Here is a 288,358-nt window from a genome sequence, read left to right on the forward strand (position 1 = left end):
CGGTGGCCAAGGGGAGAGGGAAAGTCTTCATCCCTGGAGATTAACACCTCCATGATGCCATCTGGGAATGGCTCTGGGAAACCTATGCCTCTTGAACTGTGCTGAAGAGCTTGTTAGCTGGCCAAGAAGTAGTGTGTCAAGGACATTTATTAGTTTTTATTTGCAATTTATTAGAACATGTAATTATGTTCTGTGACTGGGAAATGATCTGGACTTCAGATGAGCTGACTAGCATAGGCACAGTTTATTTTCTTAGCAGAGGTGCTGCTTCCCAGGAGTTGCTAAGTAGAGAAAAGGAGGTGCTTTTGCTCATTTTTTGTACCTGCACTGAAATACAAAGTAGATCATGGATATGTTTAATTAGGCTTTTGAGAACACTGTCTTTTGTGGGAATGTTTTCTGAGAACATAATTCAATTCTGATTCAAAAGCAATGCAGACCTACTTACTGAGCCACTGGATCCAGGTTAATAAATTCTGCTTATTGGGAGTAATGTCTATAGAACATGGAGATGGTTGAGGTAAAGAGCCTTACTGAAATTGTTGGTCTGATGCTCATGGCAAAATTTTGGTCCCTCTGAAGCCATTTTAACTCCAATGGCAGTGGGGTTAATCCCTGCCTCAACTTACTATGATTAAACCTCTAATCTTCTACTGAAAGTGGTTAAAGACAAAGGCTTTTATGTAAAGTGATGGTTTTTGGTTTTTTGTTTTTTTTTTTTTTTTTTTTTTTTTTTTTCTTGTAACTGTATTTTATTTCTGTGAGGGTTCTACAATTTAATTTAAGCATGAACTACCTCAACCCTTTCTGAAATAGCAGCTTGTCTGCAGTTTAGTTCTGGAATCCCTGCAGATAAGGCTCCCATGAGAAAAGGCCTGAAATATCTTGAGGAATGATTAAAAGCTTCAGTAATGTTCTATTAAACCTTGATGCTTTTAAAATAAATGGACACTTCATTGATGTAAGACATTTTACCTGTAGACATTCATTTGGTGTCTCATGTTTTTAAATGACTTTGCCCCCATATTGCAGTCAAACCTCAAGATATTACAGGAAAGAAGGATTAAGGAGAAATACCTATAATGACTGGTAGATTAGTAATGATAAGCAGAATGACTCAAGCTCAAATTTTAATTTCATATGATGCTTGATGGGTTTCAGGATGTTATTGTTGCTGCTCGTAGTACCAATTTATTAAAATAAGTAAATGTGGCCTGGAAACTAAAAAGATCCCACCTATGTCTTTCAGAGATGGTCAGATTAAAGTATGTGGTTTTTTTAATAAGCACAAATGGATATGTGCAAAGTATTTTAATGGAAACCTGAAACCACAAACCTTTTTTCCTGTCTGTATGTTTTATAAGCAAACTAGAAGTTAGGATAGATTTAAAATTCTCAGATCTTTTGTTCTAACTGGATTGATGCTTTAAATTAATATAGGGCTTTAACCTAGGAATAAATCTGCTAGCGTAACCCACAGTTAAATCAATACTAGTGATAATTATTAGCAGTTTGTACCTGTGTAAGAAGGGATGGGAGCTCTACTCTGCAAAATGCAAAATTATGCTGATTTAGCTTTTTTAGTAATATGGAAAATAAGTAAGTTATTTCCATAAGTTATGGAAAATAAAGTCCACTTCAGCTGTTGCTCTGAAGCTTTGGACTATTGTGATCCTGAGACATAGAAACAGAGATGATTGAAATCACAACATAAATACTGCACACCCGTATTAATGACTGTGTAGGCTCTCTTACAAAGGCTCATATGTTTGAGCCACTCAAGGAATATTCAGGCATATATATAAGCAAAACATATTGCTGTTTCCACAGACATTGATCAGTTATTTTTTTAAGTTTAACATAACTGATTTTGGGAGATGTGGAAGGTATTATTATTTCTGAAAGCAGCTGAGGTTCTGTGTCTGCTTTAATTTTCTGTAGAAATTATTTCCAAAATCTCATCTAGTGTTCAAAAAAATTCTTGTCCTCATTGTGGCAATTTTGTGCCTGTCAACCACTGACTTGTGCTTCCAGTGGGAAGAAGCAGCTACAGAAATCAGGAGTCACGGACAGAGAGATGATCTTGGATTCTAAAGGTCAGTCCTGTGACAGAGTCAAATTAGTGGGATGGCACCATGCACTTGCTTATTTTTAGTGGGGAATCAATACAGAGATTGGAGCCATGCTGTGATATTCTCATGGTGTCTCAGCTGGTGGGAAGTTGCACTTGCATCAAATGGAGGTTTCTCAGGAACACAGTTTCTTTCTTTGCTTACATGTTGCAGTAATTCAGCACAAGAATCAAGTACTGGCTATTCACATCAGTCAAACTACTTCTAAAACTGACCAGCAAAGAGCTCTGCTCAGCCCACAAATGGGAAAGAGCCATGAGTTTGGATATCCAGTTAGAAATGGACTTGAAAAGCTTTTAGGAGAAGCTCTTAATAGAAAGGGGCATTGTGCAGAATGTAGTGGGAATTAGGTGTTTTCCACTTTTTTTGTTTCCTTTGCGGTTCCAGCTGCTGACCCCTGCTAGGCACTGAGCAACTTGAGAGATGGCTCTGCTTGTATGTGATAAGAAAGCTGCTGTCCACAGGTGGGTATGGACACTCAGTGATAAGAGAAAAAAGTATTTTTGCTAGTTAAGAAGAACCTGCCTCCAGATACATGGTGAAAGTTCAGAGGTGAATAACTGGTCTGATAAAATCTTGATAGGAATAACTGATGGAGTCTGTCAGGGCTCTGTGGGTAGGTGTTGTATCTAAAATTTTACCCATATCTGCACTAAGTTTTATTTTTATTTTTTAATTTTGGTTTCATCTTTATTTTTATCCTTTTATGTTTTATTTAGACTAGGGATGTAAAATGGACTCATAGAAACCTTTCCAAAGTCAGCTTTTTATTTGGCCTTTCATTTTCCTATGTTTTTCTTTTCTCCTGAAACTAAGAGAAAATGTCGGAAGTGATAATATTTATGAGAGCCATTTAGAAATAGAAAAGAATTCAGCTGAAATGAGTTGTGATTGAATACTCTTCGCAATTGTTGCAGCAGGGAAACTTAATATAGAGTTGCCATGGAGACTGGTTCATTGGCCACTGGTCTAGCACATTCAAGCCTTTTAGTTCAGCAATATGATATTTGCAGTTGATGCCATAAGTGATATTAACAAGTGGTTTGCCTCCATTAAGAGGAAAATAGCTCTAAAATTACTGTACTTCTCATTAAAACAGAAATATGCAAAACGCCTTGAAGTTATTTGAATAATCAGTGATGTGCATGATATCACTTCACACAAGCAAAACATGTTTATTGCATCAAAATTTGGGCAGACATCCTAGTCAGAGCTATTGAAATGTGAGTTTGAATGGAGGCTGTCAAGGTGAAAGAGGCAAATCAACTTCTTCCAAGTGCACACTTTGGCCAGTTTTGGGGTGAGGTTACCTTTTCTCCCATTAGCCTTTTTCAAAGTAAGTCTCTTGAGTGCAGGGGTGTTTTGGCTACCAGACTTGCACTGTACCATGAACACACCAGTTCCTTTTGCCTTGAAAGATTTATATTTATTACTGTTAAATGACATATTGTTTTTGTAAATGGCATGGTATTTTTACCATGTGGCCATCGTAAGGAGCTTTGTAGAGTACATTTAATGGAATAAATGGAAGCACACATTTAACAGACTGCAGAAACTCAAGCAAAGGTGAAGCACTTAATAGCAGTGCTTGTAATGAATTTCCTAACTGGCCCATTTCATAAACTGATAACAAAAACAGAGACTTAGTTTTAAAAGCCCTTGATCAAGCAACGGACAGAAACAAAAGGAGAGACAGAGCTGTAGCTATCAAAATCCATTCTGGTTAGGCAAGAGCCTGGGGCACTCCCTGTAATGGCCTGTTTGCTGGCTAAGTCAATATTTCATATCTGCTGTCCAGCTGGACTGGAATGCTAAAATACTGGGTTCCTCAGTCCACCACTGCTGTGTCAAACAGAGCCTGAATAACATTGGGATCCTATAATTCTAGCAGAGATTTAGCTTTCTGCAGAAGAGCTGAGGTGACCCACAGAGGCCAGAGGCTGGATCAGGACACAACGTTGTGACACTATGCCATCATCTCACTGCTATCTTGTACTGGCCATTTCTGCCAGGGTGCAACAGCATCCACACATCACATATAGTTTGTAATTTTTTTTGTGCAACATCCAACCTTGTTTGCAATGTTTTGGGAAGGATGATTTGTCCTCCTCGCAAAATTGGCTGTCTAAATGCTACTATTTTGATATTTTTAGAAATGTCCTCTGATTTCTAGAACAGATTTTGTGTTCAAGAGTTTGGGAAAGCATATCAGTATCAGTATGAAATTCATGTATATTCCAGTATCCACAGACCTTGCTACTGTTACAGGGCAAAATTCATAATGTAGTAGATGATCCAGCTATATGTCCTGGTTTGATCAGTCAGTTTATTATGATTGTGTTTGGCACAAGAATTCTGTGGAGTAAGGATGTATGGGAATGCCTTTGGAACTTCTCTTTGCAGAAGGACATCATCTTCCCTCCCTCTTTGGAAAAATGTAGATTACCTCACCCTTCTTCTCACTATGCAGAGTGTCCCATATTAGTTTCTATTATTTTGTATTTTTCTGCAGTTCTGTTAAAACTCAGCAAAATGTATAAATAAATCAGAGTGTTCATTTCAATTGGTCCTGCATTGCACTGATTAACAGAACTAGTTGATACATTTTCAGTTTGTCAGAATATGTCATTTTTCTGAAGTCAAACAAGTATGGGGGTCTGAGACTGCCCGGGCTGAGGATTAACAAATTAATAATGTGAGACACCTGTACTCAAATCTGGAGTTTAGGAGTGATGCAGAGTGTAAAATTCTGATACAAAATTAACATTGCATCTATGGTTGATTTTTAATAAATGTGAAAACCAGAATTTTTCCAGAAATCATTATTTTCTTACTGTTGTCTGTTTTTGAAGAAAATAAAAAATTTAAAACCTGGGGGAAAACCCCAGAGCTCTCACATTCTACTCCTCTCTAATAATCAGCTATGAATTGCTTTGCCATATTGATTTTTATTTTCCTGGTTGCATGAACTTTGAAATTCTCAGAAATTTTCCCTTAAATTCCATGATATAAGCATAATTTATATCTACAGGAATATATTCCCAGTAAGCAAATTATACTGCTACTCTGGGCTTTAAGTGGGGCCTCAAAATGTGGAAAGGGATAATTTTTTCAGCGACTCCTACTCCTAAAAACTTACCAGAAAAATGATCTGTTACTGGTACTTTGAGACACAAATAGCAAAAAAAAAAAGACTTTCCTGTGATACCCTGGTTCCTGTCTGAAGTCTTTGATTCTAATAAAGGTGATACACTCAGACTCAGTTAAACATTGCTGCATTAGACACAATTTCTTAAAAAGAGATCATACTTTGTATTTGTTAGCCTGTTAGGGCTGTGCCCCAAAGCTTGCTGCATCAGCAAAGATTTCAGTAATGTGAAGATAAACGAAGTTTGTGGTTGTAATTTGGCATGAAGTGAACGGAAAAAAGGCCTGGATGATGGGTGGGCAAGGGGAGAGCAAGATCAGAAGCAATGTGCTGCTGGTCCTGGAGAAGGGTGGGGAGACTCTGCCCTGGATACAGAATTGAGGCCCTGGGCCTCAGGGCAGAGAGGATTTTGTCATATTGCTGAATAATGCAGACAGCAAAGGGAACTTCTTCCTAGTGTCACCCCAAGTGACACCTGAAAAGGAGGGTGGCCTTCAAAACTGGTAATTAGCTTTGGCTGCTTCCTGTAGAGCGCTTACCGGTGCCAGGATCTGTGACAGCCAGGAGGGACATCTCTGGTATCTTAATCAAAGAGATACAACACAAACACCAACCCTCTGGATGTTTGGGCCCAATCCTGCAAATTGCCGTGCACTTCCTTGGAAGCACTCAGCTCTTCCCTGACAACTGGCATCAATGACAGTCAGAACAGGTGGACCTCAGGAACCAAAGGACTTTTGTAGCCCCAGGAGGTGCTAAGCATCTGGCTGCATGGCTGCAGGCCCAAGAGGGTACTGAACAATTCCAGCTACTGCAGAGAAGAACAAAACCTTCAGAAGAAATAGAAGAAATTATTCATCTGTGCAGGAAAAAAAGACAACCTTGAATGATTAAGAACTGTGTGAGAGATATTAATAATCACATGACTGAGCATAGTATGCAATAAAATACATAATTCATGAACTCACAGCAAAGAATGAATGATTCACATCACCTTGAAAATTAATTAAGAAAGATGTCTGGTAATGCTAAGGATTCACCAAGGGCCATAATTCTGAGAAAGAATGAAAACAGTTTGTATTGTAAATGCTTGTATTCTACTAAAGCATCACAAAATTCTGATAGGGAAGAAAGGGAATGAAGCATAATGTTTCAAATAATTATCAGACTTCTATGTAATCATCAGAAAATCAGTTTGCAAAAAATCTGAAATAAACATCAAGAGAAATAATACAGCCATAAAACAACACAGAAATCAAGCAAGAAAAATTCACCAAATTTTCATGAAATAAAACTTAGAATTTTTGTTTTTTAAAAGGAGCTTCAGAGTTTCCGTTTCCTGTCAGGAATGGTTGGCTAGTTCTCTATTCTTTGTACTGAATTGCTTTGCCTCTTCTCTGAAAGACAGGAAACTTGTTTCCTTAATAGGATATAAAACAATACTGGAAAATTTGCAATTGTAATTAGTGGTGGCTGAGGTCAGCAGTGTGAAAAGCTAAATTTGTGAGGTGTTGGAAGAATTTTGCAATTCACTTGCACCATTTTTTTTCCCTTTAACAAAATTAATCTGTGAAAAATCTCTCCAGGCGCTGAATGAAATAACTAATTTGGAAATGTAAGGGATAAACCACACCATTTTTCTTATTAGCAAAAACATTTCTTCTGTCTTGAATTTCAGTGTAAAGCACACACTATTTCAGAAAGCAAAACATACCAGTACAGTTCCACGGTGTTTGCAAGAGCCACACAAAAGAGAATTGTGCAGAGCAGTCCAAACCACCCAGTCCTGGAGAAGAGTCTTCATCTCCTTTTTTTGTAAACCATAATCACTAACAGTGGGAATTCTGTGGCATTTTGCACCTGGTCAGGATTGTGTTACTTGGAAGGCAGCGGCTGTCTGTGCACCTCAGTCAGGGCAGTCCAAGTGGGACTGGGATGGGAGTGCAGTAGTCACCATCTGCAGGACGATGTTCTGAGAGGTGCCTTTAAAGGCTTACATAAGCTGATAAAGTTACTGTGTGGGGGAAGTCCTTCCACAGCCAGTAAAATGTCTCCCTACTGCTCTGGAGGCACACTTATTAAGTGGCAAGAAAGCTTTCATGTAATTAGCTATTTTCTCACCAGTTATCATCAAAGGGGACAGGAGATTAAACGCAGTTATCTCTTCGGATAAGGGAGAGAATCACTGTACTTGCACAACATTAAAATTTCCCAGGGATTTTTTTTTTGCTAATATTTGTTGCATGTAAGATTGTTTGTATGATTTTGTGCATGTGTGTTACTATTATTTCATAATAATCATGGAGACTTGGTAATAGCACTCACCCAATTTATTTCATACAGTACCAGATTAAATAACTGATTCATTAAGAATCAACAGATGAAGATCCCCTTATCAATATCATGCAGATGAGATACTTAGGTGCATTGTGCCAGAAGGCAGGTGTTTTTTTTCAAATTTATGGTTAATGAGAAACACAAAACATAAGATATTTGCCCTGCTAAGCATTGTTTGCCAAGAAAGCAAAGGTTTCTAAGCATTCACACATACTCTAGCCTATCTGTGTGAACACATAGGAGTCAAGACTGTTGTCTTAACAAAAGAGCATATCTCTTCTGAAGAGCAAATACCAGCTCTAGCATAATTGTATTTTTTTTCTGATAATGGTAATTACGTTGCTTTGTCCACCTTGCATTGATTTTATGAATTAACTAGATAAAAGCCTCCGGCCAGTAATGATAGCAAGCTTTCCTTTGGATCTCTACCAGCAACCTATAATTAAAGTGTTTTCTTGAGAGAAGATCACTATATAGTACCTGTTGTGCATGATGTCCTTGGAAGTTGACTGCAGTAATTGAAAAAAAAATATCTCTAATTTATATCATGGCGTATTTCCATGGCACACAGAAAAGAGAGAACTGATTAGTGATGGTCAGCATGGCTTCACTGAGGACAAATTGTGCCTGACAAATTTAGTGGCCTTCTATGATGATGTTACAACATTGCTGATTGAGAGAAGAGAGACTGGTGTCATCTACTGGACTTGTGCAAAGCATTTGACACTCTTAAAGGCATCCTTCTCTCTAAACCAGAGACATGGATTTGATGGATGGACCTCTTGCTGCATAAGGAATTGGCTGTATGTTTGCACTCAAAAGAATTGTGATCAATGGCTCAATATCCACGTAGAGCCCACTGACAAGTGGAGTTCCTCTGGGTTTGGTATTTGGACTGGCACTACTTAACACCTTTTCTGGTGACACGGACGGTGGGACTGAGTGCAGTCTTAGCAAGGTCACTGATGACACTGAGCTGAGCAGTGCGGTCAAAACATTGCAGGGAAGGGATGCCAGCCAGAGGGACCTTGAGAGTTGGGCCCATGTGAACCTCATGAAATCCAAAAAGGCCAAGTGCAAGGTCCTGCACTTAGGTCACAGCAATCCCAAGCATAAATAGGCTGGGCAGAGGATGCGCTGAGAACAGCCTGGGGAAGAAGGGCTTGGGGATGTTGGTTGACAAGCTCAACATGACCTGGCAGTGTGCACTTGCAGCCCAGAAAGCCAACTAAGACCTGGGCTGCATCAAAAGCAGAGTGGCCAGCAGGTTAAGGGAGGAGATCCTGCCCCTCTACTCTGTTCTGGTGAGACCCCACCTGGAGTGCTGTGTCTGACTCTGGGACCCCAACACAAGAAAAACATGGAACTACTGGAATGAGTCCAGAGAAGGACCATGAAGATGATCAGAGGGATGGAGCACCTCTCCTGTTAAGGTGAGCAGAGAGTTGGGGCTGTTCAGACTGGGAGAAGGTTCTGGGAAGGCATTATAACAGCCTTCCAAAAGGGGAAGCCAAAAGGGGAATCCTAAAGGGGACCTCCAAAAAGGCTGGAGAAGGGCTTTTTACAAGGGCCTGTTGTGACAGGAATAGAGGTAGGGGCCTTATACAGACAGAGGATAGGTTTAGATTAGAATTTGTAAATAAATTCTTTACTGTGAGGGTGGTGAGACACTGGAAGTGGTTGATCAGAGGAGTTGTGGATTCCCCATTCCTGGAAGTGTTCAAGGCCAGGTTGGATGGGATTTTTAGCAACCTGATCTAGTGGAAGATGTCCCTGCCCCTGGCAAGTGAGCTAGAACTACAATATCCTCAATGTCCCTTCCAATCCACACCATTGTATGATCATATTGCCTCCTTCTGTAGCTAGTTACATGTGGAGACTGTTGCAAGTGAAACTATTTCATGGGAATGTAAAAACCATAGAATCACAGAGTGATATGAGCATACTAAAAGTGGATATAATAAAATATCTTACAGTGAATTAAGCTAATTAGAATGAAGGCATGGCCCCAGAAGTTTAGTGTTTGCAGACAGAAAGATCAGGAGTGCCTACTGAATTTAAGTACACACCAACACTACTCTTCTAAGTTTTCTGGCATAGAGAAAAGATCTAAACATTCAAGTCTTGTTTGCCACATAAGCTAATATTGCTAAACAAAATTATTTTATCGTGGCTTTATCCAGAGTCCTTTGAGAAGCTGCTTTATATGCTTAGAGCCGTCAGGCAGATGGAATGGGTTTCTGTTTATTGAGAGATGAACTAGAAGAAAACATTAACCAAAGCCTGAGTAATCATGGTAAAGATAGAAAGATTTCCATGGTAAAGATAGGAAGATTTCCATGGCTGATGTTGTGTGTAGGTTTTTGATGACCTCTGTCTTCTGCCTAAATGAGATAATAATTGTAAGCCAAGAACCAATTAGCAGAAATCATCTTTATTTGCCCTTAAATAGAACAAAACCAGTGCTTCTCAGGTACACTGGTTACAAAAAAAAGTGAAGACTAGAAATAAGAAAGTTGTCTTTTGCATCAGCAGTTGTACTGTTGGTATTTTAATTTTGCATATGTGAATCAACACTGTTGTGTAGTTTAAGGGTAGATGGATTGGCTTAAACTCCTTTTGCCTAAAAATGCCTGTGTTATTTATAACAACAGTCAAGTTAGGATCCCTACTTGAAAAATTTTCAGCAAGTTCTGAACATTCTCTAAATTGCTGAGGTCAAGGGCCAAAACTATCTGTAGAATATTACTTCACACTTGGTATGCCTCAGTAAAGATGCAACTATAATTAACGGATATTGAAGCAAAACTACTAAGTATTCCTGATTTTGTTCTTTTCCTAATAAAAGCTGGGAAATTTGATTATGACTTGGCTAAAAGATTTCAATTTTTGTTGTTTGTTTTTTATTTAAAGGAGAAAATTTAAACAAATCAATCAAGTTACAGGATGTTTGCTTTAGACTTAAGTTCACATTATGTCAGTCAAATATCTATGGTAAAACAGGTTAAACCCCTTGTTCCTGGTGGCTTTTCCTTCATATCAAAGGCATCTGCAGAAATATGAGGTCAGACTATTCTTTAGGAATTGCAAGGAAGCAAATTACATTTTAAATGGGCAGGAGTATTCAGAAGCTTTCTAAAGTCAGCAAGATTTTGAAAGAAACACATTTTGATAATGTTATTGGAAAAAAAAAATCTGGCTCAATTTGGATTAACAAAGTTCAGCTTTTTATATGGAATTTAAAAACTGTTCCTTGCACTGTGTCTTGTAATGTTATGACTGAAATGAACCTCAGTATACTGACCACCTACATAAAGTTTATACAATTAGTTGTTTGGGAATTTCTTAATATATATATGTAGAAACCGTGCTGTGAATATGTGCTTGTCTTAATTTGCTTTAGTTTGTTCATTGTATTGCATTAAAATTCCAAATGATGGTGACATACGAATTTTAATCTCTGTGGGCCTTTTATTCACATAGAAGCTGCTTTAAGAATTGATTATTCTCTTAAGTAAATCAGGATTTCAAGTATCATTGTGCTTGAAACATCTGTTTATATATAGGATCTGCCAACATCCCATTTCTTTCCAGCAGCAATGCCAAATAATCATAAATAATGGCAGAACTCTTCAGTCTATAAAGAAAAAATAGTATCCAGAAATTAGTTTAAGACCAATGTAATTAATATCTTCTGCATAATCCTCAGTAGGATGTTGTGCATTCCAGATTATGTGGTGATCTAAGGAATTGCTAGATCCAATAGTCTGGTTCCTTTGCCCAGAAGAAAAATGGATCCAGGAAACTAAAATCTTGGAAGGAAAGCAGGAGAAGAAAGACATTTTGGAATCCGTTTTTAAAACCTCAAACACAAAAAACTTCAGTTGTTTATACAATTCGGAGTACATTATGAACTTGTTCCTTCCATGTACCCAAACGTATGATAGATAACTTGCAGACAGCTAAAGACCTCAGATATATGAGGCCTCTAAGATAGTAAATTTAGTTTTGCAGGAGATTTCTCCTTGAGATTCTCCCCTTTGCCAATTAGAACTTCTGCAATGCCAGCCTGTTCAATACACCACAATCAGATGAGCTCACTGTCTTAACTTCCAACACCGTCCAACACACAGCAGACACTGCCAGGCGTGGGCAGGTCTAAAAGAACTTTGCTCCATAGCAGGACTGGGGCCTCCTGGGTGGTTCCTTCAAGTGCAGATATTCATCTTCTTATCAAGTGCCATCCTCTTTAGTATTACTGGCACAATGGGAGAGAAGACCAGAGATTTTCTAGCTCAGCTGTCTATGAGTTGTTTGGGTTGAAAGGATCTCTCCCAGCTTTTTGAAGATTGAAAGGTGGTGCCTTTCCCACTGGCTGAGCTAATGCAATTCGATTTTGTATTTTAACCAGCTGCTTATAGATTTCTATTGTGGCTATCAGTTTTAGACTTCTATATTATGGTAACATAGAAGCTATTTCAGATAGATTTTTAGTGCACTTTTTCTAGCTAATACCTACCTGTGTCTATTTCTTACTTACTTTTTCCCTTTGTTTGTTTTACAGTCCATTTGACTGATATTTATTTTTCTATTGTCCACAGTCAGGTGCAGTTTGGAATGCTTAAATAGGTTATACCTTCAGGAAAAAAAATCCAAACAATTTCCTGGCAATCAGACATCAATACAAAGGTTTCTTTAACGCATAGATATTAAGGATACACAAGTTAAAGTAAGCAAATTTGGAAGTCTAAGATTCCTTCTGGAGATGTCTATTTCAAAATTTTTCTAACTTCATATTATTGATCCATTGGAATTTGGAATTGAAGTTTGTAAATTCTTTATTTGTAGATTCAAATGAAAGTAATACAGGAATGAGATAACATTTGCAAAATGTAATTTTGATCCAGTTCCAAGCAGAGTATCTTGCTGTGTTACAGATGTGCCTCAATACTAATTGATTATTTCTTTAGGAGAAAAGCTATTTAGAAGTGTTTCAAGATACAAACTGACACTGCAACTGCCTGTATGGCCGCAAGTTATACTGTGTTTTCACTTGTTTCATCTTCCTAAAATTGAATATGGCCAGGAGTGATGCAGCTTCACTGAATCTTATGCTAATGCTTTCCCAGAAAATGTTTTCTTTTCTCCCTAAATTATTCATTGAGCTATTAGAGGTCTGAAATAAAACTTTAATTAGTTGTTAGAGGCTTCACAAAGTATGACCTGCTGGAACATATGAATGGAGTTGAGAGAGAGCCATCTGACTACAGGAACTGCAGCCAGCAGAACAAGACATGGGCAGAAACTTAACATCTGTTGCATTTCTAGTGTTTTGGGCAATGTGATTTTTAGCTGAAAGCTGAATGATAACTTTTAGTCGACTACATTATGGAGTACAACAAAATGTATAAAATGCTCTCTTAAATAATGTGTACTGTCATTTTCAACTGGTAATTTCACATTGGAATGTACTTGCCTGTCCACAAGCTAAAATTCGTCAGTCTGAGGGCATATATCATTTTAAACAGTGCCCAGCATTATCTGCTCCTGAGACTGTTTTTTTCAGCTGCCCTCCACTCTGTATTCTGTAACTTTTTGCTTGAGGTAGAGAGGGAAAAGTGGGCTGGAGTTTTGAAAGCTACAGGAGGAATTTATGTATCTACCTGTCACTAAAAACAACCCTGTAATATACTTGAAATAGAAAAAAAAATTCCTACCTATGTGAATTCAGATGACAGTGAGGCTCAGTAATTCAATGATCTCTCTTCTTGGATGTCTGCTTAGACAGAAACATCTCTTTTCCTTTATTCTATTTAAGTTTGTCATAGCTGCACACCATCTCAGGCTGCAGCATTGTTCTGGTGACTTCATTTCAGGACAAAATCATGGAGTTAAGTATCAGTATAAATTTTTCAGGAAAAATGACTTTCAGCAAATTGGAAAATAAGAGTATTAGCATTTATCATTATTTTACTGAAGGATTTGTAAAGTTTAAGAAGGTTTATTAGCAATGCTGAAGTCATATTTATTGTCATATCTAAAACATCCACCACATGGTAATTGTCATTGGGACTTATTATTTCCCCAGGTAGGTACAGGGAATAATAATAAAAAAAAAAAAATATATAAACCTGTGAAATGCTGAGAGCATGAAATCCTGTGTAATAGTAATGAACTTTATGACAAGTGAGTAAGAGCTTCTGTCACACATCAGTAAAAGGTGGTGTGGGCTGCTTTTCTCTACAGGGAAAGGATGACAGATGACAATAAAGCAATCCTCACTAATGATCTTGCAGTCCTCTTCTGCCCAGTGAAGTTGAGGTTAATTTACAAAATACATGACACCAACAAAGAATAAGGGCAGGAGGGAGTGGTTAAGAGACAAGATGACTGCCTAATACAAAACTTCAAGAACATTAAGAGGGGGGAAAGTCTTCTTGAATGAAACAGGAAGACTAAAGGGAAAGTATAGGGATCAGACCATGGTGTCACTAGAATGTTTGGAAAAAAGCAGTTCTCCACAGCACTAGGACTGGCTGAATAACCGGCTTCACAGTTCACAGATTTGTAGATGTTTTTCTTTTTAATTTGGCTTAGTTTCAAATTGGAACAATTCCATTTTTTTAAGAAAAATTTCTTCAGAAAAAAAATTCCAGGAAAATGTTTTGGAAACACTGACATACTGTGTTTCCAAAACCACACATTTCTCCCTGACCCTACAGCTGCCTAATGGAACTGGCATTCATAGAGCAGCTCCATGGGAAGGCGAGGTCTGGGGTTTGACTTTGGGTTTTCTTTTTTCAGGTCAGCCACCATGAGCAGGCAACAAGTAATGGGTTTAAACTGAACTATGAGATGCCTTTTTTAGACTGAACTATGAGATGGTTTTTAGAAAAAATTTTATACGTATTTCACATGTGTTTATATAGCTATTGCATATATAAAAATTTATCTATTTTTTTCCTGTAAAAGTGTCCAGAAGGAATTGTGGAACTGCTTGTAAAATGTTTGTATATGGTTTTTGAACTTTTCACATCCCTACATAGCAAATCAAAGCATAATAACAGCTGATTTTAATTTCTTCTTTTGCTTTTAACAATCCATTTTAAAAGAAATACGTTGGTGATCGAACATTTTCAATCCTAAGATTAATAGAACTGAAGTAGGTAATGAAGATCTGCAATCTCTTCCATTCATATTTATTATGATTTGAACTGCATGTGATATGCAAATGTAACCTGGAAAGATAACAGTTAATTTTCTTTGCAATATTCCCTGTATCCTATTTTTTTCCCCAGTCTTTCTATAAACACTTCCTTTTCCAAAAAGTCTGGCTTCTTCAAGCCAGTGCATTTTTATACTTTTAAGACCCAAGAATAGAAATAAAAGCCTTTTTCTTTCTTTCCTGTGGCATAGCAACACAGTTTGAATTTTGAAATGTTAAGTGTCCAATGCTCACACTTGTAGAGAAAAAAAATCCCTGAAAACCAAAAAATGCAACTTGCAAAATCATGGTTATTTTAAAATGGCAAATAAATTACAATAAGTTGGTGCATACCAGCATGCAGCAGAAGTATGAATAGCTCATGTTATTTGCAATGAATCATCCACTCAAACTAACAGTAAGGAAAGAAAAAGAGTAAAAGAATTGAGTGAGGAAACCACAGAAATTAGTGAAAATACTAAGGCCTAGATTCTTGTCTAGATATGAAATTATTTAGAGCTTATATATATAAGCATGCCTATTTTTGATCAAAAACTTTCCTGTGATTCATTATCTGAAAAACTATCTGAATGTCTTTTACTTTAGCTAGCAAAGATCTTGTTGCACACAAAATTTGTGGTTCTTAGCTGATCTTAGTGTTTCCAGAACATTTCTTAACACTTTCACATCATGTCCAGAGTATTTGTTTTGTGATCTGAACTGCTAAAAATTATTGGGAATTATAAGAAGTTAAAATTCTGATATGATGTGGTGTATTTAGGAAAACATTACTATTTTTATTTCTGTTTTCTATGATTAATAAGGCTCTTTCTGAGTATTTCACTGATCAGATAAGGTAACTGAAATAAGTTAATATCAGCTTTTCCAATGAGTTAGCTGTAACATACACTCTTATAGTGACTGAGATATGTTTCCCTTGACTGGTGATGTCTTTGCTGGCAGTGGAGACCCAAATGCAAATAAAAGGTGCTTCACAGTTCTCTCTGAAATGGGACAAAATTTTTTCTAATTAAAGAATTACCACATGAAAATGAATTCCAGGTTACTACATTTTAAAATTTGCAAAATATTTGAACACACAATTGAACCCACACTTTGGATGCTTTCATTTAGATATTTATGCTTGTCTTTATGTTTAGAAGAACTTATTTTAATAGAAATTTTCTAGATTTAAAATGTTCCTGCAGACAAATTTCTGATGTGACCGTGTATGCCATTGCACATACAATTCAATCTGCCATTTAAAAAAATGTGTGAACAGTCATTATTTGTTCTTTACATATATATTTATGTATGTATATATGTATGTATGTATGTATGTATGTATGTATATGTATTTAGTAATTGTCTCTCACAGTTTCAATAAGTTTGGCTTACTGCTTGAAATTCAAGATTTGTTTTTTCACTACAGGACTTGTCATGACAGTCACAACTTATTTCTTTAGATTTCTGGTGAGATAGATGTAAATCTTATAGCCCACTTTATGCTGAATAAGTTCATAGTAAAAGAGCGGTATATTTATTTTACACCTTTGTGAATACATGGAATGAAAATTCACTGTTCTTGAGAATTTATACTGAGAATTCATGAAAATTTTTGAAAGCAAGCCCATAAGAAATTAAAATGTATTTGAGACAAATAATCTAAGATATCAACTAAAAGATTCCTTTGTTTTAGCAGCAGGTTGGTAACATAACTGGGAGCAGAACTCTGGTGATTTATGTTTATGCCAAGTTTAAATGAAATTTAAATGAGTACTTAATGCCAACTACCAAAAATAATTGTATTAAAATAACTTAAATGAGCAGATTCAAGATTTCTTGTATTTCTGTGCATTTACAAAAATATGTAAAGATATGTAGCAAGGAACTGAATATAGATTAGTTTTCTGGGTTTGATTCTACTTTTAACTCACCTTAATATTCACTTCATAATAGATGATTCTTCTCTGTTTGGGGAACTCGCTACAGTTTCAAGGTTTACAAGCACTTAGAATCAGAGAGTCATAGAATGGTTTGGGTTGGAAGGGACCTTAAAAGTCATCTCATTCCAACCCTCCTGATATGAGCAAGGACACCTTTCACAACACCAGGTTGCTCAAGAACTACGTTCCAACTTGAACACTTCCAGGGATGGGGCTTCCACAACTTCTCTGGACAATCTGTTGCAGGGCCTAACCATCCTCCTAGTAAAGAATTTCTACCTAATATCTAATCAAAACCTACTCTCTTTCAATTTGAAGCCATTTTCCCCTTGTTGTGTCACTGGAGGCTCTTGTAAATGCTCTTCTACAGCCCACTTTGACTTGTGTTCTGAGAGACATTTTCAGCAGTTGGCCCTTTGCAGTCTTTGCTTACTGAAATATAAAACCGAACGGTTAATCTTGTATAAATATTTGTAGATAATAGAACTGGCAAATAATTTGATACTTTTCTCAATTTACATGAAAACGTTTCAACCCTTGGTTATATTAATTGTGAGTAACCTGGAAGTGTTCCCATTTTTAAGGTGTCAGTTTACAGCTGCATTGTAACCTAATCTTATCTGAACCCCGTACAATCTGTTCCAAGGCTAGGGACATTAAAAAACAGAAAAAAGAAAAGGACAAATGTGTTTTTAATCAATAGCTAATATATGTGTGCAAGAGAGATTGTTTTCATTTTAAATGTGTGTTGTTATATTTGGAAATACTTAGCTTAAAATGAAAAAGTAGAGTGTAAGAACATACAAAGGTATCTCACTATATTAAACAGAAATACTGTTCAAAGCTGTAATTTTCAGTGGTTGCCTTTTCTATATTTTCTCTTATCTTGTTTTGAAAAGTCTCCTGGTAGTACCTACTATTACCTATTGTAATAACCTGGATTTTTAAGAATGTATCCAGGAAATTCTAAATGGGTTATTTTACCCTTATAGTATTATACTACATAGTATTTTACCAAAATACTATGTAGTATAATAAACACCAATGTGATTAGGAGATGGTTGTAGAGCTTGTGCTGTAATGCAGCTCAACAGTAGCCTTACCACCCTCCCCCTCCTCAAGAGATCCATGGCCTGGGACACAGTGATTAAAACCAGAGAAGAGCCTTCAACTTCAAATGACGGTTGAAATTCTGGGATATTTCATAGAGTTAAAAAAAAAAAAATCTTAGTTCTTTAAGGTAGTTTTCTTAGTTTTAATTTTTAGGATGGCTTGTTTAGACAGTTTTCTTAGTTTTAATTTTTAGGATGTCTTGTCTCGATACCTACACATTTTCAAATATTTGATTTTCTTTTAAGTGCAGTCTTAACTCCTATTTTCCTGGTATCAGCAAACAAATGTGGGAAGCAACCTTCCATTTTATATAGATGGAGAAATCAAGTTGCATCTCAAGCTTTATACTGCTTGGATCTCAGAATAGTAATCTCTTTAAAAATCAATATTGAGTTGGTAATATTAATGAAATATAATTTTGTTAATGCTCTTTTGAATTTCTGCTTTTGTATACAGCTTTACAGTACTAGCTCTACCAAACCTATAACATATTGTATTAAAACAAATACTGAGTGCTACCCTTCCTTTCCCCCTGATATCCTCCCAAGGCTTCAGGTAGCTAGCAGCTGATAAATCTAGTTTCTAGGTTACCAGTGAACCAGATGGTAACACACAGAAAAAAAAAAAAAAAAAAGAAAACCATGTTTTTTTCTTCACTTATTTAATTATGTTTTCATATAGTTCATTAGCTAAGTTAACTTCTGCTAAAATCACATTTTGTTCCAGGAATAAGATTCTGCTTTTCAAAATGTGACTAAAATAACTAAGAATTCTGAGATGTAAGTTCCTAACTGTTAAAACATGCTGTCATGCAACATAACAACATTTAATACATGCAACCATGTAATTATGCATAATAACTAGTGATCATTGTGTACGCTGATAGGAAGGATAAGGGGGGGAGCTGGTCCTCTGCACCTGCAGAAAGCAGACAACTCTTCTCACTGTGGAGGAAACAAGATAATGACAGCATGATATTAAATGCAAACATTTATTTTTTGCAATAAAATACTAGGAAGAAGTCTATCAATTAAGGTTTGTTATTGGGAACAGCAAAATTATGTTGTTTGTCAGCTTAAAGACAAACATAAGACTTGTGGAATGAAATCCTTAATTCTGCTTACCACATAGCTGCTGAATCCATTATTACTATTTTGAAGATTTATATTGGCTATTTAAGCTTTTGTTTGGGATAAACTCTCCGTATACATATTAAAGTCTACTTCAGTCGTGAAGTAAATAATGAAATAGTCAGCCCATGTGATCTGATATTTTACTAAATGAAAAACAAGCTGCTGTGAAAACAGAATTGTACTAATACTGGGGCTCTCAGCAGGTCCTATTAGCTCAGGCAGAGTCCTGCATTAATGTAGCTAATGGCTTTTGGGCAGGCGGTGGCTCGCTTCCAGATGATTTGGAGTGCGGGTGTGGGGCCTGCCCACGGCTCTCTGCATCCAACAGCAGAAGCACACACTGAGCTGATCAGTTATTTATAAAAAGCAACTTAATGTGTTTGGGAAAGATTAAATTCTGCTGAAATATTTGTGCTAGCATAGGAACGTGGCTACCTGCCATCTGGGGCTGATGAAAGTGGGTAAAATTGCTCCTGGAGATAAAACCCAGTGCTTTCAGAGTGTGAAGCACCCCTTAATGCTGAAGCTGTCAGAAAACCAGCACGTGTTATCATGTTTTCTCCATGACTTTCTGCAGGAAAGGTCTTTGGAAGAAGAGCAGTTGGGCACTATTTTCTCTCATTAACAAGATTGACAAGATCTTTAAATTATTAAGAGTATTGTGTCACATCCTTTATGTTTTGAGCTTTGGACCAGGATCTTAACTGGAAGTGATTCAGCAGCACTGGTGGGCAGGTTCCTTGTGGCATCTCGGAGGCCACTTCTGTTGACTTCACAAGGAGAGCTGTCACATGGTGATATTAACATATAGCAAGCGCAAACATGAGATGGAGAAAGCCAGTCCTCCTAGTTATACTTCAGTCAGTCATGGTGGCTAATCTTTCCCATTAGAGGGAAACATCTACCTGGTATTTGTTAACAAATTAAGTACTCTCAGTCATTAGTTTGCATTCCTTATATAACAAAATTGTTTTTAAAGTAAAATGGAAGCTGCACTGTAGCACTGGCAATGGATAGTGCTAGAAAGTATTTGCCGTTGTTGGTATGAGCACTGCCACCCAGCAGTCACAGCAACTATCTGAGCTGTCTTTTGGCACAGTACAGATAAGGAGACAATGAACTTAAGTGCATAGGTTAAATACATGTTTTGAAAGTAAGGTCAGATGAAATTGGCTTCAGAAAAACATTGATACTATAGTGTTAGATTGGAACAGAATGTCATACTGTAGTTATTGTTTAACTTTTAGTCTGCTGAACATATATCAATAAATGCATCAATAATGTAATTTCTTGTTTGCTCTTCAATTCTTGGAACATTCTTGCAAATCCAGAATTCCCCAACTGCAGCTAGCTTTGTTACATTGGTTTTAAATCAGTAACTACGTGCAGAGCCTCACCAATGCAATCCTAACTCATCATAGTCTGGATGACAGTGACACAGTGCAGACTGTGCAGGGACACAGTACAAAGCTGCTTCTATTGAACAGCCCATCTGCTTCTAATAAAGAATATACTAACAATAATTAAATATGGTAGAATCAAGAGGGAGAACACAACTCATTCATATCCTACTAGAAGAACATTACTATATAGTTAGTGCTAATGTGCAATAATCACATTCACAAACTGACAATTCCAATCAGCACTGTAGAGCTACACAATTAAAGTAGCAGCATAATTAAGACCACAGCTTTCTGATAGCCCACATTACTAACAAATGACTATAAATTTGAATAATGTTCTCATCATGAAATTGGCCATTAATCAGATCATAATCAGTATTATTGCCAATCATAAAAGAAATGGATTATCTGGTTCAAGAATAAAAGAGTGCCCTTCAGCCAATCTACAGTTCCAGGTTACATATGTGTGTGTCACATATTTTATCTCAAAATCATTGTTTTCCGAGCTTCTGATTTCCTCTGTGTAGAATTTTGTGTGTTTTGTGTGCAGTTCAGGTAATACATGTCAGAATGGATAAATGGAAGTGAGAAACAAGTCAGCCACTCTGAATTAATCAAAATGAAGAAAATGTAAAGAAGTAAAACTGAAGGCTATTGACACTGCTTATTTCTTTCCCTTTGGGAAAGCTGTATTCAACTGTGCAGATTTGCATTAGCATAAACAGAGTTATCTGTGAGATCAATTTCAAGCTTATTGTTAACAGAGTATTTTCACAAATATCTTGAGAGACATAAGTGTTAGACATGACTTCTAAGCCTATATTACTCCTAAGATAAGTGTGGACACACTTGCCTACTTTTTCCTTGGCATTGCCTTCAGGACTTTTGTTTTTGTTTTTTGATCTGACTGGAAGCTGATCTTAACAGCAAAATGTTTCCCTTTGGACAAATCAGCTGAACTGGTTTATGCCAGAACCATCACAGCCCAAGCAGTGCACCCAGACAGGGAGACAAGGTGAGGCCAGAGGTTTAGAGCACTTTAAGCAAACCTGGAAACTTTGAAGGTAGTCATTCTGACTTGCACCAAAGCCTCAGAAAACAATGAATGGAAATAAACACAGGTAGTTTCTCTGAGAGCTATGAATGGAAATAAACACAGGTAGTTTCTCTGAGAGCTTTCAGTTATGATTATAAAAGAAGATTGTAATGCTTCCAACTCCAAATGCTATTTTCTTACAAATAAATGAAATATCACTGATGTAATAATTATGATGACAGAGTTTGACTGCCTATTTATAACTAATAAGCTAAAGACTTGTTAACAATCTGGAAACAAATTCTCTTAACTTCAAACTGTGACTTAATGCTTTTTTGTATTTATATATTAATAATATTGTTTTTATACTTGTGATAATTTAAAAAATCATTAATTTTGTAAAACAATGATATGTCTTTATTAGACCCACTTAATAGAGCTGTAAGAGACTTTATTAGTCACATAAATCTTTCTTCCAAGTCTGAATTTGAAGTAATGTAATTGCATTAAATAATTAGACCATCTGAGAGAAAAAATGATTGGATTGGTACATGTACAGCAAAGAGTTGTATTTTCAAGCAGAGAAGTGATCAGACTATTGGATGGAATAGGATAATAACCTAATTGGTCAAGGTAATTATTATGTTAGAGCAATTCTGAAGCCCTAAAAAAATCATTCTCTGGGAAAATCATGCAGTCGTTGGAATTCAGTCCCAAGCACCTAAAGGGCAAACACATAATCCAGAAACTCAACACAGATTTGCCAGGGCATATTATGCTTGACCAAGCTGATTGTCTTTTCTATTGATATGACTGGTTCTTTGCATGAGAGGTGAGTGGGGAATGTGATACAGTTTGACTTTCACGAGGTTTTGGACACCATGTCCCACAGCATTTTTCTTTGTAAGCTGAGAAGTGAGGTCTCAGTAATGGGACTGTTAGAAGAATATTAGCTGGACTAAAAAGTTTGAAGTGCAATAATCCATGGTTTGAGATCTGGTGGGTAGTCAGCAATGACTGTAATACCCTGGGCTTGATATCAGACTAATATTGTTCAGTGACCTTCAGTGATGTTATGAATGGTGGCAGAGGGTACCTTCAGCATGTCAGTAATGTGAAAGCAGCTGACTGAGGTAGCAACACCTTAGTCTAGAGACACTTGGATAAATCTGAGGATTGTGCCTGCAGAAATCCTGCAAGATTCAACATGGAAAAGTGGGAAGTTCTTTTTCCCTGTGCAGAATTACCCTGTGCAGACTGGGAAGTGAGTGACTGAGAGATCTGCAGAATAGGGCTGGGATGTTACAGGCGATGTCAGGCTGAACGAGCAAACAACATGCTGTGCAGTACACTAGGCTGAATTTTAAGCAGATGGACCCCAGTCCAAAAAAACTTGCTATCCTCTTTACTTGTCACTGGAAAGGCCACTCAGGAAAAGTTCATTCAATTTGGGGCCCTGACATTCAAAAGATACTTAAAGAAATAGGAGAGGATCCATCTGGGCTAGCAGGATGCTCTGGTGCCTGCAGAACATCTCCAAGGAGAGGCTGAAGGTCTTGGGCTTGTTACTCTGGTGGAAAGAAGAATGAGGTCCCATCTAACATCTGCTTACAACTATTTCAAAGGTAGCTGTGAAGATGATAGGGCCAGGTTCTTTTTGGTAGGACAGATTTTGTAGCAAGGGCAATGACCACATGTATCTCAGACATTATGAAGTTTACACTAGCAGGGAGATGAAGGACTGGAACATGTTTACCAGACCAGTTATGGGACCTCTGTCTCTGGATATATTTGAGGTTTGGCTACACCAAGCCTTGGCCTACCTGATGAAGTGCTGGCTGTAGTTCTGCTTGAAGCAGGATGTTGTATTAGATGATAATCAGAGCTCCTGCCCACCAAGACAGTTCTGTGTTTTTCAGCTTTGAAGGCTGGTACTTCTATTTCAGACTTAAAGAAGGAGTTCTGCGCTGTAAGACTTTGTTTCTCAACCAGTCAGGTGAGCAAATGTAAAATATCAATTCCATACTTTTTCCTTTAATGGTAAAGCTTCGCTTGTGCCTGCTATCATCAGTATCACGTAGCACATTTCCAACAGTTTTATTTTTGATTACTGTCTTCTTTTGGACCTCAAGTCAGTCAGACTGTTGTAAATGGATGTGAAACTCCAGTGGTTTCCTCTGGTGGTTTATTTAGTTGCTTCTGGTTTATACTGATGCAGATAATAACTGTAGAGATTTGCCCCATGATGATGAGAACTCAGTGGGTATAAAATCAGTACTAATGCTGCATAGTACTTCTGCAGAGATTTCATGATCATGCTTTCTATTACATTGGATTGCATGGTTATCATGAGGTCAGAATTCAAGATTTTTGCTTTTTATACTCTTGTGATAAAGACCAACTGCTATTTTAGGAATGCTGATGGAAATCGTTTCCCCATGTAAGCAATAGATGTATTTCTTCTTAAGTTTGGACAGTCAACACATATTTAGAACTCTTGTTTGAAAAAAGAAGAGGAGCTCTCACCCTGTACTCTTGTTCTACCTGCTCTAAATAATTAAATTGTTTTGTAGAGAATATATGTCATACATTTGAGACATAATGTATGTTAAGTTCAACAGGCAACCATTATAAGTGACAGAAATATACACTATTATAACACAAGGATGTATCTCATAGAAAAGCGAAAAGAGGTGAAAAGAGTATTTGAATGATCTGTTCTGTACACTTTTTTTTTTTTTTAATTAATATAATTGTGGCAAACAGCAAACTTTTTTCCTTCCTAGTTAGTTGTGTACTTTCACGGCCATAAAAAGAAGCATAATAAGAACATATGGAACATGGACTTTCAAAAAGAAACAGTTGGCAAATCTGTGCTTCAGATTGCTGTCAGAATATCAGCCTTTCGGCAAGCTTGGAGTAGAACAGATGGGAAAAGTCAAAACTGGTAATAGTTTTCCACAGTTAACACAGGAGAGCAAGTTAGCAGTCTAATTCAGCCTTGGCATAATATAATTGCCTTTTCATCTTTTATTTTAATGGTATTTATGTCTAGGGTCTTATTCTCTCCATTTCCATGCTAAGGCCAGAAAGTCACTATAGAATACACACATGCTGGGGCTGATGCACCAGATTGTGATGACTGAGGGAGGACATGAGGTTTACCTGTCACTGGAGCACTGGGCTCCATTTCATCCACACTGTCTGAAATGAGAAGCCATGTGATGTAAGGGAATGGGATGAATGGCTATGCCAGGTCCTGTTTCCACAGGGTGCCTAGCTGTGACAGGCATCATTATAGCAATTTGGATTTCAGAAGTCTTTTTTCTCAGAACTTCAATGAGACTTCCGATGGACTTAAAGACTCTGCACATGCTTCAGTTCCTCGAGGCTTGTGCGTTGCTGGAATGATGATGCATCTCTGTATTGAAGTGACTTTACGGGTTTTCAGCACTCTACAAATACAACTTGAATAGATTTAACCTTAAAAATGGTGATAATAATACAGTTTTTACTTGCTGAGATATAGTTAATATTATCCCATATGTATGTAGGACTAGGTTCTTGGTTCTTGGAGTAGGGGAAGAATCTATGCTCTTGCACACATTAAACGTTAAAACAAAGGTCCACCTTTAGAGTAATGTCAATGGAAGCTTGTGATAATAAATATTATATAAAATTAGGTGTTCTTGAATAGATGGAAGATTTCTGGAATAGAGATAGCTTTGAGGATGGGGGTATTATGATAATCAATGAGCAATCAGGGTCAGATTTTAACTTCGTGGAAGAGCTCTGAATGCTATGTAATTTTAACCATCAAAACATCTAATTTGAACTAGTAAGTAATAGGACAGTTCAATGCATAACATCTTCTGCATTGCCTCTGCTTAAGCCCTTTTCTGAAATGTTTGTGGAATCAGCAGACATGCTGTGCTTGCTACAAATATTGTGGTGCAACTTGTAAGAATAAAGAGTGTATCCTCTTCCTTCTCCACCTTTCTCTGGTGCTGTCCAGCATGGCTTTGAAAGTTTTCCTATCACAGTGATGCTATGTTGCCAATTATGAATGTACTTCCTAGGAAATAACAGTGGAGTAGGCTTTATATAGGTCTATATATTTTTCAGAGTAATTTCTGCTAAATAAGTTGAATTTCAGAAATGCCATTTAGGAGGTAAATATCAGAATATTTTATGAGCAATCTGTGGTTTTAAAAAACATGAATAATTGTAATGTCATCACAAAGAAATAAGGCCATGTAGCAATAAGTGAGTTGAAGAATGAAATTCAGAAGAAGATAGCTTTGTGAAATAGCTAAGAACATATTACAGCATTATCTTAGAGAGGGTTCACAATTTGAGCTTGACCTTGAAAAAAAGGAATTCAAATTGTTTCAACATTTCTAAAAGACATAAAAGGAAATCACAGATCAGTAAAAGCCAAAATAGGCTTCAATATCTAAGTTTCTAATGCTATATTTATTTAATATTTTACATTATGCTTGGTCCTTTTGGGAACTTACTGTTCTATTACTATGTAGACTATTTTTAAAATAATTTATTTAACTGAGAATCTCTTACAAAGTACTTGACGAATTATTTGCTAGACAGTCCCCGAAAAATAATTCTCAAAATATTTCAGTGCCCAAAGTGCTGTTGCTGAAATGCATGTAGGAACAAACATAATTCTCTGATTTTAGACATCAAAGTCAGATATGAGGTGAAAAAAAATTCTAAATACTCTGCATGACTACCTAAATTATAGGAATTGTTTTTCCTTTTGCAGTCTGAAGATAAAAATACCTTTAATTTCTACTGAAAGCAACTATAATAACAATTGTGCACATGGTCTAGTTCATACATTTATATCTTCCTATTACATTTCAATCTCTTGCATTTTAACTCAGTCTCTCGAACACATTGAAATGAACAGATCTCAAAGGAAATGAAATATGAATGGAAAAAGTAGATCCCTGCCAAATCTGGTCAAACTGCAAAATTGGCTCAAGCAATGATCTGGAATGGTCAGCTGAGTCCAGACATTGGACCTGGGAGCTTTCTATCTCTGCTGTCAAGCAGTTCAGAGTAGCTCCTTGATTTTTATTTGTTTAAGATAAAAGACCCGATGGGAAAAGGTGATGAGGGCAAAGAGCTTAATGACACTGAGAGTCTGAAATGAGAGCAAGCCTGACAATGAATTAGCTGCCTGTGTGGGGCTGGGGGCTGGAACAGTCTGGGGACAAGAGAGAGGGACATGCTTTTCTGGTCCCCTCAGCGTGGTGTGCTGAGGAAGGACTAGGGAGGAATAATATATTATCAAGTACTTAAAACTCTCTATTAATGCCTACTGAAAAGGGAGGTGAAATTATTTTCTTCAGATTAATCTAATTCCTCAATTTCTAATTGTTTGCTCAATGTCACTTTGTTTTTCTTTTAACATATTTTAGGTACATGTCTCATGTGAATTATGTTTCAATATATGGAAAGGTTATTTGAAATTGTTTTAAATTCAAATTACACCAGAGCTGGGCTGACTGTATGGTTTCAATTGAAGGGGAGTAAAAGATAGTAAACAGATCAAATTTAAATATACATTTTAGTGGAATAGCTTTCCTAGTAAGGTTTATTTCACACATTACCATTCCCCTGAACTTTTTAAAATAGCATAAACAGACAAGCCACACAGTAAGGGAATTTTGCCCTTAAAAATAAGCAAAAAGTCTTTTCTCAGCAGGCTTGCAAAAATGGTATTTAAAAACCTCACTTCTTCCCTGTTATTTTAAAGGCTAAAACACCAGGCATGGATCTGATTCTGATCATTTATGAGCTAATTACTGCACTTTGTACTGAAATAGCTCTCTGGGATTAAAATTTCTGGTTGCAGCTGTGGAAAGTGAAATTCAGAATATTAATGAAGAAAAGATTTTTGTAATATTGAGTATTTTTATTCCATTTTTTGTATTATATCCTTTTCCAGTATAAAGTGCAAGAGAAATAGAGAATGACAACAAAAATTGAGAACTTCTATTTGATTATTTTTTAAACATATTATTATTGCACATTAAATGCAACTTCACCAGTTTAATATAATTGAAATTACTGCAAGATATGAGTGGGGAACAGCAAGAAAAAAAAAAAAAACTCTGCAAAGCTGAGACCAGCTTTTCATAAGGGGTATTCTGTCCTTTTCAAGTACAATATGTAACACAAATTAAGCAAATTATTTGGAAAGATATGCAAAGAGTGTTAAATTAATTTACTTTTGTCCTGCTAAGTATTTCTTGGTCAACAGTGCTTGCCTAAAATCTCTGGGCATTCTACTTTGCATGTTTTTTTTCTGTGTGTGTGCGTATGCCTGAGCAGGGACTTCAGGCTTCCAGTGCTAGACTTCAGCCTCAGCAGCCATCCATGTGCAAACTAACCATCTGCCTTCAACTGGAAATCATGCTGCTGCTGCTGCTAAGGACAATTTGATTTAAACTCCTGGAACCTGGCTAAGCTACCTTGCAGGAAGAAGAAAATGTTTGAAATCTAGTATTTCCTCTTAACCTTATTCCTCTGACAGGGGAAATTCTTCCTCTCAGCACCATGACTTGTCCCTGAGGCATTTGATTTACAGCTGATTTATGAATCTGCAGATTATCACATGTGCAGTCTGACCAGCCACTTCTCCAAGGTGCTCTCACATCCATGCAGGAGCAGCCAGGAGCAGACTCTCCTATCACTCTAGGCCCTACCAGAGGCAAAAGATTTTTCTGGGGCCTCGTCAGATCAGGGCAGGAGCAGGCTCTGGGTGACAGACCTTGCTATGCTGCATGGTGCAGACAGGATTCTGCTTCCTAAAACATTTTTCCCTTAAAAGTGGAATGAAATCGCCACTGTGATGCTTTTTATTTCTGTCACTTGACTTAAAAGAAGGCTTTCTGAAAACATACTTTTCAAAAGATAAAAATGAAAAGGAACATTATTTCAAATTTGTGACTCAGTGTAATCAGTGTGAGACTTCGATTGCCAATAAACAGGCTGACAAAATAGTTTTGCATGTGCTGATAGTTAACAGAGCTGTAAAATATTCCATGAGTAAATAAACATACCTGAAAGGATTTTTTTTCCTCTCCTATTCTGTCTTAAAGAGAAAATGAAGAAATACCTAAGTGGCATTAACCATAACAGTTTTGCTTGGGAATCAAAGCTTTTCCTGTAGGAAGACGCTTCCATGAGGCACAGTGATTTGTCTGCTGAAGAAAATGTAATTTCTCTGGATCTCTTTGGGTGTTTAATATTGACAGAAATGAGGTTGACTGAGCCAGGGCTGTGTAATGGAATATAACAGAGTATCAGGACTAGCTCACAAAAAGTGTAGTGGGCAGCTGGGCCACATGCTTGCAGAAAGCTGCCCCATTGTGCAGGACGGAGTGCTGCACACCAAAAGTTATAAAACAGAGGCCTTGTCCGTCCACACATTTATTAGAAATATCACAGAAACAGTGTAACCACAGCACTCGGTTCATGAATTAAGCAAAATTGTTTAAATCTACTTTGGAATGCCATTTTTCTGTAGTAAAGCACTTTTTGCATGCATTTAATTTTACTATGAATACTCCCATTGATTCCAATGGGACTCTCAGATGCAAAAGCTAGCAAAATTTTGCAAGATTAGCCCTTTCCCAGTAGAATTATTATGGAATATATATTGGCTCAATAAGGATGGGAGTGGGTCTAATTTATCCAAGAAGTATTTATCAGAGAAGGTGATATATAGAACCATATTTCTAAACATACTGTTCTGAGACTCTAAACTTCAGCCTGAATTTGGAAAAAGTGCCCTCAGTGCCACACTGTACCTCAAAGACTCTGCAGGTCTGGTTGTCCAAATGTTGTAAGGATCCACACCCTAAATGATTTAAGTTGTAGTGATGTTTGCCTTGGAAACAACGCTCTTTTAGGAAAGATCTGCCTCTCTACATCACATCAGTGTGTGTGTATGCATGGGATCTCTCTGTCTCTATATAAATAGAGATTAATAGACAGATTCACGGATTAATTTTTTTTTTTTTTTTTTTTTTTTTGACTCAGTAAGCATCTCTCTCTACAAACAGCTGTACTGGCACATCATAGATGTGCTATGGTGGGAATTTCTTAAGACAAATTGCAACTATAGCTTCTCCATTACAAAAATCTCTGCTTTAGTTTCACCATGCCTATCTTTAAAGGGCCTGAGGCCAGGGGTGATACTCTGATGTTTAGTGAAGAGCCTCAAGTCTTGCAAAGGTGAAAGTGTTGGATGGTTAGGACTGTAATGTCTAACACTCACTGATGACATCAGAGCATACCAAGGTCATCCTCTGGGAAACTGAAAGCAGAAGAGTTTCTACATTTTGTTGGAGGCAAGTTTTTAATGAAACAACAGTAGCAGAACTTGCAGTGCCAAAAGAGAAAATGGTTCAGGGCAGAATGATGAATATCTGAACTCAGAGCAGGTTATCAAGTAATAATAAATTATTTTTTACTTTTAATAATTAACTTTAAAGGATAAATAGGTAGAAGAGAAAAAGTGAATGTGATTTCATGTGTTTTATGGAAATACACTAAAGGATATTAGAAAGAAAATGAACAAGCAGAAGAAAAAAAATCCCACACATTGCAATTGGCTTTTAAGAAGAAAAGCAAAAGTGGCATGGCAGTAGCTAAAATATATTGTATCATCTTTCTCTGTAAAGCATTATCATCAGTTGGTGAAAGTGTGTTATAGGGATCAGTGACAATTTGTAACTAAATTTTGAGGAACAAAGAATATCCATTTAAATATTCCATTGCTACTGATAAAAATCAGATAAGGAGATCCTGGGAAAGTAGTACCTCTTCTCTTTCCTTGCAGACAGAGAGGCTGAATTTCTCATACCTATGTGCTGTCAGTTTGATTGATATAACTATGGAGAGGGAGTTCATGCTTAGTTTGCTTAGCAGTTGTTGTTTATTAAGAATTGATAATGGTACTCCATGACAGGTCTAGCTCTATTGTAGTAGCTGCAGTTCTTTCCAAAAAGCTGACATTTACAGAGTAAGAAATAGCTATAAACAATCAACAACTATTGTATGGCAGAAACCTAAAGAATATTTATTGTTTGCTTCTTTCCTGGAGTGTCTCTGTGCTTTTGTGCATGTGACTTTCCTAGGTATGACATTTTGCACTTATTTCAAAGAAATTGTTTCAAGACAGCAACTGCTTAAAGGCCATTGTGCTGCTAATTTAGGAAACTGAATCTTCAAAATATTATTAAACTTTTGCTTTCAGTAGTTGACTTAACTTGTTTCTGTCTTTAGCTTGCTGTTATTAACAACTTAAAATCACAAAAGACAATGTTTGGCAAAAAATGACAGCCTGAGTGGATTTCTTAATGGCATTATTTCCCTTTTGCTAACCTAAACTTAAAAAACTGTAAGCTGCAACATAAAACAAAAGGACCAAATATCCTAAAATGTATTTTACTGTACAGCATAAACATTAAAAGAAAGGATGACAAACAGCAAATAGCTATTCACTATTGCATACGTAACAAATCTAGCATGGAGAATGACTGATCATACTCTCACACACACTTCCCCTCTCACACATACTTGTTCACATTATAAATTAATGTGGGAGCCTTTCTTTGGTGAAATGGGAGAACCAGTTGTTTCCAAGCACAGGCACAAGAGAAAGCATGGGTGTAACTAATTATGCAGCGGCTTGTGTCTCAGATGGAAAACGGATTAACTCTCCATGTGCCACCTTCTTCCTCTCCAGTAGGGTCAACTAGCACTTTAAGACTTGAGATACACAATAAAAGACTTCTAAATTAGAAATGTGAAAGAAAAGGCCTGTGAAATGTTATTTTTTAATGGGGGTACAAAATTAATGGATTTCTTTGTTGTAAATTGAAGCAATCAGCTGGATTAGATTAATGCAAAAAGAAGCATTTTAGAATGCTTTGTAAATATCAGAATAGTTATATGTATTTGCATAAGCATAAACTTGATCTCGGAAATGTTGTTCGTGTCGCTTGTTGTATGTGGTTTCCTTAGCAATGTATAAACATAACAAATGAAAATCAGAGCTCTCTTTTCTTCTTTCAGTGTGACTTCAGTTTTGGAATGAGTAGAAAATATCCTTTCACTGTGTGGAGATATTTTTCATATTTAGTAAGGCTTTATTTAATAGGAAGCTGTATTTTAATTTAAATTGTAATTTATTTTTAATATCAGTTCAAGCATAATTTAATTTGTTTCAATATATCTTAATTTCTTTTTATATTATAGTAATATTTATATAAAAGAATATACAATGAAATTATTTTGTACAAGTAATTAAATATAGTGTGAAGATTTTCTGTGAAATTATTGTATTCAAATCAGACCATTTCTATTTATTTGAGTGGTCATGACTTAAAAAAGCCCACTTACACTCTATGGTATGTGCTTCTACACATTTAAATAAAGAGTCTGGAATTTCTTTTTGTATCAAATATTGCATTTGCCAAAATGTAATATTTTGTTAGATAAACTGCTAAGAAAAACAAACAAAAAATTAAACTCCAGTTAACACAGATTATATTGGTTACTCCCATTTAGCATCTCCATGAATTTGAGAAAGTAAGTGTAAACTGGAAGTGAATTTGAATGTGTTTTCTCACGTAAGTGTTGCAGTTGCTGGGCTACAGTGTATCAACAGTGGGATTCCACAAGCCTCTCCTTGTGCTACTTTGTCATTTTGCACACAATATTTTCATATTCATAAAAGAGACAGCGTGAGATGTGAATAACAATTTAGCCTGTGGGTTAAGACACCTGGTTCCAGTCTGTGGTATGGAAAATGTTTAATAACTTATGCAAAGAGAACAGTTTCTAAAGGAAATACTGAGGAAGACCACTGAAGAGGCTTTGCAGCTTCTGGTTCCACAGCGAACACACATCTCTGTATGGACATTTTGTGTGGCAGCTGTGAGTACAACTTGCTCCTGAAAATCAGGTCTCTAGAGCAATGAGAATTTCTCCAGAAATTCATACACAGTTACTGAAGCTCACAACTATCCTCTCTCTGGTTTTTTTTTTTTTTTTAATACTAAAGGAAAGAAGAGTAAGAGATACTTACCCTAAAGTTATCTGGAATGGGAATCTAAAGCAGATGCAAAGATTTGTCTCAGTGGATCCACCTGTCTTTATTAAATATCAATTTGATGGTTGAGAATCTGTGCCTCAAGTTAGACAGTATGACTACCCCTGCTACTGTGGCAACCAGCCTTTCCACAGCTCAGCTGTGGTGTGGGAAGGGGTTGCATATATAGTTCCCTAAGAACTGAGCAGAAGAAATGCCCAATGGGCACATACTGTATTACAGGATACTTCCATGCTTTTGAAAATTATCTCCTATTAAGCTCCTTTTTCCCCCTTGCCCTAAGAAAATCTTTAACTTCTCTTTGCATGAATAGTTCAAAAAACTCCTAACACAAAAACCTCCAGCTAACAACAACAAAAACAACAATGAAAAATAAAAAAAGAGACAGAGACTGAAGGGACAGGGAAAGAGAGTGATCACCTTTCTATATTCCTGAGTCCGTATTGGAAATCCACAGGGCTATTTCCTGGTAACTTTGATCTCTTGTTTACAGTAAAATCTTTCTGGTATTTTTATTTCTATGATTTTTCTTAAACCAGATTATGTGATTGAGCTTTTCAGAGAAAGCAGGAACATAAGACTGAAAAAAAGCAGTAAGAGCAAGGGAGAAGACAAAATATTTCAGGGCGAGCATGTTTCTCTGATGTTACTTTCAAAGTATTTAAGGAAAGGCTTTCCTTTTTAGCTGCTTACCTCCTACAATGAACTGTGAATAAAGTGCTATGATAGCTACCAAAGCATATTTAGAGAGTTAGAACAAGGGGGAGATTGTATGAATAGCATCACTCCCATACCCGTTCCCTCCGAGCAGCCCGGCAGTTCTGGAATGGCAATTGCCTTGGCCTCGCCGCAGGGTGTCTCAGGAAGAGTTGGAAAACACCGCTATCTTGTGGCCGAAGGGCGAACAACAACTGGAAAGGGCTTATTTCCTCACCGGCCGGTCAGGTCAGGCTTTGTACCAAAAATACTAATATCTTGCATGAAAACTGAAATGTTAAAAGAATTGGATTTAAAATTCCCATTGGACCTGGGATGACTGAAGAACTCCAGATAAACTGAATTTTCCTCTGGCTGCTGTTGTAGGGTGTTTTGTTTCAATTCATGTTTGCCCCCTGTTCTCCTCCTTTATCCCCTCCTCTCCTGAGCTGCCGATCTTCCCAAGGCCTTCCCTAACCCTCCTCCACTCCAAGTTGTCAGTCCTCCCCTCCCCCCACCTTTTTTTCAGAATGTTCCTTGTCAATCCTCCCTATCCCTACCCCTTTTTCCAGAGAGTTCTATGTCTGTCTCGTTGCACTCAACACCCCATTTGTTACTTTGTATTATTCCCCTCCCCTGTTTTCCCTGATAGGTTTGAAAACGATGTGCTCCACTGTATACTCCTTACCATATCCTCATCGGTTCACTTTCCTAGACCGCTCCTCCTAAGTTGTTGTATAAAATTTCTGTTTACCCCCTGAGTCTTGTCTTGGATTCCAGGAATAAATCCACCTGGTTCCACCCCAAGACCCTGGCGCCGCCACCCAGCATGCCCCGCTCAGTGCGCTGCTACAGGGTGCGACTTTTATGTTGCAATCCTGAATTCAAAATATCAATTAAGTTTTTGAAGTTTAAACTCCCATCTGGCTTCATACAGTTTGAGCATGCTGACTGGACACAAGCAACACCACTGGGGCACATTATCTGGAGTTTCCTGAGAATATTTGTGAATGCTAGTTTATTGCACATTTTGGCTAAGACAAACAGGCACTTTAGGTTTTTAGAACTTTGCCGTTTATTTTACAAAGCTCAGGCCTTCAGTATCAGATTTCTAGTGCTGAGGGACTGGATTATCTTCTTTGGTTTTAGCTGACAACTTTAATCTGTCATTCATCCTGTGATCTCCTGCTGACTGGTCTTGTACCTGCTTGAAAATGTAACTTCAACTGACTGTAATAATACGTGGCTGAGGTCTTTGTGATGCATTTCAACTGACTTCAGTGGAATCCAGTGCAGTTTGGTAGAATTCAACAATGTAGGTGCTAGTTTTGTTTGTTAATTACCAGAACAATCTTCTATCAATGAACAATGTGCAATCAATTTCTATCTGTTCTATCTGTTGTTAGCTATGAATTTTATTTCATAGCATCCTGGAATGGTTTGGTTGGAAAAGACCATACAGGTCATCTAGTTTCCAACTTCCCTGCTGTGGGCTGGGACATCTTTCACCAGAACACATTGTCCAGAGTTCCATCCAACCTGGCCTTGAATATTTCCATGGCTGGGATAACCTGTTTGAGTGCCTAACTGTAGGTACACGGCTTGTGGGAATTGGGAGTGGGTCTGTGGCTGAGCCTCATCCCCAATGGGTACAGCTGGAAAAGCAGGTGAGCAGCACTGACAGCAATGAGCCATGGAGTGCCCAGGTGCACTGACCAACCACAAAGGGAACAGGGTCACACAGGTGCAATGCATGAACATGAGGTGTATAAAAAAAGTTGGGCTAAAGAACCAGAAGGACAGATACTTGTAGGCTATGGTATACAGCAAGTGGTATGGTGTTATTTTGTATGGGTTGAAGCTTTCTGAAATTGTACATTCATGCTCTGTGTGTTGTGGCTGTTTCAATGGTGATGTATGCTGTGACACCTCACCTCCCCCCCCCCCCCTCCCCCCCCAGCAGTGAAGAATTTATCTAAGGTAAGAAATTTCTTCTTAAGTAAAGAATGATTCTGTTGTAATTATGCCTATTGATTCTCTCTGTTGTATCTGTCTTCTGTGACTGATAATCTATTTTCTGTCTAAATCCCAGTAAAGCATTTAATCCACAAAATTACTTGCTTAGCTTATTAAGATCTTGTTCTCAAGAGAAAAATGGAGATTTTGGTGACAGTGATATCTTTCAGACTAAGGTATTCCGATTTACTAACATAATCATAATTTGTTCAGGAATAGTCTCACTGTCATGTTGCAGTACTTAATATTTAAAGATAAACATTATTTTTTTCTTCCCATATATCTGACATACTTTTTTTTCCCCTTGGATATAGCAATTCAAATCAAATAAGATAACTTTTGATTTGTTCCATATACTAGCCACTCTAATCTGTGAAATATACCAATAATGAGACAAGAATTCAAGTCATCAAGGATTAAAACTTTCAAGTTGTAGAGCACAGATCAAACTTTAAAGCTAAATTTGAAATATTATTGTCAGAATTTTGGTAACATCAAGTCAAAAAGATACAAGGACTGCATTGCCAGAAAGGACATAGTAAGGAGTGCCTGCTTTGCATTAAATCCTTCAGCATGGGATGACTTTACAATTTGTGTTGGCAAGGTTAATTGCATTAGATTTTTAGTGTTGTATAGTTGAAAAGTTGCTGTGATCTTTAAATACAGATTGAAGGAAAAACTAATAGAAGAAACAGAAAAATGCATGGCTATGTGGTACATTGTTAAAGGAGACTGGATAGGAGTTCTGGCAACTGAATTTTCCTTGTAAATAGGTCAGAAGTGGATTGGAAGATTCTTACTCGAGGCTGAAAACCCTTTCTGTTTGTGTACATTTCATCACATTGATTCCTCCCAGCTCTGCATTTTGTCGTCTCAGAATATGATACTTGTGTTAGCATTTAATGGTATTCTCTCTCAAAAAACCAAAATTGGTAACATTTTTTGAGCTGTAGCAATTTGTCTATGCTGGAAACCCCTCTTAGGCCCTTAGGACTAGCTGTGCATGTGTCCTGTCCTCTAGTACTGCACTACAGAGCTCTTGGTTGAACTTGGTCTGCTTATCTAAAAGTCATCCAACTGCTTTGCTTTCTTCCTCATTCCCCAGTATCTAAAATATACTAAGTCTTACCTCCCAATCTTAATTTCTCTCATATCTCTTAATTTTTAATATTTTTTCAAAGCACTGGTCATCCTGGGTGCTGGACATTGTGATACGGATGGTTCAGATGTTGAGCAAAATCACTTAATGACAGGTTTTGGCCAAGGTAGGTGTACTTGGTGTGTGGATGTGGTGCTTCAGGATATGATTTAGTGATGAACAGGGCATTGTTGGGTTAACAGTCGGACCCAATGATCTTAGAGATGTTTTCCACCCTTAATGATTCTATGATTATGAACTATGCAATATATCACAAAATATCCCTTCCTAACAAGAATAATATGAATTATCCTTGTACTCTGTTTAAATGGAAGTCATATAAAATAGGATTTACTAAGGGTTTAATTTGCCCTTTAAAATAGTCCAACATGTTCTCTTGGCCTGTTTAATCTTTGTAAAATAGATGAATAATATCTTAATTTTTTGCCTCTGGACTATTGGTTAGAAAGTTTTAATTTCAGGCCTCTATCTTCTAAATCATAGCTGCTTTGACATACTGCATTTTAGATTAAGTCTTCTCTAAACTTGTCTGTCTGAAGGAGCAAACTTAAAGTACCAAGTTACTGGTACAATACTTTGTAAAAATTTAAGAGCTCTCCAGGTAACATTTACTGTCTGTGGTACAGTTTCTATGGTAGCAGCCTCTTGGCTGTTTCATTCCTGCTTTCCAGACTAGATCTGTATAAAGCAGATGGCAAGTGGGTTGACATTTCAGTTTGAGTCATGCCAATTGAAATTGACAATCTCATGTTAAGTATGCTAATCCTTAAATGGAGAGTCCTATTTGGACTACTGAATTTGCTGAGCTTTCATTGAAGGAGACTCTCTATTGTAACCTCTTAGGATAAAGCAGACTACAGAAGCAGGGAAAACTTTATCTTGAGAAAGATTCATTGGGAGGGACTATTATGGTACTTAAGATCAGAAAGGAGTTGTTTTTTGTTTTGTTGTGGAACTGATAATTCTAAGTAGTGTGTTGCAGCTTATCATCATGTATTATCAGTAAGAAAAAATAATACTAATTTAAGTTGAAGTCACTGAATCCTATGCTTATTTAGCTGTTCGAAAAAAATATACAGCAGGATTCCCTCCCTTTTTTTCCTATGAAGACTCTTGAAGGACAGATAGGCTAAATTGACAGATAGGACAAATTGATATTTGAGGAAGGATAGAAAAATTTATTGTAATGAATTTTTTTTTTTTGTGGTTTGAATGGGAAATTGAAACAGAAATTGAGGTGGTGTTTTTTTTTTTTTAATGACCAACTTTAAAGGATCAGCTGATCTTCTGCAGTTTTTTCTTCTTAAGTTCTTCTCCTTTACTCATCATACTTAGCATCGCGTCCAAATGAGAGGCTGGAGGAGATCCCTGTCTTCTCCTATGTTTTCAAAGCACTTGAATTTTCTCATATGAAATGAAATATTTATTTTGAAAAATCAATGAATTTCATAAGGTACACAGTAAAATCCAAGGTTTTAAATATCTGGAATAATTCATGGGGGCAGGATAGGAATGCTGGAAACAGTACAAGCCATGCTTTGGCTAAAGATGGAATAAGGTCTTTGAAGAAGTTTTGCATTATTCTAGGAGCTTTGTATAATCAACATTCAGTTTTCTACAGATCTCTGCTAAACCAGCTACAGAGAGGGTGGCATGTAACTGACGTGCCTAAGGCATAAAAAACTCTTTGTTAAAATATGTGACAAAATTTGACTTGTTGCTTGTGCAAACCTAGCAAAACATTTAAAAGGTCTACCAGTCTTCATTTACACTTTCTGCTCTGAAGTGTGTATTTTCTGATTTTTTTGATGCTGTGATTGCTGCATGTCTGGCAAATTTCTCATCCATACTTTGGCTGTATCTGTGCTGGCTCTGCTTAGTGTTTCTCTTCTCTATGGCTAGAACAAACCATATGGATTAAAGTCTCTGTGGTTTGGCAGATAAAACCTATGAAAGCCGATGTCTTTTGCCAATGCAATATAACACATCTATTAAATAGTCCTGGTGTTAGATAAAAGGACAGTGTAATATCCCTTTCATCTCAGACTGTGCAATGAAGGTACACTTCAAGTTTTCTCTGGTTCCTGTAGCTGCTACATGGAAGCCAGGAGTCAGAGAAGTCATGATGTCCCACAGGGGCCATTTGAATTCCATTTTTGCAGGCAGTCCAACAGCTGATGGGTCTATAGATAAGAGGATAGGAGAGTTAGATGCCTCTTGTCATTTATCCTATGGTGTCTGTAGGTAGCCTTGAAGATTATGACTAGATTGTTTAAGCATCTCAGCCTGCCATCGTCTGGCTAACAGACACAAATGTCTGAGAGCGGACAGGGACAGGTGATAGTTTGATGGGAAACACCAAACATGCAAAGCAAAAGACAAGCATTTTTTATTAAGCAAATGAAGCTTGGGCCTCTGTGACTACCTTTCTTGAGTTCAATCTCTACATTTAGCCACCCACAAAAGAGAATTATATTATGTATATGCTGTGCATAACTTACAGAATGAGTTCTATACAAAAGTATTTACCATTGTGACTGCAGCTGCAGAATTGGGCACATTTTCAGCTTTCAGATGAGAAGAAACATGGCTGGAAAAAGAAATGAAACCTGGCTGAAGCCCTTTGCTGAGGAATGCTTCAGTAAGCTGGTTTATATTTTTTCTATTTTGTTCTACTCCAGGCACTTGCTGGAGAAGAACTTAACAATTCCATACTCATAGAGAGATTTGGTATCGTATTTCAGTCTGTTTTAATTGTTTTAGTGCAATCTTGTTCTACAGGTGCTATGTGAAGAGAAATGATAGATAAGCAGTAAAAAGTATTAAGAAAGTCCCTGAAAATGGTGAACTCTTAATCTTGTTGCATAACAAAGAATTTATTTAAATATTTTAATTGATACCAATCAATAGATCAGACAATATTTAAGTTTTCAGAGGATTTATATTTTGGTGAATCAGTATTATATGTTAAACTAGCTCTGAATACAAATTGTTCTATCCACATAAAAATGTAGTAATTACATAATTTGTAGCTTGTGGAAGTGTTAGGGATCTGATGTAATCAGGTGATCTCGTTACTTATTTTGAATTTCATCTCCACCTTTGATCATATTTTTAATCTTGTAATTGCTATTTAGGTTGAAGTCCAGTAGAGTGAAAAAAATATTCAGTGTGTTAACTATTATGTAGGGGGGTAATTTTACCTCCCCAGAACAAGTTTGGAAACAGAGCAATGACTTCTATGCTGTAAAGAACCGGAATCTGAAGTCATCATTTGCACCTGCTAGCAAAACCATGAAAGATTTAAGGAGCATGGGTCAAATTATTTTAAAACACTGTATATATATGATTTGATTTACCCATTTTGTTCATTAAGGGTTACTGTTACATTTTAAAATCTTCAGTAAATGCATATTTTATATACCCTAAGGTGCAATTTAGAAATTAAGGCATGCATCTTAGTTCAGAGGGGCAAGTCCATAAAGACCTTAGTATATGGAAGCTGCACCTAGAGCATGACAAGTGCCCAGTGGGTGTGATGATAGATTTTTATAAAGAATAGCCAAAACTATAGAAGATGGCGACTAGAACAGAAGTTCAAGGGTTGCCTTGAGCTTCTTAACACTTTGGACTTAAAGGAACTGATTCTTTGTGGTCTCTGCTCTGACCAGCACTCTCAGAACACAGACTGGTGAGATTTTGTTCAGAATTCTTCAGCTGTGTATATACTTAGCAAATATCATCTGTTAGTTGACAGCTTATATTTGTCTTGCTTGCTGAGTATTCACTTGTCCAGTACCCTGATGTAGGATTTTGGCACTAGCCAGAACTCTGTTCCAGTTTTAAAGTAAGTATATTAAAAGATATCAAATACAGGTATCTGAACTTCAAGGATGAAATATCTTACATGAAAGACAGATTGAAAAAGTTTATAATGAAGGTTTTGGAAAGAGATCCCTTCTCTGCTTTGCTCACTCCTGACAGAGTATTTTTTTCCCCTCACGTCTGAATTCATTAGTGAGGAACTTTCTCTGATGTCTGTGGTTGCAGCAAAATACACAGAGCCCTGTCTCTGATCTTGGGAAAATTTCCTTCTTTCTGTTTTCTTTTGACTCTGGGTTTTCTCTCTTTACAAGCAGATTCCCTGGTTTCCGTCAGAGGAACTACAAGTCTTGCCCTCAGCCTTTCTTCTGTCTGCCAGCAGAGAGGTCTCTCTCACCTTTAGCATGTTCATTAGGGCTAGACCCCTCTCAAGGGTCTGCCTGACTAATGATGAAATGATCGGAGTAACTTCTTCCTTGCTGTCCTATTGTGTCATTTTTAAACAAAACATAAACTATGAATTGCAAATAAACTAAGGCACCAGGTTTTACACCCCTCAATATTTACTGCCAGACACAGAAATTTGAACTGAGGAGCAAGTGGCATCATCCAGCCAAGCTCCAGTCAGGAGTATGTGTTTCCTTCTTGCAGTGTATTGTTTCATTTTAAATGCAAATATATTTATAACTTTTGAACAACTGTAACCTCTGAAAAACCATTTTTGTGTCAGTTGCTCAACAACAGCACCTGGAGTTTAATCACTCAGTCATGCATGGCTTGCTACTGCTACACTCTTGTGTGATCCTGCTGAGGGGAGTTATGGCTTTCCAGAGGTGTCCTGTGGCTGAGACAGAAAGTAAGGTGTTATTTAGAAAGCTTTAGTTTAGCATGTTTCAAAATACTGACATGGTTCATGGCTTCACCTGTTATCTTATATTTCAAAAACTGGCATACTTTTGTAGATATGTTTGAGTGTGTGCCTGGTGTTAACAATTCTCTGCAATCCCTGGCCAGGACTTTCCACAGTCTTCCCATGGCCCAGGATTCCATTTCAGTCCCCTGAATCTGACAGTCCTTGCCCCAGTAACACTACAAGAGGGCTGATCTCCGGTCCCCCCTGCCCTGCCTGCCCTGGAGTCCTGCTGAAGCCAGGTGCCATGGCCATGGGCTCATCCGAGGGCTGGGTCACAGCCTCCAGGCTGCCCAGCTTCCTGCTGATGCAGTGGGATGGGCACTGGGCAGGAACATGCCAGCTTGACTGGCACACTGTGGATTGCTTTGCAGAGTTTGTGTAAGTTATTTAATGTGTTTAATGACTAGGCCTTACTTTAGTGAAAATGCACAAGGATTACTCACAGCTAATGATATCTTGACTATATTATGTTATTTTGTGTGCTTTTGTATGTGCATATGTATAAAATCACAATATTTTTAGGCATTTTGTAGGGGTCATTATATCTTTAACCAACTAATTTGTCAGGGACATGTTTAAACAACAGTAAACTCTACTATGGAACATTAACAGAGGTTGTTTCCACATGCAGCTCAAATACTGGGACATACTTCAATACTTTGGGTATTCTTCTGTGCCAGCACATGGAACAATACTCCTAAGAATATTTATTGTCTTGTCAAAAGCTGCAGTTAAAACAACTAAAACTGAATAGCAATTAAGACAATTTATTCTGGAAGCATTTTGCACTGTTGTTACAGTATTTTACAAATGCTTCCTTAATACTTTGTCAGTTCCTGCCATGTAGAAGTTGGATGACTCCACCAGAAATGTACTGGAATTAAAATCTATGTGGAAGAAACATTTCCTTGTATGGGAAAAGAATTCTGAGAGGAAAAAAAAGTCAATTGTTTTTTTTCCTAGCCAGGAAGTTGGTTTCATACTAGGGAGATTCTTTGTGTGCCAATTACTTTTAAAGAAATGTCTGAAGTCTTCTGCTGCTTCATTGTCATTCTTGGATTGGCTTAAACTTATGCAAATAAAGGCACCATGGATTCATATATTAACAGGAAAACAATACAACGTCAAAGATCTTTTGTCACAGTGGAAAGGATGGAAATCAAAGAGTAGGAAACAGAACATGAGGCAGGGGAAAAAGTCATAATAGAAATTGCAGAAAATATGAGGAACCTAACTGGAATAAAAGCTTGTCACCAGGAAAAAATGCTCACCATATCAAACTTTTTCTATGGCTGTTTATAATTTCAAGGTTATTTCCTTAGTCCATTGTTCAGGTTTCTGTCAGCAAACATTATTTACTTTCATATCCATTTATCTTTAAGTTCTGAAGAGAGGTTTATTTAAATAACAGGCCTACTGTTGAAATTGTATGGGTATGTACACTTCACATAGAAGACATGGAAGAAGATGACCCCTGATCTTTCAAATGTTTTATTTCCATAAACCTTCAGGCAGAATATGGGAGAAAGGAAGGGGAAGATGCTTAAATTGAAAAATTTACTTGGAAATGAAAATACAATTCAGAGTAAAATATAGTACATTTGGGTTCATCTTGGACTAAGATAATAAATCTAAGAAACTTCAGAACAGAGCTTTCAAATTCTGAGTACCTTTTAAGACTGATGTTTTAGTATCAATTTCTTCCATTATTGAAGTTGACTGATGGCAAAGCCAAGAATTGCTGCAAAATAGATTTGCCATTTTGGATAAACTGTTTCCTTAAAAAAATCTAAACTCTGATTGTCCCCTAAAACTTGTACTGCCATTAGTGTGAACACTCTCTCTGACTGTACTTTATCATAATAAGGCTTTAACTCTGCAGTTAGTGAAACAATAAAACACCTATGGCAGATTTATAGACCACTTCCTCCTTAATCCCCTTCCCTGTGTCTTTCAGTTGAAGTTTGCAGGAGAAAGTGGGGGTATTTTTTTACATGTTGTTTGAGGTGTCTGTATTTGAGTATATGAGTAGACTTTATGAACATGAGTAGAAGGTTCCCTTTATTGTTTAGACTATCTCTAGGGTTGAATCTTCACCTAAAAGGAGATGTGGATCCTAGTGAAGTAGTTGGATTCTGTATCAGTATAAAGTACTGCTTTAGAGTCCTCTCACGTTGTGTTTTCAGAATTTAATTAGGAAAAAGCATTCTCATTCTAAAATAAGCTTGTCCACAAATGAAAATTATATATTTGTCATTATCTATTTGACTATGCTGGTATTTTTAGTGGCAGTAATGGCCATTGTATGTAAGAGCTATTTAACATAAACTTGAAGAGTGAGGCTTGCCGAGCAGTATTGGAATAATTTTTATTCTCCACCCGGATGTATGGATGGTTCTTATAGGATAGGCTTCTGCAGGAAATCATAGTTTGGTTTTCAGATTACCTCCACTGAGATTTTGGAGTTTGAAATGCTTCTTCAGGTCCCACTGTGGCTCATTCTTCACTTGGCAGCTGCCAAGGCTCTGTCCATGTAGAGCTCAGGAGCTGTAGTGCCTTTCCTCCTGCACCCCAGCCTGAACAGTTACTGGCCAGCATGCACCACTGTGTCTCATGATGCCATGGAGTTAAAATGGCTCCAAGCTGTTGAGGACCCCTCTTGCCTGTCCACATCCAAGCCATCTGGCTAGGCAAAACTGAAAGATCAGGAGGTCAGCATAGATGTTCAAATTACCTTTACTGAGTCTTTGGAGCCTCTCGGGTCCCAGCTGTCTGGGATCTCAGCCAGCACAGAACCCCTGTGGGAATTTTCTGCCCAGTGTAAAAGCCAAAGGTAGAAAAATTGTGTCCTGAATGATCTCCTGATAATTCAAGAGGTGGATTAAAACACCAAATTAATTATATATATAAAAGAAAAAAAGCACTGGTTTCTAGATTAGTTATTGCTCATGGGAGGTCTGACTCATGAACATTTGAGGCTTGGGGATGTAACACTTCAGTGTGCATTCTATTTCATACATAAAACTTGTACTCATGCAAAGTAACCACTGAAAAATTATCCAGCTTGAAGTCCAAATTCAGAGTCAGAGTTGAAAGCTCAGATTGAACACTGGCAATTGTGCTATGCTTTTTAATTAAGTGTTAGTGCTTACAGAGTAACACGAACTCTATTTCCCTGCTCAGAAAATGACAATCTAGTTAATCTCTGTAGTTCTCATCTAAAGTTTCTTGAGAGTAGTGGGGTGCTATGAGACTGCAAGGGGGAGTGGCTGTCACGTGTAATGAGTAGACTTGAGGGATACATGCCAGCACTGTAACCCCAGGTGTTAAGTAGTGCTGGTAAACCTGCAGAGACTAGGATGTGCCTGTTTGTATGACTTTGAGCTGCCAAAAACCGACTCTCAGCCTTGCCACACTAGCCCTTCTGTATTACCTCTGTGACCTTTGCAGTGCCCACCACACCCACACTGTCCTCCATTGTACAGTACTGGTGTAGGAAGACTCTCCCTTCCAAAGCTGCTGGAGTCTCCCTGTGTGAGGGTGTGTGGAAAGAACTGAGTGATCAGACACCAGTTTTTCTGATTTTAATGTCTTTTGATCTCCTCCTGAGTTCTCTTGGCATCACTGTATTTATCTGAGGCTGTCCACAGTTTGCAGTATGGTGCCATTTAAACACCAAGTTGTCTCAGAATAGCTGAAGTCTGGAACTGTGAGAGGCTGACACCGTTTGGAGGTGTTCTCCACGGGAGCCTGAGAGAACTGCTCTGATGATGAATTTCACCATTTCTAAGACCCATTCTCATCTTTGCAGCTGGACATGGGATCTTGATGTTTTGCCACATCTATTGTTGCTCTTCACCCTTTTGGCTCTAAGTGATAGAGCACTAGGGTTTAAGACAATATGCCTTCTTGTTGTCAGATTGTTCAAGGAGAATTGCCTCAGCTATGCTCTTAAATATACTCAAAGGTATTTTAGTATAGTGTTTGTGAATTTACTCAAAAACATGCATGCACAAAAGTTGGTGTATATTTAACACCTTAGTATGATACAGTGTCTTTTGGAAGCAACACCTCTCTTTTTTAACTCAGAGGTAAGATTATTAACTGTAAGTAACTGACTCAACTTTGGTACAAGAGCTGAACCCAGACCTGAACTGGGAGATGAAAAGCAGCAGAAGCATGTGATGTTACTAGAACACACACCAAAAAAAAAAAAAAAAAAATTCCCTAGTAAGCTAAAGAGTGCAAAACTATGAATGATGCCCACAGCAGATTATTTTCTGGCCACATAGATCAGCCAAGTGATATTGAACTGCTAGAGTAGGTAGGAAAATGAGCAAAGGACAGCTTGAATATCCAGTAAGCCTAGTGGAATGTCTTTTGTTCTGTCTTGATTTGAGGTTTTTTTTTTTAGCTCTTGTCTTGTCTTTTTCCTCACTTTGTGAGTAGAGACAGTGACTCTATGAACAATTTGTAAGCGTGAAAGCAAGAAAAAAAACTACTGGTGAAAAAGAGCATGAAAAATTGATCCGTATAGGTCATTAGTCTTGACATTTGTTTGAGCTCTTTCTTTATGCAAATTCACTACAACTTGAAGAAAAATAACTTATAAATTAGTTATTCAGGAAGGTAGAAGCCTATCTGAACTATACATGATATTGCAATCTGCCTCATTACTTAAGCTGTTGTTTCTAAAAAAAAGAAGGATCCCTAGATATTCATAATCATTAGAATAATATCATTGTTTGTGTAATAGCTAGTGGGTTGTTTTTCTCTCCTTTTTCTTTTTTAATTTTTTTCCATATATTTCCATTTATTTAGTGATAAATAAATATTTATTTAGTGATGTGAAAGGAATTAAGGATCTATATTATCTCAGTACTAAAATATCTGAGCTAAAGAAAAGACTGATGCTAACCTTTAACTATTTTTATTTTTAATTAATGGCTTTGTTTTCTAATGCTTGTAAAATTTATTCTGTTGTTGATAAAAGAGAGCAGTGTATTTTGGGTAGAACACAATGGAATTTTTAAATAAATCCCAAAGTCTGAATTTCTGCTTTAGTTAATGAATAGAATTTTAATTTGCCTGGGCAGCTCCAAAGCACAGTTGGTGTACAAAGAAGTAATGAAACAGTAGATGGCGCTCAATAATCTGCAGGATTTTTAATCCCTTTTTAGAAACTGTAAGACCTGTTCTCTTAAAATCAAAGTAAGAGTAAATTTGTGGCATCAGTGCTATAAATGACATCATTCTAATATTCAGTGAAGGGGTCTGCTAAGCAAGTAGCAGACTGATAAGATATTAGAAGCCCACTCAAACTGAGTTTTTTTTTTTTAGTGCAAATGCTGTTGAAAAGTACATTTGTCAGTTTACTGTAAAACATCCTCACTTATATTCTAGTGTGTTAATTTGTTCAGTTTTGGAATTGCTTCTTGTTCTTTGGTTTTGTTATCAAGAATAGTCTCAACTACTAAAGTTTTCTAAAGAGGTAAAATATTTGGCTTGACCACAAAATGGTATCTAATTTTGACTTACTGTGTTTTAATGTGGAAACAATGATTTTTAAGATTTAAAAAATAATCTTGCTAAAAATAATTTTCTGCTGGTCAATCTATAGAATGGACTGTTTCTATAAAATGACATTAGGGGAGATGAAATCTCTCTCAGTATTTTCTAGTGACAAAAGAATTCTCACCTATGGTCTAATGTGGTCCTGGAGAGAAATTCCCTTTTGTGAGATGGAGGATTTGGATCTACTCTGCTTTACAATTCTTCATATAAAATTCTGAGCTAAAGGTAATGCCTTAAGAGGGAAGATGGATGAAAGTTAAGGATCCTAGTCTGGGCTTCAGAAATTCAAGTTTAGTTCCTTTCTGCCCTTAAAGATGACCTGTGTGGCCTTGGCAAATTTTTAGATACTCAGAGAATGCAGTGCCAGTGGCCGGATGTGTCAGCCTGTGCTGAAGATATGTACCTTAATCCCTCTGTGCCCAAATTCTCCATTTGTAAGATGGAAAAACTAAGACAGCTCTGCTTGCAAGGATGAATGTTACGTGGTACAGCTGTTACTGAAGAGTAGGAGGCAGAGCAAAGTACCTAAAAGTGATATTTAACTCAATCCATTTGAGGGACTGGTGATGGAGGGAAGCTCTGCCCTGTAGAGAAAAATGATTGCACTTCTATGTGTATTCTAATCAATCTCCCTAAAATACAAAAAAAAAAAAAAAAAAAAAAAAAAAATTTGGACAAAAATACTGAGTTTTCTCTTCTGTAAGAGGTTTTTTTGAAAGAGACTATACAAAGTCATAGTTTACTGAAATTCAGTGGGAACTAAATTCTGCTACTCTGCTTGGAAAATTCTATGAAATATAAAGAATTAGCAGAAACCCTAGGAATCAGAATTTGATTTTATGCATTCCTGTATTTCTATTTTTTCAGAAACTTATTTATTGTAAAAGACATTTATTGTATTGCATTTTCAGTGAAAAGAAATCTTGAATGGAAAGAAATCTTGATGAAATCAATATTGGAATACTAATGGCTACTTATACAGCCATGCATCCAGGCTAATATGTTGCAATAGCTTTTCTGGCTGTCCTAATTTCTACTTCAGACTATCCCATTTCCCTTTCTGTTTTAATATTCCACCCAATCTTCAGCTTCATTGCACAGTTTTAGATGGCTACCAAATTTGGAATTATTTAACCTTATGCATGGTTGATGCCAGTTCTTCTTCCTGTGAGATACCATGAATCACCATGTTCTGTAATGGTGTCATTTTCTGAGTTATTTCTCATGTGAGGTGTTTGCTTTCCAGGCTCCTGTTAACATCCAAGATGTCTGTTTTCTTTCTTCAGTCAATGTTTTCATTGCAAAAACATCTGAGCTGGCCCACTGGTTTAGCTTCTAACTAGAAGCACTGGAAACATGACTGTCAGGCCTGTCATAAACTGGAAATGCTCCTGTCTTTGTGTTGACATTGGCACTGAAACTGCTGCACTGAAACAATAAAAACTGGACCCAAAGGAAACAGGAAGTAAAATTGAGTTTTAGAGCAAAATGAGAAAAACTTGTTTCTAATAAGCAGAGAATTTGTTATAAAATGTCTACAGTTTTGTGACTTTTTTGGAGGGCGAAAGCCTTATATGAAAGTGTTCTCTCAGTGGAAAGCCTTGCCAACCTTGGCAGAGAACAGAATATCAAAATGTGTGGTGAGTTTTCCTTCTCTAAAAGTCAAACCACTGTGCTTTTAACACTGAATTACCACAGCAGGCCCTGTCACCTCTGGGATTGCTCTGTACATCCTTTCTTACCTCAGCTTTGTCCTTTGTAGATTAGGAAGTATCTTTTTTTTGCACATTTCTGATGCCCAACTCCTTCTGGGTAGTACTGGAAACCAACAGCAAAAAATGTTGTGACATAAAGGAAAAATTTTGTTGTTGTAGTGGCGGTATCAGTTGAAGAATGTGAAGTGGTACTCCCTTGGTGGAACTCAGTAAAATAAAACAAGTAATGTTTTGACAAATACACAGAAGCAAGTTTGGGCAATTTTCCCTGTAGCTCTGAGGGTATATTTTGCAGAAAAAACAAGACAAGCATGGCTGAAGTATTTTCAAACCTATTCATGGGGGAATATTAATCTCCAGGAAGCACAATAAACACAGACTTTGATTTCCTTTTCCTTCCTTGTATAGACAGCCCAAGAAATGCTGCAGAAAATGAGGAAACCAGAAGCCAGACAGGAAGCAATATACAGAAACTGAAGCACTGCAGGTCTTGTTAGCATTAGATAACCATATGACTTTACAGAAACCATAGAATAACAGCCATCCTAATTTAGGTTAGTGATGAAAGGAAGCTTAACATTAACCCCATTAAAGCAGCAGCTGAGGCAATCTCATCATGATGGAAAAATGCAGCAGGAGTTGAAAGGATGTCCTAGGAATTATACCTAAAGACCACAGAAATCTGTATTTCGTCTTACAATGATTGTGCTAGCTTGATTTGATTTGAACATACACTAGCTTTGTTGCAATTCTTGTCATGGTAATGGAGATCCTGGTTCCTTGCCATGGATAGCATTTTTCAAACAGCTGCAAATTTTGCCACTTGCTATTCATGTCTGATGATGTGTGCTGTATGTTTGGGGTTTTTCTGCAATTATGGCATTAGTCAGCTTATTGAAATGCTAGATATTTCGATGTCAAGCTGTGCATACTTTTATGTGGGAGGCAATTCCTTTCCCTTTAGTCTACTTCCTGGGGCTAGGCACCATTTCAGGGTCTGCAGTAACCCAACTCCTGATGTCTTCTTTGCTGACAGTATTCTGATATTGTGGCCTATTATTGTTTCACAGGGCTGAAGATCTTTCCAAAGTAGCTGGGGAAAGGTACTGGCAGAAACTATCAAGTGCTTTCAGTGCCTTCCATGTCTTGACTTTGACCCTTTACTAATCTATTCTGCATTGACTTTATCTAAGGGAAAAACCTCTGGCCCACAATACACACTGAAGTTACACTAGAAATTTCTGACATAAAAATTTTTCCAGTAGAAGAAGCTTGAAATCTTATCCAAGAAGTAATAACTTATGATGATTTTGTTTCTTTTCTGCTATAAAACTGGAAAATGGATGAATTTGCCTGCCAGCGTACATCTACTATGTGAAGGTCTGTATGGTTACCCCAATTTATATTAATAAAAAATGGAAACTAACAAAGAAAGTCCTCTGTCTTTGACTGTTTATAAATGTAACTCCTGTTTTGCCAAAGCTTCTGTCATATTCCTTATATCTCTTTTCATAATCTGTGTTATGTGTAAGCAGCAAAGAAATCACCAGCTATCACATGTTTTTACCATGTTCTAAATTTTTTTTTTCTAAAAAGCATGATCCTTTCTGATTTCATTTTTGTCAGTACTCAACAGGCCATCCAGTAATGTTGTTGAAATACAAACTGGAATTGCCCTGATGAGATTTTGTTTGGATCTAGATCAGGTCAACAATAAATTGTTATTCATGCTATATTAGAGAATGCGTACTTTGGATTTGACAGGATTAATTCCCTAAGCAGTTTTAGATTTTGGCTGTAAAATACCTAGAAAAAAAATCTGAAAATCTTTTACGAATACTGTTTAGAATCAGTGGTCATGAAATATGTAGATTCACTTGTCACGAAGTTTAAGAAAAAAGTGATCTTAAGCAATTCCATTTCTCCTCTGATCAAATCCTGTCATGAAATATCTTCAAGTTTTGAAGTAAAGTTCAAGCTTGATTAGCTAATGACATTTTCAGTTTAGGAAAAGGAAGTGGGTCACGGTATCTGGGTGATGTCATAACAGATTTCTGATTTCAGAGAGATATATTGGGCCTTGTAAACTGGGATATGCTTATGTGAGCTAATTCCTAGTCACACTTAAGTGGGTATTTCAGTACTTCAGGGAATTACTACAGTGTTTAGACTTTTGCCAGGAGTACAGAGACTAGCCAACTACTCTGGTGCAAGAATTATCTCAAAGAAATATTCCAGTCTATATTTTGTGCCAAAATGTAAAATAACGAGCCAGTTCCCAGGAACTAAGGAAATTGCTGAAGGTAATATAGTACTAGATTGCTGCCTGCTGGAATCTAACAGAGGTGGACTCTTGCACAGGTTTTTCCTCCAGGAATTTTCCATCCAATGTACCTACCAAACAAATCCTCACTTTGAGACAACTCAAGAAATTAGCTCCTTCAGTACTCTTAAGCCCCTTGCAGTCATACAAAAGCAAGTAACCAAAACGAGTGGGTTAATATACTCTGATCTACATCACATGAGGACACAATGCATTTCAGCAGAATTGCACTTGACCTTTAAATAATTCTATAAACAGTGCCTGTATAATGTTAGCAGATGTTCTGTAACAGAAAAAGTTAAGTTCATGAAAGGTTTGGACATATGAAGCAACTGAGCAATGGCTTGGTTGTGGTCATCTGAATCTGTCTGGTTTTCACAGATCTTGTGTGACTCTGTGCAGCGCTGGTAACATTGAGTTACAGTTAATATTGAGCTCCTCCTCTCCTTTGTGGTTTTTGCTTGTTTTTGTTTTTGATTTCTATAGTGTAATTGATATTGTGAGTCTGAATGACATTCAGTTGTTGTGAATGCTCTGTGGGCACTAATGGTTCCTTATGGCCCTGTCACCTGTACATGAGTCCTCTATCCACACCCACTGCTTATGGGCCCAGAGACTCCTTTTCAGCTCCACCTTTGCTGAGAGGAAATTAGACATTTCTTTTTGGGAGGACCTAACCTATAATATGAAATAAAACTAAGCTAAATTAAAATATCCATCAAGCTTCAAAACAACTTTCTTTAATTAATGTTTGGGAACTTGGGATGCTTTTGATGATTCCAGGCTCCTAGAACACCTCAAGTTGGAAGAGATCCATAAGAATCATGGAGTCCAACTCCTTGCTCCTTGCATGACTACCTAAAGCACAGAATACAACTTCACTGTATGCTCTGCTGCTGCAATTCAGACACTACATCTGGAACAGATTCAGTTTCCAGTGTTCTTAGCTCATTTGTACATGGCCTATGTTTCTGGTCAGATAATCATGACTTTTCTCAACTGAACTTGTGAAGGTAGTTTGGAAGATATCATGAAGTGTTACCTGAATTTCACTGGAAGTTTTTTATTAAGCATGCCGACTAAGAAAAAATAAATGATGTCATCACTACTATTTTCTCTATGAAAAATATTTCTCTAATTTTTTTCTCTAAATGTCTCTAAAATTTTCTCTATGAAAATCTTGTTTTCTGTATGTCAGGGATTTTCACAACTTCCATACAAAGCATTTTGGAGAACTTAGTAAATAATAAATATTCTTTGAATATCTTATTACCCATACCAAGACTCAAGGCAAAACTTAGGAGCAGAGTGCCTCACAACAGCACAGCACACAAAGGAGAAGCCTATGTGTTTTCGTAACTAATGACCAAGCAGCAAGATATAAGGGATTTGCACAGGATTCTCTAGAGTTATAGCATGGGTTGGCAACTTTTAAAAAAGTCAGTGTAGAGTGGCTTGCGTAAGGTGTCCTCAACATTAGAAAATGTAGGTATCCTGCTCTATTTTCTCAGTGCTATATGTGACCCTTTTCTGCAGATTTTCTTACTGAAATAAAAGTAGAAGTTATTTCATTATACCCGAGAGTTTTTGCTCAAACATTTAATAAAAGTGCAAGACAAAACCCCCCACAATTCATTGCTCCATTGTAATTTTTGTCATTCAGCATCAGTACAAGGCATTGATTCAATTACAATGCATCTTTCCAATTTGCTTTGTATGCAGTTGTCATTAGGTGACCTTTACCTAGACTGTGAGGATGGGCTGCACAAAAACTGCCACAGTCCAAAATGGTTCATTATGTGCAGTTAGATATTGTTAGTTTACCATCTTCATTGATCAGACTAAGATTGGGTTTCATGTGACTTGCCTTAAATTTTGAATAGTTATAAGATTCTAAAGTGTTCTAAAACTTTGTTTTCTTCCCAAATAGGGATGGTGAGTTGAAATTTTGACATATATAAAAGAGTTATTTAAAAAAGTTATTCAGAAATATCACAAGAAATCCTTAAGAAGTAGGAAAGTAAAAAAGTATTATATCAAGGAATTATTTATATGCCCCTGGCTAGGTGTTAGCTATCGTTCTTCTCTCTGCAGCCGTTTTTCATAGTATTATACTTTCCTATCCCATTAAGGACTGTTTTACTTAGTATTCTATTATGTTGTATACTTTTTGGCATATGGGTTTTGATTTGTCATTCAAACTTTACTACATTTTGTCCATTATACTGGTAATATTATGAAACACATCATTATATTCATACTGAGTGTCACAGCTCTATGAGATCAAATCTCACCAGTCTTGTGTCTGAAAATCAGCTCTGAATGAACCAACACAAAGAGTATTTCTCCTAGTGCCCTGCCCTTCCCCTGACTGCCACAAAAGATGCTAATATGGTTCTGCTCTTTTTTCCATTCTTTCATCCATGGGAAAACTTTGATATCTGGTTTCTGCATTTGTCTGCTGGACTCTTTTCTGTGGCACACAGCTCAGGAAATACCACTTCCATCCCTCTCTGGATTCTTCTTGTCTGAAAAGTAAACAAACAAACCCAAAGCATCTTCTTAATCTTTAAAATTGCTAAATTTCAACTCAATACTAGATTGTCCTTAATTATCACATAAATATTAATGTATAATTTTAATGAAATGAGCACTTGGACTTTTCATACTATTGTTGTAAAGGAAAATTCTGCTATACCATATTTGTTTTCTAATGAACACACTTGTAGGATTTATGATTATTATTATTATATTTTATTTTTTTTGAAATTGTGCCCTTAAAACCCCTTAACTTTTTTATCCATTCTGTGTTTGCATTGTCCCTCCAAAATATAGTCATGCTGCCAGTGAGTTATGAGAATTGCTACTGATGATACTTACATACTATGTAAGTACTTATTTACTTACTATGTTAATAGTACTATGCTATTAACACACTGTTACTTCATTAGAGAGGAGCTGGTGCTCCAATAGTACCTCATTTCACCTTACAAAGTGAGGAGTGTGGATTTTTTTTTTTTTTTTTGCAACAACATGAATTTTATGAAGAATGCTACCTTTTACAGTTATACCTATATTAGAGTGGCTACAACTCATGTTTCCTGAACAAGCCTTATATTACCTGCTGGGATGAACATGACAGTACAGCACAGAGCAGTTGGATGCTCAGTGCAAATCAGCCACCCAAATTTGTACTAAAGATGTCAAGTGTTTCTTACAGTCAAAGATGAGCTCAACGCTTCTGTTGCTCATGTACATGTATCAGCAGAATTGATACCCAACCACTCGTGAAGGTGGGCTACATGGCATTTGGGCTCTTTCAGGAATACCTCAGAGCCTTTCAGGGTCTTTTTTTCACTGTATGAAGTGTGCCACTATTTGCAAAGAGTGGGTTGATGTAATTGAGAAATTATTAAACTGTTTGAAAAGTTTTGAAATTTGAAAAAATAATGCCTCTTGAGGCTTTCTTTTTTGTAGATGAAGGATTGTCCCATTTCACTGCAGTCTGCAGTCCTACAATTTTCTGTAGGAGGAAATAACAGCAGAAACTCACAGTCAAACTTAGGAATCACTGACAAAATTGAATAAGTACATGGAGTAAGGGAATGAAAAGAAACACACAGTCCACCTCTCAACCTCGTAAAAGTCTGACTGTCGTGTTGTAAGTATTGGAAGCAAGTATAATACAAGACAGAAAGAGATGGAAATGTTAAAGGAGAAAGCTGTAGTGACATATTAATCTGTAGACCTCCATCAACTAGCAATCACCTAGAATTTAACCTCCATCCAGAAATTTTTTTCTGGAGAGATGGAAGGCCCATTCATTTTCCTTGTGGTTAAACCTCAGGAAGGAGCAAGAACAGATCAAAATTCTGAGAGATCATGTCAGCTGTCTCATTTGGGTCAGTTCTTCCCCCTGCCTGTGCAGGTGGCTGGCTGCTGCTTGCTTTGTTGGTGGAATGAATGGCAGTGTGGAAGGAGTGGAACCTCCTGGACTGGCCATCAGATGGACTGAGAAACCTTAGGAGGCTTCATTTGTAATTGTTTCCCAGATGCTTAACCCAGTTTACAGGAAGGATAAAAATGCTGGAAGAGAAAGGCAGGAATTAACCTTCTCTGTGTAAAATATGTTAGGGTGGACATTGTCTGACCTGCTGCTCCTTTCTTGGCCATATGTCTTTTACAAGACATTTATATGTAGCAATTGTTTTAAGTTGTCTTTATAGATCAGTAAGTAAAGATTACTTATAGTGAGAACACATAATATTTCAAGTGTAATTTGTGAAAAATTTTGTAATTGAGTTTATTTCAGTATTCCTGACATTCTTGCAAGTAATATTGAATAGGCAAGTCAAGAGAAAACATGTGGTCTAACCAGAACAGACTCTCCTTCTGCAAACAACTCCAGGAGTCATCTTCACTTGCTATGCTTCAGCTTTTAGTAAACTGAGTTGAAAATGCTCAACCCTACTCAGGGTTATAGCCAATAACTGAGGAATAATCATGTGAAGATGCATATCACTATATCCATCCCATAATTAATAGCATTCAGATGACCTCAGTCACTTCCTTTAATGACTGATTTTACATCCCAAACACTCGCAACTATTTAGCATTTGAAATATGTTAATGTTCTGAACATTTGATGGTAGAAGAACATTTGAATAATTTACCATAAATATTTTTCAAACATTTTATTGTTGTTACCAGACCTGGCATGGCCCATTTTCTGCATCATATTGCCTAAAACTGCAGCTGCATATCACAAACAAAAGAGGATTAAAGCCAAAGCAGCACATTTCTGGATTTGCATATAATCTGTTTTACTTGCTGCCAGACACCAAGTAGCTGGTGTGTCTTTTGGGAAAGGTGTGCAGTTTTCTTTTAAACAAACATGCAGACTAAAGTGCTAAAATTATTTATTTAGTAACTTATGTTGGCACCTTGACACTGCAGTACTTACTGTATGTCTGAAAAACAAACTACAGATGAAACCTGTAGACCGTCTGCGTGTTATGTATTATTTCCAGTTTCCCATGAGTGAGAAGGTAAGTTAAAAATATTTTAAATTAGTCAGGTTTATACCCTTTATAATGATGCTCTTATGGACTGCTGGCAGAAGCCTTGGCCAGCCACAAAACTTCTGCCATGTAAAATACTTTGTCAGAAACTTGGAAAATTGAAGCCTAAATTTGCAAGGGTGACATGGTAGAAATAATTCCTACTATAGGAGGTAAAAGAGGTAGTGAGCTTGCACATAAATGAATTTCTTTTAACAAATGAAAGAGTGAGAAATTATACATTTACACCAGGAGGATATATCTGCAGTCTTCAGGTACACAAAATGGAAGATACCTCAATAGCTTCTGGCACTCTCAGAGTAATATGTTACCTATGCAATGTGGCATTCAACCACACTGCAAAATGCCAGCAAAAGAAAACTGAGGATTTTTTTTTTTCTTTAGTGATTCCTTACAGTTATTGAATTAATTCACTAAACATCTTTAGCTCCTTAAAGAAAGGAAAACAAGTCTGTCATAGAATCATAGAATAAGAGCCACATAATGGCTTGGATTGGAAGGGACCTTAAAGATCATCTAGTTCCAACCTCCATACTGTGGGCAAGGACACATTAGACCAGATTTCCCTGAGCCTCATTCAACATGTTCTTGAACACTTCCAGGGATGGGGAGTCCACAGCTTCTTTGGGTGACCTTTTCCAGTGCCTTACCACTCTCGCAGTAAAAAATTTCTTCCTGAAACATACTCTCAGTTTAAATCCATTGTCCCTTGTCCTGTCATTACATGCTCTTGTAAAATGACTCTCCCATCTTTCTTAAAGCCCCCCTTCAGCTACTGCCAGGTTCCAATTAGGCTACCCCAAGGCTTTACTACTCCAGGATGAATAATCCCACTTTTTCTAGCCTTTCCTCATAGGAGAGATCCTCCATACCTCTGATCATCTTCATGGTGACTTCTGAAGTCACTCCAACAGGTCCATGTTGTTCCTCTGCTGGGAACCCCAGAGCTGGATCAGCATGGCAGGTGGGCTCTCACCAGAGTGGAGTAGAGAGACAGAATCACCTCCCTTAATCTGCTGGCCACTCTGCTTTGGATAAGCCCAGCACAGGTCCTTAAAGAAAGAAAAACAATATCGAAGTCGATATTCCGGGAAAAGCTGAACCTAAATATGTTTTGGTAGAAGAATATTGCAACTCCTTGTGGGGAAAATTCATGGCACAGATATCTTCCATTTTGTGTGCCAAAATATTTCTGTTTTAAACAATACAGGTACTTAAAATTGAGAATAGACTGACCAATGATGACCTGTGAAAATTAAGTGTTTTAAGGTGCTCTCTTAATTTTCCTGAATTTCTATATATACCAGGCCATATTTAGCTCATGAATGGGTATATGAGGAATTACTGAACAGAAGAAGGGAGGCAGTGCAAATGTGTATAATTTCTGAATGCTTTAGAGGCATTTTACTCGTTCAGTCTGTCTTGCTACATAGCAGGCTATAAAGTTACACATCCAAAATCTGAATTGAATGAGAATTTTTTTTTTTTTTTTGATTCTTGGTACTTTTCAGGATGGAATTCTACTGTTGTTGAAAATTCTAACCAATGGCAGTTTTTCTGCAGTCAGTTGATAATATTTTCCAGGATCTAGATTGGAAATTTAAAAATCTGTTGATTTTAACTTATTATTGAGATATTTTTGGGGGTTTGGCAGATTTGAGTGTTCTCACATATTAATATGATCAACATGCTGAGTATCCCATGATAAAGGCATTTTTCCCTAATGACTTTCCCTGATAAAACAGGCCAGTTCTAATGTGGCTTCACACCTACAGTGGTATAGCAAAGTTTGAAGATGAAAAAAAAAAGAATCTTTGTCTCCTGCCACTTCTTCCCATTCTAGATGGGAAAATGATAAGAAGAACCAGAATCTTACCTCTTTAAGGAGGCAATAGATTTTAAGGACTTGACTCTTAAAAAATGCAGCCTTGTTTCTCTACAATTTTGACAGTAAGAGTGTGATTTATGTCTTTTTGCTGATGGATGAATATGTAGGCCTATCACACTTTACAAGTTTGCTGATTGTTCACACAAAATAAACATTTGTTAAGGGACAAATGCAAATAGAGTTGAAATTGAGTATCAGAATCTGGCAGGGAATTAAGACATTGTGGGCAGAAAAGAAAGGTTTCATGATTTTCAGTTTAGGTGAGTCTGTAAAGAGAGCGCTGTACTTTGGCAAAAAGGCCCCACCAAAACCATCTAGCCAAACCAACAAAAAATCCAACCAAAACAAGCCAAACCAAACCCAGAAAATTTCATATTTTCTTTATAGTACATGCCTGACATTTCCTTTCTGATCCATAAAACCAAGCTAACTATAATCAAACAATTTTGGCTGCTCTATTGCAATGAAATAAGATTCAGGGCCTGAAAGTGAGATTTAAGATTACTGTATTTCTAACAGATTTTGTCTTATAAATCAGTAAGACAGGTTTGTTTTCATTTAGAACTATTTTATTTTTCTACTTTTTTGATCTTGTGTCATATTCATGCGTATCCTAGAAACTCTTTAAAAAAAGGCAATTAATATTCTATCACCAGTTGGCTGCTCTCTGAATATAAAACATTGCACAGAAGACAAGTAAACTAGATAAGAAACAGAAACTGTTTCTCTTCATAATGTTACAGGTATAGTTGCAAGTTGAGTGAGAAGTCTAACTACATGATTATATTCAGATGCTAAGCAAATAGACTTTAACTGCTTTGTATTACATTTGAAAGCTCCCTTGTTTCCCAGATCCCAAGGCAAAGATTTATGGTATATATCCAACAGTGTGATATTGCTGGCAGTAAAAATACTAATAGTGAAGTTCGTGCACATCGTGAATCCAAGATCACTAGAGATGCTTTCAGCTTACTTTTCTGCGTGCTGAAGATGTGTAATGAAACACACAGAAAAAAGAATCCTGCTTTAATCACTGAATTTCAACTACCCATATGAAAAGTGCCAAATGCTTTCACCACTGGAGAATGTCTTTGATTTGTCTGCTGGATGATGTAGATTTAGCAGTGTCAGCTCAGTACTTTAAACAGCAAATGTATTTGGATCTGACCACCTGGAACATCTCTTTGGGAAGGAAAATCTATTTGGCTCTTGCACTTCTCAGACCCTCGTTACAAATCTAGATTTGATTTACAGACTATAGATGTTCGACTCTGAAGCAGATTTTTCTTCAAAATATAAAATATCATCATCTTGAAAGGGAAATCCATGATTAAGGCTGTCATCTCATCCTTGTGTTGTTATTCTCTGTAAGGTTTGAGAAGAATGTCTATATATGACATTAAGCATATCCTGTGAGATATAACCCACAGAAATATTCCTGAAAGCCAAGAATACTCCCCAGGATATTTGGTTGTGCATTTGCAGTAGACTCAAGGCCCTCCAAAGGCTCGACGTTTTGACTTATGACAGTGCATGAGGGGGCAGTTTCTGAAGTACTTGAATGTGACAATTATCAAATATTTAGTTGTGGGGTTACTTACACATGCACTGGAAATGGAGACTAGCCAATAGATCTCCCCCTTTGTATAAGTAATTGCTTTAAATAGTAATTCAAAATAAAAACAAACAAGAGAAAACCCAAAAAACCATAGCTCAGCCTGCACTAGCAAATTACCTTATTGTCATGCAATGTATGAACATGCTGTGATCTGACCCCACCATTTGCCCCATGTACTGGTTTCACTGTGTCCGAAATATCAGGGAAACATTTCCTCTGAATGGTTGTCTTGTTTTCTTATGTGTGTGTATAAGCGCAGTTCTTGAGAGAGAAAGTGAGCTTAAGGCGTTATTGTCTACAAGTATGTCAGGATTTCTGGAGCTATGGTAGTGGTTCTAGATAAATGAAACAGCAATTTTCAGTTGTCATCTGCATTTTCTTGGGGAAAAAAAAGTTTCTTTTCAAGTTGAGGGTTTTCATGTTTGTTTTCTGGTTGAAAGAGAATTTTAAAAAAGTCTGTTTTTTCATAAATTAATGTGGTATTCCATCTACCATTTTATTTTGTGCTGGTAAATGTTTCCCATTACTTTTGTTGTTCAGCCAGAAAGCTGCATTTCTTCATCCATCATGAGGGCAGAGTTGAGGTTAGGTCAAACAGTGCATGCAAAGTGTTTTTCAGCTGTTGTTTAAGCAAGCTTTAGCTATTTCTGCAGCTGATTTAGAGTTCTTTGATCTGTCTCATTCACTATAAATATAGAGAAGATGTAACCATGATCAAGGCTGCAAACAAAATATGCTGACCTTAGTTACCTCTGGGCTAAAATAATGATGGGAGGCATGAAAGAAAAGAAAGCAGGAACAATGAATTAAAGTATAAAGAATCTGATTCTTCACTTACTTATACAAGCTTGTTCCAGTGAATTCCACCTAATTCAGTGAATTTACTTCTGATTTACAGTGGTGTGTGAGACAGTAAAAGCAAGCTCCATATAATTGCAAAGAAAAATAAAAGGAAACATGACTAATGTTCTGCATTTCTCTTGTTACACAAATAATTTAGATTAAATGCATTGCAATAGATTGTTCCAAAGAAACATTTGGATAAAAGTCTTCTTCATGAAACCTAGAGTCTATACAATAATGTGTGATTTAGTGAAAAATACTCTCATGTGAACACTGAGCCTCTGCATTTTCCTCTGCAGTGCCCCTTGCCTTTCACTGTCAGACAGAGAATGGTCTAGCATCATGATAAATTTTTAACATGACAATTTTGCTTTCTTCTGTTTCTCCTGTAGTTTTTCATTCCTGAAGCTAATTTTCTAATGCTACTCTGTTTCATCAAAGAGGCAAAATTTTCATTGATTGGAAAAACACTTTTTATAGCTTTGGGGTGTCTGGCAATAAACATTGGGAATGAAGCTGGATTAAAGACCATGTCCCCTTTTGGAAAATGGAAAAAGCCCAACAACTAAAGGTTTAAAAGATCAGAAACACGTCTGAAATTCAGCAGGCTCTATTAGTAATCAATGATCTGAAATCAAGTAACTTCTAATGCAGTTGACTTTTTTTACACTGTACATGACCAATTCTGATCTTTTGGGAAGGTACAAGGCTCATAATTTGCTATTCAGTCCATTTCATGCTGTCCAGTCACTGGTGTGGTTCTTTCTGTTTCCTTCCCTTTGTATCTCATTTGAGATGAGGCACATTCCTCTTCCTTGAATGCTAACAGTTTTTTCTAGAACTGTTTTCCCTTGTTCACTTGGTCAAGACTTTCTCCTTTGTATTCACGTGACTGCTCCACCCTGCAGTAGTGTGGCCCATCTTGAGTCCTTTGTGCAGTTTGGGGCACAATGATATAAGAAGGATACAAACCTATTAGACATTGCCCAAAGGAACACGAGGATGGTGAAGCCTCTGGAGGAGAAGCCTTATGAACTGAGGTCGCTTGGTTGCCCCAGCCTGGAGAAGAGGAGACTGAGGGAAGACCTCACTGCAGTTACAACTTCCTTGTGAGGGGAAGTGGAGCAGCAGATACTGATCTATTCTCTGTGGTGGCCAGTTACAGGACCTGAGGGAATGGCCTGAAGTTATGCAGGGGAGATTTAGGTTGGATATTAAAAAAAGGTTTTTCATCATGAGGGTGGTTGGGCACTGGAACAGGCTCCTTGGGCAAGGGATCACATCAGCAAGCCTGGCAGAGTTCAAGAAGCATTTGAACAATCCTCTCAGGCACATGGTGTAACTCTTGGAACTGCCCTGTGCAGGGTCAAGAGATGGAGCTGGAATTCCTGGGTTTCTTGGGTCAGTTGGGGTCAGCTGTCCCAGCTGTATCCCCTCCCAGCTCATTGTGCAACTCCAAACTCCTTACTGTTGAGGTTGGAACAAAAAATAAGTAGGACTGTGAAATGATTATAATCTGATTCATAACAACACTGTGATAAGCACCCCCAAGATGCATTTCAACTATAGTGGTAACTTGCATTAATGAACTAACACGCAGTAAATGGAAAAGGGAGAGGAAAAGTTTTTGGTGTAGATATTTCCTGAGGATTTTTTTTTCTCTTCTTGTGCAGGTTCAAAATATGTAAATAGCAGAGAAGAGTCTTGAATGGGCCACATATGCCTTGAGCAATGATCACAACAGCTTGGTTTGTTAAGTGTGGTGTTCAAAAAGACAATTTTTGTCTCACCCAGTTAATAGTTCTTTCAGGTTCCAGAAAAGCACAACGTTTAAGAGCTGCTTGTACGGTCAAAGTTCTTGGACCACATTGCATTCTGAAAAGTGTCATGGAAAGAAAAGGAAATGAGAGAAACTGAAATTTTGACTATGGTCACTGCCTGAGTGTCCACAGTTCTTGGAGACATTCTTCATACCCTTGCAAACCTGGAGCCAAAGGGGCTTGTGCAATAACACCGCCTTGATATAGTACTCAGATAAGGAACTCACCCAGTAAACATCAAATGTAAGCTATGTCCGCTTATCTTTGGGAAAGAGGTCTATAATTGAGAAAAGGCTGTCAGGTGATAAAGAAATTATCACTTTCCTGTGTAAGCCATTCCAAAGGATAAATACCACTGGGAATTTCAAAAAAGGCACTTTAGCATACACTTCTAATATACCTTGTCCTACAAGATCAAAGCTGGTTGCTGTGATCTCCTCCTGGTACATATGCTTGGGAATTCTTTGCAAAGCTTTGCAAATTTGAGTGGAAATAAAAGAATTATGTTTATTTTCAGAAAGTGCTGATATTGGCTCTGTCTAGACTGTCAAGCAAGTAATTTCTGAACTTAGGCTATGTTCCAAATACAAAGAGGAAAGTTGGGTGTATAGCCAAAGAGAAATCTACAGTGTGCTGCAATACATCCCCCAGACTGGATCAATCAGAGCTAAGACTTTTGGGCACAATGAACAGCATTCCACTTGCCCTGTGGAATGTTAGCAATCAATAAATCCTGAATGTTGTATTTAGTATTCATATGGGGAGGAATGACTTAAGAACACTAATTTGTTCCTTCATGGAATATTAGAGTTGCATGATGAAAAAAACCACTGGGATGTTTACTTCTGGAATCTATCAGCATCGTTTCAGTTGAAATGCTTTTGTTTTCGTTATTGAAGTGCTCCAGCTCATATGTACTATGTACCTATCAAACCTTGTTTCTGAACAGAGTTGATGCCTACTTGTTATATTCCATATCTCTTATCTTATGAAGGCAGATTTGCATCCTTAAAGTATCTGTAAATTCAGCTGTAAGTTCTCTAGCTATATCTGTCTGGGGAAGATTATGATATGTCATTGTAATTTTAAGAGATTTGATGCCAATCTGCCTTGAAGATACATTTAATGTGTTTAATAGAATCTAAAATTTCCTTATCGTGATAAATAAAGATTTTCTGAAATAAATTATAAAGATTAAATATTTTTAGCAAAGGGAATACAACTTTAAGATATAGACAGATGAAACAATTGTTTTTTCTGAAGATTGGAAGAGAAACTTAAATCAAAAGATGTAGAAGTATAAGCACAATCTGATTCCATATAGCCTCTTAAGTGCTGATTTACTTTCTGTGAAAGTTACAGAATATTTTCAGAGGTAATACCTGGTCCAGAAGGGTACATACCCTTCAGCTTTTCTGAAAATAAGACCATTACTTCATATTTGGGTTAATTTATTTTTTGGTTAGTTCATATTTGAGTTAGTTTCTTGTTTTGGTAATCTTGGAAATTTTTATTTTCTGGAGGCAATATTAATGCTGTAAGCCTGAGCATCCAACACCTTAAATGTCATAAAAACTGAATTCTGAGTTGACAACCCGAGTATTTGTTTGGCACCTCATGGGGATGGTAGTGGTCTAAAACATTCATCTTTTTATGCATCAATAGGCAATTAAAAGTTTATATTAAAAAAAAAAAAAAAAACAAAACTCTTTTGGAAAGAGGGTATGTAAAGAAATCTAAGGTTAGTTGCCAATGACTTTCAGGGCAGACCTACAATCTAAGCTGCTTCTTTCTTGATTCTTCTCAGGTAGAAAAGCAAGAAAAAAACGGCACTTATCAGTTTCCCTTTATCCTTCAACATGGCTTGCTTTAACCCAGGAATGGCACATGGCTATGCTGTGAATTAAATTTCTTTTTCATCTTGTGGTCCAAAAGCACAAGTGTATTCAAAATGTTTATATTCCTAAGCCCTGTTGACTGACATTATTTATTTTCCATAGCTGAACTCTTTTCTGGGGGCAAATAACTTTGGATAATACTGCTAACTAGTTATTTCCCTTCAAGCAGCTTAATAATTTTACCTGAGTAATTATTAAATGTAGTATTTATTAATTGATGTAACAGCAATGATGCAATTTATAGATGAAATGTTTTTACCTTGGGCAAAATATAGCCATGGGCAAGAAAATAGATGGTTGGAAGTAATTAAAAAGAGGAAATGATTGTATTTGAATTAGGCCAGGACACAGGGACTATTACAACATGTTTGTGAGGAGAGTTATTTAGAAAACTAAATGCCTCCAAAATTCCTGGCCTCAGTTAAATATTGCATTGAAAGATGGCAGACAGTGGCTAATTTACTTAGCCAGAAATACTACAGACTTTGCCAAGGCTAAAACAAATTTAGTTATTTCCTATTCATTTACTAAGTGAAAAGTATGTGACTTTGATGCTAATGCAGTGCAATAAAAATAAAATCTGTGACAGTTTCCTGCTGCCAATGGACTACTCTGCAAACAATATGGAACCATCTACGAGGGTAAGAAAAAAAATCATTTTCTTAGCTTTAATAAAAATACACTGACCTTGCTAATTCTTTGTAGCAATTAAATGATGCAAAAGAATGTTTATAGTGTGGAGACAGAATATGCACAATGCATCTGCCTCTTATTTGTGGTAATATTGTCCTCAAAAGTGGCTAGAAAACCTATCAAGCATGGAAATGGATGGATGGACAATATGTATGAGGAAATTGGATTGGAAGTAGCATAAAAGTCTTTTGCTTCTATTTTATTTTCTACTACCCAGAGTCCCCAGATGCATCAACAAGATTATGTAATATGTTTGAAGGGTAATTAAAAGGGTTTTGAAAAATCTTGCTGAAGTAAACAAGGAAACGGGGATACCACTGTGGTAAACATCTACTGAAATCCTTCTTAAAGTAGAAAATCTCTCTTTTAAAATAAAATATTATCAGATTAAAATATTTGTCTATATTTTGTATAGGACTAGGAGAAATCAAACAAAATGTGAGTCTCAGGAAAGGTGAGTTCCTAGTAGGGAACTGTTTTGGATGCTTTGAAACAGCAAGATTATGCAATCAGACAGAAATAGGTAGGAGTAACCTGCTAGGTGTATATGTGGCCCCACACAGAGATGTACTTGGAAGGCTGGAGTAATCATCTGGAAAGATAATTTAAAAAACAAGGAGTTGGACAGAAACAGGAAAAAAAACCCACAGCAAATCAGGACGAGGGCCCTGATCCGGCAATATTATGTGCATGTTTAACTATACCCTTGGGACTTGTTGGATTTATAGGAAGTATTCACATAAATAAGGTGAACCGTCTGCAAAGTTGAGGCAAAGGGCCAAAGCATCTGTCCTCAATCTTATAATACAGTGATGCAAAATAAATTACCTGAAAAATAATGGAACCTTTAATTCCAGTACTCTGAGCCTTTAATTCCTCAGTGTATTATATGTGGATTCATTACAGTATATGCATTGAGTCTATTTAAACAGCTAATACAGCATGTAAAATAAACTTTTCTGATGTAGGAAATACATTCTCATCTAAGTGAAAGCTGAACTCATTTTATTTCATAATCTGGTTTATGTCTTCCACATGACCCAAGTGATTAAGGCCAAGTGGAATATATCTTTTAATAATACTTGCTGTAATAGTCATGGGTTTAGTTTGTATAAACCTGAAATGCCATTACTAATGAAGGAAAAGGATTTTGTTTTTAAGCAGAAATTGTCTTTTTAAGTTAAGGTTGAAGAAACAGCAACAATTCTTGCATGATGATAGCAATGAATCTTGTTTTTTCTTGTTGGTCAGTATGTTTCATACATAAAGCATTAGGGATCATATCTATGGCTGGCAAAGATGATGTAGTTTATTATAGTTTATTAGTCTAGAGATAATATCTAGTATAAGGTGCAAATCTACTCAAACCTGGAACAAAATTTGAAGTATGCTATCAGGGGAAAAACCATCAATTAGCTTTTGATTAGTTATTTAGGGAGGATTTGAAACCTGTTTCTTGGAAAAAAAGTAAAAGTTGAATGCTAGACAGATATCTCAGGTACTTACATTAATGCATACTGTGACTGACTTTCTCAATGAACCTGAGAATTATAGAAGTCAGAACAATGGTCAGAAAAATGATATTCATTTTCCTGGAATAGCAGCTGCAAAAAGGGCTTGAACTGCCTGGATATTAGTTGCCTGGATTTAAAGTGGGCTAAACTCCAAATTTTAGCCAGAAGGAGTTTGAAAAATCAGAAGATAATTCCAGTGTATGTGCCATTCCATTGTTGTTAAATACAATGGAAAATTCTAGTCCAGAGAGAAAGTGGGCCATAATAAATTGGGTTAATAGCATTTGTTTACACTAAATCATCCATTTTAAGCAGGATTTGACAGAGTTGCTGAGAATGTACTCTTCAATGTCCAGACTTGAACCCCTTCAATAGCATCAGAGATAAAAGTATGTGCATTTCGGTCGTCTTTACTTTTTGCAGTTTCTGGAAGTCTGAGGCTTCAATTTTCTGCTGGGTTCTTTATTTTTATTGCTTTTTAAAGTGTGTATTAGGCTAGAGTCATTGCTAGTTTACTCTCTCACCTCATTGTTCACCTAAGGCCTTTGCAATCCTTACAGTCTTTTAAATTTTATTTCTATTTTCATCAGGTGCTGGCTCTTCTGCATACTCTGGTACTTTAACTATTCAGGGATGCATACTGTGAGCCAGCTTAATAGTTTCTGCCACAGCCTGATATTCAGAGCTTGCACTTTAAAGAGCTTTAACTGTTTACATTAATTTTCAGCAAATTCTGATGGTTAATATGTGCTCTTCTGTTAAATGGTGAGAAAGTTGAGGTTATATTTCCCTTCCTAATTTTTATCGTGAATCCTGAAGGCTCTGATTTATGTTCTGGGTTAATAGCCTGTGCCAGGTCAATAGCCCTTCAAAATTTTAATTTAGAAATCATCTGGGCATTTGGACAGAAAGCTGGTATAATTCATTCTGAGGTGACATGCAGTGGAATACCTGCCCTATACTTGCCCTAGAAACATCCTGCAAGACAGTCTACCTGGTCCCACAATTGGGAAGGTTGTCCTGGTCAGCATAGATAAAGGAATAGGAGATAGTCTAACACATGGAGATTCCCATAATGATACTTTTGAAGTCTTGAGGCACATCAGGTAACATTTCAGCTTTGTGAAGATAGTGGAAAAAAGTATCTGGGGCACAGGGTAGGTTTGACCTCGGTTGTGGATAAACCCTGGTGGTTAGTTAAGCTTCACACAGTCACTCACTCACTCTCCCCTGGTTGGAGGGGAAAGAAAATTAGAAGGTTAAAAATGAGAAAACTCATATATTCATGTAAGGACAGTTTAATATATAAAGCAAAATCTGCACCCACAAACAACCAAAACAATGAATTAATTCACCACTTCCCATGGGCAGACAGGTGTTCATCTGTCCCCACGAAAACAGGGCTTCATCATGAGTAACAGCGACTTGGAAAGACAAATGCTACCACTCTGAACGTGATGCCCCTCTCCTTTTTCTTATATATGCTGAGTGTGACACCTGTTCTAGTTTGAAAACAAAACCAATGAAAGACTCCAAGTTAGAAATAGAATTTATTAGGAAAAGAGAAAAAGAAAACAAAATACATGCAATAATACAAAAGAAAAACCACTGACAGAGTCAGAATACAACCTGACACCCTTTTTGGTCAGGGTGTTGGTAGCCATCCAAATTGGAATGGCTGCAGTCCTCCTGGAAATCCAGGGGAAAGCCTGAGTCTGGTGTCCCAAAAACCCAGATTATATCCAGTTAGGAATGCTTGGCTCCTCCCTCTGGGCGGAACATCTCACAATGGGATGTTATAGTTCTTATCAGTCATGCAGTGACATTCAATAGCCCATTATCAGCAGCTGAAACAGCTCTCTGTTATGAAGTTCAAACCATAGCCCTATATGAGTTACTGTGAAGAAAATTACCTGTCCCAGCCAAGACCAGTACAACCTGTTATTAGAAGTCTTAACATGAATTTTAAATGAATTAGATGGAGCATGTGGCTATGATGTATGATAGCCTCACAACCATTTACTAGACACACATCAACCTTGCAAGAGAGGAAATGCTGTTTTCCTTATTTAATGTACTAAGAACAGAAACACCAGTTAGAGTTCACTCTGACATGAGGTTTGTAGCTGGCTTTGGGACAGTCACTAATGTTGTATTCTGCAAGGCACATGCAGAGGTGTTTTTCCTCACTTGGGGATCAGAGGCAGAGTGCTGACTTCACTGCAGGATTGTGGCCCAGGGAATTCAAGCTCATTTGAGGGTTGTTCTTTGTTTGTTAGGTTTTGATATGCAAACAAATCCTAGACTTTTGACCAATGCCATTCACCAATTCCCTGGCAAATCAAAACTTAATTCTAAGCCCCATCATTCTTCTCACTTATTACCAAAACAAGCACCACTGAGTTTCTTATTTGAAGAGTAAACAAATTAAGTACAATGTGGTTTTTTCCCTTTCTAATAAGGCTAAGAGGAAAAGAGAGTGTTATCTCAGTATTAGGTGTTAGGCTTTTGATTTTGCTCTATGAAAAATATGAGATATTATTTTATAAAATTCTGGAAGCTCTGATAGACCCTGAAAATTAACATCTGAATTCCAGTAAACTTCACTACTACTGTCAAGCAGTTTAAAAACATTGTTGATACAGAGGCTTATTAATTACTAGTATAGTCTTTGTAATTGCCTAGTCTAGAAATTGATGAACAAAGTCATTCCAGAAAGCAATCAATTTGGAATCTAATTTGTTGGTGAAATGAACCATATAAACAAAATGCCACTTGCAGTTTGACTAAAATGAGATGTGCTTAACGAGCCTATCATCATCTGTAATATTCATCACGATGGGTCACAGTCACATAAAATGTCATAAATCTCAACCGATGCACAAAATGCTGAAGTATAAAACTGTATTCTGAAAAGAATAAAACATAAAACAGATGGCTGCCCCATGGAAACATCCTTAAATTTCACATTTCTATTAACTGACCTTTCGGCAAATCAACTGAAATTCTCTGTGTGGGGAGCGGGGGAGGAGAGAGGCAGGTATCTTTTTCAGAGTACATTTTACCTTATTATCCATATTGGAAAATGAGACTGTTTGGGGACACAGAGGTTCTAGATTTCATTGACTAAATATAATCCCTTTTGGAATAAAGTTATCAACAACTTATCTATCTTTATTTTAAACTGCACCAGAGCAAACTATTCCAGGCAAAGAATAGAGTATTGACAGCAGCATGGTGAAAGCTTGAGGACTTGGCAGAAGGTGTTGGATTTTTTTTTCTTTTTGTAATCAGTAGTGATGAATAAGAGCTGTAAGTAAAGTTGCAAGTAAAAATTATGAGGTGGTTAGATATTAAAAAGACACTTGAGGGGCTAAAGAACTGACCTGCCTTAGATAATATGAAATCTAATTTCTATTTCTTCAGGGCTTAGCTAATCAGACAGCATGTCTTCTCCCTTTTGACTCATAAACCTATTTTTCTTTGGAATGTCTAAACCAAAAAATCTGCAGTTACAAATTTAACATTTAATATTTGATAATTGCATATTACCCAGAAATCCCCTTTAAGACAATTTTTTTGTTAAAAGGTGTATCTGAAAGTCTAGGAAAATAGGTGATTTGCTTGAATATAAAATGCTTTATTCTAAATAGTGAAGGAGAAAAGTCATGTAAACAGAGAAAAGCTTAAACTTTTCATGGAGTTCCAGCACAGGGAAAAAAAATTAAAAATATGAAAAGAAAGGAAAAAAATTTGCTACATATTAATTGTATTCTATGACAGATATTTATATTTAAAATTTTAGATTGTTTGTCCATGGATGTGTGCTCACAGAGATGTGTATTTGTTCTGTGAATGTGTGTAGACGTATCTGCATATGTGTAGAAATGTATATACTTACAAATATATATATATGCATATGCGTTGTGCTGAAAGAGGTGTGAGTACTCTGCTGAAGCCCTTTGCCCTGTGAAAAGATATGTTCTTTCGGTGTACAAACAGTAAATAAAACATCTGCAATGTTGTTGAAGCTTTTCCCCCCCTTTTTCTTATTATAAGATTGTGAAGCAAGGGAAACATCTTAGGTAGGGGGCTGGATTGTGATCTTACAGCAATATAAATTCATGGGTTTCAGTTCAGTTGTTCCAGATGACAACAGCACAACAGAATCAATCCCCTAATCACTGAAGTGTTACCTGATGGTTTTTAAGATATGAAGAGTCTATTGATTTCTGCTGTCAGAGGACAGTGTTTTACAGCAGTGTGTTTATATAAGTGAGAGAGAGAAAATAGCAAATTAAAATCACTACTGCAAAAATATCTCTTTTTTTTGCCCAGATAAATGTTTTTCAAAGAGAAAATAAATATCAAAATACAGGGGAAAAGTTCTTTTGGCCAGAATTATTCTTTTCTTGCTGTCTGCACAGTAGAAAAGACCTGTTTTTCAGGAACATACTGACCAGCATGTGGTTTAACACAGCAAAGAAAGAGCAGCCCCTGCCAAGTTAGATGTGGCAGAAAGCTGCCACCATGCTTGGTGCAAGGGCGAGCCAAAGGGGCCCCCCAGGTATCTTATTGCACTTGGGGCTCCATGGGGTGAAGGTTTGAGCCTGTCCACTTAGGAGATGGATTTGATACAGGTCCTGGTGAATTTCCCTGGGCCAGGCAGTTGGTATCAGTTCGGACCTGTTTGATAGAGACAGTCCTTAGGTAACAGTGTGGGGAGTGCAGCAGGGCATTTGTAGGTGACCCATTAACAATCCCCTGCTGTGAAATGCAAGTCCTGTCAGGAGAAAGCACTAGTTTTCTGACATGCAAAGGGCACTGCTAGCCTTCCATAGTCAGGTTTATTTGAAGGAAGTGGTGTGATTAGCTATTTAATTTGGAGGGGAGTTCTTGAGGAGATAGTTTGCAAATTGTTGAATCAATTAACTTTTCATAGGAAGACTGAGCTTTGTAAATTTAGTGAAATCAATGGGCAGCTATAATGATTTTTTCAAAAATACTTTCTTCTAAGTAAAAACAAATTTCTAAAAAACATTATCTCTACTTAATATTCCAATAAGAGCTCTGCTGACATGTACCAGTGTTTGAAATCGACCAGTTTGCCTCTTGGCTACTTTATCATCTAGTGAAGTACTGGGAAAGAGATTTCTTTACTTTCCTTAGGGTGTCTGCTTCACATATTTTGAAATAGACTCAGAGGCTAGGGAGAAATTTGTATTCCACTGAAAACATAAAAAGTATGTAATACTCTGCCTAGTAGGATTGGAGCCAAAGAAGATCCTGCTTGAAAAGCTTAGTTAATATTATCTTAGATAGGAAAGTTTAAAAGTGAATTGACAGAAATAATTGGTGTTTAAAATTGTCATCCTTCACTATCACATCCCTTAAATCAATGTGCTTTCTGCAGGTACAGCTCACTTCTCAGAAGTAAATCCTCCAGGAAGCTGGCAGGCATCTGAAGGCTCACCTGAAGCCCAACTATAAATAAGTAGTGCTTTAAATGGTTCCAGCAGCATTTTGTCTCCTGTTGTGTTTATTGCACAGTGTAAGCTGTGCTGTGTGGCTAAGACTGAAAATGCTAAATGAAAAAACTGACAGATCAAGACTTGTGTATTTTCTGTTTCTTTTTCTGCCGTTTCTCTGTTTTCTGCTGAAACAGATTTTGCATTGAGAATATAGCAATAGAACATTGTAGAATTGTTCATTTTGTATTCCTCAAATAGTTCTACTAAGTGAAGAGTAAAGAAAATAATTTCCTGTCTTAATAGCAGGAACTTGGTTAGTGTCATTGCTGTACCTAGCCTTCTTGAATTCTCCAATTTTTGAATAAAAATATGCTGAAATGATTTCTTGCATGGGCTAATTTGTAATTATAACAACTACAGGAATAATAAATTCTGTTTAATTTATGCTAAGAGCAAAGGCATCAGTTGCAGATAGATGGATATCAGAAATACACCATCAATCTGGTAGAACCAATTAATGATTTTCCTAAAGTACACGAGAGCAATTTATGTGCATTAGTCCGTCCTTTCCTAATTTAAGGTTTATGATCCTTGTAATATCAAGATATATGAATCTCAAGGATTATGCATGTTCTTAGAAAAAAATTCTCAATAGTCAATAAAGTGTAACAATTAATTATAACAAATAATGCAAGTAGAGCTTATGACAAAAGGCTGGGTCAGTAACTGAATAAAATGGACAAGGTTTCTGCTCAGTTTATTTAATATGCAGAAATATAAGAACAGGGAATTTACTATAAAGAATTATAGGTCCATCTGACACGAGAATGAGAAAAAGAAACTTATTTGCACAATGCCCTTCCTTAAGGAAAAGATGTGCTTGTTTTAGTTGGGGTAGAGTTATTTTTTTTCATAGTGGCTGCCATGAGGCCAGGTTTTGGAATTGCACTGAAAACAGGGTTGATAATACAGAGGTATTTTTGTTACTACTGGGCAGTTCTTGCACAGAGCCAAAGCATTTTCTGCTTTTTGTCAGTAGGCTGGGGTGCACAATGAGTTGGAAGGGGACACAGCTGGGGCAGCTGACCTGGACTGTCCCGAAGGATATTCCATACCCTATGGGATCATGCTCAGCATGTACAGCTGAGGGGGGAGAACAAGAGGGAAGGACGTGTTCCGATTGATGGTGTTTGTCTTCCCATGTCACTGTTAGATGTGATAAAGCCTTGCTCTCCTAGAGCTGTCTGAACAGCTGCCTGTCCCTGGAATGCAATGAATAAATTCCTTTTTGCTTTGCTTCTGCACATGGAATTTGCTTTACCTGTTAAAATGTCTGTATCTCAACCCATGAGTCTTTCTTTTGACTTTCTAATTCTCTTCCCAATCCCAGGTGGTGAAGAGTGCAAGTGACTCTGTGGTGCTTGGTTGCCAGCTGAGCTTAAACCATAACAGAAGGTCATAGATAATTGAGATAATTTTGTCCTTAGACAGTCTGCCTCCAGCATGTCTTGCATCAAATGATGTCATAACCCTTGCTTTGCTGCTTGGTGGTACTGGTTATAAAGTGAACTTTAACATCTTCCTGTAGCATGTGATCTGTGTAAGTCCTGAGGTTCACTTTCCCTGGTCATTTAGCTTGCATTCAAATGATGATGATGGGACTTGTCATATTAGAATGTGCGTCTTCATAACAGAATAACTCTGTGCATCATTCATAATGGCAAAAAATCCAAACTTCCTCCTAAAATTTGTGTTCTTTGCCAATCACCTCCTGATTTGCATGGTATGCTTAAAAAATCTGATCACTAAAAGTGCCTGACCCATCTGTGCAGGCTAAAAAGGCCCACAGTGCTGCAACATTACAATGTCAATAGTAGTGTAAACACGAAAGGTATCTCACACCATTGTCTGCACACTTTATTTAAAACAAAGCCTCAAGATACCTGTCCAGAATTTCTTGATTTCTTGTGCATTCAACAATAATGTTTAATATATATATATATATACACCAGTGGCAACAGATGATGCACCTGATATATCAGAGCTGGATGGAGAATCCCTGGATGAAGTCTTTACTGAGAGGAATGAATCACAGTTGGTACCTAGGTGAAATAGCGTTTGCCATTTTTTTTAGTTTTCTGGTTGATCCCAAAACTAACTTTAGATCGTCTCCTTCCATATGGTACTAACAAATGTCAAGTAAGTAAAGATCTGGATGGGAAGTCAGCACAGATTTTCTAGATTAACTTATTAGTAATCTTTCCAACCCATGTAGCTTTATGCCTCTTTACTTATATACTGTAACTAGAATGAAGGTACTATCATAGCGATCACAAACTTGAAATTTTGAGATGCTAAGTGTGCTTTAATACATCTGTAAATTCATGGCAGTCATAGATGCCTTTTTTATTATTTTATTTATTTATTTTCTAGCAGCTTTAAACAGCCCTAATAAAGATTTAAATTATCTTATCTCTTGCTCTTCACTGAGGGAGCCATGAACCACATCACACCAAGTATAACACATTTAGAGGCAAAATCAACTAGTACAGTACAGTAATATAAAAGTATTATGTCACCTTCCTTCTCCAAGTGCTAGGCTCTAAGGAGTTCACAGTGGAAAGCTTTGCATTAAGACTAAAGCTCATGAAAGTCCTTGTACACTGGCCATGTTAGACAGATTGGGAAATTTATCTCCTTTGTAATGGAGAAGGCTTTTTGGCCTGTGGTGCCCTGGAAAGGAGGCTTGTCTGGAGACTTCTCTCATGCAGAAGTGCTGTGTGGCAGGCAGAGTTTGCACCTAGCACCTGAAATTGGCAGATTCTAATTCTGTTTTATCTATGAAAATTGGCTGAATCATGATTATTTCTCCTCTCTTCCCTTTGTCAATTGTTTAATGGATGTTATACTACTCCCTGTTCCAAGGCCGTGTAGATTCATGGCAATTTATATTTTTATGGAATTTTGTTTTCTAGGTATGTGAAATCATCTGTATTATTTCACTGAAGTGCATAACTGACATTTTCCTAATCCATACAGATAGACATTAATGCTTTTAAAGCTGGCAGTATCATGTATATGCATAAATATTTTAAGTATGAAGAAAGTAAAACTTGGGAGTTCCATCTAAAGATATATATTGGCCTTCTGGGACTAATATTCCAGGCTTCATCTACAAAATAGCAGTCTATTGATCTTGAGTCCTTCTTGAAATCTGATTTTTCACTTGCCAAAGTAGAACCACTGTTCTGTTTTATTTATAGACTCCTGGGAAGGCCACAAAAATATAAGTGGGAAAAAAAAGAAAAGAATGTAAAAACTTTCTACTTGCAAGTTCCATTTAGTTAACATTCCCAATTTCCTTCTGTTCAGATGCAAATCAGTGTCACTATTCATTTACTAAAAATATAAGCAACAAATTACTGTGTTTTGAAACGTGGATTTTAAAGTAAGGTCTCTGCATGTCTTCTGGAAACACACATGCATAGATATGATACTTTCTAAACTGAAAATAAAATACTAAATTTTCAGACTGTGTTTGAGAAGAAAGAGTAGCCAAAAGTGATCTGAGCTTAAAGTTGTTCATATCTATAACTTTCAGATGAAAAAACAAGAAATGTGAGAGCTTTCATCCTAGTGAGGTACATGTCTTTCAATTCCTTGTGAGGAAATCGTGCTGTGTTGCCTTCAGTTCACATCCAATCTATTCTTTATTTGTTGCATAAGTGTATTCTAGATTAATGAAATATTTGGGAGTCAGATAAGTTAATGTCTATGAGGCCCTTTCAGAATTCAATTGGGAAGTAGTGTCTTGTATTCCTTGAAATACTTTGCTTTGGGATCTATGTTGAAAGGGTTTAAAAAGATTGTTCAGCATTCTAAAGAATTCTCATTTTACACACCTTGTATTTACATTTTGTAAATGTATATATTGGTCTGAATCTGCGCTCATTTACATACATATACATATACATATACATGTAAGTTATTTGCTCAAAATCCTAAATTGAATTTTCTTGGCAAAGCCAAGAAAAGAACTAATGTTTCCTAGTTTTAATGGCACTTCTCTCTTCAGTGAACTACACATAATAACCTCTGACTTAGCTTCAGTTTTTGTTATTAAACAAACAGTATTGAACAAGATTACTCAGTCTAAATGAGATCAGATTCCCTGACATGTCCTGTCACTAGATACTACTGCATAAATAGCTAGTTGGACTTTTACCCACAAAGATGATTGCAAGTGTAGAGATATTAAACACTCATGAATATTTCATAATGGAGAGAAGGGACAAGTCTTCTTTTAAAAAATATGTTGTTGTAAAGAGGTGATTTTTTAAAACTGATTCCTTTAATCATTCTTTATCCAGTATGTATCCAGCTTGATTTAATATCAAGCAAATTATAGATTCAATATTTTAACTCCTAGATTCTGCTACCTCTCTATTTGCTTTCAAAACATGTTCCAAGGTTTCTGAAGTGATATGACTGATATACCTTGACTGTTATTTCAAAATCTTCACCCCACTGCAACATCTAAAGCATGTAAGAGAATACATTTACTCTAATAGGCACTTTTAGCAGATAATAGGCTTGACATGATGTCCTTAAGTAGAAAATGCTCAGAGTTGGTTATTCAACAACATGACCTCATGAGACACAATTTAAAAGCAACATTTTTACTCCAGTTAAACATGCATTCATAATTTAGCTTGTTTTTTTCTACAAAAGGTAATGCTATTCTTTAATAATCTGACACAGTAAAATTATTTAGTCTGAATTGCTGTGCATACGTATTAGAGTTTACCCTCAGGTTAGGTTGCTTGGAATGTCTAATAATCCTTATGGAAAGAGTTTTATAAATATTAGTTTTCGAAAATTGATTTTATCATAGAATCATAGAATGTTTTGGGTTGGAGGGATCTTAGAAAGCATCTTTTTCCAACCCCTCTGCCATGAGTAGAGACAGCTTCCACTAGATCAGATTGCTCAAAGACCCATCCTGCCTGACCTTGTACACTTCCAGGGATGCTGCATCCACAGCTTCCCTGGGTAACTTGTTCCAGCATATCACCACCCTGACAAAAAAGGATTTGTACTGACATTAATCTAAACCTACCCTCTGTCAGTTTGAAGCTGTTACCCCATTTCCTACCACTCCATGTCCTTCAACTTCAGGTTAAAGCCCTCTTTGCCAGCTTGGCAAGCCAGTGACTCAGGATGCTCTTTCCCTTCTCTTACAGATGGATCCCACCAACCTCCAGTAGAACACAGTTCTCAAAGTGAGTCCCATGGTCTAAGCAGTCTAACTGAGAAAGTAAATAAAAGTTTCCACAAATTATTTTATGACTACATTGTGCTATGTATTGCTCTTCACTTACACGTAGGCAAAATGTTGCTTTTTCCAGTTTATTCTTTAAGTTTAGTTCAGAGATAGAAATTTCCCTCACTTCACCTACTGCCAATACAGAGCTTTCATTGAATCGTTTGTTCATCCATATGTTAAATAGACTAGAAATCCATCATGACCTGCAGAAGGCTAGAGGTATTGTAATCAAACCTTGTTCATTCAGTATTTGTCTAAACATACAGTTGAAATAATTTGATTAATTTGGTTAAATTATTTGCCTTTCTTAAAAGGGGTTTTGCTTTTAAAGAAACCTAGAAATCGTGTCCTTGTCCTAGGCATACAGTAATTGCAGTATGTGCAGAAGATGTCTAAATTTGCTTATTCATAGCTGGTGTGTGAAATGATGACAGAAGAGCTGCACAGATATTGAATATTTACCCAAAGGTCATGGGCAGGATTGTGCAGACTATTTTGAAGACTACACCACTTTGTTATGATGGTACCATTATTGGAGATAACTGGTCATAACCATTATTGGAGATAACTGGTCATAACCTATGGTAACAAAGAAGAGAAAGTCACCAGATTTTCTCTATGTGTATGTGAGTCTATGGATATGCATCCAGATCTATCCAATAGATTATAATAATTTAGTAAGAAAAAAAAAATAGTGCTAATTTTTTAGTGTTTGCTGCTTCTTTTCACTGATAAAGGTGTAAAAAAATGAAACAGAACCTATCAGTTTCTTTTCATGTCAGTTTAAAGCACAGGAAAATTCTCCCTTTAACAATGGCCTTAAGAACAATAGAAAAACAACAAGAAAATAAAGATTCAAGAACAGCATCTACCTAACAGAAAAATTGTTTCTTTATTCTAAAATATGAGAAGGATCTAATTCCAAGGAATTTCCCCAAAAAATGGTGTTTGCAGGGTTAAAAAATCAGTACCAAACATGAAGTGACCAGATTTTCAAAGGAGTAATGAGGATGCAAGCCGAGAATGGACTTGGTCTGTGGTGTAAGGTAGATAGATAGGCTAATGTAAAGGGGTTTAAGGAGATGAGTTATGACATAAGGAATGTCAGGGTTTCTCTCATCACCTTCCCCAACCAAATCCCCACTTCTCTTCAGTTTCCCTTCAGTTTAATATTGAAACAAAGTTATTTTAATGAAAAGGGTAAATGTATACTCTATTTTCTAGATTCCCTTTTTTTTTTTTTTTTTTTTAGTCTTCTATTTATATGATTTGTGTTCCTGTAATATTTCCTAGTTCAAAATGTTTGCTGTTATTTTTTATTTGGTCTCAGTGGCTTTGTTTTTGTCCAGTTTTTATTCAAGTTACTTTGAATTCCCTCTCCTCCTTTTTCCAAGTTTTCCATCAAAGCCTTTCTGAGTAAGTTTGTTTCTCTGTTCCTTTTCCTCACAGTGTTCCTTAATTGTTCTTTGCTCTTCTTCAGCTTAGCTATGATTTTTCATTCGTTATCCACCCACTTACTTGATTTACTTTTCTCCTCATGCTAACAATCACCCACATACGTAGTTTTATTTCATTCACCATTCTGTCTCCTTCCTCTTCGCCTCAGCCACCCATTAATTCATGCCTTATTCTGCCTCACACTTGCAGTTGCTTATTCAATCCACTTTAGGAATCTGGTGGAAATTCAAAAAGAGTAAATGTAAAGAGTAGGCATAAATAGCAAGAAGAAAGATGTAGGCTGTGAAAAGTGTGGAAATGAACAGCTGAGAAAGTGGTGGTCAGAGAGGCAGAAAAGGAAATCTGGGTTGAGACATTCTCGGGGTGTCAGGAAAGCCGTTACTATTTGGGTGAGGGTGTTTGGGGGAACAGATGGGAAAGGAGAGTTTTGGAGAATGGATAGATGGAGTCGAAAATTGCTGTTCTCAAGAAATTCAGGGTTTTCTTGTATGACCTTGATGTGTGATCTCTGTGTGAACTGAGAAGGTTCAAAAGGCTTTATTTTGATAGTTATTGAATTCTGGCTTTTACCTCCAAACTTTTTAAGTGGTCATTTTTAGCAAACTGCCACAAGACTGCCATGGGGCATACCAGGAGAGCCACCATCCTGTTCATTATCCCATGCAGAGATTATTTATGAGTGCATGTTCCCTTGGAGTGGAACAAAAACTTGTATTATTCTACATCACAGCAGTGAATGATGATTTACAAATCTTACTGCAATTTGAGCTCATAATCTATAATCCTCATCACGTATTCCATCTTAAAAGAGTCTTTTTTCTCAGCGAAGCTGGCTTGGAAATTTGCATCTTGTATGATAGTAAATTATGTATAATAGCCAAATATCCATAAAAACAAGGCAAGTATCGTGGAAAAAGACTCTCAATTAGTGACTATTAAATAGGTAAAAATTACATATATCATCTAAATGTATAAACAGTCCAAAGATAAAATTATCTTTATAGGTAACATGCTGTGCAAAATTTCACCAAGCTTAGTACTAGTATGAATAGGTAATATTTAAATTTTATCAAAAAAATCATAAAATTGCTAAAGTATACGTTTATTTTTAATGAGTCTTTGCAAAAGCTGTGCTTTAATTCACTTTCAGCATTAATTTGAGGAATGGAGTCTTGTAGAGAAATCCGTGACCACAAGATGGCAGGATTCCCATTCAAACCTGACCACAGAACTGCAGAGGATTGAAAAAGTTTACTATGAATTTCGCTTATTCCTGTAGCTATAATATGGCACTCCTGCTCCAAATTTCCCTTTCATTTTGCAAAAAAGGAAGTCTGTTTGAGAAGGCTGGTTTTGTGTATCATCTTTTTAGTATATTTTTGAGCCATGTTACTCCTTTATGGTTTATACTGCCATTTTTTTCTAATACATGTATTACCCTGCTGGAAATTATGCTTTAAAAGATAAATACAGTTCTTCAAAATAAGTGGTGTCAGTCCATGTTGTTCCAGTAGACTAAGAAATATAAGGAAGACATAAATTTCCTGAAACATGCACAAAATAGTATCAAAATATTTCCGTGACTGCTGTGCTGCAGACAGTTTGATGAGTATTTAAGAACTTCCATTTCTGTGTGCAGACAAACCTTTTCTTCTCTCCAGTGGAGCATTAAAGATACTTGTGTTTGACACTTTTCAAAACATCTCTTTTAAAGCACAGTCCATCAAGGTGAGATTTTTAAGAAAGTTTGGTGTTGACTGACCTTTCCACACAGGGAACCAAATATGAAAATTCCATAGTTTTTTGGCATGAGAATCATAGTATTGTGTCTTTCTGTTGTGGCTCACATCCATGTTTGATACAAATATCCAGAAATCTCAATTTTCATTTAAAATAAATTTTTCTAGGCCTGAGAACTATGGTGGAAAACACTTGGAAAATAGATTGATAAGTGACCTAAGGCACAAACCAAAAAGAATCACATATTATTGATTTTAAACAATATTTATTCTAATTTCAGTCAATTTTTTCTTGTGGCCTGACTCAAAAGCATTTACCATAAGCTGTTATAGACATCAATTAATTTTGCCAGTGATATCCAATGAGTTTAGGCCAAAGCTGGGGGTTTTTAAAGCATTTCCAAGTACATTTTCAGAACACACAGAAATTTTCCTGCCTTATGTTTAAAAACAACTACACTTCAAAAAGAACTACAAATGCTAATGCACAGATTATAGGCAGGAAGAAAAATCCTTATTCTTATGATTATAAGTATATTCCTCTTAAAAGAAGAAAATTCACTCAATTACACAATTAAAAATACAGATAAAATTACTTTGAAAATTCATTATGTGGAGGGATCTAAAATAATGAACTTTAAGAATTTACACTAAATTTTTGACCTATGAAATGAAAATGTTGATGTAATTTTTTTTTCTTCTTTTTTAGATTGTGGACATTTATATTACCATATGTAATAACTGTAATAATAAGAATAATGCTGAGTTCTTTGAGCAGTGTGTGACTGCCTTTAATATCATCCATACCATGTTAAGCACAACTCTAATCTGAGATATTCCAAGTTGATACCTTGATACATTGCTTTAATGTGAATGCATGGTTATTGCATAATACCAATACATTTTAATAAACTACAGTGAAAGAGAGTTAAATGCCAGGTCGATTAGGATAAATGACACACAAATACTTTTATAAAGACAAATCCCCTAGTGCAAATTATTCAAACTGAATATAAAGAATAAAATTAATATAATGTTCTTTGATGCACTGTAGAATAATTTCACCAAGTTAATATTTTTATACAATTGTTAGCTATTAGGAAGCTGGCAATATATGCTTTAGGCATTGCATTTCCAGGTAATTTTATTTTATGCTTCACATGTACAAAACTTGATGCATTTGTAAAGATGCAAAAAGCAACTTAGAAACAAGCTGTGCTTTAACACCTCCTTCAGGGTTCTGATCAGTCATTGGAAGAAGAATCCAACTCAAACTATACTATAGTTATGGTTCAGATTTTGAGTCAGGCAGTGATACTGGACTCAGAATTTTAGTAAACAAGTGTTACAATCTTGTCCTTCTTCCCATGAAAATGGGTTTTCCATTAACACTTTGGTTCCAAATGAGTGCCAAGAAGCAAAACACACAGCTGAGCTTTCTTGTAGCCACTGCTGAGTAATCTTTGTACCCACACTGTAAAATCATCATTAGTTTCCATTGCTTGTCAGTGGCAGTGTTAGTTCCTGTATAGATGCCAGTGTTTACTACAGTAGTATCTAAGTTACTGTTTTTTTTCAAAGTACTAGAAGGGCAAAACAAGTTATTTTTCCCAGACAGGTCTCATAAAAACTCCCTCAGTGTCTGGATGCAATCAGTACAACAAACTCATTGGACTGTGACTGATTAATTCATCTTCAAAATTTTTCATGGTTTTTAAAAACTGTATTGCTGGAATATTTACCATAGGCTCATTTCAGTAACTGACATGTATGTTAAGAATCCTCATTAAACTAGGAACTGAACTGCAACAGGTAAGAAAATACTTTGGATTAATATCTGTTATCAAACACGATTTTCTGTGATGTAGGCCTACTATTTCTTTCAGTCACAGAAATTGCATTCAGAAACAGTCATAGATATTAAGGTACATCTATCTGTGTGTTTATGTATGTACAGGCTACTTTTGAACTGTAGTTTTCTTCACAGTACTTCTCAATATTTCTAATTAAATCAGAATCAGTATAGAATAGGAATGTGACTCTTAGAGGTACACCAATATCTTTATCATCCTTTACATGATGTGATTTTAAATTAGCATCTCTCTTTTTCTGCATGCTGATGTGAGATGTTCCTCAAGGAACTAGGTCATTCCTAAGGAAACTAATAGTATGGACAACGGCTTTAAAAGAATATTAATTCTTGATTCAGGTATCTGCTGAAGAAATTTGTACTTTATTGAACTCAACATGTGAAAATCAAAAGTTTTTCATACTGTATGTAGGTAATTCTTGTTAATCTTGTTTACTTACTGTTATTCTCTCAATAAGAGAGAATTATTACATAAGAAGAAATATTTACATAATGTCTTCTTTCTGGGAAGAGTAAAAATTCCAGGAACACTTGGAGGATGATACTTGAATTCAATTTAATTATTTAAAGCACTATTTCCAAAAGCTGGTCTGGAGGAATACCTGGAGTTTCCATATGATATCTAAGATGAATTATGATTCTCTGAAATGGCTTTTACTGTTTTTCAACCAAATTATGCAAGGATAAGAGAAAGATTTTGCTAATTAACTGGCAATAAGTGTGAAATTATCTGTATTGCCTCTTTAAAAATGCAGGGAAAACTTACAGGCAGATCGGGGACAAAAGCTTTAGTGTACAAGAGAAGCCATTCCAGATCAGACTAACAGCTTGCTTATGCTATTATTCCATCTGACAATGGCCGTTACCAGATGCTTTAGAGGAGAGTGCAAGAATCCCTGCAGCGAGCACTTATGAAATACTCTGCCCGTAGAGGAAATTTCTTGTTAATCTCTGTCAGTGATGATTGGTTTATATCCTAGAGCATGGTGGCTTGAAGGTTAAGTATAAAATAACTGTAGGACAAGTACAACTCGCACTACTGTAAAAGAGGCTGTGTTTTCCTGAGATACTTCAGTTTTATAACGTGATAACAGGCGCTGGCCAAATGACGTTAAGCAACTTCCTCAGAATGTTTCAGCATTTAGTGTAGAGACCGGATAATGAAGGAAATCTGGGATAAACACAAGGAATTAAGTCTGTGTGATTTACAAAGAATTAGTGAAAACAGGCATATCTTCTTTTTTTTATTACTTTTTGTAATCCTGCATGCATTTAGTGGTAACATGGAAAATCTCACCTAATTTTGGTAGAATAATCATAAATATTTAAATACTAGATTTTGCATTAACAATATTTTCTGTTCTCTGGTTACATTTCTGTCTTCTGTGAAATTATTCTTTTGCTTCTAGTCTACAGGCAAAGACTGAATTTTCTCATTTTAAAAAAAGAGTAAAAAGAAAAAGTTTTCAAGCTTTCTTTACATATCACGAAGAGACATAAAGACATACATCCAAACATGTCCTTCTCCTACCCCCCTCTTTTTATGTGACTTGGTCGTGAAAAAAAAGGTAAGCTTATAAAAAATTTTGAATGTCTAATCTCCCTAGAGTCATGAGAAGATGTCTTCCAGTGATGAATGAGGATGTTAGTGTGCTCAGCTCTCCATACCTATAATCTGCCAGCTGGAAGTTGCCATTCCCACATTGCTATTCCCATTCTCTGCTGGACAAAGGAGTCTGAGAGCTTTGCCTTATCCACTTCAGGCAAAGTCAGTTCTCTTTTCAGACTGCCTTCATCAGCTGTTTATTACTGCTGTGACTCCGTATGGGGTTCTCATATGATCCATTATGCCCAGAAGCTGCAGAACTGGCAGGCTCTCAGGAACAGACAGGAGGAAACTCTTAGGGCTGCTCATAACTTCAGTTGTCACTGTTCTTTGCTAGATGAACATCTGTCTGCAGCCTACAAATGAGCTCTGTATAATCACTCTGCTAAGATCACAGCTATTTTTATGCTTATGTTTTTGTGCACTTCTTGTGAACTTTTCATCTCCTTGCTAGCCTTGCTATCTTAATGTTGCTGGATTTCTTCAACCTGACCCATTTTTGTGTAGTTCAGATTTTGTATAACTTCACTGGAGGTTTCAGCCCAGCCCAACATTTAAGAGCTCTGAGTGTTACTCAACCAAAGCATTTTATAATATTCTTCTGGGAAGAAATAACCTCAAAGCAAAGCACCTAGATATAAATACCTATATTAATCATGTGACTGAATATAAAAGTATGAATTCTAACATTAATTGTAAGACTAATGAATGAGTTGCATCCTCTCTAAGTGCCAATGGTGTAGTTTTATAATGTGGATTATTTCTGTAGCAACTGAATATTGGCCCACATTGTGTAATGTTACTCTGATATAAGATAACTCTGGTCTAACATCTGGGAAAAAACCTTAAAATCAGACCTTTACACAATGTTTGTTGCTAAACAGGTACTGGTAAAATGTCTAGAAATTCCTATCAAACATGTTTTTTAGTGAAATGTATGGAAAGTTCATTAACTGTAACCTCTCTCAGGAAACCTGTGTAAGCTTAACAATACCAGGTGACATGAACTCATTTCTTAAAGGCAAAGCGTAGAACTTTATGGCTTTATTTTTTAATGACAAAATGATAACTCAATGTGCTCAAGAGAGAAATGCCTAACAAGGTCCTGATAATTCTCAACTCTTTACTGTCAGCTCAGAAAACACATGAACCCAGTATTCATGGAAGTTCTTCAGGAGCTGGGGGCTGATCCCTCAGAGAGGCTGTATTAATTTAAACTCAAGCTTGCCAGCTGAAGTTCCTAGACTGAGCCTAACTACTTAGTTGAAAAATAGAATCAGTGCCTGGACACACACTTAGAAATAGATTGCAGAAAAGCATAGGTCACAGGGTGCATGGGCAATGACCTCTATTTTGTACAGGTTGCCAGATAAAGCTGCCTGAAGACTGCCACAAATGATAAGGAAATTAAGACAGATATTTAATTTGGGTAGGAGGTGGCTTCACCAAATATCTCTAGCAAAAATATCTTTGCAGAGTAATCATTGCTCTTATTTTAGTGAGTTTACTTCTTATCAAGTCATCTTGAATATTGAAAGAAAACCCTTTGTGAAACAAAGTGATGAGCGTAAATACAGGAACAAATACAAAGGTTTAAGACCAGTATTCTTGCACTGGCCGATAGATAAAGCTTTGAGAGAGAATAGCAGGCCAAGCAGAAAATAAAATTTTCCTGCTAATATTTCTGACTTTTGTCAAACCATAACTCCAAGACTTTATGAGTGAGACATGGGCTTTTTTGATATGAATTATAGAATAGCTTTGGATGAATTTTTTCTTCCATACGATTTTTTCTAATTATTTCTTAACCCACCTAAGCTTTTGACATTTCCAACATCCTGTAACTATGAGTTCTACAGTTTAATTATGTGCTTTGTGAAAAGTGTTTCCTTTTGTTTGCTTTAAGCCTGACACTTGATAACTAAGTCACCTAAGTTCCTTCATGATGGGAACCAGAGAGCAGCTCTCCATACACTTTATTCAAGTCAATATTTTATAAGTATTCATCATATTAATCTCATGGGTGTTTCTTTTTCTATCTAGTAGTCATCTCTCTACTTCAAATAACAACTTTTTATTCTCCTAGGTACACTCTTCTATATCTTCCTTAGCTCTCCAGAGTCCATTTTCAGATGTGGGGAAGTAGGACTACATTCAATATTCAACAACATTTATTTTCGATTCCTTATCCAACTATGACTACCGTTCTGCTGCTTTTGTGATCTCTCATGAGTATTGAGCTGAAGCTTGTATAGACGTGTTAAAGACACCCAAAATTCTGTTTTGAGTGAACATGACTAATTTAAACTCATCATAGTAATAGCAGATTTGTATTGGTGGCTGTTGATAATCCTTGGATATTTTCCAAGTCCAAACAGTCTTTATGATAACCTTTTGTAGTTTGTTGCAGCTGGCTTTTGTTTTGATAATGCTAAATAATTTAGCATTGTCAGCAAAACTGGTCATCTTTTCATCAGTATCACCACAGCTTGCTGTAAACTCTGAATAAAACTAATATCCATATGCTTGATGAAGTTTTCTAAAAAAGTCTCTTCACAGAGGAATTTTCTTAAAACTTGGTATTCTTTATGTCCTTATGACCCTTAAAAATCAAGTCTCTTAAAAAATATCTTTCTTATTATTCCAAGTACCTTAATGTCTTCACTGCCTTGCTGAGGAATTTTGTTAAAACCTTTTTGAAAATTCAAGTAAATAATGTCAGCCACATCTCCCATGCTATTTTGCTCTTCAATTACTCAAAGAGCTCCTGTAAATTTGTGAGGCAGAAAAATATATTACAAAAGTTGATTTAATTCTTCTCATTATATCATATTTATTTGTTTGTCTAATCTCCTTTTTACATTTAGTTTTCTTTTTTTAGAGCTCAGATTAACTCATGCATATTTTCTTCTACTCCAACTGAAATCTATCAGTAGAACTGACTTACTTCTTTAACCATTAATTCTCTCAGCACTGTGATCACTCTCAGTAGTATTAGCCATCTGACAATTTAATATTTTATATTATTTTTAGCTCATAGGCAAATATCATCTCGTTGCGATTTGTTACTATTCACTTTATTGATTTGTTCTAAAAATTTTTTCACTGAGAGTCCAATTGTAAATTAATCCTATAATTCTCTTTCTGCAAAAAAGTTTCCCCTGTGGAGACCAGTCTAACCTCATCTATAGAGAACATCATGACAAAGAATTTAACCATCCAGCTTTGGCCTTATCTTCTTTTACAGCTCCTTAATCACCTGTTGGTCCTACAGAGTCTTTGTCAGACTGCCTATTTTTATATATTCATAAAGAGTTCCTTAAGTATTTTAGATATTTTTATTATTTCATATTTCATTTTCTGGACTTACATTCTTTATACTTTCCACATTTTCACAAAAATTTACATTTCTGAAAGTTTCCTTTATACTTGCAACAATTTCATAGAACAACTTTTAAAAGCTGATTTGTCTTGTTTTTGTTGTTTTTTTTTCTTTTTTTTTTAATTGGTGTCTTCTGTTTTTTGTATGAACACATTATTTTTTTCTTATGACAAAAAGGCATTGTTTTGTATCACAGAGGATCTTATTACAAATGTATTAATGGTGTATATATAGTTGTACCAACAGCCCTTAACATCAATATCAGTATATTTGAATTTAAGTTTTATTTTGCTTCTGCTGGAGCTACAGAGCATTATTTCTGAATTTTCTCCAGACCTTTAGAGGCATAAAATTAAGATCTGAGGTATGAGACCAGAACTGTTGATTTAGAGATGCAATCCAGTTTTGTAATAATTGTTGCAATCCTACTAAAAGCTACATTTATTTTATAGGAAATGTGCTTCTAAATTTTTATATTTGACCAGGTGCCAAGTGAATGTTCTTCATTTTAGGGTGCCATTTTAGTCTAATGAAGTAAAATCAAGCATATTTTTAAATGGTTTGGAGACCTGTTTCTGTCCTGTACTCTGTTTCCTTGTCCTGTCGGAAAGATTAGTACTAACATAAGGAAGTCATCACAGTACACAGAGAAACTAAATATTCTGATGTAATATGACAAACTTCAGTGTATTCTAGTATACCTAGGACCTCAAAGAGCAAACCATGTGTCTCATGTTATGTGATTATGTGTTTGAGAAATATTTTTCCCAGTTTTGACAGAGATAGAATTAATTTTTATTTTTATTTTTTTCCCCACGATTATTTATTTAATTTGCTAGGAATCATGCAGATACTATATGTGACTGACTCTCTTATGCTGATTTAGTTTCTCTCCTGGAGAAAAACATTTTAAAGAATTCAATATTTTGACATAAATTTTCCTGCTTGCTAATCTATCAGGTGCTGTTAATGAAATCTCTGGTAACATGGAGTGCAGAGGACTTTGCCACTGCCATAATGATGAGTATCTTCAAATGTTCTGCCTAATTTCCTATTCATTATTTAAATGAAATAATATTTACATAGTGAGCTGTTTTTCCACTGATGCTTAGATGGTTTCTCAATACCATCACAGCCACCTCACCCACTACACAGACAATCATTCTCCAACAGTCATTGCTAACTGCAGGTGCTTTTCCAATTACATTATTGGAGACTTCCCATAAACCAAGTCTGGCACATCTAGATAGTCTCCCATCTCTTGGAGATGAAGAAAACCTCACTTTTTGGTATTGAAATTGTCATTCAGTTTATGAGAAATCTGTGATAATTTAAGCGTCAAGCATTGCCCAGGGGGATGCAGGCACTGCACCAAGATGTGTGCCAAGTTTGCTATTACTATGAACTAGGACAAAGGCAATTATTCATGTTGTGTTTTAGTAGGATAACTCAGAAAAATAGCAGAATTTGTTTGATAAGAACATAGTTCACTGGAATTTAAATGGGCAGCTATTTTCAATCTGCAGAACTAAATCCAATTTGAGATGTGGAGAATTTACGTGTGCACCCAAATCTAGGACGTGAACATACAGCTACATGCTTAAGCTCCAGAGTGCTGTCTACTTGTTGCAAAAATCTCTTCCATCTTTACTCTGCCCCTGCTTTCCCACATAAAATCTGCTGAAAGCCAGGGTGGCTTTGAAGAACAAAAGGTTGAAGGTTTGCAAACAGCAGGCACAGGGCAATTAAAAAGGGAGATGCCAGTGCCATTTGTTCTCAGGGTGCCCACCCAAGGGCTGTATGAGGATTTGTTTTCTTTCAGAGTGTCTCCTGTGGTAGCTGCACAGTGCAAAGTATGATCTGCTTTGTATATTCAAATTGTTGAAACTTACTTGCTGGGGCATGTTCCTTCCTTTTCTCTTTCTTGCTGTCTGCATTTGTCCATGGAATTTCAGTTTCCTACCTGCCTATTCTTATATTTATTACCAGCATCTGCCTTTTTTTATAGCAGACCCCTTCTATTCAGGTAAGAGAATACCAATTTTTTTTATTAGTTGAAACTTTTAATATTCACTAGATAAATGCTCCACTGGGAGGAGGGGGGAGTGTGCTGCTCTATTCTAGCTCTCTTTCCATCCGTTATAAAAAAGAAGAGGATGTTTTTAGTTGTCTTACCTAAATATCTTGGGGAATTTGAAAAGAAAATGGATTTTGAGCTTGAGGTCAAATGATAATGAATCTAAAACCTGACTATTGATGATCCAGTTTGAACATATTTCAGGTCCCTCCCACACTATTTACAATCTGCCTATCCTATCTGGGTTACTTCAGTCTTGAGGAGAAAGATATATAGTGGTGCTTAAATCAAACAGTCAATGCAGCAACATTATTATTTAAAGTGTGTCATAAATTTCTAAAAAATATTTAAAGCATTGGTATATATAATTGTATTATCATAATATAATTTTAGTTATGGGCCCTAGAGATATTCAGTTCAGTTAGAATAAGAAGAAAGTGAGAAATTTGTGGATAACCAGAAATAAAGTATTTTCTATTTGCTTGAACAAGAAACATTCCTCACCATGACTCAGAGGAGTTCAGGTTGTTGACGTATCTGTAATGGGGCTCAAACAAATGCAAATTGTTTGATCCAAACTCTTGCCTGAAGAGTGACCCAAACTTATTTCTCTAGGCCTTAAAGCCCTAACTTTAAAGCTGAGTTCTGTGGGTCTATATTTTCTGCTTTTTCCAAATTATCAACCTCCCTACAACTGCTCCTTATCAGGAGGACTGTTTTCTTCCATATGCAGGAAGATACAGTGAGGATTTATCAGAAAACCAGAACTGACTAACAAAGCAGATACTTGTTTTAAAATTGGTACTTCTCTTGTACTTTTCATCAAAGTTTTGATGAAGATTCTCAGTGCCACTATAATACTTTACTGCAATATTCCATTTCTTTTGTCCTTATGACCTTTTGGATTGACCTTTCCTCCAGACTGACAAGAAATGATCATATTCCAATGTCTCTTTAAGGCATTCTTTCTTGTGTTGTTTCATTGGAAGCTTGGAAAAACCTCTTGGAAAAACCATACCCTAGTGTTTCTCTTTCACTTGGGTCATTAGTAAGCTGTTGTGAGTAATGCTGTGAGTAAGAGATTTTGGGGTAGGCATAATGGTAGTGAGCATGTTTAAAATATCAGAGCAGAGATTTGCAACCTGCACTGTAAGTTTGTCTTTTTTTTTATAGTTTCATCAGTCAGTGAAATAATGAGGAAATCCTCTTTGGAAAAAATTATATTTAATTTATTGTCTAACAATGCCTTCTATTGATATTTATTTCAGTACAATATTCAGGTTCTTTGATAACACTGCAAACTTTATACAAGCTATTGGATTGTCCTGACCAAGAACCACGTAAACATATTGTCTTCCAGTCTTATTTGGAGATCGTGACCATAGGCTTGGAGGTGACTTTCAGTTTATGGGGTGACAAATGAGAAGAGCTGAGTGTGAACACTTTCCAGAATAAACTGACAAACAGGAGAAAAAGGCTGTTTAAGGTCTTTATAGAAGCTCTTGAGGGAAATTAATTGTTCCTTCAAATTTTATGTGTCTTTTAGACAGAGGAGAAAAGTAGAAGAGCTGAAGCACAAAGGAGGAGCTCTTAGGTAATTCTGAGCTATGATGACCAGGGAAGCTGGGAGGTCTGGGCCAGTGCATTAACCAATATTTCTTCAGAGAGTTATTTTTTGGTCATAAATGAAAGTCATAAATAATCATTCATAAAATAATATGACTGTTGTATATTGATCATCCACTTAATGAATTGAGAATAAGGTCTGATAGATTCTTGCAAATATTAATGCCTTAGATATTTTATTTACACAAAGCATTTTTTAAATATAGAAGATGTGTATTGTTACTGAAGTCTTGGGAATATATAAACTTCTGTCAATGATTTTTTTTCAAATCTAATGGTTTTTAATTCACATTTTCAGTAAATCATATGATAGCAGCTTTGATTCAATACTATACAATGTGTCTATGTAGTTTTGCCAAAATGCCACAAAGAGTTTTTCTTTAGAATATTGAATGTTTATTATATCTTGGAAACATAACCTTTCCCCTTCTTTCATGTACAGTTAGAGTAATAAGTCTCTATAGAAGACAAACTAATTTAAAACTTTGGGGACCCCCACCCACCTTTCTGAATATAGTTTTTCTAAAACTTTTGATTTTGATATCTGATTATGCAGTAGCATCTCACAGACATGATTTTAGTGTTTATGGTGTGTGTAACTAACTTTTTATACCCACTAGATTTTTAATGGTAACTATTTTCTTTCAGAATTTTCTGTTTAAAACTTTTAAGTTTGGTAAATGGATCATATCTGAATATTTGTTTCATTTTGGTGGTGTTGGTGGATTTACTATGTCTGAGAAGCAAATGTGTCGTAAAGTTATTATATGCTAGCATAATGCATTTACTAATATTACTGTCTATTGATATTTTCCATGATTGTTGGATTAAATTTGAAAAATAAAGCTCTTTGCAAGCAGAACAAGACCTAAACAGCTGTGACTTTGTTGAATGTGTCTAAAAATAGTCACAGTGCAGAGTGCACTGTTATTTTTTTTGTGTTTAAAATTGTGTTAGACCTATAAAACCCAGTATGTCAAATTTGTCATGAAATAATTTGGAACTTAAGGGGCTGTGTGGCTCAGGGTTATGTGTTATAGAAATGAAAATTTTATTAACATTGGAAGATGGCCGCACTCCTTTACAAATCTTTCTCGATTTGAAATTATTTAAAATATTTTGCTAGCATTCCACTTCCAATCGTTCAGAATGGCATGCAACCACTGTGAGTGTGGGCACAAGCAGAAGAGTATCTTGCTGCAAAGATTATGGTCTTGGATGCCTGTGCATTTTCTTGGTGCTCTGGGAGTTGTGAAAATGTGAAAATATTGATTAGAGTGAAGATAACCTTGCAAAGAGTTCACTTAATGTTTTTCCAGTTTTTTTAATGTATAAATGCTTATGTATGATTATTAAAACTAGTGAATGCATCCTGTGGTATTTTATCTATCTGTGTGTCAGATAAGATACTAGGAGCTCCAAAGCCCCTGCTTAATTAATTTTACCGAGTAACTATTATTATAATTGCTACAAGCATGCTTGCAACAGGCAGCATACAAAGCTTAAATCAATATCTACTATAAACTGATATAAAAAAAGATAAAAAATGCATCATATTCTCATGGGAATGGACAATGCCATGACATTGCCAAGTGCATGGCAATGAAGGAGTCAAAACATACTTCTCTTAATTAGATTTATTTGAGAAATTTTAGTAAATACAAATGGAATTCCTGATCTGGAAGAGTCTTTTTATGCAGTCTTATTTGTTTCTAAGCACACAAAATATTTAAATATTTTTCTGACTTACCACTATTGAGAGGTTTTATTTAGTAGGATTTCTGCAGATTTGTGCAGAGACATCTATGTACAATGCGCATTGCATGGCCTCTTGCTTAGGAGTCTGTTCAGCTGTGCTCCTCCTCTGGCTTTCCTGCTCAGGTCTCATCCTAAACCAGGACAGACTAAGTGTGCACCTTGGCTGAAATTTACTAACAATCTTGGATCCTGTAGGATTGGCATGCTCTAATTTGCTACATTTTTGATCACTTTGATTTTAAAATATATTCTAAAGAGCAGCTGTAAATTAAATTTTTATTTAAGTATGGCTCAAGATTGCTTCAGGTTAAAGTTTAATGTTCCAGCAAGATACAGGCAAATAATGCTGACAGAGTTAACAAAAAACTGTTCTAAACCTAAGTTGGTACCTTCTCTTGGTAGAGCTCAAGTGTAGTTTGCCCTCATCCACAATGTCTAGTTAAACATTGTAATACTCACTTGCTCCTGGAGACACCTCTTGTAACATGTTTTAATATATGGATATTTGGCCTGCAGTATTGGTCAGAAAGCAGCTGCTGCTGGCAGTTATTTCATTTCTAATGTGCAGTAACCCAGCAGAAGCAATTCAGTGAATCACAGAAGTAGCTTCAGGGAGCCCATGGGCCATAGAACTAATTTCAGCCTGTGAATAAATAAAAGATGTGAAAGTACAATTCCTACTTTCTCGGTGGAATCAGAATGACAAGGTCAATAGACAGAGATAAGTGAACTGTACATTTAAAATATTAGTACTTGTATACCACATAGAGTATAAACATACAAATCTTCCCCACCATGTCAATACGAGATTTATCCTATTTACAAAACAGTAAAACAATACTTCAGAGAAAATCAACTTTTTTTTTTGTTTTAATATGCAAATAGTTTTTATGATTCAAATGAACTAACTTTGGGATATATTTCGATAAAGGCCATAGAAATTACTTTTTGTTTTCTGATTCAGCCTGAGAAATACCAGGATTTTTGGTAAAGTTTCCAGTATTAAAGTAAGAAATGAAATATTCTACCATTTTTTCCCATTTTTGCTATGTTTCAGTGGTTGTTGATATACAAAAAAATAGTTGACAAGTTTAGAAAAAAGTGAAAGAAAAAAAGCCCAAAAAATTAATGGAAACCTCAATTTTGTGGAGTTCTGATGCTAGTGGCTGTCTGAGTGATAAGGGTTAGCTAGGATTTGTAGTAATATTTTCTTTGTGGGCCATTTTCCAAGTATAAGAGATTAGAATATCTTTATTTTCTGCTAACCTAAGAATTATAATATTCCTAGGATGTAGTTTGTAACAGTGCATTTGATATAATGCAGCTGGAACCACCGGGTTTGCAGTCGGCCTGGATTTTGTATTGGTTTATCAATTTTTTCCATTCCTACATCAATGGGTCTATTCTCCTCGGTGAGAAAACAATTCTTTCATCTTCTTCACTGCTCCCAAAGAAAGAGAAAACCTTTCTGTGCAGCAAAAAGAGCACACAAAACACACCCAGAAAAATCATCTCATGCAACCCTGCATATTTACTGGTAGTGATTTCTGTTACTAATCTATCTAGGAAATGAACAGACACAACCTACTGTCTCCTCCTTTGCCCTCCTATCTTGCTATCTGTGTAAACACTGTAACCTGTGCAAAGTCAAACAAAAATGAATTCAAGAAATTAGATTGTAATAAATTACAGCCCCTACACTTGACCTATATTGCCTTAGTGCTTGATGAAGTCATTTAACTGCATTTCTCTGATGAAATCTTGCGGCAGGACAACTGATTGGCATTGATTATTTTGAAAATCAATCTTTAGAGCTAACGAGGCACCTTTTGATGGAATTGAAATTAAAATCTATGTCATTACAGCGCCTATCATATAGAAAACTGCTCTCACTGTCCAGACTTTTATATATGTTACACACTTTGTCTCATCATCAATTGACTTCATTAATATTTTCCTCCTGCTTCACTGGATAAAGATTATCTGCAGCTTGGTAAGAGAGGAGCTGTTGTCTGTATACTGTTTTGCTGCAGAAATGTGTAGATTTGCCATGGCTGGAGGAGAAATCCTTCTGGAACAGAAAGGAAACCTTCACAGTTTAAGAAAATTAATATGCTGCTGTGAAAAAAATAATTCTATCTCTGATTTTTTACAATGGCAAGTGAGCCAATTAATCCACATTAATTTTCTTTTTCTAGAACATATAATTTTGTTTTGAAAACATTTACTCTTGTGCTTCTAACTACAGCTAAAACCAAGAAACTTCTAACTTAAAAGTATATATAATTCTAACTAAAGTCCAGTGCTGTGAGAAAAACAGATATAACTATACTAGAAGAGGCATTTAGTGTAATGGAGGCTTTTACCTTACATTTTCTCATTTCCCTATTTGTTAATTGGACAGTATAATCCTCTTTTCTCACAGGACTCTGCAACAATACATTAATTAAGGTTTGGAAAGTATTCAGATTCTAGAGTACTGAGACCCTGACTGAAGAGCCCCTGAGAAAATGAGTGATTGGGTCCACAAGGAGGTTTTGAGTACGGTCCAATAAATAAGGCCCATAGATACATATTCAAAAGCACAGAGAAAGTATTGAAAAACTGCATGTCAAGTAACCATTGTCTCCCTCTCCTTCTGAGCAAAATTACAGTATGTGATTTCAATCCTTATACAACACAGTGGATTTGTAACTTCCAAGCTGGGATCTTTAGGGATGAGTTTATGTGACAATGTAAACTCACAATAGTTGGATTACCAGTTTAAAGAATTTTTTGAAAACAAGCAAACAAAGAAGCAGGAACTTTAACTGAACTTTTAGAGCTCGAAAGGCAGAAACTGGCTGAAATAGTTTCAGTAACAAACTGTGAATGAAAAAAACCCTTCAAAACAAACAAACCCAAAGTGAATTTCTATGGTTCCTAGATTTCTATAGTTATATGATGATGATTACTTTCTGCTTTTGTTTTGTTTTGTTTTGTTTTAATTTTTTTTGTTTTATTTTCTTTTGTATCTGTATAATCCTGTGGAGAACCATCAGATATAAAAAAGAAAATGGATTGTATTGGCTTCCCACAAATGAAGCTGTTAGACAGTTACTTAAGTTTAAATGTGAGTGATTTGGAAGGCTTAATCAGAACCACATGCATGGTTAAGGTTAAAGATATTTTTTGAGGTTTAGTCTTGCCCTGTAGATGACATCCAGGAAAAGCCACATGCTCAGACAAAGAATGATTTAAGTTAATAAGATATTCCGCAAAGTGGTGTGAGTTTCTGTCTGTGGCTTTTAAGGAGGACAAGAGCCTCTTAGGGTGTTTGTGAGAGCTGCACTGCACAGGTGGACTAAAGCAGTTCCCAAACAGGATTAGTTTGCTTGTGCAATGCCATAAACTTCCTCTCAGTTTCCATTGCAGCCCAGGGAAAAGTCCCTTGAATTTCACACACAAATAGGATTGCTTTACCTCTCTGTATATAGATTTAAAACAACAGACACCAATATACAAGACACTGGAGTAATTAATTTATTCATTAAGTTAATATGTGGTCTACAAGTAATGAGGTATATGCTGTGAGCTGATATTACTATTTTTCAGCATATTAACAATCTTATCTTTTAAAAATACTGGACTTGATTATTTTGTGATTGATTTTGATAGAAAAGCTTCCAAATATTAAGATTACAAAGCATCAGATAGGATACATCAAATGCAGTTATGGTGTATGTTGTTCAACTGTATCTAATTCAATCCTCAATTGACTATTATGGGGAGTGATAGGAGCCCTATTATTATTGACCATTCATAATTATTTGAGAAATGATGGGATATAGCTTTTGTGAGGAAGGCAATTGCCTAGTAGTAGTAATTTGAGTGATTCAGTAAACATAACCTTCTAGTTTGAATAAGTCACACGTGAAATCAAGGCTTGTAAGATGATCCTGAGCCTTATTTTGTCATTTGCCTACTTTGCTGTCACTAGACAGAAAAGACACAGAACATTGTTAGAATTGAAAAAAAATAAGCCTTCCTATTTTCCTAAAAAAAAAATAAGCCTTCCAAATTTGTTCAAGTGTTCCTGAACTCTTTAGAGGGAATGGTGTGTCAGTACCTTTACTGGAATTACAGGATGGATTTTCAAGGCAGCATAGTTAAAAATGAAAGCATATACACATTGTAGATAGAGATATTTCCAAAGTCCTGCAAGGCTTCCCCAAGATGATGGGATAAAAAAAAAAAAGGGTGTTGTCCTCTGCCCTTAAGCATATATGGAGTGAAGATGTCAGCTTACATTCTGCCTTTGCTATGACTCCAGATACAGAACAACAGCACTGTGGCTAGGCTTTCAGTTTCTGTTTTTATAAAAGTGTCAAATTTTGTTTCAAATGCACCAGTTCTTATTTTTCCTTTCCCATTCACCCGTGATAGTTCACCAGTCAGTTTAAGAAAAAACAGTTTTAAGAATTCATGCCTTGGTGATATGAACACCTGAGCTCCCTTGTGTGTTTCAATGCAGGAGCTAACGAGTGAAGACGGGTGATTTGTAGTGTAGATAATACACAGTTGGGTACCCCTGACGTGTGTCTATTCCTTTGTCAATGATGTTAACAAAAGGCAGGCACGCTGAGTAGTCAACCGATGAGACAAAATATTTGTTGAATAGAGAGGCTTATTGGAAATAAATTCCTATTTTTGCTCTTCTATGTATTAAAAAAATGTACAGATAAATAAAAATCAAAGATAGATTGCACATTTTCTATGAAATTCAAAAATTAATTGTTTCTATTTGAAAATGAAAGGCCTAATTTTTCTTTCATTTGTGTTATGCTATCTATGCTTTCTCTGGAAATGTCTATTGACCTAAATTGGTCATGGCTCTATTTGCCTTTTTAATGTGAGTGTTAAGCCCCAAATTGTGGAGATTAGTGGATTTATATGGGGTGAATGGAAAAAGTTTATTTATAAGTATATGGAGAGTTTATAGACAGGACATATTATGATGAGAGGATCATTTCTCAGTTACAGCACAAGGAAAGCATTAATATGTTTGACTTGTAAATCGGAAGTAGAAAGTATTAAAGTTGTTAAAGACTTAATTTCAAATTACTTCTACTCCATCTGTCCTCCCTTTTGAAGCTTAAGAAATTATGTATAATACAAAGGCAATGTTCCATCCATGGCCACAGAGGAGAGAACAAAGGAAAAGACTGTAAACATGCTACTGTAAGAAGAGCAAACCCCATGAATGCCACATACACTGACACGTAGTGTACTACACATGTGTAGTCCAAAAGCAGTGATGCTCAAAAAGCAATTCAAAAGATAAAAAACTAATCCCTGCTCCAAATCTTGATATTCAGAGGAGAAATTTATAAAACGTGCTTTCAGATTGAATTCTTTGTTGGCATTTTTTCCACCTCTTTATCATTCAGGCAGCATTTGTTTCCTTGTGTTTCTAATAAAATGAAAGTCCATGGAAACCAGAAACATCACTGTGTCAGACTAAAAATTGTTGAATAAAAGAGTGTGTGCCTTTCATAAGATAACAATCAGGAGTGAATCAGCTAACAGCAGGTGAGACTTAAAGTGCCATAAATTAATCTCCTAAGATTTTCCGTGTTTTTAATATTTGGGATAATATTTTTCTTCCAGTTTTCAATAGATTATTTGTTTAACACAGAGCATGATGCATTACTCATACTGCATTTCCAGTCATACACTAATTATAATCACCATGTGATTAGAGTGCATGGCTTGTTAGGCTCTTGTGAGGATAGAGGAAAGAAAACAAACTGTTATAACAAACAATTTAGAAGTCTAATAGGACTAGCTCTCTAGGTAGGAATAATTTTCTGCTCAATACACAGTTGGGACACATATGCAAAGAAGGGATAGTGGAAAAAAAAAGAAGTCTGACAATTCCAGAGAAAATTTTAGTGCATCTATCATCACTATTTCATTCTTTGTGGTTCAGGAAAAGCACACTTTTTCTCCTTTAGGAGAAAAGGAAAGACTTTATTACCAATGTTCTGAAAGCCAGACTCAGCATTGCTTTGCAGGGCTAACTACCTTTAGCAGTAGTTACAAAACAATGATAGATCACTTAGGTTTGCAGTATTTGCATATGCCTTGAAGAGATGAATGCATTGTCCATGAACGGAAATGGCTATGCTAGTGAATTCCTAATGGTGAGTTGTTTAAACCACATTAAAAGTGGCTTCAGACTGAAGATGGTTGATGTAAGACAAAGGGGTATTGGGAAAGGAATAACTTGAATAGAAATATAGTAATTCTACTAAAGAAAGGTTTCTGGTAGCACCAGATTCTTGTATTTAAGGAAACTGACATTTTACATTTTCTGCAAAATCCCTGTGCCTTCAGGCTTGCACATTATGTATGGAGTCCCATCAGATATACACAAACACCCATCCATGAAATCAGTTTCCTAACGTGGAAAATGTTAAAAACTAGTTCCTGTACTCTACTGGCAGCCCCCAGATATTTTAAGGCTGCACCTTTAGGGAAGGAGACTAACCACAGATCCTGATTCACATTGAATCTGAAAGACAGGATTCCTGACACCACCTTTTCACCACACTGGGCAATGGAACCTTCAGCTCAGCTGAGACTTGGAGGCAAGCAAATCAATTACTGAGTCGCCAGCACCACCTCCTGTACTGTCTGGTTTTGCTTTGAAGAGGTCTCCTCTCCAATGCCTGGTATTGCTCACCTTATGAAATCTGACAGGATCACAGCCTAAGACAGTGCAGCAACAGGCCTGTTTTGCATTACTAAAATGGTGCAGTGGACATAAAGTTTCCAGCCTCAGTAGGGGATTTTCAAATGTAATTTGAACTCAGCTTTCATGGGAAAATCAGGAAGACTGATCAGAGTAAATTTTGTATTTTTACTTACATAATGCCAATAAGTGCTGTTTCTGTGAGTAGGTGCGGTCTTCAAATACCATCAGAGAGTTCTCTTTCGAAAAACTTTGCCTACATCAATGGTCTCCCATTAGGGCAAATAGGCAAATCTCTCAAACTACTGTCTGGTTATGACTTTGTTGGATTAACTCCATTCCTTGCTGTTCTTTTGATTCAAATTTCTCTTGAGATAGTATTTAATCCCAAAGCTTTATTGTCTAAGACAATAAAACTTCCCAAATTCATCTTATTCTGTGTCATAGCATTGTGATGCAAACAATTTTGTTAGCATGTTCATGTCTCATCAGAGAGTACAGTCCTTTAAACAACAATATAATGTTGTCTAGAAGAATGTAAAGTAATGCATGTGGATTATTGTAGGCCAATTGATCCAAGAAAAGGTCAAGAAGAAACATAGAAAATATTAAATTCCACTTGCACTAATGGCTCAGTATCGGTGTATTGTTTCAACAGCCAGTATGGCACACTGCTAATGATTGCAATACCTTTTTTGGAGTGCTAAGCTTTGATTTGGAAAGATGCAAGGCCTAAAAGATTAAATTCATAAATTCTCCTTTGCTAGTTAGTAAACTCACAAAGCTCTGCATTGCTGGTCACGGCAGTACAGAGAATTTCATCAGAAGTCAGTGAAATACACAAAATTGGAAGGTCAAACAATACATTTGTGTCACAGCAGCCTGTTTAAGATGTATAAATGCACATATGGTAGATGTACATTTGCAAAAAGGATGTGTTTAAAACAGAAGAAAATGTAACTTTGAACTCTTTGCTCTCAGTATGTGTAGGTCCGCTGTGTTCTCATTGATGCTGAAGATGCTCTGCTGCTCAGTCAAGCCAGAGGTTTTGAGGCATGCCTTCAGTTTGAGTTTCTAGGAGTAGCACTTCAGTGTGACAAGTCTACTGCATAGAATAATATATTTTTACCAATTTTCTGAACACTGTTAGGTGGATTTATGTTAAAAATGTCTTATTCAGTACAAGTACTGACAAGTGACAGCTCTAGGTCAATGCTGAGGGAAGGGGGACTATTACCTGCTTTAGTTGTTGTACTATTGAAGTAAATAGCAGGCAGACCACATCTAAAAATGGTCCTTCTGTATTGTATTTGTTTTTCTCAGATTATAGGGAACTCTAGAAATTCTAGAAATTGCCATGCAATTTCACCTTTGCTAAAATTTTAGGTTCTTTGTTCACCAGCCTGTATTTAGCTAATTTTTTGTGCTCTGTTTGACATTGTGTTTCCCTACTTCACCTGTCAGATCTATATACGTGTCTATTTACAGCAAATATTCACTAATCTGAACCATGATTTTCTAGGTTCAATCATGGTTCCTGCAGGAAGCAAGAAAGGTAGTGGAAGACATTATCACCACACTTTATACTAAATTTCATCTTTATTTTGCCATTCTAGACACTCACATATTTTTGCATAGAAATAGGATTAATGTGTATTTTAATTTTCTAGACCTCTTGTCAATAAGGTTGCCATTTCACCAGGAGCACAGCAGAATTCCCAAAGCAGACATTGTGCAGTGATTTGTTTCTTCTCTGCCTTCTAGTTAGCTTCTATTTGAGTTCTTTTTTCCTTTTCTTTTTTTTTTTTTTTTCCCCCGGTGTCAATCTCTGTAGGTGTATAGCACATTAAATATGGGTTGTCTCCAAAACTCCAAAACTGTCCATTAGACAGTGATCATGTCAGTACATCTCTGACTGCCCACAGATTGGAGTCCAAAATGTGCAAACTTTTGTAGGCTTAAGTGTTTGTGAAATATTGATCTCTGTGGAATATCTGTCTGATGTCTGTCTGTGTCAAAAGAACTAGGGAAATTTAATTCTCAGAAAACATCAGTAACTTTGGTCAAGTTAGCACCAACCTAATTTAGCTAACACCGTGCAAATTAAATACTCAAATTTTCCTTTTATATTTTCAGCAATGAGTCTAGAATGCCATTTTGCCTCTTATCATGTTATAATAACTTCAGAAACCCTGCTACAAAGTGCTTTTTTTCTCTTAGTTTTCCTGGCCTCTCCTCCTCATTGACCTTTCACTGGAGTTTTCCACATCCTTCTTCAAATGTGGACCACGAAACTAAGCACAAAGGTAGCTTGGTTTGCTAAACTGTATCAGGGTTAAACTTCCCCTGATCCTACTTGGTGTTCTTCAGGTTATGCTCGTAAGTGCCACAAGAGCTGTACTTGCTGCAATTGCTGACAGTTGTGCTGATATAATTATCCACATGACCCGTATGTCACTGCTTTGTAAGCATCTGACTGTCCTGCATGACTTCCTTGTGTCTGAACTGAGGAGACAGGGATTTGGTGGATTGACCAGTCAGTGGACAGGGACTTGGCTGCTGGGTGGCTGTGCTCAAGGAGCTGTCGTTGTCAGTGCAGAGTCCAAGTGGAGACCAGCGAGCAGGGCTGTTCCTCAGTGGTCACTACTGAGACCGGCGCTGTTTAACGTCCTTGTCAATGGCAAAGGTGGAAAAACTGGGGAGGGATGTACAGAGACATGTAGTGACAGGACAAGGGGGAATGGCTTTAAACTGGAAGAAAGTAAATTTACTTCAGATATTAGGAAGAAATTCTTTACAATGAGGGTGATGAGGTGCTAGAACAGGTTCCCAGAGAAATTGTGCCTGACCTATCCCTGGAAGGATTCAAGGCCAGTTTGAATGTAGCCCTGAGCAACCTGGAATAGTGAAAGGTATTTGTGCTCATGGCTGGGGGTGGGAACTACATGCTTCTTAAGGTCCCTGAAATATAATAATAAAGCCACGTGCATTGTTAACTATTGTGTGTCAATGGAACCTGAATAAATATAATATAGTATGACACAGTAAAGCTAGTAGCTTTTAATGACAATATTCTTGCAGCAAATACAAAATTTCTGTGTGAATAATAAGCTGGAAAATAAAGATGCTGATTTTGGTCAAGTTTCACCAATATTACAATAAAAAAAGTGAGGTTAATATAAAATTAGTGAATGGAAACAATTCATTACATGCATTATATTTAATGTCTACATGCATGATATATGATAAAAAACTTCTCACATGTGACAACAGGGGTGATTCAATTTATTAATAATTCTAAAACTGAACTACCTGGATTTTAGATTTGATTGATACACACACAATATGGTCCATTGTTCTTTTAATGCAAGAAACACAGAGTCAATATTATGTCTTATTTTCTGTACTGTATCATTCATTAGTTAATCTCTGTCAGTGTACTTTACTTTTGCCATTCTCTCTCTTCCAAGTTAACTTGTCCAGACTACTTTGTCTTCCTTCGTTCAGAATGTTAAAAGCTCAGGAATATGTGCACATCCAGGTATGCCATTTAGATGTTTAAGGAATTTTCTGACAGGTGCCAACTGACTTCTAAATTTTCCTGACTGGTGGTCACAGAAATAGGAACTTCTGGGGTCATTTGCTTAGACTTAGTTAAAGAACATCCAGTTAAGTTTGAAATTGGCATAGACATTCCACGTGTTAAGACAAAAAGCAATTAGAAGGAGCCAATATTTTATGCCTGATTTTAGTTCTACTGTCTTGTGTAAAATTAGTCTTTTTTTTTAAGCTTTGTCAGTTTATTTCCCTGAAGTTTTTCCTAAGGGTTTCAAATGAAAGCTAGAATAATTGTTCATTGTTCTAATTGTGGGGAAATGGGGTGGTTATTGCCTTGCAGTTTTCTTCACATTGTCTTAAGATCTTTTTTCTCCCTTTTTGTTTTTCACCTGCCTATTTTTATCCTTTGCTACTGCTGTAAGTCTTCAATATGCACTTTAAATCTCTTTTCTTTCTACAGTGCTCCTTTTGTTATGTTATATATAATGGGTCAAAATGATCTTGGGCACAGAGCCACAATATTAAACTAGGAATTAATATGGACCAGTACTCAGACTGAAAAAATGCTTACAGTCATTTGAAAACCAAAGATAAGAGAGAAAGAGAGAGAGAGAGAGGGGCATGTTTCTAAATTCTTTGCAAATGAAAGAGACAGGATTGCTGTTTAAGGGAGTTTCAACTGAGCACAGAAACAGACTGAATACAATCAGTCAAAAAAGATTTATTCAAGAGTCATAAATTAGGCTCTACCTTAGATTCCTTCTGTCTCCCTTTCTTATATATCATCTCTTGTCCTGACATTGAGTCTGAAGTATTTCCTCCAGTCAGTAAAGAAAGATTTTCCAAACTCAAGAGTCCAATTAGGAAAAATGTTCCCCTGCCTTTCAGCATTGCATTATCTGAACCAGTTCCCTCCAGAGCACCATCTACAATGGAGGCATTTATAACTGAAAGTATCTCAGTAGGAAGGGGTACTCACTTATTGTATGAAAAATTGAAAACTACAGACTGAAAACAGGCACAGCTTGAGTGCTGCAGTATACCTGCTTTGTGTCTGTTTTATGACTGAGGCAGTATTCAGCAATTGTGAGGGAAAGACACGGTAAAGATGGCTTGAAAAGTTTGATAAAAAGTAAGAAAAGTGGTTCCAGACCAGCTGCTATGAGAAGGGTCCACAGTTACAAGTGCTCATTCCAATTTTCAGCAAGGAATTATTTCAGCAGCTTTTGTCTTAAGAATTCACTTGGCTTTTGAAACTGCCTCCTTCACTGGCACTTCCAGTTCCTGCAACAGCCCCTGTCCTGTGAGTTAGCTGGCATCTCCTCATCTGTAAGGGAAAGATTTAAAAAATACTTGAGCCTCTTTCCCTCCATTGTGAAGGTTTTGTCAACAATCACAAGAGGTAGAAACATTCTCAATTGCTAGTTCATCATGCCGTGATGAATGGGTCTCTTAGCTGTGCTGGCACAAAGGTCTGTGCACCCACAGTCAGCTTGCAGTGAACTGATTTGGCTCTGAAACACTTTTCTCTTTCTCCCTCTTCTCTTTCCCCCAAGTATACTTTAAGCCAGAGCAGTTGCCCGGATTTGCTCTCAGCAGAGGCATAAAAGTGGTTTTGCTGTAAGAACTGAAAGGCTAATATGGCGCACAGAGAGGGGTGGGTAACATCAGAGGAGCCTCTGTTGAAACAGCCTGAAAAACTGCTGCCTTATTAATGTCAGCAGGGGCTGGAAACACAGAACCCATATATTTTAATTATATTAAATATAATTTAAGGGTATGTTGGATGTTAGCAGATGCTGGAGAGATATCACTGTATATTTACTCTGTTTTCAGAAACAGGTTTCTATATTATGGTTGCTTCTGAGTGCTGTATATGTTCTTCTTTAAACACAGTATTTCTGTCTAATTATCAATTAAAACAGCCAGGAAGATCTGACTCTGTTATTTCCTTTCAATTTGTCTGTGCTATGGGTATTCTCCAGCTTTTCCATCACGGTGAGTTCATTTGTTTTCCTTGTGACAGCTGATGTCAAGCTGATCTGTATTTATCATCTCACCTTCAATATTAACTGGGATGTGCCACAATTAGAGCAGCTGACATTGTGCTGTAGGCAGAACCAGAATTATACTGTGTGTGTTCTCCGTGGGTCACTCATCTGGCTACCCTTTACAAACACACAGTTATTTAGATTCATTGTTAGGCAGTTCTATGTTCTGTGTTTACACAATATGCCACTCATTTTGGATCCTGGGCTGGGTTCCTGCTCCTCTGTATTGCAAGGAGTTAATGTTTGTTGGGGCAGTAGAGAGAACAAGGGTGGAAGTTAGAATGGTCAAGATGATGGAAATCTAAACCAGAAACTTAGGAATGACTAGGGTAATTTCTGGCTCACCAAAATGTTGTGATTTTGAATTGTCTTTGAATCAGTGAGAGGTTGATAATTGTAGCAATGTCTGAAAAACACATCCCTGAGCTAAGCAGACCCCAAAGATATGAGTACAGTAGCTGGCTTACACTGATGAGGACAGAGTAGAGGAGGAGTGAATCAGCAAAGTGTGGTTCAGGGAAGGAAAAATGGCTTGTAAAAGGATGAAATAGGTGAAGATTCAAATCTATTTTTATTTCACAGAAATTACTTACAAGTGCTTTCTATTGATTCAGGGTAAGACATTGACTATTTTGAAGAATAATTTATATGAAATATTGCTGGCCTGTGATCTGGAGAAGAACAAAACCAAAATCATATTTATGTGACTTTCAAGTAGCTTTGGACAAGCATCTGAAGTCAAAGTTCACCTAAAATTTTAGTGTTGACCTTTCATTGGTTTAAAAGGATTGTCATTTTATTTGCAACATTGTCAGACCCACTGACAATGTCAACTCACTGTCCAGTTACATTGTGTCACATGGAGTTTCGTTCCATCAGACATGATAGATAGAGCTATGGCATGTCACTGCCTGATGGGCGCTGGCAGAATATGGGACAGAAATAAGAAAAATACTCAGTATCTTTGTGAACCTAGGAAAAATCAAGATATAGATGCCTAAGGTTCTCACATGAAATATTCTGGTGAAGAAAGCAGATATCTTTTCATGTTTCTTTTCTTTACAATATTTGGAAACAACTTAGCTTTGTTTGAACTGCTACACTGGTTACCTAGTGATGATTTAATGAGGTGGTAGAGGTTCAGTTGACATCATGGCTGCTAATAAAGTAGCAGTCAACTAAGTCACCTGCTCAGCAGGTTAGAGAATGGAGAACACAACCTCAACTATCAAAAACTGGTTACTGTAACAACTTCAGCCTTCAGGGTGCAATGCTCTGGATGTTCTGCTCACCTTGCAGTTGCTTTTATTCATTTAGCTTGGCTAAGCACTTAGTCACAACTTCTCAGTTGCTTCTCCAGAGTGTTTGTAACATCTCATCTTCCTTGAAAACATAAAATGACTCCAAACTTTGCTTCAGGCTGTTTTCAAGCAAAGTTGTGTTACCTGCATAAAATGAGTCAATTCAAGTATTTAGTCTCTGGATATACTATGCAGGAAGGGTAAAAGTCACACATGAAACCTCTTTATATATATAAGCAACATCTTTCAAGAAGCAGGCTAAAATCTTGAAGTCTGGCTGTCTGAGTTAGACACCTATTTTTGCTCCCTGAAATTATATCTCATTTACTCTGAAAAGAGGAAATTCAGGTACAAAGCAAAAGTGCTCTAAAGCTATTTCTGGCCACATCTAGGGAGAAGTTAGCAATAGAAAATGAAGATAGTGGTTGGATGTAACACTGCTCATTTTCATCTGTCTTCTAACATTTAGAATTCTTTGCAGGCTTTGTTCTATTTTCTTTTCCTTTTTAAGCAAGTAATGGCAAACAAGCCATTAATAGTGAGAAAAAAATATCGTCTGTTGGAATAATTGTTAGAATATTTCTCAGATCACAGTGTGGCCTGGGGGGAGGGAAGAATGCACCACCACAATTATGGACATAAGTACTTCACAACTGCAGCAGAAGCAGTGAGGCTTCTGCTGATGAAATGAGCATAGGTTGAGAAAAACTGCTCCAAATTTAACTTAATTATAATAATTCACTGCTTTGTTTGTGTTTCATGCTTAAGGTGACATGCAAAGGCTTGTTAAATGGTGAAGAAACACGGGTAAACTGGAAAGTGCATTGTGCCACTGTGGAACAGAACAAGTCAAGAATCATGCATTCTTCCAATACTTCACAAAGAGGTTAGATAAACTACACTATCCAAGGTTAGTTAATTTAACTGCATTCTCACTGCACATAGACTCAGTCTTAACCTCAACATCTCACTTTATTTACTCTAGAGGAGGCAGGAAGACTTCAGTGGGTTCAAGTGGACTTAAACTCTAGATTTGGTCATGAGCTTAACTTTTAAGGGTAAACATCATTCATTAAGTCTTCTCATGCTTTTTAACCTAAACCAAGAAATAAATCCCTGCTTTCCTTTCCCAGTGCACATGTTTAATACACTCCTAATTAATCATCTTCAGCAAGTAACTCCTTGTATCTTTTAGCTTTCATTTTGGTGGCTTTGCTAGTTGTCTTGTTAATTTTCCACTCCAACAACCAACAAAAATTGTTTTTATTTTCTAACTATTTCAGATTGGTACATGTTCAGAAAATTAGAATTTTGTTCCTCAAAAAAAGGTAAGATTTCAAGAACTGGTTCATTCACTATCAAGATAAAAACTAAATTTCTTGAGAAAATGAAGCATTCAATGATTGCTGAGGTGTTAATGCCCAGCAGTATTCTGAAAATATATTGGAGACTCAAACCAGTTACATGGTCTAAAGATAAACATGGGGCAAGGTTTGTCAGGAGAACTATTATCTTATATTCAGTCAGCTGATTTATCTATAGTAGCACTCATCTTCACAGCATCACTGTTGCTGGGCTACTTCCTAACTCCAGTCTGTGAACTCTCACTGGATCATCCTTGTCCCTGTGCAGGCAAGTGCCCATCCTGGCCACCCTGGCCTGTTTATCCTTATCACACTCCAGCTGAGTGAGCCATGCTGCTATGTGTCTGTGATCCTAATGAGCCTGTAGCTCTGCAAGGGCAAGCAGACCTCTGATTCCCCCTGTTCACTCACCATTCTGCGAATGCATTATTGTGCAAGCACTTCAGATGGTGATTTCCCAGGGAAAGTGTGAGCACATTCCCCATCAGGCCGTTATTTGTGTGCATGCTTTTAGGGATACCCTTCTTTCAGCCCTGGTTTCTTGCATATGAGGTCTCTTTTGTCTACAGCACTTTGAACACTCTTCTTGCCAAACTATGTATTTTCCTGTGTGTTTTTTTAAATTATTTTATGGTCATTATGGACTCAAACTGACAGGAAGACTAAAATTGATATTCATTTATGTGGTGCATAACTTGCAGTATTGGCAAAATATATGTGCTTATATTGTTAGAAAAACAATATAGGATCTTAAAGACTAATAATGATCATCTTTCAAGGCTGTCTTGGATATTTTAAGAAAGCTCTGTGTTACTTTACATTGTTTGATCGAACAGTACATGAGAAACAATAATATTTTCAAATAGGAAAATCTAATAACTTATTTTATGTGAACTTATAGAGAAAAAGAGTTACTGTTTATTTGGTTTAAATAATCATTTAGCTTAATATAATTTTCATATTGCAGTCTTAGTTCAGAGAACAAGTGTTTGTCTTGTGTCTTCATTTGTACCTCATACAGTTCACTACTTTTTAATTAATTACCTGAGAGGTTTAAGATATTGGACAATGACACTTTAAATCTTTGGGTCCTTATCTTATATAACATGTTTTTTCCCTACAATTCAGGCATGGAGTGATCTAGAATAACAACAATAAAACCTGCCTTCAAGGTAGATACTATGGCTAGATACTCATGAAATGCTATGCAATTCATCATAGCTGAATATGCATATACATGTCCATTCAAAGAAGTTATCTTAGTTCCACATAATATACCTGTCAGCAACAGTGATGAAAGAGATAAGCTACTCCCAAGGTTGTTAATTTTTTTTACTTTCCTGCCATTTATTAGAAGAGCCATCTGGCAATTCCTGGATTTCTAGCCTTCAAGAGATCTTCTAAGACAGATGATGGTTAGTATTAGACACCCAGTGAAGTGACAGTCATAATTTGAAGAATATTCTATATATATATTTTCATTATTTATTCAGTACTCTGACAATAAGTAGGGATACTGGTTAAGTTTAATTCTATTGTGGGCATTTTTTGCCACACATTTTCCCACTTTTGCCTTCCTGAAGCAGAATGTGTCATAAAAGGTAGTCAAGATAATTTTAAGAGAGCTGCTGAGAGTCTGAAAGAACATCAAAGTCTATTTAATATTTCCTTTCATATCTTCAGTGCATATTTTACATATATATAGCATTTGTATTGTTCTCTTGCAGCTAATGGGCATCTAACAGCTTAATTAAATGCCCAAATTACTAGTTATTTAAACCAGGAAGCACCAGACAAGAAAAGTAGTTTCCTCAGAGCAGCATGATGCTTCCAAGGAACCAGAAAAGTTTGCCATGGCAACTTTGGAGGGATGCTTTTTTATTTTTGAAAAGGCTTCAGAGGTATGGTGTCTTGGTGATACATCCTAGAACACGAAATTTGCCAGCTAATTTTTTTCTTTATTCTCAAGAAAAAGAATAAAAGTGCCCTTTTTCAGTGGTACATAAATTGCAGTATTTGACAGCGTTGTTTTTAGAGTTTGACAAGTACTTAAGTAGCGATAAGGCTAGATATTGAGGAGGCTAATGGCTGATCTGAGAGCTTATAGCTGCTTAAAAGGCAGTCACAAAGCTGACACACTCATACCCCTCTCGGTAGCACCAGATGACATAAAGAGCAACAGCTGCAGACTGCACTTTGAGACATTTAGGTTGCCTTCCTGTGACAAAGACAGTTACCATAGGTCACTTCCAACTAATGTTTCTGGCTTCTAAGAAGAGAAAATGAATGATACTATATTAATGCTTATACATTTTAATTAAATACAGTTTTACCTTCTTATATTTTATCAGGTGGCTGTATTAAATACCTGAGCTTTAACATACTGATGACAAGTTTCTTATCTCCTCAACATTCCACATAGTAATGTCATAATATAAGGACAAAACTTCTCATTTGTTGTCAACTGCAGCTCTGCAATGGGAAGAAATAAATGTATTAGCTTAAGAGATTCATAGATTGTGATTCTCCAAAGAACAACTGTCAGCACCTAATCTAACCTCCTGACTGTAGGGCCTTTCCAAGTTATTACTTGTGTAACTAGACACATCATTTAGGAAAAAAACCCTTGCAAATGTGATATGACATTTTCAGTGAACTTGTAAGCTTGGTAATTGCAACAGTGCCTATGTCTCTTCAGTCTTTGCATTTTCTCACTCATTATTTTTTTTTCCAGACATTATCAGCAGTGATTTGATGTTTCTCTTTATTGTTCAATGATAAAGATATCAATCAAGATAAATCTGAGAGGCTTTACTGTACATCCCTCAATGGAAAAATAATCTTTTGATAATTATTTACTGCTCACATCTCTATGTAGAGCTGTTAACCAATCTTTTAAAATACTAGTGTTTGCTTTTTAAATTTTTTTACTTAGTTAAGGAATTCCTTTTCACATCTCAGTTTAAAAAACAGCAATTAGTTTTTCCATGTATCTTTTCCCCTTTTCTTTCTTTTGATAAGGTTTCCCACAAATTTTATACGCGGGGATTTCTTTTTGATCTTCTTAAAAAAGTGAGAACATTAGCTCAGGGTCAGCCATGAGCTCGTCTCCTCATGTCTCCCCAAACTGATGAACATTGTTAAATCTGATGTCCTTTGAACACACCTCAAACATCAGACTAATTTTGTCTGAAGCTTTTTCAATATAGCTCATTTTATCTAAAATAGATCATTCAAATTCTATTTCTACCAACAAAAAAGAGACCAACTCCTCCAGCTCCCCCAGTATATAGGTTTAAAAACTATACAGAAGTTCGAAGGGAACGTGAAGAAATAAAGACAAATTTCACTAGCATTATGAGAAATGAAGATACAGTTAGCTATGAACAAAATTAGTGAAAAACCAACATAACAAAATGCCTTCAGATAATTGTGTGAATGAGATTTTTCTGCCTTCTTTTAATTAATATTTGACTTTCTCCTAAAACGCTGCTGCTAGTTTCCAGATGAAACATATAATCTGGTTGTCTCCAACTCTTTTCTTCACTGTAATGGAAAGTTTTCTGTTTATCACTTTACCTTCTGAAGTGTGTCCAAATAATGGGTGGTGAATTTTCAAAAAAAGGCCCTGAATGTACCACATTCATTAAGTGATGAAGTTTCTCCTTAAAGACATCTTAAGTTATTTGGTGACAGAGATTTAGCTTGACTTTTCCAAGATTTTTTTTTAAAGGAAAAAAAGTATTTTCACCTATTCCTAATTGTTTTTGAATATATTTTCAAATATATTCCTTCTAGAAATATGAGGAAAAAGTACAGATAATGATCTCAACTATACTGTGTAAAGCAGATAAATTATTGCAATCAGTGGTTTTATTCTGTGTTTGTATTCCTCAGCTAAGAACAGAGTATACAGTTCTTATTGTTCTTATTATTCTTAAAATCATGCACAGCTATTTATTGTATGTTATTTTTTCTTGAAGCTTCAGACCTGTAATGAAGTGATTTAGCAAACAGTGTGTGAGGGAAGCATCATGTGCTCATTCTTTATTGCTACATCATATAATGCCAGGTCGTTAATCATTAGTAGAAAGAGTAAAGGTCCCAATTTAGTGCCCGGGGGAGACATCTCATTAATTGCTTGCCAATTGGAGGGGACACAATTGACTTTAACCTGCTGGCTATGGTCCATAGGAAAAGCTCTGACCCATTTAATCAGCCTGGAATGTGTTCCCTAACCTTTCAAGTTGGATCATCAAATGTCAACTTCTGTCGAAGGCTTTATTTAGTCAACCATGACTGGTAACCTCCTTATCTTTTGCTTTTTGTGTCAGAGATACAATAGTTTTATCAACACATGTGGAGTTATTTTGTTTTAAAGTTGCCAGACTGTGTTCTGTCCAAATGGTTTAGAAAGATTTACCCTGAGTGTGATGGCATCATATGTTATGCACAGGCTGAATGAAAAAGTGAAATTTGCAATTGCTTTCTTTTTCTTGTCATTTAATCTGTGAATAGTCGCCATATTTAGAGAGCTTCAGTCCCCAGTAACTTCATTAGAGACCTGAGAAATAGTGACAAAAGATCCACGTAGGTTTTGATATTCAATGTATTTTTTTCCTTTTTTTCTATCAACCATAGTATAAATTATCAAGATACCATTATTACCGTGTCATTGTTAGGAATAGATAAATTCAAAAGTTCTGATGACACTGAATGATGCTGTGAGTCAACATGTCTCTCTCATCAATTGGATTTATTTACTTTATTTCTGTGCACTTGCTTCATCTGCCAGCTCAGATCCCCTATTTTTTTTTTTTTTTTTTTTTTATGTTTTATGAAATTATGCAGCAATACCTGCTGTTCTGGAAAGAGTAAATCGGAATCCCTTCTAAGGGAAGTATTCACTTTGCATTTTTGGTCTATTCAGAAGTAGAAAATCAAGTGAACCTGCAAAGCAGTGGTAGTCTCAACAATAAAATCTCTGTGCTAATTCTGCCTGATGAAATGGCTATCTGACATCTACAGCTACCTCATAAAATGGGACCAGACTGATGAGCTTAAGTTATTCAGTGTCTCTCGGTTCTGTGAACATTTTGATGTTTACAGCTGTGTAGGCAGTTTTCTTTTTCTCTTTTGCTGTTTCTCTCATTCTCCATTTTTGCTGGGTAGGAATGCTTTATGTTTTCAACCTTTTCATTTTACAAATTGGTCTTTAAAATGCCTAGCTGCTGGGATGATAATAACAGGGAAATCATTTCTGTCTAACTGTAGGTGCATTCATGAACCTGGCAAAGTGAGTGCAAGGAATAAACTGTACATTTAATTAATGGCATTTCATTTTATTTTCTAAGTTAAGTTCAGCATCAGTCTGTCATTAGGACTAAAAGGATGTATTTAAGAAATGGTATTGCATTTCCTTTAAAAGATTCTTACTAGTTTTGAATAATAACAGCCTACAAATGTATTAATGATAATGAGTATGCAAAATGTTCTGTACAAAAAAAGATCTGACAAGCATGAATGGTGACAGATGATGACCAGAATTTTCAAAAATTTATGATCATTACAATGTGAAAAGTAATTATGAATAATAAAAATCTGTTTCAATAATTAGCTGTAATGAACGCTTATAGCAAGGTAAATGAACTGGAACAATTTAAGGCAATAACACACAATTTGCATTTTATACTTTGTCAGAACATTTTATCATCAGCAATACACTCTTATATTACCACAATTTTCAACATTTAGCCATGCACCTCATGTTCAAGTCTTTGGCTAAGCTGTGATCTGTACATAAACATAAAATGGTAATAAAAATTAATTACTTTAGTAAGGCAAGATTTGTTGCTTTTAAAATAAATGCTTTCATGTGAGTGTTAGTTTTGTACATATGCTAATAAATCTGTATTTTAGGATTTGTCTATATAATGTGAAAACCTTTACAGTATGGGAAAAGCTCTAAGTTTTCAGTGCTCATTTTGTACAAACTAGGACACATCTGTGATGATCTTGTGGAATTTTCTGTGCATTCATTCATGCTGTTTATCCCAAAACCAAGACCTCTTTGAAACAGCTAGGTTCCACTTCTCTGAAACTGGGTTTTAGCATGTAAGAATATGAAAGTGCTCAGGGAACCTAGAGCCAGGGGACAGATTTGGAACTACTTTAAAGTTTGCAGATCTGTCTCTTTCAAATTCTTCCCAGCAGAGAGCCATGAATTTCAAGGTGATAAAAGTTACAACTGACTGACTCCTATTCTTGGACCAGAGTAGTCACTCCTGGGTGGATTGTCATCACTACTGTTCAAGGTCAATTTTTTTCATTACAGTTAACCTCTCCAAAGGGCTGTAATTCATCATTCCTTGGATGAGATGTATCAGATCTAGGGGCATCTCTGTGATTTACTTCACTTCCAAGTCTTTTTCACTTGTATCATCAGTCTGCCAAAAGACAAAATTGGAGAGCTTGTTGAAGCCCAAGGGATAATCTGGATTTCCTTTTGCTTTTATGCTATTTTAAGAAAATTATTCTGAAACCATTGAACTGGTAATACTTAGCCATGGCTAATTGCTGGTTTGCCAAAAATGCTGTTCACTCTTGCACAGCCAAACTATTTTTCTGAAAAGTTTATTGCTAGCTCCCTGCTATGAATCTAGTTGCTGCCAGTTTTATCCTTAAGTTTCTGAGTTTTGCTGCACTTTGCTCTAACCCTCATGCTCTCTCATTCCTGAAGAAATTTATGGCAGTCAACGAGTGTCATTTCTAAATAAAATTGTGACCCAACTTATATTGAAGTCTGTGGAAGCCTGTCTGCTACCTATGAGGAGAACTTAATAAGAACTTCCAGAAACATCTTGCAAATAATTCTTCTTCTTATTTTCTATTAGGACACAAAAGCTGTCCTGGAAGCTGCACTCAAGTTTGTTTTTGATCTGTCTGTGTTTTCAACAAATAGTCTGAAGCTGAGGGAAGCATTGCATTGCTGAGCTTGCATTTTATAAGATGTCTTTGGAGCAAACACCTCCACCAAAGACATGAGTAATTTAAATTTTTATTTTATTAAAAGTACAAATAATAAATTTTATTTACCATCAGAGAATTAATAGATAGTATTATATAAGCTTAGGGAGGCTAGTATAATTGCATTTGATGCAACCATTTTTTTTCCTATTATCTGAACACATGTTAGAGGCTATATTTTCATACCTAGGAAGTGTAGGCTGATCCTTCCCTCTGACCACTTTTACACTCCATTGAAAAAGGTTTTCTAGGTGTACTGTCACTGGGGAAGGTTGTGCCATATGAATGAAACCTCAGGTAGAGACCTGAAGTAACTCATTCAAAACATCTGGGAGTCAGAGTCATTTGCTGTGACTTTGGTTTGGAATTTTTTTGTTGCAGAGTGTTTGGACAGTAGTACAGGCCCAATGAGATGCATTTTAATTACTTGTTACTGTTTCTTCTTAATCTACTTCAAACAGAGTGAAGTGTAATAGTCAGTGTACCACAGTCCCAGCCTTTGTTCTGTGTGGGGGGCTTTTTTCCTTGTTAACTCTGAACAATTTGTTTTTCTGGGTCAAATGAATTTCTAGATAGACCAAATACTTTCATGTATGACAAGGACAGTAGGACATCAAAACATATATACCCCAGGGAATGGCTTTAAACTTCTCCTTTTGATAATACTCTTCCTGACATGTTCAATGCATCCATCACATCAAAGCTTTAACTTTTTTTTAGAAAAACTGCTTAAGTATGTTTTTCTTAGAGAATGCATGGAGGTTGTTTAAATAATAATAATAAAAAAAGAATTATACACTTTCAGAACAGGAATTGCAATCTGCTTGAGCAGATACATCTGCTATTTTTTTCAGTGCCCCAGGAATAGAAGTTTATTGTGGACAATGGTAATTTAATGTGAAAGTCTACAGAATGCTAAACATTTAAAACCAGTGGGTATAAATATATTAGAAACATTAAACTGATCTGGGCCTGGAGCTCATTCTGGATTAAAGCATGCAAGAACCTGGAACAAGTTTACCCAGAACTAAGCTTTGAAGTGGTTCTTACTTGGCTGTCCTATCTGTGCTGGGCATGACCCTAGCCACACTTCTCCCTTCTCATCTCTTTATTTTGAAGTAGAAATCCTTGCTTATAATTGAGTAGAGCTTATACATATACACTACTCAAATTGAGAAAAAGGATTGCAGATAAATGGATAATTACTTTGTAAAGAAACTTATAACTTCCTCAGGATTGCCCTTTTTATACTCTGAGTTGCACATGCCTGCTTTTGCAAACTGGTGAGCAACCAATGAACCCATTGAGAGGCTCCTGCACAGGTGCAGAAACTCCGTAATGTGTTTAAGCACTTGCAAAAGCAAATGCATAGGGAAACTTTACATGGAATGATGACTTTTTTTTCTGATTTGCAATGTTTAAAATTTTACAAGGCTCATCTTTGTATACTGTTATTTTAATGAGTTAATTACACTGGTTCTTATTTTGTTCTCTTACACCTCTGATGCCTTTTACTGTAACTGCATGTAACTATTAAGAGAGACAAATAACTAAAGATTTTAGTGAGGTTGTAAAGCTCTGGTGGGAATGGACCCCTCTGTTCCCCGGGTGAGAGTCAACCCTGCCTAAAAGAAAGTTGATATTGACTGTTCAGCTGTCACACGGCCATTTCCACTGGAGGTGTCTGGCACCAGCCCTTGAGCTTCTCCAGGCATGATGGGAGTGCTGCCTGCTCAGAGGAGCAGTAGGACCTGTACCACAGCTCTGACCTCAGAACCAGGACAGGCGTCTGCCTATTCAGGGATGCGGGGCTTTCTTTCTGAGCACATTAGGATCCCTCAGGTTCTGCTCCACTGAGCACCCAGCAGGAGTGAAGAAGCAGGTTGTCTTGCCTCTCATGGGAGGGATTGCATGACCTTCGTGAGAAGCAACTGCTGCTGGATCCCAGTCCCTGCCAAGTTTGGCAGTAGCTCCTAATTCAGGGCTGAGAATTGCACGGCCACGCTTTCCCATGCTCCGTGCTGAACATGGTCGGAACACTGCTCAGTAGAAAAGAGGCCAAGGCACATTGCAAATAGTGGTTTTCTCTGCAGGTTTTCCACAGTATTGATTACAAGGGACCAGTGACTGTGATGAAATTAGAAAAGTCAAGTTCAATATTATAAATAAATTATCTCTCTAGGGTGGTTTATGTTGATAACATTCACTACAGGGTTACTTAACAAATGTCTCAATTGAAACCATGCTGCAATATTTGCAAAAACTTTTTGAATAGTTGAATATAATAGGATTTTAATAGCTTGGTTTAGGTTCAGAAATGCAGATTATAGTCCTCTTCAGTCTAATGTATTTAAGTTGCTGCCTACAGAATCACAGTATTTTGACCAGCATTTCTCTTTACACTATAGACTTGTGTTGCTTAGATGTACGAAAATATTGAAGCTAGACAAATTTCATATCATTTAGACCAGAAATGCAGCTTGAATAACAAAGGAGTTCTGCTACATTTATCTCTGTGATGTTTTGTTGTGCCTACAGCCTTTTTATTTTTGTTGTTTTAGCTTTGTGACTGGTCTGAAAAGACATACAAACTTCACAAGATACTTTAAATGCAAACCATCAATTTAGATGCAGTCCTTAGTTCTGCATGATGACTCTGTGGTTTGTATAATCATTTGTGCTTCTGTCACATCTTCTCTTCAGTAATGTTCCCTATGCTATGTTGTGAAGGTGACGGGAGATGATTGGTGCTTTGATGCACATTATGGCATTATCTTGTGGTATGCAACTGCTCTATAAACACTGAAATATTAAGACTCACAGTCTCAAATCTTACCTAGCTGACAGATATTATATTTTTTATTTTATTGAAATTTTTAAACAACATTTAAAGCTCTGGTTAATCAGTTTAAGTGAAGTAGCAGCTATTCAAGCTGCTTGGTGTTAAGAAAGACAGGAAGGTGAGGATGAGAACTGACTCAGCATCAGCAGTCTGTCTAGAACAGTATATAAAACAGCAATTTACTGTCATTCACTTTTTAAAGTGAGAATTCTGAGTCCCTCCAGGCCAATGTGGGATTTACTACCTCCTGCACAGGAAAGGAAAATCATCTGCTTCTTGCAGGATTGTGATTCATGCTGACCGTACTGGCTTTGGTGGGAGCAGCTGAAAGGCAATCCTTTTCCTCTGTAGCTGGCAGGAATGCCCACCTTCCTCTTCTTGGTCTACACTAAAAGTTGTATTTTTTATTTCTGTGAATTAAGATACTTTTGGATGCCTAATCATTGTTTCTGCCTGCACTGACATGACTAAAATATTTTTGGATGATAAAGATAAAAAACTTACAGCTCCCATACAACATAATATCTATTTTGTCCTCTGACTGACCCAAATGATAAATTTGCAGAGATAGAGTGAAAAAGAGAGAGAAAGAGAAAAAAAATAAATATTTTAGCCACTATCTAATGCCTCTTTGCAGTGCTGTTGATAGCAAACCTGTAGAAAAAAACTGTGTGGCATTCCTTTTTAATATGAGAAATTAAAAATAAAGCAGTAAGATTCATTTTACCATAGATTATCACATCTCAATTTCATTATGTGCCTTTTACAAGACACCTGGTTATTGAAACCAGCCTGGTCACAAGTAAATTCTGCAAAACTTTCTGGTAATTGACTCATCTTTTCAAAATGTCTATCAGTGCTTTCTCTCTTTTCCTGCCTTAGGCCTACACAAATGTTTTAGAATGGATATAACTTCTCATTCCCATGCACAAAATATGAAAATGCATAAGAGAGGAGGAAAAAAGGAAACACACACAGTTAATGTTGTACTTCATGAAACACTGGAAATTTATTTGACACTGAAGTACTCTCTGTGAGCTTGCAAGCTACGTCCTTATTCCTGCAGGCCTGGAGCCCATGGGCTCTGTGAGAGCTTGGAGTCTGACTGCACACAACATGTGCTTGGGACTTTCTGTTCCCTTTGTCTTATTCATTGCTACATCTATGGGAAGCCAAAGAGATCCAGAATCCCATTGGCACAACAGTACTGTATTTCCTAGTTTAACCTGTGCTTTAATCCACATAACACCTCATTAGTCAGGCTTTATGGGTGTAATCCAGAGCCCATTGATCTCAGTGGAAAATTGCTCACCAATTCCACTGGGCTTTCCATCACTGCCTGTACAAGTGATGATAATTTCACCTCTAAATCTTGTGCAAACCAAGTTTGTGACCAGGCTTATTTTTCAAGGTTATACATAATCAAAAATTAAGTGAAAAATATTTTTCCCCTGTGTACCTGAGACAAAATCCTGCCAAATCCAGCACAAAGTGGGAAGAAAAGGAGGAAAAGCAGGATGTGAATCTTCCCCCTGCTCTGCCCCACTTCTGAGTCTGGAGGAGCACTGTGCCATGGATGTTCACAGACTTAGCTTCAACACCTGGCTGAGTTTTCTAGCTCCAAACTGGGCCTGGCCTCAGAAGTGTTTTTCCTCAGAATCATGGGTGCCTCCCACAGAGAGCTGAAGGGGATGGAAAGCTTAAGAAGTCCCACAGGGAACTTATATCCTAATTCAGGACTAACAAAAATTGATTCTTTGCAGCTGTGGAACAATTTTCTCTCCTGAACTGAGGGTAGAAAAACTCAAGGAATTCCAATATATTTCTAGGAGCCAAAGTTTTTATTGTACTTGGAAATTTTTATTTGATCAGCAGCCTTGAGATATGAAAAGGATTATTCACCTCCCTTCCTTGTTTTGAGAACTAGCATAAATAATCCATTTAGCAATAATGCTGTGTGTCCCAGTGTGCTTGTTTATCGTTAGACTTCTCCAGCTTTCAGTGGGCTAGTGCACTCTGATTCCTGGCTGGATTTATGATGCAAATGTCAGACAAGAACTCTGTCCCTCTGTTTTCAAGCCAAATCTCTTTATTTTGTCATTGGATTTGAATTATACATTTATGGAATCATTGGGAAATATTTGAAAATAATAAAAATCTCTTGACAGCTAAAACCAGGTTGTAGGTTAACTCCAACCTGAAAGTTAACTGTAAGTCCATAAGAATGCCATTCATGAATTGTTACTTTCACTGAATTTTCTCTGAGGATCATCATGTAGGGTTTTGGCATGCATTTCAAACACACAGTCATTCTTTCCTCACTCTGCAATGTCTTTTCACTTATTTTGTTCATATATTGTATCTTTCTTGAGAAGAATCTGGGAATTTTTAAGGGTTCTTTGTAGATAACAAGGCCCTCTTACAGGAATAAGTACATTGAAACAAGGAACCCAAGTGGAAAAGACTGCAGGAACCAGAAGAAAAAAGCCTGTCTTTATCAATAAGACTTATAGGAATAAATATAGAATGAACTTGTCCCAAAAAATTTCACATTGCTCAGTGTAGTCCAACTCACCTGATCAAAATTAATATGTCAGACACTGAACAGATTACAAATTGGCAGGTAAGTCTTTGCAGTTATTGCTGGGGATTCAACAGTAGCTGTGTGATTTCAGGACTACAGTGAAATGCAGACTTCTAGTACAGCGTGACAGCTGAAGAGGAGGTGCCATCCTTGGAAGCAGTTTATTAGCTTAAACAACGAACCAAACCATTTAGTTTAAACTACTACTTGCTATTCAAGTAAATTCAATATTTTTTAAAGAAAGATATGAAGTAGGGTTATATTGTTTCTATATTCACACTGAGGTATGACCTCTCCCACAGTTATTGTCCTAGGTCATAAGAGACAAGTAAATATCTTCTGAAGGTAAAGAGCCTTTAGATAAGATCTATATGAATGACATAAGATTTAGAAAATGTACCTGGCAGTGAGAACTGTGAGAATCTAGACTTGCTGAGTTCAGGCAGTGACAGTTAAGTAGGGCCCTTATGGTAATTGGGGTAGAGGTATCTGCAGTCCAAGTGCAGGAGGTGCATAGAGAAAATCACACTGGAGGAGCTAGATCTGTGCATCTTATCTGCAGTGGTAATGTAGGAGATAAAGTTGTACAGCTTCTCCAGTAAAGGACAGCACAAGCTTGATAGTAGGCCTTATATAATCTAACAATAAAGATGGAAAGAAATTAATTGTTGAAAAGAACAGTGTAGGCATTGCAACTATCAATTCAGACCAGAAATGGGGTATTGGAGGGTACTCCAATACCCACTGAAATAATCCACCATATCTTGATGTGAATTTTCCCTTATTTCAGGTCTTTTTGTTTTGTTTTGTTACCTCCTTCTGCCCCCTGGCCAACCAATTTGGATATTTTTAAGAGTTATCTTCTACATCACAAGAACTAGTTTAAAAAAGCCCATTATCCAAGACATCACACTGGGGGAGTGTAACAGACATTCTGGATTTATTTTTTGTGAAAACATACACTAGTATGTTTCTTGCATTTCTGTTTTCATGAGACTTTGATTTAATGATCATTTTAATGTCTGTCAGAAGTAAATATTTGTGCCTACAATGCATATGTACAGATAGGAAACAAATTCACAGTTTTAATTTTTATTATGTCAGTTTGAGATTTCACAGGTAGAATATCAGCTTTTATGTGGGCAGGGTGTTCCCAAGTACCATTAATTTCAATGAGGGTTGTAACTGTTCGGTGTTGCTAAATTTGAAGTGAGGGTGGATTTATCTTTTGTATCATGAGAAATGAATCATTGCACCTGAATAATAATGAATAATAATGTTGTACAAGAAAGTGAATGCAGCACTTCCAAGACAAGAAGGGGACAGGCTCAGGGCATATCCTGTGACCCCTTATTTTTAGAAGGAATTGCCCACTTGCTATATGTATATCTCAGCAAAAAGATTAGACTAATTTAAGAAAGGTATCTGAGCAACAAAATATGAAATTATCTTTGACTTAAGAAATGTCAAAGTTTTTGAATGCAAAGTAAAAATACATTTTAGGATGAGGTAGGATAAATTGAGTCATTAGAAGACTTTTTGTGAAACACTACATAGTTTGGAGATAAAATAATAATTTTTGTACTAATCTTATGCTTTGTACTGCTGTATTTTCTAGTTTTTCATTTATGTGACAGAGACATGAAATATCTCTGGAGAGAACTGTTGAAATGATATTTGAAGATGGAGAAAAAGTGGGAAAGTGAAATTCTCTCAGTAAAGATTGAATGAATATTTTCTAACTTATTGTATACAATTACAGAGGTTTAAAAATAAAATAGAAATCAAGGTTTGTGTCCAAAGTCAAATTGCTATAATCATGTGCACCTAAATCTGTCCCCAGTTACCATGATGAAATCTATATTCAGAATTACATAGCAACATCTGAATGGATCCTTTCTATAAGTAAAAATGTTCCTGAATACTTCTGAAAATGAAAACTTGAAATATTTTTTTTCAGTCTTTGTCTTTCAATCTTTTGACTTTTAAGAATCACCAAAAAATGAAGAGATGGAATTATACATGTGACATTTAAATTCATGCTTAGATAGGCACTTATTAAGAACAGGTATAATCTTTGTAAATAATGCCTGGGGACAAATAACTACCAGTTACACTGGTTTCTTTTCTCAGTAATTTATTCACTGACATTAGTCAGAGATTTATAAAGAAATAAACAGTTCTGTATCAATAGATTTTGTCAATTTTTATGCAAAAGTTTAATTTCAGAGTAAAGAGAGCTTTAGACTGCATTGTGCTGCTATGTTCTTTGCATGAAATCTTTGCATATGTTGCTCATTTCAATCCTGAGGCAAATGACAAATGATCTTCAAGCACTAGATCACTTTTCTGTTTTCTTTCCAAGTACAGACCGAAAGTTTGTGAGGACCTCAGGTGATTTGGTCTCTATAAATCTCCACTTATTATTTTCATCATGGAGATGCAAATCCTGTGGTATTTATAGCACTCCCACACACACGTGTGTGTAGTTACAGTTAGACAATTGGTCCTGACTTCCATTGAAAAGACACTGGGAATGGTTTGAGAAACTGCTTCCACAGTGAGCTCGGCAGAGCTGTATTCGAGGCTCCAAGGAGTGCATGGTTTGCACTGCCCTCTGTATTCCATGGCTTAGAGGAGTCTAAATAAGCTCAGGAGCTTCTTTCAGGAATGGGATTTGAACCTATGTCTCCTTTGAGGGCGAAGTTCACTGCTGGAGGACAATATGGTGCTATAAAATTGTATTAGTTATTAGGTGACACTACAGCTGCACATTTCAGTGCAGGAAATGGCATTCATTCTCAGGGCTAAGACAAGAAAAGGTCAAGAGCTTTGTAATGTCCCTACCCTGAAACAGATTAGCAGTGCCACCAAGAAGCTTCCTTCCTTGTCTGTGCTATACCCTTAACACAAGGAAAAGTGACTCCAGGCTTCTCAGAGAATGTTTCTCCCTCCCTCCCTCTGTATGCTGAGCTGAACTTCAGTGAACACTGCACTTGAAAAGTCTTCTTAAAAAAGGCCTCCTCTCATATAACCTCTCCTGGGTAGGTTGCATTCCTTAAAAACAGTTTAAACAAAGCCAGCACACCTTAAGGCTCCTGGTAGGTAATAATGATTTGAGGTAAATATCTCACTAAAATCTAGTCTTTTCCTTCCTTCCTTCCTTCCTTCCTTCCTTCCTTCCTTCCTTCCTTCCTTCCTTCCTTCCTTCCTTCCTTCCTTCCTTCCTTCCTTCCTTCCTTCCTTCCTTCCTTCCTTCCTTCCTTCCTTCCTTCCTTCCTTCCTTCCTTCCTTCCTTCCTTCCTTCCTTCCTTCCTTCCTTCCTTCCTTCCTTCCTTCCTTCCTTCCTTCCTTCCTTCCTTCCTTCCTTCCTTCCTTCCTTCCTTCCTTCCTTCCTTCCTTCCTTCCTTCCTTCCTTCCTTCCTTCCTTCCTTCCTTCCTTCCTTCCTTCCTTCCTTCCTTCCTTCCTTCCTTCCTTCCTTCCTTCCTTCCTTCCTTCCTTCCTTCCTTCCTTCCTTCCTTCCTTCCTTCCTTCCTTCCTTCCTTCCTTCCTTCCTTCCTTCCTTCCTTCCTTCCTTCCTTCCTTCCTTCCTTCCTTCCTTCCTTCCTTCCTTCCTTCCTTCCTTCCTTCCTTCCTTCCTTCCTTCCTTCCTTCCTTCCTTTCCTTCCTTCCTTTCCTTCCTTTCCTTCCTTTCCTTCCTTTCCTTCCTTTCCTTCCTTTCCTTCCTTTCCTTCCTTTCCTTCCTTCCTTTCCTTCCTTTCCTTCCTTTCCTTCCTTTCCTTCCTTCCTTCCTTCCTTCCTTCCTTCCTTCCTTCCTTCCTTCCTTCCTTCCTTCCTTCCTTCCTTCCTTCCTTCCTTCCTTCCTTCCTTCCTTCCTTCCTTCCTTCCTTCCTTCCTTCCTTCCTTCCTTCCTTCCTTCCTTCCTTCCTTCCTTCCTTCCTTCCTTCCTTCCTTCCTTCCTTTCTTTCTTTCTTTCTTTCTTTCTTTCTCCCTTCCCTTTTCCTTTTTCTTTCCTTCTTTTCCTTTCCCTTCCTCCCTTCCCCAAGTCTGCAGAGGTTTATCCTTGAAGGCTTTACTTTTGGGGCTTTGGAATCTTTTTGCATCTTGCAGACTAAAGTCTACAGTGTTTGACCTTCACCAAAATAAACACTTCTAGCATTATAATTCCATCTCAATTAATTTTATTTATCAGAGGATGCCTCTCATTGAAGGACAAGTCACAGCCCTTTGTTGTGGTTTAACCTGAGCTGGCAACTCAGTACAACAGGGCTCTGACCCCAACCCCCAGTGAGGAGAATCAGAAAAAGGTAAAACTCATGTGCTGAGATAAGAACAATTTAATAGTTAAATAAATAAAGGATGATAATGATGATGAAAAAGAAATAAGAAAAAGAAAAAGAAAAAGGAAAAGAATGAAAAAGAAAAAGAAAAAAAGAGAAAGAAGAGAGAAAGGAATAAACATGAGAAACAAGTGATGCAAGTGCCTTTTTTATGTGGTTGGTCAAAAGAGAATCAGCAAAACCTGTAAAAATAGAAAACATTTTTCTTAAGTCAGAAATTAATTTTCTAACACATTATTTTTCCAAGATACAAGATTAATTACAAATACATTAAATTGATATGATGACTAATCAACTGCCATCCACAATACATTCTTGGGAGGGTAAGGCCTTCCCCAGCTACAGCTATTTATCTCTTTTGTTGATGGATGGAGTTTAGTAAATTCTGATCTGGAGTGAGACACTCTCAGCTTCACATAATCCAGTGAAAGTCTGCAATACTTCTCCTACATGGTGTTTCCAGTGAACTGAAACATAGATTGTTGCCTGATCACTGCATCTTCAGTAGAGATCAGCTACTGGAGGATTTTGGGGAGCATATAAGGAAATGGTTGTAAATATTTAATTGTAAAACTGTTCTTAACTTTCTGTTGAAATACTATGATGGAGATCATGGGGTAAATACTTGCTTTTATTAAGTTAGGGTATTTGAGGACCACAGGACAAAGAATAATTACTGGGAATGTTTAATCTTTTTTCCATCCTTAGTTTAATTGCTCTTACTTGATTGAAGTTTTGAAGTATATTGTAGTCTTACATTTCCCATGTGTATATATATATATATATGTATATATACAGGGATTTTTGTATTTAAGGGACTTTTATGTGGACTAGCATTACAGCTCTGAAGTAAAGTGAAAAGATGAGGTAGGGTATGGCACCAAGGAATACTTAGCCTTACTACAAAGGCTTACCTTATCACACAAATTGACACATCTTACATGTCCTAAGGAGGAAGTTAATAAGATGAAGCAGTGCAGCTGAGCAAAATGACAAAATAATATAATTACACCCCTGCTTTTCCCTTTCATCATACCTGTCTTTCATGGTTATTAACTTGTTCCTTATATAGCTAAGCTTTGTTTTACAAGAAAATAAAGGAAATAGGAAAATATATTTTATAACTAACAAATGTATATTTTTATATGTTTCTCATAATATATATTGGAGAGATACATAAGGTTTGTGATATAAACATACCTGCAAAAGTGTCAACACAGTGCATGCATGTGGAACAGAGCTCTATGAACAATTTTTTCCACTGTATCAAGAAGTTAATCAGTTTAAACCACAAACTGAAGTGATATCTATTGACATTCAGTTTTGATCATGATAAAATTACTTAGTCAATGCCATTTTCAATGTTAATTTCTAAGCAGGTGAATATTTTAAATGAGAATGACATCCAGATAGGATAGCAATGAAACAGGTAATCTAATTCATTTGAAGAACTATTCTATTAAAGTAATGGCCCCAAGGCAGGGAAAGATGAAGAGCATAGGTTAGGAAGAAAAGATAGCACAATTCCATAGTAATGCATAATTTTCCTTTCCAGAAGGGAAAAAAAAAGGGAATTATATTGACAAGGTGCAGTACAATACTATGTAGGCTGAAATTTGAAAAGACCCAAAAAAGGCACAACAAGCCACACAGAAAAATTGTAAATAAAATAAAAATATTGAAATATGTCATGGGAAATACCTGTATACAGCTTATATTAAACACATGGCCAGACTGTTAAGTGCAGTTTTCCCATTTTGAACTGTGGCAAAGGATGAGTTACAGGGATTAAATGATCTTTCATTACTTTTGCCAAAGTGAGAAATTAAAAGGCCAATGTATCATTTCATCAGAAGCATCTAGACTCTTAAATTAGAAAAGATGCCTATGCAGAATGTTGGTGATATACCATGTCAGAGCAATCATGAGAAAAACTATTTCATTAACAACAGAGGTTGTTTTCTCTTTTGCCCTTGCAGTGTTCATCACAATAGCCTCCAGCTGTTTTCCTTGGGATACAACCCTATGGCTCTGGGGCATCCAACCTCTAGGGTACAAAGTGTAGTCATTTTTAATTTTAATCTCCAACACCTGCATGAGGGAGGGAGCTCTGGTCTTTGATATCACTTAGTCATTGACTTTCCTGAAAATAGAGTTGAGCCCTAATACACCCCTGGGCAGCTAGAAGACATTAGGGGCTAATAAGTCTTATGATATACACACACTCTTGATTTACCATGCTAGCTTTTAGAATCGGAATACCAATTGCATTTACCCAGGGATACATGTTAAGCAGGTCCATATGGAAATATTTTCTGTGCATCAAAACCATGCACTCAGAGGTTTTGCATTGCATATTTGTTTAAATCACTCAGATTGTTCTCAGAACTTGTATATAAATAAACAGATACAAAGATATATTGGACTAAAAAGCTTTAAATAAAAATCAAGTATTCATAAATCTTTGCCTTTGTTAAATTCTCAAACTGAAATTTCATTTGGTAATAGAAAAATAGATTTAGCAGAAAAGGGAACTGAAGATCTGATCTGGAGACAAGGCAAATGCCTACGTTGTGCTGCACTTGAAAAGACAGGCCTCTCATCATGCAGACACTTAACCTTGTGAGGAAAGATTTGCAGGAACATGAAATCTAGAAGTTTCTGTTGGGTTTGTACACATTGTGCTATCCCAGTAGAGCTGTTCTGTTAACTATTACAGCCAAGGCATGCAGCTCACTATTTCCTAAAGTGCATTTTAATTTCCGTTGAATGGATTTGCACTTTCTGATGTGGCCCTTTTGTCCCATCCTTTCAGATGTATGCATTTTGCTTGTGTAAAAGCTTTGCTTTAATTTCCAAATGTGTCCTACAGCAACAGAAAATTACATTAAGGTGTTCTCCTCTGGAACATTGAAGCCATGAAGGAGTCAGGAGTATGTCTGAAGATAATACCTTTTAGTGAAAAGGCTCTCCAGCATGTGGGCACTGATCCAGATGAAGAAAGAACACACTCTCTTACATGTAATGCTGCTTCTGCTGGTATAAAGGATTTTCTTAGACTGTAAAACATATATCCCAGCAGAGAATACCCAACTAAGCATCTAACATTAGAAAAAATAATTTTTTATATGATCAGATTAGTTAAACAGATTTTTCTGCAAGGGAAAGAACTATTAAAAGGCATATTTTTTATGACTGACAACAAGAAGAGTAAGTGGTTAATATAGAACATATTTTCCTTTTGGGACACAATTTATTCCTGATATTCATTCTTAGCAGATCTGTTTCTGAGGAGGCCAAAAATAAATAGTTTCCTTTAAAAACAAAATGGTGACTGAGTTAGTATGCTTCTGTGTAACAGCAATTATTTCTGACAGGTGAAAAGGCCATTAGACATGAATTGATTTTCAGAGGTACAGTGAACTCTTAGTCGACAGGAGCTGTGTGTGCTCAGCACCTCTGAACATCAGGGTCAGTCTCGCAAGGTGCTGAATGACCTCAACCCACAGAAAGTTTTGTACACATTTCAGGAACTGGCCTTTAGAAATGAGACAAGAAATCTGTAAGCTCAAATACACACCGTGGAAATGCTGAAATGCAGTCCCTGAGCTGTCATGTTATCCACCTTAAACAGCACTGAACTTGGCACCATGTGGTCCTGAGAAAGCCACTTCCCTGTACTCTTTCCACTTTTATTCCTTCTGTGTCTTGTCCTTCTAAACAGTACCAAGACCTAACACTAATTGGGCTTAGTATCAGTTGTAAACCCTTATTGCTATGAAATGGCTGCTTCTAAAGATGAGAATAATGAAATATAACTGTTTAAAAAAGGTGTTTTAACTTAGCTAATGCTATGCTGTATCTCCCTGGAAATCCATGACGACAACAAATGTGTTGTGCTCTTAGCCCTCTCTATTCTTCCATAGAAAAAAATAATTCTGAAACCATGACTCAAAACGAAATCTAAGCAATGAATGAAAAAGCCAATATAAAGTAGGAAAACAGCAATTTGAGAGAGAATGGGTAAGTACTAACACAGATGAGACATCAAGAATTATATACTGAAGAATATATTGTTGATATGTACTTTCTTGTAATGTCGTAGATTTTTTTTTTTTGTCTCTGTGCATAATCAGGTTAGATCTGCTTTTCAAAGATCAGTGAACACTTGAGTCCAAATATATCTGAATTTTGGGGAGGATAATACTGAGGCATGATTTCAGAACTTTGCAATGTGAGTATCTCTCATTTTGTCATGATTGCCTTTTCTTTCATCCTTTACATACGTCTTATATTTCATAGATGCTACATCCAGTTAATTTTATAATAGAAAACAACTCCACATGGAATTAATATAAATATGCTGGATATATTTGTAAGTCATGTTTTCCACTTAAAAAGGGTTTAGAAAATTCACTGTGTTCTGGATGATTGCAAAGATTCTCTGGTTAAGTCCTCCATTTGTGCTTCATTTCCTGACTGTATAAAGGGAAGCTAACAGCATTTAATTAAAACCAAAAACCAAAAAACAAAAAACAAACCAAATCCCCCAAATCTGAAAACTGAAAACCAAAAAAAAAAAAAAAAAAAAAAAAAAAAAAAAAACAAAGAAAAAAAAAAACTCCCTCAACACACAAATTAGGTGGGGTATAGTTAATTATTGTAGACACCTTACACCTTTGGCATTCTTAGGTAGCAGGTGGCTTAAACAATAAGATGTACTGCTTATTTACATGTCTGCATCTACAAGGATTTTTGTGTGCTGTTGTCCATTGATGCTCATTGACCTTTTTAGTGTTCTGATAACATAATTGTAACTGGAAAACAGCAGTGTTTAGGATTATGATTGCAATAGTATGGATTTTGTTTGATACAGTGTACTAGATTTTACTCCTTTTTTCCATCAGATGGGGAATATATACATTTCTGGTAAGGTATTTAATTAAAACAGTGATTGAGATGGCAAAATGATGAATTTTTCCTAGATTTATGTTTCCTGGAGTATAAGGGAAAAATTTGGTTATATGCTTGTGTTTTGGCTTTTGCAGCATTCCTCAATAGTCTAGACTAGAAATATGTCTTTTCCCAAGTACTGATATTTGGAAATTGTCCTAAAGTGAAACTCTTTTATCAAATCCTTTTTACCACAGCCCCCAGACAGGAAATACCAACGTGAAAAACCTTGATCTGAAAACTTTGAATAGCTTGACTAAATTCATACTTTGACTCTTTGAAAAGGACCCTTGAGAGCTGAAATGTGTGCAATGAGTATTTAAGACCTGTAGCTCACAAAATGAAACTTGACTCCAGACAGGTTTCATTAATTGGGAGAAGTTATGATGATAAGCATTGCTTTACTTTTCTTTCTTCCTAGCAATAGAGTTTACTAATATTACATTGCGCTCTATCTTAACTGTCAGAGTTAAAAGACTTTGTGTTACCAAAGCTGTCACTTTGTATAGTCATAATGAAACTGAACTAAAAAAATTCTGTAAGTCTTGAAGTTTTATCACAACTTTCACCCAGTATAATAGGCCACATAAGGCAGTAAAGAGTTGAGATCAGCTCAGCCACCCACACCCAAGTTCCTGTTAATCCACGCAGAGCTTTTACAATGAAATGAGGCCTTGTTCATTGGGGGAAGGCCACAGCAATGTTTTGTTATTTTTGTCTATGATGCTCATGTTTCAGCCACAAGCTGCATTTCTATGGAATTGAACTTTGAAAACATTAAACCTTATACTTTAAAGACTTGATACAAAAAATGATCACTGTTTTTTTTTTAAATTATATTTATTTATTGACTTAGTTCATTATCCTGCAAACTATTTTGAATTAATACTTGTTTAGAACATGACTTTCTGAAAAGCAGAGGAGGCCCTCTAAGTTTTAGAAGATCTGTTTATTGTGAGCTGTTTTCTTCCCACAATCTAAATCCCCCTTGATGTCCTATGTTCATTTCCCTAGAACTTTGCTGTACCAGATTCTGAGAAGCTGATGTTTTATTCAGTCAGTTCCTCAAAGGACTGGATAGGTAGTTAATAGGTGTCAGCAATGGCCATAAACAAAAAGTTCCACTCCAACAAAATGAGAGTGGCAGAGCACTGGAAGAGGCTACCCAGAGAGGTTGTGGAGTCTCCTTCTCTGGAGACATTCAAAACCCACTTGGATGAGTTCCTGTGTAACCTTCTCTAGGTGACCCTGTCTTGGTAGGAGGACTAGACAGGGTTAGCTCCAGAGGTCCCTTCCAACCCTAATGATTTTGTGAGTCTGTGAAAAAAAAAAAGATTTAGGAAAAAATATCTCATACAGTCTGTCCTTCATTATGCATAAGTTTCCTTTTTTCTGGTTGGATTTTATAGAAATGCTACTTTTGTGTGTGCTGGGTTTTCCTTAGTATTGACATTTTGGTAGAATTTTAAACTATGATAAGATGGCAGAAACTAAGTCTCAAAGACAAGTTTTTCCTCATCCTCATCAAAGGAAGTGGCAGGATACACGTCACAGTGACTGAGCAGCAAAGGGCCTTTTAGAGGAAACAGGTTTCTTGTTATATTGGAGCTCTGAGGAAGTTTATTGAATAAAATCCTCAAAATAAATAAAATAAATAAATAAAAAAATAGATTACCATTAGGCCTTAATTTATTTGGAAATAGGAAACTCTTACTATGCAGGTAAAAAACCTTAATCTTTGGAAATAATCAGAGCAGTAATGAAGATAATTTTCTGTGGTAGGCATCAGAGTCTATTTCACAAGCTTTCATCACCTTTCTCCCTTTCATCACCTCACTAGAAACTGACTCATCAAATACACATGGGCACATACAAATAGTAAAGTCAGACCCCATACCTTTGTTTTTGGGCAGAAAAAATGTATATTTGTGCAGGTCCTTATCTTGTTTATTTAAACAAATGTAATTTTTTACCAGGAAGATAAAGGAGCTTTACAAAATGGGAAAAACACCTACTGCCTGCTTACTGCACAAAAGTACTCCCTGGCTGAAAGGGAGTATGGATTTGACAAATACTTCTAGTCAGAAAATTTCTGCTCTCCAGAATGATTGGGGAAAATAGGAATGCATTGTAGATGGGGTGGGACAAGCTATCCTCCTTTCTGATTATTGACAGCTGTGCAGGACCCATGAGGGACCCCAGGAGCTAAAATACAAGTACAAGAAACTGTGAAATGCTGACCTGAGTGTGAGTATGGCAAAGATATTTAAAATATGCTGGTTTCTCCTTTCCAGCCTTAGGTCAAAGATAGGAATCATTGGGACTTCAGATTTTATATTTCATCTTGAGTCTTCTGAAGTTCAGACCTCACTAAAGTGAAAAGGAGGTATTTTATTAGAGCTTTTCTTCCATGTATCTGCCTTCCTGCATTGATCATGCGTAATTTATAGAACCCTAGAGCAGGAGTACATGGGAAGAGAAATATTTCTTTTGAGGTAATTTAGATTGCATACTAGATACTTGTTCTTATCCCTCAACACTTAAAAGCATTGGCAAATGAGATTTTCAGCCGTAAGAATATTTTAAGTGGAACTTAGAATCCAAAGTTATTATTCCTATCTGTTGAAGGTAAAGCACCTGGTAAGTCACTAGTGCTATATATTTTAAGCTAATGCTTGAAAATTCTCATACGTTTTATTGAGGGAAGAGAATTTTTTACTAAGTCATCTTAATAATTTCTGTTTTTATAAACTATTTCATTTCTAAACCATTCAGAATTGTAATTTTGTTTGAGGGAACAATTTTAACAAAATGTAGACACTTCAACAACAACTACTCTGAATATTTTTATCTGAAATTCAAATTTTCTATATATACTTTCTCAGTTGGTGTAGAAAATAGATCTATGCTTCTTTCTTTGTATCTTTGTATCTTGCTAAACAAGCTAAATCTTGCTTGTTTAGTTTTTGAGTTTTGAATTTAGACAGATTCTCATTCTAAGAAACCTCTCACTGTTACCAAAATATTTGGTTCTTTGGAATTTGAATTTTGAACACAACTCAACATTTTTCTAGAAGTTTGCAAAACATAGAAGTCATTAATTTATTGTACCTGACATTTCTGGTTATATTTCTAATTTCCTCCTCCATTTCTTCGACACTTCTTTTTCTTATAACTCTTTTTAAAAATACTTGCATTTCAAACTCTCTTCTTTGTACCTTGCCACTGAATTCCAGCTTTATATTTCATATAAAAGGTTCTGGTTTTTTCATTTTCACATTAGTTCTTAGTTAATCCTATTATTTCTCATCCTTTATACCTTCCTATTCTCCTTTTACCACAACTCCTCTGTATGACAGTTCAGAGCATTAAACATCCATAGTGACAGCCTTTGTCTACTGCAGGAGAGGAATGTGAAGTAAATGAGTTCATGATAGCTGTCCCCAGAGAGAGGTCCTACTTCACAATGCGTGTGGTGGATCTGAGAGAGGCAAAATGTTGTGTTTGGCATCCAGACTGGTGGCTTGTGGCTTTTTGGAGGGTGGCACAACATCAGACTAGCAACCCTTCTATGATAAAAAGTAGGCAGCAAGTAATTTCAAAGAAAATTTCTACTGCAATACTGTGTGGAAAAGGTGTTTACTGACTTGAGAGATCAACCACAAGATGTGATCTATTCTGCAACATTTTTGAGTGTGTGTGCATCATCCAGCCACCTCCTGGGAAGCCTGGCAAGCACCAAACCACTGTCTTGTTCTGTAGGGGAACAGCTCCCGTGTTATCTGCTACAGCTTCTGGTCAGAAGGTGATGACTCAAATGTCATAAATACTTTTTCCACCAATGGACAGTGTGTAGTGTCCAATGGGCAGGGTAGATATTATCACTGAAAAAGAGGAGTCCCCTTGTCTCAAATGTTGTCCCTTATGCATAGATGTGAGTGAAACTGATGCTGGTGGAAATAGGTTAAAATCAGGATGACTGAGCTCTGGATTCACAGATTGAATTGGTGAATATTTTTAACTACTTTTTTCCTATTCCTGATTCTTCCACATATGATAGAAAAATGTCCTATGTCTGATCTGTTTATCCCCACTTTTTTTTTTTTTCCTGTAGAACATTCAATTCTTATTGTGCTGTAAGATTACACTTCAGCAATGCATAACTCTGAGAAGCAATATTCAGGCAACAAAGTCTCCCGATGACATCCAGCTTTGATAGAGTTACATAAGCATAGGTTTGAGATACATGAGGCATAGTGGCTTGGATTTCTTCCCAAGGAATTACATTTATGCTACTGAAGTGTGACTAGTTGTACAGAATATATGTACTTAAGGGAAACTGATTAAATTTATTTTGCTTAAAAGGATTTATTGGAAAGTAAATTGGTTATAAATGGCATGGGCTACACTGTCCATGTAAACCAAAGTAGTTGTAGCGAATTAAGAAACTGGTTCTACAAATGCATTTTTTAACAGCAGTACAGGTCTGACTGATTATAACAATTTTATGGCAAAGCCATATCAAGTTATAATTCCTGTTCACAGAAGTCTGGATTGATTTATTGAGTTCAGTCCTGAAAAAGTTACAAATTCAGCTGCCTTTTAGAGGAGGTACAGCTACCTTCCTATAGCTTTGTCTTGGCTTGGAGTAGTGGTAGAATTGCTGAAAACTATTCAAAGAAAAATATTGTTTCTTTGTCAAACTCAAATTTTTCTAGCATATGTTGACTGTAATTCTTTGATGTGACAAAGGCAAAACTTCTCAAACATCTTGTTTCATTTAGACTATGCTTCACTCTGACTGTGCATGGATTACTTTTGTCAAATATTGTTTTTCAAATGTATTGTTTTTATTTTTAGGATAAATTAGATAAATAAATTTAATCATGCAACTCTTCATAATTTTTAAATTACCAAAGAAACATTTGAACCACATCCTGCAAACTACTATTGCTTTTTTAACCTTAAGGTTATGAGGGGCTTAATGCCCAAGAGCTGATGGTTAATTAAGTTAATAAATACATGTATAAGTATATTGATATTACTTTGTTTGAGGTAGATAGACTAGGTAAGTTGAGTGAAGCTCATAATGCTGATGTATAAAATAAATAAAAACATGTTTCCACCTGTTATGTGAAGAGCCTAAAGCTACCTTAATAATAACAGTCTTCTGCTTTCTTCCCAGATTTCTTCCAGCAGTTGAATATTGAACAGGAGATGTATTCTGATCACTGGACAAAATAATGGGTCTGAATTTAAATGTTAAAAACTACTGCTGAGCCTATGAATTAAAAAATCTGTCAATGCAGAAAGCTGAAATAAATTACTTCTTACTTGAAGTAGATAGACTTCTGGCATTTTTAAACAGAAGAAATCTCTATAAAAATGTAATATTCACTGCTGATCCTAAAACTGGCATATGAGAAAATACAACAGAACTGGGTTGTCTGACCTCCATGAAGCATTTGATGTGGCCATACACAGGAAATTCAGTCAAACGCATAGTGCAGCAGTGTAAAGCAAGTAGAAACAATTTTAGGATGACCCTGGATCATTAGGATCAATCTTAGGATAATAAATCTTAGGATGATCTTTAATCACCTTGAGAGAAAAGGAAAAAGACAAGTAGCTGGGAGTCAATACAGAAAATAATTTGAGAAGAACTGAATGGGCTTGTAGATTAGAAATACAGGAATAAATCAAATACAGGAAATACAAATAAATTATTAATTTAGGCTTTGATTTGACCCCTGGTGTTCCATTTACTTCTGAAAGGAATCTAGATTCTGAAATCAAGTTCTTGAATAACAAACTTATAGTGAGACTATTACTGTTAAAGAATAAGATGGAGATTTGCACCTCTGTTACACAGAAGGACCTCAGTGTCAGTGAGCAGTGTGCTGCTGCAGCAAAGCATGCCAGTGGGATTTTGGGTGGCATCAACCAGTGCATGACCAGCAGAGACAAAGAAACCCCTATCCCACTATATTCAGCACTTGTCCAGCCACACCTGGAACACTGTGTTAAGTTTTACTTTACGAAATCTGCTATGCAAAAAATACGTGGGCAACCTGAGAACTGTTTGTTCAGTGTTGAGAAAGGAAGGCATAGGGGAGACCTCATCATCATGTTCCACCATTTATAGGGTGGCTACCAGGAAGAGGGAAACTGCCTGTTTTACAAGAAATCACATGGAACAGGCAAGGGGTAATGGGTACAAGTTACTCCTGCGGAGGTTCTGATTGGACAAAAATAGAAAAAAAAATTCTCAATGAAAACAATAAGCTATTGGAATAATCTTCCCAGGGAAGTGGTGGATTCCCCACTTAATTTTCAGTAGGACAGGCTACTGGGCCATCTTGTCTGGACCATGCTTTTGCCTAGAAAGATTGTACTGGATAATCCTTGAGCCGCTTCGAACTCGGTGTTCTATGATTCTTTGTTTTATAGTATTAATAGGAAATATGGTGTAAATGGCTTGTACATATATCTTGGAATGTAATCCCAACAGGTTGTGTTAATGCCATTATATATTGACCCTACAGAGAGAGGAAAATCTATTTTAATTTTTCTTAGGCATTTTATGAAGATGAATATAGAAAGTATATTCTCGTACATTTTACCTGGCACTCCTGAATTCTGCGAGATGTGATCTTTGAGTTTACTGCAATCACTTGGAAAGTAATTGTCTCACTACAGCTGAGAAATGGACTTAGTAAGTTCATTGAATATTTTATTATTTTCAGTTTCTGAGCAAATTCAAATTGCAAAGATGAGGCTGAATAGCTGAAGAGGGGAAATTTTCCTCTTTTATTTGCCTCTCCCCTTCAGTTATGTCATGTGAGATAAAATCCATAAGCTTCTGTGTATCTGAAAAGTTTAAGTACTGAGATGAAATAAATACATCAATTTATAGTTTTTGAGGAACAGATGTAGAATGCTAATAGAACTACAGTTAAGGCATGAAGTCCTACTTTTGCTACAGCATTTAGTAAAATTTATTGCAACCACTTGGCCTACCAGCATTGATCCAGTATATGTAGATTATGCATGATTGTTTTATATTGATTTATTATAATTTGCATCAATTATTTTCTTCACTGCTTGGAAATATGCAGCTGTACCTTCAACTTAGATATATGCTATCATACACAGAATACTGGGAAAATGATAGAGAGTAGAAACTCTTTTCAAAGACCAGACATCCCAGCTGAAATATGTTACATTTATTCACAGTTTGGGTGCCAGACTCTCTGTCGTGTCACCTGAACCTTGACCTAGAATGACCAAACACTAGTCATGCAAGAAAGTCTTTTATCATCCCAGTTTCTTCAGTTCTTTCAACAAATGTTGTCAATTATGTCATTTAAATATGTTGGGCATGGTGAAAAATTGCCTGCTAAGACTAGTCTTTAAGGTGAGATATAGTCATCTCTGAACTCAGAAGACAGAAAATGAGACTCCCTGTCCCAATCTCCTCTAATTTACAATGTTCTTTATTTCCCCCCTCCTGCATCCAGAAGGGCTTTCAGCATTATCAGGACATGCACACTTCTGGTAGTGAAAGGACACTGATTAATTCACTCTACAACACGGTGCTTTGTGAACTTTTCAGATGTAAATTCTGTTGTTCTGCTTATTGGAGAACATGTAACTGGAAAACATAAGCCTGTTCCAAGCTAAACCGTGAATGCAAAAGGACAAAAAAAAAAGATTCTTTAAAGAAGCATTACTAATTAGGTGAAAGAAATTAATCTGCAAAGGGCCTGGGTCTGCAAAGTTGCTTGGTTATAACACTCTGAAGGGCTTCTACGCAGTGGCTCTTGGTGAAGCTTGTTTCCCCAAGTATAAGCATTGCAACTTGTGGTCAGAATCAGGATTATTTAAGTTTCATGAAAGGAAAGCAAAGGAAAAAAGGAGAAAAAAGTCTGCTTATGAAAACTAAGAAATGCAGTCATATTCATGTCATGGGAGCTGACTTTAATTGTTTCACCTTGGGAGCTGGGGGGGGGGTATATTGCAACAGTAATGCTTTTTATTTAAAAGGTAATACACTGATAATGTAAATGCATTTCTTGGCATCCGCTGAACTTTCAATTCTGAAGAGATGCATGATGGGCTTTTTTGTGTGTGCCATATTGCACTAGACCCAAATGATTTTACACTTCCCCAGATCAATGTCGTTTCTCTTTCCTGATGTTGAATATTTCTGGGTACAGCCTTTTAGTTTAAAGCCAGAACAGGGACATTTTAAATTCTAGTAAATATGTCCACAGGTAACTGCTAGATCAGATATTAACATATTTCAAGAATAGCACCAAAATTACATTTTCCTTAGCACAAGAAGTAAACAGACACCAGATAAATCGATAAAACACTTCTCTCTATTTTCCTTCCTCTGTTTCCTTGCTACTCAGTGTTCTACAGGATTTGTATCACCGTAAATTCAGAATTCCAAAGCATCTTTCCTTATCACAACCTCTCTTTGCCTTTGATTTTCACTTTCTTCTTTTAATTTCTTTTGTCTTTATGAGCATTGACATCCTGTTTCTTTGATAAGGTTTCAAGAGAAGCTCTTCTGTGAAGTGTTCCTAGATTATAGTCAGGGCTATGGTTTTTACCGTATTTAGATAACTAAAGGAATAAGACAATTAGAAAACTCCATGTTAAAAAAAAAAAAAGACATTTTCATTTCTTTCATCTCAGTTGAACTCTAATCAGATTATTAAAACCCATGAAGATACATACAGGATTTGTTCTCAAGCACTTTGTGCCAAGGACTATATGTGGGACTAATACAAAAAGATCATCATAAATGCACAATCTCAAGGATATGGACTGTAGAGTTTTGCTAATATGGTGTGTAAAATGCCTCTTCTGCTTTCCTGTACCATACAAGACAGGACTTAAATTCATGCAAGAGAAGTTCTCATAGATTTCTTCGAAAACTGCATTTAAGTACACACCCTGGTGAACATATTCTGCCCCAATCATCAGGCAGAAAATAACTCCTATACCAAGGACACACCTGATTCAGCATGGACAATGAAAGGAGGAATTTGCAAAGGATTAGATCTGTTTCATGTTATCTATTCAAACAAGATGGAAACAACTTTCAATATGTGAGTGCACAATGGAATGTCTTCGGCAGTTTAATCTGGTTCCTAAAAACAGTTAACAACAGATGGTTATCTTTTCCGCGATTAAAAGTCAGTGATTTCATTAGTTTGAATTAGTGTTTCTTGAAACTATACATTTACTATCATGGAAAATCACTGAAGATCTTTCATGAAATTGAGGTGATTTTTGTTTCCTCCTTTGTAGCAAGCATGTTTTTATCTTAGCATACATGGAATTATAAAATGTAGAAAAACTGAGTCATTTCTGTCTTGTAGGAGCCTTTACTTGAGGCATTTCTCTGTTGTGTTCCATTGACTTCAAAATATGTTTTTAAAAACCACAATTTAATACCCAGCACCTGCAAAATATTGTGAAGTATTAGGAACAGTTGTAATGAAAACTGACTGCAAGCGTCATAACAACAGGTGACATTATTCATAACCTACAGTTATAACAAGGTTGTGATGTAAACTCAGTGATCATAGATGAAATAAGCCAGCTACAAATGTGAAAATATCCTGAACTTTAGAAGTAATACAACCAAATATAATAAATCTTGCCTGCAAATGTAATAAGGCCCTTAACTGAAATGTAATAAAATCTATCAACAGCTGCAATGTATATGGAACATATTATATAGCTTTACTATGAATTATACCCCCTGCTGTTTATGGACTCCACAATGTCATGCTTTGTCTTCTTCCAGAAAATCAAGTGCTACGGGACTAAGTGTTTTCCAATTTATATTAAGTATGACAGTGTGCTAATACAAAAATGTTGAGGGCGAAAATGAAATTTTGAATCCAGATGTGCTCCTTCATCATCTGTTAGCATAAGAGAAAGGATGTGGTCAACCACATGTGGCTCAAACACTTCCTCAGCTAGACAAGGTAGAAACTGAAATGAATGTTCTGGGTAACTAATATGTTCCTCTGCTTTAACAATGTAAATATGTACACAAAGAAAGAAGGAATTTTGTTGAGTGATGCAGCAGGGGGAAAGTTCAATCTCCCTGATCTTTACGTGCCTTTCTTTTTTGGCTTCTGAAATTTTATTTGAGGATAATGTATATCATTTCCAAGGAAGTGCCGAGTTGTGACTTCTTTATTGGACTCTTATTCCAAGAAATGAGAAGGAAGGTCTGATGTGATGTGTCTCACTGGCTGCCATCTGTTTGTGATAATCCTATGTGCCTCTACAGCTCTTGAAATTACAAGAAAACCTAGTACTGCAGCTCAGGAGAAACCTATGCAGTTCTAAGTTGAAATATCAAAGGAAAGATCTTGATGGTTTCTTTGTGTGCAGAGGTGACTTGATCTTCAGTGGTTCTAAATCCTTTGCTATGGAGGACTTGCCTTTTGCAGTTACGATGACTTTATAGTGACCCATTCCCAACACAAATGTTTCCATTGCGAAAGTAATGCACAAAAAAGAATGATTACATGGGTTCAAAAGCTGTGTGTATTGTGACATCTGAAGCCACGCCACTGTCCCCAGTTTTCTTTCTGTCACAGTGCATTATGGATGCAAATGTGATGTAATATCATAGCAAATTGTTCTGACACTTCCAGCAGCACACAGCTCACTATTAATACCTCAATAAATAAGCCTAACAATATTGTGTCTTTAAAGGGTTATTAGAGAGCACTTTTGGTAGAACTTAACAATGGATTAAAGTATCTTGCATTCTCAGGCAGGAATTAACACTTGCAATCTATCTTTAAAGGTTGTTGTTGAGAATACTGCTGCAACTCTGAGTATAGAGGGACAAATAACGTTATTTAGTAAAATTTGAACTGGGAACTTCTACTGGGATTTTTTTTTAAAAACAAAACAATTATGGGCCTAAATCCTGCTAGGCACTACTGTACAGATATTATTATGTAAGTCGTAATATATTTATGTAAGTTTATGTAAGTCCTATTGGATCTCAGAAGGTAGAATTTAAAATTAGGGAAATAAAACACAGTTATGGTACGTTGCTACAGAGAAGAAACAGTAAAAATGATTGTCAAGAAATGTAAACATCACAAAACACAATAGGAAAATTAAGAAAACTTCTTTGTTCTGTATTTTAAAATGTAATAAATTGTTACTTGCAACAAAAATATATAAAACATTTTCAGTTGTTTTAAGTTGACAGTGTCACTTAAAGGCTGCCATTACCACAGGTCTTGCTTTCAGCTGAAGATCAATCTGGATTTAATAACTGTTCTATATTTTATTGTATTTTGATTTCCAATTTGGAGTTGTGGGAGACAAATGACTACTAAATTAAGCCCATGTCCATTTATTTCACAAATGGTATTCCAATATAACTCTAAATCATTTGTAGAGAAGTCACATACAATACACGTGTCATGTAGACAGTATTTCAATGAAGTTTGGTCAATGTTTTCAATATAGCTCTTAACTTTTAACATATTTTTAATACATAAAAATTTAGGTGGTATGAGATAGATGTGAGAAGAGAGGTGTGCTATTTTGTCTGAAACAAACAGAAATAGCCTCGCACTAAGAGTGGTGGAGACATGAGCTCAGTGAAATCATCTGTCAAAATTTCAAATTCAAAGGTCAGGGCTACTCTTCTGTTCTAAGAATCAAACTTTCTTGCTCAATATTTTTGTGTCCTGCGCAAACCATCATTGACTGCAGCCATACTTTACTTTTCTACTTAATACTTGACTAACTGTGCTGGTTTTGGCTGTGGTAAAGTTAATTTTCTTCACAGTGGCTGGTGTGGGGCTGAGTCCTGGATTTGTGATGACCGCAGGGTTGATAGAGAAATGTTTCTGGTTTTGCTGAGCAGGGCTTGCACAGAGCCAAGGCCTTTTTTGCTTTTTGTACGGCCACACTAATGAGGCGACTGAAGGTACATGGGAGGTTGGGAACAAACATAGTCAGAACACAAGTCACAGTGACCCAAACTGACCTGAGGAATATTCCAGACCATGTGACAACATACTCAGTATATAAAATGGGAGGAAGAATGAGGAAGGGGGTGGGGGGGAATGTTTGGAATGATGGCATTGGCCTTCCCAAGTAAAGTTTTATGTGATGGAGCCCTGCTCTCCTGGGCATGGCTGAACACCTGCCTGCCCATGGGTAGAATTGAATTATTGTCTGATAATTGTTTTGCTTTTCTTGTGTGCATGCTTTTTACTTTCCTTTTGAACTGTCTTTATCTCAGCCCATGAGTTTTCCATGTTTTACCCTTCCCTTTGTCTCCTTGATCTCACTGGTGGGGGAGTTAGTGAGTGGCAGCGTAGAGCTTAGTGGCTGGCTGGAGTTAAACCACAACACTGAAAAAGAACTTGGTACTCCGAAAGAACAGTGATCTAAACTTTTGGGGATTCATTTTTGGATATAATCCAGAAATATTAATTTGTTTTGCAGATCCATTGATTAATGCACAGAGAGTAAAGACCAAATGAAAACCAAATTCACCAAAGTCTTTAGACTAGTTAATAATGATTTCCCAAAAACACCCATAAGCATATTGGAAAGGCTAAAAAAGGTCATCCAGAAATGTTCATTTCAGCATTACGTGTTCCAATAGTAAGACTTAATTGGATTAGTTTGGTAATAATTACCCACTGTATTGGTTGCAATGGCAGACCTTAAACAGTGGCAGACCTTAAACAGTGCAGAGCACGGGTGGGAATGGGGGCTGCCTCTAGTGATGGTCTGATGCTAAATATTCCCTCTTGGAACAGAACAGGAGCTCCAAAGGCACTGCAGTTCCAGGAATACATTTATTTTCTTCCCGTCCACAGGAAAAGAAAAACCACAGCTGCACCACAGTGCAATGCAGTCCAGAAGTTCAGGGGCATCCTCATGAGATGCTGCTTTTTCCTAGAGCACTTTGGGGAGGTGTAACTACTCACCACTCCTGACTCCCAGCTGACACAAAACATAGTGGAGTATTAAATGAAATGCACAGCACTGACATTTCAAACCTTCCTTGTGCCAGAAAATGGAACACCTGCACTGGACAATAGGAAATGGATGATTAGAGTCAAGCAAATTTGTCAATTTTTAAGAATAATGCTTTACTCCAGATCCTACAAAAGAAAGCCATAAATGAAAGACTATGGCAGTGAAAATCCCTCCAAACCCTATGTGTATGTAACAACTTAGTTATACTCTTTGGTGACCTGTTTTTTTGATTAATATGTTGAGGGTTTTATAATGAGGTGAAAATAAGAAAGAATTTGAAAACTTATACCATTTAGAGCTCCTTCTAAAGACAAATGATACTTAAATACATCCAAAAGAGAGATATTATGAAAATTCCTTTATGACTGAGTTCCTCTCTCTACTGTCAATAGTAATTGTTGAAGTATTACCCTTCAACGTTTAAATTTAAACCAGGAATCTCCTATAATTTATAACGACAAAGAATATTCTTTAAATGAAGCTTGGTTATTATCCTTGTCAAAAAGTAACTCCTAAAATGTTAATTTTACCCCACAAGATAGCTAAAGGGATGATAATGACAAGCAAAAAATGAGTAACTGTAGTAAGCATGGAGTTTTATTTGTATCTTAATTGAAATTTGCTGGGAACCAATCTCAGAACAACATGTCATTCTATTAGGTTCTTTGTTTCTTATTCTTAAGGTTAAAATGTCTGTATGTCTTTAGCATGGTGATATGAAATTCTTCAGCATAGGAAAATATTTTTGATACATTGCAGTTTTGCAGTTGTAAGGAAAAATGGAAACTAACTGGAAAGCTGTTATGGTTACTATATTAAGCAGAAATGTCCTGTGATTTAGAGGAATTTTAAAGTATTTATAATTTGTCATATTTGTAAGTATTTATATTTGTCAAATCCCTTTGGAATCTTACAGGGATTTTACATTTTGTTCCTTGGGATCATAGTAGCGACTTCTTTTTCTTTTAACAGGTGTTACAATAGCATAGATAGAAGTCATGATGTGGAAAACCAAAGATCTTTCTAAATTTCTTATAATACTGTTGTTAGTATATGATTGTATTCCATCTCTCAGGTAAATAGGAGACCTACACATAAATACTCAGATCATGATGATCGTGATGCTTCTTTCCCTTGCTCTGGCAGTGACTCATAAAATGTACCAAGATACTCTTGTCTCACATTAATTAATCCTGAGTATTTATATTTATGTATATACATATTTTTTATGTATATATGTATATTTTTATGTAAATATGCATAGCAATGCACACCACTGCATATATATCCAAGTACATTTACATGTTGTTGCTATGGCAGAGTCCTGCTAATATCTGAGAAATAAAAAAATAAATACCACCAGAGGGCTCACAAGCTATTTTGTTTTTGATGTCAACAACTGTCTAAGCCAATGAACACTGAGACTTACACTTTGCCCGTAATAAAATCTGCCACATTTTTAATATTTCTGTGAAGACATCTAGGTGTCCAGATACCAAGGTGAGGGTGCATTATCCCTTCTTCTGACACCAGAATCTCATTTCAATATTACTATAATTTTTCTGCTTGGTAAAAGAGTTCACTCTAGGCCCAGAGAGTTTACTTCTCTCTAGAAAAGCAATTGCTGTCTTGCGCTTAGATGTGCCTGAAGTGTAATACCCTCAACATTGGTTTGTAGCCTACAGATCACATGTGCATGCATGCATGCAAAATGATTTAGTTCTGTAATCTATGCAAAGACAAATGTGGGGATAAGGATATGAATTGCCTACATTAAAGAACCTTCTAGAAAAGCTATTCAGAAGACATACTAACTCCTCTTTTGTGAACTGCATATGTATTTTATTGCCCAGGTCAGCCACCTCTGCCTTAAGAAACAATTCTGATTCCAAGGTTTTTCCATGGCAGACAGATTGCTGGTCCTTTAAGTGACTCTCAGGGCCACCTGGGTTGAAGCAGGCTCACAGCAAACAAGATAGTTTTCATGTACTGACCATATGCTAAAAAGTAGGAACAAGGAAGACTGTACCTGAGAAAATGACACTATTATAAAGTCCTTAGATGGTAGGTTTGAGAAAAAAAACCTAAGTAAAAACAAATCCAAAATCAGATAGACTGACATAACTAACTGCACATATACAGGACCAACAGCGATCATAAAACCCTTTCTGCAGGGCACAACGTGGGAAAATCTGAGAGATTCATCTTCATGTATTGAAACCTAGCCCCAAATCATCTCCAGTCCCTTTATTTCCCTCCCCACAACCACCAACATCACTCTCTCAGTAGCTCTTATTCTCCCTTCCTTCTTGGTTTTATTCGTTCCTTGTGATCTCTACCAAAGCTGGCTTTGCTCTTAAACCTCCCTTTGATTTCTCTGCTTCTCTAATTCCTTTCCTTCCCTCTTTGTTTTCATTCCCTTTGCTTGATGCCAGAGCCTGTATTTTCAATTCTTCCCACCCTTGTGCTCTCAGCTCCTCACTCCCCTCTCAGTGCTCTCCACCTGACTAATCCCCAGTACTGGCTAGTTACCAAAAGCACTACTTCCATTTCTGTTCTCATGCTGTCAAACACATCTGGAATAAACTCACTTCCTCAACTTAAACATAGTTCTCTTATCTGAGCTTGCCTAAAGATTTTTACTTCTCTTTCTCAAACTCTTAAGCTGCAAATTGCCTATCATTGCTCTCTACTTCATAGTTCACTCTAAAATTTTCTGCCTTCAGCACTCTACCACCTTCTGCAACATTCCCCTTACAATCTTTCTCACCTCCTCCATCTGTAAGGGGTGTAAACTCCTTACAAGGTTTGAGTGAGCAGCATTCTTCATAACCATTAGTGAATTTCTGTTTTTAGTGACCACATGCAGTGACCAGGCTTTAGAAATTGTAAGCAACAAGGACAAATTAATATTAACCCAAGAATGACATTTATCTTCCTTAGCACTTTTCATACGTTTGATTTTCCAGGGAGAAGAAATAATTTTCTAAATAAATATTCCTATTTGGTTATCTTTAAACATTCTATTTCCATCTGCTTTTCTTTTATAGCAGACATAACAAGAAGGTGCTTAAAACTTGCTTTTATTGAGAGTATGGAATTGAAACCACTTCAAAGCAAGACTTAGTAAAATATAAAGTAGATGATGACCATTGATTATAATTTCATTTGAGTTGAAAGACTTAATTGTTTTACATCTTGAATGGACAGTATTCAACTCAAGCAAAAGATTTTATTTTATTTATTTTTCTTTTAAACTCTCATTGGATTTATCTCAGATTCCTTGGTTTCCACAGATGCTTTTGTTCACAAGGTAATAATTTTCACAAGAACAGAGCTGATGAAGTGTTTTTCTAAATGTCCATGATATTTTTTAGGCATAAGACCTTGGTACTGTGGGTTGTGTCTACTCAATTGCTATCATTGTTACCAATGAAAATAAAACCACTGATCCAGTGAAGAATAATATTTGATTGGGAGAAAAAATTTTGTGTGTATTTACAACTGAACAGCAATTTGAAGCAGTAAACAGAGGTTTTATCTGCCTTAGCTTCAATGGAAGATATTTTTTATTTCTTTTCCTCCAGTAGTGACTCTAAATTTTCACTACATTTATGCAGTCTAATTTTCCTGTGAGGCTTCTGTCTACCTTCTCTTCTTATTTTGTACCAGTTAATTTTCAGATTTAGTTCTGGTTAAAATGACAGTCTTTTTTACATTAATGTGGTGGTATATATTTAAAAGTATCACCTATGAACAGAAAAGATGGCAAAACTGGATCTTCGGGAGAGAAAGATTTTTCTCTATGATTGTGGTTTAACCTCAGCCAGCAGCCAAGGTCCACACAGCCTCTCACTCACTCCTCCACCAGCAGGAATGGGGGAAGAGCCAGAAGGGTAAAAGCTGGAAAGCTCCTGGGTGGAGATAGAGACAGTTTAGTAGGGAAAGAAAAAGCAGTGCACACAAGCAAGGCAAAAGAAGAAATTAATTCACTGCTCCCCGCAGGCAGACAGGGGTTCAGCCATCCCCAGGAAAGCAGGGCTCCAGCACCCATACCAGTGACTTAGGAAAACAAACACCATCACTCCAAATGCCCCACTCTTCCTCCTTCTTTCCCTACTTTATACACTGAGCATGGTGTCACATAGTCTGGAATATCTCTTTGGTCACTTTGTGTCACCCGTCCTGGCTGTGTCTCCTCCCAGCTTCTCATGCACTGTCAGCCTCCTCACCGCTGTGGCAGTGCAAAAGCAGAGGACGCCTTTGCCCTGTGTGAGCCTTTCTCAGCAATAACAAAAACATCTCTACATTATCAACCCTGTGTTCATCTCAAATTCAAGACATAACCCCACACCAGCCACTGCGAAGAAAATTAGTCCAACCAAAATCAGCACATCTACATTTGGAATTAGATCAATTTTATCTGCTATCCATGTTGAAATTAGATTATATTAGATGTGACAAAAATACTGATTAGTGGAGGCTATGTATGTGGAAACCTTCTTGACCAGGATACCTTTGCTGCAAACATCATCCAGCAATCGGCTTGTTTCTGTTCTTTTAATCATTTTCTAACATGCATGCACATTTAGCAGCCAAGTGTTTCCTCAAAAATCCACTCGGCATATGCAAGATGGACACATAATCTAGTAAAGCAAAGAGCTGTGGAGGAGAAAATTGAGTAAAAGTTACAATACACGTTCTTCATTGGTTGACAATGACGTAATAGTAAAGGGTGTGAGAGTAATTTGCTGGTCTGATCCCTCGGCTTAGGTTCTTAATCCTTTGCCTTTGTTTCAGATGGATTCTGAGCTTAGTGTATTAAGCTTAGTGTATTAAAAATACCCAGGTCCTGAGTCAGTCAGTTGTTTAACATAATGTTGAACATATGCACAATCATAATGACAGTCAGTTCAAAGCTTTAGCTCCTTTGCTTATACCACATCTCAGCTGAGTTGGATAGCCCACTGAACTTCCAGTATGACCCATAATATTGGGCATTTGGTTTTCAGGGCTGCCAAAAATGCTATGACACGCTTTTATCACAATGCTATGACCTCTTAAATCAGCTTGCATTGATCTGATGGATCAAAATTCCAAGGGTAAACATCAGTATGGATAAGAACAGAAACTGGAGAAGGAAATAAAACTGGATAGAGAAGACTAAAATGCATAGAACATGACAATGGTCAGTGACAGATTTACCAGAGGGCATCCTTTTTTCCGCTCTTGTGTTAGTGCTGCTTCTTGGGGTATGCCCTCTGTGTCACTTGTCTGGGAGGCAACCATAACCCTGGGCAGCCTCTGTCACTTTAGCCATCTGTATCCAGCTCAATAGCCATCAACTGATAAGCAGCACTGCTTTTAAAACCTTAACTAAAGGTTTTAACTAAAGAGTTTTTAACTAAAACTCTTCCAAAGCTCACGTTTCTATAAAATAATTTTTCCCTACCTATATCTCTTATATTAGTATATTTTAAACTCATCCTTAGGAACAGGATTTTTTTAATAAATGCATTAGAATTCATCTTGTTAATGAATAAATTCGAAAAAAAATATGACTGAAGCAATGATTGTAGTAAAAATCTTTCAGAGGTATAGGGATTTTCACTGCCATCTGTGTATTTTCAAGATGACAACACAAAATATTTCTCAAACTATTTTCCAATTTTTTAAAAATCTTTTGTCACTAGGATGGTTACTTTTCTTTATGTGAAGAATTCACACCTGAATTAGTAACCAGTCTTACAGAGAATTTTGAAACTGGCAAATGCTGGAAACAGTGTAAGTTGACATTGTAAGATTCAAAATTTTATCTTAATTCAGATGTTACAACAAAGTAGTCATATTTACCACTTCCTTTGTAAATTTAACTATGGAATGGTCTCATCCTGGCTGCTTTTTTCAAGCATCATATGAGATTTTTGCATCTTGGGAGACACTGACTCTACCACTGAGAAAAGAGATTCCAGGTCTTTCATTTAAAATGCAACATTCAATTAAGTCTTCACTTTTAAGTTTCAACGCATGACACTAACAACATTTTATCAACCCTATTTTCATCAGAAAAGTTTGGAATCATTTTATTTAGATGATAGCAGATGAAGAAGGATAAAAAAAGATCTTAAATAGGGATAATAATGAAGAGGAATGTTTATGCATCTAGGGCTCTGAGATAAAGAGGTAGAATTTGCTTTATGCAACATTCTACTGTTAATTTAAAAATATTAGTGATCTTCTGTTTGTCCTGCTTTTTTAAATAAGAAATAAAAAATTAATTAATTGTTCATATGACCATATCTCATAAAAAACATCAAGAAGTACCTTGTAATTCCCCAAGTATATTGTTTATTTGTATGATTTAGTTTAAATCTCATAACTTGAAAAACACCTCATGAAGGAATTTCAGTTTTTTTCTTATGCTTACATGTCTAGCAGCCTGTTCCAATTAATCTCACTTTTGATGGTGAATTTGCATTGTCACTTGTGGTTTCTGTTATCTGTGAAAAGTATTTTGGTCATCCCTGCATACCTGAAAACCTGACTGATCTGCAAGCATTCCAAAGTTTTAGAATTTTCTCTGAATGGTTTGGGTTATGTCAATGTTTCAGTATTTAGTGGGAAAATTCCCTGGTTTGCATAATGAGTTTCACACTCGAGTAGTGTGTAAATCCAGTAAGACCTATTTGAATATTTTAGGCAAGATTGTGAGGAAAATATGAATATTAATTGCTACTTTCAGACATAACCAAAGATATGAGAATAATTGCCCTATTAGGCTGGAGCAGCACTGGGGAGAGCCTGAGAGTCTGGCTGCTCTCTGCAGTACAGTGTGCCCTTCCTGCCCAAGAATGCACAGCTGGTGGGTTCAGGACTGTAGAGTGTTGGAGTTCTGGATGCTGAGAATTTTAGAGTAGACCTTCTGTTAGACCTTCTGTTGTTTGCTTTAGTTTCTCTCTGTCATTGATCTGGTTTGAACGCCTTCCCCACTGTGCAGCGGAAACAACTTCTACAAGTCCACCACTGGCTGCACAAGCAAGTACAGCTACCCCTACTAGAATAGCTACTCCTTTGGCTATTCTAAATCAATCATTTAGTTTGACTGAATGCTGTTCCATTCTAATACTATGGCTGTGAGCAATTAGCCTTATTTTCTACTAATTTTCTACTAATTTAATTTCTACTCATCTAATGTCGGATGACACCTGGTATAGTGGAAGGTGTCCCTGTGCATGGCAGAAGAGTTGGAACTAAATGATCTGGAAGGTCCCTTCCAATAGCCATTCTGATTTTCTGATTCTGTGACATGATGCTGATTGTGGGAAGCCACAATGGAGCACAGGCAGAGCCCAGCAGTGTCTTGTCCTCCAATGTAGTGGCTCAATACCTCTCATTCCGCTGCATGAACTTAACTGTTTGAGATGAATAGTCCAATGGAAAACTTCAGTGGTTAGTTCATATAACAATAAGTAGTTGGGGTATTAAGCTTGGGTTGAATGGAGCTAACCAAGAGGCTATTACCACAGCTGATGCCACAAATATTGTTAGTTCAGATAACATCAGTGATCAGTGATGCCTTTCAGTACTTGCCTACAGAGCAAGAAGTCTGTGTCTTCTAGAAGTGCATGCTGGGTGTGCTTTTATTTGTCTTGAAAGGTATTACTATCCCTAGTTGTATCTCAATCTGTTTGTAAGATACTGAGTGAGCATAAAAAGAGACACATAAGGCTTGATAAGGGGACAGATGGAAGAAGGTGTCCCATCTACAATAGCTACCCTGCTGCATGGAAGGGATAAGGTCATGAGGAGAGAAGGAGCCTCTGCACTACAGGCTTGCACCCAGGAACAAGGGTTTTTAGGGACTAATTGTTACCATGGACTGTGACATGGAGACAGTGCTGTGTAAGGCTGTACTGAGGTGTGGACTATAAAGCCCAAGTCAGGCTGTAGAGTTAGCATGCCCATGTGACCTATAAAGACTTGGCTTTATACCAATTTCAACTAAAATATAATAGAATATGACCAAACCTTTATTTCCTTCCTCTTGTATTTATTCCACAGAAGAAGAAAAGTGCTTTAGCAGATGGTAATTGACTGGAAATAGTTAAAAGAATGGGATAAAGTTAAAAATCCTTGAAAATGCCTCACTTCACACTATTCAAAAATAATCTGGGATCAAAGTACATAAGCATAAACTAGAATGACAAGAAATGCTTTTTGGTATTGCTTTAGCCACCCATACTCTCTATTCTATTTTGTGTTCTGGCTCTTAACCCTCTTTACTCAGCCAAGGAGGGGTAGAGTGGAAATAAGAACTTCTTTCTCTGTGCACAGTGGCACACGGACAGCACACAATAGCAGTTCTTGTGCTGCCTTAAGTGAGGGGAGCTTGGGAACCACTCACTCATCCACTGATGAACAGGGCTCAGGGAAAAGCTGAGTCTTCAGCACTGACAGCCTCACTTCACCTGGGGGAGCAGGGTGGGTGGAAGGCATGGTGCCATGGTGTCAGAGAAAAGTGCACAAAGCCTCTCCCCATACTCAGAGATGATGTGGGAAGGAAGGTCTGGGACTGCCTGAGGCACCATCTCTCCAGCACTCCTCCTGGGGCAGTGTCTACTCACCACCTGCTAGCTGGGACTTGCAGACAAATGGCACAATCTACCCTTCCTTTCATCTTTAGGACTCTAACAGCATTATGCAAATCCCAGCTATGTCCCTGGCAACCCAATCCAAAGGCAATTTTGTATGCCTTTTTTTTTTTTTTTTTTTTTTTTTTTTTTTTTTTTTTTTTTTGTCCTTGTGACAGATTTCATCCCCAAAGAGATGAGTCCAGTAGAGGACAGAAATGAAGGCTGCTAGAGTACAGTGTGTCTGGTTTTGAATGCAATGAGTTGATGGCTGCAGCCTAAGGCACTGGTGTGATTTTGTTTAAACAAACATAAGCCAATTAAAAATACAAAGAGATTCAAGGAAAAGATGCTCTTACTTGAAAGTCTCATGGGAGAATAATTTAAAGAACAGATCAATAGCAGTGAGAGAGATTTGTTCCCATAAGACTGAAAGCCAGCATGTAACAAATCTTAAGAAAGGCATTTATAGGATTGTATTTTGTGAGTGACTGTGGCATGAAAGAATGGTGCTTTAGCATAATTACAGTTAAATATTTACACAGTCTTAGCTGTTTCCGGGAAAGCAAATATCCTTGCAAAGATTTTCTCCTATTCGATATATCACTGAAAGTGCTTGCTGTGCATGTGTTTACTGCAAATAACTATATAAATGCAGCTTCAAGCAAAAGTCTAGTGGAGAATGCTGTCTTAAAAACAACAAATCACAAAATAAGAACAATAAATACTACAAGTTAAAATATTCTCTCCCTCATTTTCCAAGTAATGGCTTTTTACTTGTCACCTCTTTCTCACTCATTTGCACATACAAAAATTCTTAAAAGTTGAAATAAGAAAAAAACAATTTTTATAAATGTTCTGAAATATTTAGCTACATGGTTTTTGGGTTTTATTTAAACTTACAAGTTTAATAATACCATATATTATGACCTTCCAAATGTAGAAACGGTATAGGTTATTCCAGCTAATTTTCTCTTTAGCCATCTAGTTCCGGAGTCTTATCTAGGACAATATTTCCCCTGCTTTTTAACTATTATAGGTGTACAAGGGGAAATGATAAGGACCAAAAATATATGTGCATTTATTTGTCTTCCAGAGGATGATTGAGAACAGCAGTTAAGTTTAGAGGGTAATTGTCCCTGGAGAAATATGTGTCATGCTCTACTAAATGTTTAGGAACAGCAGAGGGATGGGTGTCCCATACTGGATCCTTACAGTCAATAATATACATTTGCCTATAACCTTACACCTATGAGAAAACAGCAGCTGAAAAATATTTTTTCCAAAGGACAAAGGTTTCCTCCCGAACATGAGAAATCTTGAGAGATTGCTTCTGAGCTGAGCATTCATACATTTTGCACAGCAGATATAATAACTTTGAAGAAAATACAAGAATTCTTCATTGAGATTGGAATGAGAGTTTGTTTCTGTGGTACAATTGCTTTAAAAATAGGGTGTATACCAGGTCTTTGGTGTACAGCTCTGTGGTTCCACTGCTTTATGCTGTCTTTGTTAAATCAGCAGTGAACAGCAGTTTACATCAGATGAAGAAGTGACCCGTTGTTTTACACTGCTCAGAGGGTAAAGTGGCAGCAAGATTAGTAATGCAGAGCAGCTGCTATAGGAAAAGCCCAATAACTTAATTGTGTTGTTGTGTTCACCAGAACCATAAGGGTTCCAGAAAGCAGGTTTCTACTGGGCACGTCATTAAAATGCTCTTAGGTAACTTAAACATCTTAATGGCACTGGTTGAATCCCAGCTCACTTATCCCACTCCCAGAGACTCCCAATTAACTTGGTCGTGATATATTTGCTGATTTCCAGAGTAATAGTTGCCAAGACCATACTGTAGCAGAGACTGTGTTTTCTTGAGTACAGCTTGTTCCATCAGCAGGCTTGGACTTGAGGATGCCTCTTGATGTCAGGAGATGAATAATATTACAATGCTACCTGCCAGGAACTTGTACAACTCCCGGGGTATCTGGGGATTTGTATGTTTTAATATGCCATGGATATGATACCTGTATATAGATAACATAATTCTAAATATGTGAACATGTATATTCATACAATACATGCATAAACATATTTCTTAAATGCAATGCGTATTGCAAAACATCGGGAAAACTTTTTTCATTCCCACTGAATCATTCAGTAAAAGTCCTAAACATAAGTTTCTAATGAAAGCGGAGAATGCAGCTTTACCTCAGGTGTTTTCTGATTGCCTTTCGGATTATTGATGTTTGTGGTCAGGATTTCTCTAATGACTCATGACACAGGTGCAAATGTCATTAGGAAAAGCTTCTTGTTGAGAATGAAAACATGAAAAGTTTTCAATCTCCATTTTTAACCATCTAGGGAACAAAAGTAAGCAAAAAAGTAGAGAAAGGAAGTATACACATAAAAGATGCCATTCTATTTGATGAAAATAAGTAGTGGAACCAGGAAGAATAAAAAAGATAAAATAAAAATATTTCATATCTTTGTAAAATATACATAAAATTACTAAAATAAGAGAACAAAGTTTAGTAGAATGATGAAATTTACCTAAGAAATAAGATACTATTGAAGAGAGTTTTTACAGCATAATTACTGGGAACATGAATTTTTCCAAGTTTCTTGCTAAAATTGGAGGAAGCCCACTGAAATTTTCATTGTCTTTTGAACAGATCTTACATAAGGTTACACATTTCTGACACTGAGTTATCACTTACAACAACACAGGCCAAATTGCCCTTAGAAAAAGATATGCTTCTAATTTTCAAAATTGATAAGTCAAACACATATTTCAGTGGTATTACTCAAAAGAAGATTCCCAAAATATGAAAATTTGGACCAAAATGTAGGATTTTCCAGTGCATTTTTTTTCATTTAATCTACATAAATAGATTGAAAAAGCCCCACCAAACAGTAAAACTAATAAAATTGCTGAGTTCCAGAGTATTTCCCTCTTGAAATTCTATTGTTTATTTCTATACATACCAATGTGTATAGAGAAAGACTTTATGCAAAATAAAGGGAAACAAAACTTATCCAAAGTATTAATATTTTCTACTATGTATCATTACTTAATCATTCACTAAGGAAAATCATTTTTATCCAAGGTGTATTTCGTGGAAGACTTCTATAGATGATTTACCATCTAAGTATATGCTGCAACAGGGAATTTATACCCATATTTGCATATTCTTATTAATTTGATAAGTGAGACAATTATTATAATAATTACTTTATAAAATAAAGCAGTGTTTAACTGCCACTTAAATGTCTGAAAGTTCTCTTGCTTAGACTGCCCATTGCCTTTAGCTTGTGCCTCAGTCAATAATTGTTGATAAAGGGATAAAGTAATAGTCTGAGTAATTGTGTAATGGGATCTTCAGAGAATGATTTGTCTTTTGTTGTTGTTTAGAGACAAGATTACATATCAGAACGCTTCAGTTTCTATCAAAGGCCACTGAAATTTATTTCATGAAACCAGCACATTTTTTGGGGCAACATCTTGACCTTTCTGAGTCTCACTTTTTAAAGCTTGGAAATAGTGCCTATTATTGTTGATATTCTTACATATGATTTTAATTTACATTTCTGGTGTGATTAAAATATACTCAGGGCCAGGGAGGGAATTGCAACTTGAGATAAGTGGCAAAAATTACCTACCTTTTAAATGGTCAAAAATGCCTGAGTGTAATAAAAAATGCAAACAACAACCTAAGAAAATAAATAAATTCCACCCTTGGATACCTTTCATACATGAAACACAGGAGATGTTTTTATGTACACAGGAGGTACATTTAGTTTTCATTTGTAGTTCACTTTTCAGTTAGATTCAGGACTTTATGGGAATGGCTGTGGGGAATGTGTGTGGGTGAGTACCTCTTCCAAGTATTTCCTCCTGAAGTGCCTATCCAAATCAGGACAATGTGTTGTCCCCCCTACTGCACCTCTCCTATTGTGCGGGTTGAAGAGTCCATGGCCTCCACAATCTTCTCCCCAGCAACATTTCCATGTCTTGATCTGGATGTTAATATACTGTGAATGCTGTTCCATATGTTTTCCCACATTTCTCTTTCACTGCAGGTTAAAGGTGTGCCCAGGTTTGCCCTTTTGAAGAAAGTTATGACTTCACTATCTATTCATGGGGACACTTAAATTAAAAATTGATTTTTCCAAGGAATGACAGCCTAAGAGGAGGCAACCTGAGGAGCAGACACCCAGGAGGTAAAGCAACAAAGTATGCTGTGTGTATCATACAGGCTTTGCTCTCTCAGCGATATAGAGACGTAACTGCTAAAATGAAGTCTGGCATTGTTTTTCTCATGGCTGAGTGAGTGGCAGACCCTGGGGAGAACGTATTAGAGTTCTCATCTTGTAACTTAACTTCTCTTTTTGTTATTCTGCATAATTGCTGTCACCCAGGTAAAGCTGGATTGTTTCTTCCATGGTAAATTCTCTCCCACACAACCCTTTGACCTTCAGGCAGCAAGAGCAGCAGGGCTTCTCATCACACGATTTGACTGGAGAAAATAAATATTGCAGAGGAAGTGATTTGAAATAAACAATGTCTCTGAATTAGAAAATGAAACAACTGGGATTTTAGAACAAACTTGTTCTCCTGGGCTTACTTGCATGGAATTAATGAAAGATACAACATTTGAAGAACTAAGGTACTTAATCATGTGAAGTGTTAAGCAGGAATTTGAGTACAGCTAGGAAAATTACTTAATTCTGAGTAGAATGCTGATAAATGTAAAAGCAGCTCATGTTTTATCAACAGACATTAGTATAAATTATGAGCTCATATTGATTCTCCAATTTTTTGACATTAAAAAGTCCAGGATATTTTTAAGATGCTGAAAGCAGTGTGATAATTGTCCTTAATAATGCAAGTGTGGAAAAGAACATGTCTGTTTTGTCATTATAGGCCTGACAAAAGAGTGTTTTTGTTGATTATTGTACTAGTAGCTCTTACCTCAGCCTAGAGTTTGAGGAAAACTTCTTGGCAAAAATTCCTAGAAGTGACAATCTTTTTTCTCAGCTTTTCTGGGAAAAAAAAATCTGATTTTCACTAAGGAGGTATTTTCTCCTTAAAATCTTCACAGAAAATACCAATATATAATAATTCACTGTGGTGCCAATCTGTTAATTTGATTTGATTTCTTGCTATTAATTTGATTACTTAATCTATTGGTATATTGATTCAATTTTAGTAGAGACCTTAATTTAATTATTGCATTGCTATAGTGTTAATTAGCAAAGTAAAAGTGTAGTGTATTAGCTCACTAATTTTCACATATTTCTTGTCTTTACTGAAGTGTCTGTCTGATGCCAAATTTTTTTTAAGAAATCCATAAATGAAAAATCCCTTTTTTTTATTATGTTGGTAAAAAAATGATGAAAGTATTTGTAATTAGGAAAACTTGCAAGTCTTTTTGTATTCAGTTGCATGACTAAATTTAAATCACTGCATAATGTCTTTTTTTCAGGAGACATGGGAAACGTTTCAATCAGAAGCATATGTAATTACAGAAGAAGAAACAAAATATAGCTTATTCTTTGGAAGGCTTAAAAATTCTGAAGTATTTTTGTACCATTTGAAACTATTTTGTGCCAAATACTGAAGGATTTATGTGCCATAAATCCTATGTTTTGCCAGAGTTCCATCTTTTGTAGTCATAGATTTCTCAGTTTTCCACTGCAGTCTTCCACTGCAGCTGTAATTTAGGAATGTGCCTTTAAGTCATGCAATCTTAAGGACAACAATGATGCTGATACTTGCTAAACTCTCCAAGTGAAGACTTCTAGTATTTTGCTTATAGTTTGTGTGTTCTCACATATCATGATTGTTCAGGAAGAACTCAAATATTTTGAGTAGGTAGCTAGAAAGCAAGGAACTTCCCTTCTAGTCCACACACCCTAAATATTTTGTGCTAATCCTTATCAGTGGCCTTAAAAATGGTGAGACTAGAAGCACATTTCTTAGAAAAGCTGAGGAATGTAGTATGTACCAGCATTTTACTTGTATTGAGAAATGTGAATTAAAAGTCAAATTAAGAACATTGTATCTGACCAGAAAGTGGGATGACCCTACACTTGTGGTCACTCTTCCATTCTCTTCCTGCCTCAGACCACTTTTCTTTATTTGTGACTGCAGTTTGATCAGTCTTACACATGTGAGACGTAGGATGCGGTCCAGGACCTGACATGGCAAGCAGAAATCACGTTAGAGATTTCTAGCCAGGACTGTCAGTCCAATGCAGGGAATAAAGCACCCCTGACATACTGTGCATATTTTTGTTGCAGTGTAGGCAAAATCTGTAAGGGAAATTATGAAATGTGCCCTGAAGTCCAACTGAATAAGCAAGCTGTAATATAACTTGCTATTCCTTTGCAAGCTTGGATAGCCTTGTGCTTCTATGCCTGAAATTAAGTACTTTAAACTTTGTTTCCTGAGGCATAATTTTTTACTTGGTATTTGCATAAAGTACAAACTATCAATTTCCAAACAATTTATGTAAATGAAAAAGTCCTGATTGTCAGAAAGACCAGAATGCTCGATGGTATAAACAGGAACATAAAGATCAATGTATATTTATTTTAGAAAGTACAAGAGAGTGGGTGACTAAGGCTTTTAATATATTTAATTTTTTTAAAATATTGTAATTGTTGATGCTTTTTTTATGTCATAGATCCCTTGCAGAATTTAACTTTTTTATTCTGAGAGTTATGAAACAATCAGAAGAATTATTTTCCTTATTCCTTTCACTTTTTACCCTTTCCCTTCCACTTTCCCTTTTCCTCCCCCTTTCCTGTGTGATTTTTTTCCTTTTCCTTTTTTTGTTTTCAGTTTTATTGAAGAAATGACTCTTACGAAACTCAAAACACATAAAACACACAAAACCTGACTTCTGTATGGAGTGGACTAGATCAAACACAATCTGCATTTGTTAAAGTTTTGGGTACATCCTTTGAAGGCTGAATTATTGCAGATAGTACCTCTGTGGAAAAGGCACAATTAACTTGGATGATCAGTGGGTGGTGACCATTGCCATTGCTGCAGAGCTTGGATTTACAAACAAGGATCAAACACTTCACACCCTTCACCACAGAAATGAACCGTGTAGAGGAGTCAGTGGTCTAAAACAAAGCACAACCCTACATTTTTCTATCTGTCAAAAGATTTCAGAAGTAATTCATTGTTACAGCTCCCTGGAGTGAGAGTCTGCTTGTCCATCTGATTTTTCCTGACTGAATGCTTTAGACATCCTCTGAGGAAAAAACTGTTGTAGTCTTGTTTCCAAAGCATAATAGTTAAGACAGGAAGTGTGAAACCATTTGGAATCCTTCTTCTCTGCTGTCATATTTTATCACTACTACGATGTTACGTTCATGAGCAGCTCTTGATTGCAAGCCTCAGAGCTAATATTTCTAGGCACTGTCTGGTACCCCTCTGAAAGGTCTCTGGATTTCAGAAATCAGATGTACAATACTTTGCTTTTCAGATATTTCAAATAAAATGAATAAAAAGACTCACCAAAGTGTAATTTTGATGCCAGACTACACTGCAGTGTAGGACCAGTATTATTTTGAGGAATGTTCTGTGAAGTCAATGACATTGCTTCACCATCTCAACAGTTATATAGCTGAAACTAGAATTTAATTTTTAGGGTGTGACACTGTGGAAACCAGAAGCATCTGCTGGTTCCTGCTGTACAGATCTGGTCATTGCAAACAGATTGTTGAATATAATAATGAGTCCAGACCTGTTCTTATTAAAAAGCAGCATGAATAACATTCCTTTAGAATAGCCATGAAATATGGATTTCTAGTAAATCTGTGAATGAAAAGTGAATGGAAGGAGGACATTTTAAAATCTGTGTGTATATATTTTCAGTATTTTGATTGTAGAAAGAACTTTTTGAATGGAGCAAATGTTAAATAAGTTTTCATGTTCAGAGTTATTCATTCAACCTTCACTACAGAAAAATTTAAAAGTATAAATAAGCTATGCTCATCAGCTGAGGACAGACACTTTATTTTATGAATTATAAAGAAAAGTCAGCTTGCTCAGCTGGCAGATTTTTGAAAGTTCTCCTCACTCTCCTTGAAATGCCCTTCATATCTGCTTTCCATTTTGTGCAGGTTATATTGCATATTGCCATGAAACACAGCCTATGGGAAATCAGCTAGCCTAGTGCAAAGTGCAGTCAGATTATTGCAAAAAAATATCACACGTAAGATACTCAGTGCTGTGATTCATAGGAGCTTAAAATCACTTTCCTTTATGCTGTTATTACAGCCTTCCTGACTGATTTGCATTTTGATGAATCACCACTGCTGTGTTTCAAGTGTTGTAGGAACACATATGATTAAAGTGCCCCTTTCAGGAGCAATAGTCCACCAGGGCTTTATAAACCAATATAACAATTATTAGCTGAATGAAGCCAGACGGCATCAACTTTTTCTGTGTTTTCTGGTGGACTGGTTTTCTTCGTACCTCTGGCTTTTGAGCCTCACATCATGGAAAATAGAAAAAATATTAAAAAGGCCCTCTCCCCTTGTGTTTGGCTCTTTTTGTTATTTTGTTGGTTGGGTTTTAGTTTGTTTTAAACTTTGTTTTCATCAGTCCAAGAAAATGTGTGACCCTGCAGATAGATGCAGCTCCCATTCCTACGGTTACCCCAAATAATACCCAGATTTAAGAATACCCTTTTCTTTTATGTTTCAGAATGGGAGAAATTAAAGGTAGTGGGCAAAAAAGATGTGAAACGCACTGGGAATACTTCAGCTGAGACAAACATCCCTGCTTGTAGATAAAGGTGACATTCTTCTTGTCAATAAATCACCAGCTTAATCCTTAGCTTGCTTTAATCAATTCTGGAAGATTTTCACGAGGGCACAACAGACATGTTGATTCAAAGTTTGTTAATAAAATTGCTTGTTAATTTGACAGCAATTAAATTGCAATGTGAACAATAATTTCTTTTCTGTAAATATAATTTTATTTTGTAATGTAAATGGAAAAGGAACAACTGAGGATAAAGACTGACACACCGATTCATCTTAAGAAAGGGAGAATGGCTTTTTGGCAGTTCTATCTGTCAGGAGGGTAACAAAGTGTAACATTATGTTTTGCAACCTTGTTAAGCAGAAAGTTGTGGAGCATGGTTCTTTTAAAAAGAACTGTAATTTGCAAAGTGAAGGATGCTGACCACATGTAACATGATCTGAAAAGAATTGTGAGTGAAATTTCAATATTCCATTTTCATGTTTTGCTAGTACTAGGGAGTTTGCACATTTCAATACTCAATATGTGAAAAAATAACTGATTAAAGACAAACTCTATTTTTACCACTGGTGTAGTTAAGAAGGCATAAATGCAGGACACAAATGTGGAAAGTGTTTTTTTGATTATTAGAACATTTCTTAGATCTCAAAAAAGAAGAAAAATTAATGTCCTTTTCCATTGCACAATGAAAATATGTTCTTGTACCATTTCCTCAGTGAAACCAGACTTCATAGTACAATTCTGCCTTTACCATATTTTATTTGGCCAACTCACTTTCCTGGAATGAGGGAAAGTGAAATAGTAAATTCCTCCTGAATCTTGGTCTGGCTTATGTCATGAAAAGTGCCTTAACTGACTAGCCAGATTTCATTGTTATCAGCTGACTATTTGGAGGTTATATTTCATTTTGTCCATCCATTCCATTATAGACCTAAATTCTTTCATAGATAAACTTTTCTAGACATACATAATTCCACATAATGCACTGGAGATGATGAGTTGGCATTCAGCAATGAAGTAGTCTTTTATCAAAGTCCTGAATACATCTAAAATTTAGGATCTCCTGCAATTATCAGTCAGAAAAATTTTTCATTGATGATCTTGGGGGAGTAGCTAAAAATTAAGATCAGATAAAAATCTTTTATGTAACAGTTGAAAATTTACCTAATGTTACAATAAATCATTTGGACAACATTTTGCTAAAGGATTCATATTTGCTGAAAGGGAAATATATGTATTTTCTTCTTAGTATTTGAATGTGTCTTTCTCTTTTCTTATGAACTCTACAAATTATTTATTTCATTTGTGGATATCCTTTGTGATGTTTAGTTATGTTAACATTAACACTCCATTAACACTAACAGTGAGGGAAGGCATTTTTATCAGAGCTAATCTTACACATTTTATATTTGGCTGATTTTCTTTATTATAAAATAGATTTCATTTTTTTCTAATGACCTATAAGTCCCAAGTGTTCCACACTCAAAGCTTATCTTCTATCTTCCCTATGGACTGCAATACTGGTATATGCTGTGAAGAAATAATATTTGGATCTCTCTCTTTATAGATATCAAAGTACTTTACCATAGAATTATTATCCTTTATTTCTTTTTCTAAACCAAAACAACTTAAAGAGGGGAGGGATTTAAAAAATGAGCGACATGGTGATTTGTAGAAATACGAGTTTTAAAATCCATGTTGGAGAATTCTTTGGTCTAAGAAAAAACCTTAGATCATGCTACCTTTTATCTAAAAATAAGAGAGGTGAACTTTATTTCAAGACAGACCATCAGAGCTGGTTAAAGGGCATGGGAAGAAATGAAAAAACTGAAGAATAGCAATACCATGACTGACTACAGAAAAGGAAGGGAAAGGACTTTTTTCTTCCAGCTGCAAACTCCTTGCTGGCTGTGACTTTTACTGACACATACCCATGACCCCGTCGGCTTTTAACTTTTGCTTTTTATTTTAAAATTAACAGATAAGTAACAAATATTACTCAGTTCTTGATTTGGCTTTTTCAATAAGAAGTGAGAGTTAAACACTGCTGCTGCTGCAAGTGCTATTGAAAAACATCAGCTATAAAAACAGTTCAGTTATAAAACAAATCAGGTGGGAGAAGACGAGCATAAAAAAAGGCCTCAAAACCTTATTTTTTTATTAACCTTTTGTTGACATTAATACTCTGCAGTAGGAGATTCACACAGTGCATGAATAGAAACACATTTAAGAATGAAGCACACTTGCTTACACAGGAAAAGGTTAGAACTTAGTTAAGAACTAGAGGTCTCTCACAGGATTTGGCTTCAAATAAAAGCTACAGTCAAGCCTCTACAAGTTTCCTTGACAAAACTATGGACCAGATCCAACAAGAGACGCAAGCATCTGTTAAATGCTTAAAACTAAACATGCCCTTCTGAAAGTCTCTTCTCTGCTGACTCCTGATGTTGATGTTCTCCATATTCTATACATTTTTAGCTGACATTGTCCCAAATTCAGCTGCAAGTATGTCTTTTACACAGAGTACACAAGTACTTCTTTATACAGAGGTGTATCTATACCTCTGCTTGACAGTGGAAGAACAAAAGTGGAGCATTTCTCTCAATTTAAATTCCTCATTCAGGGAAGAAGGAATTTTTGCTCCATCTTGATTTTTGAGATACAGTCACAACTTTTATTCAATGAGTGCTAAAAGTAAAATGCAGAAATTTTCTGGGAATAGATGCCAAAGCTCAAAGCTAAAAATTTCATGTGGTTCTGTAAATAGGAACTTATAAAGTAAGGTGTTAATTATTGCTTTTGTATAAACCACTGGTTTCTAGACATTCTTCTGCACAGAATAAACAGTTGTGGCAAATACTTAAGTACAGCATGCCTTAGCATTTCAGTCTCTCTTCATCAGGGAGGGACATTGAAAAAGGAAGATGTGGACTCTTTGGGCAGGAAAAGGAGCTGAATGTGAGCTTTCTTCCCCTGGCATAGAAAACTGTTCCTCTTTCTCTTTTCCTCCCTTCCTTTTTTTTTAATAGTGTATCTTAAAGAAAAATATTTAACCTTCCATAAAAGTGTAGTGGGTTGATGCTGGTTGGATGGCAGACATCTACCAGAGACTGTCTATCACTTCCCTCTACAGCTGGACAGGGGAAAGAAAATATAGCACAGATGCATGGGCTGAAATAAGATCCAGGACAGATCATTCACCAAATGCTGTCATAGGCAAAACAGACTCGAGTTGGTAATATTAAAATAATTTATTTTTAACAAAATCAGGATAATGAGAATTAAAATAAAAATTGAAAAACCTCACCTTTCTTTCACCATTCCCTCCTTCCCAAACTCCACCTCTTTCCCACAAGTGGCGCAGACAGTTCTTCATGAACTTCTCCAGTGGGAGTCTATCCTATGAGCAACAGGTATTCACGAGCTGCTGCAGTATGGTTCACTCTTCCACAGGGTGCAATCCTTCAGGCACAGCCTGCTCCAGCTTGAGTCTCCCACCTTGTCACAAGTCCTACCAGGAAATCTGCTCCAGCATGGGCTCCTTTCTCCACAGGTCCTTGCCAGGAGCCTGCTCCAGCAAAGGTTTCCCAGGGTTTCACAGCTCTCTCTCAGATATTCAACCGCTCCAGCTTGAGGCTCCTCCACGGGACTGCAGGTGGATCTCTGAATCCCTGTGTTCCTCCATGGGCTGCAGAGGCACAGCTGCTTTCCCCAGCTCTGTACTACGGGCTGCAGGGGAATCTTTTGCTATCTTTACACTTTACATGACTACACATGACTCAAAGCACTCCCTAACTCAGGATGCCGAGGAGATCTAAATTTTACCTACCTTTTGCAAATGTCCAAATATTTAGCTATGCTGCATAGGGTGTCAGGAAAATTGTGTTTAATAGTTTACTATGAGGTATATAATATTATCTATTGTTCTTAAATATTTCACTGGATATGACCAATAAATACACAAAAAGCAATAACTATTGAAAAAAAATTAGCGTAGAATTTGAGAATTAAAGAAAGAATTAGAAATAGAGAATGGAAAACCCCTTAGTTTAATTGTTGTGTTTTATTTTTAATGAAACACAGCTGACACATCTTGGAGTGGATACGTATGTCAGAGCAACTGTGAGCCTTGAATAGAAAAACTTGTTGGAAGACTATAATTCTTGCACCAACATGCACTAAGAGAAGGTACTACTTTTGGTTACTTTTTTTTTGGTTTTAGATAGTTGACTTAGAATGTCTTCTAATGCTATATTTACCTAAAACTAAGGGATGCTTAGGTAGTTGATTGGTTTTGTTCATAATGGCTAGAACATACAGGTTTAACTTTTCTACAATGTATACATAATAGTAGATGCTGAATTTACAGATGAAATGTTTTGATTACATCAGGGTAAGCAAAGTCAAATTTCTTTAGAATGACTATTTGGTTATGTCATACTTGTGTTCCAAATTATAGATTACATTGCATTTTTCACATTATTTTCCAAAGAGATTTCAAGCCAGGTAATCTTACCAGCAAGGCAAAAAGGAATTAAAGGGAAAAAATAAAGCATCATAGCAAACCCAAAGACAACAGATTTTATATTACTAAAGAGTCAGCAATTTAAGTAAATATTCTCCTCACAGCTTAACTGCGTCTCTTCTTGTTGCAACAATGCCATGTGTTAATCCTAAACAGATGAGCCCACATCTCCTGTTTGTAACTATGGTATTAACTGCAGAGCAGAGAGAGTTTTAGTGTGGGATGATCTAATTCTGATGATTATTAACCACTGAAATTTGTTCAAGTGACTTTGTATGCCTAATTTAATAGAAGTAATTTTACATATTGAAATTATTTTGTGCATGAGAAACATGCCAATCTGGAACAAGAGAGTTTGGTCTACATAGATACTACAATACTGATACGGATTTATTTTAATTGCCTGGTAGAAGAACAAACAAATGTGACAGCTGAATGGTGTCCCAACCAAACTGCCTGTTGACGAAACCAGCCTGCACTCTGAGTGGCAGGGTCTGTGCATTCACTTCTTATAAGCCATAGGAAAATGACCCAATTTTTTATTCTGACAACTGTTTAGTTTCAGTGTATGCATAGTTCAATTTTCTATCCCCATTCCTCTCATGTATACTCTTCCAGAGAAAAGTATCTTTTATGTTGACCTATTGTGTGTCAATAAACAGTCCTAGATGGTCTTATATCACACCTAGACTGGGTGTCAGTTGAACAACATTTAAGCTTGGTTTGCTATAACTGTCTTGGAAAACAAAGACACTTCAATTAGATCACATAATTCTTAGACAGCCCTTTGCTTGCTGGTGGGTGCTTTTCTTTCTTGTTGTTTCTTTAAAGCAAACAAAACCTTTCACCCATCTGATTCAAGTCAAGCAAATCAAATAGAATAAGCTCAAGGGTTACAGAGGAGCAGGGCTGTACTTATGACCTGACAGGCTGGAGATCAGTATTTATAGCAAGAAAGATTGGGAAAATCCTGTGACAGCTACCTTGAACGTATCAGCCAGAGGAATGATAGACATTTCTTAGGAATTATTTTCTTTTTATTTTCTATATTTTCATGGAGCTAAGCCAGTTTCTGATTAAGATTCTTAGTCATATATCTCCATCCAATAATTTATAAGTTCCTTTTTGACAATAACTATGTGTGTTATTTATCTAACTGTACATCACTACACATATTGCAGATGACATGAATTTTTAAGATTACTTTATCTAAGAAGAATTAAAAAGCAATTTATTGTTAATGTTCACCAGTCTACAAGTACATATAGAGCAAACACAATGTTTTCATGCATACTCTGTAATTTGTTACATTCCTTTTCTTTCATCATTGCAGTACCTACTATTACTTATTTATTCAACAGCACTTTTCCATTATATTTCAGAAACTTGTTCTGAAGTGCCAAAGAAAGCTAATAGTAGTTATTTTAAACTTTGATGACATTTTTACAATTCCCTTTTATTTTACTTTATTATCTTCTTGGTGCCATGAAACAGCCATGGCAAGAGCATATGCAGAAGAAAACTGGCCAGGGAAGTAGTGCTCTTATTCAGGCCAGGATGCAGATTTAGTCTCACACGTGTTAGCTGGAAGCTTGCAAATATTTCTCACTGTTTCTTGGCTTAACTGGTGGGAAATCTCTGGAGATTAGTGTTTCCTATGAAGTGACTGCCAGTTTGGGCTGAAATCCTGTTAGTATGATTCTTCTCACATGATTACTGTCACGTTCAAAGAAGTGAAGGGACGCACAGATCCTTTCCAGTCATAGCCATGGAGATACATTAGTTCAACAGCTCCTTGCTGTCATTTGGAACAGTTGTGGGGGAGGTTCCATTTGCCCAATCTCAAATCTAGACTAAAAGAAATCAATTGGAAATATACTTGATCTCTGGAAACAGGGAAATTGATATTCCATACATTTTTCCGCCCTATCTCACTATGTGTAGAAAAAAGAAAAAAAGAATGACTTAATAATTTTAGATGCTATAGATGGTAAAGGCAATATTGTATTTGCTACTGTTTGGGCAAATTAGACATCACTTCTTTCTGAGCAAATGATGGCTGCCTAAGTGCAAAATGTAGTTGCCATATTGCAGACTGCACAGCTGGGAACAGAATGGGCAGCAAGATTAATGAGATTTAGAAATTGTTTATACTACCTAACTACTCTAACTCACATTCTATAATAAAAGAAAGAGGTGTTGAGAGACTAAAGCTAGTTCTTTCTGCCTGAAGTGTCCTGAGGTTCATATAGCACTTTAATTGAGAACAAAACCAAATTATACTGAACAGAATCAGAGGCTGTTGACAAAGCCTATATTTTTCTATTCAACATACATTTTATCAAAGTTATATTTCCCCCGATTCTGTAACAAATTTTTGATTCCTTTTTACTGCAAGTAAGTTAGAGAGATGATTTCTCTTTCCCAGCCCATGACACTGTAACAGCTGCTTCAGTTTTATAGGTCCATGTCCCTGAAGAGAATTGAGCTTTATGTGGCTTAACAGTGGTGTTTGGATAGCATGAGACAATACACTATCACTAGGATCACACTGACTTTTTCTTAAGGAAATATAACCAAAGTCCTGTCTGGTGTACTCATAGCTGCCTTATTATAATTTTTTTTTTTTTAATGAGATGACTAACCTTACAGTTTAAACCTCAACTGAATTGTTTAAAATTATTTAGGCCTTTGTTTTCTTCTCACAATTAATATTTGTATATTATATATATAAGTAACTATATGTATGCAAATCCTTTTAAAGCAAAAAATATTCTTTAACAGCAATTATGAGGTATTCTAAAACATGCACTTTCAAAAATCTCCACTTCTCTTACTTTAAGAAGCTGTTCTTTTTAAGTGCAATTGTAAGGAAGTCTTGACTCCTGATTAAATATTTACGTGTGTCTGACCAGTCAGTAAGGTTTTATAATAGCTTTTAAGTATTGCTTATTAAATTGCAATTCAGCAGTCAAGGATTTTTGCACTAGACCTGTAGGTATTCATGGAAACAAATAATAAATTCATAATAAATGAGATCTATTGTAAAGACTTATGACACTTTCAAGTAGACTAGAGAGAGAGGTGTAGAGGGGCTCATAGGAGAGAGTCTTAGCCTTTGATGTATTTATGTTTCAAGTCCAAACTGAAACGCAAAATGAAGCAAATATTCTAGTCTCTGTGCAGATCCTTCAGAGTGGGTAATTGCATCATCAAAGCATATAAATCTTTGTACGAGAGTTAGACATAAGAAAGATTACTTACTGCAGCTAGCACAATTTTATCTCTTTTTAGTAATGTATTTATAGTTTAGAATTGAAAAAGCACATCAGCAGTTTTTCCTCAATGAATTCATGTTTTGATAAGTATGAAGTAATCACAGTGTCTCTTCCTTAGAGATAATCATATGACATCAGCTCAGAGCTAAAAGCATTTATCTTTAAATCTATAAAAGGTTCAGAAACAATGCATTTAATGCATGCATTAGCTCTCAAGTTTGCAACATCCCTTAGTGGGAACTTGCCTTCCAAGGACTTAATGTTCTTTCTTAATTCCCTTCTGAGTGGATGTAAATTGCCGACACTAAGCACTCAGAGCAGTTTCCACTGCACCTTGCAATGACCAGCTCCCTAAAGAACCATTGCCATAGCACTAAACTGAGGATGGCACTGGTAAAAATTCTTGCACATTCCCGGTATTCACTCTTTGGGTGCCATGGCACATTGCTCAGGGGAACTGCTTTAAAATGAGCCATCAATCAGTGTGACTGTTTCTCAGTCTCTCAGTTGATCAGTGAGTTAAGGAAGTACATGGTGTAATGACAGACGTGTTCTGTATATTTCTTTCTCATGACAATGAGTAAATACATATGACAAACAAGGCCTTTAGGAAACTATATAACCAAGAGTTGTCAGAAGAGCTATTGTTTAACTATAGTGGTGTACATATATGTGCACATATATATATATATACAGACACACACACATGTATGTGCATATATATATATATATGCATATATACATATGTGCAGAAATAGCATCTATCCCCTCCTAAAAATAGTTGATCTGTGGGGCTGTTGCATAGGTATATTCAGAGTTGTGTTTATCTAATGGAATATGAGTTTTCAGTGTTCCTTGCCTATGAGCCAGAAATTCTTTCCTTGCTGATGTATTAGCAAGGGTATGATCCCAGTTTTATCCACGAGTCAGACAGCTGTCATGTATGTGACTGAACATTAAATATGAGGGAAAAAAACAGCTTGACCTTTATAATCACATGGAGTTTGTTTGGTCAAGTAATCGAAGAAGGTATGGAAATGTCCGTGTAACCAGAAACAAGGTACTACAGGAGGTTTTCTTTTTAACATTCATAAGCAATTTTATGCTCTTAAACTGTGTAATTGCATATGTCATAAATTTATTTGTATTTGTATTAATTGCTGACAAAATGGTGAATGTTTATGTAAATTAATGCCCTAAATTATTAAAGTTGTTATGGATCTTCCCTAATTCTTTTATCACTAAAATAAAAAATTAAGCATTTATTGCAGTGAAACTAACTGGAAAGAAATAAAGTAATTCCTTCTAGGAATAACTTTCCGTTCCTTGAATTCCTGTAGTGATTAGTATTGTTTAAACAGCTGATCAAGCGCAGAGACAGACAGGATTAAAATGCCCAACACATAACCAGGAGTGTATGTTGCATGTTTTAGAATACAAAGTTCAGGGATAATGATGACTTACATGGAGTTCCTAATATCTCAACACTGTGATTCTCGAAATAAATTTTATCAATAGGAAGGGTTAATAAAGTTGCATGCTCTAACAAGCTATCTTGATGTATATGTTACCTGCATCTTTATTTTTTCTACAAATGACTATCTGAGAAAGTCCTACCAAGAAGTCTTCACTGTTGTTAATTATGAGAAAAAACCTAAACTCTCCCCCAATAACTAAATATGTTCTTAAATTGTTATTCAATGATGATAACAATGAGACAGTGTTACTTTAGGGAATGAAAGCTTATTTTCATGTCTTCTTAAATGTTATGTAAATGATGAAAAGACAACAGCATCCCCAGGAACTTTGATTAAGAAAATTATTTATTTTTGTGCTTTCCTCTGTTTTTGTGCTTTCCTCTGTTTATTCCCTACTTGGTTGCTTCCTTATTCTTTCATGTAGAATGGCATGATAATTCTGTGACTGGAAGTGATGTCAGAAGGTCGCTTTGGTTCAACCTCTGGCTCAAAGGAGGGTCAATTATGGATCAAACATGGTTGCTCAGGACTTTTTCCATCTGGGTCACAAGAACTCTCAAAGGTGAAGATGATACCAACTCTCTGGGAAACCTTATTCCCTGCTGGACTGCTCTTATGGAGAAAATGCTTTCACTGATACTGAGTCAGAACTTCTTGTTTCAGCTTGTTATCCTGCTCCTGCCAGACACCACTGCCAAGGTTCTGGCTAGGTCTTTTAAATAAGGTCCTCAAAGATATTTAAAGGCAGCTATTAGACCACTATTAAGGTTTCCAAGACAACTGAGAGAGAAGGGAAATGTGATCTTTATAATCTGTTGATTTGTTGCTCAGTTCATGATTAAAATAGCACAGCTATATAAAATTCATGGAAAGAAAAATTGTGTTTAGCCATGTTATTAATGATTTCATTCATTGCTTCTATGATGAGAGGCAACATTTTGAACACACTTCACATTCTTATTTTTGCTAAGATTGTTTAAGAGGGACTCCAAGAAAAATTTAGGAATATTGGAGAGCATAAGAATTAGAGATGAAAAAGAACTGTTTAGGGTAGTCCAATGAGACACAACGGAGAGTGATGTGATACAGTATGCAAAGGAAAAGTTTAGGCTGACAATTAGCTCAATATCTTGAATAATTTAAAGCTAGTCCAGATACATAGTCAAAAACATCCTGTAGGCCTGAAGGAAAATGAACATGACTGAATTATGGGGTTTTGTATCTCTTTTTTCTAATTTAGTTACCATCCCGAGATGTGTGGATATATCCAGATATGGTGAAGGTGTCAAAATACAGATGTTAAAAAAGTAGTTCCCAACAGAAGAAACAGTCAAATATCCTAAATATCCTTTGTACCATGGAGGCTTTCTCAAGTACTGAAAATTTGATCTTGAGGATTCTGAAATCTTGTGTAAACTAGTTTTTTGTATAGACACTCCTGAAAATGTTTTTTTAATTTGCCTCTGGCAGTAAAGACTTGTCACTTGGGTAAATTAGCATAGTGTTTAATCAAATTCATTCTTTCAGCAAGTAGAGTGGATAATGTATATTTTAAAAACTGAAGGCAAAACCAAATACTATTATTTCAAAAAAAGCTTCATTTTGTATGAAGATACTTCAGACATCGGTGTTGCAGTACAACAATATGTTATTACCTACAAGAGGCTGTGGGTTTTTTTTCATTCAGTTCCCGAGTGCATTGCCAAATACAGGTGAACACTTGTATTTTATTTATTTTATATTTTTGTTTTCCACTGGGGCCTGATTTTAATTGAGTTGACATGGATTCTGTTGACCTGAATAGCTTTTAGACCAAGCCCTAGAAAATCTAGGAAACAGATCTTGATGTTGTAGGATTTCTTTACTAATTAGGCACTAGAATAGATAGCCATTAAAATATTTTTTATCCCTGGAGTACCTAAAAAGGGCAAAGATTCAGTCATTGGTGTTTTACTGAGAACAGAAACCAGCTTATATGATTATATATTATTCATATGTATTATGAATTTTGTGTTGATTTTAAAAAGGACAGAGAAAAAGCAAAGGATATCAACATTTATAGTATTATGGATATTTTAATGAGATAATTCTACAGCGTTGAAAGAAAGCATATTTATTATAAGCACAATAGAATCTATTATTTCATTAATTGAATAATTATCTATCTTCTTTCACATAAATATGTAAGAAATCTATTTCATAAATTAATACACATACTAGTAATGCTGACTCTAAGGGTCTTTTCTCTTCACAATGCATGTGATTTGCTCCTTCTTGAGAAAGCTTTATTTTCTAGACTGATCAATGCACTCTATAGGTATAGGTCCATCAAAGTCCTTCTTCATGCAAAATCTTTTATACTACACTTTGATTGTTGAGAAACTGAGAAAATTCTATCTCATGTCAATTGACAACAATGTTCCCTTGTACTTTCTGGCCAATTAAGGACATCAAGTGAGAGAAAAAATTTTTGTGAGATGATAAAAAAAATATGCTAAAGGATACAAGAGGCTGGAAAAGAAGAGGTGGAAAGATCAAACTGGAAATACTTTTCTTTTATCTTCTTACCTCCCCAAAATATTCTGAGATTCTTTTCTGTTATTAAAACTTATCCATGCTGAGTAACTATTTCTTCATGTTTGTAAAGTCATGTCCATGTTGGCACCCTCCATTACCTTTTTCTAAGGTCATCACTGAAGAAGGCAGAAAGAGAAGCTTGAGAAACAAATATGTTTTATGAAAAACAATGTTCTGGAGAGCTAATGCAGAGAAAGAGATCTCATTTATACAAGTCTGTTTGCAAAACAGTTTTAGGACTCATTAGGGATACCAGGAAGAGATGAAATTTTGTTACTCCAACAAAGCTTCTTTCTCTCATCAGATTTCACCAACTTTCTATTTTGTTTTATATCTTCTGGAATGTCTACTCTCAAAATAATATTTTTTAAATAATTTCCTGAAGTTTTCTTATATACTTAAAATTCTTTCTGTGCTTCTTGGACATAATTTGAAAAATCAGTCTACAGCATTCCAAACAGCAATTCCAAGCATTACAAAGAAAAAAACTATTTGAGAGGTTCTTTTAATTATGCTCTTCAGTCAACCCATGTAATTAATGCAGTGTTTGTTGTCTCATTTTTTGAACTTGCATTAAGGATGATTTCTAAACAGAACAAATTAAAGTGCATATAATGTCAGAGCATGTGTGTTCATGCAATCCACAGAATTTAGAAATTAAAGTTGTCTTTAATTTCTCCTGTATAAAAGGATAATAACTTAGATTTAGTATAGTCATATTTCTCCAATGTTTTATCTAGTTCTCATGTTAAGACTTCAAAAGGCTGTTGCAGATTTGGAAATACTTCAGAAAATCTTTGTCTTTTCTAAAGATGTCTAACATTAAAACCCAGAAATTCATAAAACTACCTTTTACCCCAAAATGGTTGATGGGAGATATTGATATAGAGAATATTCTGGCCTAATTTAGTTCAGCTCTGATCTACAAAGTCACGGTATGGTTTAAATTGTACAGTTGTTATTTTTTCCCCTCAGAATTGTCTGACTCATTGTGCAGGCTAGGTAGTGCTTGCTTCATACATACAGGAAAATTTTGCTTTATCCATATTGAGGCATTACAATGTGGCGATTACACATACTATTCAAATGATGTACTCAAAGTTTAATTAACAGCCATTAATGGCTAACAGGTACTTCTGTTTAACTCATCACAGCTATGTATGAGTACTTGACAAACCCTGTAAAACCAAAGTTGAATGGTGCAACCTCCATTTTAATACATGAATGAAGCTCCAACTATATATTAGGATTCAAGTTGTCCAGTGTCATGTTTTTAGGATGCTGGCATTCACATGTAACATCATATGTTCAAATTACTACTCTTACTGTCTTTGACTGTGCTGGAAAATATTGAGCATTTCTTCATTTGGACCACAGAGTTTCAGAAAATGAGCATATAATTAACAAGCATTACTGAAACAATTCTTCCCTTGGAGATATTGAAAACTTGGCTGGATGTGGACCTGAGTAACTTGCTCTAGATGACCTTGGTTGAGAAGAACAGTTAGACTAGAGGATCTCCAGAGATCCCTGCCAATCCAAATATTTTGTGATCTTATAATTCATCTTAGTTATTAGTCTCTTCTTTCACGTCTCAGAACCTTACATCATCTAGTGATGCACCATAATCCAGCAAGTTCCTACACCAGCAAGCTCCTACAGTGTGAAGCAAGAAGACAGAATTTTTACCAAGTGAAACATCATCAATTTTCTTGGTCTTTTGCAGGAAAGCCTGAACTTTCCTTAAAATTTTGATCTAAAGTCAAACATATGCTAGGCAGAAGGGGTAACTTTTGGCCAGGACAGAGTAAACATAAGCAGGCTTTTATGAGTGAAAAAGATAACGTTGTCTTAAAGGTACCAGAGTTCTAGCACTCTGTATAACAAGAATGCTTGACAGCATTGACATGAGGACAAAATTTGTGTCCATAGAGATCCTTTAATGAAGAAGAAGCACAGTGAGAGCCAGGAGAGAGAAACTGGAGGATGAAAAATGCCCAAGGTGGACATAAAGTGCACATTTAATAAATGTAACTTTTAAAAGATATGTTTGCATTTTCTTGTATTTTTAAGTCAAGTTTAGATATTTTAAATACATATGTTCTAAGCTGACCAGAGACTTCAAAAAGTGACAGTAATGGCCTGGGCTATTTATGTGGTCAAATTAAATTACTGTCATGATCTTGCCTGGCCTTAAATTCTGTGATTAAGAATATGTCTCTCTAGACAATTTGCAAGTCATGACTTAAACCTGCAATTAATACCACTTAAAGGAAAACTGTTAGATTAAGTTTGATTTCCTTAAGACTCATGAGAGATAAGAGGTTAAACACTGACAGCAGCGCCACTCTTAAGAAAAAGTCCCGAGCATGACCTCAGGTTCTTGGACAACCTCCAAATACCATTCAGAGAAGACAACCCGGACTGTTGCTGTTTCAACTTTCTGAAGTTCTACTCAGTTTATATTAGCTAGAAGTTTAGTCCTGTTAAAGATAATTCAGGATGATGACTTAAATATCAGTATGATAGGATAACATTTGTCACCAGTGTAGTTTTTTTCCCATCCTGCGTATCTGTAATTCCTTTTAAAATAAAAATAAAATAAGTAAAATGGCAGTTTTAAGTGAAAAAGGCTGTGCTTTTGTGTTGCATAGATTGCTGTTTGCCAGGGTATCTACTTATTGATTTTTGTTCCTTGATTTTCCTTTTGCTGTGATGTTATTCTCTACTAACCAATGATTAAGTAAACTAATTCTGAGTGTACTCTTACTCTTACTTCACTGTACGTCTAAAGAATATTTATTTTGAATAAAATCATCTGCACTTAGTTTCTCATTAGGAGAGAACAAAGCTGAGGAAGGCCAATCAATCAAAGAAACACTTTTCATCCTAGTGAGGAACATTGTCCAAACTTTGTCATCAGAGGGGCAGGGACTGGACTGGGATGTACTGGTAATCTGCTGCAGCCCAGTTTCATCCCAGACCCAATAAGCATGCTGTACACACTTGAACAAGAGCAAATCTTTCTGTATTAGTTAAATTTAAGTGCTACCCAGAAAGATCCATAGGTTTTCTTAGTGGCAAGGAAATCCTGATCAATCACCATGATGGATGGACATGTCATGCATATGCCATTGCCTTACGATGGAATCCTTTATATCCATTAGTCCTCTCAGGGTTGTTACAACTATCTGATAATTTTTAAACATGGATACTATTATTAAAAGACTTAATAAGTATGCTAGAAATAAGAGAATGAAGGACAGGATGAAAGTCTCACCCAGCATTTCCATAAACTTGCTGTTCTTGGTTTTAATTGAAACAAAATTGAGCTACATTTTGATATTCAAGGTGCTATTATTATTTTTATTAAGATCCAAACTAATTTTCACTACTAGTTGGTTAAGATATATTTAAATTAGTTTGATTTTTTTTTTCTCTTGGTTCGTGGGGGTGCTTATTAGTCTTATTTCAAGTCTTGTCTAGTGTCTGAAAGTCTGAATCCTGTTTCGAGTGATTTACAACAAACTGTGATCTTTGTAGACACTCCTTTAAGAAAAAAGTACTAAATAATACAGGGAAGAAAACATGCTCCTGGATGAGTGGCGTTTCTGAAAGTGTTAGGAATATCTGTCTGCAAATCTTAACTTTTCCTAAATATGAAAGAACAGTGTCCAGCTATTTATGTTACTATGTCAGTTTGTTCTATATATATAGTTAAAATTTTATGCATATACTATGGAGTCATATAAATTACTAGAGCTTAAGTTAAAACCACTAATATTGAGCACATTTTAACGACTGTATTTTCAGATCAATTCATGTGCCTCACATGAACATTTAACCAATACTTTTTCACTTTCTCAAGTTTCATCACATTTGTCATCCTCTTCATCCCTCAGATCTCTCCTCTGCATGATTCCTCATTGGTTACACCATCATTTGCTATATTAAAATTTCATTTTCAGTAAACTCCTTGAAGAATATACATATATATTCTTTTGTTCTAGAAACAGGACATGCTGGAACTGCAGACTCCATAATCTGGAATGATATGTGCAGAATAAATTACCAGGAAAAAGGTATTTTAGTGCTGAAGAGGAGAACTGCTAAGAGTGCAATTTTTTTTGGGCACATATTTCTCAAGTGTATAACAGACTAAACACACTTAAACTCACAAAAATGATAAGCACTCACACTACTTTTTTATTTTTTGATATCCTACCTCGTAGGCAAGATTACTTAATATTGTTTCATCTGCTGTCTTGCAGGAGAGTTCTGCAGAACACATACATTCACATTTGGGACCAAGTTTTAGACACACTTATTTACTATTAGCCATATTTTCTTCCCACTATATTATGTCTTTATAGATCTTTGTTGTTTTTCTGAGACAGTTTCCATGAAGGAGTCAGATTTGTCTTTCTTTTCATTACAATAACTTTAAAACATAATTTGTATATTTAGCCACAGTTTTTCTGATGCTTTGTGTAATAGGGGGATCACAGTCTTTGTTGTCTACTTGATAAACAAATAGTAAGTATAAACACAGCTAGCTGTGCAAGAAACACGATTCTGCTGGGCAGCATGAGAAAGCTGGACCCCATGGATCTAAACAGACCAAAGCTGGCCAACACTATCAGTCTGGCCAAGATTATCGACTTGATAATTTCAGTGAAATTTGTGCATTCATCATCATCATAATTTGTGCATCATCAAGATAATATTTATTCCAAGCAACAAGGACAATTTTTTTTTTTTTAATCATAACCAAGCTCTATACAGTATGTGGATAAATGGCCTTTTTTGACATATTTTTCTCTAAATATTTTTTATTGGTGTATAATTCAAATTTCAAGGCAGAGTTAAACAGAGATAAAAGAATGTGAAATTTAAAGCTAAATTGAAAGTGTGAAAATTTAGACTAGCATTCCCAGAATCTAAACATTAGTTAAAAAACTAGTAAAGTAGGACAATTGTTTTAATTTAGCATAAAAGCTGATCACTGTGTGCATCAGCGATCTTTTAAAAAGCTTTTAATTTTCTACTGCTGTTCATCACTGAAATTTCCTCATTATGTTCCTGTGTTCTTAGAGTGAAATTTCTGATTTAGTCCTCCACTGATAGTTTCTGAACTATTTTCTTTCACTTCCTGTTTCCCCTCATTCTGTTCGATGGTCTTTAATGAATTTCTATATTTGATATTCTACAGCTGCAGGGTATTCCTCTCTTTTATGCCTTTAGTTGCATTTAATACAATATTAATCTGCATCATCCATATCTTACTCTATCTTTGTTGCTTGGTAGCTTGTTTACCCCTGAGAATATATTAACTAATCTGACAACTATTTCCTTCTGACATTAAGCATACTGATGTATTTTTCCCTTTTCAATCTCAATTTATTTTTAATTATAAACCTTAATTAGATCATGGTTCCTACCGCTTAGGTACTTTTTCATTTGCTACCTCTCTAATTGCATTCTGTTTTAGTTAAATGGAGTGTTTTTTTTTCTCTTTTGGCTTCTTTAAAAAATATTACCTCATAAAGCTCAGAATAATCTCAAAAGAGAGGCTAGTAAATAATGGGTTTGCTGATTAGGTATTTTGTTTTAGCCTCAAAATATATTATATTAAAATACATGTATCTCAAGAATAACCTGATCACAGCTCTCCATCCAAACACTTTGCCAGCTCTAATGAGGAATAAGGCATTTGGACATTGTTCTTGCCATATGAATCAGATGTGGATTGTGTGCTTGTTAAATTAGAAGTTGAGCAGATGAGAAAAGGAACTTCAGCATCTTTTTATTTGTTGGATCCATCTTGGATAGATAGTGCTTATTTTTATGAGGTGCTGAAGCATGTCCAAAGGCCAATGAAGCTGGCTAAGGCTCCAGAGCATATCTGATAAGGAACAGCTGAGGGACCGGGGGTTGTTTAGCCTGGAGTAAAGGAGGCTCAGAGGAGACCTTTTCATTCAACTGCTGCACCAAAGGAGGTTGTAGCCAGGCGTGCATCAGCCTCTTCTCTCAGGTAACTTGTAATAGGACAGTGGGAAACAGTCTCAAGTTGCTCCAGGAGAGGTTTCAATTGGATATTAGAAAACAATTCTTCAGCAAAAGGGTTGTGAAGCACTGGGACAGGCTGCCCAGGGAAATTGTTGAACCACTGATGTAGCAATACAGCTACAAAGCAGAGCTGGGAGCACTTTCCAACTCATAACAGAAGTGGATATGTTAGCAGTAGTAGGCTGCAAGCCTTGGCAACAGAAAGCAGACCTTGAAGAAGGAATGCAGAAGTTAGCAATGTGCTTGGTACGATGTGCTTGGTAGACAGAACTTCTGTAAGATAGCACATACCTGCACTGCTCTGTACGGGGCTTTGAATTAAGCAGTGTTAACTAGTTACATAAATGTTATAGTTGTGCTATTTTTAGTTTCTACTGAAAAGCTGTAGAAGCTTGGCCTTGTGAATCAATAAACAGCTTCATGTGTGCAAACCATGGAGTGCACGCCTCTTTTGTCAATCGCCGTCACACCATCGCTGGAGGTATATAAAAACATGTGGATGTGGCACTGAGGGACGCAGTTGAGTGCTGGATTTGGCAGTGCTAGGTTAATGGCTGGACTCGATCTTATAGGTCTTTTCTAATCTACACTATTATATGGCTCTTTGATTCCATTTCTTCCTCATGGCTAGTGTCCAAAGCTGTGCAAGCTGTGTGATTGCAGTGGTAAAGGACCATACTTGGCTTGTGGGAAATGGGCTGTGCTGGCTGTAGATCATGTCCAGGTGCTGAAACCAGAGCAGAGAGCTGCAGAGGTCTCTGTGAGGAGACACAGACAGTTCCAGCTGGCTCCAGCCAGCTACAACAGATCCATCACAGGGCACAGCTCACCTCATCAGCCAACCCAGTGCTGCCTCTGGGGTAACATGTTTAAGAAAAGCCAACACACTGTATGGCAGTGAGGAGTGAGGAACACGATGTGAGGAACAGCCCTGTGAGCAGAGGTCACGAGAAGCCGGAGAGGACCAGAGATTCTCCTGCAACCCACAAAAAGACTATGATGGAGCAGGTTTCCCCATAGCAGTCCAAGACACCATGCCAGAGCAGGAGGATATTTCCTGAGGGACTGTGTCTCATGGGAGATAACCCATGACAGAGCAGGGAAAAAGAATGAGGAGGAGAAACAGTAGAAAGGAAAAAATTACAGGCTGAGGCCTTCCATTCCTATCTTCCTTGTGCCGTTTGGGGCAGGAAGGGAGGTGGAATCAGGAGCATATTTGAGTCCTGGTAATGGAATGGGTGGGGGAAATACATTTTAGGTTTTCTTTTGTTTTCCACTACCAAATCTATTTTAATTAGCAATAAATTACAATAATTTTTCCCAGGTTCAGTCTGTTTTACTTGTGATTGTAATAAATAAGTGAGCTCTTTATCTTGTTCCATCAGCTTTTCCACCTTGTGTTCTCCCCATGTCCTTTTGAGGAGTGGGGCTGAGAGAGCAGCTAGGTGGGTATCTGGCAACCTGCCAAAGCCAGCCCATTTCTGGATATCTGTTCTCACCTAGAGACTGAAGATCAGTGTATTTGTGTTAAAGTATATACTGAAACATAGGAATCAAACCCATAATAAATATGTTTCTGATCCATTCCTGTCATTACCCTCAGTTTAATCCTTTGTATATGTATTGAAAGGAGCAATCTTTGTATTATACCCTTTATTAGTGAGAATAGTGTGATCTAAATTCTTACCACTGCCCTCCAGTTTAAAATACATTTTCCTTGGGGCTGCACTATTGGAAAGGAATGAACACAGTTTTGCTAATCTTGTAGAATATTTTGAACACCTTCTGAAGATTTCAAGTGTTCAAGATATTCTACCTTTTCTAGCATCTCTGTTCTCTTCAGTTCTTCATTGAATGAAAAAGTGCAAGAAGGTGCTGTATGGTCTTCTTCACCTGAATGTCTCATTCTGTTTTATCTCATTCTGTTTTAACTGTGTTCTTTCTCTGTTTTATTGTCTGATTTTTTTAACAAGTATTTTACAATTTCAGCAAAAAGGATTTTATTTGAAGATTGCTCTATTTGATTATTGTACTTTGCAGTGATGCAGTTGATGGCTTGAAGCATTTGCGATGAAAAAAATTTTGCACATTTGAGACCATAGAAACAACAAAAGGAGATTAGTCCTTCAAATAACAACATTAAAATTATTTTAGAAGGGTTTTGAGTATTACCCAGCTAAAACCAATCTTAGTACTACCTTCCCTACCTCTTTTAGCTGTTACCTCGGGCTCCACAGTAGATAAAATTTTGTTAGTACATGGATGAGCCTATTAAAAAGCTATACTGTGTTGAGTCATCTATTATAAAATGTGTGTGCATAAAACTATTTGACAGATTGAAAATGCTTTTATGAAAAAAATAATGGTAAGAAAACACTCTGATATTTTATTACTGAAATAAAATTGGCCAGAAGGACTCCACAATTAAAATATTCATGTCTAAAGTAATTCTGTTAAGCAGATCAAAAGAATGGATTCATGATCTCTTTTAATTAGTGGTTTCTTATTGCAAGTTATATAGGCTTTTGTTCAAATAATTTTAAATTCATATTTCTCTCTTTGCTCTTGCAGATTTGTTTAAAAAAGACTATGTAATAGGGACTTTGGAATTCTGCACTATTCAGATGCTTGTGCCAATTTTGTCTTGGGAAGGGGTAGCTCATTATATGAGTGCAAAATCTGCCTCTATTTTCAAAGAAAAGGAAATCCTGAATGGCTCCCTGCAATAGGCTTGGAGGAGTGGGCCACTGTCCATGAAACAAATGTTCCAAGCCTGAACATCTGGCAGGACTGTGGTTGGATTACCCTCTTGCTTTAGGAAAAGGAACTAATGGTCAATTACAAGAATACACGTTAACAGAAAACCCACTCAGTAACCAGTGTCACTGAAAGTAATTGTCTCACTTATAAACCATGCTTTACTGGCTTAGTTATGAACTCAGATTTTCCTGGTAAATGAATTGAAATCAGTACAGCTAGATTAGTCACAACTAGTCTAAAGTGTAAAAAGGGGACTGCAGTAGTCCCTTGGGTCCAGACTGTGAGTCATGACAATGGAAACATTTATATAGTCTGTGGTTCTCAATTTTCAAAATAGTGTCCTTTTGTAAAGCACATTTTACCTGAGAATGTAAAAAGCACGAAGCTTGCCCAGAATATATATTCAGATAATTTTAGTAGTTCTACTGAGTCTTTTGGACTGGAAATAAGCTTGGACAGAAGTCCAAGTTTATATGGAAATGCAATCGCAAAACTTAAATCTACAGCTGATCTCCTAAATTTTAGCATCCCGTTCTTTCCTTCAGTTATGCTTTCTTATCTCCTCCGAAATGTGTGTTTATCAAACAAAACTGTTCTGCTCCATATTAGGGAACTTCCCTTTTAATTTACTCTGACATAGGCAATGCACCAACAAAGTTATTAAACCAAGCAGTCTGTGCTAATGGAACTCTTACTTCAGCATGTGTCATCACTGAATGGTGATGCTTATGGAACAAAAAGAAAAAAAAAAAACAAAACATATTTTCAAAAACCTGCAGGTGTTTTAAGCCTGTCTTTAAAATTCTCTCCTTTGAGCCTGTGTATGTTTGAAAGCTGACTGCTGTGAATAAGAATTATTCCAGTGCTTTCATGTCTCAATATTTTAGTGGTTTAACACTATCAATTGGCATGATATGATATATTGTTAGATTATATTAAGTACTTAATATATGCTTCCAAATTGCCTCAGTACTGCTGTAATGACTCCTCCCACTTAAAAACTTGAAAGGGAATTAAATGACTGTAATGATATTGAAGTAAATGCTAGGATATGAGTTCCTGTTGAGTAAAAACACAAAAAGAAGAAAGAAAACCCCAGAAGTTTTAGAATTAACACTGAAGTGCTACAATACTTGTTACAGTAGACTTTTTTGGCTTAGTATAGTAGAAACAACAGAACTGACAATAGATATCAAATGGTCATCCTTCAGTTATCCTGGCCTCAATTTTGTAGGTTAAGTGGATATATTTATTTATTTTTAAATTTTTTTCAAGGAAAGATGCCTTTTTACAAGCAAACATGTCTTCACTGAAGTCCAATTAATATCATCCTACTAATATTTAAATAAACCAATCCACAGTGGTTGTAAATAGGTCCAAGTTACCAGAGACAATGCAAAGGAAAATCTGTTATGTTTTTATAAAATCCATGTAATTTAAATCCCATGTATTTGCACATGAAAATCTTGCTATAGTAATTAATGCAGTCATATCACAAACAATGTGTTTACATGGTGTTGATTAAGGTCATGCCATTAAATCATGTTTCTGGAAAACACTAGTTTTTGACTATTTTGGAGAACAAGCAATAATAATATATTTTAAATTCTACAAATCTTAGGATGACCGAATATTGCTTGTTACAAATAAAATTATAGTAAAGGGTTATATTTTATATAACTGTATAATCTGCATAGCAGTGTAATCTGTATAAAACAGAATTTTTCCTCTATCATAAATCCATATGGTTCCACCATTGTAATCTGAAATATGGATATTGGTACTGGCTGAGAATCTGAAAGATTTACTCTTAGAAAGCAAGGGTTGTTAGAAAATACGTGATTATTTCTGCACTAGGAACTTGGAGTTTATCTCTTCCAAGTTCCTTTCTATCTTACTAGCAAGTTACTGATTCTCAACACTGCAATATCTGATAATTACATTTTGTGAATTTTGTGTTTCATACACGTATTTTCCTGTGTCCGAATACATCCATGAGCAGCACTAGGAATTTTTCAGGTGCTAATTTGTTTTTTGTAATGTAAAGTCAGCACTGAAATAGGATGATTTTTACCCAAAATGGCTACAGATTTATATATGCATATGTTGTGGTTTAAAATTAGCTGGAAATCAAGTTTAAAGCAGCTGCTCCCCTTCTTCCTGCTCACTCTGGTAAGACAGGGACAAAAAGTCAGAGAACAAGGGTTGAGATAACAATATTCTGTAAAAAAACAGCACTAAGGAAAACATACAGTGACAGCAAAAATGCTGATAGTAACAGTGTATAAAAGAGGGTGATTACATGCAAAAATAAAAGGAAAAAGAAAAGGAAAGTTGGACATGAGCCAGCAGTGCCCTGGCAGTCACACGGACCAGCCCTGTCCTGTCCTGGGGTGCATCAGGCACAGCATGGCCAGCCAGGCAAGGGAGGGGATTGTCCTCCTCTGCTCTGAGCTGGGGCAGCCTCATCTCGAGTCCCAGGGCAGTTTTGTGCATCACAATACAAAAATAAAAGCTAGTAGAGAATATCCAAAAGAGGACAAGCAAGGAGGGCAAGACTCATGAGGTGCAGCTGAGGTCACTTAGTTTGTTCAGCCTGGAGAAGAGAAGGCTGGAGGTGCCTTCATCACAGCTTACAGCTTTCTCAAGAGGTCAGTTCAGGGACAGGTGCTGATCTCCTCTTCCTGGTAACCAGTGACAGAACATGAGAAAATAAAATGCACTTCTGTCAGGGGAGGTTCATGTTGGTCATTAGGAAAGAGCTCTTCACTGAGAGGATGGTCAGCCCTTGGAACGAGATCCACAGAGAAGTGGACACGGCACCAGTCTGAGTTCAGGGAATGTCAAGGTGACACTCCTAGCCATTTGGTTTGGTTTTAGGTGCTCCTCTGAGAAGCAGAGATTTGAACTCAGTGTTCTTTATTGATCCCTTCCAACTTGAGATGTTTTATGATTTTCTATGATAAGTATTTTGAAAAAAAGTTGTGAGACTTCCTCTCCCTTTCCCTTGGTCTAAGACACTGCTGTATTAGATATCTCTGGCACTATTGAACTTTCAGGTAGATGAATTGTGTACTAGAAGGGCATGGTAATTATACATATTATAACCCTTCTTATCACTGGAACTGAAGGCAGCAGTTTTGTTATATCTTGTCTAACTCAGTCATTATGAGTCTAAAAGAAAATTCATCAGGTTCTCAAGGACTGGACAGCATTTAAAACATGATAAAAGAAATTAGTGAAAAATAACTTTCATTCTTTTTTCAAGATAAATCACATTCCTTAAGAGAAAATACTCCTTCAGTGGAGTAATCATATCTGAGCTGCTAGGAACTTCCATGATCGCTCAACTTGCATAGTTTTGTCCCTGAAAGAAAAATGCATATATGGTTTAAGTGGGTGTATTTTGGTCATGTTGGTAAAAATTTTCATTCTTTGAAAATGTGGTACTTTGAAGGAAAATAAACCATAATAGGATCTTCCCCCATAATTTTCATTATTTTTTGTGTTTTTTGTCTTCTGCTTACAAGAATGCTGAAAGAAAAGATATAAGCTGTTAGTACTATGAAATCTGTAGAGTTAGAGGGACAGATTCATAATTTGGCATTTTGTAAGAACAGAATCAGCCAGCACCATGACCATTAGATGTTTGCTTAACTACGAATTCATAAATTCTTTATAAGCCTTGTTTCTAATGGATAATTTGTCACATTTTTTCTGACTTTGTATCTCTGCCACTTCTCCATAAAATAATATTCTCTACAGACTTCTGCCATAAATAAAAAAATTCAGGCACATGGGAGTACCTTTAAAAAGCATGAAAGAGAACAAAGCACCTTTCTTTTGGTTAAATAATTATTTCTGATTTCTACTATGATCTCATTCAGGAGCATCCAACAGGGATCAGGAAACCATACAAACAAATAACAGAATGATAACACCTTTGTTATAAATTGAGATCTGAACTGGATATTGTTACAGCCATGTAGAAAAAAGCTGAATCTCTCTTATGCCCAGCATGCCTGCAATTGTTTTTCTGCCTGTTTCTTGGATTGTCAGAAACACAGGAATGTGTCAGTCACTCATTGAGATGACAGGTCTATGGACAGATGGGGAAGGAACTGATCAAGGCTTGGCTTTGTTTCTTTTGTGTATTTTATTGAGGAGAAAAAGACCACGTATAAACACAAACCCATTTGGAGTACAGCACAGAGAAAGATGTATTAGAGTTGGTCATTGGTCTTTCTATTGCAATAAAATGTAGAAAAAAAACCCTAAGTTTCTAACTCCTAGTGAAATTTTTTAAGCCTAACAGATACAAGAGGTTTTCTAGTTCCTACAAAATCAGAAAACTTCCTATGGAAGACCCCAATGACATGAATGAAATTATTTTTTGCATGAGTTCATGTCACAAATAAATGCCATTTCACTCAACAGATTAATTAGCAGAAATTAGTGGATGAGACAGAACAGAATATACAGAAATGTGATTACTTTGTTTTTCATGTTTTTTTTCTTACTTTCTTCCTGTCTAATTTTACTTCCAGCAATAGTGATTTTCCTGTTCATAAGAGGATCTCAAGTGATACTTTTATGTCAGATGGCACAGAGTTATTTAATTCCCTGAGTACAGTAGGCTTAACAAGAAAGAAATTGTACTTGTATTACTCATCTGCCTACCTGAAATACCGGATTTTATTTATATCACTCTTATAAAACTGAACAGTTATTTAAAAAATAGACTGTTTACAGCTTTCAGCAAATAGGAAAATAAAAATAAATAAAAAAGCTACCGAATTTTAAATAGACACATATATATATAAGTATATAATAGACACATATTTAAAGGGGTAGAAATATTTGCACAGTTCATGATGCTGTTGAGAGGCACTGCTGGAAAATCATAAGGATGATTAGAAACAAATAATATCCAAACTAACTTTCAAATTCCATATGGGAAACTTTAGAAGAAAGAGGTAGTGAAGAAACAGTTGCTACATTGTTTATCAAAAGCAAATTAACATGCATTTTTTCAGTCATCAGAGAGGTTTGTAGAAGCTGCTTGTGCTGATAGAGTTCAGTTATAATTTGCTGCTACAGAAAAACTTGATCTCTTCTGTGCAGTCTGATCAGCTTATTCCACAGACTGAAACTTAATGCTATTCTTTCCATGTGAATAGATCTACTGGCAAAATTACCTCCATATCCTCAACATGGGCAACATGAATTTCTTTCTGCCTTTTCTCCTGGTAAACAGAAATGTGGACATAAAATGTGAACAGTATTTCTGTATTACTGATTTCGTCTGTGCTTTGGTTCTCAAATCCAATTGGCATGACAGTTAAAATTAGCAGGATGAGGGCAACTGTCAAGGATGAGGCTGGCTGTAAGCAGAGAGGCTTCTGTGGCTTTGTTTGCCTGTCATTTCAGCTGCTATGTCAGCTTAAATACCATCAGTTAAAAAACACAGAGCATAGCTTAAGGAGTAATGGGGTGGGGGGCACATTTGAGCAATGATCAAACAAGAATAAAATCCAGAGAGACCACACTCTCGGGACACTGTGGCACAAGAGTCTTTCACAAAATGTCACTGCAGGCTGATTAAACAAATGCTGCTTTCAAGGCAAATCTAATCACCCTACAGTTTATTGGAAAAGTTCACATGCACTTGTGTTATCATTCTGAAATACTTTGGGTAAGTGAAAAATATTACAGTGTTGTTATAAAATGGAATTTTGCATGAAGTTTAAACATTTTCTGTACCCAGAATACCAGTATTTCACATTTTTCTTGATTTGCATTCTGTTGACATGATTTAAAAGCCTTTCAAAATGGCTCTTTGCCCAGACACAGCTTGAAAGTCCAAACTCTCCCACAAAAGCAGGTAAAATTCATATTGCCACATGTACAGTTCCATTCATAAATCTTTTTTCAGTATAGTTCCTTTTTATTCCATTAATAATTGTCTTTGCCTAAAAATTATATGATACTCATACCAACGTTTTTTTTCTACAATTCTAACTCAGTTTTTTTTCTATTTTATATTTTTACATTCTTATAAATATTAATTCATTATATATATATATTTCTTATAATTATATAAGAAATATATAATTATACATTCATTTATGCAAACAAATCTTTTTTCCAGAGATTAGTTATTCTTATCCTGTGCATGTAAGAAATAAAACACAGTAAAAAATCATTGTCAAAGAAACTAGAGTAAGAATAGTGTAACCTTTTTTCTGGATATAGAGACGCTTCATGGGTACTGTCACACATTATGGATCCTAAGTTCACACTCCTTTATCAAGTGACTGTCCTGTAAGTAATTGCTTAAGGGTTGCAGAAATTGGCTGAAGTCCCTTGATTGCAACTATGACAAGAGAACAAAGGTCCATTTGTGTCTGAGGGAAAGGAGAGACAAGGAGTGTAACCAGGCAAAAAGAGGGTAAGGCTGAGCTTTTCAAATAGGTGCAGAAGTCAAGACAGAAGTAAAGCAAGCTGTGTGCCAAAGAGAGGAAGGAATGGTTAATGATTAAGGGGCTAAACCAGATAAAGCCCAAGCTGAAGGGTATGAAATGTATTAGAAGTTAGTTATGCAGAAAAGCACCCATATAGGGAAGGCATAGAAAGACAGAGGCTATAAGCAGCCAGTAAAAACCCCAGAACATCCCACTATCAATAACCCTAGACACAAGTGACAATCAAAACAGAAACATGATCAAATACAGAAAAAACTCTTAAAGCCATCTTCCTCTTCTGTGAAAATGACATAATGACAGTGCAGGGGAGTAATCCTCTGTTTCTGGGCCAAGAATCTTAGCAGATCCTAAATAGGATGTGTGAAGACAGATCCTGCAGATATTCTTTTTGGGGGGGAAATGAGGGCAGTGGGAATGGGGTTGACTTTCTTATAATCTTTTCCCCTCCTAAATAACCAAAAGAAGTTATTGGAATGAAACTCTTCAGCTGAATCTGAGTCCCAGAAGGGATTAAAAATCTGAGCTAGATAGGACATGGATTGCATAACCAAAGAGAGCTCTGAATCCACCTCAGCTGCAGAAGGAGAGCTGAGATAGCAATTGATTTAGTGAATTGCCCATTTAACTCATCTGCATGCCCAGTGCAGCCCATCCCTGCCACAGGAGCATGGCTGGCAATGCTGTCCTCTGGTGTCTGGTACCACTTCCCTGGATGTCTTACACACCTTCTACATACCTAGTTCTGAATTACTTACTAAGCCTATTCTGTGGGGCTTGGACTAGACTGCTCAGATTTTCAGTTCCTGGAATTCAGATCGTGGCTGTAAAGCCTGTCAGGCTGAAGACATTTCAATGTAAATTACCGCATTCAAGAGGAATGCATTAGCCACGGAATGATAATACAAAATGAGATTGCAACAATGCCACAGCTGTGGTTTCGAACAAAAGCTCAAGTAATTGTGGTTGTTTTGTCCGGACCTTAATGAAATTAGCAGGTTATAGAAGTTCTTTTCACATGCTTGGGCTGAAAAGCACTATATTTATCTTTTAAGGTAAGAAAGAAAAACAGAGGTATGTATTTTCAGATCCTCAAGGAAGTACTAGTGTAAACAGCATCCTTATGAGATTTTGTCAGATGTTGGGTCTTATAGAACATATTCTGCCTCTTTTAAAGGTAAGAGAAAATTAGAAGTGGGGAGAGGAGGTGCAGCCTATTTCACTAAGGAACAAGGATATATATTCCTGGAGTATAACAATTCATTAATTGGTGTTCATTGTATTAGACATTTTTAATCACTTTATCTCATTCTCACATTTCAAAAGAAAAAGTAAAACTATCTAGTGCCCCTTCTGAATTTGAAACTACAGTATCCTTTCCCATGTGGTAGGTCAACAGGACTATATTGCCTTGTTTTGCATGTCAGGGTCCCATTAACCTAATGTAATAGTTGGCACAGATTTCTGAGCAAGTTTCGTCTATGAAGTCAGGAGGAGAATCTGAGTGGAATATAATACTCCGCTAAAACAATAATACTCTCATAATCTAACCCTCATTAACTCGTCAAGCCTAGTGACAGTCTTTAATAGCATTCTTTTTATGTTTTATTTTAAGTGATTTCTTTGTAGCCATTTGAAAACCTAAAATAAGATTGCTACTTGTTACTCTATCTGCATTTAATAGGGAACCATTCTGCCCTTTTTCTTTTTTTTCCCTTTTTTTTCTTTTTCTTTTTTGTAACTGGAAAACACATTTATTTTTAAGGCAGCTTGCCACAGATCTCTTAAAGAAATGGATGGAAGTACATACATTTTATTTATGTTTATTTTTTTATCTTGAATAAAAGCTAAAATGCCACAAATGGTGTTACAGGAATACCGTTAGAAATTGTGTTCATTGTCTCATGTTTTTGTCACCAAAAGGCATATTGGGAATTGAGGGAAAGGATTGGATTTCCATGGCATGGCTGAGCCACCTGACATTGTCAGTTAGCAAAACACATTAGAGAGGAGAAAAATATAGATATGTCTGGGGGGGCTTTGTGCCATCCTGTGTTCCTTGTCCCCTTCCACTTGCCACAATGTGCACTCCCTGCTTTCTGGCCTGGTGTGGCTCATGCTAAGGCAGCTCTCATCTCCCAGAGTTGTGTCCCAACACAACGCCTTCCCTGAGTTCAGTGAGTACTTGTAGCTCACCATAACTTCAGTGGAGCTTGGGAAGATCAACATCTGACAAGAGTAAGCTCTGAATTCCTCATAGAACTCTCCCTTGTCAGGTTCCCTGAGGGCTGATATCCATAGCATGATGAGAATTTAGTTCCTCCACTGACTGATCACCACACATCAGGCGTTCATACCCTTACTCATACCTTTAAAATCTGGAATGAAGACGATTCTACGATTCTAAAAAGAAAAAAAGCTATCAAAAATGTTGAAACTTCACTTTGAAAGAAATTAGGAGCATCAAACATTCTATAGCTTAGCTGGTGTTTCAGTTTTGAAATGGGTGCGAAAATACCACAATTTTGTTCCTTAGACTTGATTCTTTTGTACATTTAGTTACATACCTTACAAAATAAATACCTCTTCAAACTGATATTGCATTAGTTTCTTTTTCATTAGGTCTCCGTAACCACTTTCTACCCATTTGGGTCCCCCAAAACATAGCAATGAAAAAGTAATATACAATTCCTAATGATTTTCTGAAGTACTGCACAGGTGCAAGCTGCAGCTGTTATGAGTAAACTAGATTTTGCTAAACTAATTCAAATCCCATTGGGGAAATAGAAGAACCACTGCATTCCCATAAAAAGAAAAATGTTTTCATTGTAGGATAATGAAGTTTCCATGTACATTCTACCTAGTCAAAAGGTGCTTTACAAAAAAAATTAAAGTTATCTTATAAAAATTGATGCAATATATAATCTCTAAGATTCTCACTTTGTTAAAAGTAAAAGGTATTAGTTATCCTCTTTAAAAAGCCTCACTAGCATTTTCAAAATTTAATGAAATGGCTAAGATTATGTTACAGATACCAAAATACATCCTAAATTAAAACAATAAGGCATTATCCAGAGATATTTAAAATATACAACTTTTCATATGAACAGGTATATTACAGTGAAAATTGCATTTCTCTTCACATTTCTAAATGTGTGTTTACATCTGTTCGTATGCTATATGCACTAATTTGTATTGCCAAGCTTTTCAATAAGGAAGTTGTCTGAAAGATTTGGGTGTTATTTTTATTTTAAAACCCATATTGTGTACAATGATAGAGATTTCATGGAGGAAACACGCCTTCACCTCCAGATCACCTGGCTAGTTAGGGATGGAGTTTGTGGAGTTGGTTTCTCATCTTTGCCTCTTAGCACCTTCTCAGGCTCGAGGAAACACTAACCCATGTGAGGTATGGAGACCTCAGCTGAGTGCTGAGTTGTGTAACTGAGACGTGTAACTGAGACAGGATGTTGTTCTCTGTGTTGATTGGCACAATAACATTAACTTGGAGTCTCAAAGTGCATTTGCAGAGAAGTGAAAAGGTCTGAATAAGTTTCTGTACTAACATGTAAAATACAAATCTCAGAATAACTACGTATTTTTCACTAGAAAAGAAGTTATTTTGAGGCCAAACTTTCCTTTTCAAAATAAAATGTTAAGCCACTTTGAAAATCTGGAATTCCTGAAACACAGTTTAGCTCTGGGACCACTGCTAAAAATCTATCAATGCTTGGGCGCTGATAGCAGGATACACCCTCCATAAACGTCTGCAGGGCTGCCTTGATAGACATCAGCCAAGGAACTGGGGGCTGCATTATAAAACCTGTTGTGCCAACTGTGAACCTGACAGCAGGTTCCTGGTTTGTACACTGGCATGCTGCTGTTCCTGAGCCTTTCCACTGACATCTTGTTATGGCACAGAACATCTCGGAAAGAACACCTTGGAAACTATTCCATTGCTAGCCTTAGGGAGAGCCCATTCAAAGCAAAGCAAATTACTCTCATAATTTATTAGCTTACAGGTTATTAAAGGCTTATTTATACATTCCATAGGGAATTTTTCAGCTTCCTCTTTTGTATGTGTCATCTGTCTGTTTAAAAACTAAGAATCATCGCAGATTTTGGATTTGCACTATGAAGAAGGTCTAAATTAATATTTCAGTTTCCTAATGATGCTAGCAGGAATGAATAACTCCCTTTTTTTTCCCCCCAGCTAATATGCAGGATCAGAAGTGGATTACTTATCTGAATTTGTCTTGGCACTGCTTTACACTCTTTATGCTTATTTTTAAATTAAGTGAATTAATTTAAAATCAGAGTTTTCTCTGTTAGGACAGATTGATTTTTGTAAAAACATGAATGAATTGCTATTACAGATTTCAAAAGTGGGATGTAGACTACCAAGCCATGTATAACATTTGCCTATTTTGCTATTGTGATATTTCCATTGCCAAATCTGATTAGGATCTGATTGGACACTGTAATAATAATGTATTTTAAGTCATCTTAAAATGGATTCTAGGACAAAAAGTGAGAAATCTAATTTTTTTCGTTTTACTTCTTCAATGCCTGCAATATTTTGTAACTTTATTTTTGGACATACCCCTTACTTTGTAGAAAATGGGTTTGAAATGGGTTTCAGACTCTGTGGGAATTCTTGCCTACTCGAATCAGACTGGCGAAGATTCTTTCCTGATTGGAAAAAACACTCCACTTTGCTTAATAAGCAGAGCTGTCAGTCATTTCTGTCATTCTGGGAAGTTATATCACCTCCAACTTTGTTAGGAAGATGAGTCTAAGGCAACATTCTGAAAATCTATGGAAAAAATTGATGTGCTGGTTGCAGCTCATGTGTTCAATTTTCATGTTAAGCACCTGCAGCCTTTTGAATTTTGAGGTACATTTTGTTGCATATTTCCAAATTCATTTCCATGTATATTTTGTCATATTTCTAGCCAAGAGAAGACAAATTGGTGTATTTCTGAGACTGCATCTGTCTGAAAGGCATGTCCTAGCCAGTCACATTTTGGAAGGAGTTATTAAAAAATGCTTGTGTGTGAAAGGCTAATAGAAAGGCAAACTGTTAGCAGTAATAATTCCTTTATGAAAAATTATGGCATTACATATGTTTCAACATGTAAACCGTGAATAGAACTAGCAATGGGACCCATTAGCCTTTGTGTGTTTATTTGCTTACTGTAAACTAAATAACTTCAGAAATATCTGCTGGAATGAGTCAGTAATTTACAAATTAGAAATCTTGCAGAAGTACTTCAGCAGATCTTTATGAATATGCACATGTGTCTTTACGAACAGTATACTTTCTGCATGCTTTTAAGGATCAGGAAAATCGATTAAGGATATCAAAGCAAAATACAGACCCCCTGCAACAGATCATTTTAAATATTGAACAGTCTGGAGAGCACGTAACCACTACAGCCACTCCATACTTACTTTGATAATTATGCCACATAGAATGTGTTACTTTTCACCCCATCCTGTAAAACTCAGAAGTTTACAGTCTAGTGTAGAGTAGCAGCATCAGAATGCTAGAGATGGACCAGTTCCAGCACTTATTGAATCATTAGCCTTGGGCAGAAAAAATTTAAGATATCCATACAGAAGAGAATTTATTCAAATAATATATGAGGTTTGACTTAGACTAGGGAATTATAATTTTTGAGATTGACAGGTGATACTGCCTTCCTTCACATATCTGTGACTTTCCTTTATACATCATGTCAATCATTTCCCTTCTAAATTTATTTAAATAATGTGTTCTTCTTCTTTAGAGATATTAACCCATTAGTATCTACTGCCCTACTAGTGTCTAAGCAGAACAGAAGATGAATTCTCCATAGGAATTATGTCAGCAGTCATAACACAAAAGACCATATGAATAAAATTAAAAAAGCTTAACAAAGTTGATTTAATGAAAAATATGATTCTGAAAATAAGAGTGGTCAAATTGGCTGCTTGCCTAATAATGCTATGGAAGTGAAATTAAAGCAGAAGTGAAAAAGTAAACTCAATACATAAAAATGTTAAAAGCAGAATAATTTTCCAACCAATAAAAATACATCTCTCAAGGATAGAATATTAATAATGAAATATTCTTTGCTAAAAATATATTAAGTTCATTAGACCAATAGAAGTCTTAGGAAAGACAGGTCATTCACTAGATGGAGAAGATTAAGATGTTTTAAGAAATAAGAAAGCCAAAGAATTTAGGAACATTTCTACATTTGGAAAGAATTAATATGTCTATTGCTTAGATGGATATATATTGTCTATTTATAACTCAAAAAAAGATGTTAAGTAACATCTGGAGGTGATAAAGATTTGCAATCATCAAGCTGGGAGAGTTGCACAAAAAAGAGCTGGTTGATGACATCTCTGGTTTGATAGTGTTGATTTGTAATAAATCTCAGGGATTGCAGAAAAAAGTCAGAAGACTGAAGGATAGTTTATACCGTGCCAATATTGAGAAATACGAATATGAGAAGTATGATATTTAGAAGCCTAGAGCACTTACCTTTAATTAGGAAAAGTTGGATACACTTTCACTGTTGGGGACATAAAGGAGAACAATTCATGCTAACCAACATAAATTTGTGGGAAATATATATTGTTAAACAAACATAATTGTATTGTTAGTTTAATTGGAGATTATAACAGTGATCATCACAATTATGGTAGTGTGTAGGAATTATAGACATGCCAGCTGAATGGCATTTTATTGAGGATAAATGGAGAATAAATATCACACAGATAATAAATGCTCCATCCCGACCTTTTGGTGACCCAGATGTTTGGATGGTCATGGAATAAAACTCTCTTCACAAACACAACATCTGACCAGTGAAAGCCAACAGATAGGAATGAATAGAGGAAAAAATGTTCACTTAGTAACTGGGTGGTGGCACTACCCCCTCCCTCTTGCCTGGAATAAAACACAAAACTTTTCCAAACAGTGTCAGAATGATAATACAAAAGCAAATATTTTATTGAAAGCCTTCAAGGGGCAGAGTATGGCAATGTGCACACATGATACAATATTTCTACAAATTTATTAAGTAATCTGATTAGTACACCCATCAAATATTGTCCAGTTAGGAGGGCAGTTGGTTAGGCAATTTTCCCCCAGGTTCTGCCCCATTGAATCCCTCTCTGCTGTGATCTTCTAGCCCTACACTTTCTTGTGTCTGTGATATATGGTGTAAAACTAGGTGTCCTTGCTAGACTAATGGCAAGACTAAACAGAATTTCAAGAATTTATTAGTAAGGATTTGTTGAACTATGGAAGAGGGCAGAAAACATACTAAAAGTTATAATGATGTATTAACAGTCTACAAAGTTTCAAATATATGAAAAATATATAAAAGGCTAAAAATCTTTAGGCATCACCAACTACCCTGTGTTGGTGGGATCCCTAATGGAAGAATGCTGAAAGATGGTTTTGCATAAGCATCATTGTGGTAAAAAGAACTTTGTGGTAATCCTTGCCCTCAGGTAAAACAGTACTAAAAGTAATATAATGTTTATATATAAAAAAAAATATATATATATATATATAATATATTTTAAAAATATTTTCTCTCTAGCCATATTGGGCCAGAGAGAAAGCAGAAAAGTATGCAGAATCCTTTCTCTGACTTCTGTAAAAATTCTTTATGTCATGCAATAAAGGTGAAAAGTTGCTCACTCTGTTCTCTTCCTCTCATTACCCATTTTTCTACAGTGATCTTAGAAATATTATGGGTTGTGTCATTTGCAAACCCATAATATATGTGAGAGTGAATTTCACACATAAAGGGACATGAAAAGCTTGAAAAGCTGTTTCACCTCATGATTTGCTTCTGCTTTTCATTGATTTCAGCTACCTGTCAGGCTCAGCTCTTATCTTTGACATTACTAAACTCTGCTGTGTTCAAAGTTGTAAATTATAATAAAACTCTTCTATTCATCATTTCAGCGCCATGTGCATAACAATTATTCTAACTGCACAATAAATGTCAGCCCAAATTTTTCAGGGCCTTTTTTTTATATATTTAAGTGTGACTGAGGAAACTGTGACTGAAAGAAGTTAAGGAAATTGCTTCAAATTTGAATTATTTTTGAACTTCATTACATACCAGAAAAGATTTTCAGGTATATATTCCTTTTTTTTTTTCTTTTTCTTTCCCTCACTATAAAGCTGAAAAGCTGTCTGGGATTTGAAACATTTTTCTTTCCAGTTTGTTGGAACCCAAATCAGTTAAAATAGTGTGTGTTTAACAATTTTGTGTTTTTTGAAGTTGGATGCCACTTCCAGGATATCTGATCTAACAAGTTTGAGAAGTGATTGGAATCCTTTGACCATTGTTTTAAAGTATTAATTATGTATTGGAACAGGTCTTTACTCAGAATTGTCCCACAAATGGCAAGAGTTAAAAAATCTAGACAGAAAATGGTCAGTTGTGATACAACAGATTGATAGTACATAGTTTCAAATCTCCATGAAAAGTCCAATGTTAACATATTTGTAAATATTCAGTGAATATTCATGATGTAGCTTTGAAGTTCAGAAATTATTTCATGAAGAGTAAAATCCAGAGAAAGCCACAAGAAAGTATTAGAATATCATGTGACTAGTAATGTAGTAGCAAAATGTCAAATAGAACTAAACCAATTCTAATTAATCCAGAGTAGACTGGATTATTTGAATTTCCTACTCACATTACATGTGTAATGCATCAATTCAATTCCTGGGAGTTTCTAGTCATTCTGACTCTGAGACACAATCTCAGAAGCTCACAGAATTGGGATGTGTTAATGAAAAGGAGAAGATTCAATCTGTCTAGGAAAATAGCAGTGGGGTAGATAACATGACATCTGCAAACTGGTGTTGGACTATTTCAGAAAGCATGCATGATTAGAGACATGATAAGTCTGAATCAGCCTAGCAGTTCCCAGATTTCTGTACAATATTTTTTTCTAGAGGAAAAAATATCACAAGGAATATGTCTAGTGTTTTTGGAGCCCATTTTGTTTATTGAAATATATAAATAAATTCCAATTTTTTTAGTAGTTTTTAAAAACTAAAATTTTATATCCTTCTAAAAAAGAAAAAATGTTTTTGGCATTAAAACCACAAAGACAGCAACAATTTTGTTTTGTTTCTAGGTCAATTCATTTAAGTAGATTTGGAAAGTAGGGTTACTCTTATAACTACCAAATAACAAAGGTCTACTTGCTCTTTAAACAAGCAAAAAAACATTTGGAACTTGGGGAACTAAGTGAAGATTGGAAGAACAATGAAGATGTGCTTATGGTTGCTTGAGATTTATGGCTTTTTCATCAAAAAAACCCTAAAATTTTTTGCTGTAACCAGTTTTGTTTATAATTTTTTCTGAAGTAAAATTTGTGAAATTTCTTCCTGTAAAGTTCATAATGGCACTTACTGCTACTGTTATATATGTGAAATTATATATACTTATATATATATAAACATACCCACATACATATATACATATACACACATATGTGTGTAAATAAATAAATAAATAAATAAATATACATACATCTACAGTATATAGAAAATGCAGAGTTCTACTTTTCTGCCTGCTTGTGATGCAAACCATGTGCAATGCCATTTGTTGAAGCACTCAGTTGCCAAACCCCTTGAATCTCATTATGACTTTTTTCATGTGAGCACACTCAGGAGTTAACAACATAATTGAGATTGGTCAATCTTTTAAAAGTTTGTCCTTGAGGTGTGTGCCAAAATTCCCTTAGAACTTCTCAAACTGGAGGAATGTCTTTAGTTTTCTGTACAAATTGGATTTGTATATTCAAATTCATAAAACATAATAAAGTCTGCTCCATTTAATTAAAAATACAAATATATTTGTTTTAAATCAAATGATGATGCTGTTAATTTTGGTGCAGGAGAAAAAGAGCTGGCAGAGACGTGATTTATCTATTTTTGATCTGATAGAAGAGGGCTCTTACTTTATTCTACCAACATACTTGCAAAAATTAGGCTAATTACAAACACTGAAGCTTTTATGACTATACAAAAGCCTGTTTTTTGATCACAGAAAGCTCTTACAAGGATCTGTTTAAATTTTGCAGTGTAGGGTCACCAGTATTTCTTCTACAAAGCTCAAGAATGGTCTGGCTGAAAGACCCTGACTCAGTCACCTCCTTGGTCTACTCTGGAGTTGCTGCAGGGTGGTATTGCTGTCACAGTATATTGCCATAAAGAAATCTCAATTAATATCTTCATTTATTGTGAAGAACATAATGGACTGACACTACAGGATATGTCTACATTAGGATTAGGGGTGCCTTTCTTTAAAATAATCCACCGGCTGTCACCATTCATTCTGCTTTTGTTCAGGGTAGGGAACAACAATCTTCTTTTATGAGCTTGATGTAAACTTGCTTTCTCATGATAAAAACCATGTGCAGTGCCTTCCAGGGATGCAAAACCAGAAGTTTGGCCTAAATCTAAAGTTCAGAGGTTCTTGTTCTGTTGTGGGTTTACTTTTGTGATTGTAAAAAGTCAACATGAAATATTTTTGGATGTGAAATGTCTTGGAGGTTACTTTTATTTTTTTTTCTTTAAGTGAAAGATCCAATTTTCAATGAAGAAAGAAGAATGCCAACAATTCTTGCTTAAAATCGGATATTTTACACTTTAATCATGTAATACTGAGCTTATGTGCTTCATGTAACCAGAAATTAAATTTAACATTTGAATTAAACTTGAAGATTAGAATTCAAGTAGAGATGTAGTGAACACTACAGAAGGTTAAAACCTCGATTCTATGACACTAGTGAATGTGCAAGACTGGGAGTAAGAAAATGGGAAACATGGAACTAGAATGATATAGAAGCCTATAGCAATAATTTTCCATCAAATTTATAATGCCCAGTTAAAAAACAACAAAAACAACAACCAATCAAACAAACAAAACAAAAGGAAAAAACCCAATCACTTGTAATTTTCTATATAACTTTAACTGAGTGATTGGAAGCAAAAATGGTTGTTCAGAACTGAAGTGTCATTCCACTTACCAGCTGAGACTCAGCTAGCAGCTGCTTCAAATGGTCTGAAGTAAAGTATTTAAGAGGATGTTTAACTTCAACATATTTCCTATATCCAAAATTAAACATATCTTACTGCAGGTAAACAAATTAATATCTGCCCAAACTCACAGAAAGGTCTGTCAAAAAATGGCAGCTTTATCAGAAACTCTGTGGGGATTTTGGATGGGCTTTCTGATTTACTTAGATAATGAAAATAGAGAAGAAATTATCTAGAAAGTTCAAAAGTGACAAGACTTGCTTTAATCTCCTATTGAGATCACTAAGTTGTTTGTTTGGTTTATTTTTCATGCAACTTCAGGGAGAAAAGATATGATTGTCACAACTTTCTATTTTAAAGAGTCTTTTAGAAATACACCAGTGTGTGGAGGACTAAGATAAGACCTCTCCACAAGTTAAATCCTGTTCATTTATTCAGTCTGTTAACGTTTAAATGAAATTTAATTGATTCATGGGCTTTGTGTTGATCATTTGCAGGCATCTCCTGCCATAATTTCAGAGTGCTTTTAGATGTCAGGATTGCTTAGTGAACAATGTAAGTGCAGCAAAATGGCAGCCTTTGAATTAATTTTCCCAGATAAATAATTTAATCAGACTTATTATATTTCAACAGAGAAATTCAAGCTGCTATTTTCCCTGTACTCCAGAAATACTACTCTGTTTTAATCACTGCTTTTTTTTTTTTAACTTATAATAGAGTGAAAATCTCCTTCAATCTATGTATTAATTCTTTCGGGGCACATCCCAATAGTTCAAGATTTATGATTATTACCGAGATTAAGGAAAGCATTCCCATTTAGAGTACAAATGCACATTCCTTATTTCCTCTCCACCCTTTTATCAGGCAGAAACTAGCAGTATTTACTTATGTTCTAGTGTATTTCTTAAAAGAGTGACTTGAAGGAAAGAAGAGGGAAGTGTGTTTACAGCATAACTAATTATTCACTTTCCTGGCTCTAGGTAAAAGGAATATAATACGTGACACAGCAGATTCTGCTCTTGTCATTGGAAATTTAAATTAACACTTCTGACTCTAGGAGATTTGTGTATAGAATTGAACTGGTATAACTGAGATCAGAGCCTGTTCCAAAGTTCTTGAATAATTCCTATAAGGCAAATGTCTTCAGTTGTCAATCTTCCAAACTGACCTGTCAGTGTCACATAATAATTAAACAGCAGCTGGCATTAGTGCAAATTTATAATTGCTATAATCCTTATTGCTGACATGTCAATATTTAACTTGCATTAACCTTTCCTTTGAGGATTACAAATAGTGCATCTCTGGCTAGCTCAGTCTAATTTTTCATGTCATTGCCTTGCAAGGTACAAAGATTTATAATGCCTTTTTGTGATGGATACAGACCATTCCTTTACTTAGCCTTGTAAGACGCACTAACTCTACAACACTGGCTCATTTATTTTTTTTCTACCATGCCTGATAATTACTTTTTAACTATTTAAACAATTAATAACACAAAGGTCAGGTCTCCAATATTTAGTGCAAGAATGTCCCTCTTGTGAATTTTGGACTGCTTCTTTGGAGGGTGAGACCGTCCTTATTATATAATGCAGGCTCAGTTTCTAGGACTTTTTCAGTTTGAAATGTAGTTAAAGGAAAGCAATTGCATTAAAATTTCAGGAGAAATGTCACAAATTTTGGAATATTTATGGAAAGACAAAATTAAGCCACTATTTTAGTAGTCAGTCTTGAGAAAACAAATTTGAAAATTTTGGCAGAGTGTTTTTTTTTGGTTCATGGACAGTCTAGTCAACAAACCAAAAAGATGAAAAGAACTTGTGTACACTCTCACTCTGAATTGTTGCCTACCTTAAGCTATGTTTGAAAGTAATAAATTGTATATAAACTTTTTTTCTGAATATGTAACCCCTTTTTTATTGCATTATTCTCTATACAATGAGGATTTTTATTCAGTTACTTATCATATGGAAAATTATAAAAGCAATTATCATTAGATGCAGCATTACATTTGGGCTCCAGATATTTGCAGTGATCCCAAAATTAAATGAGAATTGGCTCCCAAACCCTTGTGACTGCTCTTCTCTTCATCACACTAAATTAAAGCATATTCTAGGAAGCTAACCCATATTTCCATTTTCAAAGATCTCATGGTTATCTTGCGTTCCAATCTTTAGGGTTCTGAGAACTATTTAACAAGTACCTTTACACTTACCTTTATATTCCATACAGCAATGCTCAAGCTATGGACTAGTATAACTGTTCTGCATATCCTAAATATTGTCATAGCAAAATTCTCATAGCAAAGTGAAGTAAAAAACTTTTTATTAACATCTGAGTGTTTTATCTTCAGCCTTGTCACCTGATGATTCCAGTTTTTGCCCAGTAATGGCAAATTATAGATCAAGGCTCTTCCTTGAAAAGATGAATTAAAATCCTACCTGGTATAGACACTTTTCATGATTTATTGAAGTTACAAGTAACCTATACTCATGTTTATGATTAAACAATCTAATTTGTCACTTACTGTTGCATTTCTGAGGGTTCTTGACTCTTCACTTCATGGGGAATCACAGCTCATGTCTTCCAGATCAAGTTTTAAAGCTGCATGTGTGTAGTGAATTGATAAATGCCAGGTATCATGGGTAGTGGGTGCAATAGATGGTACTTAATTCAATTGATTAAGAGGAAATGAGAAATGTGAGCATGAAATAGTGCATTAAACCAGACTCTATAGGAATAACAACTTCTTTTGTTTCTGAACATTCTATAAAAGGTCTGAATTGTCTTTAAAAATAAGTAATTTTTTAAAAGAAAATGTTTGAACCTTCTGGAGAATCCATATGTCCTACAAGTTCCAAGAATGAATTTAATTATTGCTACAGTTACATCAACACATACTGTAATATGATATAATCAGCTGTGATTTACTGTGGCAGAAATTGCATAGATATGCTTGATTTAAAAAAAGGCCCTTGCCAAATGTTCTTGTTTTACAAACATACAAGGTATTTTGAAGTTCCAGAAAGGTTTAAGATGCAGGCTGTCAACTTTGTTTAGTTATTATGAAGTCTCTTTAAAAGGCTTCAAATTGATCTGGGAACATTTCTCTAAAAGGAATTTCCTGGATTTAAGAACTAAAATATTTTTAGAACAAGTAGAACCTATTTTTTTAACATGTAAATCCCTTCCAATATTATTAAATTGTCTAAAATATATAATAAAGAGGTTGCTATAACTTTTTTCTATATTATACCCATTTTAATTATCCTATATTAAATGAACACATATTTGGATTTTTCATTCATTCTTCCACTAGATTTTTCAGTATTTCTTTTTCCTTTATTGAATCTTATTTTTGCTTAAATTAGTTTATGCATATCACCTGGATATCTCTAGTCTTAATTAATTATGTTGATCTCTTGTAAAATTTCCTTTATCTTTCAATATTGATATTATGATCTTGATATTTTGATACTTTGATTTCAGAGTTCTTCATTATTTTCCTTATTTTTTCCATCCCAAGTGATGTTTACAACTCCAGGCAGATGGCATAAGTCATTGGCGAAGGAATTAAAAGATGGCACACATTTTAGATAATGTGTCAAAAGATGTCTCATCTATACAACACATGACATACAGTTAGAAAGAAAATTACCAAAACTCCTTTCTTGCCAAGTTTATAATTTCCAAATTATTTTCCCTTACAAATTGGGCAATATTTGGAGGGAAAAAAAAAGTAAATAGCATTAAATAAATGTGTGCAGTGCTTTTCAAAAATAATGCTGAAATGAAAAATGCACAGACTTTATGATAGAGTCTCTCTCTCCTTTTACTAGGCCAGGTTGCTCAAAGCCCCATCCATCCTGGCCTTGAACACTTCCAGGCGTGGGACATCCACATCTTCTCTGGTCAACCTGTGCCAGTGCCTCACCACCCTCACAGGGAAGAATTTCTTCCTAATACCTAATCTAAACCCACCCTCTCCCAGTTTTAAGCTGTGATCCCTTGTCCTTTTCTATACCACCCTTGTCCTATTCTATACCACTAGAACTTCTCACTGATCCCTGGTCCTATTCTATGCCACCACAGCCACATGCAATCTATACCGCATGCATGAATGAACGTCATGATACCCTCCCTTTAACAGCGCTGTGTTTTAGAGAAAGATACAGAGCCAGCCTCCCGTGTGCTTTATTTATTTTTATAGTTGTGCATTTTTCGTGGGGTGGGCAGGATCTCAGTCCTGTTCAGGTTACTTTTCATAGTCTAATCAGCAAGAAATGCTTTGGAGAAGTACAAATTACAGGTCCACATCTCTAGAAGGAAAAGGCTGCCTGGGAGAAAGTTTTCCTTCTTTCTTTATCCATATCTATGTTGTGAAAAAAGTAATTTCCAAAGGGTGGAAGTTTGGGTAAAAAGTTCAGACTAATTCCTTTACAGTTACATTTTTTTTCTGTGTGTAGACATTTACCTTTTTATTGTGCATTATTTAGCTTGCATGCTGAGTCTTCTTCTGGATAACTAATTTTTAGAACTTAAAATGTTAAATTGTACCAGTAAGAGATAAAATGAAAAATTCCATGAATTTCAAGGTCTTGAGAAGAATAGTTTACTGGAAAATATTTACAGTGATTAGTTTATATTGAATAATATTTTATGAGATTTCTGATATTTAAAGTTAACAATACTAGCCAGATGGAATAGAATTATTGTGTCAGGCTTTTGTGTTTGATTTCAGTCCATTGAAGAAGGATTTATACACAAAATTTTCACTATTGTTTCTTGTCTCTTCAGTGTACTTAACTGCAATACTTTTTCACAGATTGCTGTAGTCTTTGGCCTGTAAAAGACAATCCTAATCATCTGTCCTGTGCTTGACTGCTAAATGAGCATCTGCTTAAAAAAGATCTTTATGTTTTCAATATCATAAATTTTACCAGCCAAAGCCAACCAAGCTTGAAGAAGTGGATTACTGTGTGACATCAACTATCAATAGCCCTAACTGTACTTATGAAAAAAAAATAATCAGCGCCAGAGTTGTATTCCAAGATAATAGATTACGAAAATCTTTCAGGAAAAGTAAGGGAAATCTCATAATTGTGGACATAGGATATGAAAACATGTCTGGATAAAGTTCAAGAGAATATATGGTTTAGTTCTTCTTTCCATGAGAGTGAAGTAAGGAAATGAGCAATGTTTTTGGGTTTAATGTTCTGTGACTACATATTTTATACTATCTAATGTGATTAATTTATTCTCTGTCAAAATCTTAGGTGTGCGACATATTCAGTTATGATAGAATAGCAGGTGCTTGCAATATAAAATATTATTGTCCCTGCCAGCTCCTTTTTCTAATTTGGATAGCACTAGTTGTTCTACTTCAACAGGAAAGTAGGTAAACATGTGGCTCAAATTGTGAATACTGCCAGGCCGAAGACAATTGGCTGTATGTGTTTGGGAAGAGTGCAGCTGCAGCTGCAGCTGGTATGGGTGGGCTGTACATTTTTATATACCTGGACTGAATAGAAGTGCCACATTCTCAGCCTATGAATTGAAACAAAAAAATATTTAAGAGAGATGGTCAGTCATGTGTTATGCTTCCTTACCTGGACTGTCTAGACTGTGAAAACTGGGAGTGTAAGGTCCTGAAAAGGGGAGATACTTCATAGAAGAGAGGTTCCCTAAAGGAAGAATTGGTCTTGGGGAAAATATTAGAGGGGAAGGAGGGAGGGAGAAGGAATGGCAAGGAGGAAAGAAATTACAGGAAGTAGAAGGTGAAGATTGAGGCTGGAGAATAAAGCTGGGAAGTAGGGGAAGGTCCCCGGGATGTGTGGACTCAAATGCTGGTGATTCCCAAATGTGGAGTGTACCAGTACAACATTCTGCTCAGCTTCCCTGGGTGAGCATACACCTCCCATCTGGGAAACCCACAGAACCCAATGTGGTGGGGGGAGACAATGAGCAGTATGCTAGTAACTGAGTCAGGTGTAAGAGAATATTTCAGGTTTTTTAATTTTGTTATCCAAATCCACTATGGGATAACTTAATCTCACCCTCTTTTACTCAGATTTGGGGGTCATTCAAATTTTTCTTACTAGAAAGTCATGTTTGTCTTACTATAAATTGCATCTGACTTTGACTTTCTTTCTTTAAATGTTTAGTGTGTTCTTAATGCTTAAAGTTACACTGTACTTTAAAAGATTATAAGAATTGCCTTAGTGTCATGGAAGAAAAAGTACATATTTTTCAGTCATGATAACAAAATCCTTTGATATGTACTTATTTACTCTCATATAATTACACAGGATTGAGATTTTCATATATTTCACCAGTTATTACTGTATTCAAGATTGTGCTCATCCATATCCTCTTCAGTCTGTATTTACATCTAACATATAACTATACATTTTTATTTAACTGTGTATATAAGGCTTACTTTATATCCTATTATTTCTCAGACAGAAAAGGTCAGTGTAGTCCAAAATAAATTAATTAAATTATTTATTTTTGAAGCCATGTTTCAGAATCAGGAGGAGATGACATAAAATTGGATCTGAAATACCCTGTGACACTTAAGTTTTTGATCTTCCTTTCCCTGGAGAGGATTACGACCTGTATATAGATACCTGAATAGGAAATGACCTCATTATTTTTTCATATTTTTTCTCATATAATTATGTCCTTCTTCAGACACACTTTTGATCTATGTTACCATGCATAAATCATATCTGAGTTCGCAGAGCAATCTGACCTTGGGAAAATTGGACTCTTTCAAGTATAAACTCTATTTCAGAAAGTCAATACAGGTTTGTAGAGATCTAGTTGTAAAAAAGGTTGGAAATAGAAAGACATTGTTTCTTTTGCAAAGTTTCATATTAAATTAATTTCTGAAGTCTAAGCATACCTAATTTTGTGCTGGTAAAATGAGCTACTAGCAATACCTTTCAACAAATACAATAACTCGGTAATAAAATCTACTCATCTCCAAGTCTCAAAAAATCAGAGGTAAATTCTTCATCTGCATTAAACTGTTTGTGAGGTTATCCTATTTCCTCTCAGTCCCAAAAGGAATGCATAAGACAGGGAGCAGGGAAGCAAATAGAGCTTCCTGTAAAACCTCTTGAGCATTTATTGCAGAAACCTTGATTAGCAAAGCTGTAGGGAAAAAGTTAAATCAGAAGCATTTGATGGTGATTTGATGATCACAGTTTGTCTAAACATGATAATTTATCAAACCATTCTCTTGTATATCTGAAAGCATTTAAACTAAATAACAAATTTCTCTTAACTGACCTTTTGGATACCCACAAGTGAAGGAAAGGACTCATGTGAGCTGAGGATTTTCCACTGAATCATGAGGATTAATTTGGGTACTGGTGAGATGAGGTGCCATGGAAACTGAATACTTTCTGAGTCCACTCAGTGGACCTGAAGGAAACAAACTGATGAAGTATTTTGCTGGGCCGTGAGGTCAGCCTCCCTGATTTACACAGAGCATGTGCACAGCACCTGCATGAGGTCAGATGAAATTTTCATCTACCCCAACACTCTCGGACAGTTACCCACAGCAGACGTTTAGTGAAAATAAGGAAGAGGAATACTTTTTATCCTATTTTTTTCTCAGACAGTGGAAAGAGGTCTTGTCCTTCTTTTTGATGAAATTCAATCATAAACCTTCAAGGAACTCCTTCCCCTTTTTTTTGCACCTTATGAATGTTTAATTCTGAATGACAGTGGTCACTGGAGAATGTTTCTTCCCTACATTCTGATTTAGTGCAACCAAGCTGGCAAGTCTAGATTATGGGAAACAATGCTGTTAGCATTTGTATCTCATTTAGTATCTCACAAGAGTTCTTGTGGTAAGAACAGCTAGTTTCAGGTTTTTTGGTATCTATTCTCTTCACTTATTGCCATGCCCATATCATGTCTTGCAATCTGTGTGGAGAGTACTGAAGTTGGTAGGTCACCATCTCCAACTTTAGAACATTGCAATATTTTTCCTCTTCCTATGAATTGAACTGATCCAAGATTCATTAAAAATATTGAATATTTACATTTAATTCAAAAATCAAGATATATTAGCTGCATAATGACAACAAAATATTTTTTCATCCATAGAAAATTAAATCCTGTCATGCATCTATAAGAAGATTTCCAGTAAATATAAGAACTAAACCCATGAGATGGATATTAGTGAATCTTCATTTAATACTTTGTAAAGTTCTCATCACCCTTATTCAGTAAAAGTTAACCCTAAGGGTCTTAGAAAAACCAAACCTATAATGATCAAGAGGAGAAAAGCTCTACTGTGAGTAAGGGGAAGAATAAAGGATGTGCTAAGTAGTGTTACCTATATCAAAGGTGGGAGGTCTAGGATTCTTTAGGAGTTCTGCCACTGTGAATATGGTGAACAAAGTGCCTTGAAACAGCTTCAACTCGTTAAGGATGAAAAATAACAAAGATATAACTAGGCTCTAAGAGAAAAATTAATTCTTTCTAACTTTAAGTCTCTAACTTGGACCCTCTGAGTCACCACTTACTATGTAATTTATATTCTCACTGAAAAGTTCTTAGAATCCCACATGAGCTGGACAATTTGCACAGAGAGGATATTTCTGTTTCACAGTTGAAAACTCATAAGGGTCTTAGTGTACTTGAATCTTATTCATCAGGGGTCTGTATTCTGATCAGTTTTTAATCAGCAAATCAGACCTAAACATAAGTTAGGCAAATAAGTACCTTCATGGCTCTGTGACTGCATAATCAAAAAAAAAAAAAAAAAAGGTAATGAGAAGAAAATCTTCATATAACATACTAGCTGAAAGTATTGTTTTCTTTAAACATGTGCACAGAAATATGATTGACAATTCGGAGAAAATAAAGATTAATTCTGAAAAGAACCAAGAATTTACTGGTAACTACAGTTGAAAAAAAAAGCAAAATCTGAATTGAATTATCTCTCCTACAATCATAGGTACAGAACAGATGGAGAAAAAAGAGTGGTAAAAATGATGAATCTTTTGACTGCATGGGAATACTTGTGCTACCTGGATAGTTGAGGGATGCATAATATGCATAAATAAGAGATACATAAATACAAATACCTTGAGATCAAATTTTGAACACAAGATTAATGAAAGCACAATTATAGAAACTCAAACACTTAAAAAATTAAAGAGAAAACAGGCTTATAAAGAGGATGAAAAAGTCTTTTAGAAATAATTTTAGGATTTTGTGTGCAATATGAGCATAAAGCTATTTGTTGATTTGATTGCCATGCCAGGGTAACTTTGTTTCTGCCAAAACAGAGGTTTTTCATTTTCTTCACACTGTGACCTTTTAAAATTGCAGAAGTTCAATGGCAACCAGTTTGGAACATCCATCATGCTCACTGCAGCTGCTCCAATGTCCCTGAGTACATGGGTGCTGAAATGGGAAAGAAATTAACAGTTCATTTGTGAAAAGTGTGCTTTCTTCCCTGAGTGCCTGATGAGACTTCTCCCTCCATGTGTCTCTTGCAGATAAATCAGCATTCATACTTCACTGCACAAAATCTACATAAAATAGCAAAAGTAAACAGTAAAATATCTAGAAACAATGAAGAGAAGTATAGAAAATTGAGTTCCTGAAACAAAGGAAAAGTAGACAATATTATAGAAACTATATATGTGTTTCAATGACAGACAGGTCAATAAATAATATATTCAGAATAAAATTTTCCTATATATAGTATTCAATTAAGAAATTAAACATTAAACATTAGAAAATTAATAATTAACATAAAAAGGAGTAAGCATAGAATCTTTGCCACAGTTCAGTCATTCCAATTTAACTTATGCAATATTTAAAATAAAAATAAATAGTATTCAGCTCAAAATACTGGTCACCTGCTACTGTTTAAGGACTCATACTGCACATGGAGCATTCAGCTCCATCCTTAGACTAAAATCCCATTTCATCTTTTCAGTTTGTCTGGGCTTTTACTAGTTCCTCAGGACACTTAGCAGAAATAAATCCAGAAAATAGCCTTTAAGTGCAGTAGATACAAATTATTCACAACAACACAGATAAGTAATTTGTGGTTCCTCATGTGTTCTGTGTTGTGTCTGTGGCTGTCTAGTGCATGTAGTCTTTTAATTAGGGAGATAAATTTTTATAGGCTTTTTCACTTTTGGAAGTTACTCTAGTGAAGGGACTTCAGGTTCAAGTGCCTGATTTGTGCACTTGATTTGTGCACTGATTTGTGCACTATCACAGACAGCATTATCAAGAAGTATTCTCATTTACCAAATTTTTGGCATGCCTGACCTGATTCTGATACTGACTGCAACCTGTCCTATGCACACCACACACATGCTGTTATGTAGCTTTGCATGGACTTCAGGTGGTGGTGATGGTAGTGTACCCCCAGTCACCTTAATGTGGCAGGGAGGAGAAAAGTAGGAGGTGGTTTCAGAGGGCTTTTAGAGGCACATACACTCCAGGGAAGGATATTATGACAGAGGCAGAAGGATCCAGGTGTGCAGTCTACTCAACAGCACTGGTTGTTTTCCATGTCTGGCTAGGCAGGTGGCACCTCCATTATCTCCAGCCAGAGTGTCTTGGTCGTGTGGAAAGACAGAAGAATGCAGTTTGAATGCTACAGCACACAAGGTTTCCATATCTGCATCCCTTAGTCTTTGCACTGATGTGGGCATGATACTAAAGTGTACAGATCCTGGGCTGGCCATAGCAGTGGCAACCATGACCTGCTTCTGATTACCACAGCTATACTCAGTAACAGCTCTTTCTAGGTGTGGCTCTGTTGCGCACCGAGCTGCTTGAGTCTCTTGAGTATCAACCTCTGGTGTTTCTCTGGGGACTGACTGCCACTGTGGAGAACAACAATAAGAGCAATAGCACTTTCATGGCAATGGCCTCAGCGGGCCAGGTGCTCTTAAGTCATCCTCCAGTGTGCCCTGATAGTATAATGTATCCAGAATAAAATCGTGTCTCACAAGAGATAACTCCAGACATGCTGGAACAGATCAGTGTTAGATACAAGAAAAGCAGTAACTGTAGTCAAAATCAGTGTTGTATTGAATTCAGTGGGAAAACTCTATTTTAGTGCATGGCACTACACTATATTGTGATTGCTGAGAACTCTACAGATGCACACAGCAAAAGAAAGTGTTACTTCAGAAATGGCATACTGGCATAAATAATCTTCTGAGCTTTTGTTTAATTTCCGGTTTTCCAAGGTTTTTTGGGAGACAGGGGCCATACTTCCTCAAGTCTTATGAAGGTAAACTTCAGCTGTAGTAAGATAAAATATGACTCTCTAAGTGTCATCTAGAGAGCTGTGTGTCTTAATATATGGAAACATTAGGTTACAAATTATGGAAAAGTTCATGATTTTATTGAAGATTTAGATGTTTCACTTTTCCTCCCATTGTACTCAGGCCTCAGTAAATCTTTAATTACTTCCTGTTTAATATTTGATGTTTCAGCTGCAAGTCCTTTATATTCATATCTTACAAAATTATTAATATAAGAGTTTTCATACCTGAAGATCCTGAGTCAGTGTTTTGGTCAAATTCCTTGTTACTCTACTGGCATATTATAAAAATAAGGCTTAGGTGTGGAGGAGGAAATTTGCTTGAACTTTACCTCCATAATGACTGACTAAGACACAAAATAGTTTTAGGTTATTCATACTCCGGAATTTTTGTGTTAGAGATTGCAAAACCTTTAACATCAAGCAGGCAATTAAAGAAGAATCAGAAAGTAAAACACATAAGCCTCTATTTCTTGATATTCCCTAGAGTCACCAGTATTAAAGAAATGTTTTTCATGTTCCTGGAAATCTCTGATCAGTGAAACATTGTCATTAAGAAGAAGATAGTAATAAATGTGATTCCATTTTTCTTATCTATGTCAATCAAAAGAAACAAGCGTGTCAATTCTTATGAAGGATCCCAGCACAACATAGTTCTGATTAACAACATTAAATACACTGGAAGTGCACTTACTAGCAACTTCTGTGGTTCTCAGTTTCGCAATAACCTTATTATTCATCTTGCCATCATCAAGTAGTAATTTTTATCTAGTGTAAGGCCCAAAAAACTTTCTCAATGAGACTTTTGAAAGGGCTTACAGATGTTCATGTACTCTAAGTTAGACACACCGGAGAAATACTGAAAAGATATTCTCAAGAGGTCAAAATAACAAAAAGTAGACTTTACTGGCAACTTCAGAAAATCAGAGAACTTTGGCAAAAGATTTTATGCAAGTCAATCAACATAAAACGCTTCTCAAAGCATTAACTTAGCCCATTCAAATTAGCAAACACTAGATTTTAAATTACTCAAAAATTCAGAGAAGAGGAAGGAAGAGAGAGAGCAAAGGTATAGAAAAAGACACATATAGATATCAACTCATGGGTTCCAGCAGTGTTCAGCTGATAGAAACTCCAAAATGAGAAGGTTCAAGACTATTATGTGCTAGCTTCATGTTTGGCTTTGAATACCCCTTGGACTCTCTGGGTCCTCCCCCCAGTTGGGATTCTGGTCATTTGGCCACTCTGGGGCTGGGTTAGGGCTCCTGTGTGCTCTGCATTGGCAGCCACTGCCAGGAATACAGCCTCTAGGGAAGGGGAGTGCAGGGATGGGCATCACTTCACGAGAGCAAGACCTGACCTTTCCCTTCCTCTCCCCACACAGATCCCAAAATATCTCGAAACAATCTTTCCAGCCTCTCACATCTTCATGGACAAGAATGTTATAATGAGTTTTTTGTGCTTTGGTTTTTTAATTTTGGGGTTTGGATTTTTTCATTTTTCTGAAATCTCATGGGAGCAACAGAGGAAATATTTTTGCCACAGGTCAGCAAATAGCATTTAGGAGCAAGGACTGTACCTCTTGAAGGTACATTTAAAGCTCTTTTAGTTCAGGTCTTTCTAAATTTACTTGAATAATCAATGCCAGCACCTTGGAGAACTTCATACATTTAGCAGAGATTTATTTTCAATTTTGCAAGATGGTAGATGAAGTCTTTCCAAGGTCATGCAACAAACTGATAGATACCCTCAAGTTATTTTAACAATGAAACAATATTTATTATGCAAAAAATCTGAAATCCAACCAAAAAAACAACAAAAACAAGCCCTAAAAACCCCACAAAACTTGGTGTTGTGCCATGTGTCTGAAGAGGAAAATAAATGTGATGCATGTTCCAAAAGGAAATAACCTCTTCACTCACTCCTACCTGAGCCCAAACACGTTTTCCAGTGCTTTACAGTTGACTAATACTCAAATTAGAACATGGACAGTTTTGGATATGATATGGACAGACTTTGGACTGGACCCTTTTCTGTATAGACAGCAAAGCAGAACTGCTTAAATATTTACCTCAAATGTCCAGAGAGACACACATCTGAAAAGAGAATTTTTTAAAATTTTTTGATAGTGCTAACAGAGAAGTAGTGATGATGATGATGATGATAATGGTGATAATTACTATTAACAATAACAAGTAAAAAACCCCAACACGCTGAGATATCTCTGTTGGAAAAACCCTTTGAACATCTTATACTATTATATATTTTTATACTGTGTGAACCAAATACATGCAAGTAACACCAAGATGACAACAACCCTTGGCTGAAGTGCAAAGAGTAAATTTATTCCATTATGTCCCTGGCTGGAGAATTCCAAAACACTAACTGAGACACATACACTGCAAAGCTCATTTTAGCGAGGGCAAACACGGTGGGGCCTGATCCCTGCATTACATATCAAAGAGCGCGAAGCACATGCAATCTTTCACCAGCTGGCGTTTTACAATCTTCAAACCCTCTTACCTCCCTTTCCCCTTTTATAAGGAGGCCCCAGTCTGTGGAAAAGCCTCTTAAGTCTTTAACAACATCCTGTTATCTACTCTCAGAAAGTTCAATTTCTTTTTCAGCAGATGAAAACAACTCAAAGCAAACACAAATATGTGATTTCTCTAACAATGAGTATTTTCCAACATCTCCCAGGTGCAAGGTTGGTCTTTGAGTGAAAACAATTCTAAAACCAACTTGTTTTTCTCTCTCCTCACCATTCTTATATTTTCCAACCCTTTTTCTCCCCAGCATATACCATTTTAAGGAAAGGATAATCCGCATGTAGAAAAATTGATAATTGTATCATTAGTTACACAGGGAAGCTTTAGAGCTAGTAGTCAGTGATGTGTTCATCTAGTCAGGTGTTAAGTGAGTGGTTAACCATGAAGTTCAAACAAGGATCACAGCAAATCCTGCTATTGGTTCTTGAAGGCACACCTGTGTTTTCATCAGGGGGTTTAAAACTGATGTCTTAGAGGCAGACAATGCCTCTAAGAAGGCATTGCAGAAGGTATGGCAGGGGAAGATCCATTTAATTTTCTAATTGAACACTATGGGTACCTTCAGGTTTATAAACAACTTCTGAATTATCTTCAGTGACCATGGGTATGGCATGGCCAGAGTGCTGCACTTAACTAACCAGTATTTGGCCAGTTGTATCACTTCCTTTCTTTTCTGCAACTAATGAACCCTCCTTGGTTGTGTATCTCTGGCTGACAGAAATCAGTGTCTCTTTATCATCTTCAGTTATTCCATGGCTCATAACAGAACTCTTTGGACTTAATTTCTTTTATTATAGAATGATGAAATGTTGTTTATTTGGAGGGAGGGGAAAAGAATTCTTAATGAGGAGATCTTATGGCTTCTTTTGGCTCCCATCCTCATCACTAATTTATCTGAACCCCAAACATAAACAAGTAGGGGCAACACAGAGTGAGTCACTGGCACTATTTCTGACTCAAATAATATGATTTTGAATTATTGTATTCTTCTGCTCCCTCTGACTGCATACATTTTCTTGTCAGAAAAGACTGAGAAATTTGAAAATACCACAACATGTGGTTAAACATTAATGCTTCAAATGAAAATTACTGTTAGAAATATGTGTCTATCACATCAAAGAAACAAACTAGACATATGTAAAACAGAAAAAGATAATCTCAACTGTGTAACTCTTATCAGGTTAGCCAAGAGATACAAAGATGGTAGGTAAAGAAACAAAGGGAAACAAAGACTTGGCAAAAGCTGCACCAGTATTAGCACAGCCTTAAAATAGCTGTAGTAATTTTTTTTTTTTAATCCTGTCTCCTCCAAGACCTATTTGTTCAACTTTTTATTAATTCCAAAATGGAGTTTTTATTTTTGCCTGAAAGAAAAATATCCCTGCTGAAACCAAATAACTATAATATTTCTTGATGAAAAGGGCATATATAGTTAAAGTAGAATGTGATTGATCATATTTGCTTCACACTGCCTTTCTGGAAGTGTATTTGGCCTCCTGAGACACACCACAAATCCGAAAGAAATATTTTATTACTATGAAGATAGTGGTGAGATATATGGATATTTTATAATATTCACTTCAAATGAGTTTTTACTCCTGGAAATAAAAGTTTTCCTGTCTTTATTAAATTACTTTAAATTTAATTTAATATTGGTTTAAAAGTATTGCACTACTATTAAATTTGGTGATTATGATGCCTTTTTCAACATAGAAATACCTGAGATAATTTTGTATAGTAGGTAATATAAAAGTGGATTTTTATTGGAGCTTTTGGGTCACTTATGGAAGAATTTCTGCAAAAGCCCACCCCTACAGGGTGAATACATTTTTATTTGTTTTGGGAAATTAGCATAATTGATAAAAAGCACCAATTAGGAGGAGAAGTGGTGATGAAATTCCCCCCACCCCAGGTCAGGCCTCTTCTCTGGAGCCCCCCCTTCAGCACTCATTCTACTTTGTCCATGAGAATGTATCTCAAAGAGTTGTTCTTGGCCTTGGTTCCCAGCAAGAACCAAGACAGGACAGGGGCCTTGTACTTCCTGGGGCTTGGAGCTCTGGAATCTGCCTTGGAAAGGGCATGGAACACTACTGGGAAAACTAGCTACAAATGCAATAATAAGCTACAGAGCTCCAAATAGATGTGTAAAGGATACAGAGAATATATAAAAGAAAACAAAGGTAAAAACCAATAGACATCAATTCTATACTTTGCATAAACAACACCATATTCAAGTAACTTTAATTTCAATTATTATATAAAAATTAATTTATAAGATCATAAACTTTATTTCATTGTGTTTTTTATCTTGAAAATTATACTGATTCTTCCCCATCCCTTGGGAACTGATATACTTCAGAGACAGAGGCAAAACAGAAATCAGTCTCCTCCTAGATTAGGTTATTTTGAAAGACACAGAGAAAATGAGACAGGCAGGCTTTGTGTGCACTCTGTTACTTCATATACAGCAGCCACTTTCTAACAATGGCAACCTGAAATATAATGAACTGTCATTTTAATTCAGCATAGAAAAAACAAGTAAGAAGAGAGCATAAATTATATTACGTTAGACATTTCAATCATTTTATGGTCAATAGGTAGTACGAAGATCAGTTCTTTTCCACTTGTATTTCATGTTAGTATATCATCAGATGTTTTCCAGAAAGGGATGCAAATAGAAAATCTCAAAAAATCCAGTTTGCAGTTGACTCCATCAATGACCAGCTGCAATAGTAAAGAAAACAGAGGAATTAATGCTCGCTTTCTCAGTGCACAGATATATTGATAACTGTAATAAGCAGAGATGCATTCAACTATCAAGAAATTAAAAGTAGAATGTGAAAACAAATGTCATTTTTCTGCTTTACATTAAGTTTCAATAATTTTGGGGATTATGTACATTGATCAGATTAAGATTGCAGATAGCTCTTGGTTACTTAATTTCATTTCTGCATATGTGATGTCTGTTGAAAAAATGAAGAAAACACTGAATGTGACAAAGTGAAAGCTCTCCTTTCCTGAATCTGACTGCTTCCCTGTGTGCTGCATAGGAAAAGGATAAGTTGGCATGGATTTAACATTAGATTTCATTGTGGTTACTGCTCAGACATCAGGCTGAAGAGATGAGAGAGAGAAACTGATTAAGATAGCTCACTCTGAGGATAAAACTAATTGTTAAATTGGGGTTGGATTCAGGTCAAGGGTGGTGACTGTGGTAAATAAAGAGGGAGAATTAGACTGCAGTTAGAAACAGTCTGAGTAATTAAAAAGGGACAGAAAGGCCTTTTGGAGTGACTGAAGAGCCCAGAGTGAATAAAAAGGGCTTATGGGCTAGCAGTCACCAATTGCACCCAGAATCACATATCACATCACAGAATATTGTGGTACATGTGTATGTACGGGCTGGTTATTTCAATGAGTTTTCTAGGCTACTTTGGTTTCAGTTTTAGACAAGCAGCTAAAGTTTGAAACACCTATCTTTAGTAAACTTCCAAAATTGATTTCTGTTGAGACTTAAATTTTCAATAAAGGAAGTGCAGAAAAATAGAGAAAATGAGAGGGAAAAGCTGCTGTATTTTCAAAGGTAACATTTAGCAAAAATTTTCAACTTGAAAGAGAAACCAGAACTCAGTAGTCTTACAAAGACTAAAAAGGATTTAAATACAGAAAAAAAATGGAGTATTCCATCTATTGACTCTTCCTATTTCTAGCAGGATTCTTCAATATGTCTTTGAATTTAGCTTTGAAGATTTCAACAGAATTTTAAATATTTTGTACTTCTGTTTTCCCCCCACCCTTTCCAATTTTTTTTTTCTTTCTTCTTCCCTTTCTTTTGGCCTCATTTTGATGCTTCACAGTCTTTTCATGTCGTATTATTGTTGCTGTGGAAAAATATTTACACACAAAGTGCTGTTTATGTGTAAAGTATACTGTACTGGGTATTGGCAGAGGTGTGGATTATCTGTCTGAAATGGGAAGACTTCTGCACCATTTCATTCCTACAGATGAGGTTCTTTCCTTTTAGTCCCTTGCGACACATTCATCTTTGTCAAAACCTATTTACTATAAATGAGCTCAGGCATATTTCTTTGGTGATTCAAGTCCTAGTTTATTATTACTCCTCATTACTTGATGTTCCACCCAATTTAATCACATCTGCATACTGAGAAATTGTCCTTAGACTCATTATTCTATTTGTGCTGTGATATGCTTGATAAAACAATTCTTAGCTGTTTCTTTCTATTATATCACATACAGTTTATCGCTGTATATGTATCTATATTCTTGATGCCAAGTCTAACACCATATCTTTGACATCATTATATTTTTATTTGAAATTTATGAAAGCAAGATGGTAAAAGTGGTGTCTGCAGTAGAATGCCAGTAAAAGCTGCCAGGAATGCAAAAGCTGTAGTTAATTCTTGGTCTACTTTCCTAGTTATTCTTTCAGCCATTTCAAGACAAGATTATTTGGGAACAACAATTTGTTAGTGCCCATCTCCAGACATCTTTCCTGTAATGAAGTTTTTTGACTAATGGGAATGAAGTCTTGTGGTTATAATTAGTGACTACAGCTAGTTTATATTCTTGACACTCAACAGATTTTTGCAGTGTGATCTGGGGATATTACGTTCGTCAGCTCACCTATAGGTAAAATGTAACAGCAGCACAATACCTAGTGTTTAAAGACCTAGTGTACCTTCCTTATGTTAAAATATTTTGGTTACTGTAGGAGGAGCCAAAGCTTAAAGACTTATACCAGATTATTTAATATTCTTTATTAAATTCATGTCTGAATCAAAACGGCCACTGAAAACAGTTACTAAAATTGGCAGCCCATACTTTTCAGCAGGATAACTTTTCATTAGCATGCAATAGCAAGAACTTCTTGGGGTACTGTCATAGTTGTTCATTTGTTATCTGTGGAGTAATAAACATTTGTTACCAATTTTTTTTCCTATACAATGTATAAAATGAAGGCCATTTTAAAACTAGAACTATATAAATGAATCCCCATAAGAAAATTATATCTAAGTTGAAATTTAATATTTTTTTTCTCTCAGTTTTCAGTTAAACAATTGACTTAGGTTGCACGTGACAAGATCTGGATATCCATTCAGGTTTGTAAGAAAGAGTCATAGGTTCACTTCAGTTTTATGGTTTTCATTGACCTCTAAATGGTTTGATATTTAGAGTTTTACTCAATAGCAGCAGTAATAAATAGATTTATTGTATTTTCACTGCAAAGAAAAGCTATTTCTTCATTCAAAATTTTGTGGTAATATAAACAGTATATAGGAAAGACATTTTCTGAATCTGTAAATATTGAATTTTTTTTTTCAATTTAAAAAAAATATTTTAGCATTTTATGTTCCAAAAGGAAAAGTTACAAGATATAAAATATAGGACACTTACTGCTAGATTTTTATTGTTCAAGAAATAAATTAATAATCCAACTCTCATATTTCTGTAACAAAAAAGCTGTAGCTAATATATTGATCAATATTTTTTCCTGGAATGAGAAATTCCAGAACGTGGTCATCATTCTGTCACTGTTTCTTGATGGGAAATAAATTCATGCCATCTGAGAGCATCTGGTAGCAAATCAGGATTGGATTTAAATTTTTCCCCCTCAACCTACTTTTCTAACTAGTAAATAATCAATTGCATGCTGTCATCATGGTTAAAAATAACCCAGTACATTCTAGAAGCTTAATTAAACTTTTCTCATAAACCTGGAAATATACTCAGTGTTATGGTAAGGTAACAACAAAAAATCACTCATGGGACATCATCTTTGTCTATAATGAGAAGACTTGCCAAAAAAAAAAAAAAAAGGATGAAAGGAAAAAAAAAAAAGAAAGATATAAAGAAAAGTATAGGCAGAAAAGATGACAGCACAGTAAAATCTGTGAGTGAACACATTCAAAGAGCTGTGCCAGAAACTTTGCTGGTCTGACTCCTGTCTTTTAAATCTGATGTAATGGAAGAATACATGTTTTAAAAGACATTAAAATTAAAATGAGGGACTCTTATAAGAGTTTATTGGATTTTTATATTTCAGAATTGTTCTGATAAGACACTATTAGTATAATTTGTCATTAAGTCATTAAAAAACACATTCTAATTACAGCAATCACTGTTCAGGTTTATCTTTTACAATAATAGTTCCAAACCTCTTAACCTGGTACTTAGGAATATGTAAACCATTCTGTACCAAGTGTTCATTTGATATACCTGAAATACTGGATAGAGATGATATTCATTTTAATATATATTGATTCTCTGACCAGCAGTGTATTACTCTTATTCTTGTCTTATAAAAAATATAGGAAATAAATCAAAACATGACTATCCTCTGAGATCTTTATTCTCTTTTATTTACTTTGTATGGTATGTTTTCATTATTGATAATTTGGCAATAAGTCAAAAGATTCAATCAATGTTTACCTTAATAACTATTTAAGTTTTGCTCTGTATAGAAAATGGCTGATGATATATTAAGCACATGATCTTTTTTCAATGGTTTTCTAATCAATATGGCAATAGCAGAAACTAGTGGGTAGAATTCAGTCACTATCATCGTGTTTGAGACACAGAAATTCACTTTCTGCACAAGAATGTTTATTGTGTCTTCCCTTTCTTTTGGCTGAAATGAACAAAGGCAATATAAAAAACTGCAAGATCACAGACAACTCTAACTAATATTATGAACACCTCAGACATGTTTCAAAAATGGTTTCTGTTCAGTACAACCTTGCCTATGCTTATCTCTTTCATCAAAACCTGAAAGAAATTGAAAGACAGGCTAATTAAAGAGAAACATTCAGAGACTTGAGAGTATGGATTGAAAGACTAATTACAAGTTTTTCAATACTCCCCTTTGTTTCTGTTTTTCATTTGTACTTTTCCTTCAGAAAAAAAAGTCAATTTCTACTAGAATTAGCTAATAATGTGTAGCTTCTCATTCTACATTATAATTTTTTTTCTTTAATGTCTTTGAGTCTTCAACATCCTGTTAAGCAAAAAACAAAGTGAGGGAAATATGATCTTGTAAATTTGATGGAAAAGCCATGTTCCACTGCTCAGTTTTCTAAATTATGCACAAATATTGACTTACGTATGCTGTAAGACCTCCTAGAATTGGGCCCCAGCATGTGCATCTGTTGAAAGAGCCTGCCAAAAAAAGTGTGTTTCAGCCTCCAACATGTAAAATATGCATATTCAACTGCAAAAAATCATGACATCATTTCAAAAGGGTTTCAGTAACTTGCTGCCGTCCCCAGGAAGCAATAACTTGCATGCCAACAACTCATGTAAGTTTTATGCATCTATTTAACTTAAACAACAACCTCAAAAATAAATTAACATTACTACATGGCATTTCTCGTAACACACAATGCACTGGAATACCCTCCAAATAAGGTTCTTGCATATAAAAATGTATATGCAAGCATCTTTTTACTTCAGGCACCATTTTGAGAGTAGGACTGACAACAAAAAACTCACAGGTTCAAAATGTGCTTTTTTCCCAGATGTTTTTCTTTTGGATACTCTTTTGCTATCCTGTACTTGACAGTATTTTTCTCCAACTTCCTGAAAAGAACCAAAACTATAACCCTGAATATTTATGAAAAGCAATGCACACTTCGAAGCATCACCTTTGGCATTTTCTTTCCATGCCAATATTGAAGTTATATTTTGGGATTGAGCAAATGTTTAATGCATACAAACCCATAAAATAGCTTAAAAATGGAATAAAAATATGAACTTTCCTTTCACAGACAAAACCTATATCTTGTACTCACATTTGCTTTTCTTCTCAGTTCCTCTGTTCCATTCCTATGTGTCCCACAGTCCCTACCAAATGACTAGCAATAGAATAAAAAACTCTACCTCATACCTAAAATAAATATAGATAGGCTGACCTAACCACAGGCATACTTTTAATGAACACAATTTTGAGTGTTTTATACAGCTGTAATCTAAGATTAGAAACATATGGTTCTGGTGGTAAATTAGCACTATGAAGATATATGGCAGTGAAAATTTCATGACATTTTCAGAACACATAAAGTACCCTGGGCTTAGATAAATTCAGACCTAACTCATTTTGAAACATGAAGGTTGTAGCCTTGTCAAAACAAGTTGGAATAATGATAACACTATAATGATTTATTGAAGTTCTTATGAGGAATAATAAGGAAAGTTTTAAATTATCATCTGTGTTAGTGTTTCATCTGCATGGGAATCATACAGAATTATGTTTGAGAACAATAAAGCCTCAACAAAAAGGCCAAATTATTACTGGGATAGAAAGACAAAATCCTGCGAAACTATTTAATTTCATTTCAATAGATTTTTCCTCTCTGTGAATATTTATTATGGGAACAAAAAACAATGGATTTGGAAGGCAGCTTTGTCTTCAGAACTCCATCTGCCTGAGTGCAGATCTGGATCCATGGCTGCAAAGCATTGCACCAACACATTGCTTTGAGCCATTGCACTCCGATTAGACTTAAAAGGCACTTAGTGTACATGTGCTTCAGAGAGCCTTTTTCAATTAAACTAACATTTTTCAAAGAGCTGCATTTCTAGAAATACAGAGCATATAAAACAGTACAAAATAAATTTTGAACACACGTTTTCTAAAGTGAATACTTTCTGGTAAGCAGAACTTAAAATAGCTGTAAATTGAAGATGATTTGTGTTTGAATGATGATATCTATTTTGCCTTGATTTTTTTTTTGTGCCTACATGCCAATGAATTTAGAGGCTAAGGGACTCTTTAAGCGTCTCTGTGGCTCAAACACTTTACTATTAAATTTAGATGGGAAAAACAAAGGATAAACCAAAAAGGACCGTAAACCTCTGGTGGGCCTCTGCTACCCACGACTGAATGCCAGTATTTGTAGAAAATGTGGGTCCATTGGCAAGACTAAGCTTTGTTTAAATAAAGAACCATTCTGCAAAAGCTGTGAAATACCAAAAATTTATATTTTGTCTATCTTTCAAGCATTAAAAGCTTAATTCATTCCTTGGTGGTAATAGTTACCTTCAACGCATTAAACTAGTCTTTTCCTTTCCTTTTGATTGGAATAAAAACAAAGAATGGCATCATACTAAAGGAGATGGAAATACAGATTTCATATAATGAAACGCAGATATTTTGCCAATGTTTTATTTAGCCTGGTTTACTTGGAGCTTTTTAAGTCTTCAGAAACGGATGAAGGAATTTTTATCAGCATGTTCAATTCTCAGCCTATCATCAGTGGAAAAAAGAACAATATTTAGACTCCCCCTACCTATCCTTAGAATGGAATATGATGAGTAGAAAATGTATATGCAAACTGAGAGAGAAAAAATCCAAATATATATGCATGGGAAATACTTCCTTCACCAAAAGATTTACCGAATATTTTTTAATGAAAGCTATGGTCCAAAACAAATGGAACCAAATTAAAAGTGGTTTATTTGACCCATCTCTGAAGAAAATTTATAAGGTAGGCTTTACAGAAAATTACTAAATCCTTTTTTATCCTAAATTTTCAAAACCAAAATATTTTAAAATATTAAATATTAGATCAATAGTTACCAAACAGATGAGAATTTTTTGGAAGTACCGCAGCTGACCAAGAGTAACCTAAATCATCTTGACATTATATAGCAATCAAATTTAGTAAGAAAATTATATGCATATCCACCAATACAACTAAGAATTTTAATATTCTGGAAATAAAGACATGAAATATTGTGTTTTTCTAGTAATATCTCTCAAGACTTCTATCAGACAATAAATGACAGTAGTATCTGAGGTACTGTATTAGAAAGTGATATACGGATAGTTGGGGAAAAGGAGAAAATTCAAGAGGGAAAGGGACAAGCTCAATCTGTGTAAACCAAAACAACTGATTTAAAAATTGCAAGATATACATACTACTAATGTTTTTCCCTCACTATGATCAAGCCTGAAGAATATTACTAACTACATAGCAAATGAGCAGCCCATCTGGATGTAGTAGCAAAAATACCATGCAGAGTGGAAGTATGATACAAGCTGTAGGTGCTGTAAAAATCTTTTTACTTTTTTTTTCTATAGGCAGATGGCAAAAAAAATTCTAGTGAAATGAACTATAAATTATTGTGCTACTAGGATAGGACTCCAACCAAGACATAACAAGTCTGGATTCTTAATTAGATTAACCTACAAAATCCTTGGAGTAATTACTGTTTTATTTTCCATCTCTCAAAGGCAAATTTCTTTCAGGAGCTTTGAAGAGTATGATCATCTTAATCCATCTGTCAGTAGCTTTTTAATATTGAAGAATATAAATTTCAGTTATTTCACTAACTAGTTAGGAACTGGAAGGAAACAGAGGTAGAAAAAATAAGTTATGCAAATTAAAAACACATACTTCTTTTTATAAAAAAGCATTAAGAATGTGTTATTACTACCTACATTCTTGAAGTTTGAAAATCTGTATTATTATTGGTTAACATTACTCTGAAAATGAAAAAAAAAACCAAACACTATGCTACTAAGATAGTTGTCAATTTCGAAAAATATTCCAAAAATTTTAAATAGTAGCATTCAGAAGCCTCATGAAAATTAATCCAAATTTCATCAATCAAGAAGTTAAAGTCTTTTAAGCTTAAATAAAATAAGTGGTCCTTTTATTCACTGTGAAGACAGAGTGAGTGAAGACCTGGATAGCATCAGAATTACATATGTCAATGTGATCATCCTGATTGTTGTTTCCTACTTAAAAAAAAAAAAAAACCTCATAAGTGCAACTCCAAACGTTTCAAGTTTACTTGTGCAGAGACACCTTTTTTGGAAAGATACCCCAGAATTCCACATATTTATATAAAAAATTTCAAGGTCATAAGATGCATATTCACATTTTATCCCTTACTCTGATTATTTTTGAGAAATTATATTCTGACAGAAAGTTTTACAACGCTTAACAAGTCCAATAGCCTCTTGGAGAACAGTATGACTCCAAGACCTGAAGATCCTGGATTCATCCACATACAGATCACTTTAAAAGTTGACCACTGAAAAGCATCACTGAAGATATTAAATAATCAGGAACTGTATCTTTTCAAAGTTAAAAAGAAAAAAAAATGTGTAAAAGTAGATGTTATGTGATTAGTAAGTAAGGCAAATTTTTCGCTTCTTTTCTATTTTTCTTTTGCTATTATCAGGGTGATCTTCTAAAAGGTAATTCAGATTAAAATGCCACACTAGAGTAACCTCTGCTAAACACATCTAACTTTATGACCAATGGAATTTAATTATCAACATCAAAGCAATAATGAAGAAATTTGGATTGATGATTGCACAGAGAAATGGTGTACAGTGAAGAGTGATTACAAGATTAACTGGTACATATATGCCTTGAATTCAAGAATGTTGAATCTGTTGTCATGCACTGATCCCCTTTAGATGCTTATTTGTATGCAGCAAGATGCATGCAACTTCTATAACAGAGAAAAACAGACCTCACATGGAAATATTGAAGAAATACTTTGTTTTTCCCTAAGCCAGGCATTTTGTAAGATGTTTTACACAGTGATTTTTGTATTGAAAAAACCATCTTACCATGGAACTGATCTCTTTCTACTCAAGAGACTGAGCAGACATAGCAGGAAGGCATAGTACAAAGCACCTTACTATTGCAGAAAACCAAAACAATACCAAATTCTAAATTAAATCTACTTTTTTTTTTTTTTTTTTTTTTTTTTGAAAACCAGAAGACAAATCTGAATTGCACTTTTTTTTTCTTTTTTTCTTTTTCCATCCTTAGCAGCAGAAACCATTTAGGAAGTGTAGAAAACTCTAGGTCAGGGGCACAACTTCTAAAGGGAAGTCAGTGTTGGGTGAACTTGCAACTGACCTTGTGTGCTGAAAAAGATCTAGTTGCTTTTAAAAAATAATTTAAAAAATGAAAACTTAAGTCATTTACTAGAGAAAAAAGTCCTTTTGAATATACCAAGAATTTGTGTTTCTAAAATATTCAGATGTCTTTGATGACCCAACACTAGAATTACTTCAGTCTAAAGAAAAATTAAGCTATCATCATGCAATTCTTTTTTTATTTCTCAGAGAGATTTGCCTTGCTGTCCAAATTGCCTTGCTTCCAACTTTTATATCTGATGTACCATATCATACCTACTTAAAAATACAGATTTTCACTTAATTGAATAACAACATTTTCCTTTAAATATTGATACCTGGGAATATAAATTAAAACCTTGCCTGCAGTTTGGAAAGAGGCATTAATAAGCTCTATTCTAAAGCTGCATGAAATGATCCTGAGACCTCAAATGGAAGAAAAGTTGGGTATATTTGAATCTATGATCACTGGTACTTGAGCTTTCTCCAATTTCCTTATTAGTATATGAAGAAATATAGTAGATGAATGTAAAAATATATAGTGGACAATATTGTCAAAAGGTTTCAACAACTGTGCTTTCTTCATTGAACTCTGCTTTGGCAGCTGCTGCCCCACTGGGTGGCCCCTTTGCTATGCTTTTAATAGTTTTAATGCTTTCAAATATAATTTCTTTTAAACAATATTTTTTTCTAATTGATATGACCAGCAAAACCAGAAGCTGCAAAAATAATAGTTCTTAACTTCCTTTCTGATGAATAATAAATGTCACAAAGGAATTAGAAAGTAGGATGTAGTTGTATGTGCCATCTGCTGTGTATGGGAACAGAAGAAAGATATTAGACTTTAAATTAGGGGTTTCTTTCCTAGAAACACAAAGATGAAAGGAAAACACACTGATCACTTGGAAAGTAATACTACTCTCTAACAGTCATTAGAAATCTATCAGGGCTTAGAAAATCTCACAATATGATAAGATACTCTGGAGAGCTCTCTAAGGAATATCTACAAAGTTTATTTTAAATAAAAATCAATGTCATTAATGTCATACAGTCTTCTAATTATTTACTTTAATTTCTTTTCTGTTTCTTCCAGTTGCCTAAGGCCTGTGATAGCAGGATACGTGGAGAGAGCTCTGAGGTAAAATACAGAAACTTGCATGCTGAATTCCCATTGTAGCTGACTATTTGCAAAAGTAAGGAGAGCTACATAATTGCATATTTACATGTTTAACAATTAACTTACCTAAAAAAAACCAAAAACCAAACAACCCAAAACTACCCACATTTTGCCTTTGAAGTGGAAACTGTTAGTGTGGCCATTCTAGCTGCCCACTGGGCTCAGCTGTCACTAAAGAGCCAAATGCTGACCCAACCACGAGCAGCACGGATTAGGCTTGTCTGCAAGGTGGCACAGCCATGAGACATGACAAGGGAGGAGGTGGCTCTCAGGGGTGGTGTCCTCCATGATGTGTGCAGCTGAGATGATTGAGGTGTTTCTGCCTATTTTTTATTTTTCATAAATAAAATAAATACCAGATTATGTTTTCTTCTGCTTTATAATTTGTTGTTTGACTGCTATGCACAGATTTTTAGTTTAAACAGTTGTCATATTTTTTAATTTAATGCCAGATGTTACCATTTATTGTACATATAAGAAAAATAGGAGTGGAATAAATGGAAAGATCAGCGGGACAAGAGTGCAATTGTTTTGAAAAAATGGTAGAAATCAGCTTCAGAAGAGTGGGTCATACACAAAAAATAAAGTTTCTGGAGAAAATTCTTCATAGTAGACAGTATTTTAATATTTACTATTACCTAATATTATAGAGCCTTGAAAGTCCCAACCTGGGATCAAGGTATCTTTTTTTGTAGAGCTTTAATTAAAGTTTCTTATAAAATAAATTGTAAATCATTTTGGCTCAAATCAGAAAAAAATGGTCAAAATAAATTATGAAATGAAATTAGGAATTGCTTATACACGGTATTTATAGTAAGCTGGTACCATCATAAAACCCAACACAGATAATATTATACATGAGGGCTTGTAAAAAGAGGAGAAAATGTAGAAATATGGCACTATCCCTGAAACCACTGTCAATGCTCTAAATTTGAATTTTTAACTTTCTTCTTCTTTTTTTAAATTCAATTTTCTGTGATTTTTTTTTGGCTCAACACATGGGTAGCACACAGATGACCTGGGACAACTTTAGTCTCTAAGAAAACTGCGGACAACTCATGGTCTGACTTTCACTTCTGTCCACATTCCCCTCTGAGATGAAATCTATATATGGTTCTGGGGCCAAATTAGTTCAGAGACCCCTCCCTACAGGTGCCATGGGTAAAAGGATGAAGCTACACCTGGCTGGGCTATTTCAACTTTGCAGCATTAAGATGCTATCTCAGCAGCCCTTCTGCTGCAGGTACCCAGCACTCCTTTAGTGCACTGCTGGACATACCATGAAGCCTTAGGGTGACATTATAATGTGACAGTCTTCAAGCTACCTAAGGAATGATTTCTCAAACAAAAAGACCCTAGGTTTTAATGCTGCAAGGGCATCACACACAGCTCACAAGAGACCTGGACTGCTATGACACATGGAAAGAACCTGCTGGCTTTAGAGTGACTCACTGGAAAGCAGGTGTTTGAGCCACTCTGTTCCCTTGCCTATGGAGCAAGAGGCCACATCCTGAGGAAGTTATTAAAGCTATCAGTGTAGCTTTAATAGAAGTCTAGTAGTATTCTCCCTTGTATTGACATCTACTACCATAAAATGGACCCAAGCAGAATTTATTAGAGATTAAATACCTGTGTCTGAAGTAAAATTTAATCTTGCGAGCTTTATCAGCTTCTTTATGCTAATTAGGATATAATGAAATATTAAAAGAACATCAACCTCTGCTCCTTGCACAGTTTTCCAGTAAATATTGACTTACAGCCTGTTAATACTGAGTGCAGCAAATAAAAAAATTGCCTGAAGTTTCAGGAGGAATATCCTGGTTGAGGAGTCCCCTCCCAGGTTCTCCATCAGCAGGAAGCCAGACTGTGTGGGAAACAGGGCTGTGAGGATCATCAGAAACTGCTGTTGGAGCCTCTGAGCACCTACACAAAGTAAGAAATACCTCAAATATCACAACCCTCCCTTGTTCAGCTTGCTTTTCCCAGCATAATCACAGAAAATAAAACTGGAAGGTTTACGATGTCTCGTCCTGCAGGGACATGCAAGGACTGGGAGTATAGAGACCATGTACCCAAGACCTGGAGAGGAACAGCCCTCTGAGCAGCTGACAACAAGGCCAGTGCTTCTCACCCATGGCCAGAATAGGTAGGATGAGACAAATGCTGTCTGAAGGACATGCCTTTACAATGAATTTCTTAAGTTTACACATGACAAAATCTATTCCCAGAGCCTGAGAGAAAAAAAAGTGGTTTGAGAGATGAAAGTCTGACAGAATTATACTCATGTATTCTGTGCAGATCTATCAAAAATGTTTGGAAATTCACACATAATTGATCACTGCTTGTATTTTCTGAAGCTATAGCAGTCTTAGAATCTTAGTAATATAATTTAATGTAATTAATTTTGCTAGCTGACAAGCCAGCCCCCAGTCTTTTGTTTATTGTTAGTTATTGTCTAGCAAATAACATCTTAAAGAAATAGGACAATATCATGGCTCATTTTTAGGCTGATTTTTCCCCCAGAAACAAGGTATAAGGAATGAATAGGTCAAGAATTGAAACACACGTCTCTATAGCCCTGTATGTCTACTTGTGAAGGTAAGAAGAGGCATATTTTAATAGAAAAACAGTGATTTGTATCTCAGCATGCCATCCTCATGTTCTGTTGCTGTTCACCGCACACACATTCCTCAGAATATCCTGAGATCATCAGACATGGGTTGGGCTACATGGGAAGAGAAACAAGTTGTATTTTAATACATCATGTGCAGCAGGCTTCACACGCAGTTTTCACAAGTCTCCAGCTTCTGCTGACATGGCTCTGATTTTGACAAGATAGGTCAGTCTAGTTCAAAAGCTGGAACTCATTATGGCAATCCTTTACAGTAAATATGTGGGGGAAATTAACTATAATGGAATACAAATATTTTTGAGCAACTGTTAAATGCTGGGGTTGGGCCAAACGGACAGTTGGCCTGGGGCACCAGATTTTTCATAGGCACACGTATTGTTAATGAGCACTTAGTCCATATATCTGTTACCTTCAATCACTCATGGGTGCCTTCATTCTGCCTCCAGGACGTCTGAGCCCAGACGTCTCGCCCCAGCCTGGCAGCAGGAAGCCTTGATGTAGCCTCAAAGATGAGAGAAGGCAGCTGCAGATGAATGAATGCATGAAACTAGAGAGTGATGCAGACAGAAGAGGAATCTGCATGTAACCATCTTGTGGGTTTCTGTTTTGTCTTGGTCAAATAACAGTCTGCCCTCTGTATGTGGGAGGATGTAGTCCCAAAAGGCCACTTTGGATGTAAAAGGGCAAGGTGGCAGAAGGGTTTGTTCACAATACATATTGAAAACTCTGACCTTGTTATTTTCTTTCTTCCTCCTTCCTTCTGTTCATCTGCTTCATTACTCCCCTTAAAGTTACTTTCTTACAATTTCTGTCTATTTTTAAAAATCTTTACAAGACTTTAAAATTATTAGTACTCTCAGTTGAAGCGACATGTAACTTGTACAGATGTCATCAGTTCTCATAAACTAAATAAATTGTATTTGATGATCTACTCAGTCTTCTGATAACAAGCAATCTTTTTCAGGCAAAATTGAATATAAAATAAACAACAACTCAGGGCCCTGCCTAGGTAGGGAAGTTTCTTACACATTTTGATATTGTGTCTCTTACAGCAACATTCTACATGGAGAAGAATGGCAAACATTAAACCAAGCTTTTAATAAACCTCCAAGAACACAGCCAATTTAGAAACACTCAATATCGTACAAGTGACCCATTCTGACCTTCTGCAACTTGGTTTTCAATTGAAACAATCACCAGTTCAAGCATTCAATCGTATGCCTCCCCATCCAGTTAGGCATTTCCTCAGGGGAAAAAAACCACCCAAACCCACAACAAAAACCCCCATTAAAAACTGCACGTGTTCCTATATTTTAAGGACCCAATACCTCCTAATAACTACTTTATTAATATTCAGTCAAACTTTAAACACACAGTCATGTACAAAGAATCTGCAAGAGGCAACTTGAGAATCCAGGTGTTTGTCTGGATCCCCAAGAATAATCATACAGGTGAAAAACTGAGAAGACAACTGAGTTCCAATAAAACCTGTATGCACTGTATGGCATATGACAAGTAATTATTTGACTATTTTTTTAAGGAGGAAAAAAGGATTATTTTGCAATGCACAGTAATGGTCAAATAATCACCACCAGTGATTATCCTGTTTTTATTCTCATATAGGAATAGTTTCCTCAATCAACTTGTTATTTGACACAAATAAAAAGTTCAATAAAGAAACTCTAATGGTCAATTTAAAACACTGATCATTTTGATCCATTACAGACTTCCACTTGGGGTCAAAAGGAAATATCAGGTTTTTCAATTATTTAGTTAGAGTGGTATAAAAGTGAATTTTAGATAAAAATGGAATGAAGGGAACCTCAAACTTTAGAAAAAGAAGAAACTCATTAGGGTTCACTAGCATTGTCATAGGCTAAATACATTGTGAAGGAATGTTTTTAATCTGGGCTGCATGTTTGGCATGTGTGTCTCATTTGCAATATATACTAGGATGCTGGAAATGACTTGAGGATGTGAATTTCAATGACTAGTGTATAAGACTTAGTAATCTCATATATCTCAGGATTTAGTACCTTGTATACCTGTCTAGAGGAATAGATGGTCAGATATAGGATAAAGTTTAGAAGAGCAACAGTTGTGTTGCAACAAACGATATATGACTCTCCTTCCTCAATCTCTCTGGTTTCCTCATTTTCTCTCTGGAAATCATTTGAGTGTGAAAAAATCTTGGTGTGCCTATCACTTTCTGTTAAAAATATTTTCATGGAGTAAAAGAAGCAAAATTAGATCATAAATTTAATCAATTATGATGCCTTTACCAAGGGAAATGACCTTGGGGAAGACTGTTGGCATGTTATCACAGGCTCTTTTAGTTATGCTCTGTTGAATATTTGTCCTGATTTCTGTCATATAAAGGCTAAGACTTTTGCCACAAGTCTGCACACTGAAATTCTTAAATGTCCTGCTTGTATTGCCTTGCCACAATTTACTATTTGCAGTTTATTCTGCTTTCTCCATAGGAAATGAGTTTTCTATGTACATCAGCCACATTTATTGGATACTTTTTAACAAAGCACCCATTTATATCTCTCCCTCCTTCCTGCCTTTATTTACTAAGTTAGGCCAAGCAGCACAGTAAAGGTGCGAACACCAAATTGTTTTCATTTGCTGTCTCCCAATTAAGCCTGCAGCTGCTGCATTTGAGAATAATAGCCATCCAGGAAGCCTCAGATAAAGGAAAATCAAGGAGAGAGGTAGACAGAAGGATCCTTACTGCAGCAGTCCTCATGGATGACCTGTTTTAAGGAATCATTGGGAGCTGGCATTGATCTATTGTGGAATAGAAAGCTGACTGGCTAATGAAGGCATTAGTGGCAGTATATGCAAGACAAAGGTTTGGTCTTCAGTGTTTTGACACAAGGTGCAGGAGCAATGAACCTTATGTTACAACTACACCTCTCGAGGGCTGTATTTTATTTTCCTAGATGTATTGAGCAAAGTGAGGAAATAGGTGAATGACAAACCAAAAATAATACCATTTTGAAGGAATATTAGTGTGAATACAATGCAGTAAAAATTGAATTAGCTCTGAGTCCCTGCTGAGTTGTATGAAATAGCTGTTAAAGCTAATTCTCATAGTAACACATAATGGTATTATTGATTTACTCGATACATGGCTAATGAGTATAATTTTTCAGACTCCTTGAATACAGTAAATCCTGTTTACTCTTTTAATGCAAACCTGTCTGCTGCCTGTAATTCAGCTTCCCTTTTATTGTATCTTCATTGTTCATTCAAATAGGCCTACTCACATTCCTTCACTGCTAGGACTTGATAACATATTCTGTGGGAGCACCTGCGTGACCTTTTTATTACATCTCTGTTATCCTTTGTGACAGTCCAGTGGGAAATTCAGGAGAAACTAACAGCTGAATGGCAGGGGAGCATTAACCCCTTCAGAGGACTGTACTTCATGGAAACATTATGATACCACATCATGGTAGCATGAAGAATGGGTCAGGGTCAACTAGAAAGGTCATTATGAGGATTTAAAGCCCTGAAACTGTAATGAAAGAGCTTTGACAGAATAGAAGAAGTTCAACAGTAAAGCACAAAAAGGAACCAAGGATGTTTTAAGATTTTTGGCACAAAATAAGACTCAAAGGCAAAGTGGCTTTGGATTTTGAAAGGGCATTGCCTGCCTTGCCGTCATTCTCATGGTGAGCAAGGACTTGAGATTTTTCCTGACACACAAAAAATTGAGGGTAAATTTAATTTTTACCAGATTTTTGCTTTTATTCCCAGGGATTTTAGACTCTGTGTAATTAGGAAGGGCAATATTAGTGAATCCCAAATTCCATTTTAGATTCTATATATTTCCCTGTGATTCAACTACCATCCTACCATATATGGTCAAATATATTTCAAAACCAATAAAGCAGATATTCACTGTGTATTTATTCATATCTGTATGGTACCAGTATCTGGCTATCCTTTTATGCAAAAAAGAATTATAATCAAAAATCCTTTTAAAGGCTTACATGCTTTTTTAAAATGTAAGGTGTCTTTCTTCCTTTATGATTTTTGTGCCTTCGTATGAGTTGGAAACTGCCATGAGCTCTGTGCAGGGGAGATCATGGGATCTCCTTTTCACTTTTTTCCAGGTTTATCTTGCAAGGGGATAAAAGTGTTAGAAACTAGAGTTCTTATAATTATCTGTTTGTATCCAATGTTTTATGTATGAGTAAATCTGTTTTATTCCAAATGTCTGTTTTGATCTGGCACATTGCCTCTCACTGCCCTTCCTCAATGGTGGTGTCCTTCTTCACGACAGTGCCCACACATCATATCTTGACATTTTTTATTCTACAAAATACTCACAAAATGAAGAAAATTAAAATACTCAGGACACTTTACATAGTTTCTTCCAACTGCTACAAAATATTTGTGAGGGTTAAAGGTTCAGATGCCCTCTGTCCCCTCAGCAATCACACCTCAGACTGAATGGCTCTTTTCCTTTATTAGAATACTCTTTGGTCCTTAAATACTGAATTTAAATAATCAAAAAATAAAAAGAGTCTTAAAATCCTATTCCTGCTACCTATGGCCAACACAGCTTTTTAAAAAAATTCATAAAAGGTGTTTGGTACCAACAGAGAATTTTATAGACTAGATTAAAAATTATTTTAAAAATATAATCTATTTCAACACTTTAAAAATCCCTGCTTAAATATTCCATTAAATTTTCTTGCATGTACCCTGTCCTCCATTTTCCAGTCAGGTCATAGTATCAGTTTTAATTACCCTTCATGAGCATGTGAATACATTTTTAGCGGATGTCCTTTTTAATTCCATGCATATTTTCTATCATATATATAATTACAGAGCAAATATAATAAGTTTTGTATCCCCACTTATCTAAAACCCAAAGGTCATAAAGCTTATTGTTTGAAAAGCTTTTTCTTTCTGAACTTCTGCAAAGACATCCAAACCCTGTTTTTATATTAGTGTGTGATAATCATCAGTCACAAAAGTAATAAAAATAATATAAAAACATATGGGATCTTCTCATATTTATCTACCATATGAAGTACCTTATTCTTGGAAAAGTACTATGAAGATGTAAGGTTCACTCTTCCTGAAAATCACCAGAATTTTCATACAGATATTGTGATCACATGGATTTAACTATTTCCTTTCTCTTGCCAATGTTACACAGTCAGGGGTCTATTTCTTTTTCCTTACTTTAAGAAGTTGGTGTAACAAGTTAACAGTAAAAACAGTGTCCAAGTACAAATCTCCTAACAAAAGATACTGAATGCTACGTCAATCAATAAGGGGGTTTAACTGTCACAGAGGTCCCTCTGTGGACCTTTTGTTCTGCTAGGATTTTATTTCTGTCCATATTCCTCTCATCTACCACATTCCTACAGGCAACGACTCTTACAAATTTATCATCGAATAAAACAACCATGAAGCTATCTTCCAAGGGTATTAGTCAACTGAAATAAAAAATGAACTTCTGATCTGTTTAAGCCAAACCCTTCTTCTGGAGTTGTGAATACAAATTTTATGTACATACCACGATAAACTGTCAACTTTGACTCCAGTCACAAACACACTAATAGATCTAGACTTACTTGTAACGTATTTTCCCCTTAAAATCTATTCACACCCTGGGCTTGCTTTGATACTAATTAAAGATTACAAAAATGTGTTTGCTATCTACTTCTGTTTGTCCAGATCATTAAAAATATTAATGACAAAATAAATAAAAGACTAGAAAATTAATCTTGAAGTTCTTCATCAGTTGTGACCCTCCATGAGAGTACTTACAGTTATCTATGCAGATTAGAAGGTAATAATCACTTATAGGGTTTTTTGCTTACTTATGTCTTAATTTTATGATTGGGTAAAGCTGGGTTTTTTTCACAAGTAATACTTTTATGGTTAAAAGGCGAAGCACAAAGGTAATAATTATTTTCAATACATCTGCTTTTAAATGAGGCTCTGTTTTTCTTTCTCTTTTTTTTTTTTTTTTCTTCTTATCTTTTCCATGAGAAACCAGGGTGGGGGAGGAATAAAAGAAAAAAATAAGAAAGCAAACTATCTCATTAGAAAATCGAAGTCATTAAAGAGAAGCAAGTTCTACTTTTCAGCCATGTTTTCCATTTCATAGAATATAGATAGATTGCAAATATGTCCTGTCTTTGAGCAAGACTAAGAAGACGGAACACCACCCCAAACCTACCCTCGAATGGCACAAATCTGGCTTGCCCTGTGCTCAGGTGACAGGGCTGCTTGTGCACTGAGCAGTGGGGTGGGCAGACGAGTGACACCACTGTGAGAGGTGATGGACAACATTCCCTGAGGAGCTGGTGCTCACTTCTTGTGCATGTTTGTGCTGCCCAGGGCTGGAGGGTCCCCACTGCCTCCTCCATCGTGCTCCAGAGCACATCCAGAACCCGTGCCCGAACCTGGGCTGGCACCCAGGTGTGCTTGATGTAGAGCAGGTCTAGCCTCAAATGCATGACTTAGGTTAAAATAAAATTTATATATATATATATATATATATATATATATATATATATACATAAACATACATAACCCCACTTCCTAAGATACTTTTAGCTCAATCATCATAAGAGTATTCAAATATTAAGAACCCAAGCATCCAAAATGGTTTCACACTGGTTTGATCATTCCATAGCAAAATACATTCACATTCAAAGTCATACTTATCTCTGAAATTACCAAATAACTTGTCCATTATTTTTAGAGAAAAAAAAATGTTTTGAAAAAAGATGAATTTAAATTCTTCCAAGCCTGACAACTACAGCTTGCTTTGTAGTTATAATTTAGCAGACAAAAAGACAGAGGGTAATTTTTCCGTGATGTTTCCCTGATAAAAATGAGCAATGAAGTCAGAAAATACACCAATTTTCACTTTATTAAAAAGCTGAAACACAAAGTTTCAGCTATGGAAGCTGCTGGGAGTCATCTCCTTGATGGAATTTCTGAGTGTAAATAAAATAGCATATCTACCATCACTGCCTAAGAAACAAGAAAACTTAGTACCAGCAAGAATTATTTTTGATTAATTTTTTAAATCACTAGAATATTTAAAAATAACTTTAAAGACCCCAACCCAAAACCTAACTTAATTCAAAACCAGACACTACTTTTGCTAAAACTTTGCTCACTTGATAGGAAAATTGATAGGAAAAAAACCCCAATTAACAGGGGGGAAAAAAGAGCAATAAAAATGTGTTCATACAAATGAAAAGAAGAGAATACAATGCATGAGATACTGATTTATAGGTAATTAACTAAAGTAGTTTAAACACAATAAGAGCAAGACAAATTCTAAATTGATAGAACTATTTGTGGATGGAAAAGGGGACATTTTATCAGATACAGAGAGGCAGAAGAATGGAAACATTTTTTTCTTACATACTTTGGAAATAGCATGTTCAAATATGAATATCAAATGAAGGGAGAATATCTTTTCAGCCCACCAGTTGTTAGGAAGGAACAAACCCTGTCAACAAGAGTAGGAAGGAAATAAGGATGTTAAATACTGTAAACTGGAATCTCACTGAAAAATTAAATGGGAATTTAGTTTCCTCCTCAAGGTGGATCATAATTTTTAAAATCATATATATGAGAAGCAAGTTGATTACACTGGCTTTTGATACAGATTTCTTTCATATTTTGAAACATAACATGTGTTTGAAATTGGTAGTTTTGTTATCAGGATTTAGTACAAAAGATTTATAATATAGCCAATTTTCTCCAAATCAAATTACTATATGAAATTAGTCGTGCTTGGCGTCATCTGATCATGTAAGAGATGTGGAAAGTAGGAATCCTTCTCAACTAAGTGTCCAGCTCTTTCACAGGTCAATAAAGAGAAAAGAGTACCTAGAGAGAAGTAATTCATCATACCATCAAACCGGTGTCTATCCTCCCATTGATAGCTATTTACAGTTTGACTATATGTCTTTGAAAGTTAGAACATGCTGATCTATTTAGATTAAAATAACTACTTCAGTGTTTTTGAAAGTAAGGGATTTCATGAAAGAGGGTTGTTTATTACTAGAAATTCTATCATTAGTGGCTGTCATAAAGAACAGAAACATAGATGCAGAATTATTCACAATGAGTTATTAGTATTTTTCTTTTTAATAAAAATATTTATGCAAAGACAACATTTAGTTACATGTCTAAGAGTGAAAAGTTTAAAAGCCATTCTAAATTTTCTTTTGCTAGATAATCTAAAAACAAATTGGAGTTATACAGTGCAGAGCAATTGACCTTCTTAGATATTATATACATCACTTATAAAGCTAATTGCTTTTTAATTGGGTTTTAGTAAATGGACAGTTTTGCAATGAGATATTAGATTTTAAACACTTTTGGTTTTAATGAGTGTTAATTTTCCTGGTGATTTGCTTCAGCATAGAAGTTTCATGACTGAATTAATTCTGCCTGAAGCTATTCTACATTTAAGGTCATAAATGGCAAGTAGTAGAGATTATAAGAAAAAAATGATTAAAAATACCAAAGCCAAACCAAAACTAGGAAAGTTCAGCTCAAAACCAGAAAAAACCTGAATAAAAATTCCCAAGATATAATGGTTCTGCAAATGTTAGGAAAGGCATTTTGAGCTGCAAATGTTCACATATTTTGGAGCAAATTTTAGCAAGGTTTGACCTTTTTCTCTAATTATAGCCTCAACACAATACTGGATTAAACCTGAATGTTTGAGATAGTAACACTCTATGATAGAAACATTCTAGATGATATTTTTATTTTTTTCCTCAGGTTCCCTTCCCATTATATGACAGTCTCTTAATCATATGCAGGACACACGAATAGTTCTATTGAGATACCTTGAAAAATGATATATTTTTCTAGCCACATATAAATTGAACAACACTCTTTTGAAAACATTCTTATGTCTTCTATTCAGTTTCTTGTGAGCTCTCCCTACCTGCAACGTCGTCTCTTCATCAGCTGTTAGCTGGACTCCATGCCTGTGCTTTACAAAATCTCCTTGAGCCCTGACCCTTCCTTCCAGGGAGGGACACCTGTTGCTTTGTCTCTGATCACGACAGCTGGAGTCAGATAAAATGGATTATTGAGTAGCCTGGAATACAACCCTGACAGGCTGGCTGGTGAGGGCTTCTCATCTTGGGCTGAGCATCACTGGTATTCTTTCCCAAATATTTTCTGTCAAATTTTAGCTGCATTACCTCTCAGGATGAAGCCCAGGTCCCTCTTTCATTCATAATTTTTGTTTGTCTAACTGTGCATGGTCTGGCTGCATGTGTTAGTCTGTTACACTGCTGCTGCTAGTAAGTCATTTGGTTGAGGCACATTCCGCTTTTTTAATATATTACCTTGTCTCATCTTCTGGTGTCACACTCAGGGACTCTAAGCATAAGTAAAGGCAACTTAGCAGTTACCATTCATACTTATTGCAGCAATTTCACATGATTTTCCTACAGGGGCAATGTTAACCTTACAGAGTAGTGTTTCAAAAATGTCTTATAATGTTATAATAAAATAATAATTAAATACTACCATCATTAGATAAGTCATACTTTTAATATATATGTACATGTACTTATACATATAAATGATTAGGCTTTTCTGGGCACAAGCGAGTAAAATGGAAAGAATTATAAAAAAATCATATACTACTGTGAGAGTAACCTAAAATAATTTTCTCCCAAATTAGTATAATCTATGAATTCCATTAGCACATTTCTTATTCTTTCCTTATTAATGTAAAATAAATTAATAGACTAATAAAGTCATATCTGATAGAATGTATCAGTGAGAACAAAGTGAGAACAAATATATAAAAAACTGAGAACAAAAATATGCATTTAATGTAAAATAGATATTTGCCTTATATGCTTGAGATCTTAAACTTCAGTCCATAATCTTTTGATATGATCAAAATACCTCCACCAAAAATGCTGCAGTACTCAACACTTCAAACATATTTGTTCTATATGTAATAGCAATTTTGAACTCTACTACATTTTAGAGTATTTAAAGAATGTTTTACATAATAAAAAATCAACATATAGACATAGTTTATTTCCTCATGCATCTTGAATAATAACTCTGAAGCTACTATTTAAAGAGCACAAAAGCACTTTTTAGGGGGTAGGGTATTTCTACAGCTATTTCAGGTTTTATATTTATAGATCAACCCTTGATCTTTTTATCTACATATATTTCTACTTAAGCATATTTGGATAATTACTGATATTTGCACTGAAAAAAGTTTTAAAATAAACGTATGCCAAGTAAAACATCTGGAAATTCAGAATAGCAATGATCATAGTTTGAATTACAAAGGGAAATTTAAACTAAAATGTAGGAGGGCTCAATTATTGTGCAACTAAGGTGGTTAGCCTACATATTGACCCAAAAGACCACTGAAAAGTGCATGCTCATTTAAGTAACTTGTTCAACTCATATAAAAATCAAATAATCAACAGCTCCAGATGTGCAGCTAATACACAGGCATATTTGTATGAAGAACTGAGAGCTGGAAAAGGGTCTGCAATGGAGAACTCCTTATGTATGCTTCTGGTAAGCAAAGACTAAACAGTTGACATTCCAGCAATGGTAAACCACCTTTTAACTTCTGAAACTCAGCCCTAATATACTTACCTGAATAAAGAAACACCAGACACTTCTAATAACACTTAGACAGCTACCCGAACAGGTAGTATGCACTAAGAGCTTCCAAAATCAGAAGGCATCATGAAAGTTCAGAGGATTTAAATTTTTTTTCTGCAAGATCAGTGAACTAAGATGAGATGTTTTCCTGGAGGAGAGGGAATTCCATTCATTATTCCACGTGGATGACTTTACTCACTTTTCTGTATTTTAAAAAAAGAAATGGTCCCAAGCAGAGTACTGGCTTTCACATAATTTCTGCTGGAACTTCTGGACCATGGATCAGCACAAAGAACTATACAAAACATTAACACTAATGGATCACATGTTCCTTGAGGTATACTTGGACCTGAACACAGGACTGTACTGAGAAATCCTCAACAGAACACCTTTAATATAGAGGTTTTTTTTTTTAAATATCTTCAGTTTAGATACAAGGACTCCAACACAGACTAAGCCATTGCCTTCAGGGAAGCTGCCGATAAATACGAGTACATGTCTGGGATAAAGAATCCTCAGGACTTTGGACCAGAGCACTGTCCAGAGGGGGATCTTTCAAAGGGCTAGGAGATCAGATTTATGGAGAACCTTCAGCTGAACAGAAGTGCACTGAAATTTCCTTAGGTTTTCTTTATGGAGAATACTATCAGTCTACCCTAGCTGAAACCAGGACAATTGCTCAGATGTTCTATGTTAGCAAATCTTGTTTTTCTAGTTATCACCTTGTATTTGTATCTCAAGGGCAATTATCTTTTATTAATTGTAAAGCTCTTTTAGAAAAAGAAATAACGTTATTTTTATTCAGCTTAATTTTTTTCAGCTCAGATTTACATGGAGATACAGGTATATGATAGTCTGCAGCAAATTAAGAGCCAGTAACTTGGTTAAAAATATAACATGGTGGAAACATCCCAGTAACCACAAAAAGTCATGGAACTTTGACTGGAAAGATTAAGAAAAGTATTTTACTTTTAAACTTTCTGTAATACCTCAGTTGAGTAAATATTTAAATTTGAAACTTATTTTATTACGGGCAGATCCTCATCTGGTATAAATCAGTGTGGCTTCTTTGAATTTCAAAGAGCTATGCTGGTTTACTCCAACTCCATGTCTGTCCCTTAATGTTTTTTTATATAATTCTTTCAGAGTTCCTTTCAATTTGTTATTTTCAACTACAAGGGAAGCTGCATTCTTCCTGTTTTTAGGCTATTTTACCCATAGACAAATCTGTGCTGTCAAAACAGGCTTTTAGAAGTTGAACAAAATCCAAAAAATCCAAGCTATGTATAGTAAAAGTTGGCACCAGTTTATCTATAAATTCTTAACCATAAAAACAGCAGTAAAATCTTCTAGAGATCTGAATTTTCAGGCTATCTTGTTTAGCTCAAGGGCAGTTGCTAATGTAGGTGATCTCACACCTCAGATACTAAGGATGTAAAGACATCACATTTATGCTTTATACTTATTTGTTATGACATTGCCCTGAAGAAAACTAACATTACTGTTAAAAGAGTAATATGCATCATGCAGTGAATGGTAGCTTGATCTGTCATGACAGAAGGTACAAAACTTGTGAAAAGTCTGTTATCTTCAAGCTTGGCTCCTTGATCCTCTAGTAAAAAATGTGTTCCATTTGTAACAAGTGTAATTAAAACCATACTGATTAATTCAAGACATAACCAAACAACCTAAATCCTGTGAATAATTTACACAGCATTCTGTAATCTGTTGCTTTATTCATTCTTCTTACTACTTGGAAAATTCAGCCTCATCTTCAGATGCAAAATTTAGACGCACCATGAAAGGTTCTGGTAAGTAAAAGCATTTTCAAAACAGAGACAGAAAATGGATGCATTTGCAACCATTCTTCATTGAGTAATCTTAAAAGAGGTTGAACTTCAGGGCAGGATCCATGAGAAAGCTCTGAAGTGATACCAAAATTCTGCTTATACAGAAAGATGGGCTAGATTGCAATCTTCAACATGTATTACATACAAAGGACTGATCGAGTCCAGATGAAAGTTAAGTATTTTGCAATAAATACTGCATATAGCCTTCAGACCTTCATGTGCTTTGTGGAGTGCAATATGCAGATTTTTTTCTCTAAATTCACTATTTCAAAACAAATAGCTATGCTAAACAAACCCTCAGAACCACAGTGATTAAGGTTATGTCAATATCTCTCTGCAATTTTTCTAGGGACTACAATTCAATTAGGAAAAATTTACCCCACCCTGACATCTAGTTCAAAGATAAATCAAAGCTTAGGAAGAGAAAAACTCTCTGACAATTTATCATGCACAGGAATGAAGGGAAAACATAAAATTAATGATGTTTCAGGATCTATTTTGCATTTACTGGATAACGAAGATATTTTTAGAAAAAATCCCATGCAATTTCAGTGCAACCTTTCCTTTCAGCTATTTGAGGCAACTGTACTAACTGCTTGTAGATGGACATTGCCTAGGAAGTATAATTCCAAAAGCTGAAAAAAAAAGTTAATACACTCTGTTTTGACTGCAGAAGAAAAATTATATCCCCTCCTGCAGTAATCCTTTTAAAAATGCCTTTCATGCAAACAAAAGTCAAGAAGATATCTGTCAGTCCTTGGGCTAGAAGCTCTGCTTATATGACCATTTTGAGTGGAAGATGCAGATAGTGATGAGTGAAGAGTAGAACTCTGTGTCCCTTGTGTTTTGGAATGTGATGAGGGACAGATGTCTTATACTTGAGAAGAGATAAAACCTCTGGTTCTGTGAAAAACAACAGAGGGTCAGAAAAAAATAAGGTGTTTAGATAAAGGAAAAGGGAATGAGAGGAAGCCAAGCACAGCCATGTGTCTCTTTCTCCCCTGTTACCCCTGCAATGTACAGTATCCTTGCTGTGCAGCCTCCTTCTGTTTTTAAGAGTGGGTCTGACTCCCTCTGCATTCTTGTCATGCTGTAAGTGTAGGGGGGCTAAGGGGTGGGGATATTTTTTTAAGTATGGAATTTGTGCAAGGCTGACAGCAAGATTAATAGAGGGGACCATAAGGATTCCTGCTGAGCACTCTATTAAGCCAATAAGCACTGAACTAAGAAAAATTTGCACAATGGACCATAATGGCTTCTGAACAGATGTTCTGGTCTACCGTGTCCAAACCCTACTTTTGAAATAATTTCTCAAGTTGGCTCCTCCTTATAAATAAGTTCTTCTAGTTTTCACTATATACCAAGTAACTCTAATAATTCAACAGCTGGGCTTTTATTTTCCTTGTTTATAAGCAGAAGTGATTTTTTCACCTTAATATCCTTGCCCACATTCATATTAATTCCAGTCTTCATTTTTCTACTGTACCTCATGTCTCTTTTCTTATGCATGCCCAGTTAATCTTGTTTTTCTTCCTTGCCTATGCTTTATATCTTCTCCAGAATACTTGTTTTTCTTCAGCCTTGTTGTTCTTTCTTTTTCACTGTTCTTTCCTGATTTACAGCAGATCCTCTTACTCCCTCCCAACTTTGCTCCTACTCTATTTCTGCCTTCAGCTTAACTGCCTGTTCATGAGTCCATAAGCTCTAATTTATCTTCTACTCCAGTGCTTGCTTAAGTAAAATATAAGAAATTTTTTTCTCCCCCACTCCAATATTACAGTGCATGGGAGTTCTGGGGCCCTTAAAAAGGCAGCTGGTCCCATTTTGTAAGGAAATCATGCACAGGTGCTGGGAATCATCCAGGGATGATGGCTTTCCAGCCCCAAAAGTCATAGAAACTTATGTATATGTTTGTGACTGGGGAAGGCTTTAAGTTTTTTTCCTTTTCTCTGGGAGGGAGAGGATTGAAGCGGCTTAGTAGTGATAAAGACAAGGACTGGGGATGGCAGTAGATGAGAGAGTCTCCCTTCCATGACACAGTAGGACTGTCTGAACTTTGGTAAGTAGTTACCAGTTGCCATGGATCTTTTATAATTGGATTACTGCCATATCTGAAGTCTGGCATTCAAGATGTCCTTTTTCTAGCTGTATCAGCAAATCGTGTCTGTGACTGGCCTTGTTAACAAATGGCAGAAAAAGAAGCAAGATCAAAACTCTTTGTAAGAATCAAAGAAAAGGTATCAGACTAGAAGGTTTACTTCTAAAAGAACATTTGAGGATAATCTTGACAGGTGATGGCTATGTGTACATCTACATGTCTTGAAAATGGCTGTGTCAAGCTAACCTTGAGGCATGAACAGATCACTGAAGTTGTAAATATTAAATTGGTGTAGGTTCCAGATCTTAGCTTCTGATGTCAGAAGCTAAGTCTTTTAGTAAGTGAATTCCTGGTCAGGATGGTGTAAGACTTTTAAGTATAACTCTTGGTTTCCTGTACGTATTAGGATTTGATCTTTTATCTCATTTATGGCATGTGATATCTAATTATCTGTGTAAACGTAAATCTGAGGAGTGGATGCTGACCTGGCTTCTGACCTGAAATCTGTTTCCCAAAATGTCAGGTGATGAACTAAACCCACAGTTCTCTTCATTCTATTATATAACTAATTTGGAAGGCTCAGGCAGAACTTGCAGTTTTCTGGAAGCCCCTATGAGTAGGCACTTTTATCTGCATAGCATTGACTGCCCCATCTTATGTGCTGAGGTTATGATATAACAGTGTGGTTGTGGAGGAGCTCTGAAGCTCACCTGGTCTGAAACAGAAACCTTGGCCCCAGTAGTATGATTGTCTGATATGATGAAAAGTAACTGATTCTTTTTCTTATAAAATGGCCTATAAAACTCAGTGAATTTTCTTCTAAACTGATGAATTATCACTGTTGAGGTATCCAGCTGTGATACAAACCCTGAGCTTTGAAAACACTTTTCCGTGCTGCCCCATCTTATATATGCATTTGTTTTTTAGCAAAAAAATATTCTTAATAGTGAGTTTTTGCTTGCATTGCTTAACAAAAATTCAGATGCAGGATAATAAGATCTGAAGTAAATAAGATTGCTAGTATATTTATGAATTCTGCAGCATCTCAGACTTTTTATTATATTTCCTCCAGAGAAGCTGTCTATGCTCTTCTATTTTCTATTGCCAAGTGGCCAGTTGAAATTTCAAAAATAAGTGGAAACCCTCATAAGAAGTGGATCTGCACCTACACATCAAAACCAGACAACAGACATTACAATAGTTCTAATAAGTATTTTTGATAGCACCACCAAAAATTTAGCCCTTCAGTGTGAAGAGGCATTTCTCACACTGTTCCTTAGATTTCTGCAGTTGAGTACCAAAAAACAAATCAGCATTTCAAGGCAGTATTTCAAAGTATTTCCTTTTCACAGCCACACATATACACTCATCTTACCCGTTAGTTATTTCTCAGTGTTAAATGTGATTAATTATTTCATGTGAGAAAATTAAACCAAAAACTGACAACAATGGTAATGCTCCCCTGTCTCTCTTGCCCCTGGAGAAACAGGAGGGACTAGGCAACGAGCTGCAAATTTATAAGAGTTCATTTGGTTGACTGAATAGATGTTCTTTAATCCCATCATGCTCCATATTTTCAATCAAAAAGCCAAGTGTCTAACAAAGGCTTTTACCCTGAATAGAGGTATCCTGGAAATTGCCTGTTTCCTGTGGCAGCAGTGAGATTCCCAGCCACTTGAATTGTATGAGTCAGAGCTCTCAAACAGGTCTGTGTGTGACTGCCAGTGGCAGTGTGGCAGTGTTATTCTTAGCAGCTGGGGCAGTTTAGAAGTTATAATGGAAAGATTTTCAATGACTTCCCAATTATATCTGAATATGCTTGGAGTTCTGCTTTGATGTTGCCAACATCGTATATGAAAGTATCTAAGTTTTCCAGATGTTTCCTCAATAAAGTAAAGCATTTTAGCTCCCAGTGACCAAATCTTCCCTTATATATTTAAAGCTCCTTTCCAACCACAAAGAAAAATCCTAGATGAATTCAATCAATAAAATTACAGTTATACAATTCTGTTATCTGTGTCCAAGCTGGGCTGAAGTTCACAGCACTGAACAATATATGTCTGTTAATATCAAACCTTTTTGTGGATGGGATCTACACTGAAACCTGCTCTCTTTGTACCTCTTGGAAATGCAGATATTTTCATCTGTTGGTGACTTCTAAAAGCAGTTTTCAGCTGATGGGAAGATCAAGTATTTTGCTTCAAGTACAATTTTAGGCTCTCAATTATCACAGCATTCATATTTCCTATTAAGTTACTTTTTAAGTCTAAAACAATGAGATGTTAAATGTAATTTTAGAAATAATCAGGATGTTTATACACAAAGTTCATGGATGCTGGATTGGATGCTGGATGCTCTTCAGAGATAAGGACAGACATCTTTTGCAAAGACTATTTCAAAAAGCAATTGAGAGTAAAGTATTAATTTAGCTCTCTACTGCTTTTGTGTCTCAAGAATTCAGAATTTAAGAACTGATGTCATAAAATATCTGTTATTGAAAGGGCAGCAATGGTATTCACAGGTTTCATCGCTCACAAAAAAAAAAAAAATCTAACCTCCTTTTGGGAAAGGGCCCTTTTAGTGCCTGGTAAATTGAAATTCCATCACCAAGAGAATGACTTTAACACAATATTGAATTAAACTTGCATTACTACCAACCACAGATGGAACTTCATCTGTTGTAACAGCTACAATATTTAAGAAGACTCAGTCATTGCACTGAAAATATTTAAGCAGCCTTTCATATATTTTATATATGTTTTATGGTTACCACCAACCATAACAGAGACTTAATGTCTGTATTTTCATCATAATAACAAAAGAAGATAGTTTTCAAAATCATTTGAGACTGATCATTTACAGGTTTATTCATGTCACTGTTTTACAGAAAAATTTAAACACTTCTGCTGAGAAAATCACAGTAAATTATTACTATTAAAATAATAAATATTATTATTTTAATGTTTAATTGAAATATTTTTCCAGCACATGTTGTATTATGCATTTTATGGAATTTTAAAATATGAATAAATTTTTAAAGACTTAAGGATGAACTGTGGTGTTGCTGAGCCTGATTACATAACACTCATCGATACCTCTGCTGGTCAGGATTTCACTTTAATCTTCTGGGCTCTCATCCAACACATTTTGGCCTATGGTGCCCTTTGGGGATGGTCCTAAACTTCCTTCCAGTCACATTCAGTAGCAGTTACTGACGAAGCCACCTCCATTGGAAATACAGCAGGGAATTTATATTTGTATATGCAAGTGCATCTATTCCATCTGCAAATACAGTTGACAAATCAGCACTCTTTTTTTATTTTTTTCTTGCAGACTTGCATTCTGAACTTGTGCAGAGTTAAAAGTGGCAATCATAGAAAAAGGTAATCTATTCTTGGGGTAACTTAGAATGTTCAGTAAATACCTGTAAATCAACACAAACTTCAGACTGATACAGCAGCCGCATTTGGACTTTTCCTTTTTCTGATGAATAAAATCCCAATGTTAGGGAAGTTTTGGGTACTTCCTTTCAGAGGTAAGTCATTTCAGTTAGGCTAAAACAAGAGGTTGAAAAATCAGTTGAGAATGGTCGACAGTTTTGTCCTTGACCAGAAGAGGTCACCCTTGTGTGCGGCATGGAGTGAATCTGAACCCCCTTTACCCCTTTCTCTGGTTCATAAGAAATTAGGGCTCTGGTTTAAATGAAAGATCTCGTATCCAACTTTTCTTGAATTTGGGGAAGTTTTGGAACCCAGGTTGGACCCAGATTCCACACCTCAGTCCTTGGTTTTCTGAGTAAGGTGGTTCTGCTGGTGGTTCAGGTAATTTTTGACCTCAGCCATTGCCTGAAGGTTTTCACTTGCTCCTTTCTCTGAGGAGACTCATATATCTCCAGCTCATGTAGGTTTCAATGAAGAAAAATGTGTACGAAATCGATTTTGATATGTTAATTGATATTTGGTGAAATGTGAAAAGTGAGTTTAAAGATGTACTTTGTTTTTATTACTTTATATAAATTTTTAAAGGATTGCTTTTAATCTTACAAAACATGTCTTTAAAAAAAAAAAAAAAAAAAGTGTTTCCTCCCCTTCCCTTAAGGATTTGAAATCTAAGAGAGGTATTCTTATGGGTACTGTACATTCCTTTACTCCTTAATTGGGTACAGAGGTTTTTAATGCAAATCCTACTTCTCTCTGGGCATAAAACTTTGACTTCTCATCTTAGATTTTCTTCCTTCTTTTCCTTCTTTAAAAGAAAAGCAGTGTCCTTTCACACATGTAATCAAGACCTGGAAGTTTGCCAGCATCTGTCTGACTCATCATTTTCAAAGGATGCTGTGAATGCTGGGAATCAAATTCTAGCTGTGAGACTGAAGGTAGACACTTGAGTGCCAAATTCCATTGCCACTTTACTATTTGAACCCAAATAAGAAAGCAAAGCAAAAAGCAAAGCAGCTCTTTCTGTTATTATCCTGCTACCAATCATCACAGAACCAAGATGGCTCTTTATACTGAGAATATGAATAATGTACAAAAGAATTTTAGAAAAATACCTTTAGGCTAGAAAACTGAGACTAATCATAATATTGTTTTTCATGAAAATAAGACTTGCTTTGAAGTATTTATGCTACTTCCTTACTATTCCCTTGGCTATATTTTGTTTTCATAATGTTTATTCAGTTAACTTTGGTTTTTCTATGCTTGTCTGGTCTTAATACCTTCTCTTTTCCCCCTTTCTTTTGATTCATGCTTTTTTCAGTTTTCTCAGGCTGATTTATCTCTGTCAAGTATTGCTTCATAGTGCAAGGCGTTAGACATAAATCCATTACTTATGGTATGTCTATTGCTGCAGAAAAATGTGCTTCACATGGGGCTCGATTTTTTTCCCCCACATTTAAGCAGTATTATCCTTTTATAGAACATGAAGATCAATCATTAAACAGAACAAAATATAACCTAGGTGTTTAATTTTAAAACCTATATAGTCCTTACTAAATGTTTCCTTCCACAGAATTCAGGAGGCATTGCTACTGGGGATGTTCAGATATTCTAAGTTCAAGTCATAGCCTTCAATCCCTATGTAGATGAAACCTGTGCCTTTCTTGAACCCATCTTTCTTACGTGGACCCATATTTCTTACAATGGCTGTGATGAGGCCTTGGTTAACATTACTGCAATACATTTTGAATGTTGCAAAGAAAATATTAGCATGGTATCAATGCCGACAATCAAAATCTACTGGAATCATAGTTTAAAGAGACTAATATTCTCACTGGATATATTTGGAAACAAATTACTTCTATTTCTGCTACTTGAATATGATGCAGGGATGGAAAACATCTAAGCAAAATTATTAGTGTTTGGATTTCTATGTCTTGTGGCTACATAGCTTGTGGTAAAGAACTTCTTGCCTCTATTTACTCAACTTGTTTCTTAGATTTGTACTGTCAGAGATAGCTCCCAAGTGGGACTCAGATTTTATGCTTTTAGTCACTTTTCTGACACACAAACACGTATAAGCTTAAATCACTGAAGTTAAGGACAAAATTCCTGTTCATCTTGGTAGGTTCAAGATTTCACCCCAGGCATCTTGGGAGACAGCACTTGCACTTAACATCACAATATTTTTTGACAGTAAGTAAAACAAACACGCTTTAAAACTTGCTGGTTTTAAGCCACATTACTCATCACAAGTCTTTCTGTATAGATTGAAAATTTCTACCCCATTTTTTGAGTTTTTTTTTTTTTTTTTAATAAAGGGCAATTGGAGGTATCTGTACACTAAGTAAAGAGTGTAAATGATATAAAATTCATCAAATTCTTTCATTTAAGTCTATTGAAATAATTGTTGTTGGAGTATATTAGAAACTGATTGAAATGTCAGACTGAGCCTTGCAGTTAGTCAGAGTGAACTGTCTCAACATCTTCTTAAAGTCACACATTTCCTTCCCTTCAAGTTTTGTAATTTAAACTTGAATAATTATCATCCAAGGATTCATATTTCCTTCAATTAAATGTATTTAATTAGAAGCTAAGTATGTATAACACAGCTTAGCTGTTGACTCAAAGCTGTGTATGTTAAGAACAGTACTTCTACATTTCCACTTTTAGTTACTCAAATGAGGAACTAGAACTGGATCTTTGTTGCATATTTCCTGCAGAATTTCTCTAAATCTCAAAATTTGCATGCATTACCAGGTTAGAAAGTCAGCAAATTACTTATTCACCTTCTTTTGCTTAGTGTATGCACACATCTTCTATCATACAGAAAGCAATTAATTTATATATAAAAAAAAGCCATTACCCTGAAAGAAAACATTCTGCTATGATCCATGGATCTGTGAATCGCATGCATCACATTGGCCTGAGATAGGAATTTCTGCTGACTGCTGGACAGTGCAAAAGAAACAAGCAAATAGCCAATATTCATGTGCTTTACAGATTGAAAACTGAGCTCAATTTCTACTGAATTTAAATACACCAAATATTGTTATGCTTACCAGTAACATCAGGCATTTTTTGATTAATACTTGGTTAAAATATTGATTTGGTATTGTCAGCACACATTTCAAAAAGCTAAACATCTTGTATCTTTGACTGCAGAGCTGGCCTTTGGTCTTGTTTCAGGTACAGATTTAAAACCAGTACATACAGCACAAATACACTTAAAGACTCTGGAATAAAGTGGATATACAGAGGGAAGAACATTTTCAATAAAATCAAAATCTTTGGCATATCAGAAATAGCAGGAAATATATTTCTGTACAACTTCTATCCTCTATATTTTCACAAGAAAGACTGCCTTCATTTTTTGCTGTGCCTGCAAAAAATATACAACCGTGGAAAAAAGAACCGAATCTGGAGACATCATACCAGAGCACAGGCACTGAAAAGGTATATTACTAATGTATATAAGTATACAAAAAGATTATAATAAAAATTATAAAATTAGTCATAAAACAAGAAAAGGCAAAAAAAGGCAAGAAAAAGAAGACATCATGGCAGCGACACAGAAGACTTTTTTTGGGAATGTCAATCTTGGTAACATGTTAGCTAGTAGGTAGATGAACACATTTAGGGATTCAGTTTTGCAACAACTTTTCTAAGTTTGTTACAATATTTCTAATCAGGCTTCTATGACATTTTCTATTTAGTCCTTCTCCTTGTTCTATGAACAGTATGTGAGGAACTAGAGAATTCAAACACGAAATTATAACATTCATTTACTGATCTTTGTTGACAACTCGATTATTCTCCTACCTCCAGAGCAAGACTTTTGGTTGTTGATGAGCAGTTTGATGCCAAATTTAGTGCAGTCAAAATGACAACAGACACGTTCACGAACAAGTCTGTAGTTATTCTAAAACTGTTGACCTAAATAAAATGTAAGTGAACAGGGAGAAAGTACAAGATGTTAAAGAGTGTCTTACTTTGAAATCAATCTTCTGTAGCTAAGATAACCTGAAATAACACTGTTATATGTAGCACCTGAAATTGTATAGTGGTGTTTTTCAGAAGTATTGGGAACAATTAGGCATTGAGATACCAGTGAAATGAAATCATTGAATGGGGATTGGGAAGATAGGCAGTTGTGGATTAGTTTCCTTTCATGACTGCCACCCAGCTCTCCCAAAATAGACACACAAACCAAAACCAGAACAGCCGTTTGAATTAAACTCCAGACCTTGCTAACAGGAAGTGTGATTGCCTCACTGTTTATGCAGGCAGACTCTTTGTTAAGAAAATACATAAGACTGGAAATACATAGGAAAGTATGTGTAGTATGTCAAAGAGGAAAATCTGTGCCAGTTCTTTACCAATTGTTTATAGGGAGAGGCTTTTTGCCTTCCTCCTGAAAACAGGAGGCAAGGTGCAAAGGGGATCAGACTGGGAGCTACAGGGGGGTAGCCAGCAGGCAGAAATGGAATAACTGCCTCTGCATCCTCTTCTGTGCCCTGCCCTTGCAACACTGTAAGTGTAGTCAAATATGGAAAAGCCAAAGGGAAAAGTGCTTGCCCATGCTAAGACTTAGCTGCAGTGCAGGAGTTCAGGAGTGAGTTCATTTGGAAAATGTAGTTCGGCTTCTCTAAGCTGAAACAACCTTGGCTACAGAATTAGAGAACTGTGTTGGTTATAGTCACACACATACCCACTGTGATTTAGGTGAGGTACAGTAGCTGGCACATCCACTCAAAGATTTAGAAAATTAAACAGAAGGATCAAGGCAACTCTAACATTCTAGCTGAGGAAGGTCTAAGCAGAAGGCTTTGTAACAGACTGTAATGTGTTCAAGCATTGCAAAGAAAAAAAAGTAGGAAAGTTTGTCCCTCATTGCCTTTATTACCTATTGTTACCTCCATTTCATGTTTCCACCACTGAGTTATGTTACCAGTGCAAATTTCAATGAAGATGGGATGACAAATATTTTCACAAATTTTTCTGATATTCCTGTGAGATGCACCCCATTCCAGTGTCTGTTGAAAATAACTGTCATTAACAAAAATAGTTAGGAAAAAAAAACCCTCTTATTGTTTTAGAAATCCCACAAACTATTATCCATAAAATTAAATATATTATTTTAGAGACCAGAAACTTCATATAATTCTCTGACTAATCTTAGATATATAGATGGGTGTTGGGAGGCTTTAACATGCACTTATAGCTCAATAATTGTTGAAACTCTTGCTCATTAAGAGCAATAAAGATTTATGACTACAGATATTTGATTATGACCATGACTGGATTAAAGGGTTCTCTGTATGTAGATTTTGAAATTCAGTGTTGAGTTTTTAGTTCTGTTGTCCTCTGTAACAACATTTTTCCCCACTTGTAGCTGGAGATACATAATAGCTGATTTAACATATACCATGCTCTGAAGGATGCAGAGCTGTTTAAAAGGACAGTCCAGGATCAAAGCGCTGCTGTTTCAGCCATACACCCCATTTTAATCTTCACTTTTTTCCCTCTGTCAACAGTAAAGCCACCAAATGTGTTTCCACCAGGAGATCCCTCCTACTCTTAGGTCACTCAGATACTTCTCCTCCTCCTGAATTATTTATCCTTTAAACCAGATAGGCACTGGTTCAGAGCCAAGGTATTGGAAAATTTGGTGTGTTCTATTTATCACTTTTATTTGTCTCTGCAGAGCTTTTATTTCTATCCCAGTTTCTAAAGGGACATGTTAAAATACTCCAACTCTTCAAATGTACTGGACCTTCTGCACAAAAAAAAAAAAAAAAAGTGAATTTTGTATCACAAAATACAAAGACACTTCATGCATTTTATATTATGATTACCTCACTATAAGACTTTTGTGTGTTATCACATACAATTAGCTGGTACTGAATCAAAAATAAATCCTTTGTTAGTGTGGTTGCTAGTCTCATGGTGACTTTTGTGGGAACAAAGTTTTGATTCCTTTCTTTGACCTGAAAGCTAAAGTTCATGGCCTTATATAGACAAGCTGATAACAGACTGATTTCTTTGAATATGTAGCTTTCTACATTAAAAAAAAAATTGTTTAGGGGAACTTTAAAGGGAATGAGATGTAATAAAATATATGAAATAATTTCTTTTCTTCAACATTCTAAGACTAAGATTTGGCCTCAGAATTCCCTCTTTCCTCCAAGCCATGCTGAGAGAATGGTTTCTTGCTCTTTCTCTTAGCACTCTGACAGATGTTTGCCAATGGATTTAATGGCTCAGTGATAAAACATGACATCCACTTTTTATCTGCTTTATCATAACTTACTGGCTTATAGCAAAAGGGGTAGAAAGAAGCATGCTTTGTTACCTGAGTCACTCAAGTTCAAGATATTAATTCAAGTAATGAAAGATAGCAGAATAATGACAACAAACAAACATATGAAGGAATTTTGATAAGGGGAATGTGTCTATTATAGTATATCCAGCATGAGCAGAGAGGCAAGGCACACAGCCAAAGGTACTAATGTCATAAACCAATGCAGATAAATCTAGTGGAACCTTTAGCTTCTCTGCAGTTTTCTCCTCAAAGAACAGATAACCTTTTACAGTGGATAGAAAGGACAACATATTCATTAATTTTTTTCTTTTGGTTTGGTTTTTATGTTTTATGGGGTTTTTTTGGTTTTTTTTTTTTTTTTTTTTTTTTGTTTTGTTTTGTTTTTTTTTTTTTTGTTTTGAATAGAGACATTGAGTAGAGAACAACTTTTCTGGATTACAGGAAACTTGTTTGGTCTAGAAGCTTCCAAACAGAAAGGAAAAAGGAGCTGGATAGCTCCTTGTTACCATGTCACCCCATCCTCAGCTAGGTCCAAGGGGGATACTATCAACCCAAGTATCACCACTCTGATGTTTTCCTCTGTCCACTTCTGCAGCACCATAATTTGCTTGTCTTCAGCAGAGATACTTATGATTTTACAGGCAAGAATGAGAGAAAAATTCAGTGATGATTTGCCTGGACAATGCTGAACTAAAAATAGAATAAGCAGTAAAATAAAGTGTGTTGTTGGATTTTCACACCTATGTGGATTATTCAGCTATGGGTATTATAAGTAAAACTATGTGGAAACCATAAAAATCAATACACAATTCAGAATCTACTGGGATTCCAACCCAATGGGAACAATTCTATTTAACCCAGCAAGCTGTGGACCAGATGCTAAAGGTGAGTTTCATGCTTTCTGCTGTCTGAACAGATTTCTGTCCTCCCCTATGCAACTCCTTCTCACCATACAGACAGAAAGTCTGTTGGCTTTCTGTCAATGAGGGCATTTCTTTTTCTCCACAGTGGACTAATTAAGATATCAGTAAAGAAACACCATTCCCTCCCTCCACCACTCAAGTGGATAATTTCTGATCACCAGCTCACACACCATGTATCAGATAAACAACAATCCAGAACAGTGTGGCTGAGGATGGGAATACAAGATACTGTTGACTCTTTTTGGTAGGGAAAATGTATTAGGCTTACTAAACTCTGATTTGAAATCACAAACTAAAGCTTTAGGATGAATTTTGAAAAGAATGAAGAAGGTAGAACTTGGTACAACAGAATAGTACTAAGCAACCTGACCATAAACCAGCCAAAGACACAACATTGAGTTTAGCTGTGAGGAGTATAGGACTTCACTCCTGGGACAAAAAGGAAATAAATCCTGTAGATTCCTAAATAAATCCCAAACTACATAATTTTAAAAATATTTTTATTTAAAAACACAAAAAAGAATGGATATGCTTTTCAATTGCAGGCAAAAGAGAGGGAGGGAAAAATCATTTTCAGACAATTAGGCTTTAAGTTTTGTACAAACTGCAAGATCTCTAAATTAAAATTAAATCTTAGTATATCTTAATATTAATTTATTTTACAATCTTCAAAACAATGCTAGCTGATTTGACTGGAAGATACTTCATGATGCCCAGTAGCCTGAATCATAATCATTAGAGAAAATAAGAGACTAATACTGTTTCTCAGTGTTTTAACACTGATTTGAAGAAGCTAAAGTGTCAACTTGCATCTTGTTAGAGACCAAACAACTGAAAGTTTTTCTTTTTGTCTGTGAATCAAAACAATTAATATAGCACTGGAACTGCAACATGATTAATCACAGTCAGCACTCTGCAGCTGCCACGCAGGGAAGCCGGCCAAGCAAGCCCACCAGCACTAGTCTGGTGACCTGACCTAGTGTGATGAATGAGAGGGCTCCAGTTGGTGAAAGACAACAAACCTGGCCCTAAATGTATGGGAGTGCAATTCCAAGGTATGTGTGTTTGACAGCCAAGAAGGCTGTCTCACTGGATACCTGAGGAATTGCATAGGGGAAAGTGACATGTTAACTATTTGTCTTAAAGCATAATGACTGATTTATGCTTGTAAAGCAGATAAATAACAGATTGAAAGCAAGGACTATTTTTTTTCTCATGCTGCCCATGGTATTTCTCTGACAGTCCTATATTTCTTCTGGGAAATTCATTTTTAATACTATATCTCAGGTAGGGATTCCAGACATACCACACATATTAGCTGAAATTCCATTCCATTGCTCATCCTCCTCTGCCTGTCTGCAAAGCCTACGTATTTCCATTATTCCTCATTTTTCTTGAGTTCAATTGTACTTTACAGATGCTGATCAGATCATGCTCTGTCAGTCTACAATAACATCAACAAATTGAACTGCCCTTTTTTAGAGGGCATACAATGTTGATTTCACAGATGTGTATCATTAGGCAACTAGTCACACAAAAATGTGCACTTGAGGTCAAAGCCTACACAATCTTTATTTTCTTTCCTTCTCCCCCATATGTGATCATTTGTGCCTCAGGATGCTACAGCTCTTTTTTATCTCATCTGCTTCAAACACAAAGCGTGGTAACTGCCAAAACTTGCATGTTCTGCAGCTTCACAGCTGTGATACATATGCTTCAGTGGCAATGACAAGAGAACATCATATTAAGTGAAGCTCAAAATGAGAAGCTCTAGGCCACCACCAACTAAGGTACTGCAAAAATGATGAGATGATCAACTAATCTGATCTTAAAGAGTCTTTAGAGACTGAGGGAATCATTCCAAATAGTCCACAATGCAATTAGAGAAGGATAGGAAAAGCAGAGGAAGTGCTGCTGCAGTAAATATCACTCTAATAAAAGGAAGGCAGAAGAGCAAGAAGAATGGTTGTATTGGGAATAGAAAGGGAACATTTGCTGGTTTGATATGAATGTTAAACAAATAAATAAGGATAAAAGGTAAAAAGTGCTATGGGTAGGAGATCACTGGAGTGAAAACGTTAAGTATACTGTGACCTGTATTATGTTTGGACAATGAACTACACAAACTGAACTTTTTAATTATACTTTTAACTTTCTAAATATAAAAGAAATCAGGATTGGCTGTCAAAATCCTTGGAAATATTTAGGAAAACCTCAGGCTCACATCTGAATGGCATTATGTCCTCATGAGCTCATGACTAACTTTAAAGCTAGCCAAAGCAAGCAGCACAATTTTTATTTCTCTGTATATCTGAGATGTTATTTCCCACAGTGAAGAAATCTAATGTAGGAATAAAAGAGAGGTATAAAAAGTGATTATTTTCTTATAATTATTACTTTTACTGATTTTTTTAACATGTCACTGTCTTCAGCTATAAAGGCCCAAAGGTAAAAATTTAAATTAATGGTTAAATCCAACAATGTATAGTTTAAACCATAACAGCATTGTTATTTAACTCTGTAAATAAAATTTATGATATAGGTTTGTGAATATTTCCTGCCAGGTCAAAGGTTTGTAATACTTACTATTTATTTAATAGCAGCAATTACTGAATTTACTTATTTAAACAAAATCTTAAGATTTACTAATTCATAAAAATTAATAAAGGTCAAAAGGCATAAAGAATCTTTACATTTTCAAATTCCAAACTTCATGTAAATATACATTATTATGTAAATTTTCATTGTGTTTAAATCTAGTCAACTTCCTAAGAGACTGATTAAAAAATGAGAATATTTGGACAGCCAAAAGTATGAAAAATCCCATGCAGGAATTCACTGATCATGTATAGTAAATAGAGACTTTGTCAGTTCATTGAAAATCCTAAAGCAGAGGCATCTTGCATTATGCTCCTAAGTATCCATTTTGACTGCCTATTTTGCCTATCATTAGTGATGGGCTCTATTTCTAAATCAAGTTTTGTGTTTTCCTTTCCAAGCACCTAAAAGAATAGATATTCTTCTGCTGATACAATGTCTCATTCTCTACTGTGAGGTATGGAATTAATTTGCATTCTTATTTGTGCTTTTAATTATTTTCTGAGTTGTATTAATACTAGCTCTCCTGAGCTAAATTGGTTTTTTCTGTCCACATTTTAAACCCCTGTTGGATGCCCTTTTATTATTTTGCAATCTTCCCTCGGGTACATAACTTCTCTCAATTTATTAGCATCTGCAAATTCTGTTAATGAGCTGTTTGCTTCCACCTCCAGATCACTAATGAAGATTAAATAAAGCTGGATTCTGCACTAACCCTTTGTGTTCTGATTCTTCAGGATATCACACCATTGATTCAAATTAAGTGTCACCAACATAAAAGTGGGGGAACTCTGGAGATTCCAATCCTGTGGTTTGAATGTGACTGCTTCAGTCATTTTTGGCTCTGGATATCTGAAAATATTTTAGAAATGTCATAATCCATAGGCTAAGAAGAATCCTGGAATGAATGTTCCAAGCAATGTTACATGAGAATGTGGGATGGCTGAATAATAATAAATTATGATACACTAGCTCTCAACTGAGACTATTTCAAATGTAGACTTGATATCTGTCCTGACTCTTTGTTAATAACATTCTGTAACTTAAGAAGAAACAACAAGCACACAGAAATAATAAAAGTGGATGTTAAAAATTATTGCAATATATAATGTTAAACATAACTTGAAGAAGTTTGGTTTAAAAATCCAAAGAATTGTAATCTCAAATGTGGGTAATCAATTAAATTACTGTGCTGAAGTAAACTGCAGTAACAGACAAAGTAATACTTCAGAATAGAAACCCTTGAAATAGAGAAGCAAACAGACAGATACCATTGCTGATGCAGAGAAATGGGAACATGCATACTTGACATCAAGGAACCTTAGAAATTAAAAATAAAAGGAAAGGAGTCTGCTACAAAACATATTGACCACAAAACATCAAGAAAAGACTACAGTTTTCTTAGATGTCCACTATAAGACTGTCATTGTGCCACATGACAAAATCATCTTCCTTGTTAATGTTTGTTTTAATGGTTTTCTCCCCTCTGAAAAATACAGATTATATACACTAAAGTGTTTCTGAAAAAAGGTACTTTTTGACCTTGTGAGCTGCATATCAAAATCCTCATATAAATAATAGTCCCCAAATTCATAACATGTACTTTGGGAATCTTTAGCTAGGGAACATTTATAGGTGATGGATAGAAAAGCCTTCCAAGGGGTTCCACTGCTGCAGCCTTTAGAAGGTACATGTTGCATATTGGAGACCTCTCCTGGCTTACTGGGGTAACATTCCCTGGGATTAGATACAAAAACAGAGACAGTTATTTTATTTTGCCCCTAGTCTTCATGTCAAAGTCCACTTGGGCTTCTTAGAAGCTTCTTCTGTCACTAAACGGCACAGCTCCCCTACTTTTCTAGACCTCATCACAGGGCTAGATAGGGATTGTTCCAACCTAGCAGTGGAAATCTACTCCAATGTCTCAAAAACACAGTATATGATATTAAACTCTGTCTTGAGAGGCACTAAAAATCTTCAGCTATGAAATGTGGAATCTCACCTAAAACTTGCTAGTTAGGTAAAAATAGGTAAAATATTCTTAGTAAGGCGTGTTCACGCCTGCACAGAATATGGAGACCCTGTAATGGGAGAAAACAATCCCTGCTTATATCCTAGACTTCCTAGAAGTTCCTGCAGCCATTCATTTCCCCTCTTCAGTTCTCATGTTGCTATACAATGCCAAAATAAAGAATGAAGAATTCCATTAAATACTATTTCCTTTGCTATGTATGGCCACCACCTCCCTTAATAGCATTGTAGTCAATACAGTTTTTTCAACAATGAATGGCACAGGAATATTTATTTATTCATTTATTTATTTATCTGCTTGATAGTAGTCAGTTGTTTACAATTTATATTTAAGTTATTTCTATGCTGGAATGTATGATTGGAAAAAGGAGCATCAAAAAATAAAAAATTGCAATTCATGCCAGTCAAATTAATATCTCAAACTTCTAGAAAGAAATAGTCAAGAGCCTTGCTGCTATATGCACTTCTGAGAGCCCCTGGAGGTTATGATGGACACCAAATATGTTGTCATTGTGAATAAGACACTGAATAAGCCCTCAGTGGTAAAAATGACTGCATGTGTGTTTGGGTCCCCTAGCTCAAGGGGGATGTTAAGGAACTCAAGAGCATCCAGCAGCACATGACCAGCTGGTCAGGAGCCTGCAGCGCAGGACAGATGAAGAGATCATAGGAGAGCTGGGGTTGTTTAGTTGGATTAAGAGGAGCCTAAGTACGTGGGAGTACTGGTTGACAGCCAGCTGAACATGAGCCAGCAGTGTGCCCTGGTGGCCAAGAAGGCCAACGGCTCCTGGCCTGTATCAGGAATGGTGTGGCCAGCAGGAGCAGGGAGGTCGTTCTCGCCCTGTACTCGGAACTGGTGAGTCCACACCTTGAGTGCTGTGTCCAGTTCTGGTCCCTCAGTTTGGGAAGGACTTTGAGATGCTTGAGTGCCTCCAGAGGGGCAACAAGGCTGGTGAGGGGCTTGGAACACAAGCCCTGTGAGGAACGGCTGAGGGAGCTGGGGGTGTTTAGCCTGGAGAAAAGGAGACTCATGGGTGACCTTATCACTCTCTACAACTCCCTGAAAGATGGTTGCAGTCAGGTGGGGTCTCTTCTCAGTTGGTCTCTTTCTCCAGGCAGCAACTGACAGAATCAGAGGACACAGTCTCAAACTGCATTAGGGGAAGTTGAGGTTGGATGTTAGGGAAAGGTTTTTCATGGAAAGAGTGATAAAGTATTGGAATGGTCTGCCTGGGGAGGTGGTGGAGTCACCGTCCCTGGATGTGTTTTAAAAGACTGGATGTGGGACTAGATGCTGTGGTTTAGTTGAGGTGTTAGGGCATGGATTGGACCTGATGATCTTGAAGGTCTCTTCCAGCCTTGTCATTCTGTAAGGTCAGCCTAATAGCAGCCTACATCTCTTTGAAAGGCAGTTAACAAAATGCCAGACTGTTCCTCATTACTATTACATTCCCTGAATATTTTCCCTGCAAAATCACATAAGAGTTATAAATCATAATGTGATGCACAGGAAAATCTTCTAGACTTTTCAGATAATACTTTTGTTTCCTGTTCCCTAACCTGGTAAATCATCCTCTAGAGAAACTGAAATTGAAATCATAGCAACCTCTGTAGAAATTTTTAATCTTTTACTTGTTTCCATAAGAAAGGTGAATTTACAGTGATCTGATGCCTAGTGTGAGATTAGTATATTTAAAGGAAAATTTATTCTCTCCCTTCTACATGGTGAATAATTATGCCTTTATTTAATGAGGAGGAAAGAGGAAATTTAAAGGCATATCCATGAACTTTGTATAACTGACACAATTTATGAAAAACTACTTTGAATTAATAGCAATTTTGAGTTCCATTGTAATTTCCTTAACATTACCCAGTCTCCCATAGATACAACTTTTAAAGCTTCCAAGGCAAATTGGAAACTTCATTTGTCCCTAGAAAGACAGAGGGCTTAATGTCACAGTGATTTAAATTATAGGGTTATTTTAAGAATTCAAAGGCTGCTATATTAATCATATTGATATATCTTCTTATATCTATATCTAGATCTGTATATATATTTACATCTGTATCTATATATAATTGTTACTTTCTGATCTATTAACTCAATGAATGCTTTGCAGACTAAAATATGTCAGCACTTTGGTGACATAATATTTTAAAGTAAGATTTCAGTAAATATATTATGAAATATTGAGAAGTAAAAAATTAAAATTCCTCCTTTCTGCTCCTGGATGTCAACAGGAATTTACCATTACTTGGTATGGGAGATGGGCATCTCATCAAGGTGTGATACTTTAGAAGAATGTACCAGAAGTATTGGAATATAGTTTAATCAAGGTAGGGAAATTATGAGAATAATTGGGAAAGACTGGACAGAAAGACAGTAAAAAGTGGATATTGGAACAAATTCTCTGAAAAGAGATCTCCAGAAGACTTTTTTTTTCCTATTAAACTCAAGACTAGCACTATCATCAAATCTGACAAATGGCATTCAGTAGTGCAGCCAGGATGAAAAGCACTGTACTTTCATCATAGCCATCATTTGTAGTGTAAGTACAAGCGTCACACAGGCTTGTTTTAAAGTAGATGCAATTCTCTAAAGTGAATTTAAGCACACCAAAGAAAAATTATTAAAAATGGAGCCAAGAGGATAATCAAAATATCAGAAAGCATGGTTTATAGTCAAAGATTCAAAATTTATTCCTTTAGAGAAGAAAAGCTTCTGGGGAGATCTGATCACATTACATCTTAAGAGACTGAAAAATTTCTTAACAAAGAGCTCTTCAGTATTTCATACAAAAATGTAACAAAATGCAAATGATAGGAGTTACAGCTAGAAAAAATTAAACCAGAAATATATGAAGAATTTTAAGTAGCAAAAGTTAGTAGCCATTGGAGCGGACTACCAGGAGTATTGTGAGTTCTCCATCCCTTAAAATGTTTTACTTCTAGAAGTCATCCACTTGTTAAAACACTAATTAATTAAGGGAGAGAAAGGAAGGAAGGTGGACTACATGCTCTGAGGGTTTTTTGGCTGAATAATTTGTCCTAGTGTATAATTTAAAAATCAGTCTGGTAAAAATCACTGGATATAACACAGATGCAAAGAAATGTCCCAATGGCATTTAAATTTCAATTTGATACAGAACTGTTTCCTCAACAGCAGAAATGTAATCTGTTGGCTTCTCTCTAGTTTGGATAATATGTGAGGTATTGCTTGTAAAACTTAAGCAAAATTTTATCAAACTACATTTGATATGTTGAACTGTTGACTGTCTTCTCAAAATTCTCCTTTCCCATAAAACTGTACATGCAACTCAATTAAAATTGTGGCAACACAAAATATTTTTTAAAGTCCTATAAATTTTGAAAGATTAGAGAGAGATTGAGAAGTAGTTTCAGAAATCCTCCTCCAACAATGTATATGAACTTAATTAAATATACTATTTTTATTATAAATTCATGAAGCAAAAGTGCTCTTACAAGTTTTCCATCTAAAACAGCTGATTCAAACATATAAAGTTCAAAAGAATTTTTTCTTAAAGGGACTGTTTCTCTGCAGTTCAGATCTTTAAGAGAAAGCTTAGTGCAGCTCTCAGTTTAAGATTACTTCTTACAAAAGTTCAAAAGAGCACAGAGTAGACTTAGCAATATATGTTTACATTACCAAGCATGTTACTTTTTGCTCTTTTTGTTTTCTCACATTGCTTTTTAAATGAAACTTATTACTGAATCTGGCAAGAATACTGCATTTATCCCCTGAGAAAATGCTAAGCTAGCTAAGTTTCAGGAAGAAGAGGAAAATGTTAGGAGGTTGTAAATTCTAATAAATTTCAAAAATGTAAAAAAATATTAAAATTGAAAGAAAATCAATATTTTGAAAAATGTGAAATACTTTCTATAATAGAGAGAGTGTTTATATGCATCTTTTTTATGAGGAACAATGGAGGGAAAAATTGAATTTTTTGAAATTTTCTCGAGTTTTATTAACCTATGCTCTTAGCCTGCCAATACCCAAGTGTCAGACATTACATACAAGGGGTCTTCAAAACAAGAGATGGTAATAATTCTCACACAGCAGGCTTTAGGGTATCCTCATTTTGAATAAGAATTTATTTTTTCTTTTGAGCTTTTTGTAATGTGATTCCTTCAGAGGGAGGTTTCTAAATATCAGAGTAGTGGCTGTTATAAATAGATCTCCACCTGGACTAATGACTCAAGGTTAACACAGAATATATTTAGAAGGGATGATGTTGCCTGAAAGAACTTGTCAAAGTTTCTTTCAGCTCTGATTCTGTGATACTGAGTAACTTCATCCACTGTGGACATAAGAATGATTCCTTTTTTTCCTCTTTTTAGCTTATCTGACAACACAAAGATTCAAGGAAGGTCATCACTATGAACTTTGAATCCTTTCTTTGCTCTCCTTTAAATTGTCCCCTGCTAGTGAAAATATTTTTTAAACCATTATGTTCAAGATAGGATAAATACTGGCCAGCACTAATTTTAAAAGGCCACTTATTTTGCTTTGCAGTTACACTATTTATACCCACAGGTGTTATTTGCCTTTCCTTAACAGTGATGATCCATGGTTCACATTCAGCCTTTGATGCGCTAAAAATTACATGTCAGACTCTGCATTTGTCCTTGTTGATCAGTATTCTGTCTTTTCAAGGGTTATTTCTGCAATGTTATCGTCACACTGAGTCCCAGCACATAAAGTATGCCTGCAGTCACTCCCACTGTGTAAGCAGGGCCTGTGTTCCATGAAACTGCCAGTAGTAATGTTTTTGAATAGCTTCCATCCAGATCTTTGTGGAATTCTATTTAGACCATTCTTTTAAGTTGACAGTGAACTCCTTCTATCCATTTGTATGCTCATGTTGTGGCAGTTTCACCTATTCATGCAAGATGTTAGAAATTTTAGTGAAGTCAATATATATATCACTATATAGAAGGTCATTAAATATCTCAAAAGAAGAATAGATGACATTTGATTATAAAACATGCTTGGTTGTTCTTATTTCCATGCTATCTTCTAGGTAGTCAAAATAAGGTATTTGATTAAATATTTGTTTCAGGAATTAAACTTAGGCTAACCAATAAGTCATCATTTTTGCCTTCAAAAGTTTCTGTTCCACAAGTACCTTCTTAAAGATGATTGTTAATGGACTCAAGATTGCCTGAGAGAATCCTCTAATTTTCTAGGGTGATTACATTTCTACCAGTCATGCTAAACTGCAGTCTGTTGTCCTTTATCTGCAAGTTGTCTATGTTGGGCATAGTCCAGCCAGAGAATGATAGAGCTTCACAAAACCTAATTTATTTTCTTCAAACAAAACTCTATGCTGCTGTGGCTGTAGAACCAATGCAGTAGCAGTCTTACACCTGGCTTATGGCTCTGGTATTCTAAGGCACTGCTGCAAAACAATCCTGACACAATAGAAATATTCCCACAGCTGTCATGGGGACCTTTCATCTAACACTTGAAACCTACATTGTGAAAACCAAAGGCTGATGGCTTTCATCTAATTGCCTTTTCCTTCAAAGTTAACATCATGCCAGTAGGCCTTTCCTCTGTTGAACAGTCAGGATACAGTCACCTAAGTCTCATCTTCAACTGAAAACCTGACTTCATGTTAGACAATTTCTCCCACTGAAAATGTAAACAGTTAGCTAATGAAGTACCATCCTTGCTGCTGCTCAATGATGATAATATTAGTTGATCCTCAATATTATCTGAAGTGCTCAGAGACTGTAAATAGGGAAAAATGAAAAAAAGCTAAGATGAAAGGGTTTTCTTCAATTTGACACTACAATGATAATTGTTTTAACTGAGTCTTTCATAAAGATGACATTTGTCAGATTTGTAGCACTGCAAAGTCACATGCTGGCTTGAAAGGCTGGTTTGGACCACACCCTTTCACTTCTCCCCAAGGACATTTAAGTCAGGTCACAATTATTTTTATTATAAAATGATAATTTTGCATACAAGCAATTGGGATGATCATTGTTAAACTCTTGCATCATAGCTGTTTATATTCACAGTGGCCAAAATGCAAATATTCACCTGCTCCTCTGCCATGTCTCTCAGAGCTCCTGGGGGCATGGGAAGCCTTGGGGACACAGTCAATCTTTGCTCAATAAACAATGCTTGAAAGGGTTGAACACAATCACTGTTGGGGTCTATCAGCTTAAAAGCCAGCTTTTTTCAATACCTGAATTTCTTACTGAAATTACACAAGATAAAGATATTTCTAGAATAATTCTTATAGGTAAACTGGAAAAAACAAAAAAAAAGCAAAACAAACAAAAACAAACAAAAAAGACCCCCACAAAAAACCAAAAACCAAACCAAACCAAACCAAAACAAAACAAAACAAAAAAAAAACCCAAAAAACCAAAAACCCAAAAACAAACAAGCAAACAAAAATCTCAGGAAACAAGCCCTCAGTTTTTTACAGTTAGTGCAGCACAAAGTCTGCTCCCTAAAATATGACTCAGTTTAGAAACAAATATTGTAATGTCATCTTCCACTTCTGTGAAGTCACAATCTTCACTTCTCTGAATGAGTGTCCCTCTACCCTATAATTATTTGACAATATTTTAAAATCCAAAATCATTAACAGGAAATATGACTACTTGAAGTAGGTTTTAATTCCTTTGTGGCAGCACCTTGAAAGCTACAATATGAAAATAACTGAAGTGCCAGAGATTATTATTGTTGTCAATTTTACTTCAGATGAGGTCATAAAAAAGGGTAGAACAACCCTTACGGAGATTACAGACAAAAAACAAGCAATAAGTAAATCCCAGAAGTGCAGTGGAAAGAAATTCAAACCTATTATTTACTTTACATCTTTTAGTTTATTTGCCAGTACATTTTCCAGTCTTTCTGGACAGCCTACTCTATCTTATATTATGATTTTAGAGTTATTTTCACAAAGAACAAAAAAAAAAGTAAAAAATATGTATGGCTGCAAAACCATCATGCAATAGTAGGGTAATTCAATAAGAAGTGATATGTCAGAAATGACTACTGTTTGACTATTTTTCAGTGACTAAAGTTTAAGCTGACATTTGTTTTAAACCAAATGTCTTGCAATTTTATACTCCATACTAGTTACCTATTATATTTTTAGTGAAATCTACAGCACTGATACTGGTCCTGTTGGAAAAAAGCCTAGAGGTATAAATATTTCTTTTTTAAATACTTCAAAAATTATGTTAATATCTGATCTAAAGTAACAGGAAATAAAAATTTTTCCACTTAATAGGTACTTGCTATTTTTTTTAATACCAAAATGATATTCACTGTAGGTTTGCAGTACCATTTAGTAAGACTTCACTTATAAACTGAAGAAAATTTCATCTCATACTTTATAGATTCAAAAAGTCACAGAATAGTTTGGTTTAGATGGGATTTTAATATCATCCAGTTCAACCCCCTGAAGTGAGCAGGGACATCTTCAACCAGGTCAGGTTGCTGAGAGGCCCATCCAACCTGATCTTGAACATTTCCAGGCAGGTGCTGCAGCAAGGACAGGGGGTCAGGGACCACACTAGTCCTGCCTGGATGAGGCAGGAAAGCAGGGGTAGCTAAACACTATTATCACTGTCCCGAGGGACGCTTAAAAGCATCCCAGACTTATGATCCACCTGAACTGAGTCTGTGGGGCATCACAGAGCTGTTCAGAAATCCTGGGTTCTGCCATCTGCAGCAATTTGCAGAAACCCTTGAAGAGCTTGAATTAAGAGGAAAACCTCACTGTACCTAGACAGAAAACCTCTCCTAATGTCAGAGTTGGATAAATCAGCTAACACTCTTTGTCCTGGACTTTGCTGCCACATTTAAGGCCAAAAGAAAACATATGAAATAGGTTTCTCTCAACCCTTTAGCCCTTGTGATATTAAAGACTGACAGAAAGTAGTATTTCTGGTGTCCAACTCAAAAGCAGCATGATGTGTTTTTAAATTAGAGAGCATAGTCACAAAACTAGAGAATTATAATAGTACAGTATATGCATCAGCTTTATTTTAATACAGTAAAATTGCACATTTCATCAAATGACACAAACATTGTATTATTTTCTTGAAATGACTTGTCTAATAACAGCTGGTGCTCTGACCATGATGTGAATAGTTTCAACTATAAAGGAAGGAATCCTTCTCTAATATAAATTAATGGGTATGAATAAGAAGCAAATTTAAAAAAATATTTCTTTATTCTTCCTTCAGAAGAATCCAAATCTTCACCTTATGAAAAGCAACATGAAAAACAGAAGACAGAAAAATAAATATGTTTTATATAATTGGCATGTTTGAACATCATTCCACATAATTGGGCTGATATTAAAAAAAATGCAGTTGCTTCCTGACTGGGAGCATCTTTGAAGAGCACAGGGTCTCAGCAGCTTGCAAATCCATCTGACAGAACACACTGAGAATTGCATCTCCTGTTCCTCATTTAAATTGCCAAATACTTAATATTTCCTATTGTGGTGACCCCATCTTTGAATAAGCAGATACAAAATATCTCAGTTCCTTTGTGTCTGTTGCTTTGTGACTTCATAAATCAGGCAAAATGTGAAAAACAGAAGTGTGTAAAGGAAACTTTCACTATTCATACTCAGGCACCTAAAGAGGTGGACTGATTTCTCAGACTCATCCAGTATCTGCAGAAAACAAATCAGTTTGCTTTGATTTCCAGTTAATAAGTGACCAAGATACAGAAAAATTTTGATACAGAATGATTAGCAACTTTATGCACTCTATACACACTGTAGGCTTTCTTGCTGTCCTGCTGGTTTCATTTGAGTCCTATATCCATTTTATGGATTTTCTGTTCTGAGTGAACAAGTTATTTCTCTGAAGTTAAAGCTGACATTTTTGGCTAACATTTTCACATGGTTTCCCTTGCTCTTCTGCCAATGTTCCAAAGCTCAGCCACTAAAGACTTACACAATAAAAGCTGTGGTGACATATAAAAAATACACCTGAACATCCTTATTTATTTTCCAGTGCTATATTGATGCATAAACAATTAGATGATCTCCACAAATATATTTGCAATATTGTTCTTTCCTACTGAGGTTTCTTGACAAATATTAGGTAGGTGACTTGACTGTAAAAGTGACCCAAAACTTTCTCTTTATTAGCTGCTGCGAGACAACTTGTAACAGGTAAGAGCCCTAGCTGTAAATGCTAAAAAATTGTGTCTGAAATCTAGCACTCCAAAACTTCAGGTGTACAATCATTCCTCATGCATGTACTTAGAGAAGTGCAAACACTTTATTATCTTTCAGGAACCCAATACACACCATTACCCAAGAGGACTCACTTTTTGATCTGGAGTGAGAATTCAGGAATATGGTGCTATCCATCCAGTCCTTTGTCATGCTCTGGAGATTCAGGCATGCTTATATCCCTGCTGTTGCCTGTTAAATCATACATGAGCTGTGAGCAATTCAAGTAATTACTCTCGTCTAGATTTCTCACAGTAAAGGGACTCCCTAGATCTCATATCCATCAGCAAAGATTTTTTTTTCTTTTTATAGGGACCAGACATAAAAGAATCAGGGATACATCCATGCTAGAGGCAAATGGTAACCTGGTTATTACCATTAAGTGGTCTACCCCTTATTTCACAGAGGGAAAAAGAACAGTGCATATATATACAGCAGACATTTAAACTGGAAAACTCAGGTTGCTGTGTTTGGAATGCAAACACAAAAGAAACCTTCTGTTGATCATTGTATAATGAATGTGCAAAGCTCCAGCAGTTGCAGCTCCTGCACTACATTAGTTTGGGTCTTTATGTACTCACTTTGGCTGTGAGTAGATCAGCCTCGGAATCCTGTTGCTGCAGGAGTGAGACTGCACCTGACTGGAGAAGAAGCAGCAAATAAGAGAAGGTGCCCAAGAAAGAGATACTATATTTTCATTAATTTTTTCAGTCCAGATTTATACACCAAAAGCATTGAAAAATTTTGAAAACACATACTCTCTTTTGGTGATCTTTTATTTGAAATTGAGACAGTAGTTATCTATAGAGCTGGCATAACTGAGCATCTTCATGGGCATGCTCTTCAGAAAAAAAAATCAGATCTTTTCAAGGCAACTGGTGCTAGGTTAAGAGTTTTTGTCATCTCATAGGGTAAATTATTTATTAACCTGGTTATCTTAATAACACTTCTCTGAATACACTCAGGTTTGAATTTATATTTGTTAAATAGCATTCACTACCAGTCCCCACAAAATTCCAGTTGAGGAATCACTACTATTGGATGGTATTTCAGAATGTATCCTTGCAAACATTAAGATACCCTTTTTTTTTCCAGAAACATCCAGTTACTGCCACTAATAGTTTTTATTCCCAAATACTCTTCCCTGTTGTCATCTGATAAGGTCTTTCACATTTTTGCATGTGTTTCCTTTGTCTAGAGCATGAAGAAATCAGCTTACACATTTCAGAGAGAAAAATTTTGGTTTTAGAATGGGAAGATAATAAGTAATTAATAAACATAATTTATGCAAAAGAGTATAATTTCTTTATTTGCAAAGAAACTGAATCAAGATCTAGTTCTGTGTATTCTATGGCTTTATAGAAATGTTACTGAAGCGAAAATTGAAATCATAGTTTTATTCACATGAAACATATTCAGAGATTAAAAACATGCATTTTACCAAATTTCTTATGATAATTCACTTCTTTATTTTTCTCTACAATTCAAATAATTTAGTGATTTACTTAGTGTAATTAGTTCTTTACAAAAATCTGAGGGAGTTTTTTCAGCTGTTTACACAGTGGCCCTATCCTGTCATTTTGTGATTAATTTATTCACTTGCTCTTTGAAAAATGAGGATGTCTAATCAAAATGTTATCTGTTTTCTAATTTGTTAAAATTTTTCATCAATCTCCACAGCTTGCAAGGCAAGAAATAGTGTCCATCATGAAAGCAAAACACAGAACATACTTTTGAAAGAAGAAATTAGTAAACTGTCTTAGTTAAAAAAATAGTACAACTGACAATTTAAAGATCAACAGACTGACATCTGTTTTTAATCTTTACACATCAATCAACTACATTTGCAAATCAATTAAGAACCTCACAAATAGCCACTCCATGAGGAAGAGCTTTTTAGTTTGATAATTCATAAGTAATACTCTCTTGAGTCCATCTTGTTTTAATTCTGTAGGCTATACATATTCATAAACACCCAAATTCACACACATGTACAAAAACGTGTAAAAAACAAAAGCAATCTTTAATTGGGTAATAATTAACAGAACTATTTACTAATTGGGTGTATTAGAGGAGTGTGTTCACACTGCTGTACTGTACTTAAAGTCCTTGCCAGTGATTCCAGCAGAAGCCCACTAACTTAAGAGCTTACTAATTTGTGATTGTGTAGCTACAGAAAAGACAGTAGCTCTGATTTGAAAATTATTGTTTGTTGTAATTAGACAGTAATGCAGTCTAATTGCTTCAGATATTTTGTACATTTTGTTAAAAAGAGAGAGAGATTATTATTACACTTGACTAAGTTTGAAAAAGAGGATACCTATACAAAAAGAAAAGCATAGCTGGCTAATACTTAAAAAAGGTTTCCTGTAGTGTTCCAGCAGACAGTTGATTTGCAATGAGAATTCTGCTGCTATTCCAATTACATTTCTCTGAATTCCAGTAAAATGGAAGGTAGCAGAACTGAGTATAATTTCAGCAATATAGACATATATGGGGTTTTGACTTTATCTGTCATGTTTTGGGGTTTGTTTCTTGGACCACCAGTACCTTGTCTGCTTTTTTGGGGGTGTTATTGATATTAGTTATTATTAAAGGACAAAGGTTAGAAGAAACAGCTTGCTAGTGGTAACAGCTTGATTCTGGAAATAACCCACTCTTCAATTTCATCTTGTGCATGCACACAATTTTTCCACCCACCTGTAATCTTCACAAAGGAACTGCAACATCAAGGAGGACACAGTATTTGAATTTGTCTGGTCTTCCATTTCCAGCAAGATATGTAGATGCCTTTAAAGGTATAAACATTTCTTGGGCTTATACTGAAAAATTGGGAAAGAAAAATGTCACAAATACAAATATTTTCTAGACTAGACAACATTTGATGCCTAATTTTTCTGTCTTTAGAGGTATGCTGAATTATACAAGCAAAGCTTGAGCGAAAGTAAATTATTATTCAGAAGAAAACATGTGAAAAAGTAGTTTTAGAGCATGACTAGGTTTTTGAGGACTTCTTAGTTTACTGGGAAATCTGCATTGTAGTGTTAAGGAATTGAGGGCCATATACACTTGTACATCATTCTTCCAAACAGGTCAACAGACATCTTAAAAGCCAGTATAGATAGTTCAGATGTGATTAGTGAGGTAACCTGAGGAAAATATGTATATCATTTACCTTTATCATTTACACTTAAGAATAAATAAAGGATTCTGGCCAGTATGCCTTCAGCAAGTTATGTCCTACTGACAGATTTCAAGCATCACTCTAATGTCCAAACAAAATTATTTGGCTCAACATGTTACCTCTTTCTGCAGTGGGTGAGTTCTGCCCTCAGTGCTGTTTTGTACACAAGAACGTTACAGCTGGGATGTCAGACCTTCACCTTGCCTCTAATGTGGAAATAAATACTGACGTTACATAATTTATTTAAATAGAAAGTTATTATTTTCAATTAGTGTCTGTGTCTCTTCCTGGAAATCTATATAATCAGCCAGCAATTCTTAAGACAAAAACCTCAGGTTTTGGTCACTTAAAAATTTTAAAAACCAATGCCAAAACTCTTTGTGCATTTAATTTTTTTTTTTTTTTAGTAGTGTCTGTGGGTTTTTAAGACCTGTAAATCTACATGCTGGTGTAGCATGGTTCAGTGTTTTCCTGCCTTTTCTGAAATAACAGTGATATAATTTAAAGTGTCACCATTAATCCACATTAAGCTGCTCGGCACCCTTTCCATTCTTAACTACAGGAGAACAGACCAAAAGTCCATCAGTCTGGCACCTTGCCACTCTGAGCAACGCCTAACAATGGCTTCAAAGGATGGTGTGAAATCCTCAGAGGGAACCTTGCTCCATAGACTGTTTCATGAAGGGGATGAGAAGACAGAAATTCTGTTTCAGTCCATGTGGCAACTCTTTCATCTGCTAAATCCCCCGGTTAAAGCTGTTCGGACTTTAAAAGTCTTCTCATTTTAATATACTTATCTTTATCTATACCTGTAAAATAACCATCAAGATAACATTTAAAATTATCATAGGGCAGCAACTTCACACTCTAGCAAATGCAGCACTCATTCAGACAGAATTACTACTGGAGCTTGTTTTGCTTATTTCATAGAGGGTAATTCAAAGATTTCAGATAGTTCCTGAAAACTACATTTCTGACAAACAGCATGCAATATTTCATTATAAAATACACCATCACAAACCCAGTAATTACTCAAAGACAGCCGGCATTTATTGGTTTTCACCTTTACATTTTGCAAAGGGACACCAGAGGGTTAAAAACAAAATTTTAAAAAAATTAAATTGCTTTTGAGCTAAGCACTTGTATGCCAAGTCTCAGCATGGAAGGAATTTTAGCTGCTGAGCAACCTCATACAATAGTGCTTTAGAATAGAAATGCCAAAGAACAGACCCTTAACTACAGTATTGTAGCTCTGGTATGGGTGCCACTGTGATGAAAGTACTCTGATATAAAAGTGTCTGCCATGAAAATAAAGACAGAGAGACGGCTTTGTAGGTGGAACTTGGGCTCTTTTATGTAAAGACTGACCCAGGCAGTCAGAAGGGGAGAGTAAGAGGGCAAGGACCCCATTATGTGGGCACGTAGCTGCCTGAGCAGAGAGTCAGGGAAAGAGTGTTGTGCAAAAAAGGAATTATTCTAGCATCATTTCCCACACCTGTGGTAACATTAATGATTTTTCACAGCTTTTCTACTTGTTTGTTTTATTGTTTTGTTTTTTGGGGTTGGGTTGTTGGGATTTTTTTGCCTAAGATCAGAATAAGGTTATCTGCATTGTTTTAAAACCTCTCAGGCTTCCTGCAAAATCTTCAGTGTAGTGCTTTTAGAAATAATATAGGTCTTAGCCGAGTAAAAGATGACTGGAAAGCATGATGTTTTAATAAAGACACGTCCTTTGTCCTTGAGCAGTGCAGATGATGTCACATAGGCCTCATAAATGTATGTAGAATTACCTACTTAAAAAACTAGTGTGGAAATACTTTGGCTCTCATGGAAAAGGGAGGTTTTAAGAAGATTACAGACCTAATGAAGAGAAACTTCAGATGTTAGATAAAACAATGACTTTAAAGAGAAATACTTTAGGATTAGCTGAACCACTTAACACTTATTTTCAAATATTTTTTTGATGAGATCTGTTCAGTAAAAAAGCAGTTTTAAAGGGAAAGGAACAACAAACACTAAAGTTCTGCTCTATTCTATTTAGCGGAGTAATTGTAGTGGCATTTGAATTATTAATGAATATTTCAAACTTAAGTATTCTGGCTTACATACAAAACTTTGTCTTTTTTTAAACTCATATAAGACAAGCTAACTATATTAGCAAAGTAGTAATGGGATTTCTTGCAAAACTTCTGTTGAGATACTGGAAAAAAAAGAAATTGTGTTAGTCAAATATTCTGTGCTTTTTTTTTTTTTAAGGGGAAAGAGAATGAAAATTCTTGCTAAGAGTTGAAGAACTTTTAAAAAAGAAATTCATATCAACTGCTGAATATTTCTTTTTGGTATTATTGCCAGGTTTGTCACTCAATACAAGCCAACTTCCTGTGAATTGAGAAAATTATTTGTGTCAGTGTGTGCTGTATTGCCAAAGGACAGTGAACCTATAAAACATAATCTGTGATTATTTATGAATGCATGAATGTACTTCACTTTTATGGGACTTGGTACAGTATGGCTTTGAAATAGAAGGCTCATGCCTGAATTAATGCAAATAAATGAGCATGCAATTACACTGACTCTTGATAGTTCCTCTCTAGTAACACCAGGAATTATATGAAGATTTTGCTAGTCCTATGTAAGAACTAGAAGCTAATATTGTAGGCAAGAAATTAATCAATCCATGTAGGCTAAAGACTAGACAATATTTTATCTTTGACAACTTCTTTTCCCTCCCAGTTTTTATCTTCAAAAATTACATTATCTGATTTTAATTAATTTCCTGATACCCTTTTAGAACCAGGAGATATTTAGGTTCATCTAGAGTGCCAATAGCTGAACCAGCAGTGTGTCTTCTGGCAGGTAATGTCTACCACTTTAATTTTTACTGGGTGGAGTCTATATTTTGCCACTTGAGGGCATCCTGTCATAATGTTCCATTATAAAGACTCAGATATAAATTTTCATAAAAATGATAGATTTCTGCCAAAACAGTGGTATTTTTAAAAGTACTGTTCAAGCATTTGAAATGATAATTTGCCATACTAAATAGGAATTTCCAAGACCATAGATCAAAGAGGATTGTATTTCAGGAAATGCCAAGTCAACAAAGAAGGTAAGTACCACAGATGCAAGTAGACAAAATTTGCCTGGCAAGCACCAACGTAGACTTCACTGATGTGTAAAAGCTTTGACAAAATTCAGTTACAAAAGTTAGACAATTGGACCCATGCTTGCATGCACAGACAACAAGTAGATTTACCTCTCTTTTTTGGTAAATCATGAATATTTTAGCTTTAGTGAGAATGACGGACAAAGGTTTTAAACTGGAAAAGACAGGAGGCTGAGACAATGAAATAAAAGAAACAACTTCAATTATATCAATTATCCTGTACTTTGGTAAGTGTAGATGTATGACAATTACACATAAAATGCCAACTCTCTGATGCTTGAAGATATAACAATGTTTTTGACCAAATTCTACAGTGGCTATCACATCCAGATCATATCACCAATAGTTCTATTAATCAGTGATATTTTAATTGTATCACTGTGCATATTTATACAAAAAGCATCACAGTAATTTTTTTATGGTTTTCTTTCTTCAATTTTTAGTCACTTATCTATGTAAAAGAATTCATTTTAACATACAAATTTATGTACAAAATTTTCAGTTCTATATGTCTTTATTATATTTGACTTTGATGCTCTCCTGCCACATTTACATTGTGCTGGGGTAGAAATTCTGAAACTTAGGGTCACACAAGTTGCAGTCACCAGTGGTGAGAGATCCTATCCCTGAGTTTACTAGCCTTGATGGCAAAGCAATGGAACACGCCACATTTATTTTTCCTCTCTGCAACAGCTTCCTTCATACTGAATAAGGTGCACTGATTATGAGCTGTGTCAGTGTAAGATTTCCTCTTTCCATACTTGGCTCTCAGTCAGCCTTTTTTCTCTTCCACCCTATAACTTTTCTCCACCTAGTTCAGAAACCACATGCTGTCCCTTTATTAACCTGCTATTTAATCAGCCCTTCTCACTAAGCCATAAACACAACCCTCACAATAAAACTTTATGTGCAAGAAATGTGCTTCTATTTAACAGCCAGTTTAACCTCTCCAGTCTTTCGTTTTTCTTTTCCCCTTCAAACAATACTCACATGGGGAAAGAGACTCATTCACACTCTTTTCCACATGTTCCTTTCATTTCTAATCACAGTGCTCAACTGACTGAAGTCCTCCCAAGGAGGATCTCAGACTGCTGTTTTATTCTGTATCCTTCAAACCACCCAACTTCTTCCCAGTCTCCCCATTAAAACCCTGACCCACAGCTGTAGATTGGCTGCTCTCTTTTGCTGTGGTCTGTTCCATATTTCTTATGTTCCCATAGCAAAAGGATTTGGGAGAGCTGCCACCTTCAGCTTTCCATGTAAGTGACGCCACCACAGTATTGCCACTGCAGGTGTGAGGGTAAGCCATTGTCAAGTTCCCATTTTCCACTCTGAAATGCCTCTTTCTCCACGCTCTGCTGGGGTGTGGAAGTGGGCTTTCAGCTCCACCACCCTACTGCATCATGTCATTGGCCAGCCTCGTCTTGTTGCATCCCTGTCACTTGTCCTCACTGTGGAGGACAGGGTATAAATGAAGATATGGAGTTTCAAGTTGACACCTATTATTTCGATTAGGCCTTGCAATCCATTTCTTTAGTGTCTTGTCCCATGAGGTCATCCACAAAGTCTAGTTCTTAAGAAAAACACCTGCCCAAAGAAGTATTTTCTAGTGAATTCTTGCACTTTCAAAAATGTTATCCTTAAAATTTCATTCTAGCACTACTCATATGAAAGCAAGCTACCATTTTAATTAATCAGGGACAGCCTCTTGGTGGTGCAGGCACTGTAGCGTCACCATCAGGGGAAGAAGGTTGTAGAATCACCTCAGTGAAGCCTTGCAGACTGCTCATCCTCTTGTCATTGCTCTTCCCCAGGCATCTCTCACTGCTTACCATTGGAGAGGTGAATATTTAGTATGACCTCATACAGTTACTTTGTATAAAGCAGAGATTTGAAAAAACCCCACAAACTATGCAGATATAACTCCCCTGATGAGCCAAGAGGAAAAAAATATCACTTTATCTGTTTCAAACTTCCTAGCAACAGCTAGCTAAAAAAATGCTGGGTGACGAAAAGGGATTTCTCTTTTTCTGACGCGTATTATCATCATGCACACAGGCAGAGCTCTAATAGTGATTTCTTCTTGTTTCTCAGATGTCATCTGTAAATTATCAAACATTCATGTTCTGTCTGACTCTTTTAGTGGTAGGCTTATCAGCATCTCACAGCAACCCTAAATCCGTGTACAAAAATATATTTTATCTTGAGCATCCTGCTAATTACACAAGGGGGAACAAACCCATACTATTCAATGATATTGTAATAACCTAGGTTATTGTAGGCTTCCTGTTGCTTTCTTAGGTTCAGAACTGTGTGATTGCACTAACTACCAACCTTAAGCACATCTGAAAAGCACGAGATACTGAAAAGCTTTATTTCTAAAAATAAATACATATGTACACAATGTAAAGCATTAAAAATTGAGATAAGATTTGCATTATCTAATGCCATGATAGGCTCACTCAGCTGAAGAGCCACCAACCTGGGATTCTGCTCTGCCAGTATGATGCTGGGTTACCTCAGGAAAATTTTCATCCAGGATGTGCCTCAGATTTTTTTTTGGAGGGGTTGGAAATCCACTGGTTCTGAATATTATGTTCAAAATTGAAATTATTTATATGCATGGTCAAGATCAGTCTTGGCTGGTACATGTGTGTTTGTAAAATAATATATATCTTTTTTTTCTTCACCTGATAGTTCAAGCAGAGTCTGAAGATTTTAAGTGGCAACATCATGAAGCATTCCTAATTAAATTATAAAAAAAAATGGCTTTGTTTTTGTATATATTTTGCAGATATTTCCTGAAGAAAGGCTGTTGAGTACTTAAGAAACTGAAGTTGCAAGCTTATTATATGAGTTCTGAAGCATCATTATTTGTCATTCAACACTTTGTTTTTAGTTTGCCTGTATCCAGTTATGGGGAAGTCAAAGCTCTTTAAAACAGTGGCTTTACTTCTAGAAACATATTATCTCCCTGTAATTGTGACTAGTAACAAATAACAGCTGACTTTATTTACTAAGGTGTATTTCAGTACTGTATTCAGCAATTTTCCAAACTACGAACTCTTCAATACTAGATTCATTTGATTACTCAAAACAATTTTTGCTAAGTTGTTTGGTTTTTACCTTTTAGATTATTAGAAGTGGCAAGAATACTAGTAGAAGTGAATGTACTTTGTCAAGCTGTTTTTTGTTTTGGTTTAGTTTCATCTCCCTGTTATCATGACTGCTTTAACCTGTAATGACTGCAACTTCTTTTACAGTTCTGAAAGCAGGTATCTGCTCCAGGGTGTCTGAGACAAGTCCATTCAGCAACATTATGACATTTTTATTTTGCAAGTGGCAGGCTTAGAGAAAACTGTTGGATTTCTATTCAAAATATGGAAAATTATGCAAATAATTGAAAGTTAAGAACAGGAAGATGTTCTGTTGGAACATTTTACCTTCATTTGCTCACTGTATGTCAGTGATTGAAGGATATGCTGCCAGTGATAAAGAAGAGAGATCTAGATCCAGTCTTACATGCCTGTCTACACAGCACTAGAGTCTGACCAAGGTTTGAATAAATACTTCCAAATACATGCAAAAGATCAGAATCTCAGAGAAGAACATTTCTCAAGGAAAAAAAAGAAACAACAAAACGTTTTATATAACAACAAAAATAAATCTGGAAATAATGAGTTAATGATTAACAATTCATTTTTGCTTTAGAAAAAAAGTTTGTCCAGACCATTTAAAACTCATCTCAGATTTTGCCTAAAAGATATTTTCTCAAGCATCTTAAAATATTTCAAAATTGGCTCTGGGGAATAAATTCTACTCCATTCAAGTAACAAGCTGCTCATTCTCCATGAAATGAAATGAATGCCATGGCCTTTTTAAGTGGCACAGGGGAGCTATTTATTATGAAAAGAGAAGTAGAAATAATTCTGGAATCCAGATAACACCTTTGACAATAAATACATCAGTGCACATGAGCTTTCAGAATTCATTTCTACTTGAAAAATTGTACCACTCATGTTTACATATATCCTATTTCTAAAAAATGTTTCTTCTTCTTAAAAAGAATTTATGCTCTGCTGAGACACTGACTTTATGAGTCTCTTGGAATTTGGGGTCACATCCATGAAGTCAATATCAGCCTATCATCAGGAACTAGTGTAGGGACACCTGTCTCCAGATATGTAATCCTGAGGTCTTTAAGAACTGAGCAAATAATATCAAGCTATTTAACATATTGTGAAGAAAAAATCATGATCATACATATGTGCTTAATTTCAAATGTGTAAGTAGTCCTACTATCTGTGGGATAAAATCCACTGATGGAAGTAAATGTGACTCTACTGACAGATTTGGACTGCAAGTAATGAAAATTTGCTGAGAAGAGAGTAAGATTAAACCCCACATTAATTATCAGTTTATACTACCATGTGAGCCTTCAGACTTTTTTGTTGAGTGACACTGTTCTCCACACTAACCCCACTGACTGAAATTGGTACTCAGAAAGACTCTGTTCTGTCATGTGCTGGCTCTTACCTTGGAAATGGGATTGAAGTGTAAAAAGGTTAGTACATACTTGAGATTTTTTCCTGCAGAAATATGGATTCATCAGTGCACTCCAGAGAGGCCCTTAGAGTGGTATAAACTGGTTCAGGACTGAAAGGGGCAGCTGCCAAATATGATATAGTAATGGTTGTTACATATATTTTCACCCACTGTTGACATATGACCTCCTCTTATATTACCACAATGGCCCATAATTAAAGAAAAATAAAATGGCTAATCAAGAGCAACATGTTTGGTTTGCACTGCTGGTCACAGCATGCAGCACTATGGCTATGCTGTAGATCTCATTCAAAGATGGAAACATCATTGTGGGCAATGCTTGGATATGAATGTCTGCTGTCTCTACAGATCTTCTTACTTTTATATTTGTCAAAAACCCAAAACAGAAAGGTTTAGAAATAAACTTTTATTAGATCATGCCTATTTATTGATACTAGATACCAGAGTCTATCTGTGAAAAACCAATTCTAACACATTTAATGGAAATACATATTTATAAATGTTATCTCCTTGTTTTATTAGCCATATAAAAAGAAATAAATGCTGCAAGACAATCCCTCTTTTTGTGTGCTGGTACCCAAGTCTACACAGATCCACAATAAAGTATAAAGAGGAAGGGTTCTATATGTTAAATTTTAAGTTTGCCTTTCTGTAGCGGTTTTATATACTGATACATCCCAAATCTACTCATCATATTACTTGTTTTGATATTAAAATGTATGATTTAAAATATTTCTTCTTAAAGCAATTACTTTAAATAAAAAATGGCAAATTCACAACCACTTTGCCTATATGAACATTATCTGCTGCATTTTGTATTACTTATGTTAATTATGAACTTTTACACTATAGAGTATATAGTACAATGTCATTCTGTTGACATCAGAAATTGATTAGGAATATTTATAAACACACTTATATCTTCTGGAAAAACACACAGCTCTGAAAAAAATGAATGTCTGCTCTCTGTTGAAAATTTCTCCTGGGTGAGGCAACATGACTTGTAAAAGCTGTCATATCAAGAGACAGAACCATCTCTTTCTATCCAGGCATTATGGTCTCTGTAGATTTCATTAGAGAATGACATTGAAATGATACATGGTTTTGAAAAGGTCACTTAACTGCAAGTTCATTGATCTGCTGGTCTTCTTTAACATAATATTTTTACTGTTGCTAAATCATATATAAATATAATTTTATGTAATTATATGTAATTCCATACCAGAATTACAGAATCACAGAATATGCAGAGTTGGAAGGGACCCAGAGGGAGCACAGAAGTTCAACCCTGGCCCAGCACAGCACAGCCTTAGGAGTCACACCATGGGCTAGAGAGTATTTTCAATGCTTGAACTCTGTCAGGCTTGGTGCTGTGACCACTACCCTGGGGGGGCCTGTTCCAGCACCCAGCCACCCTCTGGGTGGAGAACTTTTGTCTAATATCCAACATAAACCTCCCATGACACAGCTTCAGACCATTCCCTCAGGTCCTGTCCCTGGTACCCACAGAGAAGAGATCAGTTTCTGCCATTCCTCTTCCTTTCACGAGGAAGTTATAGACTATGATGAGGTCTCCCCTCAGTCTCTTTCTGGCTGAACTCTGGCCAAGCATCTATTGTCTATATTTGTATCTTTGTAACAATTAGCTAAATCCCTCCTTTTTATTTCCTAGATCTGTCACAGAGCTGGAAACATGAAGAGGACATGCTTCAGGAACCCATAAAAAGAGCATGTGCTCTGGGATGCCTTTCTCTAAGGACAAATCATCTCCTCAACGGCAGAGATAGAGCTCTGCTCTCTCACCATGAGACCCAGAGCAACCTGAGGAAATGAATCCCAGAGCTGTCCCAGATCCAATGTCTAAGCCTGGAAAAAAAAGGCTTTGGATGTCCTAATTGCGGTCTTCCAATACCTGAAGGCTGCCTACAAGAAACATAGACTTTTTACGAGGGCATGTAGTGACAGGACAAGGGGCAATGGCTTTAAGCTGAAAGAGAGTAGGTTTAAATTAGATATTAGGAAGAAAAATTCATTACTGTGGGGGTGCTGAAGCATTGGACATCCCTGTCAGTGTTTAATGACAGGTTGAAAGAAGCTTGAGCAACCTGGTCTAGTGGAACCCCTGGCCACGGCAAAGTGGTTGGAACTAAATGATCCTTGAAGTCCCTTCCAAACCAAGCCATTCTGTGATTCTATGATTCATAATTCTATGACCCTGCTTTTGCTTTCACCCTGGTTTGACATAATCCTTTCGTTAAACTTCACCATTTGCCCATTCATTTCTGCTGTGGTAAAAGCATTGTAATCAGATTGCAATTGCATAGAATCCTTTGGCAGGGTGCCACATGAACTGGAAAAATAAAAGAGATAAATAAGATAAATAATAAATTTCAAATTGTTGTGTAAGTTAGCAAAAATTCTTTACTCCTTTTCCCTTTCTAGATTAAAAGAAAAATATATGCAGCACATTTAGAGGCTGTAATATTAAAAATAATTTAAGTCATACTTTCTCTTTTCTGAAGGAAATTTTTTTTAAATTGTATTCATTTACTCATTAAGGTAGAGTAAAAACATTTTCAACTGCATCCACATATGAAAAATGAAGTTGCTAAAGGTCACACAATATAGAAAATCTACACATTGGGGCCATGTGAAATAGAGCTATTTTCTGGATCTGGACACAGGCAGACAACACTAGATCCTGCTTTAATTCCTAAGGTTTCTGCTTAGAGTGCTTTCTGTGTTGAAGAATAATTAGAAATTAAACAGAGTGATAAACCACCTATGTTTTTAGTACTTTTTAGAGTAAACATTTAGAGTAAACATTTTAGAGTAAACACTTTTAGAGTAAACATAAATACTGTTAAAGAAGACTTATTTTATTCATTGTGTCTCATAAGTGATAGTTTAGTGAACAAAACCCCACACTCTGCTAACCATTGATTGCAGGCTACATTCTACTTGGAAATTCAATTAAATATGTGTCCGTTAATATATGTCAATATGTTGAACCTGGTTGTGACAAAGAATCTTCCTAGTACCTATTTTGTTTCTAACATTTCCCTCATTTTGCCCTATGGAATGGGTACATTGACCAGAACTGAAAGATAATGAACACAAAACTAACTGCAAGAGAGCAAATATAAAACTGATTAAAGTGAACTTTATGTATAATTCACCTGTACCACAAGATGCTTTGGAGGATATCAATGTAAGAGATTACAGGAAAAGAAGAGATATGTAGATGAATAAAAAGAAAACTCTCAACTGTATCTGAAAAAACTAAAAAATTTTACAAACACTTGCAGATATGCTGTGAAACCAATTTGTGAAAAGACAGTTTCATTTTTTCATATAAAATCTGAAAGTCCTGGTTTGCTGTACTAGACTTTCATGCTGTCATGTGGCTCAATATCCACACTATGCTAAATACTAGAAAGTCATAAGTTTTTCAGAAAAAACACTGCTTTACTGTAAGAGCTTTGTAGTGATAATTGCCATTGATTTTGTGAAAAAAATTAAAAAAAAATAAAACCATCCAAAACAAACAAACAAAAACCCCCAAAATAATGTTTTCAGGAGTTACTGATCAGGAAATTGATAGAGATACATTTGTATCCTTGTGCTGTGCTCATAAAATGTAGTTGTAATGCAAATACCACTGAAAACCAAATATGCAAGTTAGTTTAATTTGCTAAATTATGCTTTCTGAGAGCACATTAAGTTAGATCTGTGTTGAGAGGAGACTTCTCATTCACTTGGAATGAAAATTAATTTTGGAATGGAAAGTAAATCAGTTGTTTTGTATTTTTATATCAATTAAGCAGGTCAAGTTTCACACCACCAGCTTTACTGTAAGACAGAGCTCTTTGCAGGCTAAAAGAGAAATTGCAATGGAGATAATTTTCTAGTTTTTGTCTTGGAGATTTCAGTATTATTCCTTTCTTTACACACCATGCCCTTTGCTCTTTCTGGAGTTCTGAGGTGAGAAAGACCTTTGCGGACATAGTGGCTCACAGAACTTCAGATATACATGAATTTGATACAAGATTCACCTCAGTCCTCCTCTGCTATTGAACTCAATGAAACAGCTTTTACCATTCCCACACATTTGGGCTATTGTGTTTCAAACCACTGTCTTCAGTCTCACATATTTTATTCCCATATCTTTAAGCTCCTCATGACAACTGCTACATCCATCTATTTTTTGCAACATACTCAAGAGCTCTTGCATCATTATGATGTGCATAAAAAATTAACAGAACTTCCTTCCCCATATTTTCATTTCTCCTTGATACTTTCTCTCTTTCCCCATTTACCCTCATTTCTGTTTTCATTCCAGAGTTTCTCCTCCTAAGCCAACCTGGCCACAGGAACTTGAGGCGTGTTCTCCTGGCTGCTTAGCCCCACGCTCAGCATCCTGTGATAGCTCCCACACTATGGTGGATGGAGAAGCCTCTTCTCTGACTATATCCACAAAAATTTCTAGCTCCTTCAATTCACTGCTTTTAGTAAAAACAGAGTGTTTTTTTTTTTTGGTGGTTTTTTTTTCCTTTATTAAACACAGTTGTACAAATTATTATTGTAGTGTTAGTGTAATAAAAAGAGTACAGGACAAAGAATTTTTAGGAACCTGAAGTGAATTCTAGAGTTGGATTCACAAATTCAGACTCACTCTGTGGTTCCTTTTTAACTCTGTTCATAAACTATGGCTATCATAAACCATACTGATTTGCCAGTCATGAATCTGCAGGGGGATCAAGTATTTTAGCTTCAGGTTTTAAGGTATAATCTAAGATATACTATTATAAAGTATAATCTGCTTTTTAAATATATATATTTTTATTTATTAAAATGAACAAATGAAGTGCATGCCAAGAGACTTTGATGTAATCTTTTCAGATATGGGTCCTTCACTTTAGGAGGTACTCAAAATAGTAATATCAGAAGTTAAATTTTATATTTATCTGTCACAGGTAATCCATGATATTTTTCTGAATCATATACCATGAAAAGTAATGAAGTGTAAAATTTACTTGAGACAAATTTCATGTCAAATATATAAAATAAAAGCATTATGAAAGTGTGAGTTTTATTTATTAGTTGAAAGGTAAGCATTTAAAATATTTTTAATGTTTTTTTCTGAAATCCAGTAATTTTTTAAAATGTTTTCTCCAGAAATCTAGTAACCTCACATGTCTAATACAGAAATTTTAGGCAAAGTCTGGGTTTCTAATACAGTCATAGCAGAGAAAGCAAGAGTTTGCCATTGTTCTCTGAAGGAAACAAAACCATTAGCTGAGTTAAAGATTTCAATTAAAAATATGTGGCTAGTCCCTGGTGATCTATCTCAGCAAAGACAAGTATGAACAAACTGTGTGGGACCTGTGTAATGATAGTGGGCAGAAGGACCACCCTGAGGAGCAGGCACATGCACTGTGCAGGATTATGAACCTGGGGCATTGGATCACAGCAAGGAGAGGAAAAAGCTTGCACAGAGCCAGTGCTGTATTAAAAAGGCCACTCCTCAAACTCCACCACAGCCAGATTTAGGGAGAGAGCAGCAGCAGCACCAACATTTAGCAAGAGTGTTTTCCATTCCTTGAGAAGAGTCCCTACTTTAAAACACCTCCTTATAATGTTCAAAGATTTTTATCCTACACAACAATTACTTTCACAAACTACTTTTTACTGAATTTCTTCTTTTCTCTTTTGGGAATGTGGTACAGAGCCATATAGCTAGATTGGGTAAAGAGCTACATAACATAACTGATCTGCTTCCAAAATTGAGCTGGCTATGGGAGGAGGTTTTCCATGTTTTCTGGTTCTGTATTGGAGACAATGAGCCCTCTAGCTGGTACAGGTAGAGGTTGTTCTGGTATTCTGAACAGTAAGCTTAATTTAGTTTCCAAACAGATAAGCAGCTTGTAAGTACAGGAGACATAAGCAGGAGGGGAGGAACAAAACTACTTCTGATTACTGCACAATTAGATTTTTGCCCCAAGAAAGATAAATGTAGAGGGAAGAACTTTTACATGATGTAACCTTAGGAAGGGCCATGAAATATATAGGCAATAAAAAGAAAAAATACAAAAAAAAAAAAAAAAATAAAAGGAAGCCTTGAGTTATTTTATCTCTATAAAGATATAACTCTTTTTCAAACCAGATGAGGTTGGACCTATCAATACAATGTAAATTCATGCAAAGGACAGGAAAATATCCTCCATTTTATCAACAGAAATTTCTCAATGGAGATCAGAATCTGCACATGTGGTAACCAGGTACTGTAAGTTCAGGGTCTGTTCTGCCATTGTCAAACTATGATTCAGACAGGACTGGTAATTGCAACTGTGCTTAAAAAAGCAGACATCTAGACTAATAAATTCTATTAGGTAATCTTTTCATATTTTTCAGAGTTCTTTGTTGGGAAATATACAAGAATGAATATACATGTCCAAAAATATCCAGATTTGAGAATGGCTAATGCAGTCAATTTACTGAACAGAAACTGTGATAAAAAAAGATGGTTCAAACAATGCAGCAGAGATGGGAGTCATGGAGAGATTACAATATGATCTCTTTTTTTTTTCCAGAGCTGAAAAAAAAATCTGAGAATGCAGATGTACTGGACAGATAAAAATCACAAAGCATTCTACAAATCAAGTTTATTTCTAGCAGGATGTTAAAGAAAACAGAGGGATCATCAAGTGCACTGTGATCAGAGAAAACAACAACAGAACTTGAGAGCAGGAGTAAAAATAATCTTCAGTTATTAAACACTATGTCTAATCAGATTCATGTGCATATCAGGATGTCTTCAGTCTAATTTACAAAAGTTTGGATGCACAATTTCAGTCACTCAAACTGCACATATAAATACTTAGCATCGTAAAGTGCTTGCATTTGCTGTGCACTCCAATTAGATGAACAATTTTTTTACTGTTGATTATTGCACAATATCAGAAAATGGCAGTCCTGCCCTGTTTTTTCAGTGAACAGGAGAGAGGAAATGATTTTCTGTATCATCTGGTACATGGAATTAAAACCTGGACAGATAACACATATGAAAGTATGTCTGCATTTGAAGTGTGGGAAGTAAGGAAAACAGCAGATAATAACATCATGCAACAAAATATTGTTTTTCTCAAATATCCATTAATGCAAGATTGATAGCTCAGTTCAGACCCTCTGGAAAGTAGAAATAAAGAATGATGGACTTTCACCTTGTCATGAACCTCACTTTACGTAAGGTTGGCAAAAAGTCTTGAAATGAGGATGGTGGCACCCCTAAAGCCAGCAAACTTAATAAATTATAAAGTGACAAATTTGTGAACATTTATGAAAATGAACTGACAAATTTATGAAAATGCTTAGTTTTCTATGTAAATGGAAAATGTGCTCAACTCTTACAGATACAACTAAGTCTACTATGAGATCTATCAAATCACTTCACAGGAAAATTTAACAGAAACTCTTTGTGAAATCCGTGCTGCCTTGGAAAAGATTCCTGATTAATAGTTTCTATCAATCAAATTCAAACTGTTTTTTTGGAACTGCCTTCAAATTTCCTGTCCAAAAATTTAGATAACTACCTACTTTTATAACAGAAAGCAAATGGACTCAAAGTTTACATGGAACAGTCAAACTCATCCCAAGAAACTCATCTAAAACAACATTCTTTTGATACAATCACTTGCAAAATATTTTATATAAACATTTTACTCTTATTTTGGACACTGTTCTGTAAATCCCTTTTTTTTAATGGTGAAAAATTTCTCATTTCCTTTTCATCCCTTGAGCTTCAGTAAAGTGAATAACCTACAGGGAGATTTTTCATTGAACTGAATAGCACAAGATTTTCACCCAAGAGGGTGGTCACTCTCTCATGCCACTAGGACAAGTATTCTGTTCTGTGTCAAAATCAGAGGCAAAATCTGATGTTCTGGCCAATGTAGCACTGGGCTTTCTGGTTATCATAGGAAATTTCTTTAAATTATGAAATTTGCATGTAGTCTAAATTTGAGGTGGCCCCTCAAATTTTGTATTCCTAGAATCATAAAATGGCTTGTGTTGGAAAAGACCTGAAATTTCAACTGGCTCCAGCTATGGGCAAGGACACCATGCAGTAGACCAGGTTGCTCATAGCACCATACAACCTGGCTTTGAATACTTACATGGATGGAGCTTCCACAACTTCTCTGGGCAAACCGTTCTGGTGTCTTACCACTCTCATAATGAATAATTTCTTCCTAATATGTGATCCAAACCTAATGTCTTTCTGTTTAAAGCCATTCCCCCTCGTCCTATCATTTCATGCCCTTGTAAAAAGCTCCTCTCTGGGGCTCTTGCAGGGCACCTTCAGAACTGGAAGGCGCTGTAAGTTCTTCCTGGGGCCTTCTTTTCTCCTACCTGAACCACCCCAACTGTCTCAGCCTGTCTTCAGAGATGTTCCAGCCTTGCTCTGATCAGTTTTGTAGTGAGATTAGACCTGATTGATGTCTTACTATTCTGTTAGTGAAAAAATGTCTAAGGTTCCTCCAGGCTTTGATGGGAAGGAGAGCTTTGGCAGATGTCCAGCCTACCATTTGGCCTCTTGTCAGCTCCATGGTAGCAGCCTTCTGTGTGCAAGGGCTAGGGATAATGGTCTGTTTAGACAACATGCTGACTGTGGTACAGAACAGAAAGCTGTTAGCTACACAAGCTGATTTGGTAAAAACAATTCTCAAGAGCCAGAGTGGCTGAAAAATTACCAGGAATAAAATCTGGCTGCTGCCCAGAAAACAAAAGTTTGTTGGATTTGCAGTCCTGATGTCCCTGCTTCAGAGGCTTTTAGACCTTTCCAGGGTGTATCAGAGAATGTGCTTGGAAAGTATAATGGCTACAGGGAGAGAGCCATCTACTCTTGGGGGACAGTTTATGTCAGTGTAATTAAATTCAGAGATGCAAAATGCATATTAGGTCATTCTATCCATCTTGTTACAGAGGAAAGGAAAACACTACAATCCGAACATCATTTGTTTCCGTGCTCATCTTCTTACAATATTTCAGAGTAATGGGTCCACTTCTTTGGAAGGCAATTCTATAGCCTTGTTAAAAGGTTTTTGCCTATGAAAATTGCGTTTCAATCTCTTGTACTGCTGGTTATGTACAAATACAGAATATTTTGTGCCTTCCCATTGGTTACTTCCAAATTTAGGACAGTGAAGAAAACCTCTCTTTCCATATTCATATTTTCTTTTTTTGGCAATTAAAAATAAGTTAAAAATGAAAAATTAAAATCTTACTTCAGAAAATATTTTCTACATCTTTTTAGCAAAAGGAGAAGTAAAACTTTTAAAGAAAAGCAAAAGCTTTTTGCCATTTTAAGTTTTTTTTGTGAGTTTTTAGAACAAAATATATTTCTTTATGAAAATAGCTCTCTTAAAGGATTCCCCTTCTCAATAAAAACTTCTGTTTGGAAAATCAACAGATGCCCTTAAGAACTGAAAGGTATTTACTTGCCATTGAACTTGTATTATAACGTCAGTATTCTGTGTTTTCTAATTATCTCTCTTCATTGCAGTTTTGGTGCCTTCTGTAACTAAAGAAATAGTGAAATTTTAAAAAAAATTGTCACTTTCCATGCAATAGCTGCATTATGTCACATATTAAGAGAAAGGTTGTGAAGGAACACATTTCTCTCTGGATATATATTATTAGACCATCCAAGGTCTGTAATGTTCTCTGTCCATAAAATTTGCATTCCTACAAATATATCTGTAGTACCAGAGTAAAATGGTTTTTAATTGCATCTTTCATAGTACTTAAAAAGTGACAGAGAAGAACAATTCATGACTTGTTTTTTCCAAGAAAACATGACCTTGTTTTGTTAATTTTGATTCATGGAGTATTTTTAATGTTCAATCTGGCTGCTTCTTTTAAATGACATAGCTTTATTTAAAAGCTTTGCAAAACAGGAACCAGAATAAGACATGCCTCTGGACTCAGGGTGTTGGTATCAACAGAGGACCTGAAAAGATACAGGAAGATTTAGGGAGCAGAGGCAATGAGACAATGGTCAGAGTCTCACATGATAAAAATTGACAAAATGTGTTATTCAGAAATATATTTAAAATTTAAACAGTTGGGAAAAGGTTAAAAAAGGGTGAAGCAAATAGCAAAGCCCAGATACACGAGCCAAAACTTATGTACACACATTCAAGCATTTTTCAGTCCTATCCAATCTAGTGTAAATAAATCAAAAGTAAGAGTATATGAATGTTTGTGGAATGAAAATTAGGTATTAAAAATTGGACATCAATGGCATTGCATAAATCCTTTTACATCCATGTAAATTCTTAAAACATTCTATTAGAACAGCAGATATGCAGTGACTTTTTTAGATTAAATGCACTACAGATGTGGCTGCAGTAATTTCACAGTTTAAGCCTTGGGCATATGGAATTTAAAACAGAACTTCATCACTATAACCTTACACATTCAGTTCTTTCTTCACTGAAAAAGCCATGAAGTAGGTACATTAACTCCAAACAATCATTACTTTAGCACAGTACTTCTCACTGCTAGCATTTCTATTTCCTTACTGAAGCACTATGGACTTACGTAGCCCCTATTATAAGAGCTCTCTCAAGCATTTCCTATGTATTTAGCTGCCCAATTACCCTGTGAGACAGAATAAACCCACTTATTCCTATTTTATGAGATGAGAAAACAGGACTCAGAGGACTGGT

General features: G+C 35.9%; 1 long non-coding RNA gene across 1 annotated transcript; it reads left to right on the forward strand.

Moving 5' to 3' along the window:
* The first annotated feature begins 76,890 nt into the window (after positions 1 to 76,890).
* Positions 76,891 to 228,286, forward strand: LOC137473074 (uncharacterized). Its single transcript, XR_010998592.1, has 3 exons — positions 76,891 to 76,965; positions 224,822 to 224,866; positions 227,984 to 228,286. It is a non-coding gene; the product is annotated as an uncharacterized lncRNA (long non-coding RNA).
* Positions 228,287 to 288,358: the final 60,072 nt, after the last annotated feature.

This window comes from Anomalospiza imberbis, chromosome 4 (genome assembly GCF_031753505.1).
Source record: "Anomalospiza imberbis isolate Cuckoo-Finch-1a 21T00152 chromosome 4, ASM3175350v1, whole genome shotgun sequence".
NCBI classification, from domain to species: domain Eukaryota; kingdom Metazoa; phylum Chordata; class Aves; order Passeriformes; family Viduidae; genus Anomalospiza; species Anomalospiza imberbis.